At 44.7% G+C, this 288,358-nt stretch overlaps 9 protein-coding genes and 1 non-coding gene across 18 annotated transcripts in view; 4 read left to right on the forward strand and 6 right to left on the reverse strand.

Annotated features, from left to right (window-relative positions):
- Nucleotides 1-12,060: 12,060 nt before the first annotated feature.
- Nucleotides 12,061-66,113, reverse strand: trappc8 (trafficking protein particle complex 8). Of its 2 annotated transcripts, XM_036521349.1 has the most exons (30): nucleotides 65,811-66,113; nucleotides 62,638-62,832; nucleotides 61,271-61,354; nucleotides 58,674-58,763; nucleotides 58,211-58,385; nucleotides 56,389-56,542; nucleotides 56,159-56,258; nucleotides 55,688-55,944; nucleotides 54,045-54,160; nucleotides 53,388-53,538; nucleotides 52,293-52,393; nucleotides 51,775-51,880; nucleotides 51,432-51,563; nucleotides 47,939-48,163; nucleotides 45,735-45,843; nucleotides 41,130-41,324; nucleotides 38,234-38,397; nucleotides 37,500-37,577; nucleotides 36,428-36,518; nucleotides 34,635-34,792; nucleotides 33,746-34,197; nucleotides 32,771-32,921; nucleotides 31,581-31,677; nucleotides 27,022-27,090; nucleotides 26,869-26,927; nucleotides 25,626-25,823; nucleotides 23,883-23,984; nucleotides 16,973-17,115; nucleotides 13,835-13,924; nucleotides 12,061-13,064 (listed from the first exon to the last, which is right to left on the reverse strand). In XM_036521349.1, exons 1-30 carry the CDS (start codon nucleotides 65,965-65,967, stop codon nucleotides 12,830-12,832), a joined length of 4,434 nt encoding a protein of 1,477 aa, XP_036377242.1. In that variant the 5' UTR covers nucleotides 65,968-66,113; the 3' UTR covers nucleotides 12,061-12,829. The 2 variants fall into 2 exon arrangements, with proteins under 2 accessions (XP_036377242.1, XP_036377243.1); XM_036521350.1 differs by lacking the exon at nucleotides 61,271-61,354.
- A 10,252-nt stretch (nucleotides 66,114-76,365) lies between these two features.
- LOC118770552 (E3 ubiquitin-protein ligase RNF138) lies at nucleotides 76,366-83,231 on the forward strand. The gene is made up of 8 exons (XM_036518297.1): nucleotides 76,366-76,472; nucleotides 79,291-79,390; nucleotides 79,956-80,065; nucleotides 80,864-81,181; nucleotides 81,583-81,636; nucleotides 82,340-82,454; nucleotides 82,563-82,670; nucleotides 83,154-83,231. The coding sequence occupies exons 1-8, from the start codon at nucleotides 76,369-76,371 to the stop codon at nucleotides 83,229-83,231; spliced, it is 987 nt and encodes a 328-aa protein (XP_036374190.1). The 5' UTR covers nucleotides 76,366-76,368.
- A 1,593-nt stretch (nucleotides 83,232-84,824) lies between these two features.
- mep1b (meprin A, beta) lies at nucleotides 84,825-93,992 on the forward strand. The gene is made up of 15 exons (XM_036522221.1): nucleotides 84,825-84,928; nucleotides 85,138-85,156; nucleotides 85,766-85,816; nucleotides 85,912-85,955; nucleotides 86,816-86,894; nucleotides 87,004-87,121; nucleotides 87,618-87,796; nucleotides 88,770-88,988; nucleotides 89,465-89,617; nucleotides 89,988-90,203; nucleotides 90,939-91,406; nucleotides 91,807-91,992; nucleotides 92,456-92,567; nucleotides 93,177-93,363; nucleotides 93,924-93,992. The coding sequence occupies exons 1-15, from the start codon at nucleotides 84,869-84,871 to the stop codon at nucleotides 93,957-93,959; spliced, it is 2,127 nt and encodes a 708-aa protein (XP_036378114.1). The 5' UTR covers nucleotides 84,825-84,868; the 3' UTR covers nucleotides 93,960-93,992.
- A 297-nt stretch (nucleotides 93,993-94,289) lies between these two features.
- On the reverse strand, nucleotides 94,290-103,573 carry mcm3l (MCM3 minichromosome maintenance deficient 3 (S. cerevisiae), like). Its single transcript, XM_036522235.1, has 18 exons — nucleotides 103,519-103,573; nucleotides 103,255-103,344; nucleotides 102,716-102,828; nucleotides 102,236-102,444; nucleotides 101,988-102,118; nucleotides 100,604-100,842; nucleotides 99,948-100,056; nucleotides 99,536-99,689; nucleotides 98,742-98,873; nucleotides 98,009-98,217; nucleotides 97,378-97,552; nucleotides 96,494-96,620; nucleotides 96,222-96,372; nucleotides 95,690-95,830; nucleotides 95,456-95,550; nucleotides 95,212-95,297; nucleotides 95,018-95,093; nucleotides 94,290-94,488 (listed from the first exon to the last, which is right to left on the reverse strand). The coding sequence occupies exons 1-18, from the start codon at nucleotides 103,564-103,566 to the stop codon at nucleotides 94,290-94,292; spliced, it is 2,484 nt and encodes an 827-aa protein (XP_036378128.1). The 5' UTR covers nucleotides 103,567-103,573.
- Nucleotides 101,350-101,480, reverse strand: LOC118773862. Its single transcript, XR_005004773.1, has one exon.
- Nucleotides 103,574-105,156: 1,583 nt separating the features above from the next.
- On the forward strand, nucleotides 105,157-112,561 carry si:ch211-191a24.4 (uncharacterized protein LOC100150331 homolog). Of its 4 annotated transcripts, none has more exons than XM_036521932.1 (4): nucleotides 105,157-105,427; nucleotides 105,942-106,050; nucleotides 108,128-108,222; nucleotides 111,720-112,561. In XM_036521932.1, the coding sequence occupies exons 2-4, from the start codon at nucleotides 105,944-105,946 to the stop codon at nucleotides 112,400-112,402; spliced, it is 885 nt and encodes a 294-aa protein (XP_036377825.1). In that variant the 5' UTR covers nucleotides 105,157-105,427; nucleotides 105,942-105,943; the 3' UTR covers nucleotides 112,403-112,561. The 4 variants fall into 4 exon arrangements, with proteins under 4 accessions (XP_036377825.1, XP_036377824.1, XP_036377826.1 ...); XM_036521931.1 differs by having other exon boundaries at nucleotides 105,157-105,423; XM_036521933.1 differs by having other exon boundaries at nucleotides 105,157-105,339.
- Nucleotides 112,562-112,678: 117 nt separating this feature from the next.
- Nucleotides 112,679-118,284, reverse strand: LOC118772533 (glutactin-like). Its single transcript, XM_036520939.1, has 2 exons — nucleotides 117,878-118,284; nucleotides 112,679-116,091 (listed from the first exon to the last, which is right to left on the reverse strand). Exons 1-2 carry the CDS (start codon nucleotides 118,281-118,283, stop codon nucleotides 115,424-115,426), a joined length of 1,074 nt encoding a protein of 357 aa, XP_036376832.1. The 5' UTR covers nucleotide 118,284; the 3' UTR covers nucleotides 112,679-115,423.
- A 2,810-nt stretch (nucleotides 118,285-121,094) lies between these two features.
- LOC118772532 (PH domain leucine-rich repeat-containing protein phosphatase 1-like) lies at nucleotides 121,095-184,533 on the reverse strand. The gene is made up of 17 exons (XM_036520938.1): nucleotides 182,615-184,533; nucleotides 148,940-149,136; nucleotides 147,264-147,389; nucleotides 145,309-145,457; nucleotides 139,251-139,397; nucleotides 137,940-138,167; nucleotides 136,236-136,438; nucleotides 135,747-135,807; nucleotides 135,393-135,488; nucleotides 131,107-131,262; nucleotides 129,168-129,368; nucleotides 128,375-128,537; nucleotides 125,735-125,865; nucleotides 124,385-124,501; nucleotides 123,357-123,551; nucleotides 122,666-122,894; nucleotides 121,095-122,351 (listed from the first exon to the last, which is right to left on the reverse strand). Exons 1-17 carry the CDS (start codon nucleotides 184,401-184,403, stop codon nucleotides 121,179-121,181), a joined length of 5,361 nt encoding a protein of 1,786 aa, XP_036376831.1. The 5' UTR covers nucleotides 184,404-184,533; the 3' UTR covers nucleotides 121,095-121,178.
- A 2,170-nt stretch (nucleotides 184,534-186,703) lies between these two features.
- On the forward strand, nucleotides 186,704-195,707 carry tbc1d7 (TBC1 domain family, member 7). Its single transcript, XM_036522303.1, has 8 exons — nucleotides 186,704-186,960; nucleotides 187,523-187,639; nucleotides 187,739-187,819; nucleotides 190,017-190,207; nucleotides 190,566-190,703; nucleotides 190,916-191,061; nucleotides 193,199-193,328; nucleotides 195,422-195,707. Exons 2-8 carry the CDS (start codon nucleotides 187,528-187,530, stop codon nucleotides 195,506-195,508), a joined length of 885 nt encoding a protein of 294 aa, XP_036378196.1. The 5' UTR covers nucleotides 186,704-186,960; nucleotides 187,523-187,527; the 3' UTR covers nucleotides 195,509-195,707.
- Nucleotides 195,708-200,177: 4,470 nt separating this feature from the next.
- phactr1 (phosphatase and actin regulator 1) overlaps nucleotides 200,178-288,358 on the reverse strand; it is a 91,864-nt gene continuing 3,683 nt past the window's right edge. For 2 of the 5 annotated variants that reach the window (XM_036521954.1, XM_036521958.1), the window contains exons 2-13: nucleotides 241,032-241,196; nucleotides 229,188-229,268; nucleotides 226,742-226,897; nucleotides 222,618-222,821; nucleotides 220,502-220,793; nucleotides 215,298-215,470; nucleotides 212,487-212,643; nucleotides 208,043-208,098; nucleotides 205,922-205,983; nucleotides 203,513-203,653; nucleotides 200,860-200,936; nucleotides 200,178-200,255 (exon numbers count right to left, since the gene is read on the reverse strand). In XM_036521954.1, coding sequence (XP_036377847.1) covers nucleotides 200,240-200,255; nucleotides 200,860-200,936; nucleotides 203,513-203,653; nucleotides 205,922-205,983; nucleotides 208,043-208,098; nucleotides 212,487-212,643; nucleotides 215,298-215,470; nucleotides 220,502-220,793; nucleotides 222,618-222,821; nucleotides 226,742-226,897; nucleotides 229,188-229,268; nucleotides 241,032-241,196 — 1,580 coding nt within the window. In that variant the 3' untranslated portion in view covers nucleotides 200,178-200,239. Of the gene's footprint in view, nucleotides 200,256-200,859; nucleotides 200,937-203,512; nucleotides 203,654-205,921; nucleotides 205,984-208,042; nucleotides 208,099-212,486; nucleotides 212,644-215,297; nucleotides 215,471-220,501; nucleotides 220,794-222,617; nucleotides 222,822-226,741; nucleotides 226,898-229,187; nucleotides 229,269-241,031; nucleotides 241,197-245,581; nucleotides 245,903-255,387; nucleotides 255,662-288,358 lie in introns of those variants that run through there. The other 3 variants (XM_036521956.1, XM_036521953.1, XM_036521955.1) reach the window with 3 other exon arrangements.

Here is a 288,358-nt window from a genome sequence, read left to right on the forward strand (position 1 = left end):
CTCCTCCACTCATCCAGTATGGAGTGAAGGATGAAAAAGAAAAGAGGAGAACGGAGTGGAGACACAATGGAGAGGATTATGCGATAAAGACCATAAAACACAAGGAGACAGACAGGATAAGATTATACAGAGAGATGACAGTCCGATACAAACGTCAAGAAATAAGTCTCAGATGGCCAAGAGCGGGCGGTTACACGCGTGCAGGTGTGCTACAGTACATGTGAACCCAGTCAGTACATGTGAACCCAGTCAGTACATGTGAGCCCAGTCAGTACATGTGAACCCAGTCAGTACATGTGAACCCAGTCAGTACATGTGAACCCAGTCAGTACATGTGAGCCGTGGGGAGAGAGCAGCTCACCTATTAGATAGCCGTGTATTCGGGGCTCTGACTCATCACTGAGTGACAGGCAATGCCCAGCCAAACAAAAAACTGTTCCCTAGGACCTTACACTCATGTAGCTACAAAAGTTAGCAAGCGTTTTGCGAGAGTGGTGCATTGCCTGAAGACAGACACACTGAGGTATGGAAGCTTGTGGTGTTCAGGAGCCAAATGACATGCTGCCGAATAGAGTGAACAAGGATGGATCATACGACATGCAGTATTAGTAACGTGGGCAGTGTGATGTAATGTGCAGCCCTACAGAAACACACTGTCCACCTACAGTACAAGGTAATCTGTGTGAAGACATACTCCCATACAAAAAATAATATGACTAAAATAATATGAGAATATAGGATTTACCTCAAACAATGATATAATCAGAATATGTAAATCATTGCCATTTTGGTATATTGTAATATTTTTCAATATATTTGTTTTGTGTTTTCTATTAATGAACTTTGAATGTATATGCAATATATTCTTGGGCTGCAACAACACATTCCTCAGTGTTTCATTTCTGTGTGGAAATTTCATTTGAATGCTGTGATGTGTGGTCAACAAGGCATGATGCACTCAAAACTTCAGAGTCTTTTAATGAGATTTTGAACAGTATGCACGCAGAAGAATCAGCAGAAATGCATGCTGTCTTAGACACGGACAGATTTCCGTGGCCATGTCGCCAGCCAGCGCTCCCGCAGCGGAAAGCCTCTCGGCGCACGCAGCATGCCGTCGGCGCGGTGCCACGGGCAGTCAGCGTCAAAGCAAACACAGGCAGCAGACGACCGAGGAGGGGGGAGGCAAGGAGGCCGAGGGTGGCTCGCCTTTCCTCGAGTGAATACGACGGCAGCTCCGTGGCGTGGGAGTGCGCCGTCCCGCCCGCCACAGCGCCTACTGCAGTGAAGCAGCCAAACAGCCACGTTCCAGCGGCAGCCCGCGATGACACTGGCTGCGCCCACGCACCCACCCACATGCTCCGCAGCCCAGACATTCAGACGGACACTCGCGGAGTCGCAAATTACCTGTGACAAAAGGTGGCGCCGCGAGCGTTCACAGAAAGCTCAGAGACAACACACTATTGCTAATTAGCCTATTATGTGGCCGCGCAGAGGAATTCTGAGACTTGAGATTTAGGTATCTGTTGAATAGGCAAGAAGGATACCAGGACAACATGTTGAGGCTGACTTTTGGGTATACACTGTTAACCATAGAATCAAATCGTTCATGGTGACTGAAAACACACTGCTGGGTAAACAAATACATTTATACAGTTTTTGGAATATAATGAGAGAATGAGGTAAAGAACCAAGACACATCAGCATAGGATTATGACAAGAGAAATGACTGTATAAATTCTGTTTTGGAAATCAATTGATACGAAAACTATTTAAACCAATTACTCAACCTTAAAAGTGCAAAAACAAAAATGAAAGAAAAGCCCTCTCAGTTCAATGCTGCTTGTTCCATGCTGCGCTGCTACTTTGTTTTGACGTAAAACTTGCTCCGAGCATTAATATTTATCCACTGTCTTCCCCATCATTTGCTGATGCCTGCAGTTTGCGGTTGTTTGAGCCAGGCAATGGAATCAATCTATGCCCTTTATTGCTGCCCAAAAAATATGCATTTCTAATGACGCACTTGTACACACGTACAAGTCCCCGTCATGAAATTCAGAGCACAGTGATTTCATATTACTTCCTGTTGATGAGACTGTGCTTTGAACTGGGCTCAGATGAAGAGTTTTGGGAAGTATGAGTGGGCCAAAGTATGCTAATGAGGAGAGGCTCGCGGGGAACATGAAAGAGACCGAGGCCAGGCACTGCCCTGACTCAGCTGTGCCGCACCAAGGGACCGTCTGCAATTGATCAAGGCACCGTGCGCCTGGGTCCTCCCTGCTGTCACCCAACTGTCACGCAAGGCCACTGAAATTGTCACTTTCCAAATCTGCGGTTTTAAAAATATATCAGGAGCCTGCAGAGGCTTATGAAGGTCTGAACACCCTGCTCAAGTGTGCTGATGTCAACAAATCATGGTTCAGTTGGACAACTGGTAAAAATTTCCAAAAGTCAGAGTGATCCCTGTATCTCTCTGAAACTCCAAGCTATCATCATAAAGTATCATTCTGAGAGACAGTAACTAACTGAGAGACAGTAGCTAAACTGCATGTTAGCTGTATTTACACCAGGAGGCATTCAATGAGAGTCAGCACTCTGAATGAACAGAATGGGCAAACAACACAACCATTGTAAATTTAAACCATTCACACTGAAAATGCGAAATGTGAAATGAAACAGCACATATTTTAGTATATATAAAATAAATAACCTATGCATAACTATTGGCATTAAACCTTCCTTACTTACATAACTGCATGTAATATTACTCTGCTTACAAGTTCAATTACATAGTCATAAGTACACTAATATTGCATTTCCAGTTAACACAACATAATTAATGTGTAAATGGGTAATGAAGATGTGCTGACTTTGGCTCCAGTAAAGGCTGGAGTTTTAAAAATAGAAAAAGATTACATTACAAACATTAAATGAATGCAATGAATGTAATGTAATGTAAAAAGATACAGAATCAGAATTGTTACTTAATGGCTTATTTTAGCTGGTTAAGGGGAGATAATGAGGAGCCACCAGACAACTAAATACTCACTCGGGACAACAACTGTCTCATTAAGGCAAATCTAATCTGATACCAGAGAAATGAAAGGACTGCACAGGGGTTTCTATAAACAAACTGTTGTCTGTCAGCTGCTTAGCAGAGCTTTTTTTTTTTTTGGACTGGTGTGAGTATGTTTACATACCTGATTTCATTAATGAGTATAATGTGCATTTCATTAATGACAACAATGCGTGTATCATAAAAGGCAACAGTGTGAATTTCATTAATGACTGTGTGTTTTTCGTGAATGACAGTACTGTGCATTTCATTAATGATAGTAATGTGGGTTCACTGGGACTGAGATCCCCTAACCCCATAATAATCATCTGCAGATTTTCAGCACCATTTACCATGGCAACCCTCATATCCAGACACTCCCACTCACTGCGGTAAAGACAGGATCCCCTAATATACTGGACCTGTTTCCTGAGGCAGAGAATTAGGAGTGAGGCAAACATGTTTAAACATGGAAACACTCATAATTCACTCATATTTACAAAATTTTTTTTTTTCTATATCTGTTTGATGCCCGTGTAGGATGGGACAGCAGGTACTGTATAACGAGAAACTGACACATTACTGAGGTTACTCTTCTTGATTCCTGAAATCCAGATATTGTGTCAGAATATGCATATCTCAGCAGTGAGTCATTATTGGCAGAGGAAAAAAATAGTTTTACTGTGCTTAGGAGAGTAAAACAAGGGGGTGTGCTCAATACTTTGCATATTTAATGTTAGTGTCAATACTTTATTCAAAGGTTTGTTGATTTGAAATGTGCATCTTAAAAGAGAATGAAACCTGTATGAATCAAATGCTGAACGAAATGAGCGCTGATAGTCCACAAACTACAGAGATGGAGCATGGGATGGAAACCAACACAGTCATCACCGCATAAAATCAAGATGCAGTGCTATTCCAATCAAATTCAGTCAAACCGTCTGCAAATGCACAACCATTGAACTCATTGAGGGTGATTTATGAATAATGTGTGTATGAATAATATTATATATTATATAGATATATATTATATATATTATATATTATATAGATATATATTATATATTATATATATATATATATATATATATATATATATAGAGAGAGAGAGAGAGAGTGTTTGCAGTGTTTGTACTATATGCCATATATTGCCATATATTAGCATGTTTTAGAAGCACCATAGTCTTTCTACATATCACAGCCCTCTTAATGTCACATGGTGTTTTCCTTGTTTCCATTTTGTTTCAAAATCACCTGCCTCTCACCTTTGCATTCAGTATCATATAGACTCTCATATTGCCCATTTCATAAACGTGTTGTCAACATCAGAGTGTCCAGCTGTTTAAAGTTTGCATTAACTGACACTGAACTTTGGTGTGGGCTGTCTGTGGTGAGAAATGCTATCAAGAAGAGACACATACCCAAAACAGAGGTCACCACAAAAAAATGGTTGGACCCATCACTGAATTATTTTCCCTTTTAAGGAAGCACAGTAAAGAATCTTTTGTCTGTTCACTGATTCTGTGGAAATGGGGATCTGGGTGTCTATAATGAGCCACAGCTTTTGAGCCACCACGGTTGAGTGTGCTGAATGGGTTTTTGAGGGAAAAGTCTCAGTAAAAATGCCAAAGTACACACACACACACACACACATACACTCAATCAATCAATGAATTCAATTTAGTGTGCTTTTTGTCTGGCAACTAAGGCTTATTAAAAGTGAATCTCAGAATCAAACAGCCATGGAAACAACTTTCACCCTTCCAAATGTACAATTCATTTCACCCAATACTTCATTTGCTCATAAAAGCCATTAAAAGTCACACAAACACACAATTACAAAACAACTTCTAGCCTTCCACCCCACAATTCATGTTTGTCTCATTATATTTATCCTCAGTGGAAAAATGTCAGTCAGTGCGTGCCTTCTGTGATCCATGTTTTGATTACATACACCACGTCCAATGAATGGGAATGGGAAATGACACAAAAATGGTGACCTGTGCCACTGTGATGTTCATTCACTGATCTCAAGATCACTACTTTCACCTCCTGATTGTTCTCGTTGACCAAGCTTAAGAACCCCGTGAATTATTGCACAAGGTATCCTTTAGTGTTGCATGCCTCAGATATTCATTCAGAAAATGTGCATTTTATATAGATTCACAGGCCATTTTGGTTTAAAAACATGCAATAAAGACAGGAAAAAAGAATTAACTGCATACAGATGAAATGGTCATGTCCTGTAGTCTCATGCTACATGTACTGATTGTCAGATATACAGCCATACTAATAATTATAAGGCATCAGAGATGAAGCTCAAATGAATCAGTGCCTAGCTTTCCATCAAACAGCAGCCTCCCACATAATGCCACAATGTGCGTCTTCCTCAATGTGATCATGCAGTAGAATAAAACAATTCATTCAATTCTTTCACTTGTGTCTTGCGCAGTAACCAATGGAGCTATAACATGATTCTCATCAATATCCTTGTCCACGCCCAGTCCGACATGTAAGCAGACATCACCTGCAGGTCCTGACCTGAAGCCACAGTGAAAAGCTCAAGCCAATCCGGCTGAACTGAAAACTTCCTGCACAGTTAATGCATGCCTCACAGGAAAATAAAGTCTGCTCAACAGAACCTAATTTCATTATATTTCCAATCACACACAGTCATGGAGCATCAAACCTGCTCCACTATGGAACTAAATAATGTGTGAGCTCTCCCTATGTGCAGGGGTCCAGTCTCATGCAAATGTTGAGATGCCCAGGCCAATGTTATGGAGCTTATTCTGACCTGTGCACATAAAGGAGAGGTTTGCCAAAAAATCTATTGCAATCTATTGTGTCATTATTCTGTAGGCTTGATAATAAAGACTTTTAATACCATACATTTGGTTCAACTGCAGTGGCCTCCTCAAGATAGATGACTGCAAAAGAGGATCCAAGTAGACGACCCTCCTGCAGAGTCATCTCACTCCAAAGCAAAACAGGTCAGTGCAGCACATTACACTCCTCTTCACTATGTTGTACTGCTTTGATTTAGATACCACAAACAAATGACAATGTTTGGGTGAAATTGAGTACCTTGCCCAAGGGTATAGCTGCAGTGACCCAACAGGGAATGGAACCAGCAACCTTTCAGTTATGAGTCCTGCTCCTGAGGAAAAAAAAGTCCTGATCTTTACAAAGCAGAAACCACAACTGTGGATATAATACATTATGAATATGTTCTAGTCATAGTACATCCATATACATGCATTCACTGACCACTGGAGGCTTGAAAGTCTGAAGGTATGCAGGTTGAATATTGCATTATTCCACTGGAAAACTGTTGCTTTTTTCAACCGATAATTTGTCTTCATTTATATTTTTAAGCATTGTTTCTATGCCTGTGGGGAGACTATATGACATGACAGAGTGATGAACAGACATTTATCATGTGGAGGGTGCTGAAATTTCACCACAAAGTATTTAAACATTGGCGCCTTCTCTTCAGTTGAGGGCATTAACACGCTTTTGTTAAGGGGAGACCTAGTTGGTGGACGTCGATAGTGACATGACTCATGTCAAATGAGTGAATCTTTTGAGTAAAAATATATGTATATTTCAGGGTTTCCATTATCCGGTAATTACCGGTTTTTGCCTGGTAAAATTTATTTACAAATAAATAAATAAATAAATAAATAACGTAGCTATAACGAAGGCTATCACTAAACAGCACATTTGTGTTTTGACAGCGAAACAGCCCATTAACAGCCTACAGTACAAGGGCTTATTTATGAGCTCAGCGAGCTGTACCCTGACTGGGCTACACTGGCTAAAATTGCCTCTGTTCTGCCCGTGTCAAGCGTGCCAGCAGAAAGGGGCCTCTCTCTGCAGAATCGAATTAAGACGGCACTGCAAAGTCGTCTGGAGGAGGAGAGCGTGATGCGGCTTATGCGCATTGCAAGCTGCAAAGACACATTGCACACGTTTGATTTCAAGTCGGCAGCAGAGGTAAAATAAAATGTTACCTGGGAGCCTATAGGCTACATTTGATGCCATGTAGGCCCAGCCTTTAACCTGTTACAGGTTACAGATGTTTCATAATAGCCTCATTTTAGCGGCTAATGTTGAGGTTTTGCTCAATCGCTACTGAATCGTTTTGCTTAATCGTTACTGTTCATTAAATAGTTAAACTGATTTGAGGTCGCTGTCATTCTTTCGTCAACCTAGGTATACATTAAATTTGCGTTTGTAACTGTTATTGAAACGTGACCGGTAAGTTTCCACTGAAGCATACAAAATGGTAGATGGTGTGCTGCTCAAAAACCATACAAATGGAAGCCTGTGTGCGTGTGCGGGTGTGTGTTGGGGGGAGAGTTCAACAAAACATGAATAAACTACTGCAACTAAGTATAACTAGACCTACGAATTGATGCGCTTTGGAGAGTAAACTATTTGGAACGGGTGTGTACAGCTCGCATGATATACCTGTCAGATAACATAGTCAAGGGCTGGATTGTCATTGTGTGCGCAATGACATCTAGTGATCAAAGTGACAGCAGACGCCATCCACCCGACACTATCCACCCCAATACAAACACACACACACACACGCACACACACACACACACAACACCGTGCCTTGCACACGTTTGGTTGTGTCGCAACCGATTACTAACAACCATAAATAACCGTTCCCCAAATCAAACGTTGCCTCGTTCACTATAGCCGAACGACACATAAAAACTAGACAATTTAAAGTTTGACAGTTCTTCTGGTAGCAATATTCCAGTGTAAAACGGAATGTATCTGTGACATGTACAAAAAGTCGCTCTTTTAGTAGTGAATCATAACTGAAATTGCATTCCTACATCAATGTTCAATAAACTAACCTAGTTGGAGGCACTAGAGATACCAGTGATGTAAGACAAGCAAACACAAAAATTCTAATAGATACCACCTTACCTTGGTGTTATGTCAAGCTGTATAAATCCCAGAAAGCGCAATGAATTCATCCAGTAGAGCCGTGATGCTCCTGCGATATAACTTCATTTGGAAGTGTGCCTCTGTCCTGGTGTGTACATGACACCTTTTTACATACACATGCTTGTAAGAAATACACAACTACTGTTCAAGTCAATCAGATCCTGGTGGTCCGGTTGGGAAAAAATTTCAGTACGTGAAACGGAACAAAATAAGGAGAGAGTGCGTTCGAGCCCACTGGTCCGCGCACAACGCCACAGAGGCGACTTCTCAGTACTTCTTCCTTATAAAGCGGCGAGCGGCTTAAGAGAAAGGCAACCTCCTATTTGCACATCGATTGTTGACACGCTGGCCGTCTATAGGTGGCAATTATTTTTGCAGAGGTTCAAACTGCATATGAATTGCACTGTTTTTCATTATCTACCTTCGTGTACAATTCTCTGTTGACGTTTGTGGATTCGCTCACTTGTGCGTTCGCACCAAGAAGCTGTGATGCCAGGCTACAGTAGCCATTGCGAATATCTACTCCAGAAATTTTCTGAATGAAAAGCTTTTTTTCCCTCTCTCAATGCGAATGCAGAAACTGGTGAATGAAGGGGACCCGGTGGCGCGCGTTAAGGCACCGGGTCTTCATCCATTTGTAATACGCACACAAAATTAGACAACAAATAAGCATAAATACTTTAGCAACCAATTATACAACTACTGTAGTAATCATATAGCATCCGATTAAGATTATATTATAACAAAGCCGCCATAGATATCCAATGTGTACTGAATGCTGAGCCTTTGAAAAACAGCTACTTGTACTATTCTCTGTGCCGCTTCAACAAGTCAGCAGAAGGTATAACAATTAACCTGTGGAGGTTTACCGGAAAGAAGTTGCCTCAGATTTTAGAACGATTTCAGACAACACATTCGAATTAATACTATCCTTTTGATGTTATTTTCAAGTTAAGGAGGTGAATTTAGGCGCACCCATCACATGTGCGTGCCTCCGTAGGGCTTTTACCTGTGGATATAAGAAATGTATTCGCGAAACGCTGTCAATATTTCAAGGAGGGGTTTTTAATGATGACGCCTAATTCCCATCCGGGGAAGATTCATGTGTAACTTCTATCAATTTTGTCTTCCTTAATTAGAGCAAATGAATAGATTTTCAAGCACACTCAATATGGAGTCACCTGACTAACCCCCAGATACGTGCTCCCCCGGGACCAGATCGCCTCCTCTATCCCTTGTTCTGAGTAATCCGACTGCTTCTTTGTGAAAGTATTTTGGTTTATTTAAGTACTCAAAGTGATATTATTTCCATAGTAGAATAAATAGCTATTCTGACACATACGGATCTTTTCTTGCATTTTTTGCAAAAAGAACGAAGTTAAGTTTCATCGTGAAAAAAAACTCATTCCTGACATCCTTGACCGAAATGTGTGTCTGCCCTTACAGTAAATTAACAAACAGCTTGTTGGATCTGGCTCATGTCATGGGAGGCCAAATCTTATTTTATGTATAAATCACTGCTCCTTCGATCTTACAGGACGAAAGAGATCAATGATGTCATTTTCAAAACGGGCACCAACTACAGCAGCTGTTTTCCTAATGCATTTAAAAATCACACTCTGAGATGTGTCTTTATAAATTCCCTTTGATCAGGCGATGGCACATAAGGTAAGTGGTTAGTTAACCTCTCGCAAGGAAACTATTGGCCAACAAGCTTGTATTTAGACTGACCTCCAGGTTATAGAGGGAATTGCATTTTTATCAGACGGTTTCCTCCATTCATGGACAAAACCCTTCACCTCCAGCGTCTCAAAAATTGTGAAGGTATCCATCATCTAGTGAAGTCATTTGAAAGCAGTGCGCTTATTATTTGCAAAGCATTCAAACATTCCATGTATCATTGCCTTATTGCTAAAGTCAATTAAATTCCTTGACAAATAAAGTAATGTTTCTGAGTAGCAGAGCCAAATGTCTTTTTCCCTCTCACTTTCAAATGAAAGATATTTTCACATGACTCAAAGAACACGGCTCTTCACCTTTTTTACCCGAAATGTGTCTCTTCACAGTGATACCAGGTGACCTGCACCTTGGGAAATTCACTTCGCTATGGACAGCCGCTCAGAGCACCTCCATTAGGCTCATTTATGGTTTCAGAGGAAAGAACCCGAGTGTTAAATGTTCACATTCATAAAAGCTCGGAAACTAAAATAAATAACCCTCTTATCTGGAGACTGACTTTCACCTGCTGCGCACATTTCCCTATTGCGGTTATTTGAAATTGCCTTTGGATAAGCAGAGCTAGTCCTACTCCTATTTGCAAATTTGTCACAGCAGACCAAGGTAATAATCTGAAAAAAGACAGATTTACAGTTATAGTTTCAAAGTAGTTACAACTACGTTTATTTCTGAAATTGTAACAAGGGATGGGATCTGTGAATTATGTATGTCCATCTAAATGCAAAGCTGGAGGGTGTAATTCAGCTGTAAACTGCTGAATCAGTTAATAACAACTGAAAACTTCTGGGAGTCATTGAGTATAAACAATACTTTGAGATGACTGTTGGGATGAAAAAATTAGATGACTGTGTTACTGTCATCTTTCCCGTATTCAGATTGACATAAGAAACATTGGGACTAAAAGTGATCATAAAAAACATGAATACAATACGTTTGGCTGAGCCCATGGGCCTCCTCATGAAACATCAAGCAAATTTTAAAATGTAGCCCCTTACCTAAAAAAAAAAAAAAAAAAAAAGACTCCTCATGGAGCTTTTTAGCCTGTAGAATCCTACCAGACCTGTTGATCTCGCAGTTGGCTATGCAGCATCCCAACAAAAATTAAGAGGTGGCAGGGCTTTTAGCGACAGGCTCTGCAAATGAAGAAAAACGACATGCCTCTTCACGCGTGGGAGTCAGTACAGTGTCTCAGCCACAGCTAAGCTGCCATAGCCACAGCCCAGGTTACTTCACCTTTGTGTGGGCTGAATGGTGATGTTATGTAGATAATTGCGACCCATGATTTACTGCACAGGGGCCTATGGGCTGCCTTCTCTTCTCTTTTGCTCTTCTTCCATACGTCCCTCACTGCCGGATGCTGCCAGCGCCCCGCATCCACTGCAACACCCACTCCAGGTTAACACAAGGCAACTCAGACTCTAGCTTGCACAGAGGCCCTGTGACCTTTTTCTTCTGTTTAAGATGTTTATTACTGATTATGCTCTGAATTAGCTGCACCACCTGTATAGTATATTAGTAAGTTTTACTATTATGTAAGTGTATTTATTCTCTCTGTCGCGCACACAAACACACACACACACAAGCTATAATGCTTAGCAACAGAGAATAAATAATCACCTGGAGTGTGTGTGTATATGCATGCATGTATGTGTATATATGTATACACACGCATCGGCACAAACCCCAGGCGATTTATTTACTGATGCTAAGAATCATAGTTGCACCTTTCATTTTAAATCCATTATAACTTGCACTAACGATTACATGTGCTCTTTGACACATTCTGTTATGGATTCATTGTTAAAACTGCAGCATTTAACAATACTTTGTTGATATATCTGATTGAAAACCACCCTCAGCTTGAGGTACCCCTGAATCCAGGGAGAGGCAAACACCACTTCTGAACATATATTTTACACTCAGAACAGACAAACTGTATTTGGAGCAGGGAAATGCATTCAAGACTCCCAAAAATTTAAAATTTAAAAGATGAAACGCAACATGCACAAGCAACTGATATCTACCGGACCTGGCTGCGTAGGTATGCCCCATTTATAAATTAACTCATTAACTACACCTTTCAAACAGTTAGTGCACTTAAGCCCAGGGGAAAGATTTGCAGTGAGTTTTTTGTGTAGGCAGCACACACTTTACTACATTGAAAAGGAAGTCTCTACACATTATCGCATGAAAAGTACCAGAGTCTGGGGAAGTAATCATTTCTGGCAGTATTAACAGTAATAATTTAAAACAAACTTTCACACCAAGTATTGGTTACGTTTTATTCTATTTACAGTAAATTTGTTATAAATATAATACATTTTCTGAAAAGCAGTCATGTAGATACACTTAAATAACAGCTTAATCAAATGGTGGAGTTACAGTAAGGGGAATGATTTTGTTTGTAGAAAATAAAAATCGTGCTTGTGAGAACTGCACAGCTTTCAACGACATACTGAGATTTTTCACTTTTTTGTCAACAGGTCTGGTCAAATTATGGAACCATCTTAAAAAAAAAGTTAGGTTTTACACAACTCAATTTCAGTTACAGATGACATGATAGGTAAGAGACAACAACAAAGGAATCAGTTTGTGGGTCTGGGACGCCGTGTTCATTGTCTGCCGATTCCCCGTTCGCCCAAATATATAGGTTTTCAGGCTCATTTCATGGGGGCTGGCTAGTGATCTTTCATTACCTTAAGCTGGAACTATGCCACCGCCAAAAAAAATCTCTGTGGAAGACCAGTAGTCCGGGGTAGAACTGTGATGTCAGACCCCACCCCTCCCCCACTTTGTATGTATTAAAAAAAGAAAGTTACAAGCTGGGATGAAAGATAAATATGTAAAGAAAAAAATAATCGTTACACACTTAAAAGTCCATAATGCTTAGCTGTAGAGACATAAAATAGCTAGGTTTATTTAAGATCTTGCAGTAGCAATGTTTACAAGCACGTCTTATGCAGGATTCTTTTTCTCTCTCATTGCTTCTCGTTTTCTTGTGAAGAAGAAGTACAAAACAATTTTGACGATTTCCAGTATTCAGTATTGGTAGTTGATATCCTAAGTTCAGATGCTATTGATTATGATCAAGGCTGGCATAGAGTTCTGCTGGCTCGTCTCGCACATCGAACCTTGGTCAGAGAGTTTGGCGAAGACCCGCGGCGTCCCCAGGTTGTACACGCCCGCGTGGATGAAGCAGGCCATCAGCTGAAGCTTGTGGATTTCCTGAGCTTTGAGCTGAAGCTTGTACTGGGTCTGCCCCAGCCAGGTGAAAGAACCGTGCACTTCTAAAGTCTCCGGGCTGCGGGGGAGTAATGGCAGAAGAACACAAGAGTGGATTATGACAGGTTTTAAGTACCAGCATTTCAAGCATTTAAAGTTTTTGTGTATCCCGTGGTAAACATTTTTTGGCATGGGCGTGTTCACGAAGGTAAAAGTTCACTTTGAGTTCCAGAAGATTTACATTAGCATGTATAGCATACAACTAGCAATGAAATAAAACAGTTTACCCAAGAGAGGTGCATTTATTCACACTCTAGAATGTAGAAATGCAGGATGCTAAATTTGTCCATTTCATGATGGAACATGTTAGTGCAGGTCTGTAGCTCCCTTTTGTCTTTCGGAAAATTAACAAAAAAAACCCACACTTTTCCCTCAGGTGATTGCAAAGCGTAGCAAAAAAAAAAAAAACACGAAGCTTAAGTCACATGTGGGGTAGCAGTGTAACATAATGGTAAAGAGCAGGCTCGTAACTGAAAGGTTGCTCATTCAATTCCCTACTGGGGCACAGCTGCTGTACTGTTGGGCAAGGTATTTAACCAAGAATTGTCTCAGTACATACCCAGCTGTATAAATTAATAACTTGTAAAAAACTGTAACCTATGTACGTCACCCTGGATAAGAGCAGCTGCTAAATGTCAGTAAGGTAAATGTGATTTAAATGTGATGTAATGTGCCTATGTACTTTGCGTTCTTGAACAGTCCTGCTGGCTCAGAGCCGTTGCATTAGTTTCTTTTCAGCAGTCGGCAGGTGTAAAACTCAGCTTGGGGAGTGAAACGGATGATCCTTACCTCGTGGCTTTGTGTCTCAAGTCTATGATGACATCGACCTCCGCCATGGAGCAGTTTGAAAGCCTCAGGGTTACAGGTACCATGCACAGACTGCAAAATGGGGGGAAAAAAATTTTAAAATGCAGGAGTGAGACACGATTGTCAGCCCAACAGAAACAGTAAAGACATACTGTCCTGAAGTAGCTTACATTAACATGTCACAGGCTGGGAGCCAAAGAGATTTCTCAAGAGCAGACCCACAAGAGAGAAGTGCCAACATTAGGAGTCCTTGGACCATTTATCAGGGACTGAATTAGAGTAGATTGAATTATAATCAAATTACAGCCTCATGAATACCACCGCTTGTAAAGAACTCAGTTGAAATGAAAGATAGATTTTAAACTGTCCGCTGTTTTTTTGGGGGGAATTAATCACCCACTTCAAAATTCTAACGGAAAACACTCCCAGTGAGTTCTGTATCCTGAATTTCTCATTAAACACTTTTGACAAAACAGCCTTTGCGAGGACCAGGACAGAAACATGCATTGGGAAAACTGGTCACTTTTACATCTCTGAAACTGGAGTTGATTCGGGGATTCAGTTCATATATGAAGGCTGACAGTCATGGCTCCACAAACAGAGACATGCAGCTCATGAGGCTGGGCTGTAGGTTAACTTGTGATGCCATCAGACAGGTTCCCAGCCGAGTAGGTAGAACTCACAATTCAACAAGGCAGAAATGATGCCACTAACACCAATAAACCGCTAATCACGATCAAAACTCACACTTCAACGAGAGGTCACCCACTCACAGAACAACACATCACTGGAAATGATTCCTGTCCGTCTGACCTGAACTGACTGTACTACACAGGACTTGCAGTTAGTAAAAATTCTGAGTGAACTGTACAGAGAGAGACGAGTTGCCGTAAACACAACAGTTTTTAAAGATGCTCTACAGTTTGATCAGCGACAGACTGAAGACCGCAATGGCTTTTTGACAGCTGTGTACCAATGGCTTGACAAACTGATCTAGTGACCGCGTGTCTGCAGCAAGGGTGCGGGTTTTGATCAAGCCGCACTGATCGGACACCTGCACTGAACTTACTGCCTCACTGTATTGAAGTTAGTCTGAGATGGCTGTAAGACACAACCGACTGATAAAGACTGCAAATTCTTCAGTTTTAATCACAATGACCATGTTCTTCTTTTTTGGTATTCTGAAGCAGTGGGATTCAGTCCTTCGCGCTGCGCTCCAGTGAACCTTGATCGCTCTCAAGCTATTCCATTTCTCACGCGGGATCTTAAGGCTCATCTGGCCGCGTTCACTTCATTCAGTCAGCGCCACACATTCATCGCCTGTCTTCACACCATCACCAAGACTGCCTGCACGTGCGTCCTGACACGAACACCCTCGGCCCTACAGATCCACCCCCTCAGAACAGCAGCAGCCAACAGGTACCAAACAGGTTCCAGCATCGCTATTTCATGGTGTTGAGAAATGCTGCTAATTTCCTGCAGAATGAGTCCGCTCTCTGTGGCCTGCAGTCTTCCATCGAGATGATGAAACTGCTGGAGGTGCCCGGCGTCCCCTTTCCTAGAGCTCTATCGCTCTCTGCCGCGCAGCTCCTCTCTGGCCTTTATCACACCGTCAACAGTAAAGAAACCGGGCCGCTTAATATGCTGCCAGAGGTGCGCTTACTTTGGGAAAATACATCATCTTTTTGTTGGTTAAGCGTTTGTTAGTCATCTTTCCCTCTCCCGCCAATCATTACAGCCACCGAGTATTTAGGACATGCCCTCTGAGTATGGGCCATAATGAAGCATGAGTCCCTCAGTGGGCAGCACAGGTTTTTATAACTTCCTCTTTGATGCCTTTTGAAAGCCACCGATCTCTCCCAACACATGCAAAACAGCAGAGTGCTAGATTTCGCTATGAAGACGCAATAGGAAGCAAATCTCATTAAGCATCTGATCAAAAACTTAAGTCCAAAGTCACTTGTGCTTAAGCTTATGTAACATATTTAATTATGCATCTGGTGGGACAGTTTCTCAGCATTTCCCATTCAGGTTTGGCCAAAGCACAACTCATGTTGCGTATGTTGCATATGCATTTGATTCAAGGAAGATAATACTAATTTGTTTGGCAATGAAAAAGAAGCCTACTGATCTCTTTCGTTCTCACCCAATGATGTCAATTCATTTACATTACTGTCATTTAGCAGACTCTCTTAACCAGAGCGACTTACATAGGTTACAGTTTTCATGTTAACCATTTATACAGCTGGATATTTACTGAGGCAATTGTGGGTTAAGTACCTTGCCCAAAGGTACAACAGCAGTGCCCCGGCAGGAAATCGAACCAGCAACCTTCCGGGTGTGAGCTCTGCTCCTTACCACTATGCTGCATTGATGCATTTAATACTGTTTGATGAGGTCTTCACAAGAACACAAGCGGAACCACTACTTTTTGTGCATATAAGCACATTTATCTCTTACATTCAACTTGAAAAAAGAAAGTGTTTACAAGTGAAATTACGTCTAAGCCTTTTTGATTAAACACACTGCATCAGTCAGTAAGCATCAGATGTTGTTCCAACACCAGCTAACATTGGGGACCTACTTCCAAAGGATGAAAATGTCCTGCATCACTGGCATACAGCAGGAAGAGAGTGGAGTGGTTATTTATGCATGTTCACAGCTTACCCAATGCTATTTATTAATTGCCTGTTGGTGCTTGGGGAAACCCCCCTCCGTATCTTGAAGATTTGGTCATTTGATGGCCCTGTGATGCTTGTGTTCTAGTCTGCGCCTTTGAAAGTCAGTAAAAAGCTTGGAGACACCTTTTCCTAGAAGGGCTTTTCTTTCTTTTTACTATTTTCCACATTTTAGAATGACAATAAAGACATCAAAACTATGAACTAACAGAAATGGAATTATGCAGTGACCAAAAACAAATAAAAACTATTGTACATTTTAGATTCTTCAAAGCAGCCAAAGAATGCCTTTTAAAATTAAATTTGTTTTTTTTTGGAAAGAAATTCATACACAGGTATCAACAGGTACTTTTGTTTGTCTTTGAATGCACATTTCCCATTATCTTAATCAGGTGTGTCCAAACTTTCGAATGGTACTGTAGGTGTGGGATGTGCAGGTTACCTCTTCTGTGGGAAGGGGTGATTGTAGGACTCGGGGTAATGGAGGTTGGTTTTGATGAGGTGGGGGAGCTGCTCCAGACTTGGCCTCGCCAGCGGAGGAGGGATTTCCGGTTTGAACTTCAGCAGCACCATTTCTTGAGCTTCCTGTAAAAATATCAAACAAACAACTGTTTTCAGTTCTGAACTTGTCACAAAAATACCTTAACGACAGAGCCAATGGTGTTTGTTAAGGAATGGTTGACTAATTAAGCAATTATTGGTCAATTAATATCACCAGGTTCAAGAATTGGCTCATATACACAGTAACTGTATACATATGTACATATATATTTAATATTTAATATTAATATTTACTTACACACATATATTCCTTCACAGGAAAAGCAGACATAGTAATAAGCATTGCTCATTGTGCCAGCTTTCTTGAACTGACAGTCAAAATGGGCCACTTTCATTTTTACAAGCGGAAGAATTGATCTTGGGGTGAAAGGCAGCAATATGAAGAAAGGCAGATTGCATGCTTGAGTCACAAAAAGCCCTCACACACAGCCTATAAAAAGCCACGAGGATAACCACATTGATAAAATCTCCTCATTTGAGAAGTTCCTCTGCTTAATATATGAATGACTATTCTCTGGACACAGTTGCTATGCAACAGTTAAAAAAAAAAAAAAAAAAAAGTGTCAGACCAAACAGTGTTTTACCCATTGGTGAGAGAGACAAGGTGCGTGGGGGGGAAGGAAGGGGTTTGAGAGAATGAAAAAAAAAAAAAAGAAAGAGAGATCACGTTTCGAGCTATTTTTAAACCCCTGTGAGAATATCTCAGAGTTCTGAAAAGCCTGGAAAGGACGAAAGCCAGTTGTGAATGAAGGGAGATTCTCTGCACACTTGATGTACGCAGAAATCAGTGCTGAATCTGAAGGACAACACAGACCCAAAAGGTCTCTCAAATTACCCGCCAGTATGTTTACACCAAGCTATAAACTGGCTTATGAGGTTGTGGGGTTACAGGGCAACCCTGGCATCACATGTTTGTGGGTTCGATCCGTGGCTGAGTCACAAAACACAGACGGTTTCCCATCCCCAGGCATTCAGAGTTAGATGTACATAAATTAACTCCGATCTCGTCTGATCGCCAAACGACAAATGGCTTCAAAACACCGCAATGAGAGTGTGTGAGACGAGTGCATGAATGTGGCATTCCACCGGTGCCTTCGCAAAATTCCTGCAGTATCTGCTTCCCCTCTTGAGGTGTCACGCTTGGCTCACCACATATATAGTTATGAAAAAAAATTGTGTGTAGAAATTACACACACACATACACACACATATGGGTGTATAAAATATTTAAAATAAAACATATATAAATAGAAAATATGTACAGTCAGTCCATGCCATAAATTTAAGAAGACATATTCTTTCTACTTTGCGCTTTACTACCATATTAATGTCACCTGGAAAATGCCTTGCCATGCTCTTATCAGGGTACTTGCCAATAAATAAACCTCCGCTCGGACACATTGAAGAGATCATTTTGTGACGTGCCATCATCCAATCGGTGAGAGTTCCAGAGATGCCACTTGAAAATTAAAGGGGCATCTCGTTCTGGCCTTCCCTTGGTAATGAACAATAAAACCGCAGGGTTTCCTGCAGCTGACAAGTTGCCGGCTTCAGCTGGAATCTCCAAGGCGTGGGGGACAAACCGCACGCACGCACGCACACACGCACACACGCACACACGCACACAAGATATGCTACCTGCGACCAGATATGCTACCTGCACAAGTGAGACCCAAATCACTAATTTTGGGAAAACCTGCATATGAGAGGGTGAGGCTGAAAGCCTGGAGGTACTGTACTGCGTAGTTTGACAGTTTCTCAGCGACAGCAGTCAGAGACAAAAATTGCCATAATTTTGAACTCTCCAAATTTCTGGGTCACAGCATTCCACTGTCCCCGTCCCTTTGCCTTCTAGGAGATCTCACACCCATCAGTCATATTCACAAATACCACAAGATCATACTTGTCACCTTAACAATAGCCAAAAAAACAATACTCCTAAACTGGAAATACAGGCACAAACTTTCAATATCACAATGGCTTAATCTGTTAACAGACTACCTCTCAATGGAACGAATCACAGCTAAAAACAATAAACAGACCAAATTATTCAGTAACACCTGGGAACCCATCCTTGTAGCTCTGAACTTTCCAACAAATTGACCCCCCCCCCCTTTTTTTTTTTTTTTTTTTTTTTCTTTTTTTTCTCTTTTTCTTCCTCTCTCTCCCCCTTCTTCCTTCTTCTCCCCTTCTCCTTTAATAAAAGAAAAAAAAAAAAAAAAAAAAAAAAAAGAAATATAACCATAGCAGTTTCTGATTGGTACAGATGTAGATTGTGGAAAACCTTTAATAGTCTTTCCTTTTTTCTGAATAACCTGTTCATAGCTTTGTCAAATGCTAGTAAAAACAAAATCATTTCTTTGTATTAGTTGTTGTTTGTAATAAAAAAAAAAAAAAAAAAAAAAAAAAAAAAATAAAAACACTTAGTAGCGAGAACCTTGAATACGCTCGTCTGTGATCTCGTGTGATGCGTCAGGCTCACAACAACCGAGATGGAATGAAGACCTGCAGGCTCTAAGAAGAAGCCGGACTGCACTGGTGGCTGGAAGCCAGTCACCGTGCAGCACTTCCATTCGTATTAGCTACAACACACCGTATTTTACAAGCAACAGCACCTCATTCATAAATAAACACCACATCTCTCAGATCTCCTTAACAAGGCTCTGTTGACCTCAAGTTGCAGTCAGAGCACAAAATACATGCTAGGTTATATGGTCATCCGCGTCTTGCGCATTAAATTCGGATCGCGTTCCCCAGTAAGTGACCCCCGAGTTGTTTCTCAGGTCCTGATTGCTGTGAAGGGCCTCTTTTTTGTTGTTATTTTTTGGATTTTTTTTGGTCAGGTCATTTTCCAAACTGACAGAAAAGAGTGTTACTTTTGCAGTATTTTAGGCACTACAGAGTTGCCACTTACTGGATATATACCATAGATTTCAATGAAAGGATTATACAGATGTAACTGGTTAACCACAGTTGAGCAAATGGATTGTAATTACAAAGTTTACCCCAGATTATCTTCAAACAGTAACAAAACTACTGGCAGAGTGTGCAGTTGAAATAAAGTCATAATTTTGACAAGTCAGCCATTCACCTTGTGTTCTGGGTGCTAATCAGCTGCTAAGTCAAAAGTAGCGAAGTATGAGTCAAAAGTAACAGTGACTGGTCTTTTTTTGCATAATTTTAACTAATTCTCATGTTTTCTGGAATAAACTGAATCATTTGTTAGCAATATGACATGTAATTATGGTTAAAATGTTACTGCCATAACTTGTAACACTACTACTACTACTACTACTACTACTATCTGTTGCATACATTTTTTTTCTGTTATAACATTTTTTTCTACTTAATCACAGATATGAATAAATATGGAGGGCACTTTTATATAAAATTGTTCTGACATCCATCTGAGATTTGAGTCCGGTAGCTGAGCCACAGCATTCATTCTGGGAGAAAAGTGGAACAGCCAAGCCTTCATTTCATTGCAAGCTTTTCTACTGTCTGCAGTCTGCCTTCCGCCCACGTACAATAAACGGGCCTTTCCCCCTGCTTGCAACCCTGCCGCCACCCCCCTATCCAAAAACTCGAGGTGAGGTGGCGTGGGGGGAGGCTTGAAAAAGAAATCTGAAACTCAAACTGCAAGAAGGTCATGCCAATGATGCATTCTTCCTGCAATTAATCTAAGTATTTTTATGTTAAAGACGTGCTACTTTGCAGAAATTGCTTAATGGGCCAAGTGAATTAAGCAAATCGAACTGATATAATAATTACAGTGCAGTGTATAAACTACACCGGCTCTATTTACTAAAGAGCCAGCAATCTGCTTTCTCTACACCACAGACAAAGCCCAGTCCAAGACTACATTTACATTTATTTACATTTATTCATTTGGCAGACGCTTTTATCCAAAGCGACTTACATAGGTTACAGTTTTTTTACAATGTTATCCATTTATACAGCTGGATGTTTTACTGAGGCAAGTATGGGTTAAGTACCTTGCCCAAGGGTACAGCAGCAGTGTCCTAACTGGGATCGAACCGGCAACCTTTCGGTTAAGAGTCCTGCTCCTTAACTACTATGCTACACTGCCGCCCCAGATCAGGCATGACTACAGATCAGGCATGACTTCTCCTGAAACAAACACAATATCACCCGGCTGAATGTGTAATAATTCAATTAACCCGAGCAGAGAAATTGTACAATCCATACTCCATTCTCGCAATGATGAATAAAGGGCTCCTTAGAGCAACGCAGAGAAAAATGAACCCTTTTACAGTGCCCCGTGTCTTCTAATTGGGCATCCTATAGAAATCACGCCACTGAACCCAGCTATTACTCATTACTGATACATAGTTGCCTCAGCAGATGCTTGGACGAGGTGCTGCAATGTCAGGAGCCATCGTGGAACACGTTGTTACCTTGTCACGGCGACACAGAAACAGTCCAGACGATCTGAAAGGACATTTCCTTTGCTAGGTTACAACAGCCTTTTTAGACCAATTTCATAGAAATTATTTCTTTTTCTTATGTTTTTTTTTCTTTCCTTGTAATTACTCATTAATGGTCATTCTGAATGTTGGCTTGACTACCACTTCACGCTTATACATGGCAACAAATTGGGCTAGTAATCTGACTGTCATAATGACTCTACTTTCCTCTTATTGCCATCTCCACAGTTCCTACATGTAGATCTTGGTTAACGAGGTTACTCCGTTCCATAAGATCACTCTGATGTCAGGAATATCATTACCAGAGACGTAAATAAACTGGCAACATATAGGGATGCGTTCTATGGCTTCAGAAAAAGGGGAGGGGGGGGGGCAGGTGACAGAATTCAAACACATGAATAAGCACATTTCACTGGTAGCCAGTGCTGTAGCTGCCACTGCTATAGCTCTGACCCTTTTTGCATGACTTAATATGGATTTCAATGTCAGTTGGGCTAACTGACCGTCTTCCTGAAAACCCATCTATTCGCACTGCATCTTGGTTAAGCTAACTCCAAAGTCTGAGCTTTCATACTATATCCTCAAACATCTGCTATACCCTCAGACTTCCTCTTGTGGAGCCACCTGCTATGGCACTTAGAGGGAAGCCATCACATTACATACCACATTCTCCTATCAGACACTTACAAATTTAGTTATCATCTCTGCTCTTAGCTTAACCTTTTTGTATGCTCTTCTGTGAGTGTCTGCTAAATGACTAAATGTGACTCTGATGAACATACCACTTCGCCTTTCATCCCAGTTATGCCCTTCTTATCTACATGTTAATATGAAGAGAAATTTAATCTTTCACTCACTGCTACTTGTGAGAGATGATAAGTGAGTGTCAGGTGAGACAGGGGCTGTTAATATGTATGAAGGAGATTAGATTGCAACTAACGACTATTTTGTTGTCTATCGATTATTGAAACGAATAGTCAACTATTCGGATTATAAAGCACACAATTACTCAATGGCTCTTATTTATCAATCGCCTTTTAAATTTAGCTTGAGGCTGGGCTAATTCAGTGAGGGCACTTGCTTGCTGGAGAGTACAAGTCTGCTTCCTTTGAAGAAAGCCATCCATGGAGATCCAACAATCCCATAACTCATTTGCATTAAGACTTGATGTCATTGTGTATTTGTGTTTTACAACATAACTGCCACAAAACAATCGGGGTGGGGGGAAAAAAAACCTCTCTCTCTCTGTCTGTCTCTGTCTGACTGTCTGACTGTCTGACTGTCTGTCTGTCTGTCTGTCTGTCTGTCTGTCTGTCTGTCTGTCTGTCTGTCTGTCTGTCTGTCTGACTGTCTGACTGTCTGACTGTCTGACTGTCTGTCTCATCGAACCAGCAACCGTTTGGTTACAACTCCTGCTCCTTAACCACTATGCTACACTGAATGAATTTAGGGCAGGCACTGAAATTTGGGTGCAACAATAAAAAGAATGGCTCTCAAGTACGACTCGGATCCCTTCGTTCATACCAAAGAGCCATTCAAAAGGCTCGGATGGGTCGCGAACGTAACATCACTAATTCGAGTGCAATCCACATTGGGCACGCATGCATACACATGAGTTGTAGAAATCTTTCTCGTATCAAATTCTCCGATGTTCTCTAAACTTGTGCACTCGGCAGCAACACTATCTCCATCCATAAACATCACCATGACAACGATGCAACTATTGAGCAGAGACGGGCTCTGGTTTGACATTGTAAAGTTAGGGCACATTTGGAATGTCCACAGGGTATTGTGAATAAGGGGTTATTTGCTACACTGTATGTTCAACGTCATTAATAATTTATTGATCAAGAGAAAATGTATTTCAAAACAGAAAACGTTATAGTTCATAATGTGAAGTAACATGGCTTTTAACATTAACATTGGCTATGCTAGCTAGCTAACTAACTTAACGAGACAAGTCATCATCCAGAGAGCCAACGTGCTTGTGTGATTAGCCGTTTAGCACGTATGCTAAAACCGGTGTGATTAGAAAACTAGATTGGAAAAATTCTAGCTAATTATAGCTTTGAGGAAACAGCGATTTAACATTAAAAAATATAGCAAATGCTAACTGAAAAATATGAGAAGCTTAATAACGCTAATGAAAATATAACGAACTACGTAACATAACATAACATAACAAAAAACACAATTTCTTTAATTCAGTAGATCAGTGACCATGTTATGGGAGAAAGGCTGTAATTTATCTCAAAGAAAAAGTATATGAACCACAAGGATGCTAACAGTGCAGCTCATTGGAAAGAGAGTGATCAGCTCATGGCAGACATAATGACACAATACCTCTTTCTGTGACAAGGAACAGACTTCTTTTCCAATAGTCTGAAGAGCTACATGGAGCTGCCCCTCCAGGATGAGTTGCTTGTTGTCTTCAACCACATACGCCTGTGAGCAGAACATACGCATAGAAATATTACAGCACTAACCCTGAGAGAAGAAACATGACAAAGACACAAAAACCAGGACTGCACCAATGCTGATTTTTCAGACTGATAGTGATTTCTCACAAATGGCCTAACATACAGTACCAGTCAAAAGTGTGGACACACCTGATGAAGATAAAAGGAAACATGCATTCAAGACATTTTGATCTAAAGACTTATGCTTAAATGCTTGAAATTTGTTCCTTAGACAAATATAAATTGTGAAGATGACACCTGTTCTGAATATCTTTCCAACAAAGGTTAAAAAATGACTACTTTGAAGAATCTAATACATTATATATATATATATATTATTTTTATATATTTACATTATACACATATATATATATATATATATATATATATATATATATATATATAGAGACAATTTGATTTATTGAACAGTGCATCACTGCATAATTACATTTGTGTTATTTCATAGTTTTGATGTCTTTATTATTATTCTAAAATGTGCAAAATAGCAAAAATAAAGAATAAAGTCGTGTCCAAACTTTGGACTGGTCCTATACAGTATATGGCACTTCTGCTGTTAAAACAGATACTTAAGGATGTTTAATACAAAAACACAGAGGAAAAAAATTCACTCCCCAAAAGCTATGTCTCATGTTCTTCCAAGCAATCCACAGCCATGTAAATGAGGGTAGTAAAGACAATCCACAAACAGTACACTGTATGGAGCCGAAACATTGCTTAAGCACTTATCCCAGGTGTGCACAATTATTCTACCCGAACAGAACATAATAAAGAATGGTGTTGGGTTTGACAAAAAAAAAGACACTGTCATCTGCAGCTTGGTTTCTGCTTTCTGTCTTCTTGAAAGCTTCCTCACCACTGAAATTAGCTACCTCAATTTAAAACTAAGGAGCAAAATTCCCACTGCTGAGTCTTGCTCAGTGGCCATTAACATATGCTGTAGCACTCTCTGAGCTAAAGCAAGCCAAAACAATGCCACGGTGTTGAGCCCGAATCAGGAGGGACATCAGTTACGCACCGGTGGCCCTCCTCTTAAATGTGCATACTTGCTTAGAGGTGAACGTGTCTGGTGGAAGACCCAGCACGGGTCACTTGTATTTCCAGTCGCTCTCAGGTGAGCACCTAAAACTGAACCTGGGTGGTCCTTCCCGACTGGGATCCTGGCATTTGGCTGCTACAGTACCAGTCAATTTTGGACACACCTGAATGAATTCATGTCTCTCATTATCTAAAAGACATTTTCTCAAGGCATTATCCTAAAGAAATACTTGAAATTTGTTTCTTAGAAAAGTATAAATAGTGTAGTTGATGCCTATGTATGAATTTCTTTCCAAAACAAAAATTTTAATTTTCAAAAATATTTCAGATTCTTCAAAATAGCCAAAAAATAAAGTTTTGATTTGTTTAACACTTTTTTGGACACTGCATAATTCCATTAGTTTCATTTCATAGTTTTGATGTGTTCACTATTTTTCTTAAATGTGGACAATAGTAAAAATAAAGAAAAACTCTCTTTATGAGCAGGCATGGCCAAACTTTTGACTGGTACTTTAAAAGTCACACTCAACTGAAGCCACCACGCCTGCACCAGCAGCTAGCATTACCGTACCTTCCAGAGCACGATGACATTGAGGTCCACCTCGCTGCACTTGCGCACCACGCTGGCCATGTCCTCGTCGCTGCCGCCGCCATCCTGGCCCTTGGAATGTGCGAACCCCACGTGCCCCGAGACGGCCGCCTTCTTCGGCTCCGCGGACTGGCACCTCCGGAAGAAGAAGTCGGCGCACGGCGTGGTGGCGCTGATTATCTGCAGGAAGGCAGCAAATGGAACAGGCTTTACTTTACATTACATTCATTAAGCAGACACTCTTATCCAGAGCAACTTCCAGCACAACAGAACATAAGTGTGTCCATTCAAGTTAAAGAGCAAGAGTGTCAGACCACGCTAATAATGCTCCCAGACCAGTGAGTGTGAGCATAGACTTCTGAGAGAGGTCAGAAGGTGAGGGTCTCACCCAGAGAGACCAGAATTCTCAGCAATCCATAGTGTACTACACAGGCCATATACCTTTGAGCACATTTATGTATCGTTGTAGAAGATGATCTGTATGTATGAATGAATGACATTATGTTCTGCTTATGAATATGTTATAGTACATATGCTACATAATGATTCACTTGAAGTGAAAGTTTCCAAAGTGTACAACATAACTGTCTGGGGTAGCACTTAATTTCATAGTGCATTAATAATCATGTGATAACCAAGTAACAGCAGTAATGAGTATCAATTTGCATTTTCACAGTTTCACACATTTACATCTTGTGTTAAAAGTATGCGGTACTCCATCAGCATCATAAAATCCAAGCAATTTTCACATATCTATAACCAACTCCACTGAAACCAGTGATCTGAGGAAGAGAACTTAAGCCACTGGAGCAAAGCATTGAGAAGAAATTTAAGTGTTCTTTCAGTGAGTTATGCTCCAGACCAGGTGCAGGTTCTGCCAGATTCAATGATTCCATTATAGTACCCAAAGTATCGTACATACACTTAAGAATTACCAGAAATGTACTATTGCAAGCAAGACATTTTATAGGAACCACTGTCAAAACACCTAAAAGTATGAAAAAATTTGTATAAATAAAAATGTGGTACATACGTAAAAATTAACAACCTGCTAAATGATTACTAGTCTAGTAATTAAATGATGACACTAGAAGCTACTTCTTATTTCTAGCAAATCGACAGTTTATTTCCTTGTTGTTTAGACACAGCAGAATGCATGTATTCACTAATGGTATATAATCATTTAAAACTAGGTGTTGCGGGTTTGAGACAATGTAGGTCTTACCTGTTCGTTTCCTAGGTTTATATCTGCAAAGGTATACTTCTCTTGTGCGTTTGAGGTAGCTAAGAGAAAAAAAGAGAGCACTGTTCAATGCCATTTGCAACTTTCAAAGCTTTGAAATTGGTTACTTTGATACTTTTTGTCCAATAAACCCACCTTCAACGTTTCTGCATTTTGTAGCTCTGAAGCAAAGCTTTCCTCTCTCTCTGCTTGTGAGTTTTGCATCTGCAAGGACACGAATTTGTGATGAGCAGGACAGAAATGCCCTTGAAACAACTTCTATTGAGCTGTGCCTTTCAAAAGGCAATGCATTAACTTTGTATTAACACAGTTTCAAAGAAAAAATTCAAAACCTATTCATTACTCCCTTGTGTCAGTTCCACCCTTTGGATGCTTTTCTTTTTAACAAAAAAACAGCAAGGCAGTATCAAAGTGCAAATCATTACAACTACTTCTTGTAAGCTCAAGAAAATGACAGTGATTAAAAAAATCACTAAGAGACGAATTCTGTCAAGCGGTACTTGGAGTATTACAGTAATTCCTTGGAGAGCTGAGCCTGTTTTTTTCCCTTTTCCTTTTTTTCATTTTTTCTACAAAGAGCATATTTTAATTTGAAATACTTACCAATTTAAATACACATTTACAAATATATTTTTCAATGTACTTTGTCATGATTACAATAGCAACATGGCTGGTAGAGCACACAGTGACGTCTATCTGGCTCTTTGCCAAGTAACCATAGCCAAGTTCATAACATCAAAGATTCATTGCTGCAAATTAGGAACACTCATCAATACCAAGATGGGTACTGCCTGTATGCATAATAGTGAGCTCCACTCCAACTGAAGTGAGTAATCCACAACTGCATGTATGCAAAATAGTGAGCTCGTCCTAACTGAACTGAGTAATCTGTTACTGCACACACATCTGTCATTGCTGAAATACTTAAAACACCGAGAGGTGGACTGAGGATGTAACAGCAGGGAGAAGCACACTGGGACAGGCTAGGAGAATTCTTGATGATAACTTGACTGTTGATTGACAATGAGAACTGTTGACAACATGCAGTTCTATGACAAAAGGCATCCCCTTGCCTCCTCATTTGAACTGTTGCCATCTGGGCAACGATACTGCCTCCCACTACTCACAAAAAAATAGATCTAAATTTTCATTTGTTCCACAAGACATTACGTTTTTAAACGGGTAAATAAGCAGGATGTCCAGCTGGTCTGGCCATCCTAATCTGTTGCAAGGTGCGAGGTGCATGTGTGAGTACGTCTGCTGGTGAATCTGTATGTTTGTGATATTGTATGGGTATGTGTATGAGTATGTCTCCTGGTCTACCGGTAATTCTGTGACGTTGTGGTGAAATGCCTTGTGATTGTGCTGCAAACCAATTTCCCCACGGGGACAAATAAAGTTTCTATTCTATTCTCTATTCTACAAAAGGTAGCTCTCTAATCCATGTTTCCACACTGTTACGACCAGGACCGGCACATGCACTTCTGCAGCTCTAGGCGAACAACAATTTCGCCGCTCCTTTATCTGCAATGTACCATACCATCACCACCACACAAAGGCCAATATGCCATACACATAAAGCTAAAACCAGCAACAACACACAAACGCCAATATGCCATACACATAACGCAAATAGTCAAGTGCAATGCTAGTGTTCTCAGAGTGTCAACAATATTAAAGTATGCATGACGCAATATGGGAGCATTTTGCGGATCCATATACAAATAACGCACCAAACAGGTCTGCATAATAATTCCAATAACTTGGTTCCAAATTCTTTACAGATGGTTTGGCAATTTCCTGACACGGCGATGGACTTGACAGTAGATTTGAAGGCGGGTTAGTGCCTGCTCTGGTGATGCCGCTAATGCTACCACCAGCTGCCTCTGGTGGAGCAACGGCAGTAGTTGTGCTAGCGGTCTCTTGGTTTAGTGGTGGACTTGAAGGTGCGTCATCCTTGCTAACACTCCCGGGATCAATATATTTTGAAAAATGAATCCCTCTGTTTTTGGAGCGCTTGCTCCTTCAATAGACTCCTCTTTTTATATTCGCAGCCAGATAAATTTGGTCGTTTAGACATGCTGCTTTCCTTATCCTCAGTCATGGCTCGTGAGAGCTGGAGCGGGAGGCGGGGGAGGGAGGTGATTGACACATTCCTCAGCAATTCATATATTTTTTTGAATAGTTGGCCCCTGGTTGGCCCACATTTACAACATTGATTTGGCATCATTTCCAAACTTCTCCTCCTACACTGGTCAACAACAGCACAGAGAAAAACCTATGGAGCACTGCTGTTTTCTGGTTATCATATTCAGTAGTTAGCGCACAAGCGACTGGTGGCTGGGAAACAGCTTGCTGGGTTAGATGAGGACAGATCAGGCTGAAACATTATGAATTCTCTTTTGAGGTCTAAGCGCTCTTCGGGGAGGCGTTTTTTTTTTTCATGTTGCACTAAAGCGCGCCCCCTCCAAATGCATGTTTCAAACGCCCCTAAACACAACCTGCAGCACTGAAAAACTATGGTTATAGTAACTCCTACAGTATCTCTCTTTCATACACGTCTGTATGAAGTAATTAAAATTATGAGCAACCCAGAAATGTTACAGGAAGAAACACGATTGTTTTCCAAAATGAGCTCGAGGCAGAAGTTGCCTGCCTGTCAGTGGTGATCAAGAACTAGATTGCCCATCCGCAATGCTAACCTTAAACATCACAAACTAAACTGCAAAACTGGTGCTAGAGATGGACACCTCGGAAAGCTTCTGCCTAAGACCAAAAATGAGAGGTGCAATGTCCACCCAGAAGTTTGCTGCAGTCGGCTCAGAGTTGTGGCAGGGTTGGCACACAGCAAAAGACACCCCCAGGCAGACAGTGTGTGATTTTATAGAGGTCTATATGTGGCAGTGTAGCATAGTGGTTAAGGAGCAGGACTTGTAACCGAAACGTTGCCGGTTCAATCCCCGCTGGAACACTGCTGTTGTATCCATAGGCAAGGTACTTAACCCACAATTGCCTCAGTAAATATCCAGCTGTATAAATGGATAACATTGTAAAAAACTTGGATAAAAGTGTCTGCCAAATGAATAAATGTAAATATATAAAAACCTCACTTCCTTCCTCCACCAACCAACAGGGAAGGAATCCAACAAGAAACGCCCCCTTAATAACACATGTGCTCCTCCAAGCTGCATGCCAAGGGGCTCAGAATTCACAGGCAGATAAAGAAGTTATCTGTAGCTTAAAATTTTTATGTCTCGCCTTTTATTTACAGTCCGCTCTGAAAGTATTGATTACTACCGAACCTGACAGGCCTGAGAGAGCAAAGACGGCGGGGTGCTGTCTTTAACTGTCTGCCCGGCAGTCAGGATTCAGGGCACAAAAAGTCCCCTGTGATGCGCACAGAGCCAGAGCCGTGTCGCTGCTCATTTCCCTGACGGCAGGCTGGCTGCTGTCAACACCTATGCTGGCAATGGCCAGCCAACACAGCCTGCTGGGAGAGAACAGGCCCAGAGCCTCTCTCTTTGCTTCCCCCGCGACGTTCCAACAGGTGGCGTCTGAAAACACCATACATTGGCACATGAAAGGAACAGACGCAAATGGCCCGCTCTCACGCAGATCCAGGTGTACAGATGTGCGCAGCAAAACTGTTTCCCTGTCTCTACAGAAACCGGCGTGGCATACACAAGATAATTGCTGAACCTTGACCAGAATACACAAGCAAAGAAACTGCATGAAAACAAGAGCTAGGGGAAAAAAATCGGTACAGGAAGTACAAATGCCGCTGGGTACAATATGCATATTTAAAGATGTCTGACAGAGTAGCTTTTCATGTTAGGCTGAAGTAAATAACTAGTTAATGATGTCATCATTGACATCCATTGAGTTAAATCAACACAGCTGGAACCCACTGCTTTCCGGAACCCCATGCCAAGGCTGAGATTCCAGAAATGCTGAAATCTTAGCAAGATGTCAAACAATGAACTACTTGATTTATCAAGGTTGTAATTTATACTGTAACAGCTTCATTTAACATTTACACTGATTGAGGTTTATTTCCAGAAAAAAAATCACTGTCATAGCATTAAGGCTACTCCTGCCCCTGAGAGCACACACGGAAGAACAACACCTGAACATGCTATCAGATTGAAGAACCCCCCCCCCAATAAAACCACTTGTGTCTTTGTAACAAATCCTATTCTCATTCAACTCACACTTGTGCTTGTGATCTAATTCACACAAATGAGATGAGTAATGCGGGCTATTTAATTCTGAAAGCTTTTAGGAATCCACCTCTGGTTCTTCAAATTCTACCAATGCACTCTCACTAAACTAACAGGGATGGCATGGATGGGGCCACAAAAGGGGAAGGATGGAGGCGGTTTAAAAGGGTTCGAGAGAAAGGAAAGCATTCATTTTGTGAGATTCAATTAACCTAGAGTGGGAGGCAATGAAAAATTCTACAGAAATGGAAAAAGAGGGGAAAAATGAACATCTACTTTTTATAACAGCATACCATCTAAATTGATATCATCTAAATCTTATAAGTACTCAACACATGCAAATTAAAATAAAAAAAGAAAAATGCCAATGCACTAGTTCTTGGGAATGAGCTGAGGCTCAGAAATATGGCCTTCATCCCTGTGGGATTCTATCAGATGCTTCCTGATCTTGAACTAATAAAGAGGATGGCAAACCTTTGTCTTCGGACGGATTTATACACTTGTGCAGCCGCCACTGCTTACTGCTGCTGGACACCTGCACGATGTGGAACTCCCTCACGCCGGCCTCATTCTGCACAGAGGAAAGAGTGTGTCATTTCTCATCTCTCTCTCACACTCACACGCGCAGGCGCACACCTCCCTCCCCCCATCATTTCACATTTTCATCACACTACAACGCTAAGTAGTAATGTGTAATCTCATATTTTTGAGTTGCTTGTATGCACCTGCAACACTTCCCCCAACCCCACACACAGTTAAAAAAATAAATGAAATATATTATTGATTGTTCTCTCTTACACACACGTTTTTAGTCATTCTTTTTTCCTCACTGAGGGTTGCAGACTCATTACACTGTACCACCATATCCTTCTTGTTAGTCTTTCTGAGAACAAACTGAGCCTGAACAGTGAACCAAATTCTTATTAAATGAGAATGAAGGCGATCATTTGCAGTTTGTTTCTAGGTAAACTTAATTAAGCTGCTTAAGCACACATTAATACTATATGTCTTCACCCCTGAAAAACAACCACACATTCAACTTTTTGGATGTTTGAAATGCTTTGAGGTGTTTCGAGCGCTTTGTACATGGATTAAAGCTAAATACATGCCCCTTTGGGAGGGAAATACAGCCCAAAATCTTTGGTCTATTCAAAAGGCAGCTGGGGGAGATGGTTCTTACTAAAACCATCTATTACACAAACACCCCAATTCTACAAAAACCCTTTAGAAGGGCATAACAAGGATCTCTAACAAAGCTCCCCATAGGAGTAAAACAGCTGCTTTGTAAAATATTTGTGTGCAGATGAAGCACATCAATAAAGAGCTAAGATACATTACATTACATTATTGTCATTTAGCAGATGCTTTCATCCAGAGTGACTTAAAAAGGTTAGTTTTACGTGTAATCCACTTACATAGCTGAATGTTTACTGAGGCAACTGTGGATTAAGTACCTTTCCCAAGGGTACAACAACAGCTGCGCAGTGGGGAATCGAACCAGCATCATTCCTTTTGCAAGCCCTGCTCCTAACCACCACACCACAACACGGCTGCCCTATATACACTGTCCATTGTGCACAAACAGAAAGGAAATAAGCAGGATTGGAGCTGGCCGGCTGAGTCTGGCCCTGAGCAAGTGCGTGCCGTGTGACGTGCGAGCTCACAGTGTTGATGTTCTCCACATCCACGAAGATGAGCATGCTCCCGTTGCGGCCGTCCTCCTGGTCCTGGAAGGTGTTGCTTCGCCGCGCCGTGGCCCGCACGCTCAGAGAGCGGCTCGCACAGATGACCGCCGTGTGCCGCAGCACTCGATGGCTGAGCGCCGCGGAGAGAGGAAAGGGGAAAAAAACAAAGATGTTTTCAATGATACGGGGAGTAATATTTCTAGTGCGCACGGATTTATTTTAAAATATGGTAATCTCACTCTCTTTCTAAAAGTCTCTTCAGAAACTCTTCTGCACAGTGGAAAGTTACAGTTACAAAATGTGAAGAAACTCACCTTCATAGATGAGCTGAGAATAAACTTAAATTTGTATCAGGGAATCTTATCAGACCTTTTCTTAGCCAGGTCAATTGATGGAATTTCCTCCGCATCTGGCAACCTGGAACAACCTACACTGATACGCACGTCCTTTGCACATTGTATTTCTCTCCATGAGGGTACTCATTTCATAAATATATACTGCATGTCATTTTGGTATGAGTAACTTGCATTTTGGTGCCGTGTGTACTTCAGCTACATAACTAAATCTGGAACTACCAATGTGTTATTTTATGTGTAGTATTGCAATGTGTTTTGGATTCCATCATCTAGTGACTGATGTACAGTATCTTGGCTAGTATGCTTGGGTTCCCTTGTCTAGTCAGGTTGCACAAGTTGACTTGCGGCGGGGTTTGAATAGTGTTATGCTCACACTCACTGGTCTGGGAGTGTTGTTATCCTGGTCTGACACTGTTGGTCATTCAACCTGAATGGATGAGCTTCTGTTGTTTCGCGCTGGAAGTCGCTCTGGATAAGAGCGTCTGCTAAATGAAAGTAATGTAATGTATTGTGTTGTGCACGGCCCCTGCTAAATACACTAAACTAAACTAAACTATTGAGCGATGGCGTAGACAGAGAAAGGGCATCCATTTCCTACCTCAGTTTAGACGTCTTCTCCGTGCTCTCGTAGTAAAACAGGAAGTTGATCTCGTGCACGCCCTCCCTGTCGGGGCCGCGCAGCCACATGGGCAGCTGGACGGAGGCCCCCGGCTGGAGCACCGAGTCCGGCAGCGGGATGTCCACCACGCCCGGGCACAGCCCGTTGCTGCCCGCCCCGAAGTCGGCCGGGGACACCAGCGTGGTGGCGGCCGGCCCACCATCGGCGGCAGCGGGGCCCGTGGCCACCGTCTTGTATGCGCTGCAGTTCTCGGACGCGGTGGGGCTCAGCGGGGTGAGCGTGGACGCGTGGCTGCCGAAGGTGAAGAACTCCGGGTGCTTGGACACCACCCTGAGGCCCGTCAGGGGCACCTGGCTCACGTTGACGAACTCCACATAGGCCTTCCTGATCTCCCCGCAGAGCAGGCCGGTTGGGAAGTTAATGAAGAACACCTTAAAATAACAGAGCGGGTCAAGAAGCAATTAAACCTCAGAGGACAGAAAACTGACACACTTTAATTTTTTTAAATTTCATGATTCATCACAATGAATATGAGAATCGTTCATCAAATTACATGCATGCCCCCCCCCCCCCCCCCCCCAATACCCATTCAGCTTCTAATTTCATTTAAATGTTAACATCTGTGGGGAAAAAAGGGATCCAATAGACCACATTTCTTCTTTGAATTCTCTCCCTTAGGGCCTATTCATTTTTCCCATGATTCACTCTGCTCTACATTTAGCCACATCCATATCCAGGGCTGAGCCAGCATCTCTTCAACATTAATTTCACCTCTTTGACTTATGACACCTGAAATCAAAGACACAGACATAGAAATGGAGATTCTGGAGGCAGTAAGGCAGTAAGGAGGGAGGGGTGAGGAGCTTACCTCCAGCAGGGGCATGGGTGGAGCGATGATGGGGTCCAGGCGGCGATCAGGCCCATGCCGCACGGAGGTCTTCTCCTCTTTGGTACTGTTGAGGCGAGGGCCCTGGATCTCCAGGTCCTGACGACCACGCACCATCAACCCATCATTGACTGGGTTTCCTGTGGGCCCACAGGATTAGGGTTAGTGAAACTATGAAAAAGCCGCTGTACATTACACTGGCTGCTCAGCACGTGCCTTTTTCTAGGGCAAAATCACAAGGTTTACATTGTCGGTGTGTGTGTCATATCCTGTACTGTACATTCTATAGCTCGCTGTAGGTGGACCTTTTCTGTTACATTATATTACATTCATTTAGCAGACGCTCTTATCCAGTATATCCATATAAGGCATATCCACATGGGTTTCTGTAGCGAAGGGCGAGAGCAGTCACCCCACCCGGCCCCGAACCAGGGTCTACAGGGTACCAACCATGCGACTTTGACCGCGACGCCAAAGAGCCAAGCTCGTTGGTATGGCAGTCAGAGAGCATACTCAATCGTAGTGACGGCACTCCGTCACACCACCCTCGCCTTCGGGAAGCGCGCCCATGCGCTTCATGCACCATGGCTTCCCTCACGCATTCCCCTGCCATACTTCTCCCATCCCAGGGTGCCCAACTCACCAGTGCTTCACCCATCTCTGGGGTCCCTCACACCGTGCTTCACCCATCTCTGGGGTCCCTCACACTGGGGTCAACTGAACCTGGGGGTCCCTCATACGGCTCACACACTGGACATGCCTCCGATGGCCTCCTGGCAAGCCATCCCACATCCCAGCGAAGGGCGAGAGCAGTCACCCTACCCGGCCTCGAACCCGGGTCTACGTGGTACCAACCATGTGACTCTGACCGCGACGCCAAAGAGCCATACTCAACTGTAGTGACGGCACTCTGCCACAGTTTCTCTAATTGAAAAACTGGCTTATTCGGGTTGTAGTTGTCAGAATAAGGCATTTGCCTGACACATGGATATTCATGTTAACATCGGAACATTAATGTGCATGTAAATACAACCACGGACTTTGAAACTTTTTGCGTTAAGCTCATCTAACCATCACATCTTCTACACCAGTCCAGCCAAAGTCTATTTTCCACACTACATTACATTACATTCTTTGCACTTAGCAGACAGTCTTATCCAGAGCAACTTCCACAGGTTACGGTTTTTACATGTTACCAATTCACACAGCCTGGTATTTACTGAGCCAATTCTGGGTTAAGTACCTTGCACTGGGCTACAGCAGCAGTGCTCCAGTGTCGAATTGAACCATCAAGTTTACAGTTGTGGGGCCTTCTCCCTACCACTATGCTAGACTGCCAGTGGGTCAGCAGTGTAGCACAGTTGTAATTAGCAGCACCCACCACCCCAGTGCCACACACTACAAAACCCAGAGTGCACCACAGTAGGGTGAACACTAATTGGAGAGGCGCATCACTAACCAACTCATGGGAATCTCATGAGAGGAACCTGTCAGACATAGCCCCCCTGCCCATCAGTGTCTGCAGTGAGTTTGTTGCATCAGAACCTTATTGGCTCCCATACAGACTTTAATGGGAGCAACTGCAATAAACTGCCTCAAACAAGGGTACCTCCCCACCAAGGATATGAAAAGATGACTGTCCTTACGCACATTTGGCATCCAGAACTCCAGCCACTACACACTGTGGTCACTCAAAGGTAAACAAAACATTCAGGCGGCCTGCAGGAAAGGCTGATATCACCACACCCCGCCTGCTTCCGCAGGACTGTTCTCACCTTCAGCAGAAGAGGGAGTTGTGCCGAGGTTGTAGACCACCCCCAGGATGTGCAGCTCCCCGGTCTGGTGCGGTAGCAGCTTCAAGCGAGCCTAAGAGAAGAGAGGGGGGCATGTGCACATGAGACCTACCTTCAAGCATCAACTGTACACACAAACAGGTGGGACCAAGATTTTTGGTCTTTCTGATCACAGAGGAAGCACTCATCATCAGATAAACTACTGCATTCCTTATCATCATTATTATAATTACTTTTATTGGCAGCTTATCCAGGCCAACAACCCTTCCATTTCCCATGTCATTGTCTCATACAAATGCAGAAATGTCAGGTAAGTGCCTTGATGTAATGGGAGTGTGCAGCTTTATTAACACCCAAATGGGCAGGGCTATCACACATTATTATTGACTCAATGAATTGAACCAATTGATCAAAGTGGGAGAATGATGAATTTAGTGAAGTCAGTGATTGGCAGTGGAAAGTTTACCCATTACAGTATTCATGAAGCCTCACTTCCAGCACTACTACCTTGTTGCATTGTGGGGGGTGTCATTACATCTCATTATTGTCATTTAGCAGATGCTCTTATCAAGAGCGACTTACATAGATTACAGTTTAGAGATGTTATCCATTTATACAGCTGGAACATTTACTGAGGCGATTTTGGATTAAGTACCTTGCCCAAGATTACAGCAGCAGTGCCCCAGCGGGGAACTGAACCTGCAACCTGCTCCCTACCACTATGCTACAGTGCCACTGCTGTATCACACTATACTGCTCTGTGTTTGGTACAGTCAGCTGAACAATATTCCATAGATTTCTGCCTCACATACTTTTCCTCTGCCCCCACCCCTTGCAGGATCCACAATACACTGCTTGTTACCAAAAGCGTAACTACTAAAATTTATTTCCAGCATAAAAAGTACTGCAAACTGCTGAGAGTGGCCTTTGCTACTGCCCATGACTGCAGTGTCATTAAACCAGTGGATGAATTCTAGATTGATTTAAACCATCAGACAGTGGAAAATAACTCTCCATTCTCTTATCCAATCATGACATGCCACCTGATACTTACCACTTTAGTTTCCTCCGGGCTCATGAAAAACTCTGCTATTACTTCAGTGGTGATGAATTCATTTTTGAAGGCTGTCCCCTGCGAGAGGTACCAAAAAAAAAAAATAATGCCCATAAGAAATCTTTCAAACAATTGATTCATTCCCAGGTACACAGATCGAGGCCATCTGTATCGATCCCGTTTTTCGGGGCACAGCATTTGAAATTACGCATGGTTTTGCGAGGTGAGATATGTGGTGCTCATGCAGACCGAAGAAAGGTTATTCCTATCTCATATACAGTACCAGTCAAAAGTTTGGACACACCTGATTAAGATAATGGGAAACACACGTTCAAAAGCATTTTGATCTAAAGATGCTTACATGCTTGACATTTGTTTCTTAGACAAACATAAATAGTTAAATTGATGCCTATGTATGAATTTCTTTCCAAAAAAAATTCATTTTTAAAAAATATTTTTGGCTACTTTAAAGAATCTAAAAATGTAAGATGATTTTGATTTGTTTAACACTTTTTTGGTCACTGCTTAATTCCATTTGTGTTATTTCATAGTTTTGATGCCATTACTATTATTCTAAAATGTGGAAAATAGTAAAAATAAAGAATAAAAATTGTGTCCAAACTTTTGACTGGTACTGTCTACCTACAAGCTCATTAACACTAGCCCACGTTAAGAGCTACACGGCATGGAGTCTGCGTTTCACAGCGAGGTTTCTGGGCTGAACGGGTCTTTACCTTCAACGTGTGGGCGTCCTTCTCGTTGCTCACGGTCTCTCCCGGCTCTCTGTCCTGCGGTTGGACGAAGTCTTTGGGGGTGAACTTCCACAGCAGGGAGAGGTCAGTGAGGAGGAGGGGGACCTTCAGAGGGTTTCTAAACACAACCTCGACGATGATGGGTTCTGGACGGTGGGAAGGAAGGACAGAAAGAGGCAGCGTTGAACATTTGAACACTGTACACTTGTCTGAATCACAACTGTGGAGAAGAGGAATCAGTACTTCGTAAATGGCTGTGTTAGCTGGGGCCACAAGTCACAAGGCAACCCATTATCAAGTCCTTTCCATGCCTTTGTTTCTCCCAGCCTTGCTTAAATTGAGTGTAAACTGGTATTTTATTTTACTGAATGTTTTTCCGGTCCTTGTTAAAATCGAGTGTAAATTGTCCCAGTGTGTGCGTTCCCACACTCACTTGAGTAAGTCATTGACAGAAGCTAAGAGCCAAATAATGGCAATTGACATTTCCAACGTTTTTCGACATTTGAATGTTTAATGCAGAGCTTCTCACAGAAAGTCAAGGGTTCAGACTGTTTACTCTTTAAGAGGCTTTGCTTCCATTGGATCTGATCGAATAAACTGGAAATATCAGAAGCTTTTACTGATGAACACTTGTGGTATCACTCATCCAAACTGACCCCCATTCAACAAACAACAAACAAAACAAAACCAAAATTTATACAGTTATACAGTGCTGTACATGACATCAGTGACACAACTTATTAATTAAAAAATCAGACTGTAGATGATTATGCGCTGCAATATTCTTGCATGTTTCATCAGTCTTAGTAACCTAGTAATACAATGTCACACTCTCTTAGAGAGAATGTAGTAATGTAATAATTTATTTTGCATCGACTTGCAAAAAAAGATCTGTATAACTATCCTTATGACAATGTATTTTTTCAAAATTCATAAAAACCAACAGCTATGTGCGCTGTAAAAGCCACATGCATGTATGCGGCTTTACATGTGACAATTAAGTTTGCTTAAAATACTCACCCCATATTAACAGAAAATAACATGTTATAATAGGTTTTAATGCACATATTGGTTGTTTTATTTAAGTCCAGGTAAACATATCGCTTTAAATAATACCACATATTTGATCATCTGTCCTAAGCCTCTACAACAGGAAGCTTTGTTTTGCAAAATCCCGGAATCCTTTCTTTCTGTGATGTCATGGCAGAATCCAAAAAGTGCTATACATTTCACCCAGCATTGTCCCCCAAAGCATAGTTAGAGCTTAGTTTTTGAACGGCTTGGGAATTCTCAGAAAACACTAAAAAAATTCCCAAAATCAAGTTGACCAGAGATGTGTCTAGAGAGCTACTGAAAATTGATGTACCCCATTACTTCTATGCAGAGTGGGCCCATAGAGCCCCACAGATCATGCCGAACTTTCCATTTTCCATTCATCAAATTTTCCATTCACCATTTCCGGAGTGCACCAGCAAGTCTCAAGGATCCGGTTGCATTTCAAGCCAAATCACTACTAAACAACATCTTTTTTCACTTCAAGACGCATATCATTTCAAGATCATATATGCATCACAATTACATTACATGGTTTGTTTATTTTATTTTAATTCCGCTTTAAATAGGCCCCACAAATGGCTACCAAATGATGTATAAAGTGCCACTGAAAAAAACAGGTGACAGATAAAACACATTGTGAACAGTAAAACAAAGTAGGAGACACAGTAAAGCAAGATTAAATCTCCTCTGATGTGCCAATACCCAGTGACCTCTGGCTGTTAGCACTACGGTTCCTATCTTTAAATCACATACACAAACCTAAGAACCCTGTGTGCTGTAGCTGAAGCCGGCAGCTGAAGCTGGCAGCAGGGAAACTTTGGATGGAACAACCATGATGGAAGTCCCATCCTCGCCATGTAAAATGGGATATCTCCCTGAAAGTCTCTACAAATCATTAACCAGTAAAATTAGAGTGGGCTTGATAAGGGTAAGAAAAGGGGAAGGGGAAGGGGAAGAAAAACAGGCCCGTCATGGGACAACCTCCTTTGTCAACTACAGTTATGGCCTAACAACTCGGGAGGGTGGTGGAGGTGTATGTGGGAGGCGAGGCAGAGGAGGACACCTTTGGAAATTTAAACTTAACTGCTGTGCCCCTTCCCCGCCCATGACCCTCCACTCCCCCCAACCTGGCCCAAAAATCTCAGGGTTAATTATAAGGAGTGAGCTGTACAAGGACATTGTAAGGTGCAGCAGGTCAAGCCACTGCTTGGAAAGGAGGCTACCCTTTGTGGCATCTTTAACAGTGCTTTTAAAATACTAAAAAGAAGAATTATGATGTGACTTATAAAGTAAACGATCTTGCCATGAAGCATGAGTTTCTTTTGACTAAACGCGGACTATCTTAGCTCAAGGGCGAAGTGCCTTTACCGGATACCGAAATGAATAGATGTTAGAGGTGAGCACACACATACCACTGCAGCACACACAGACATCTATTGACAGGTTTTCCTCAGACCAACAATAGACCAACAATGACACACAAAACCAAACATGATGAAGTATACATAATGTCTATCCTGAGCATTAGGTTCTGAAGCATATATATATACTGGTATGCAATAAAATATTTCATACAAGTAGCTTTATGGTATTGTGAGTTAGTGTATTGTAGTCATAGCAAAATCTGAGATTCCAAATGTAATAGAATAGCTTTAACAATTGATTATTCTGACATGAAAAAAATGTAAAGTATAAGGACATTTTCAAGGTGGAATTATTTTACACCAATTAATATATGAAACACGAAACACAGGAACATTTCTAAACAAAAAGTACTGTAGATCTTGATTGGATGGATGTTCTAACATTAAAAAAAGCTTACCTTCCACAACAGCCAGAGGGAAACGCATATTGTCGGTCTGGCTGTTCAGGCAGTACTGGGTGGGCTGAAAATTGACAGGGACGACCCCTCTGTTAACGATGGCCACCACCTGCTCCTCCAGCTCCTTCCACTGCTGGGAGAGGTCCCGGTCGTACTCCTGGTCCAGACTGACGTGAGTGGCAGCCTGCTTCTCTCCTACAGTTAGAGAAATGTGTGCAATGTGAAACAGACATCATTACATTACATTATTGTCATTTATCCTCTGCGACTTACATAGGCTAAAGCTAAGCACATACTATCCATTTATATGGCTGGATAGTTATTGAGGCAATTGTAGGTTAAGCACCTTGCCCAAGGGTGCAGCAGCAGTGCCCCAGCAGGGAATCAAGCAACCTTTTGGTTACGAGTCCTGCTCCTTTACCACTATGCTACACTGGCGCCTCATTACTTTCACATAGGTATCTGCTAGCAAATTTGAACTACGTCATGAATAGATCCATCCACGAGTTATCAGTAAGAATATTAGCTTGTACAACAGCTTTGCCATGGCAAATTGGTGGAACTGCAGTGCATCACAGGGGATATAAATGCAGGTACACACACTACTGCCGTAGCGAACAAACCACTTTGGCAGTGAACACCAACGGCATGTCCTTGGACCGTGGGAGTAGATACTGTAGATTAAACGTGCCAATTCAACACAGACAGAACCCTGAAGACAACAGTGCTACCTACTGTGTTCCAAAACCACACTACTGAACATAAACTAAGGAGTTTAAAGTCGGACTCAAAAATTGTACTTTTTGTGATGACATACATGTAGCAAACTACTCAGACACTCTTACTATATTACATACATCTACAAGGTTCTCATGCGTGACAGTATTTCACGGCTGTCACCTAACCCGCTGCATATTTCCACATGCGGATTATGAATTAGCGAAACAAAGAGGAATTAACCCTTTAAGAAACCCATCTCATGGACTTAGTGTTACCATACATGCCATAGTCTGAAACGCTCAACTATTGGTTGTAAATGATAAAAGTGTATGGGTGCTGCTTCACAGTTTTGGGATTCTCCAACGGAAACAGACAAGCCTTCCAGACTTAATAGAGTGCAAAACCAAACACAAAAAGCCCAGACTTCCATTATACGGCACGGCTGGTGTTCCGAAGGCTGCAGACCTTTCAGGGACACAGGCAGCATCATACAATGACTCACTGGCCATCAGAGCGGAAAATGTACTTGTAGGAGGAGGGAAAAAATTGCTTACCCAAGAACTGCCTGCGAGACATTTCGCTTGACCCAGTTCTACAGGTACAGAACCTCACCTTTGAACCCCGTCCATTCAATCTCCGTAGTCATCCTTGACTACAGGTTTCCTTTCTTGTTTTCTATCTTTTCATGTTCTGTCTACAAAATACTGAATAAAATTCTTCCTGCAAGCAGTGCAGTCTGGAGTAATGTGTCTATGAAGCCTGGTCATTCCTTGAGGACAGTTAATTTATTGGGGATACAGCACTTAAGAGGACGGTCCTTTAAGGAACTTGCCACGGGTGTCATTAAAGATAATCCACACCAATTAGCCAAGTGATTAAGCTAATTGGGTTTCTCTTTTAAAAATATTCCAGCAAAAAAAAAAAAAAAACCAAGACAGAAAGAATTACTCTCAAACCAGTTCTCTGTTCAAAAAGTCTACATAGAGAAGAATCTCCCTGGATTGATATGGGTTTGCATGAGTTTACAGCCCAGTGATGGGAAAACACTGGGTGCACTGTGATGCTGCAGCTGCTTAGACAGGTGGTAGTGATCGTCCGTCCTCCCCCTACACCTACTCTTCACAATGCGTTAACAGGTTTGACAGACAACCACCGTCTGAACCCAAGGTCTTCATTTTTTTTTCTTTCTTTCTTTCTTTTCCTGGTGCTGCTGCTTACAGTAACAGGAAAAAAAAATCAGAGCGCCTTCAACACTTCCAACCGGGGCTTTCACGTACTGAGCAGCAGATTAAAGTAAGGGCTCAATCAGCGGTGTAACAACGAGAGCTCTGATCTGCAGCAGTAGCTAACATTACAAACCCAAAAAAAACAACCACTTGATGAATTATATTTATCTCTGTAAGGACTTCTTGCAATAACAGCTTTGTAAGTACAGACTCTTACTAAGTGGCTCACTCACCAGCTAAAACTCATGAATACTTTACTAAACAGCTGCTTGTGACACTCCAACCATAATGTGCCTTTTATTTTCTGCAGTTTACAAGATCAAAACCTACTATAATTAAAAAGTGTTCCACCATGACACCAACAGTCTGTCATATTAACAGAGACCAGTACTGATGCATGAAAGTTTGCTTGCTTTACCCCAAAAGGCTCATTAAAAGGGAACACTGTGTCGTGCCCTGATTGGTTGTTATGTGCAAGATATCAACCAATCGATTACATTCCGGGGCCTCTGAGGCTGTTAACTCTGACATGTGGAAGGGAGTAAATTTAGGAGAGGCGAAAGACAAGAGGAGCAAAACGGAGCTAAAAAAATCCTGTGTTATACTGTCAATGCTGCGGGATGCCTCAGAATCAATCTCTCGGCCACAGCTCCAAACCATTTTCCATGCGATGCTAATGGTAGGAAACAAGAAAAAAAAAACCCCAGCCCATCTTCTGCCCCACTACAAGGAAAAGAATCAAAGTGCAATCAAAGTGTTTATCAACCAATGGGCTCTTTCCCCTCTCTGACCCTGCTGAGTCCTACCAAACACCAGAGCAAAGAGCAGGCACCCCACATAGCCAACTGTAAGCCAATCTAGAACCACTACACCACCTAACGGTTTGCTTTTTCATAAAACGGTAGTGTTCGCCATGCAAGTCTAGACAGGCATGCTTGGACATTTATTTTCACACAGATTTAATCCAGTTCTCTCCAAATAAAAATCATTAAGACCACTGAAATACTGAACCAGGTCTGCAAAACCCAGGCTAAAAAGTGATATTTGGTGGGGGTATTACTTTCGTAGATGGCTGAAAAAACGACAATGATTTTATTCTTCAAAGGGAGATCCATACTGATTTTGATGTTAAAACCTCCTGTCATCTCGCAGTTTGCAAGCGATTCTGATGGAATTTATAAATGGTAAAGCAGCCAACTATTATCAGATGTTTTTTAATACATCTTCAAAACCTTTTAATCTGTTTTCAATTTATCTTTCTGATCTATGTATTTCTATCGATTTATCTTTATACCCTATGATCCATTTCTCTCTTTCATTTTGCATATATATGTACATGTGAGTGTGACACACCTTTTCTTCTAATTCCAGCACTATTCAACAGCCCCTTTCTCTCTGTCTATTTTCCTTTTCTTCAAGGTTGTTGATTTTCAAAATTAGTTTAAAACACGTACACTCCAGCACGAAATTTTTATCTCACTGTTGTTTTTTAATAACTCCTGCTTCAATTATTATACTTCAGTTCTGCCCTAAATCTCTTTCCAAATGATGCCCAGAAATTTGACTGGCATGCCAAGTTAATGATTACAACACAGTGCCATAACCGGCTGTCAGACTGCGTTCCTGCTTTGCGTGTGTGGCTGGACATGGTGTGGTGATGACCTCCTGTTAACCTGAGCTGCTGAGTGCTAAATTTAGAATGTTTTCTTCCCTGAGTGCCAGCTTTCAGTTACGAGCGCCACCACTTCGCACCTGGCAGCCAGGTAATTTCTTATAGGTGTTATTTTTTGATACAAAAGCAGAGACCAATGCTTTATGTCACAAGAGGATTTCACCTCTTCCATGATGGTAACCTGTTTATCGTCTGACTAAACTGGTTCACTGCTCACTAAAACACAGACAAGGGTGATAGTGCGGTAAGGAACCGGACCAGTGTGGGCTTCAGGTTGAGATGTAGGCCACTATTCTTGAACCTTGACCAAGGTACTTGCCTTGAATTGGTGAAGTAAGAGCAGATCATGTGGATAATATACTGAGTACCAAAATACCCTCATCACTGTAATCATGCATGTTTTAGTGAATTTAAGTATTCAGACTCTGGATATTGATTTAATGTTCAAGGTGTCAATTTAATTTATGCTTGAAGGCATAATAGTCGGACTTGCATGATCGCTTAGAGTTGCGCAAAGTGAGGATGTCACTCTCTCAAAAATTGGTGCTAATTTTCTTTCTTGATTCAAACCAGACTTGATAATATTCAATAGGTTGAACTGATCTCATCACTTGTACCCAACCACCTGCCTGACCAATCTGGTGATGCAGTACTCATACACAAGTCACTTGAATACGTCACTGCCAGTGATCAACTAATCAAACTAATGCAAAAGCCTACATTACACACAAAAAAGTAGAGTGAATAAATGCAGAGTGATGCATTTCTTGCGATGCTGCATGCAAGCCACTGTCTGAGCAAAGAGCATCTGCTAAACAAAAGAAATTATATAACAGGAGGACTGACTTCTTCCAGACAGCTTGGGATATGGTCCTCTGAGGCGAGAGCAAGTAGTCTAACTGTTGCGGGTTATCCTAGCTGTGTGTCTGTGTGTGTGTCTGTGTCTGAGTCTGTGTCTGTTGTGGGGGAGGGGGGGGGGGGTCTCACCTTCTGCCAGTCTCCGGTCGTGGCCGAAGAAGACGCGCGTGGCGGAGCTCTGGATGCAGGGCAGGGGCAGCTGGGGCAGGGATCCCTCCGGGGACAGCTGGCTCACGCTCTGTGGCCGAGGGGGACACAAGCAAATGCTCAGCTCTCTCATAACTCGCTGGGGAAGAGAAAATGGAACTCCCCCTCACGCTCCCTGGACAACAGGAGACGTGACCTCTGACCTCTCATGCGGCACATCTCTGTTTGCTCTAACGATTGCACAGTGGTTTCAAGTTTACAGTGCTGGGACAGTTTTGCTGAGTTTTCAGACTGAAATCAATTCAGTTAGCAACGAAAACAAAACTGACGGGTTCAATTACTAGCGACAGGTGGCGTTCCCTGTCCATGTCTTCAATGACAGATTTGTACAACTCCGGTTGAAAATTTTTTTGTTAAAAAAAATTGTGCAATGCAGACAACAACCTGCAGTGCTGTTTCACCCTCAAGTGTAAACAAATCTATGAATCAGCTACAGACAGGACAAAAATGAACTCAAGACCTGAAGAGATCAAAATGAATGCTTTCATTTTCACATCTCGTCCTTACGAGCAATGAATCTGCAGAATGTATTAATGTATTCCAGGTCAAGGCCATTATTCATGATTAGTCAGACAGTTTTAGCACAACCCAGATCCATTCTTAAGAAAGTTTTTTTTTTTTTTTGATTTTGTTACTGATACACATTTGGACAAGACCTGGAGCACATTAATCAATTCACATGTCATGGATCTATGTCTGTATTCAATTCTACATAACTGTGGTTTGTCAATGTTAAGTGTCAAATTTAAGCAGCTGCCACATTTTGTCAATTAAACAAGACTCCACGAGATGAATTTAGGAATGAAGCATATGGACCTGATACATCAAAGCCTTTAGGAGGGCGTCAGTGTATTACTGTGATTTCCCCATCATCCTCTCCTCCCCATCATCAAGGGAAACGCAACATTCCAGACTGAAAGATTACACTAAACACAAGCACCACATCGCACAAGCATGGGCAGGAGAGGCTAAGCTAAGGGAAACCAACAAGCAAGTGTGAGGCTTGTGCCATCTTTTGGCATGTTACCCAGAATCCTGATAGATACTGATCTATTGCTCCACTGCTGGGAAATCAAGCCTGGTTTACAGCCTGAAGGACGGCAGGTAGCAATGCATATATGAATATACACACATTTGTAGGTTCTCTTAACAAAAGGCGTTTCAAAGTGCTCAGCTTCTTCAAGGCCACTGGGTAAGGCTGCGAATCCTTGGGATCAGAGAAAGAATACCACAGACCCGTTGCATCTAACAGCTACACATGAATCGCTGGCCTTGACTTCAACAGCACATCACACACATCATGAATATCACCTTGTGTTTGTAAACCTTAATAATCACCGAGCTCACACAAAAACACACTTGTCCTTACCGTTTGACTGTGTAACGCGCTGCACTCATCTGATTTAGAATTTGTCTGCTGCGCCTCATGACATAATTCTTCACTTGATTTACTAAGGTAGTAGCGATCATCACTGACCACTTAAAAAGCTCTTCAACTGCAGCTAAGTTTGATTTAATTTGCCCAAGTAAAAACATGTCATTTGAATTTGATGCGTTTTTCTCAGTACCCTATTATACTTCTGCTTAAAAATCCTGTCAAAATGTACAACAGCGGCAGTTACAGTAGAAAAAAAAAGTCTGGCTGTTTCTTTTTCTTTATTTTTGTCATTACCAAAACGTCATGTGAAACCTGACAAAAGCAACAAGCTGGATGTTTAGTGATCAGCTCCTCTGATGTGAATAGCACTGACACTGCATACCTCCACTGTACACAATTCAAATGAATCGATTACATCAGTGAAATCCATTCAAACTACCTACCACCTACCTGAATACTGACTGCCGTTTCAGTAAAGAAATGAAAGAAACGGGTGAATAAAATGCGGGTTCTCTAAATTAAGGGGGTGAAAGCGCTGCGTGGTGGGGTTAAGGATAGGGGTTAGGAGTTAGAGGATTGATACCACCTAACTACTGGAATGAAAGCTGAATGCTGTTTCAGTAAATAAAACGGACAGATAGAAAGGTTGATCAAAATGCGGGTTCTCGAAATTAAAGGGGGTAAAAGCGCAGCGTGGTGGGCTTAAACACGGACCCCGAGGGCACGCTCCGCTCGGCGTGCTACCGACCTTGTAAACGTAGAGGTACTCTCTGAGGAAGGCGCCCTGCTGCGAGGCCGCCTGCTTGCTGTCGTTGATGAGTATGTGCCTGAAGGCCGACACGGCGTTCTCCGGCTGCCGCAGAGTGAAGGACTGCCGCCCGATGGTGAAGTTGATGTGGTCCTCGGCCAAAGACCAGCCTTTGCCCTTGTACACCTGCATAGCCTGGCAGTAACATCGGAGAGCATGTCTCTTCTGCCGGGGGAAACAGAGAACGATGGTCAAGAATGGACAGAGAGAGAGAGAGAAAGAGAGAGAGAGAAACCATTCATTACATTGCATTGCTGTCATTTAGCAGACGCTTTTATCCGGAGCAACTTACATAGATTACTGCTTTTACATGTTATCTATTTACACAGATGGATATTTACTGAGGCAATTGTGGGTTAAGGACCTTGCCCAAGAGTACAGCAGCAGCGCCCCAGCTGGGCATCGAACCAGCAACCTTTCGGTTACGAGCCCTGCTCCTTACCACTATGCTATACCCTAATACCACTACGCCACCCTAATTCAGTGATGTGTTTGGGCTAAGATTGATAATGGTTTAATATGAACAAATAGATATAATCTCTGGAAGAAATCATTAAGCAGAATCTTCATTCATAATGAAGCTTATTGCAGGCACCCATGCATTGCAGAAATCCTCCAGCTTCAGAGCCGAAGCAGTCTGTTATGATCACCATTCTCTTTTTTTATTTTTCACATCCTGTTTTCAGTGAAAATGGGTTTGCAACCTTGTGCTCCATCTCAAAACACATCCTCCTGGCATCTCTGCATTTCAGGTGATGCCACCACATACAGAAGGAAAAACACTTCTGCTACAACTAAGGAAGCTGAACAGAGCTTCTCCACGGTCAGAAGTGAAACTAGGAAGTGACTTTTTACACCTGGTTCCATCTGCTCTTCCACAGGCTTCTCTGTAGAGCATAACTAGAACTAGAACTAGGTCCACAGACGGGTCCACCTCACTACCTCACATACCAAACCTTGCGCTAGCAAGCAAGAACCACAGTTATCTCACACGTCGCCAGGAACAGCTAAAAGGGTGAAGTTGTCAAATTTCTTCAAAAATATGCCACGGAGTGAAAAGCATGAGAGGCAAATAGCAATTTTCTGCAAACTGTCTTGTCATAGCTTGATTAAAGTTCAGAGCACTCTGACTTATCTGACAGACCAGCTCAAGTCTTGGCTAACAGCTACCCAGAATGTGTCAATATTCCTTTGCTCAAAATTCGCATTTCATTATTGTCACTTAGCAGACACTCTTATTCAGAGCAACTCACTCTGGTTACAATTTTTATGCATTATCCATTCATACACCTTAACCCAAAATTGCTTCAGTAAATGTTAAGTACCTTACCCAAGGGTACAGCAGCAGGGAACCAAGCAGCCTTTGGGTTACAAGCCCTGCTCCTTACCACTATACTACACTGCAGCCTCTGTATCGTTACTGACAAAAGACAAATCTTTAGATGCTGATTCAAGGCACTTATCTCAAAGACGAATCATCACTGACAGCCATTCAATAGAAAGTTCCCACTAACATGCTATGAGCAAATACTTCAGCTGGTTGATCAAACAGATCAGATGAAAGAAATACTTCATACAGTTAGCAATAGCAGACACTGGTCTGAGAATAACTATTTAATTTTTTTCTGTACTGGGAAATTGTAAGCCACAGCAGATTTGATTAACATCCTTTGATTGGCTGAGCCTGCTGGTGGGCGGGATCAATATCATGAAAGGAAATGCAATGGAAACACAAACAAGATTCCTGACAGCTTTATGGCTTGTAGCTCATTTTTGATAGTTCTAGCTGTGGGAAAGTCTCTGAAGAGAGCCAAGAAAAAAACAAAGGGGTCCGTATCACACAGGGCAAAGTTTTAACCTTTGGTCAGGTCGGACTAATGTTCCTCAGAGTGGAAGGAAGCAAACGCACTTGCATGTGACATAAAGCTAACAACAATACTGACATCATTTGCACTACGGTTACTGAACTGCCACTAGCCTATGTATGAACCAGTCCTCACTACTCCAGCTTTCTCTGTCTAAGTATAACTTCTGTGTGAGAATAAGCCTCCCCCCTTACCCAAACCCTCACCTTACACAGAACTGAATCACTGTTTCCCTGTGGTGTCAGAGACCACAGGTGTGTCAGGCCACACTTTTAATATCTGGTGCATCTAGGCCACTTCCAGACACACAGAGCTCATATGATGAAGGCCCCCAGTTTGCCAAACAACGTCTTCCTATAAAACGTGGCTTCACCTGAAGGACACATTTCACACCCAATAAAAGTAAACACAGCAGAGGCTGAGAATGAGAGGCTGATATCTGCACACAGCACTGTGTCCTCCTGCCTCACTAGGCCAGACACACATCACACCAACAAAACAAACAAAAATACATACACATGCAAAACAAACCGCACCTCAGATCTGACAAAATGTTCATCTACAGTATAGCATGGACAACAACAATCTCTCTACTTTATCAGCCTTGACATCTTTGCAATTTACTGCAAGTGTGAATAAATTTCATACTGTGTGTGCATGTGACTGTGTATACACAAGCAAGCACACATACACGCCACATATGTATGTACTTCCCCAAAATCCCCCCCCCCACCCCAAGCCAAATTAATCTCTAATTACAGTGTATTTCATATTCTAAAGAATTAATGTCAATGTCACCAAAAGAGCCATCTGTTGGCCAGAATTGATCACTGCACTACTTAAAGCTATCCAACAAATAAGAAAACCTCAAAAAAAAGGATAGCACAATCCAATAGATAGTGATTTTCTTTGCACTCCAGTGATTTTGTCTTGCATTAAAAATACATATAATTCCCTTTCTGTTTCTTTTAAAAATATCATCATGTCAAATTACTGTCTAATCAATTATCCATTACTTTTCATTACATCTTCTGAGGTTACAACAAATTTTGAACTCCATTCAGATGCCCTCGAGTTTCATATCTTCAGATTGTTCAGATTGTGAAGGAAAATTAAAAGACTTTTGCTTTGATTGAAATTACATTTGACAGTGAAAGAGAAGTCTGGAAAGATGATTAAGATAAATACTGTACTAAGCCCCCATCCCTAGTTAGCCTAATGCAGCTCCTCTGAAGCCATTTTCACTAACTACTGCAGATACAATAAATGAATTGTGTCTGAGGGGCTATGGTTTGGGAAACAATAAATGAATTATGTCAGTGGGGTGGCGGCGTAGCATAGTGGTAAGGAGCAGGGCTTGTAACCAAAATGTTGCGGCTTTGATTCGACGCTGGGCCACCGCTGTTGTACCCTTGGGCAAGGTACTTAACCCTCAAGTGCCTCAGTAAATATCCAGCTGTATAAATGGATAACATAAACTGCAACCTGTGTAAGTCGCTCAATGACAATAATGTAATGTAATGTAATGTTTATGAGGGTCTCTGGTTTACAAAACAGTGTTACCATACCTGGCCTGCTTTGCTGAACCTGTGGCCTGCCAAGATCATATGGAAAGCAAACTTGCGCACCATCGGACTCTTCATGTTGATGAAGCAATGGGCAGCCTGCTCCAACAGCAGGGCGCTTCGCAGGTCCGAGTCCTGTAGGGAGTTAGCCACACAGATCAGAGCTCCTGTGGACAACGGCTGTTTATGATCACTTTGATATTGATCTTCAGATTTACACCTTTCGTACCATTTTGTACTGTAGAGCAAAGAGGGCGGTGTGCACCCCAGAATTAGCCAGGAAAAAAACGAGGTCATCCTTTTTGACTGGATGATCTGTAAACCACATCAATCACACTCATCTTACCTCGCTTGTCATTTTGATCAGGAGGGTGGCTGCGTCTGAGTACTTCGCCTGGCTTTTGAGGATCTCTGCACTGAGCAGAGCACACCTTTCCGCCAGTACCATGTTTCTGCAAAGGCACAGAGACGCAAAGGACATCACCGTGGGATACAATGGAAAAACACCGCCCTCCCCATGACACTCTGCCTTATTTAACCTACACAGGCCCTGGCCTTCCCTGTGGCGCTCCAAAATAACAAAAAATAAAAATTAACCAGACGCCCAAAACACCATCTCGTCACCATCACTCACTCATCTTTGATTACTGAACCAGAAGCTCATGTGTCATTTGTCCTTACACGCAGTAACAAGTCATTCAAGTGAGGCGTGGCAATAACTGTATAACTGTGTACTTTGGCAGCCAAGTTTTTTCATTAGATTTTAAAATAAGCACTTTATTTAAAACTCCGCTCTTCCTTGCGTGGAGATGTGCTGGGGACCTGCACTTTGAGGACGCCTGATATACGGGTGACAGAACGTACTTGCACACGTCCCGGTAAGTCTGGATGGCCGTGTCCATGTAGTGGGCAGGATACGGCCTCGGGGCTCCTGGCTGGAGGAAGGCAGACACCGCTGCCATTTCCTGGAATCAATCCATCAATAAATCGATCGATCAATCGTAACTGATCTGTGAAAGCACATTCTTAGAACTGCATTTCAGCAAAGCACTCAGCACGGGATGTGTTTAACAGATGGAATCAAAAACAACACAAACCCAAAGCCTGTTTCTGCTGAAAGATTGAGAAATTATTCCCTGACCCTAGGGAAAAGGCGGTCAATAGAAACAGTGGAACAGAAAACACACACAATGGAGTGGAAACGAAAGCCTGCAGGTGAACATAGCCATCAGTTATGAAGGAACAGTTGTGCAACAACGGGGAAAAGCAATGAATCCTCTGGGGGAAAGAATGAGGACATGAGGTTTGCAACAACCAGTCTGTATATAATTCCAGCCACTGGTTCCTTCTGCTAATATTCAGATGACCCAGAAAACTGCAGAGGCATGGCAAGGTTTTTAGGCGGCAGGTATTTCTGGATGTAGGATAAGGGAAAATCAATACAAGGGAATTTTAAGCAATGTCATTCAAGATGTTTTTCTTTTGCAGCCAAAACTTTGTAGCCTCGTGGATAGAAGATTATAAGACAGTGATTTAAAGAATCGCACTAACAAAGCCACTGTCGTGGATTACAGTTTGGCATGTAATTCAAATACATCACACAGAATGACAGTATCTGGCATCAAGTTAACTACTATGCTACACAAGTTCCAAATTACCTCTAAGTTACCAGGGACTGCAGATATAATCTTGCTTCTATCTAATTCCAGTGCATTCAATGTGGTATGTTGAACACTGTACTTTGCCCCCGAAAGATAAAGGTCACTAAAAATGTTTTAAAAATACAATAAAAATGTTTAAATTTGCCATTTTGTTCCATTATGGCATTCTCTTCTGATTTCAAGATATATCATGATAATAGGTATAGAAATATGATGCTTATCAGTATACAATTTGCTACATTCCCCAGGTTTAAATAAAGAGGGTGAGGAACATTCTTTTGTTCTCCTGTGAACCCACCAGCGCTCCAGCAGCGTACAGCATGGCCTGGTCGTTGAGGAAGTCTTTTTTGGCAGTATGATAGCAGCTGTAGGCCAGCTCGTAGTGCTGCACCAAGAAGCAGAGGTCGGCCATTTTCCTTATCTGCAGCTCAGGCGCCTCTGGAGGATAGCTGGAAACACAAGAGGTGCGTCGTCACTGCCTCTGAGGGTTGCCATATTTTTTTTATGTCCCCATTAGTGACAAGTAGGGGTTCGCTGAGGTAACTGGCACAAAGAAAGCCATAATACGCTCCGCAACAGCTGTACTGACTACACTAAGCACTGTCAAACAATGTGACACAGAAACTGTCGTAGCTATTTGCTGCATAAAGAACTGACTGATCTGTCCTCAGTTGCAATTTGCTTTGCATTATTATTTGAGTGGTTTTCTCCATAACTCTGTGTCATTAGCGGGGATGGAATAAGACGGCAAAGCACTTATAAGACTGCAGCGAGCACAGTCCAGTCAGTTCCTTCTGCAACAGATAGCTATGATACGTTTTCTCCTTAGCTCTGTGTAATTAGCAGGGGTGGAATTCATTCATAATGTATGCATTAGTGACACACTGCGCAAATCTCAAATGGCCGCATTTCATCCGGACGGCCCACAGCTGCAGCTGGGGCGGGGGGCACTTACAGCAGGCCAGCTGTGTTCTTCAGCTCGTTGATGCTCTTCTCGGGGACCTTGCCTCCGCCAAACCACTTCTTAGTGGCGGAGAAGAGAGAACGGCTCAGCCCTTTCCGTGACACAAGCTGGGGGGAAAAAAAAAAGAGGGAGGAAGAAAGAAAGAAAGAGATGAAGTGACTTTATTCAAGCCATAGAAAGATTAGGACAAACACATGTTTTGTACAGTACTTACACTTGTGTGTTCATGCCATAGACACACACACACATAATACTGTGAGGATTACCAGACCAAGATTTGAATACTGAAGTAACAGAACTTTCCAAATTCTGAGGAAAATGAAAGAATATTTACCAAAAAAATTAGACTTCCTATTAACTAGATCGTAAATGGCAATGTAATTGTCACATTTTTGTAATATTTAACCAGGCAAAAATGGTTTTGGTTTTCTCAATCACTAGTAAAATGGTGTGGAAAGAATGTGCCTTAAGGGTAAACATTTAACTCAAGACCAGTCCCCAACTATAGAAACATCAACTCATCAACAAACATCAACATCATTAGATCAGCAGACAACATGATGGGAGACCTACTCAGACACCTATACTGGCCTGAATTTGAATATTCTACTTTAACACAGTTAGAAGTTAGAAAACATTCCTTTCAAACTGCTGAATCATGCAGTTTTAACGAATTGTCTTAGATGAATAAGTCACTGTTATCCTCGAGAACAATGGCAGATGTAGAGGAGTGCTATCGCTTAGAGTACAATGGCTGCAAACACTATTAACAGAGAAGCGCCAAATGGGCATGACAGAAATGAATCCAATTTTCACCTGTCTCTCCAATCATTAATATTTAAACAGTGCGTCACTCTGGTCTTAACCTTGCAGGTTCTCAATGCAAACGCTTCTTTTCACACCACTTAGTAGAGGGAGACAAGCAGCACGTTTCACTCACTCGAACACTGAAAATGAATTCTATTCTCTCCGTTGATGGCGCTGGCTGGTACTTTCTGATTCATAAGGGAAAGGCAATACCAATTACGCCGGCAGAGGCGAAAAAAAAAAATACCATTAGTAGTCAGTGTGGTGCTGACAAGACAGCCAATTTATTCGAGCCTCATGTTAATGTGGTGGTTTAGACCGTGGTGGTCTAAACAAATCGAGCCTCTTTCGTGTTGACATTTTGATCTATTTGTTGCGTTTGTGCTGCGTCCACTGAAGCATTTAATGAGTGTTTTTCTTCTCACCCCCTCCATAGGGGAGCTATTTTCAGGTCTCGGGTAAAGTTGGCAACAGTGGAGCGTGAGCACACAGCGGCAGCAGCGACACAGTAAACACGGGGGCTGATGACCGCACCGCTCGACTTTGTCACACAAGTCATTTGGAAGTCCAAAGTACCAGGACCCAGGGAAAAGCCTGGGTGCATAAGCTGGGGGTGGGGTGGGTGTGTGGTTACAAGGTACACTTTGGCTTCCCGAGCGGGTTGGTATCAAATGCAGGCTGAGCCCTAGGGCCTTGGCTCGGTCCCTCATGCAACATGTGCGGCAGCAGAAACAGGCTTCATTCCACCGGGCTCAAGGGTGGGTGCGTCTGCAGAGCCTCTTAGGCAACCCTGCGGGCTGGCGGGTGCCCAGGTTGCTGGCGCTCACCTGGTCGTTGAGCTGCCGGATGTTCTTCTCGATGTGGGGCAGCAGGCCCCTGAAGGTGAACTCCTGGATGAACTGCCGGATCCGGTCGTGGTCGTTGAGGGTCAGACAGGCCCCGTGGGAGGTGACGCTGGGCTGTTTTTTAGCGTCCGACGTCAGCGCTGTGGTTTTGACGGCATCGAGGCCGTCCTGTGCACCCCCGGGATCACTGGGGTGATCTAACTGAAGGGGGTGGGCGTCAAAGTTGTTGGGAACCCCATCTGTCAAAGAGGAAGATGCTTAAATCTATAAACGTGAACTGATCCCGATGAGAAGGGAAAGAGTCACATGGTGACACATGATAGTGGAAAGGACACAACTGACTATAACAGAAATTTGCATTTCTTACACAAATCTAACAAACTTAGACTAAAAAAAGAAACATCAACCACTGGTGGGGAAAGCAGGTAAGATAAATGGTACAATTGAGTTTACCTTTGGCTGAAGGGTCAAGCCCGTCAACTTCAGCTGCCCCTGTGCTGTTCTCCACCTTTGTGTCATTTACCACCACAGAGGAAGCTTCTTCTAGAAACTCCTACAAATATGATTCCCTATTTCAGTGTTCATCAATTCACAGTCTATGCAATCTACGCCAAAACATAAGCATGCTGAAAACCTGTTTTAAAAAAAAAAAAAAAAAAAAAGTTTCTTTATGTGGAACACACCTGATTTTGGAAACTGCTTTTCTGTAAATACTGGCTCCAGGGATCCGGGATCTGCTCGTCCGACCCACTTGCTGGTGTCCGGGAGTTAATTTTGAGCAGGTAGCAGCCCTGCGTTCCATACCTCTGCTTCATGTCCTCGTATACGGAGTCCGCCCTGAGGGCCAGGCGGGGGAAGAGGAAACCAGTCAGCAAAAAAAAAGACCCGAGACAAATTCCACTCTGAATCAATAACCTAGGTGTAAACTACACAGTCTGCCTGCTCGGAAAATCGATCATTTGAGTCATCTGCTGACAACAAAATCGGGTCGACCCAGTAGTGTAGGAACAGTCCTGACTAACCCAAACAAAGGAGTAGCGGTTGGCGCCAGGCCTGTGTGCAGATGCATCATATTACATTACATTACTAGCATTTAGAAGACACTCTTATCCAGAGCGACTTACATAGGTGACAGCTGTTACATGTAACCCATTTATACAGCAGGATATTTACTGAGGCAATTGTGGGTTAAGTACCTTGCCCAAGGGTACAACAGCAGTGCCCCAGCGGGAAACTGAACCAACAACCTTTCAGTTATGAGTCCTGCTCCTTACTACTATGCTACACTGCCCCCTTAAGGTGAACAGATACACACACATGCAGTTGACCAGTGAACACAAGGCTAAATTCAGACACTGATGCAGAGCTAAGCTACACATGTCTGCTGAAACCCTGATCAGATACCCATCTGGCAAGCACAGTGTTCATAGGCATATGGAATTTTCCATGGCATTCATGAGACCAAATATCAGGTGAAGCAATATTTAACACTGGAAGCTTTTCAGCATGTCACATGTCACACCAACCAGGCTACAACAGTATGAACATCTCTGGTATGGACTCATTATGATCTTCTAACACATGTGATTTAGGCTACATTATCAGCTACGTAATCCAAGGTATAGCTTTGAGGGAGGCTGTTAAGAGCAGGGAAGCAACTGCCTCTCACATTAACAGTGATTTCATGAGCCCCAATATACATCACAGCATATAACAAGAAAACATTGTTATATGAAAAGAAAGAAAGAAATTAAAGATAAATCAACGAAATTTAAGAAGTCTCAAGTCTCACACAGTCAGACAGTATGCTTTAAATGTGAAGGCCACAAATTTCTCTTTCACACTTCTATGGACCTATAGGGTCTGCTCCTTCTTGTTGTGGAGCAGTTGTTTAAACCATCACATGATTATTTAGAATAAAAGCCAATACAACTTGTGTTCCAGGTATTGATCAGTTTCTAACTGACTGATAACTCTAAAGACCTTCAGGACTTCAGGCCAAGACCAAAACTTAAACTGCCCACCCATAATATATATTGATCTATGAACTAGGGGTTCACCAGAGAGTGAGGCTTCACTGAATTCATAAATGGGTGGAGCCATCACACTCTATAAATAACTCACTGATTAATTATATTACATTATTGGCATTCAGCAGATGCCCTTATCCAGAGCAACTTACATAAGCTACAATTTTAACATGTTATCAATTTATAGAGCTGGATATTTACTGAGGCAATTCTGGGTTATGTTCTTTGCCCAAGGGTACAGCAGCAGTGCCCCAGCAGGGAATCAAACTAGCAACCTTTTGAGTACAAGCCCTGCTCCTTACCACTATGCTACACTGCCGCACAGCAGCACCACCCCTTTTGGCATCTTGAAGCCTCATGCTTCAAGGAGGATGTAGTGAGCAAAGGGGTGTGCTGTAACAGGCCAATGAGAAACAATCACTGAACTCGCCAGGGAAATAAGCACGCCGCGCGAGCAGCACCCGAAAGCGCCCACCTCTGCTCGTCGCCATCGCTGATGTCGTGCAGCAGGACGTAGTACTTGAGCGTGTTTGGGATGAACCACTTGGGGTACGTGTACTCCCCGCTGTGCTGGATCCGGTGCTGCTCCTGAGAGAGCTTCAGGAACTGCTCCACGGGCACCGGCTCCCGGGACGACACCACCAGCATGCCTTCAGATCCACGTGTTAGGGAACCCACACAGGAAACTCAAAAAGGAACCCCACCAAAACCCACACGGGTAACTTACTACACCAGCCATTGCATAACATAAACCCACTAGAGCCTCTCACTGAATGTGATACTTTTAAAATGGCAGCAATTGGAAAAAGCATTGTGTGGTTTTTTTAGCACTGCTATTCACCATGGAAACCAGATAAAATAATTACCAGAATCGACAAGCTGGCTAAGCCTTTCCTCCCCCCCCCCCCCCCCCCCATGTTAAACACATGAATGGATACATGCGAGATAGTGGTTGAGAAACTCGTGGTCGGACGCCGGCATGGACTGGAGGAAGTTCTCACGATAGGCCTCGAACCAAGGGGTCGTAGCTGGAAATAAAAGGACATACAGACGTTGTTCAAAAACATCGGCAGGAGGCTTTTTCCCCCCAGGACAGATTCTACACCAGAATCCAAGACAACATTCTATCAGATGACAAATCACAGTAAACCCAGAACAACATGCTGGTTGATTGCAGAACTGTAAAAAATTGGGAGTCCAGATGAAAAATTACACACCTAAATCAACAACAGACAACATATGAAGTTTGAACTCACTCAAAAAATCACTGTTCCCTCAGCTGACTGGCATAACTCAGTCATACAGAATACATTTCAAAACACACCAAGCTATACGTCACAACATGACAAGTCAGCATTATTCTATCAATTAAACATTTTCTTCAGGTTCATGTTATTGAGAAACCAGCTGCAAAAGTCCAGAGAAAAGGTTGCAGAATTTGTAATTATAAGCTGACACCTGCAATTAACCCCTAAACCAATAAGTGTGTGTGAGCCTGCTGGGTCGTAAGGTGAGAGCTTAATCCTACTTCCGAGGTATGAAGCAGACACACAAACCATAACTCTGACACGGGGCCACCACAGAGCCATTATAACTATGCATCGCTACAGCACTAAGCAGAAGAGAGGCCATGAGACTCAGTCGGGGGAACTGCAACTGCAATTGCAATTTTTACATGTTGGGGTCACTAAACGCCCCACAATGAAAGCAAGAAAAAGTTCCCATCCGCATTTAAGCCTACTGCCCCCTTCCTACCTCACTTACTTCTAAAGTCAAGGCTCAGAAGAACAACAACACTCTCTAAGAAACACGGAAATAAATTACTTTAATTGAATCAGATGACTTAAAACGACCATCCAACTGCTGAATGCATCCGTCTGGGGAGATTTATTTAGGGTCACTTCCTGGGGGCATTACATTAAAGCCGTTCTCATTTCTTAAGGGTGCAGACAACTAAACTTGAAATTCACACGACATGCCATGCTTCCTGTTCATGACATGCACTTTATCATATTCAATTTGCACAAAAAATACAGGTGCATACAATATGAACGGTTCAGTTTTTTAAGAACATGATTACATCAGCATCACATTATAGAGATGACTGTAGAACAGCCCTGTACAAGTACAGAGACTACATACTACAGGACGCAGGACAAGGCGCTAGGGAGAGGACACAAAGGTCACCGAAATCTGGAATTACTGCACTTCAAAGCTCAAACAGTGGTCGCATGAGTCAGAATTTTGTGTTGTGCAGGTAGGATATTGAATGCTTTTTGGCATGACTTCATGGGCAAATTGAAATTTTAACTAGTGGTCAACTACAGGGCCAAGTACAACTGCTTTTTCACACTTTCTCTGTGCTCCCTCCTACTTCTTCAGTGGCCAGAGGTCACAGCGATCTGCCATTTTGATTTAATGACTGGTCGGCTGGTTATTCTGCTCACCAGCGAGCCTGTAATTGGCCCACGTGTTCAGTTAGGAAATACCCCCATACTCCTTTAAAATTCCAAATAAAACTAGTTTCTTTTCACAGTCTGCCATTATGCAGAGTGTAGCAAATCAGCCCAATGTTTTGTTTTAGGGGAAGTAATGGGGTTTCCTTCTGCCACAAAGCTTTTTTAGGCAATTTCTCATTTTCTCCTGATCACATTTCATCACGGCCCATGTGCATCACTGTGTCCAACCGTTAAAAAAAAAATGAAGGTTCAAATGGACATCAAATCCAAGTTTTTCTTGGCTACTGCAACCACTGTGAGACAGCACACATTCATGATTAGAGATGATGGGTACAAAAAGTAACAAGAGGGTTTAAACTTTTAGCCTGGTGATCATCCTAGTCTTGCACTGGGTGGGTGGGTCTCAGATGTCAAACCACAGTCCTGCCACTCTGAGGAACAGAGCCAAACAAGTCACTGAAGGGGACGTATATCCATTCCACAGTACATCATACCATCTGTATCAATTTGCTTAACATAAGCACATGTTCTTTCATATCTAATAACCCCCACAGGTCATGCTGCATCATCTCCAGTCAACATTTGCCTGACTAGAATACCGTACCATCAACCTAATTGGACAAAATTAGACCTATTTATCATTATTCCTGCCCTCAGCCAATTTTCTCAGTGACACAATCTTCACACACATTTGCGTACGAACGCTAAATGCATGAATCTATTCAGTGACTAGGCTTAAATTACACACAGGCTTAGTTATCCCTTTTGGGGTCATTTCTCATGAGATGAACACCATTACTTTGTGTATCCATGTCAGATTATGCCTCAATTTTCAAAATACACATACACACACACACACACATACACATACACATACACATACACATACACATACACATACACACACCTAGTAGAGCTAACACTACAAAGCCTCCAACATCCTGAAAGAAAACTGCAAGGAAGGGGGAACTATGACATCAAGCAAGAGAGCATGGTTAGCAGGTTTAGAGAGCTCAGAGCGGGAAAATAAAGGTAAGGAGGGCATATAAGAACCCCACACCAGCTGGTGAGAATACCTGTATAGACCTTGGAAGTGTTCAGTTCCCTCAGTGTCTCTTTCCAACTACTGTACCAGGGAACACTAGCTTTAAGTGAGCGATCTGATGGAAATAAAATACATCAGCACATCATTAAATAGGATCCCTCATCAACAGCATCCAGATAATTACACTGAGGGTTGCATAAGTAACACTGACATTGTCAATGGGGAACAAAAGTATTCAAAATAGTTACATTTCAACAGTAATTGTGGGAGGGAAAAAACCAAAAGCTTGCATTATGGAGGATTACATGGAAGCTCAGGAAAGGCAGTTAAGTTATTAGCATGATCAGTTAGCATCCGCAAAACTTGTGCTCCAGTGGGTCTGAGCTGATGAAGCACAAAGGCTGAAAGAGAATATTGGCATATCCACTGTTACTGTTGTTATATTTTTCGGCTGTCTATTTTTGCAACACATTCCTTCAGATATTGACATATTTGACTGAATGTGGAAGGGTGGTCTTACCGGGATTTCATCCAAAGGTAGATTTTAAAAAAAGAAATAAAATAAATTTGTGAAAAAGGTAATTGACAAAGGAACTCAATTTTCATCACAGCAGCAAGATACCTTTACTTCATCCATTTTTGTCTGCTGCCCTCTTCAGACAATTAGGGGAAGATGGTTTTCCCATTTTACACCAAAAAGGAAACTCAAATAGCCTTTTAAACATTATCATTACAGTCCTGAGTTGCAGCCTATGTTGTTTCAGTTCCCCACTTTAAAATAGGAAGCAGACTACAGTTTCGTTTAGCAGCATCACAGAGAAGAGCACCCCCCCCCCCCCCCCAACCAATCCCTGTTCTCTTAACACCAAATTTGGGGACGGGGGGTGTTCCCCATTGCAAGCCAGGGAACTTCCTCTGCCCCTGTCCTCACTACCCTGGGGACTTCATAGCGGAGCTACACCCCTTCCCCGCTCCTCGTCTCAACAGGGCCCCAGTAGACGTTGCTCACTGTCTTCACTTCAGGTGTAAATTGGCAACAAGAGATAAAATAAAATATTAAAATCACAAATAACATCAGAGTGCTCTGACCCAAGCCCTATGGGAACAAATAAGCAGAACTGTTGTAGTAACTGAGCCACCGTTTTTCGGCCACGGATTTAGCTGTAATTAGGCCTAGGGTTTATGGTTTCATTGTTTTATTGTTTTCTTTCATTAAAGGTGTGTCTGTTCCAAAAGGAGAAGGGCTGTACCAATGGTAATAAAAGGCAACAGGCCTGTTCTACCAAATGAGTTCACTGCCAAATTTGAAGATTTGTTTTTTTTTTTTTTTGTTTTGTTTTTTTATAAAACTTTCCTTTTTGTTTGTTTGTTATTTTGTTCTCCTCCATCTTAACTTACCGCTAATGTTGAGATCATAATCTCCGGCTGTAATCACGTTAGCCACTAATCCCTCTGCGGGCTGACTGACCGACACCACCTCGTCCAGCAGCCTGCGGATCACCGGGGCCTTGGGGGGCTGCGTCACCATGTTGGACACGCTGATCTTCAGGTTCTTGATCACCTGGATCTGGTTGTTGGGGTCTCTCATGTGACCTGTGTGAACCAAGGGATGAGCGTCACAAAGAAGCCTCAAACTTCTGATTTACCATTGGTTTTTCCTTTGGTAAAAAAAAAAAAAAAAAACTTATTTAATGAGTGTCTAGTTACTCTGCTTGCTGGTGCACAAAAGTTCTGTTGAATTTGAGGACATACCACCCACATCTGTGATTAGTAAATATATATTTTAAAAACACGTGTAGGGTATTTTTGTAATGTTTTAAGAGAAATAAGCATATATGCAAAGTTCATGCAGGTACATTTTCATGAAATGGTCATTTAAAAAATTAATTCAGAAAAATTATGACACACTGTTCTTCAGGGAGATGACAGAAGTTCTTTGTCTTTCTTATAAATATCTTGGGGCATGCCGACATACCTTGACACAATTAAATAAAACTGAGACAGACCGCCGTTATATGCCAGATCGTAAGTTTCTCTCTGGCAGATGGTTTACAAAAAGCCACTTGTCACTATTGCTGGAACAACAGGCAACCCTCTGAGAAAGCAGAGAGTGACCCTCTCTGCCCTGAGGGTTATTAAATTAACATTCTGGAAAGCCTGAAGGATAAACACCTTCTAAGAACTCTGTGTCTTGCCATCTTCTGGCTCGGATACTGTTTACTGCTGCTTCCCTAATGAACACCGCAAGAGACAAGCCTAGTTCATTCAGCTGGTCGTCATGCTGATGGTCCCCCCCCCCCCAATGCCCTCTGGGTAAACTGTAAAATATCTCCTACAACAAAACAGCAACACCTGTAGGAAACGTGGCAAGCACGCTGTCAGTAGTTTCAGAGTATCTACAGTGAGGCATTCAAGTGCATCTGGGGTTGTTTCTGACAAAATGCTTTGAAGTCCTGGCTGATTAGATGTTTGCAAACACTGCAAATATTGCAAGCTAAAGGGTGCTTCCAACCAAATGAGAGTGTTTATGCAGGAAGTGGACAGATACGCTTCCACTTTAAAGGAATGCTTCATTACCATGACAAGTTGACAAAAAGACAATAAAAAAACAGGTCAAATTTTGCTACATAAAAAACAGTCAGTGAAACATGTCAGTGAATTTGCATGACATCCCCCCCCAAGCCTGCCGATAAGGGCAGCTCTGTGCAGCAGTCAGGACAGCTGCCATTGGTCAGATTTACTGGAAGGGGTCAGAAAAGATGGGTCTCTTAACGTGAATAAGTGTTACTAAGTAATTCAGTAAAAGGATGAAAAACCTTGCTGTGGTTACCCTGAGCCAGAGAGATTGTAAATTCTTTAAACCAATGTTTTGAGGTCTTACATAATAACTGATTAGGCTACCTAGGACCTAAACTTTGGAGTGCATTATCTGGAAGGACTGCAAAAGTATTCATCAACAACATAACCACAGCCCCACCAGGCAACAGACACCACACTGAAGTACATCTAAATGATTACCCATATAACATATGCCTGCCTTAATCATATATACACATTTCTTCATGACTGCAAACAAACCCATGGAAAGCTGGTATCGGATGCTATCTGAATTTCTTCCATGTTTCTTCATTGAAGTAAACAACATAAACAGTAAAGTAAGGCTGGCACTCAGTGATCTCAAAAATCCTTCATAAATGAGTATATTCAAAACACTAATCACTTCATTTCAATAATTCAACCTTTCATAAGTGATTGTTGCAGTTGGCTATAACTTCGTTTAAAGGTTACCACTTCTCTCCAACTTGTACACTAGAAAAGTGAGATGCCGTGCCTGACATCCCATCGTTTATTCATGTCTGTTACTTGATGTCCCACACCTGAGTTTGTCCCCTAAAACCAGGCGCACATAGGACCAGGTGACAAGACATCTTCATTCAATAATGTATCCTAAAAATAATAATGAACAAACTGGAATTAATTAAAACTAATTAGCTGGACCAGAGCCGTGAAATGAATGAATGTACCCTAAATCTTCGTGTTGTGTTTACCCGTGAAGAGAGGCTTAGTGTTTCAAGACTGTTGAGGATCTGATAGGCCATCAATGATTTCACATTTAAACCGCGGGAGGTACTCCAAGTTCTCGGAGTGAGAGGGAAAGGTTGTTGCAATTTGTGAGACATTACAATAACAAGAAAACTAGCAACGCAAAATCTAAAAACTAATACTCAGACATTGCACAAATTAATGTTGCAATTTCATGTACCGCGCACACTTGTCACTGTGGCTGAAGAATCTCTTTCCTCAATCCATTGTCCAATTACAAAAAATAAAGCAATGTCCAGAGGCCAGTATTGGTGAAACCCAGTGCACGGCTCAGTAAGCAGCTAACGTGGCAATCAATACCCACCCATTAATAACGCAAACACTGCCGTTTACCGTGCAGCGCAAAGCTGTACTAGCTATGAAAAGGACCGAGGAATCCACATTGCTGAACACATTCACGTTCAAATGTGTCTTTCTCTCTCAAGCTGCATGTCTACCCAAAGCGGCTGTAAGCGGTAGCCAGAATTTCTAGCTAGCTAGTACAACCTGTGCTACCGTAAATATTAGCTAACTAGTTAGCTAACGTTCGCTAGCAACCTAGCTAGTCTACCATGTTCAAGGGTGCAGCTAATGTAGGTTGAGAGCTAATGTAGCCATAATGCCGGCTCTGACCCCGGAACCCCTTGTGTTGTACAGGGCCTCTCTCCCTTTGGGTGGAACGCGATATAAAAGAGCACATGAACCTCCGACCCCCGGAACATTATAACAATGGCAAATTCGTCAGGTATTAATGAATCTTCTCAAGTGACAAGGTCGGAAAACAGCCAGGCCTAGCTCGCTCGAATTCGGCTCCGCCAGCCCTTCCTGTCACTTGACTGCCTTGTCTAACACCGACAACTAAATGCTAACTTAGCCAGCTAGCTGTACGAACGTAAAAACACGAATTAATATTTTTAAACCGCACGCCTCCGTATGACAACATCAGTATTGTGTAGGTGTGATTAAAAGTTACGAAGCAGAACACGAACCTTCAGAGGTGAGCCGACAGAAAGGCCTCACCAGCTCGGAGAAATTCAGGTTGTTTTTACGAGTCACTTTCTCCGCATCTTCGCTGCACAGGACGGCCACCATAGGCACGAACGAGTCCTGGATAAACTCCTGCACAGACTGAACGCACTGCGCCATCGCGATCGCCGGGAGGCTGCGTCCGCACAAGAACCAGGTTACGAAGAGATTTTTTTTCCTCTGCTCGTCCCGTCAGGCTAAACTGCCTCCGAGTTGAAAACAACTCCCCTTAATGACAGCCGAGGGCAGCCATGTTGAATTCTACAGTTGCCTGCTGATCGATTTCTTTCCCGTGATGCACCGGTGGTGGTCATGTGATCATAGCGGCTAACGTGCAAGGCACTGCCTTCCCAGATGAATGAGGATTGCTGCGTTGTCTGGAGATTTCATACAAATGTGCAGTGTCTTTAGGGGCCAAGTTACAAAAGTAATAAGTTATCCACAAGTAAGGGTATAATATTTGACAATGCTTATTTATTGTTTTTATATTATTATAAGTACCAGTTATACTATTAAAAGTACGAGCTGGTCAATTAAGAACACATTAGCTACCTAGATAGCCCGATCTTGAAACGTTAAGCATTAAAATCTGGTCAGGTCATTGCTTGTAATACCGGAGCAGGCGTAAGACGTAATGTGTCGTATGTGGAAAAAGTGACGTTCAGTCCATAGTTACTGTAGGCTGTAAAGAAACGTCAGTGTCCACAATGAAACAGGTAAAATTCCAAAATGTAGTTGTGCCCTCTAACCCGTTTCAGTATATAGTCTAAATGCACTTGCAGGTGAGGTCACGTGAAAGAGCAGAGGTACATAGGTGGAAGCATATCTACGGGTGGCCTGGGGTGGGCATTGCCCACCCTATGAAAATTCGGTTAAAATAAAGGTTTAGCTTAATTTATATATGGCTTATCTTCGCTTTTATATTTCACTAATGAATCATTGGTGATTTCAAATGTGTGACATAATGGAAGAGGAGGGGTCGAGAACTTTCATCAGCATAACCGAGTGTCAGAGCGCTTTCATTCAAACTACCGGCCGGTTCTTGTGCGAGTCACCAACGTTTTGCATACATTTGCCCGAAAGAAAACTTTTCATAAAGAAAGAAATTTTTTTTTGTTTTGTCATCCATTTTTTTCTCATTCGTAATGCTGACTAGTGTTTAGTGGCATTTCTTAGGTTATAGCCTATAGCTACAGCTGACGCTTTCTTGACCAATGTTAACGTTAACGCTGGTTTGTTTTAAAGTAACCTTGCAAGCTTACTTGGGCAGCTAAGTTTCTTGAGTTTTAAGAATGCATAGATGGCTTATTCAAAAATGGACTACCAAGACCACAGACAATACCATTGCTGTGTCAGCCGATCTAGCCCTGCTTCAGTGTCGGCGGCACCCGACATTAAAAATACACGACCTGCCACCCCTGAATGCTTCCACTGTCAAAGACTGGGAGTTGAATAATGATAAACCTTCCCAGCCAATTTTGGCAAGTTACCCTAAACGTATATTTGGCCAGAAGACAAGATGCTTTAGCGCGAGCTGGTACCAGTCTCGACCGTGGCTCGAGTATTCAGCACAGCGTGATGCAGTTTTCCGTGTCGCATGGTGCCGGTGATAAGGAGGACATATTCATCAAGCGTGGCTTCACAAATAGGAAACGTGCCCTTGACCGAGACAGTGGCTTCCAAAAACATGCGTCCAGTGTCTGTCATGTGCGGGCTATGTCTGCTTGGCAAGAGTATCAGCACAGACATGGCTACTGGTGAAAGTCTCGCCTATCTGCTAGGGCAAGGTCAGGCTGAAAAAACCAAATATTACGTTAAAAGCATTGGCGAGTTTCTCGCGGTAAACGAACTTGCTTTCCATGGGCATAGCAGTCAGGGAGAGGGAGAAAGTTTCTTATTGTGTTACCTATCTTTGCCTTAGGAGCCCATAGACTACACCAGTTGAGAATTTGTTTTATTTCAGATTTCTTTTTTCAGTGTTCCAAAAGAAAACACAAGGCTATCTTACATCTGATATTCTTGTCTTACTAGGCTTGAAAATGACAGCCTGTAATTCTGCATTAAGTTTGCTACTACTGCACTCTGATCGTTCATTTCTGTAAATTTTGTGTCTATCAAACAACATTAATAACTGCAATTACAGTATAAATGGAAATAATCAGCAATTGTAATAATTTTTGTCATGTGGGAATAGCATGACCGTAGGTGCATTTACTATTGTAGGCTATATGTGGGCCTACAGCTTTTATCGGAGTATTTCTGAATGAAAAGTAACCTGCGTTGTACAGGCAGAAAGAGAGGTTTTTGAGTTGTGGCTCTTTTCATATTGGATATAGTTGCCCACCCCACATATCCAAATGCCCACCCCAGGATGGCATGCTAGTAACGCCACTGGGTGGAAGCGTGTAAAACAGACTAGAGACAAATATATTGTGCAGCAGGAATTATCATATGGGAAGATTCTGATGTGAGAACAAGCTTTAACCAGTTGGTAAATACAGACTAATTTAACTCTGGCATGTGCATTTTTTTTTACCAAATGCCAAATGTAGCAAAAATGATTTGTGCTGAGGTGTATATTTTATTATCAATGTAAACATGTGTTATTAGATGTTGAAATTGCATCAAATATATTAGCTCTTCTTCTTGAAGTGGATCTCTTTGTGTGCAAAACGTCTGTTATTTCTTACTTCACATGTACAGAGACAACAGTCCTGAGAGTTTGCTTGTGAGAAAAGTCACAGAAATACAATACAGAGCATGATGCTCAAAATACTTACATTGACACAGTCAGTTGAATTCATTTATATGCATTTCAGAAGCAGCACAGAAACCCTCTGCCAGTGCATTCCACAAGTTATGGCATGTATTTCTTTGAAAATGGCAGAAGAAGTAAAGCTTATGAATTGAAAATCCTGGAATTTTTCTGTAGACCCTTTGCTAAATGATTGAAAGATTGTCAAATACATGTTAGCAGGCTACAAAACTCTAAAATAAATAGTGTATCATACTGTTATTCTGAATTGGTCAAAAGGATGAAAATAGGTGATCCCGCCTTAAATATCTGTCAAACACATTGTTCATTGCATTCTTTGGTCATATTTGAGCAAGGGCTTTGTGGAATTGTGTCAAGTAAGTAGGGCAATCTAGTTTATTCTGAGCTGACTGTCCCATGCACTGGGTTTCTTTAAAACTCCCATGAGGACAGAGGTATACCTACATATTTAAGATGGGGATCAGTCTAGACATCATTACTGAACAGTGTTCTAGGAATTGCTTTTACAGTGGTATTCAGTCCCCTTCACCTTTTGCACACTTTGTTGTGTTTAAGACTTAATCTAAAATGGATTAAATGTATTCTTTTGGCTGTCATTCTACCCACAATAACTCATAATGAAAAAGCAAAAAACATTTTTATAGAATTTTTTGCAAAATTATTAAAAATCAGAAACTGAAATATCTCATGTAAGTATTGAGACTCTTTATTCAGTACTTTGTAGAAGCACCTTTGGCAAAAATCACAGCTTCAAGCCTTCTCGGGTAAGTCTTTGTACACCTGGATTCAGGCAGTTTGATGCAATGCTAACCGTGTGCCATTTCTTTGCCAAAATGATGATGGTTTGATGCTATTGTGATTCATTCCGTCAAAATTATTTTACCAGTAGGTAAAATAAGGAGTAGGGTGATGTAAATTCAATGTCTACATGGATTTGTCATCATTTTTTCTTACTTATTATGACATTGGTTCATTGAGCAAAATCGGCTTGACTGCTACAGGAAGTGGATTTGCTGCTACTATTACTTCAGGAGGGCTCAGTTGTGCCTACTACTAAGATGACTACTACAGTTCTCTTATACTGTGTTGACCTGTGGAAATCCCAGTGGGGGGAGAACACAAGGGAGCCAGTTGTGAAATTTGACCATTACATGATGGATTAACACCCATGTTAGTGTCGTGGGAGCTTTAATGTCCAAAGTGAATCTACAATTTCAGTTCAATGTCCAAAGGACAGTGCTTTTTACAGCACAGGGCTTTCAGCAGGGCTCAGTTGTCCTTTCTCCACAGTGCAGAGGGAAGGGTGCCAACCAACTGGCCAACCAACACCACTTCCAGCTGCAACCTGTTTTTCCTCATCGTCTCCTCCAGATGGCATACGTTGACGGTTGTGTTCACACCTGTCTGTCAAAGTTTCTTGGACTCGTATGTAAAATTGTATATATTTTCCACTTCTATTAAGAAATAGTTTCTTAACTGTTGAGTATTATTGTGCACATGCACAATCCTTTTGATTGTACTTACACATACAAAGTACGCTCGCTGTGGTTTCACATTATAGAATGTCACCTTTTAGGAGTTGCTGAAACAAAAATTGAAGGTGTTGCTGTTTACAATAAATACAGTGCTGGCCAAAAGTATTGGCACCCCTGCAATTCTGTCAGAATGCTCAATTTCTCCCAGAAAATGATTGCAATTACAAATGTTTTGGTAGTAATATCTTCATTTATTTTGCTTGCAATGAAAAAACACAAAAGACAATGAAAAAAAAATTAAATCAATTATCATTTTACACAAAACTCCAAAAATGGACCGGACAAAAGTATTGGCACCCTCAGCCTAATACTTGGTAGCACAACCTTTGGACAAAATAACTGTGAACAACCGCTTCCGGTATCCATCAATGAGTTTCTTACAATGCTCTGCTGGAATTTTAGACCATTCTTCTTTGGCAAACTGCTCCAGCTCCCTGAGATTTGAAGGGTGCCTTCTCCAAACTGCCATTTTCAGATCTCTCCACAAGTGTTCTATGGGATTCAGGTCTGGACTCATTGCTGGCCACTTTAGAAGTCTCCAGTGCTTTCCCTCAAACCATTTTCTAGTGCTTTTTGAAGTGTGCTTTGGGTCATTGTCCTGCTGGAAGACCCATGACCTCTGAGGGAGACCCAGCTTTCTCACACTGGGCCCTACATTACGCTGCAAAATTTGTTGGTAGTCTTCAGACTTCATAATGCCATGCACACGGTCAAGCAGTCCAGTGCCAGAGGCAGCAAAGCAACCCCAAAACATCAGGGAACCTCCGCCATGTTTGACTGTGGGGACCGTGTTCTTTTCTTTGAAGGCCTCGTTTTTTTTCCTGTAAACTCTATGTTGATGCCTTTTCCCAAAAAGCTCTACTTTTGTCTCATCTGACCAGAGAACATTCTTCCAAAATGTTTTTGGCTTTCTCAGGTAAGTTTTAGCAAACTCCAGCCTGGCTTTTTTATGTCTCTGGGTCAGAAGTGGAGTCTTCCTGGGTATCCTACCATAGAGTCCCTTTTCATTCAGACACCGACGGATAGTACGGGTTGACACTGTTGTACCCTCGGACTGCAGGACAGCTTGAACTTGTCTGGATGTTAGTCGAGGTTCTTTATCCACCATCCGCACAATCTTTCGTTGAAATCTCTCGTCAATTTTTCTTTTCCGTCCACATCTAGGGAGGTTAGCCACAGTGCCATGGGCTTTAAACCTATTGATGACACTGCGCACGGTAGACACAGGAACATTCAGGTCTTTGGAGATGGACTTGTAGCCTTGAGATTGCCCATGCTTCCTCACAATTTTGCTTCTCAAGTCCTCAGACAGTTCTTTGGTCTTCTTTCTTTTCTCCATACTCAATGTGGTACACACAAGGACACAGGACAGAGGTTGAGTCAACTTTAATCCATTTTAACTGGCTGCAAGTGTGATTTAGTGATTGCCACCACCTGTTATGTGTCACAGGTAAGTAACAGGTGCTGTTAATTACACAAATTAGAGAAGCATCACATGATTTTTCAAAGGGTGCCAATACTTTTGTCCGGCCCATTTTTGGAGTTTTGTGTAAATTGATACTTGATTTGACTTTTTTTTCTTTCTCTTTTGTGTTTTTTTATTGCAAGCAAAATAAATGAAGATATTACTACCAAAACATTTGTAATTGCAATCATTTTCTGGGAGAAATTGAGCATTATCTGACAGAATTGCAGGGGTGCCAATACTTTTGGCCAGCACTGTAGGAGAAGTGCAATGACCAGAGCTACAGTAACTATTATCCATTCTGAATCAAAAGTACTACTTCTTCCAAAGAGTACAGAGGTAGATCAGTGTGAGAAGGCAATGGATTTTTTCTGTCTCCCATCCTACTCAACACCAAGCCCAACCCTGCTTAGCTTCAGCTTTACAAGCATCCTTTGTTTGTTACAGGGGATTTCTTCCCGTAATTCCACTTCACTGCCACGACATTTTAAAAGGGGCGCTTGCAGTATGTTGCGGGTCTGTGCATCGGTAGAGACTGAGGAAATGGAAATTCTCCTCGTTCATCACCAGGTCCTATGAAAGCTGCTCTGTGAGGGTGGTGAGGGAACTGGGGACCACTCTGCCCAGTGTGTCACCTGCCAGCTGTGCCGGAGTCAGGAAGTGTCAGTGCAAGAAGGTGACGTAGAGAGAACCAGGTGATTGGGTGAAAGGGAGGAGGGTGTGGTAGTGTCAGCTCTGTTGCCATAATGAAAAACACCATAACCAACCAGACACTAGCGAAGGGATATTTGATATCATATGCAGGATAAGAAACAAGGAAACAAATATTAACTGGCAGAGGCTAATTTACCTGTAATTCTCAGGCAGAGGCTGATTTACCTGAATTTTATACCTCTATATCATATCTTGCTGTGTTTTATCAGATAATAAAGGCTGAAACTCCACAACCGCAGTAAGTACAGTACAGTGAATAAAATACATGGATAAACTGAGCATTCACGAACATTAAATTGTTGTAAAAGTAAAATTATTAAGCAATCAATCTGATATGATCAAATTTACTGTAAAATTCACGCTGGGAAGTTCCTTTGTTGCAGTTTCCACAAAACACAGGCCTGTCTGTAAACTGAAAGTGAAAGTGGTGTGGCTGAAACATTGAAGTCGTCACATCTGTTGAGAAGGGGAAATCAGGTTGCAGGCCTACAAACGCACATAATCTAAAAAGTTCACCAGCCAATATTTTGTAGCAAGAGGGCATGCTTACTGACTTCAAGTAGACAATGCAATGTTAGAAAAATGGAACAGAGCAAAGACAGTGACAACAGTGGAGACCAGAGAACATAATGTGGGTGAAGTGTTCCACCAGCAAGAATGAGTAGATATTTTCTACAAGAGAAAGCACATTGATGCGTTTTCTATGCTGCATAGACTGAATAGATGTTTTCTCTCACTCACTTTGCTCCATGCTGATTTAAACACAGCCATTGTGTTGACAGCATTGTGACTGGTCAGTTGATGTGCCGCTGGATGTACAGCACCAGTCAAAAGTTTGGACACAGCTTTTATTCTTTATTTTTACTATTTTCCACAGTTTAGAGTAATAGTAAAGTTATGAAATAGCACAAATGTAATTATGCTTTGACCAAAAAAGTGTTAAACAAATGAAAGCTATATTATATTTTAGATTCTTAAAAGTAGTAAATTTTTTTTTAATAAAAAAAAAATTCGGAAAGTAATTCATACATGGGCATCAACTTCACTATTTATATTTGTGTAAGAAATAAATTTCAAGCATTTAAGCATACACCTTTAGATAAAAATATCTTTGAATGCATGTTTCCAATACCTTAATCAGGTATGTCCAAACTTTTGACCAGTATTGTATGTTCTCACCAGGAACACAGCAGGGTGTATGTGGAACCCCTTGGCACCCATGTCATCCCCAAAGCCTGGGTTAGTGTGGAACATTATCCCTGAAGCACACCTTTGCCAGGGTGGATGTCTGCACATGGCTCCACTTTGCACATTACATTAACACAAACTCTGCAAAGTCCTCCGCCTAGTTTTTGGAAGTGACGTATTATTCCTATGCCAATGAGAACTGTGTGGCTAAAAGCTGAGATCAGAGAACCATCTTACAAATTTATGCTTCTTGTAAATGACCTACATGATGACAGCCTTTTGGTCACCAGCTCAGGGCCAGTGAAACCTGAGAGGTGTGGAGGAATGTGTGGTTGAAACTGAGATCGATTGTGTTCCATACTGTTAGTTCCTTGGTAGTGGCATGACGGTGATTGGAATTTTGACTGTCATGAAGCCTCACCTTTGAAATGTCGATAAGCAATCACAGAGGCCCCATTTACAAGAGAACCACTTGGCCTTCTTCTGAGCATTTTTTTTTGTTCTCTTTTCAAGATACCGTGCCAGTTAAAAGCTTGAAAGACCCTCGATCAAATTATGTGAATAAATTTGATCCTGCCGTCTGAGGTTGGATTTTGATTTCCCAGATACTGATTGCACTGCACAGAAATGAGAGCTTTGCACCAAAGTCATAAAGGCCTTCATTGAAGGAGAGGCCATCTAGTGCATGCGCTAATCATTCTTTTTGACTGAACTTTTTGACTGTGTTATCAGTATCATTTGTTTTTCTAAGACTTATTGATTTTGCATTTCCTTTATTCCAAAAATGAATAACGTAATGAAAAATATAAGCACGCATATATCACAAAATGTTATCAATGAAACATGCTCATGTTATAAATGGATTACAAATTATAATCCCACAATAACTGTAATTCATCAGATTTAAGAGTGTATGTAAAATGCATGGGTTAAGTTTAACTAAGACTGAAAGATATGATATATGGTGTAGGCTATGGCTATTTGTTTTAAATGTACTGAAATCAGAGCAAAAGTAGGAAAAAGGAACATGAAATTCTGAAATATTATATTAGAACATAACAGCAGAATTGTGCTTCTGTTTTGCCTCTCAGTTTCTCTTATATTCTTGTCCTCCAAAGCCATGTATATTTGCCCTGACATTCAGAGGAAGCGAATGTTGGGTTTGGACAGGGCTCAGGAATGTATGAATCGTCACACTGGAAACATTGCGCTGGTGCTAATATCTGTAAATGTGGTGACTTACGAGAGTCCACCCACTGAGTCTGAGTCACAAGTCCTGTGTCTCCCACAATCCAGTCTCTCCCGTTGTCCTGTCTCTCTAACACTGGGGGGTGTTTTGGGCACAACCCTGTTTCTACACTGTCTTAACCTTAGTCCTGTCTTTTCCCCAAATCCACTTGTAAGCAACAGCTCCCTCACCCACAGTTCTGGAATGCAAGTATGGTTCAAGAAGGTGTAACTGAAGTGTCTACCTTCATCATCAGGCATGTCAGCTGAGGCTTACAGTTCTATACATTACCTTTTTCAAGTCAATCTCTACACAACAGTCACTGCAATTGACAGTGTGCATCATAGAGACCCTTTCTACTGCAGAGGGAAATAACACCCAAACTCCTTTCATAAGAAGCAGCGTCATATCTTTTTTCAGATTCTGTGCACAGTATGTATTCAGACGAGGATGGCAAAAATATAAAGCGGACATATTAAGTGGGCACATTTATTAATTTCTTGTATCGAGTGAGATTTTTAGGGTGGCATTTGCGGTTGTTGTTTGAGGTCCTTACTGCAAGCTTCATCTCTCTGTCCAACTGTCAATAGTGAAAGGACCAAGAGGCCAGTGCTTTTCTGAAACTTTGAATTGCTATCAAAATGCATTTTGCTGCTCTGACAAGAGCTCTCAGGAATCATTCTGCCATTTTTTAAAAGATATTTCTTTCCATTTTCTTTTTCTGGGCTTTCTTTAATGTGGCATGACATTTCTGTCCTTGGGAGACAAAGATGTGTTAAAGGCCTTGAACCTACAATACTTACAGTACTTACCTGCAACATATTACTCTCACTCTATGGGTAATGGCAAGAAAATCTGGATTACCTCAACAGTATGAAGTAAATTGTTTTCAGCTTTTACCTGGATGATTGTCAGCATCATGTAAGTAACCATTGATATTGAACTGAATTACAAATTAGTTAATTTTAGTTTATTAATGTATTTACCAGGGACCATGCACAACACATTAGTTGCACCAGATTTAGCTATATGGCTAATTTGCATCTGCAGTCACGTAAAATTAAAGTTGCCAGTTAATTTAATCACATTGCTAACTCTGACGTCTTGAAAAAAAACCTAACATGTCATTCACATACTGAAACACAATGGGGTACTACAATTGCCTGCATTCACTACTTAATGACTTTTTATTTCAAAAAGAATTTGTCTCTTTTGTCTCATTCCTTCATTTAAACTGAGGGGAGATGCCAAAATAACATCAGTATTGTTTCAGCACAGCTGTACAAAATGTCTGTACAGTATAATAGTTCGTGCAATGCATGAGAAATATTCGGTGTGAGGTCAAGTCCCATGGAGATGGTTACTCCTGAAATCTGTCTCTGCGTGGACTGGGCACAAACGTTACATTGTATAAGATATCATCGCCACAAAGCAGGAAGCCAAGTTCCTTTGTTATGGGAAAGCCAAGCCCAGGCAGAAAGTCCCTGGGAGTCCCTGTGACGAGCGTTTACACTGGCGGCTGCGCAGAAGAATATTTCTCAGGGGCGTAGTTTACGCTTATCAGCCCGACCGAGGAGGATCAGCGCGCGCTGACAGACAGGCATACAGGCTCGATATGGAGCTGGGTGCTGCAAGCAGTGATGGCCCACCTGACCAGGAGTGTTCAGTCTGCAAAGATTCAATCAAAGACCCCATGCGTCTTTCGCCCTGCGGTCACATGTGAGTATCCGTGTTCATTTCGCTGTCAACGGTCATGGTGATTATTCATGTGTCTTCCATAGGAAAGCAAACATTATCATAGCAGGGAGCAGAGAAGGGTGTGACGTGGGACTGACTTCAAAGTTCTGTAGTCTCAAACATGTAAGGTACTAAAGTGATCCAGTGCAGTGTAAAAAAACTGCACAAATTACTGAACCACAGGTAATGACACTACTTGATCAGCAGATGTACTCAAATAGTGTTTTAAATTTATGGTAATGAGGATTTTAAAATTGTACTCTGCCTAAATTTCAAGTATTTCCTTTAAAATATGTTACTCATACGTATGCTCTGAGTGCTCTCACTGACCTCCTCTAAGATGCTCGTTGGAAACTGTGTTATAACTCTAAAATCCAGTTATGAACAAAGACATGTAGATGTTTTTAATATATAATAGTTTGTTCTGTTTTTAATAATGAATTCTCTACAACTACACATTTACCTTGCATTTTAAATAACCCATTTTAAATTATTCTATTTAATCAAGGGACCACCAAATATACATGTATTATATGTAAGTTATACTATTAATGAGTTATACTAATAATAAATACTAAGATTGGTGCTTAATCCCCCAGAAGCTGATAATAACCAATGTCAGGCAGTAAGTGAAAGTGAAACAATGTGTCATGTACATCCTGTGTCGGGTTGCATTCTCAGATGTCATTACTGTACGGAAATTTTTGTACTGACTGAATATGTTTCATTACAATGGTACACTATTTGTTTGCTAATGTATATAATAACACATCACGGTAATTTTGCTTTAATTATAAGTGCTCATATCAGCAGAGACTGTCTGTGTGCTTCGGGATCAGCAGAACATATCTGTGGTGGAATTATACTGGGATGTATGCCATCTTCAGTGTTTACATTTTTCTCTCTCACAGACCAGGTTTCACCATAAATGTTTTTCCCCTCAGATCACATATGAGTCTGAGCTCTCTAAAAAAAACTCTCTGGCATTTTCATCATCCAAATAAGCATAATATCAAAAGAAACATCATATTGATTGTTTGGGTGTATAAGTGTACAAATTTACATTGATATGCTGGCTATCATCTGTTTGGCAAAGGAATTTCCTTTCTTTGTCTGAAAGGTTTTGAATCAGAAATAAAAAATGTGGATCTCAGCTACAGCCTTTCCATTGAGTAAGTGAAAAAATATTTCTCAGGAATCAGGAAAAGTGCTGACTAGCAAAAGATTAGTTTAGTCAAGCATTTACTGGTTTGATTATATTTGCCATTGGTCCTGATACAATGATGACACTGAAGATGACAATTACAGTGTGTTATGCATACAGAGGAATGGTTTATTGTCTTTTGAGGTTACCTTTATAAATATACCTGCCTGTTTCCTCATTGCTGTTGTTGATGGTGTTATTGTTTTTGGTGTGTGTTATCAGATTTCCTGCAGGCACTACCAGTCTGATGAGGGCATTCACCTAGTACTTTAAGGCCAGAGTACTCCAGTAGAACAGGAATGGTTAAAAGTGTCCCAGCTTCAGTTAAGTTCAGTGGTTTAGTAGGTAGTAGTTAGCCTTTTGACTTAAACTCCTGCAAGGGCTAGTGCCATTGGACTGTGTTGTTGATATTATTGTTCTTCGCGTTGAGTGTGTGTGCGTGAGTGTTGGTGTGTTTTTACAGTCCCCACAGGTGCTGCTAGTCTGTAGGAGAGGATTGCAACCCCTTTATTCTCTCTTTCCTGTCATATGATATGGGATCCTCTGCAGTTCTGCTCTGAAGTCTGTATGTACACACTAAAAGAAGACCCAAAGTCTGATCCCAATAGCAGTGAACAGCTGACATGATTAATCAAGTTTTAGTCACGTGCAATCCGGTTTTAAAAAGTGTCATGTTTCAAGTGACAATAAACGTTTTACTGCCCTCTAGAGGACACTCATATTACTATGCTTGACTAGTGAATAATGTCAGGACTGAAATGACAGCTAGACACAAAATATGGACCAAGTCCTGCCTCACCTAGGCCTATCTCATGAACTAAGATATGCCGACAATCATATATGTATCATAAGGACACATGAAATAAACAAAACAAATGACTATTAGCAGAATATATGTATGTCCTCTAAGCTGCGTATTAAGTAATGTATACAGTATTTATAAAGGGGAACCCTATTACTTTATGAGCAACATTTGAAGTTGATAATCACAGTGCAATATTCAAAGCTGATGCTCTGCATTGAAAGAGAAGGAGGGGGAATGAAGACTAAGAAGCAAGTAACCAGGTTTTGAGTGCAGCTCTTGCTTAAATGGAGATACATTTCAACAAGTCCAGTACATTTAATGAAATGGCTGCGAATTTTACATTTATTTTAAAAGACTGTGCCAAAATGCTTTAATTAGTGTAATCCAGGGCCAGGGACTTTGTTGTATCACTCTTTTCCCACTCATTAAATCCAGTTCAGTGTGTTGGATGGGGGTCAAATGAGAGGCAATTAATATGGATCCAAAGCAAATCATGCTTATTGTCAAACCACCTCTGTCTTAGGAAAGGTTTAACAAATACGAATCATTGGACCTTCTTCAACGGCCATTGGAAGCCGGCAGAGAAAACATGAGTGTATGTTTTGTGTGTGTGACTGGAGATGTTAATGATGATGTTGATAATGATGATGATGATGATGATGATACTGATGGTGCTGTATATGTCTGTGATGATGATGAAATGTCGGTGATTATTCATTGTGTATGCGTGAGACATGTTGGTGATGACATTAGTGATGATGTTGGTGATGACACAGTGTGTGTATGTGCAGGTTCTGCAGGTGCTGTCTGACTGAGTCCCTGAAAAGCAGACCCCACTGCCCTCTCTGCAGGACCCCAGCCAGCGATGATGTCATTCTAGACACTGTGAGGGTAAGCGTTCATACATAGCCGTTTCAACATGAGTACAATCAATACTCCTTACTTCTGCTACCGCTACTCTTACTTCCAAGGTAAAATTACTTTACTTGAAGGTAAAAAAGGCTTGAGGTTTTGGATTGGTCAAAAAAGGGAACTAGGGTGGTGGGGGAGGTTGGATGGTAGAGAACAGGGATTCAGTGAGATCAGTGGATTTAAGTCTTTTTTATAGATACTATGTGTACCAGATACAGTTACTTTCTATTACATTACTGGCATTTAGCAGAAGCTTTTATCCAGAGCAATTTACATATGTTACATTTTTTACATATAACCCATTTATACAGCTGGATATTTACTGAAGCAATTGTGGGTTAAATATTTTACCCAAGGGTACTGCAGTAGTGCCCGAGCAGGGATTCAAACCAGCAACCTTTCAGTTACGAGCCCTGCTCCTTACCACTGTGCTGCACTGCCACCCCAGAATGGAAGCAACTTTTAAACATTTATCCTGATCATTCATTCACATAATTCCACAGTTTATAAAGTCCTGAACAGCTGTTATCTGTTATCTCCCCAGGTTCGCCACAGTGCATTAAGGAATCGCATCATGAGGCCGGCTCTGGCTCTGCCTGTTCAGGGTCAGTTCTCTCCTGCTCCCTCGCCGACAGTATCCCGCAGCATACAGGAGTAAGTCTGGCACATTTTTAAACCACATTTACTGCACCTTTAAGGAAGTGAATGCACAGTGGAGAGTGTGGCGTTACATTACATCTTTAGTTTGTACCTTATGTCTGGGTGCCATTTTGTCCATGAACCTGACCACATTAGAGATTTCAAAATATAAAATAAATGACACATTTACTAAAAGGAAAACATACATATCTGTATATATATATGTGGACTACTAGTTACTATCCAATAGCCTATGAACAAAATGAGATTTGAATTCATTTTAATGTATATAGTGTTTGACAGGGATCTTCAGCTGGTTTACCAGTCACATCCTTGCATGGCTTTGATTCTTACTGAACCTATTATTCACTTACACAAAAGGATATTTACTGAAGCAATTCAGGTTAAGTTCCTGGCTGAAGAGTACAATAGCAGAGAAGTACACAGGTGTTGAACCTGTAGCACTGTAGTTGTAAGCCCAATTCCTTAGCCACAATGCCACACTAGTGCACTTGGGCATACTGTAATAAGTGGTTAATCATTTTAGTCAGATGAAAAGTACAATAGCAGAGAAGTACACAGGTGTTGAACCTGTAGCACTGTAGTTGTAAGCCCAATTCCTTAGCCACAATGCCACACTAGCGCACTTGGGCATACTGTAATAAGTGGTTAATCATTTTAGTCAGAAGATAAGCAGGTTAACATGATGGAGAATTCCACTTTCTCATGAGTAGTGCAGTTTCATCACAGAGCCACCCCTGGGCCTGCTGTAGTAGCACCACCCATACTAACTCCACCCTTCTGTTCCCCCAGACGAATGAACCTTCTGAGGCAGGCAGTGGAGGCGGCGCAAAGCACTCTACGCACCTCATCCGACATGGTCTCGCCACCTTCAGGGGGACCTCCGGTTGCCCCCACGCCCCTCCCAAGGCGTACCCTCCTGAATTCCAGCGCAAGGTACACTGAGGTCCAGGCAATCCCCGCTGATGGTTTGGGGGCTGCCCCCCAGGGGGCTCTCTCACCAGCAGCCCAAACAAGCCAAGGAGGTCCCTCCGCCCCTCTGTTGGGTGGAGCCCCACCTCCTCAACAGCACCGTCCCTTGTCGCCCAGCTCCCTGTCCTCGGACGAAGAGTAAGTCCATAAACACTCAGTTTTAGTTCCACCTCAATCCCCGCCCAGTAGCACCTGCTACCTCTAGGATTGATGATTACATCATGTGTAGTATTGTGATGTATTTTAGATTCTGTGTTCTAGTGTTCTTGACTTCCGTTGCCTAGTCAGGTTGCACCAGTTAACTTGTGGTAGGGCTTGAATGATGTTATGCTCACACTCACTGGTCTGTGAGTGTTGTTAGCCTGGTCTGACACTGTTGGTCATTTATCTTGAAAGGATACACTTATGTTCTATTGTGCTCCAAGTTGCTTTGGATAAGAAGGCCTGCTAAATGCAATGTAATGTAATGTAATGGAGTGAATGTAAATGAAGCTAAAACAGTGTTTCAAAAGCAGGCATGTCTGTGTGTTTCTTCACAGCTACATGAATGACGTAATGGATGACTGTGAACTCATGCAGTTGCCTCGGGAAGGGTAAGAACACGACACCTCAGTCTTTCATTCAGTATACAGTTCCATATACAGTACCAGTCAAAAAGTTTGGACACACCTGATTATGATAATGGGAAATATGCATTCAAAGACATTTTGAGCTAAAGACTTATGCTTAAATGCTTGAAATTTGTTTCTTAGACAAATGTACTGTAAACAGTGAAGTTGATGCCTATGAATTTCTTTCCAAAAAAATATTTTTTAAAATATTTTTGGCTTCTTTGAAGAATCTAAAATACAAGATAGTTTTGATTTGTTTAACACGTTTTTGATCAATGCATAATTGTGGATACATTTTAGATTTATGCAAGATTACTCATAAACATAAATGTCCAGCTGTATAAAAAATGGATAGCATTGTAAAAAACTGTAACCAATGTAAGTCACTCTGGATAAGAGCATCTGCTAAATGCCAATAATGTAATGTAATGTAAACAGCATGGAACCAAGGGGTACAGTTATAAAGGGTTGTAATACAGCATTCTATTCCTGAGAAATACAGCAAAAGCTGTAGTAATAGACACAGTAAAAGCAATGAAAATAAGACTAAATCAAATACACAGCAGGTGACAGGAAGTCATAGTGTAGTCAGTAGCATTCATAATCTTGTGTATATTGTCCTGTAAGTGGACGCAACAAGACAAGTGTAGGTTTCAAGCATTCACACTTAATGTCCCTGCTCCAGCCCTGGCTCTGGCATCATGACATACAGCTGCCCGTACTGCAATGAGAGTGGTCTGGACGAGCTGGACCTCCTGGACCACTGCAATGCCAACCACAGAGACGACAGGAGACGGGTGGTGAGCGACACGCCGCCGGCCCCCGACCCGGCACAGATGCACGTTTACTCCGCGTTGTTTTAACGCTGTCCTTACGTCCCCCCCCTCCCACCACCCCCTTCACTCTAGGTGTGCCCCATATGTACATCACTGCCTCACGGAGACCCCAACTACTACAGCAGGAACTTTATCGGGCACATCAACCTCAGGCACCAGTACTACAGTGAAGACTTCATGGTGAGAGCTTAACTTGGCTTAAAGTGGTGACTGCCCTGTGGTGACAGTCTACAAAAGCCTTTTAGCCACAAGATGCATCGGGCACCATTGAACATGTTTTTTGACACACAGATGAGTGATTAAAATGAAATATATGAAATAACTGAAAGTCCGGAGGGCAATGCCCCCATTTATTACAATATTATGATATGCAATTGACTAAAACTGAACTGAAAGCATGATCCACTGTGATGGTCCAAGGTGAAAAAAGTTGTTGCAGATGTACGTGAGGTTTTAAAAACCTGTGTTCCTGGGACAGCAATTGTAACTGCATGGCTACAGCAACAATCCATAGAGTCCCAGCTATCCAACCACCAATACTGCAATCAGAAAATCAGCGCAACAGATGCAATTAATGCAGTTTAAATGCACGCATTACCAGAAGTGTAGCTCTGAAAGCAAAAGTATGTTTATCAAACGTAACTACTGTATTCTGTGTTACAGGATGTTCGCCAGAATGACTCCATCAATGAACAAGCGGCAATCCTGGCATCCTGCAACATGCTGGTACAACATAAATGATTGCATTTTGCACTTGACTCAAAGCTTTCTGTTTTCTTAAACTGTAAACATTTTCACTTTTTGTCTTATTGCTGTTGATGACAATAGGAAAGAATGATTTTTAAAATTATTAAAGGGACGTGGAACACTGATATTTTCAGTACTACTATGGTATTGCAACTATTCCTCTGTTGACAAAAACTTCTGTCCTTTTACTGAAAGTAAAATATCGGTCACCTTCTCAGTCAATGGAATACACAGCTTACAGTGGAAGAAAGGAAATGAAATGAAAAAAAGGAAAAGAAACTTCAATGTTATCAAGTGCTAGAACCTGCCTTACTTTACTAATACTAGTAAGCACATCTAACTACAGGTTCATTTTGGGCAGCAGTTGAGCGAATGTAAAAATGTAAAATGAAAGAGTGTAAAATGAAAGAGAGTGAAATCTCTCCTAACAGTCGGCATAACCTTTGATTTCTTGTCAAAACAATGAGAGCAGGTTACACATGTGATGATGTATGAATGCCTTTGATTTATAACACAGAGATCAGAATACTGTATAGACTTCTCATGGCTTGCAGCAATAAATGAATAAATATTCCCTTGTAAAGATATGGTTATCAAGTATGTGTTATCAAGAATATTATAAAACTAATAATTGCAAGGTCTGCAAAACAACACCTTGACAGCTGCTTTCAAACACATTAATAAAGTTGCACACCCAAAATAGAATATATGTATTAGTCCATGTGCCCCAAAAGAATTCCAAAGCAACCGCTAACACCCCTATTTCTCTCTCTCTCTCTCTCTTTCTCATATATATGTATATATATATATATATATATATATGCATGGGAGAGAAAGAGAGAGAGATAGAGAGAGAGAAATAGGGGTGTTAGCGGTTGCTTTGGAATTCTTTTGTGCACCTGGACTACTACCTTCTCAATAACTAAAAGCACAACATAATACACATACATCAGGGCATCTCTGTGTATAGCCCACTATAACAGCATGAATGTTCTGAAGAAAATGTTCATGAGAAAATAAAGGGAGTGTTTTTAGTCTTTAGTAAGTCTGAATTGCTGAGTTCAAGGAGGAGCCAAGGAGGCAATTTTGCTAGAGTACTGTGTTTATGTAAAATGCCTTTATTATCATGAGAGAGTATGGTAATGCTGTGTTACTGTTATTTCAAATTGTGCAATAAATGTGTTTCTATTTCTGAGACTTTGATCATCTAGAATAAAATACATACCCATATAAGAAGGTATAAGATTCCTCTAATGATCAAACTCTTATGTATGTGCTTGTCAATGGAACATGAGCATACAGTACAGGTATACATAAGAGTTCTGTCTTTTCAGCAGGGTGGCCACACACTTCTGTATGCTTGTATGAATTTAATAAACAAAAATATACGTACAGAATTCCCAGGTGTTGTCCCTTTTATTGTCTGTCTGTCTGTGTCTGAATTAATAAATAATCAATGATGTTTATAGTTTTGTCAATCATTCACTCCCCATTTTTCCACACAACTTATCTATTTTTATCGTCACGCGTGCGTATAAATCGTGCATGCACCACAATCTCGGCCTGTTCCCGGGTCACGGCTAGGAACTTCGGCTGGACAGACAGTGGCACCTGAGAACAACCGGGGGACAATGGCCTCTTCCAAAGCCTTTCTGATTTTGAGTTTGCTCTGTCACCAAGTCATATGTCTGGTAAGATCTCCACACCACTCTCTTCACTCATTCCACCACAATCAGGCCAAAACGAATTGCTGTTTATATATACTTTATATTTACAAATACTTGAAAGCGCAAGTATGAGATACATGTATAAATATTGTAAGGATGCACATTGGCATTGATGTTTGCTTATGCAATTTTGTTTGCACATTGGTGAGCAACAATTTTATTCTTTTTTAAAGCCAACATTGCAAGACATTGGTGAGTGAATTCTTCCACAGGAAATCAATCCTATTTCCAGAATTTCAGTGCACATGTTAACTGTAGTGTATTCTGTCTGATTATTAATCACTATCCTTTTACACATTCCACAGACTTTGATCTAGAACTAAATCTCATATTTAAACAATGATACACCCTAGTGTGAATACAATACCAGTCAAAAGTTTGGACACACCTTATTAGGATGAGAAACATGCTTTCAAAGACATTTTGATCTAAAGACTTATGCTTAAATGCTCGAAATTTGTTTCTTGGACAAATACAAATAGTGACATTGATGTCTATGTATGAATTTCTTTCCAAAAATTTTTTTGATTTAAAATTCTTAGCTAATTTGAAGAATCTAAAATATAAGATAGTTTTGTTTAAAACAGTTTTTTGGTCACTGCATAATTCCATTTGTGCTATTTCGTTTCAATACCTTCACTATTATTCTAACATTTGGAAAATAGTAAAAAGAAAGAAAAGTGTGTCCAAACTTTTGACTGGTACTGTATGTGATTTAGGTCAATGGCCTGCAAGGGGACTCTGATGAGTGAATGGTGAGGTAAAGAGGCACAGGTTACTGAGATTTCTTTACCCCTACAGAGGTGGATGTGGACGGAGGAAGAGACTTGGACATCTTCGACATCAATGCAGGTTTGTTAATTAAAACACCTGGGTAAACGTATGACATCTCATCAGGGTTTCGTCGGTTGGTCTTCCATCAGACTGATGCTTGTTTATCTTTGTAGAAGCCGGACTGGATCTGATGGAAGGGGACATTGTGCTTGATGAGGTGAGGTAATTTTTCTTCCCCCTTCCTTGACCAGTTTGGAAAATAATAAAATTCTGATTTCTTGGGGGCAAATGTCTATTCCATATAGAGATACATATTTTTTCTTATTTGCAGAAAGCAATTCCATATCCAAGTTGTTATCTTCTCCAGTTCCAGTAGCGTAATCTGAAACTTAAACTTTCTCATAACTGTTCTCATTTCCATTTCAAACTTTGGAACAACGTCAGGCAGCTTGTTGTATGGGGGTGGGCTACTGCACCTTAAATTGGGCCAGTTAAACTCCAGTGGTGGGTTACAGAATGCGAGGGGTACAGATGTCAGCACTAGAGACTGACAGAGTGTCTGCAGAGTAAGCAAATCATGACAGTTTTGCATTTTAATTTGCTTACTAGATACCGTTTCTATGGCATATGCTGCTTGCATTTACATATTATCTATCCACACAGCCAGATATTTCACTGAAGCAATTCAGGGTAGTACCTTGCTCAAAGGGTACAACGCCACCACTGTGGGTCGAAATCTGCAACCTTCTGACAAACATTCACTCAGTTGTTTCACTAAAGTAGTTTTCCGCTATTACTGTACTACACCTGGAATGTAAGCTGCATCTTTATAAGACATACAGCCATATATAGAGATACTGAAGTGTGGAATAGCATAAATGCACATGGCCTGCTGTTGGAACTCCCATTTGGGGACATTATTGTTGTACCCTTGAGTGAGGAACTAAACCCAAAATTACTTGAGTAAATATTCATCTTTAAAAATTGGATGCTAAATGAACAATGTAATATAATATTGCATTCTACTGGCCTGAAAGCACAAAATCTAAGATTGCTGTACATTTCTGACTGATGCAGACACAAGGCAGGAACTCCATTCTGGGAGATGAATACAGGTGGCCAACAACAGTTCCTTACTACCTGGAGGACAGCTTGGGTAAGAAAGGACTGGATGTCTGGGTGTTGTGCCAAGCATAAAAGTCTGATTCAAATGCACCATTGATCTTCATTTAATGAAACTGTTATGATTTCTGTGTATTTTACAGAGATAAATGCTAAAGGAGTGATCCTGAAGGCATTTGAACAGTACCGGTTGAAGACGTGCATCAACTTCAAACCATGGGAAGGGGAGCAAAATTACATTTCTGTGTTCAAAGGCAGTGGGTAAGATGGATTGAAATAGTTTTTTATCCACACATATAAACCCATTATATAATAATACCTACCGCACTGCTCTCGCTCTGTCTTGCTTGTTGTTCAGCCTATGATGTGTGCATGTCTGTCACCCAGTCTCATTGTTTACTATACTTTTTGTATATGTGCATGTGTCCGTCTGCCTATAAAAAAATAATAATTACAATTGATTACATATATATAGTGCCTTTCACCCTGCCAAGGTTCTCTCACCACTAATGTATAGCACGTACTGTACCTTGGTGATGCACGGTAGCCATGCAGTTATTGTTAACCCAATGCTTCATGTGTTTCTGTCTGTAAGTACTGCTGCCCTGATGCACTGTGTGCGTCTGTTCTTATTATTGACCTAATGCTCTGTGTGTCTGTCTTTAGTTATTGTTGGCCCATGCTCTGCGTATGTCTTTCTGTAGTAATTGTTGAACCCATGCTTGTTCTGTCTGTCTGTCTGTGTGTCTATCTGCAGGTGCTTTTCCTCTGTGGGGAACCGCCACGTCGGGAAGCAGAGGCTGTCCATCGGCAGTAACTGTGACCGCATCGCCACCATCGAGCATGAGTTCCTCCATGCCCTGGGGTTCTGGCATGAGCAGTCCAGAGCAGACCGTGACGACTATGTGACCATCATGTGGGACCAGATCACAGAGGGTATGCTTTCTCTCTTATTGCCTAGGCTGTACAGTTCAAAAAGTTCGCACCCCCCATGTCCTAGAGGAATAAACCTGTTCCGCATTTACCACGCTCTGTGAATACATTATTCCCGGTGTAACATGGTCCACTCCCTCTCGAGTGAGATTCAAATTGCTCTCATTGCACAGCTAAATTCTAATGACCAACATAACTACTAGTTGAGCTAAAGGCATTTTGCCCCTTGCTCCGTAGTCAACAATGCTAGCTAAAAAGGTCCCAGTGATGTCACCACTAAAACTGTTCCATTACCTGCTACCCTAGCGGCTTTACTTCACCTCTGCTACATCAGTGTATGCCAAACTGAATAAAGTAATGACAGAGCTTTGCTGACGACCCAGTGAAGCTCTCTGGGATCAGTGATGACTGCAGACAACTCCATCTTTGTCACATAATGGCAAATGTACTGTACTTCTCACAGCTCTGATTCCAGTGATAGTAACACAGTCCAAATCACAATTTGCTCTCTGCCTTGAAATGAAAAAACCGCTGGAGATTTTCCAAAGCATTGAATATAGACATAGCTTGTGAATTTAAATACAGATAGAGCTTGTGAATCTGACTATAGGTATGGCTTGCGAATTTTAATATAGTTATAGCCTATGAACTTGACTATAGATATAGCTAATGAATTTGAATGTAGATAGAGTTTGTGAATTTGAATATAGATGTATCTTATGAATTTCAATATAGATATAAATTGTGAATCTGAACGGGGACATAGCTTCTGAATTTGAGTATAGATATACAGTATAGCTTGTAAATTTGAATGGAGATACAGCTTGTGAATTTGAATATAGATATAGTTTGCACTTTGTTTTGCATGTTTCACAATTTTGTTTCCTCAAAGAGAATTGGGCAGGGGGTTATGATGATTTGCAAAGCACAATATCAAATTATTACTTCTCCTGCCCCGACTGCTTTTCATCCACAGGCAAAGAGCACAACTTCAACACCTATGACGACACTGTGTCCAGCTCGTTGAACGTGCCCTACGACTACGGCTCCATGATGCACTACAGCAAGACCGCCTTCCGGAAGGGCTCCGAGCCCACCATTGTCACCAAGATCCCCGAATTCATGGACGTGATTGGACAGCGCATGGAGTTCAGCGACAGCGACCTGCTAAAGCTCAACCGGCTCTACAACTGCAGTAGGTGGCCCCCTGCTGGGTCTCTGAGAGATAGCACTGTGTCCTTGGCTTCACCTTTAAAAACCACTCGTCAGTGCCTATTGGGTTGGCAAAGACTGGGTGACCAATATAGTGTGAACTCTGTTTATCATATTCCCTCTGTTAATCACGGTGATAAGATAATCATGACGCAAAGTTCATTTTAGGCACATTACATAATGGAACTGCTCTGTATGTGTGTTCTCAAAAACAAAACAAAGTCTACCTTGATTAGTACTGTGAACTTTCCCGTATGGTAACAAACCTCAATAATATGATTGCTGATTCTATGATTGCTGATAAATCAGTGGTCAGAGCCACAGGCCTGGCTGTCCAGGAATCATTTGGCCACAGATTAAAAGATGCACGCCGCTGCATAGAAAACAGCCGCGGCTGCCAAATTCATTTCTGTCTGAAGACAGAAATGGGACAGCTCACTGATGAGCAAATGGTTTCAGCCACGTCATCGACGTTCCTGGACACCTGCAGCTTTGAGCTGACCAACATCTGCGGAATGGTCCAGGGCCCCGACGATAACGCCGACTGGAGGAGAATGACAGCAGTCCCAGGGGGCCCTCACAGCGACTACACAAACATGGGGAAGTGCAAAGGTGACCAGCACACTCTCTGAGATGATGTTGTAGGGACCATACCCTTATCCAAGTAGGCCCACAGCCTACAATGCCATTGCAGTATCTTGCCAAGGGCACAACTACTATATTGCACCTAGGATTTGAACCTGTGACTCTCAGGTTGAAAAGGAAATGCCCTAGTGAAAGTTCCACAATGCTTTGATAGCTGCCATCTACTTTTAAGGAGATAAGATAACAGCCAGAGATTATATGACCCTGTTTGTTCTTGGGGACATTTTTAAGTTAGTGGAAAACAAATGTAATAACGTGCCGTTTTGATTGGTGAGTATTGCAAGCCTGCACTCACAGTAACTGTTGCTCGTTGTGATGGCCCGGTGTGTCTGTGCAGGTGAAGGTTCCTTCATGCACTTCAGCACTGAGACAGGTAATATTGGAGACCGGGCCTACCTGGAGAGCAGGCTGCTGTACCCCAAACGGGGCTCCCAGTGCCTGCAGTTCTACTACTACCACAGCGGGAGCGCGGACGACGGGCTGAGTGTCTGGGTCCGAGAGTACGACCAGGCCAACCCCAAGGGAAAACTGAGGCTCATCAAGCAGATCACCGGTAACTGTCTATTAACGTTTAAAAAACGTTTGTGCTATTAACCAGTGAAGCATTAGTAGCAGTGTGGCATAGTGGCAAGAAGCAGGGCTCATAACTGAAAGGTTGCTGCTTCAATTCCTTCCTCGGGCACTGCTGTTGTACACTTTGGCCACCCCCACTTCTACCCAAACTGCTTCATTAAATATCTAGCTACATAAATGGATGTAATCATAATCTATGTAAGTTGCACTGGATAAGAGTTACCAATGCCAATCATAAGATCAATGACAGAAGAGACCTGAGCTGCATTCAGACAGTCATTGGTCCCATGCTTTTGGAATTCTGGGAAACACTAGGGTGTATCTACAACGTCATGTGTTTGTTCAAAGTGCATGTACCATATTGATGTAACAATAGAGTTGAACCTGCTGGCTCAACCGTCAGTTTACTGTAGGCTGTTACATACAATATTACATTATGTTACTGTCATTTAGCAGACACTCTTATCCAGAGCAACTTACATAAGTTAAAATTTTACATATCATCCATTTTTACAGCTAGATATTTACTGAGGTAATTCTGGGTTAAGCACCTTGCCCAAAGGTACAGCGGCAGTGCCCCAGTGGGGTATCAAACTGACAACCTTTCTGCTAGGAGCCCTGCTCCTTACCACTACGCTACACTGCCGCTGTCACTGTGTGATAAATACTTGTTTGATGGACCATGGGCAGAAGTTCTACCCGCTCTCATCCGCAGGAATGCAACAGCACTCATGGGAGCTTCATCACGTGACCCTGGATGTGACCAAGAAGTTCCGGGTGGTGTTCGAGGGCAGGAAAGGAGCCGGGCCGTCCTCGGGCGGGCTCTCCATCGACGACATCAACCTCTCCGAGACGGAGTGCCCTCACCACATGTGGAGGATCAAAAACTTTGCCAAGCTCCTCGCCACGACTCCCCCCGGAAAGAAGATCTACAGCCCCCGCTTCCTCTCCAGGGAGGGCTATACCTTCCAGGTGGGGCTGTACCTCAACGGCACCAGCAGCAGCCCTGGCAAACTGGCCATCTACTTCTACCTGACGTCAGGGGAGCACGACAACACCCTCAAGTGGCCGTGCCCATGGAAACAGGCAACCATGATGCTGATGGACCAGAACGCTGACATCCGCCGCCGAATGTCCAACCAGAGGAGCATCACGACCGACCCTGAGAGATACGAGGTGGATGGTGAGTTACCATATTCCTCATCTAACCAAGTGTTGACTTAAAAAACATGGTAGGTTAAAAAAGCCAGGTTAAAAAACAAGAACTGGTAGAGAATCACGCACATGGCGTTTTGTATATTTAAAGCAAATCACACACTGTTCCAATTATTGCACTTTAGCATAATCCCTTAATCACACTGCACAAGACAATTAACATGAATACAAGCAGTGAAGAATATTACATTACAATTACATTACAATTACAAAATGAGACAATATCCAATGAAATTAATGAATGTGCTGAATCTCGTAGGGGGAATGGCTTTCCCCCCTGGTTTTTGGTGCGCAAGACTGATAGAAAAGTATAACTGATGAAAGGAAGTCTGAAAACACCTCACATCACCAGCATCCAATCCTTTCAGCCAATGGGAACAAGGAATACTTCTGGGACGACCCCCGGAAAGTGGGCAGCCTCGTCATCGACGAGGACGGGACTAAATACTACCGCGGTCCCGGGAGGGGGACGAGCTCATTCCTGACCCGCAGCAGGGTGATGAGCAGAGACTTCATCAAGGGAGACGAGGCCATCTTCCTCCTCAGTCTGGAAGGTACGGTACCTGTGCATGACACACGGAATAAGCAGCCCACATGCACACCTGTGTGCGCATGCAGAGTTTTCACCTGTTCATCTGGGGAAGGGACATGACTCTTTATCTAATGGTTCATTCGACAGATAGATCAGCTGGGTAATGTTCTGGCTGCATTCTGGACAGATGATGGATTCCCCACAGCTGTTTGCAAGTTATAGGCATAGATACCATACCATTTTCTTTAACGGAAATGTAGATTACAAAATATTACCTGTTTTTTATTGAGAATGCATGTTTTTGTGTAATACATCTGTAAAATGCAGCTGTAAAAAACATGGGAAAATGTTGTTCCACATAAAATGATCTGAAACTTATCATCTGCTTATCATCTGCTTACTTATCATGTGAAACATTGGCAATTAAAAATGTAACTTTTTACATGTGGCTTGCTGGAAGCTTCCTGATTCTTTCTTTGTCCCAGATGTGTCCAGACTCCTGGAGACTCAACCCGTGCCGCCAGCAGACCCATGCAGCACTGTCAGGTGCGAGGGCAGCCGAGTGTGCGTGCGTGACAGAGGTGCGGCCGTATGCAGGTAAAAAAACCCTGCCAGAGACAGACTCATGAGCAGCATACCAACACAAATGTGATGTTCTGCTTTTACAAGTACAAGGTTCTTCCTCTGTTCTTTTCCTCTATTTTTTGCACAAGGCTACGCAGACAAAAAAAGACGCAGTGTCAGCCGAATTTTTTTTTTTTTAACCCAAATGGCCTTGTGTTTTCTAAAAGAATTAAAAATACATAAGAGGAAACTTTGTACTTGTCCTCATTAAAGGGAGTGCTGACCCTCTGTTTAACTTGAATTTCTAATTAATTTCAGGCATCCTGAATAAGCTTGACCTGCAGCAGTACGGTGACCTATTTTTCTTTCAGACCATTACATATTTAAACAATACAAAATATAGAATTTGAAACAGTACAGCTGGGTTACAAAGTATACCCAGTTCCAAAGGAACTATTTTGTTTTGTGGATGAATTTGAAAAGGTTGAGAGGTGAGGCTGAAAAGTACTATGGTACAGTCACAGGCCATACACTGAGCCTCAGATAGTTTCAGGGTGAGGCTGAACATTACTTCAGAGAGAAGTGGGGATGTTGTCCACTCCTCTTTCGGATTCTGTCTGAGGGCATTGGGTCTCCCCTCAGGTGTGCGGCAGGTGACGAAAGCTGTCAGAGGAGCAGCGGCTCCTCCCGGGACCCCAGGACAGCTGTAGCAGCAGCGTCCATGTGCGCACTGGTGGCCATGACAGTGGTTGCTGTGGTAAGCGTGATGCACATGAGGAAATACAAGAAGAAACTGCAGGAGATGGGTGGAGGAGTGGTGCTGGAAAATGTAAGTGTGCCAAAATGGAAGTCCCAGGACTGTATGTCCAAATGACACAAATAAATAAATGCTGAAAACGCTATGGCTAATACAGTACCAGTCAAAAGGTTGGACACACTTATTTTCCACATTTTAGAATAATAAAGACATCAAATATTGAATTATCACATATGAAATAACACAAATGGAATTATGCAGTGACCAAAACAAATCAAAAGCAGCCAGACAGTTTTTAAAATTAAAAATTTGAAGCATTTAAGCATATGTTTTGAGATCAATGTCTGACTGAATGTTTCCCCATTATCTTAATCAGATGTGTCCAAATTGACTGGTAATGTACATTGAATAGTCATGTATGCATTAGGAGAGGACCTTACAATTTACAAGATATTGTTCCTGTTAAAATGGTTACTTTCACAATGTAGACAATGTGTCCCTCTAGTGGCTGTTTTGTGCCAGCAGGGCAGGCTGATTGAGTTGAACATTTTAAGTTCCACAGTTCAGTTAAAGAGAGCTCTTACTGGCATGAACTTTTCACCTTAGAATTAATTTTCCCCCTCTCTTTTCAGAAAACATCAGGAACAACTGAACTGGCATGTCCGTAATATGATCATGCTAAAGAAAGACTGCTGCAATCTGAACTCAGTTTTATATGCAGTAATGGCAATCTGAATGTATATTTAATTGCATCCAATGACCATGAATGTTTCTATCCCAGCTATAAAGCAAGCAAATTAAAATGCAACCTGAAAAGTGGGAGATGGAGTCTTTCACTGACCACACTGCCTCTCTCAGCTTCTGGAGAGCTGGAATACAACTGAAATGTCCACTCACTGCTACACACAAAAACAGACAAGACTTCTATACTCAATTCATTTATTAGAGAAAAGTAGAAAATTACAGATTGTAGATGCACATTGACTGGGTGGGCATGGTCAGATGAGGAAGACCACATCTTCAGACACCATGACCTGGTTGTCATCCTGCATTTGGCCCAGCAGCTCCTTCACTTCCTGCTCCTCGAACGGTTCAGCCTGGCCCTTGTTAATATGGGTTAGCAGTTCGGGGACTGGGATGGACTGCGACCGGGTCCCCTTAAACGCCTTCAGCAGAGCCGCCTTAAATGGCTTCAGTCTGGAGGACACGGGGTCAAAAGTCAGTCCAATGAGGCTTCCAAAATGCAGCACACGGCTGAATATGCAACAAGTTTACTGACTAAAAGGTGAGATTCTGGGGGAGCACACAGGTATATCTAAATTTCATAACTACGATTAAATATCATTTCAGACATCCTGACAATAGCAATAGTACAGCTCTCCTGCAGATTCAATATGCAAATTACGCACCATGCATAATAGTGCACTCTCTCAGGTTGGATTTAAAATACACACACTTTTTCCAGTCCACGTGGAGGCCTCTATTAGTTTTCACACAAGACGCTGGTCTGTGGCGTTTACATGAGCCATGAAACTCATCCTTTGACATCACTTGAAAAATAAGGGTGCCTAATCCTCTAAAATCACAATTTGTATATGGCAGATACACACTTCTCTGAAAAGGTAGACTTATAGTAGACTTGTTAGTAGTCTTTCCAAAATTTCAATTTCACATTTTCAGCAAATCTACAAATCCAAGGATTCCACTAGATATAGTGAACTTTTACCGGTCTTGGCCGATGTCAGCCTTCCTCTTCTGTGTGCTTGTCAGAGCAGAGGGTTTGGCTTTCTGGCTAGTTTCACCTGGGTGAGGACCAAAGCACATCAATGTCATCCGATACAGCCTGCTTTTAAAAATTTATAGCCGTTTCTTCCAAAGCAATTTGGTCAGAGCTGCAGGAGTGTAGTAGACGTGACTCACTGTCCAGCTCATCCCCACTGAAGTCATAGGGGTCGTCACCAGCCTCTGTCACATCCATGTCAGCCTTGGAGAGTCGAGAATTCTGCCTGGGAACAGGGAAAAAAGCAATGTTCCCTGCAGCTCACAGCTCTATGAAACCTAGGCCTTTGGATGAGACCTCAAAATCCCTTTCCTGTTGTGTCTCTCTCACTCACACACACACACACACACACACTGAATTCAACTGTTCATACTGTACCCTTACCTCGTGCTCCTCTGGCTGGCCACTTCTTGGCTCTGTGACACGTCAACCTCCATGCTGTCCTCCGGAACCTTCTTCTTCTTCTCCTTCTCCAGAATCTGGAGTCGCGAAATGAGGGAGCATATTTCTTACTGCAAACTTTTGTCCCATATTTTATCCCAAAGTCGACTCCAAAGCCCTGCCCACAGCTCCAGTTTTTGTAAGAGCCAGCAGAATGCAGAATGGAAGACCCGGTACCTTCTTAAAGTAGGCAAACTGCATGAGCTCCAGGGCTGCCTCGGCGTCCGCCAGGTCGATGGTTTTGCTCATGCGGGCCTTGGCGTGGGCGGTGGCCAGGCGGATCATGGTCTCCAAGGCCCTGGCGGTAACTGGCATGGTCTGGGGAGACAGCATCCATCAGTCACAACACATACTCCCACCACACACCCCAGGCCAAGAGGTTGCAGCAGGGCCTGGTGGTAAGGAGCAGGACAGGTAAGTGAAAGGTTGCTGGTTACTGCTGGCCTGCTGGGGCACTGCTGCTGTACCCTTGGGCAAGGTACTTAACCCAGAACTACCTCAATAAACTTCCAGCTGTATAAACGGATAAATTTATAATGTATGCAAGTCGCTCTGGATATGAGCGTCTGCTAAATGACAATGTACTTGTGTTTTGCACTACAGGTTAAAAAGACAGGAATTGCTACTGGCTGTTACATTAGCGGGTAGCTAGTGTACAATTGCTTAACCACTGCAGTGCGGAGGTAGTATGGTATGTTAGCGCTTTTACTCGCGCGTGGTCTGCGTTGACTTGGTCATGGCTCCTCAGCTTGGAGTACTCCTCCGCGATGTGATCTGAAGCTTCCTGGGTCAGCACGGGCTTCACCAGCTTGGCCACGTGGATGTACTTCTTAATGAACTCCATGGTGACAATCTTCTCCCTGTCAGACAAAGGAGGGAAACGCAATGGATTCGTGGGTAACCGTTTGGCACAGGTTTTGGACTGCGAATTGGACCATACAGAAGAAACTAAGCTGGGGTTAAGACTGAGACCGGGGTTACCTTTTCTTCCTGTGGCCGTGCAGGACGTTGTCCCTCTTCTCATAGATCTGCAGCTCCTGCTCAGATGCCTCGGTGATGTTGGGGTCCTCTGTGGCGAACACGTCCACCGTGCTTCCCAGCGGCATGGCTGCATGGGCCCACAGACACGCCCCATCAAACACAACTGCAAATGCCGCCTAGAGCCACACTGTAGGTCATCACACTGCCCGATCTCTTCACCCCAATGAGCTGTCCTTTCAGCCGTCCACACCCCATTCAAAGCAAAGAATCTGTGCAGCACTCTGTACAGCATAATGCCCCAATAAAAAAAGCCAATTAAAACTTGCAATCACACTCATTTACATTCGCACTTATTCATTTGGCGGACGCTTTTATCCAAACTAACTTACAAGCGAGTACAACAGAAGCGAAACCCATACAGGGAGTCACAATATTAGAAGTGCTACATGACCAAGTTTCAATAGTTGGCCAGGCTGGTAGAAACAAGTGCGCCTGGCGACACGATCGCCACGACTTTGCGACTAATAAAAGTTAAGCCAATTTCAACTTTCAAATGAGCAGCAACAGAGTTGAGCGATGCTGCAACTTTTTTGCGGCACACAGGCAGTCAAAGGTGTCCAGTAGCTAGAATATCCACCTTGTAGCAATGCCTTTACTGATCAGTTTTACATACTTTCATCTTGCACTTTGCCTGCTGTCATTAGTGTGATGCACATGAGGAAATAAGAAGAAACTGCAGGAAAAGGAAGTGATGTTGGAAATGTAAGTGTGCCAAATGGAAGTCCCAGAACTGTATGTCCAAATTATGCAAACCAACAGAGCTGAAAACCACATCAAGTGTGCACCAACAGCAACACCAAACCCTCCCTCCGGTGTTCTCGTACCCGCGCCTTCCTGCTCTCCGGGGGTCCTGTATCTGTGCATGCGGAGGACGTGCTCGGAGATCTCGCGGTCGCTGTCCGCATCCATCTGGTCCAGCACGATGAAGAGCAGGTCAAACCTGGACAGCAGCGAGTCCTGAAGCCCGATGTTCTCCATCGGCGTCTTGTACTGATCGTACTGCACAGGGGAGAGAGGCCTCTGTCATAACCAACACCTCCAACATTTAGAGTGACCAACATTAATGGACCAAACAAAGCATGGGAGTGTTTCTTCTCTGGCGACATCCGAGGGCACATGCTGCAGCATGCCAATGTGCTAAACAATTAGCAACAGGCTCAAGATAACATCAGGGGATTCGCCCTTGATAAGGATGTCCTGCAGTCTGACGTTCTCCATCTGCGTTTTGTACCAATCATACTGCACAAGGGAGAGAGGTCTCCATTATTATCCAACACCTACAACTTTAAGAGCACAACGCAGCCAAAGACAAAGGTTGGGAGTGCTTCTTCTCTCCAGGCATCTGAGGACACGTGCTGCATACTAATGTGCTAAACAATTAGCAACAGGCTCAAGATAATACCAGGGAATTCCCCTCAATAAGGACGAGTGGAAAAATGGACAAACGCGTCTCACCCTTCCGTAGACGGGATTGGCGGCGGCCAGCACGCTGCAGCGGGCGTTGAGGCGCGCCTGGATGCCGGCCTTGGAGATGGTGACGCGGCCCTGCTCCATCACCTCGTGGATGGCGGTACGGTCCATGTCCGACATCTTGTCGAACTCGTCGATGCACACCACCCCCCGGTCGGCCAGCACCATGGCTCCTGCCTCGAGCCTCCGCTCTCCTGCGGGCGATTCGAGAAAATGGAAGAAAAGGTGGGGCCACATGTTATACAGAGCAGAACGCAAAGACTGCCCTTTGTGACACTGTCTGCAACAGAGGTGCCAAGACAAGTGAAAACCTAACCTTACCTACATTACCAGTCAAAGGTTTGGACACACCTGATTAAAATGGGAAACATGCATTTTGATCTAAAGACTTATGCTTAACTGATCACTGCATAATTCTATAATTTCATAGTTTTGATGTCTTTACCATCATTCTAAAATGTGGAAAATAAAAGAAAAACCTATGAGTAGGTGTGTCCAAACGTTTGACTGGTACTGTAGCTGTATACAACTTGTTCTTTCAGCTTAATATTTCATTCTGCAATCACTTTATCCAACAGGGAGGAGCTCCAGGAATCCACCACTTGCCATTTGAATCAATCAAACCTCAAACTCTTGCGCTCCGAGAAGGGAGTCGCTCCGCATACTTTTCAGAACAAAGTCTTAAAGAAAAAATTTTAAGATAAGGGGTACGTCTTACCAGTCTCCTGATCAGTAGTCACCGCAGCGGTCAGACCCACGCCGGACGACCCTCGTCCCGTGGTGGGGATGGCTCGCGGAGCGGTGAACAGCACGTAGCGCAGGAGCTGGGACTTTGCCACCGAGGGGTCACCTGACATCCACACAGCACTCAGAGTAAGAGGACTGCCGCCGAGGACGCAGAAAAGCACAACTAGCGTAGCACACCGTGACATTAGCCTTCCACAGGAAGTTAAATACTTTTACCTCCCTGAGGATGGCATGACACCAAAATGAGTCAGTTTAACATGTTCGTGTAGAAACTACAATGTAAAAGGCAGGTTAACTCACCTCAGTTGAGTGTTTTGGTTCATGCGTTTTCCATTTATAAAAGGCCTTTACCAAACACCTTGACTACAGTGACTGTAAGTAGTTTCCAGAAAGTTGTCCTCTCCATTTTGTCTTTATTCAGTATTAAACTCTGCCATGTGAGGGGCACTGGCTTGCTGTGTGCTGCAAACATTCAGCCTAACACTTTCTGGGGTAAATTTCCATTCAGCTTTTTCCTGAAAGACTGTAGCCTGAAGGTAAGTTATTACATATGTTAAACTACTGCTGGACTTTGGTACTGAGAAACTGCCCTTTACCCAGCATCCCAATTGCATGAACCAAATTTATCAGCAAGAGCACTAATTATACAACAGATGGCTCAGGATAAAAAAAAAAAAAAAAAAAAAAAAAAAAACACATTCCATGACAGAGGCATAGTGTAGGGACAGTTGCCCATCACATATTCTCAGACCACACTGATCTTACCGATCAGCAGTATGTTGATATCTCCTCTGATACGCGTCCCATTCTCCAGGTTGGTTTCGTTCCCCCCGAGCAGCAGGCACAGAATGGCTTTCTTAATGTACTCGTGACCATGGATACTGGGGGCCAGGGACTTACTCAGGTGTTCAAACACATCCTGCCAAAACAGTTCACAACTTGGATATACTATACATACAATCTAGGAATAGGACTGCATTCTGGCAATGGTTCCAAGAAACCGTTCACCTCGCCATCTCACTTAGCATATGTATTTGCCATTTTCCCCAGCAGCTGCAGATCTAGCCAGAAAGGTGACCACAAAGCTTTAGCAGAACTACAGGGACTTTGGAACACTTTGTGCTAGATTGTATAGTAGAAACTCTCCACAGCTCCTTAACCCAGAACTGGCACTCACTTTGGAATGAGCCTTGCAGAACTTCTTGATCTTGCCCACATCATCCGCAGAAAACGTTGGGGCAATTTCCTTGCTCATGAGCTTGACATTATTGGCCAGCAGGATTGTCCTTGTTTGGGAGAAGAGCATGTGTCCACTCAGAATATGAACATGCAGAAATATCATGCATGATGGAGGATGTTGATGGAGTACTGCTGCCACATGGCAAATTTACGTGCTTTATGTGCATTCCCTGCCACAAGAGCAATTCCTCTTGCATTCATTGAAAAGTATGCTGTTAATCTAGGATTAACACAGACCAACCTAAATTTCCCTGCAGTACCAGTCAAAGCTTTGAATACACCTACTCATAGAAGGGTTTCTTTATTTTTAACCATTTCCACATTTTAGAATAGTAGAGACATCAAAACTATAACACAATTTGAATGATGCAGTGACTAAAAAAAAGGGGTTAAACAACCTTACTTTTTAAGATTCTTTAGAAGTAGCCAAAACATTTAAAAAATAAATTCAGAAGGAAATTCATAGACAAATATAAAGAGTGAAGTTGATGTCTAAGAAACACATTTCAAGAATTTAAGTGCAAATCTTTAGATCAAGATGTCTTTTAATGAATGTTTCCCATTAATGAATGTATCCCATTCTGGTTCCCTCACCTGAAGGTGCCAGAGGTGAAGCCACCTTGTTTGGCAGGCAGGCAGCGGTACACCCCCACCAGCTGCACCCTATCCCCGGGCTTCACCTTGTCCACCAGGTCATCGTTGGCGATTATGTCCACTGAGCGGGGCAGCTGGCCAGCCGGAGCTTTCTCCGGCATCTCCTGGATGGTAAGGGTCTGGTGGTCCTTGTAGGTGCAGAGGCCAAACTCCGTCTCCAGTGGGTTATTCTCCTCATCCTGCTCAACAAGATGGTCAACAGTGTACGTGCAAACACGCATGCAAGAACGGCAGGTATCTTGGATTCTTATAGCCTATGCAAATACCAACATTTGCAGAATTACATTACATTACATTATTGGCATTTAGGAGACGCAACTTACATTGGTAACAATTGTTTACATTACCCAATTATATAGCTGGATATTTACTGACAAGTCTGGGTTAAGAACCTTGCCTAAGGGTACAAGTGAGAAATCAAAACAGAAACCTTTCAGCTACAAGTCCTGCTCTTTACCAGTATACTACACTGCTGCCCACTGTTTAAGCAAACCTTCTTAAATGCCAATCTTGACCCCTAACCCACTTATCCTTTTTTGCAAGCCTCAATAAGTTCCATCCACTCAAAAAAGAAAAAACCCACGACTAAATCGAACAGGGATAATCAAAGTCAGTCACCGCCTTAAAAGGAGTGCTACCCCTTGTGCAACCTGTAGATTACCAAACAATTTCACAGATCTTGCAGTGGGTGTCTGCCCCGTATCTGTCTGTGGCGATTACCCTCACGTCGCCCCAGTCAACAGAGAGCAGGAATACTGTAGGGAGGCGTAGTGGTGGAGAGGACACCGCTCAGGCCTGTCCAAGTATCACCCTCCCACTGCTTCACCTCAGTGCTTCATACAGGCTGGCAGTTATCACATTACATTATTGTCATTTAGCAGACGCTCTTATCCAGAGTGACTTACACAGGTTACAGTTTTCTCTTAGTTATATAGCTGGATATTTACCGAAGCAATAAGTTAAATTCCCTGCTGGGGCACTAACTTAACGCCCAACCTTTCGGTTACAAGCCCTTCTCCACACTGCCACACTCACCAACATAATGCTAATGCAACTTGATTCATATGTAATATGAATTCGGCTTTGGCAATACATGCTGTTTATTGCAATTAAATATATCACACAGTAGAGAACAACACATGCACACTGGTATGAAGCTCAAAGATAATCCAGTCACTTAGTAAAAGGTTAAATGGAATTAAAGGAATAACGAAGTAAAGACCACAACATTCAAGTGAATATATTCAGATGCAACTCCTTTGCATTGTAAAAAGCTCTGGATATGAATAAGAACTAAATGGCTCGAGAGTCAGGGAGAGCTCACCTTGGTGGGATAAATGGCACTGGAGGGGAAAGCGTCTAGCGAGGTGAGATCCGTGTATTTCCTCTCCAGGGTTTTCTTCGTAGCAGGGCAGTAGTGCACGCTCCGGGTGATCTTGGGCCTCACCAGAGAGCCTTTTTATAGGGTGGAGAAGTGGTCTAGATTGCTGCGTCTTTAAACTCGTTTTCACGATTCTTGGAAACAATCAATGGCTTATACTGCCCATTTCGAATCTTGTTTAAATGACTCACATTTTGTAACAATGCCCTCCACACAGACCAGGTTTCCGAGGAAGCGAGCAGTGAGAGTACGCGGGGAAACGTGTTTGGATCCAAAACTTCCTTCGAACCCAACATGGAATTCGTCAAACTGCTTGGCGTACGTTCCGTCAATGGATGCGACCAGATCTTTCAAAGCTCGTTGAAAAGCGATGAGTTCACTAAATGCATTGTTGAGCAGCCTGAAAGGAAACAAAGCCGTCCGTAAAATTAAATGAAATTACTGTATGAAGCAATAAGATATTGATTTAATGTCTCGACATCTTTACAGAAATAAAATACACACGTCCGCCAACATGGTTTTTGTAAACGTCACAGCTAAAACTACACGAACATACTAATCGCTGCTAGACTTTTTTTACTTATACAATATTCCGCCAACCACTTGTCATGCAATGAGGTTTAGCTACTGTTTAAAAAAAAACACACTATCTACAAAAATTGGGTACCTACGCTTTGGCCCTCTTTTCGTTTCTTCTTCGTAAATCGTTCATATTTACGATGAGACGGCATCCACATTCGGAAACCATACTTCTCACCTTTTCATGGTAAATTCCTTGATCTTGCTGCCGGAGAAATTCGGTATGAGCAAAACAATTTAATGAGCACTTGGTAACGTTTCTAATATATATTTAAAAAAATAAATAAGTTGTCTATGCGTTCACATTTGTGCTGAAAACAATTTCCGCGCTAATGTTATCCGGGTGTTCAAAGCATCGAAAATATGGCATGTTCAGAGACCAAACACGTTTTTCATCAATTTGGCTTCATGTCATTCGCAAGACACAACACTATTTTCCTTAACCGTAGTAGGTTTTTTCCAACCATTAAAATTTTAGGAGTACTGGCAATTTACGATAATGACAGCGTGAATCATTGGTTGCTTGACCACCGTGTATTTGTAAGATATATTACTAAATAAATCTTGCAAGCTTCACAAGCCTAACTATAGGCAGTCCCTCGAAACTACTTTAAAAAAGCAGAGTACTCACATCATCATCCAGAAAATCCAAGTACTCCCGCTGTGCCTCCCGTAATTCGAGGTCTTCAAATCCGGTATCCATCTCGCTAGCAAACGTGCCCTGTTAGAGATCAGCGGAATTTGTAGTTGATTGAAATTGGAAGGGGTCAAAGGTCATTCCACATCGAACAGATTAAATTTAGATTCAGGATTAATTTGAGTCACATTCAGTTTCTTTCGCTGTCTCTCTTTCGCGTTCCAGTTGCCTTCATTCACATTTCACAGTGTAGCCTACCTGAGCAATCTGTAGTTCGTACTGTTTGGCGCAAACTATTGTCATCATATGCGACAGGACGACGAATTATAAATCAGATTTAATAATATGCGAAATAAAAGCGAAATATTATGACATGCCGACTTATTTGGAGACCCATTTCAGAACAACAACAACATGGCAATGTGGTGTCGTAACGTTGTGTTATCGTCTCATACTCAACTGTTGCGGTCATGAATTCCCTAACAACTTAGATACGTCATTATTTCATGTAGGTGGTTAGGGAACTCGTCTTGTAGATACGCTGCAGGTTCAGATCCACAGGACACTGCTGTTGTTTCCTAGGGACATTTGCTTCAGAAAATACTCATATATAAGTGGTATTAATATGTGTGTAAGTAATTTTAAATAAATTCACCTAGTAAGCAGCTAGTAATGTGGTACTCGTTGCTGTTGCATTCATGATTTCAGCAACCCAAGATATTTGTAATTTAAAGTACTCCATAACCAGTATGAATGGTAGAAATCACGGAACAAACACTTGACATTGTGAGTTGTTTTAAATAGCATCCAGTAGATGGCATCAAAGTGCAACAATGAGATTACAGTTCCAAACTTTGCCGTGACACAATTACTCGTGTGTAGGTCATACAGCCGTCATTGAGGGAGCGGTTGTTTCTCCGATTTATGTGGCTTGACCCAGCCTGACTTACAGATGCCATCCTGCACAAGAAACCCTTGCAATGCTGGGGCATTACGTAACGTTGAAGGACAAGCAGTAAGCCAGTGAGTGACAATTTCTGAAGACTTGTCTGATTTGACAGGGGTTTTGACCCGTACCCCTCTGGTGTCCGACTTCCCCCCAATAAGTTCACTGCATCTATCATTTTATTCAGGGAAAACATCCACGAAATTAATAAAATATACAATATTTACGGTCACAATCCAGCAACTTTGAAAAGAAACACCAAGTTACCAATTTCCACACCCCTTTCTTAGTTTATTTACAATCCTCATGTTTCCCTTTTGCACCCGGTTTTCTACGGTTGTATCACCACTATTTGATATTAAGTCTCGGCATCAATTTGAGATAATATTATATGGGCAAATGGTTAAACTTCAGAATTTTATTATTTAAGGGTCCTTTTTCCTCCAAGTATACATTTCACGTACGTAGATGGTGGTAAATAATAATAAAAAACGGTTATTAATATCTGTTATGAATTTTAAGACGTGCACAAGCAGTAATAACAGAGAAGAAGCATTCATGATTGACGTAACAAAGTGGCCCTTGATACTGTGAATAGCGCAGACTATTCACTCGCTGTATTCTCAATTGGGCTATTCAATAGCAACAGAAGCGCAGTGTGTCCTGTAAAAATTAATTGCGGCCAAGCTATCAGCGCTTACGAAATCGGTGGGCAAGCCATCATCACTTAAATTCAGCTGGTGCATTCGCGCTGCGCTACCGAGAGAGTGAGAGAAACCGACAAGTGTGCTTTTTGTGCGTGTAAGGGTTTTCACTACAATGGTCCATCGGTGTCGTTGTTTGCGGGAGATGGCACTGAGATGACACAAAGCAGCCGATTCAAAGGACAATCTTTGCAATCCCATCAGATAGCGGTCATCGTTTTGGACAAAGCACCACTGTCACACAAAGTTGTTTTTGAGGGAACCGCATGGATCGCCCCTGAAACGTTGCTTGAAGTTGAAAACGTTGCTTGTGCCCCGCCAACAGATCACTTGAACCCTGCCTCTTTCACGACACACCTGAGACGGGCCGCCCACTCGCTCTCTTCCGCTGGGTGGGGCACCAAAACAACAGGTGATCGCGAGATCTCGGTGAGTGCATAATGGTGATTCTCAGAAAGTTTTAATTTTCGGTTTTGCCTTTAAAGCGGAGAAGGATTAATACCACAAGAGTCAGTAAGTACGTTTTATTACTACTTTGTTGTTGCTTTTGGCATTTTACTATGTTGTATCAACTCCTTTAAATTCAATGCGAAATTATCGTATATTAATAAACGGAAACTCAAGGGAAACTGCCTTATTTACTACTGGCGTTTTCAACCCAGAACTGCCTGTCCATCGTACTTGTGTTTATCTGGGAAAAAGTATTTAACCCATTCCATCAACGCTTATGGAGAAATCCTGGTCGTTCCTGACCTGCGTAGGCTTGAGCGTAACTACGAGACCAGTGTGGTATGCGTCAGTGTTTTGTTGGTACGGCATAAATTCTAAGAATCGGTGTCAGTGGTACGTGTGCTGTTGGGAATACTCTTTGGAGAGTGAGCTGTTGGCCGGTTATGAGAGGTCCGAGATAAGAGGTATAAACTAAAGTTTACACATCTCTCGAACGCGCTATCGTGTTGTGGTCTGGAAAATTGTCAAGCTGTCGCACGGAGGTAAACACAGTGGTTTCGGTTGTGTTCACGATTTCCTAGATATGAGCCAGCCATCAAGACCTCACAGGGGACAAAGAGAAAGAAACGGCGACCACCGCGAGCAAAGGGCCCGGAGGGACCAGCACAACGGACGCCCTCCTAGCGACAGGTCAGTGTAATCTAAAATCTGGGCAATTGTGTACTTTGAAACAGGTGCGGTCGTAGTTGCCGTCTTCCCAGCTCATAAGGTGGGTGCTACTACGTATGCAAAAATGCAATGCAGATCAGTGTTATGCACTGTTAGCAAAATATTCGTTTTTACTTATTTAACAAGTTTTATTTTATTATAGTAATTCGTATGAATGGATATATTTCACTCCCGGATCAAACAGCCTATTTGCGGCTCACAGCCCCATTACATTACAAGCATTTTGTAGACGCTTTTATCCAGAGCGACTTACGTATGTTACAACTTCTACATGCTATCCATTTATCCAGCTGGATATTTACTGGGGCAATTTAGAGCTAAGTACCTTGCCCAGCAGAGAATCAAAGCAGCAACCTTTTGGTTATGAGCCCTGGTCTTTACCACTATGCTACACATACAATGGACATTTATTTTTCCCCTCTGAAATTCTGGCGGTTGAGTGACAGGATTGACCTTTTTCATCTTTACTGTCATGGCAGTGTCCCTGTCACAGTACTGCAGCATGCAGAGTCCCTTTGGCATCAATCAGGGGAAGATCCAGTGCTACTGTAGCACAGTACATGCTGTGGGGTAGCCTATATCCCAGCTCAGGGAGCCAATGAATCAACAGATGGATGAATAAGGGGACGCTTGGGTTCAATGAGAACCATGTGTTTGGGACCGGATCATTGGCGGAGAGGACAGGTCCGCTGTGTCGCACTGACCAGAGTCGGTCTCTGTGCTGCTCCTAATAGCGGCCTCTTTTTACACCAGATCAGCTGGCATTATTTGGACTGCCTGCATTAAGCAGCTGATGAGGTTAGCAGCAGCAAACCTGAGATCCAGAGTGATTAATTACACAATGAGGCCACAGTTGACAGTAATTGAGCGTCCCACAAAGGGACATCCCACAGCGGCAGCCAAGATTGTGTGGCTGAAAACACCCTGAAAGGAATGCCAAGACCTTTGATTTCTCTGGGTAGACCCCAGGGATTAGCTGTGGAGCACCCTGATGCTGGCCCTCAGTTCTCAGCCCTGTATCTTCCCCCAGAACCCTACCCCCACTCCTTTTATTCAAATTAAAACCCTATTTCATTAATTGATCCTTCATTTGTAAAAGTTTTATATCAGGTGCAGTACAGTCTACTTATAGACTTTCGATCCAGTGCAGTTTTCAATGACACAACAATTATTAAGTTCAAAACTCATGATTTCACAATGTTCCAGGGCTGCATCATGTATAGTAAATTCTCTCTGAATCAGCACATAGCTGAAGTTTAGAAGACGTCCAAACCACAGCCGTTTGTGTGTCTCACTGTGAAGACATGTTTCTGCCGTTATACCCCAGTATCACACGGCCACTAATTACATATATCATGTTTCCATTCTCTCAAACCAAATCAAATTTAAAATTTCCAGGCCACTTCCCAGCACTGAACATTTCCAAGCTTCCTATCCTAGCTGTCCAGCATAAAATCCTGGTTTGGAAACCTGCCCCATGTTACCATAAACCCTCTGAACAAAGCATGAGAGGGCTTTTCTTTGCCAAGTCCATGACAATGAGCATGAGTGTGGTTGTTTGCTAATGTCGTATTGTACTGACAGATCAAGTGTGCCTACAGAGACTTCCATCTGCACTGTTATGTTATTATCTGTATTGAGTTATTTTTGCACTGGCTTTTGAAAGTATATCCCTTTTTCAGCACAGTGAGGTTGTTCATGTGGTTCTTTGTTAGTGACTTCCTATGCTGAGATTAGGACATGTTTTCTTTGTGATTATTTTGAGCACTATGTACACACCTGGTTGTATGCTTATCTTGATACTTGTTTCAGCTTGGTGACTTATCACTGCTGTTATTTACTATTATGTATGCATGCCCTTGTTCTTGAGTCTTTTGTGATATGCACAGTGCTTATCTTTCCATTATAGTCTTTTATGCTCTGAATAAGAGAATAATAATAATGAATTAGTGATGAAGTAATTTAAATTAATTTCATCACAAGTCATTTTTTAAGAGTAGCAGAAATATAATCCACTCCTTACCCTTTTCTCATCCAGGTCATCCCAGCCTCCGTACTATCCCAAAATGGCCCGGGAGGCCCCCAGGGAGAACCCAGAGGGGTCCAAATGCACCCACATCTGTTCCAGGAGAGGTGTGTACTTGTTGAAACAGGGACAGTGTCACAGGCCAGCCTTTCTGTGTCCACTCTGGGTGATCCACACTCTTAACCACCAATGTTTCATTTAAAACTGTCCGCTGTTCTTTCAAGACTCAAACCTGTCAAATGGCCTGGCTTAATGATTTGTGATTGTTTCTGACTGCCATATTTCTGACATATTTTTTTTCAAGGCAGTCCATATGAATGTAGGTATTTTCACATTGATAGACTTTGGTGAACCTTTTTAATGAATCTTATTTAGATGTGAAGCGTGTCCTTGAACTGAATATAAACAGACTCCCCACTAGAGTGTCAGGAAATCGGGAGGGGAAATCGTCAAAATAAGTGATGCGCTTTTACTTCCACTATCCAGAACAGTGAGGAAATAACCTGCCTCTATTCATGACGTGGCAACCTTAAGACATCCCTGCTTTTTTAACTTCTTTCTTTGAACAGTAAATGCATATGCAAAAACAGTCCTAACAAGTGTGAATGCAGTTGGAAGGATCTTTCCACACATGAGTGCATTGCAGTGCGTTGTCCTCTTTATATTTCCTCTCTGTTTGCTGTGAGGAGGAAACTGATTCCAGATCCGATACTGGGTGACCACACCACGTGTTAGAGAGAGGTTTGGTTGGTCTCTGTGAGACCACACCCAGTGATACTAGCTAGGGCTGCTCCTCTCCGGGGAAGCTGTATACAGGATTTACAGGTTTCCTGACTTCCTCGTATTGCATGCGCGCATACGCACTCACACAAATACACACACAGGCAGGCAGGTAGACACACAGATAAATACACAGGTACACAGACAGACACACACACACACAGGCAGACAGACGGACATGCACACATGCACCCACGCATATATATACACACACACACTCCTTTACAACCTGCTCTGCACTTGTGGGTGACACCTGATAAAGTGAGGAACGTAATAACCTGTAATCCAGCACATTTCCTCACAGGCTAATTACACTCAGGTCGCTCCTTCAGGATACACACAGATACCTCTTACAATCAGGGAATTAATGCACGCAGCAGAGACTGAACTATGGTCTGGTACAAAAAGGGAAAAAAAAAGAAGCGGTCCAGATTACACTTTATAAAAGTCATGGGAACTTTAGAAAGCATTTAATCGGATTATAAGTGTAATTGTAAGGAGGCTGGAAGCCCTTGCGATCTCACTAATCTTTATGGGACTGTGAATGCGGAGACCATTGTCTCTGCTCTGTGATCAGGCTTGTCTGACCAACCAGCATTCCTAAAGCATGGTATCAGGTGTGCAGCAAACACGGAGAAGAATTTCTGCAATCCTGCAAGGGCAGGAAAATGCCCATGCATCAAACAGTAGGTCCTCATCATGCCCTGTCCTGAGACTCCTCAAACTTTGCCTCTGAAGCGGTGGAAGGGGGGATTTGGGCCATCTCAAAAGTCCTGCATATTGTCTCAAGCTTGAGTTGGAGGTGTTTTCCATGTGCTTTGTGAATAATATCACTGACGAAATGATGAAATTACATGAAATTACGACTAACTGTGATGTGCGAATCACACTGAGATGCCCCTCCAGGAGAGCTGTGAATACATGAAAGATAGATTACCCTTAGCTGGTTTTTCCTCAGCCAAAACCTTCCCCTCAGAAAATCTCTGAATACACAAATGCCACTTGGGCAAGGACTTTGTGTTGCTTATCGGCCTCTTAAATTCAGAATGAGGCAGTGGAAACCGAACGGGCGGGTTTGCACCGAAATCAGCCGGTTCCCTTTTGTTTCTTGGAAAGGCAACTTTGAATGAGAATGGAAATACGCCATTCCAGTGAGGATCACTGGTCTCTGGGGCTTTTGAAGGAGACACGGGCAGAGTAATACAATCAGGCTATGTGCCTTTATCAGGCGGAAGTCTTGTATTTGATGCTACCTCTGAAAATGTGTATGTGTGCTCTAGTTATTGTTGAGATTGCTTAGCAGCTATTAGTAAGGATTGATGTAGCATCACATTACATTAGTGTCATTTAGCAGACACTCTTATCCAGAGCAACTTACCTAGATTACTGTTTTTTTTTTGTTTTTCCATTCATACAACTGGATATTTACTGAAGCAATTGTGGGGTTAAGTACCTTTCCCCAGGGTATAACAGCAGTGCCCCAGGGGGGAATCGAACCAGCGACCGTTCAGTTACGAGCCCTGCTCCTTACCCACTACGCTACACTGCTGTAACAGCAATAACACAGCAGAGAGGTGGGGCTTGACAGGCCAGGCTCCAGCTCATGCGGTTCCCTCCCGCACTAATCTACAAAGCTTTTACGTGCGCTGTCCCCTGGAATCGTCTCTCTGTGGTTTGAAATGCACATTTTTAATGATCGCTTAACCTGTTTTGCATATTCTTTATTCGCTTTCATGTAGGAGAGTGTGATCCATTAGTGAGGGAGAAAAATAACTATGGCAAACAGGATTAGCATAAAGCAGCCTGAGGAGAGAAAGGCAGACTCAGACTAGAGGAGGAGGGAAAGCCTCAGCCTATATGCTCTTTACAGATATTTTCATCAAACCTTATTTTACCTGTTTAGCATAATCTCTTGTTATTATTCAAATAACTGTTAAAACCTAATTCCCTCTCCATTAGGGACCGCTTGGATGTAAACAGCGTTAGGCTGTATTTGCCTGTGGGCGTGATGCTGTACTTCTGTAAGCACCTGTGCTGTTTACTCACACTACACCAATCCTTTTGTTTCCTCTTCCGAATGTGGGATAGCTTGAGCCTTAAAGTGTCATATCCCCACTCCCCACCCCTCACCCCAACCCCCCTTTCAGGGCCCCCTAGAGCCAAAGACGACATGAGAGGTTTTCTAACAGTGGCTTTTTATTGTCGTAGTGTCTGTACACTACGACAATAAAAAGTGAGTCTCTGTCTCCCATAACTGCAAGTGATTTATGGGAAACAGTTGTTGATCTAGTATTCCATTTCTTCAGCAAAATCAAATGTGTTTTTCATTCTTTGCTTGGGAATTACTTACCAGAGGCAAGCAAAAGTTACCAACGTAGCCTGAGTGGACATAAGTGTTTAGGGCTGCATTAAAATGAGGGAAGGCCTTTCCATGTTGGAGAAGTGAAAATCATGTGGAACGGTAGTGTAGCATAGCGGGTAAGGGGTGGGGCTTGTAACGGAAAAGTTGCTGGTCTGAGTCACCGCCGGGGCACTGCTGATGTACCCTTGGGCAAGGTACTTAACCCACAATTGCCTCAATAAATATCCAGCTGTATAAATGGATAATGTCAAAAAACTGCAACCTATGTAAGATGCTCTGTATAAGACCGTCTCCTAAATGACAATGATGTAATGTGATGTAATCATGCTCACTTGCTTTTGGTGTATAGGGGCTTTTACAAGTGGAAAGAACTGGCTATCAGTACCATAGCTCCAAGCTTCCTGCATGTTACATGTACCCTTTTACCTGTGTGTCACGCACTGATCATGTGTTTTGGAGCAGGCATCGTGCTGATCTGCGCAGTGCTGACCAACGCCCTGGTGCTGATCTGTGTGGTGGCTGCGCAGATGGTGATGTCTGGCATGTCGGCCATGGGGGGCCTGTCGGCGGGCAGCTTCAGCATCAACTCCGCCTACAGCCCCTTCGAGGGCACGGAGCTGCAGCAGGTGCGCGACCTGGACATGCAGTACAGCCAGATGCGCTCGCCCGGCATCTACGGGGGTGTGGCCTTCAGCCTGACCATGGGCGTCATCTCCCTGCTTTTCGTGGTGTCGGGGAACCGGCCGGCACACCTGCTCTCACCCAAGCTGCTGGCGGGGCAGTTCTTCTTCCAGCTGGTGGGCGCCGTGGCCTACGTGGTGGCCGTGGGGCTCTACCTGCACTTTGTTATCAAGGTGAACGCCACAGACGTCTGCCAGCAGAGGGCGCGGCTGTACGCACGGCAGGGCTACACCTGGATGAACTGCGACGTCGGGGGCGCCGACGCCGCCGTGGCGCTCTTCGGCCTCATCACTGCCATCCTCTACGGCATCGGCTGCGTGCTCACGGGTCAGACGATCCGCAGGGTGAGGAGCTACCGGCAGGAGAGGGAGCGCTACGAGGCGACCAGGCGGAACCAGGGCGATGGCCACCGCTCCGCCAACCCCCAGAGGGCGCCGCTGAGATCCGACACTACGCCCGTGTGACGGCCACGCTGCACAAATTTCTGAAAAATGACTCTTGCCTAATTTTAAACCATCCAGTGTATGAATTGTAAGACATACTGTATTTCTTTACAACTGTGAGACTTGCATCAACTTTTAAACTTGTTTTAATTTCACTTTCATCGTGTTTGTCTTGTACAGGCTGCAGCTGTAGTCCACTTTTATAAATACATTTTTTAAGTCCTATTAACAAACCTAACACATTGTACAGAAAAGTCACTTTTGAGCAACACTAATTGTGAATGTAAGTGTAATAAGTGTATTTTCCTGGTTTTTATAATAGTTTCACCATCAGAAGGGAGAAATAAAACCCATTCTTGTTTAACTTGAATGGCAAGATCTTTCTCAATACCTGTCATTTTGGTTGCAATGATAGTGTCAGTTTTTTCATTCATTGTGGTAATGAAAAAAACCAGAGGTAGGTGGCAGCTGTACAGCAGTAACCCTATGGGACCAGCTGTTAAACGTGTTAGCCTGGAGGAGGAGTAGCGGGCAGTGTGTGGACCCCACTGGCACCACAGGCCTCCCTGCTGTTTCAAGGCATCACGCACTCCCTTCTTAGCTGCTCCTTTCACCTGCAAATTTCATTGCAAATTCATGCAATAAAATGTCACTGTTAGACCCAGTTAATGATCTCTCTGCTAACTGACTCCTGGAAACCTGCACAGGAAAACCAGCAATAAGTGTTAGGGGTGGGGACTGACCTTACCAGTAAGAAGGACATGGTCAGGGTAAAGGGCAGGACAGAGTACTAATTGCATTAGCCCTGCAGGGGTAGATCGCCTGGAGTGAGCTAGGTGATATTCAGTTGTGGCTTCCATTCACTTAGGATGAATTGGACGCATAGTGACAGAGATCCATCAATGCCATCCGAGTACTTGATACAGCATAGTGTACGGACATCAAAGGCATTTTCCTGAACCATGATGTTAAAATACCTCATTCATAAACTGCAGTGTGGAAACCTGGCCCTTTTCCAATCTCTTTGCATCATAAAAGGCTACTAAACGTCTCTACTAATAAGCGCTCTGTATACAAAGTTGATGAGTTAACTGTAATTTAATGATAATTAAGATTAAATCACTCCAATAATAATTAAAACTGGAATTCTGCATGTATCATACAATATATTAAGTGTGGAACAAACAGAACAGGTTTTCTCTCCATCCTTATTAACCCACTTCTTGCATCATGACAGGGTATTGTGTATGTGTGTAATTTTACATTTGTGCTCAGTCGTTTGGTTCTGATTTTAGCTGCAAACTTATATTGGCTCCGTTTATTTTTAACAAAATGCATCCTTTTTAGCACAGCTTGTCATGGTACATCACTCCACCTTTCTAAAATGAATGCAGTATGAAACTCACCAAGTTGGGAACTCTGGACCTACATTCCTTAATACTGGTCACATTCACCTGTATACCACTAGGAACCCTCTAGGATCATTTAAAATGACAAGCCACTCACTGGTTATATATGTACAGCTTTTCAGCTTTCTGTTTTAAACTGGGTAGACCTGTGTGATCTTGAGGTTTACAGATTTGCTATTTTTCGTGTTTTCATTTGGATGCACAATTAAAACGTCTGTCATTTTAGATACCAGTCTGTGGTTCATCCCCTTGTCATTCAGATGACAGTTCAAATGAAACACAAATACTTCCCACACAAGTAATAACATATGATTTCTCACCTGAACATGTCTCTGATGTTTAAATTGACATATCCAATACCAACACTTCCCACACTGGCCACATGTGCAAGTAGTTGATTTTTCCTCTGAAATAATTCTCTGGTGTTGTTTAAAACAAAATACCTGGTTAAAGCATTTGACAATCATACACAACTTTTCAACTGTACAAATTCTCAGGGATCATTTCAAATGAAATGCTATTCCCTAATTAAATAAGCATGCTTCTCAGATGTATGAATTGTCTGGTATTCATTTGAATCTTGTGCCCATTCATACCCACACATCCACATGTTTTCACCTGTATGAGTTTTTTTTTAATTAAGCACGTAAAATGCTTCCAGTAGTGGGTACAATGTATAGTTTTTCCACCTACGTGAATTACTTCTTGCTGGTGTTTTCTTTTGAATGCATTATTAGAACACTTTACACACCGGTGTTTGATTCACCTAAGTGTGTAAGAAGGTGATTATTCAAATGAGATGTAATTCCAAAGCACTTCCCACACGGTACAACTGTACAGTTTTAAATCTTAATGAACGGTGTTGTTTCAAATGATATGTTAATAATGACCGCCACACCTAGTGCAATTACTTCTCATCTGAATTCATTTTCTGATGGTTTAGCAAATTACCTGTTCTAAACCCCCAGTCAGTACAAACAAACATTTTTTACCTGTATGGGCTATCTGGTGTTGTTTTAAATTAGACTGGGAAACGAATGGATGAATTCTATGGTGCTGTTTTAATTTAGATGCCAAACTAAAGTTTCTCCCACACAAAGTACAAGTGTGTGGTTCCCTAATTAAACAAATAATCTGATGTCATTCTAACATGGCTGCATAAAATCCTTCCCATACTGAGTACAGATGTAAAGTTTTTCACCTAGATGAATTTTCATTTGGTTCAAATTACAAGTCTGTTTAAATGTTTTCCCACACTGAGTAAACCTAAAAGATCATCTGTATGGCTTAACTGGTGTTGAGTTAAATTGGAAGCTGAATTAAAACACTTCTTGTGATGGGTATATCTGCATACTTTTTCTTCTGAATTAATTCCCTGTTGTTCAATTAATGTCCTGGACATGCTTTTCTCAGCAAAGTTACTCTGAATACTTGCTTCATACATTTTAAATTGCTGATTGAAGTCTTCAAATTGCATTGTCTACATGTCACAAACCATATAATTTTCATGTGGATTAAGTTCTTTGGCACAAAGAAATACTTCCGTCTTCACAACCATCGTCAACTTCATTAGTTTCAGTACTGTTAAGATTATTCAAGGAACGATTATTCATAGTCTTCACATTTTATTCGATCAGTTACCCTCAACACAGTTAAAATCCTTCAAGTCACTATCATCTTCTGCTTTAATGTAATCTCCATCTTCACCAATCCTGACTTCACAATCAGCTGCAGCTTCAACTTCAAAATTCATGTGATTATTCAATAAATTTTCATCACCTTCGCATTTTATTTGATCCCTTGAATAATGCAAGCCACTTTCCTGTTCAGCCTTAACGTAGGGCTTATCAAGGTAGGCTGGTGGCGTCTCCTCACGGGCAGGGTGGGAATAGCGAAGAGGAGGGGGATGATGATGTTGTGGATGTGAAGGTGTGTGCTGCTGGAATAAAGGCACCATGACATCAAACAGTCTGCTCATCATTTGCTGGAACATCCTGTTTGCCTCTTGGCGTTCCTCCCTCTGTACCTGTTGCCGACGCTCCTCCATCTCCATCTGTGCCTTCATCCAGTTATCGAGCATCTCCTTCTCTTGCTGGTGACGCTGCTGCTCCTCTCTCATGAATTCATCATGCTGTTTCTTTTGCATGTCCATAAAGGCCGCCATCATGTCACTCACGTCTGTCTTCATCTTCCTCTTCCTCTTCCTGCTCTGTTTTGAGCGTGTTCTATCAGGTGTACTACGATCGGTCTCAGCGTGTGTCCCCTCACCATTGTGTGACTGATCTGAAGTGAGTGATGTGACTGTCAAAAAAAAAGCAAAATAAACATTGTAAACACAAATATAAACATCGGCTCATCTTAATAATCACAGGAAAAGACCATATACCGGTGTGTGCAGATCTTGAATGACTGAGCGTCAGCATAGCCGTCAAATCCACCTTACTCCTGGGGGCGCTACTGTGGAAACGATTATGGGTGTAACTTCCGGTAAAGCAGCGGAGGTAGCCGTAAGCGGCAACAACTTATTTATGCTTCAGAGTGGCTAGCCACCCACGGCGGTCCGTTTAAACGCGTCTAATGTTTAATTAAAAAGGATGGCATTTATCGATTTAAATTACATTAAATGCTCATGACACATCATAACTTTTGTGAGGTCTGTGTTCTAAACGTTATTGTTCATTGCACTCAACCTAACCTAAACGTTTATTCTCAGTAATTTAAATCGATCTAACTAAATTTAGCTCCGTTTTGTAATTTGAATTTTGTAACACAAGAAAGCTATAATGTGAAACATTTAAGAGAAAGCTCTGGGATTACTTGCCACTTAATTGTTCAAATTGCCATCCTTGTTAATGAAACAACGTCATGCTGTAGCTTTCGCAGTAGCGCACACACTACAGACAATCTGCGCTGTTTCGCGAGTATAATCATGTACTCTATTTACGCATTGGTGTCAATTATTCTGTGAATTATTTGTTTATATTTAATAATATATGATATGTCTAATTCACAGTACAATAAAAACAATATTTCTAACAATTAAAATTTGTCTGTCATCTATGGCAAAGTGGACCAAAAGTTTGACGTGTGTCTGTATCTACCTTTTGAAAAAAATAAAACAAAAATAGCCAGATGGGTCTGCAAAGATCCCTGAAAGAATTCAAAAGAGATACAGTTGCTGGATTTAATGAATGAATGAGCTGGCGCACTTAAGGCTAGCTAGTTAGCTAACTAACGTTAAGTTGCTAGCTAGCTAGCAAATGGTACTTAAGATCAGAAGCTAATACCTTGGCTTGCAGTACGAATGTTAAAATTAACTATTTGTTCATAAGAGACATGATGAAGCTGCACTGGTTTGATAGCTAGCAAAGTGCGTGAAAGCCAAATTAGCTAGCTAGCTAACTACTTGCACATTCAATTGAAAAGTACAAATACCACCTTACAAAGACAAATCTAGCTAGCTAGTTAGCTACAATACAAACAAAACAATAAACGTAACTTGCTAGTTAATATCACATTCCGCTGACAAATACAAATATCACCTTGCAAACAAACACATAGCTACCTAGCTACAATAAAAAAAACGTAGAAAGCTACATAGCTTGCTAGCTAATTTGACTTTCACGCACTTTGCTCAGCTGTCATATTACTAAGAGCTAGCTAGCTATCAAACTAATAAAGCCTCATCACGTCACTTCTGACCAAATAGTTAATTTTACCACAGACACTACAACCTGTTCTGACAACTTTAGTACTGTTAGCTAGCTACCAAATTAACATTATAGTTAGCTAGCTATCTAGTCTGTAGCGTGTTTTAGCGAGTGTTTTAGTTAGCTACTTAGCTAAGCGCGCCAGGTCTTTCTTAACATCGGTATCGGCATCAGCTATCGGCCAAACTGTTATTTTAAACATCGGTATCGGCGCAGAATTTCACAATCGGTGCATCCCTACGATTTGTTATTTTGCCATCGTTCACAAACGCCGGTTCCCGTTCAGTGGTGTAACAGAGCGGAAGTCGCGTCCATAATTCACGCAAGGTATCATGGGAGCTAGGAATAAGATGCTAGCATAGGCTAACGTTACTCACTGCTCACTGGGCTCGCCGGTCCGGTGTCCTCCGTAACGTTATCAGATGGTGCAGGTGGTGTTCCCGAATACGACTCCAAAACATTTGGTTTGCTACTTGGTTTAATGCCGATTATTTTGTCGATAGCATCGTACCATTGGAATTTATCCTTTTCGTCCGGTAAGCTGCCAGATTTATGGAGCGCATACCGTACCTTCAGATACTGAACCCGCAGTTTTTTCAGCTTGTCACGGCATTGTTCAATGGTTCTGTGGTATCCACGAGCATGAAGATAGTCGCGAATTATACCAAATATCTTGGAGTTCTTGTGTGTTGTATCCAGTTGTTCCTGTATACTCTCGTCTGCCCAAATTTCCAGCAAACACTGCACCTCTGCCGTAGACCAAAATGATCCCTTTGCTGCCATGTTTAAGTGGGACAGTCGCATCATTGACGTCATGTTCGAGTTCCGTGCTCGGGCACGGTTAGCGATCACGCTAGATGCATACCGTGCCCGAGCTCATCTCTTCAAGCGTGCCCGGGCACGGTACGGAGCGATCACTGATTCTCAATCCTGCTCCTGGGGCCCCCCTGCTCCGCACGTTTTCCATATTTCCCTGCTCTACCTACCTGACTGAACTCATCAGTGGCACTTTTGATTAGCTGAGCACACCTGATTTAATCAAGAACATGTTAGTCATTTCAATCAGGTGTGTTTGGAGCAAAGATAGAAGATATGCAGGACAGGGGGGCTTCAGGAGCAGGATTGAGAAACACGGAATCTAGTCAAACGAACTGGACTTTGGGGGTCCTTTTGCATAAACAGTATCGTATATTATCTTATCACCGCACGCTTAAATACACTCTTCGCTTAAAAAAACTATGTAGGCCTATCTATCTACAGTAACCAAATTATTTGTAACTGTTATTTTTGCTGTTATTTCTTGTCATTTCGAGTAATCACTTTTTCCGCGAACACTGCGTTGTTTGTGCAGTTGGCCTTTACCACAATCTGTGTTATTACTTCAAGGCTTTTTTTCTGATATTACAGTGTCTTTTACGCCCAGTTCATTGCAGAGGCTACTACCGAAATAGGCCTACTTAAAGAACGTGTTGTCCGTACTACTTTGTGCGTAGTAAAAATAAATATAGGCTACCACACATCCGCTATGAAGACGTTACATCACGTTTTACTTGCTACAAACTTAAGCTTGTGAATTGTGTCTTCACACTTTGACAGCTCGAGTCTAATAAATAAATAAATACATCTCTGCAACTGCACACTTGCCATTGTGGTTTGGGAGAACAATGTGATTGTGAAACCATAGTCTAGATAACACTCTACACTGGATAAATATCGAAATAATACGCGCTAAAATTTGATAGAAACGTCAATTTCCTGGTGGAAACAATGGCATTCCCACATTGTATCAATACGTAGGCGTTAATTTCGACCATACTGGATGCTTTTGATAAGTAATTAGTTCATAAACGTGGGTATCACTTCTGGCCAAGATAATCAAAAGGGGTGGTGATAATATTTTGAATGATCAAATTTGGATATCGCAGAATTGTATGAGACTCATGTTCTTATATTCTCATTGATCATATTCCGATTACAAACTGTGTTTAACATTCCAAAACCACCCAATGAAAAACATTTTTGTTGTCTTCGAGTGTAACATTACTATTGCCTAATTTTAACATTCTTACTCTGACCTTAATTGTGGAAATCCAAACGTCAACGGATGACAAATGTAGAGTTTCAGGGTTTAAGGGCGACCATGACACTTCAAGATTCGCATTGACAGCATTACTGGGTGTTCTCATCCCGCTAATATTCAGGTCCATCTCCTGAATCCCGTTCACGACAGGAGTGTTCTGGCAGGACCTTTGGCAGTGTAGTACACGATGAAACCTGAGGGGGGCACTAGAGCACCTACAGCAGCAGTATACAGCCTATTTTCACTAGGCCCACATTTCCCTCTGCAGACTACACATCCTCCCCCTGACCCAAAAACATGACAGTATGCTATAAAAACACAGTCTGTGCCAGCAGTTCAGTTGAATTTCACCTACACAGGTTAAATCTTCTCACTCACTACTTTATTGACACCATTTTATGTGAGCTTTACTAAATGCTCTATCACATGGTCTTATTTGTTGGTGGCCCTCTCTGGGTCAGGCTGAGGCATACTGGCAGGGCACAGGTTGCTGTCACTGCAGGGATCCATGCTCTTGTCCAGTGGTGGCTTCGACAGTGCTGACTCTGACTTCTGTCCCTGCTGACCAACCACTGCATTGCTTCATATTGGCTGACCCCCGCTGCACATCTGACATCACAATGCTTTCAATCAATCACCTGGCCCGGTTCAAAAAAAGCAGGAGGACAATAGTTTTATTTGTAAATTTTAGATTTATTATAACAAAAAGAAACATTTTTGTATGTGTGCGTGTGTTCCGCTAGGATACAATTTCCATTGTAGATAAATCTTATTTGCAGTACTGAACTTGACAAGGTCATGCTGGTGATGACAGAACTAAGGAAGAGACTTTGTGTATGTCTTTGTGTCTGTATGGATGCGCACGGTTGTATGTATGTATGAGTGTGTGTGTAATGTGTGCGTGTGTGTGTGTGTGTGTCTGTGTGTGAAGATGGAGGGGGTTTCAGACTGTCCGGCTGCCCAGTCACCCCAGATCTCTCCTTTATTGGCTGTCTCCAGACTGCCCGCCATCTTTCAGCGAAGCGGATGCCATCCATATTCCCTTGCCAGTGACCCTTGAACCCGGTCACTGACACCCACACGTCCTTTCTTTGCATCACTATACAACATTTACCCTATTTACAATCATTGAAAAAAATCACCTTTTCTCTCAGAGAAGATTAGTACATTTCAGTGACTAAGTCACATTAATGAGTAAGCAACTCCTAAGAGTTAGTCTTCAAATTTCTACAAATTTCTATGACTTTTTATAGGCCAAAAGCCATCATTTACTGAAGAAATATTAACTTCTCTACCTATAATAGTTAAATGTGGTATTATATGTACCATCCAACATACATCTCATTTCAAATAAAAGTTTTTTTGCATTAAAAAAGTGCTTTTCAGCATTATCTTTTTTGTCATAAAATGATATGGTAAAATTTAAAATATATTAACCTTAATTTGTTTGTGTAAGCAGTAATGCATGGAAACTAGTGTTGATCTCATAAAAATGCAGTGTATTTTACTGGGGGGAGAAGGTTAGCTATATATATATATATCTATATATTTTTTTAAAAAGTCTTGGGGGTTTGTAACATATAGCAGTCTTATAGAATTCAGAGGGGCGTGTCATAGTAGTCTGCAGGCTGCTCACTAGGGGGCGCTCTTTGTTGCTGCTGCTGGTGCTGTTTCATCAGCTCCTTCACCTCCTCCTCCAGCTCTGGCGGGATGATGAACTGATCGTCTGGGTCTGGCTGGGCTGGGGCAGCAAAGTAGCCCCCTTGCTTTTTGGTGGGGGCGTCTGTGGCCACCTCAATCAGGTTGTGGCTCTTCTCCTGGGGGGCCACCGAGCCGTTCCCCCTCCTTTTGCCCAGCGTCCGGCCAGAGCAGTCCCCTCCCCCTCCCCCGCTGCCTCCTCCTCCTCTGCCCTGTGGCGGCCCTCCTCCGGACCAGCCCGCCTCGGCCTCTCCTGCGCTGAGCTCGGCGGCCTCGTCCAGGGCCTCGGGGGTGGGTGGTGGCGGGGGCGGCTGGCAGGCCATGGCGCGCTCGCGGGCCCGAAGGCAGTGGATGTCCACCTCCACCTCCACGCGGCTGCCGTTGGAGAAGACGCCGGCGATGGGCTCCTCGTCCTCGCTGTCCAGCCCGTTGTCGGAGAGGGCGCTAGAGAGCTGGCGCTGGAAGGAGCCGGCCAGGCAGATGGGGTGCAGGGCGCAGCAGCGCGGCTCCGGCGGGAAGGGTGGCCCCGCGTGGTGCTCGTGGAGCAGCCCGCTCTGCGGCGGGTCGTCCGACGCCGTGGAGCCCACCTCGCTGCTCATCTCCGAGGTGGAGACCTCGCTGCTGATCTCGCTGCAGGACGATGGCATGGGGAGGGCGTCCGGGGGGGCGGCGGCGGCCGCCGCGGCGGGCCTGTCCCGGATCACCACGCTGATGGAGGGGGGGAAGAGGCTGGGGCTCGGGGGTGGGGGGGCGCCTAGCTCACAGCAGCAGCAGCAGTCCTCCGTCACATTCAGCTGCACCACCACCGCGCTCAGGCTGTCGTTGCAGCCGTAGCCCTGCGCCAGCGTGCACAGCTTCTTGGCAGCCGCCAGCGCGTCGGGCACGTTGCGGACGGCCTCCACCGCCTCGCCAGGCGACACGGCGTCCCACAGGCCCCGGCTGCCCAGGATGAAGAACTCATCCTGCGGGGTGAGGGTGACCGTCTGGACGTGGGGCCGCGGGATCACCGACGGGTACAGGAATGAGTATCCCATGATCCTCGTGGAGTCCGTCACTCCGTTCACTTTGTTGTCCTGTGACGGAGAGTGAAAAACTGCACTGAGCGCTACCTGAACGCATTAGTGTCCTCTTTCAGTTCAGAACACCTCTCTCATCCTGTACCTGCCCTGTGCTACAAATCAGCGCATGAATATGGTATGAGAGTGATGTCTCCTTAGAGAGCTGTTAAATTATGCATGCGCTGAACGCAGTAACAGTGCACTTATCTGAGATGTAATGGGTCATTTGCATCAGTCAGCAGTTATTCAGTGTAATTCCTCTAACACAGGCAGTTAACTACCCACCCTCCCCCACACACACATACACACACACACAGAGCCTTCTGTACCTCAGTGACGATGGCTTTGTTTTGGCGGATCCTCTGGTACTCCTCAGCCACACCCACGTTGTGGATGACTGACAGGGGGAGGGGCTTGCCGTCCCGGCACAGGATGGCTTGGCACTTGCCCACGTTGGCAGCAGTCAGGGTGAAGCAGCCTGCCGGGTCCATGGGGTCGTGTTTGATGTGGCACAGGGCCGCAGAGCCGCCCAGCTTCTGCCCAGCAGTGCCCAGCTTCCTACAGTGATGAACACACATACACACACACACGCACCCACGCATGTCAGTCTACCTCAGGATTGTCTGAAAACGGGACCATCAGATAGACAGGTGAGAGTGCATCTGGGTCCATCAAGATCATTGGGTTGGTCTAAGACCTCTCCCTCTATCACATTACCGCAACTGTGGTTTATGATGAGCACTTCCTGACGCCTAGGTGTAGTACGGTTTCCAGCACACTGAGTTATATCTGAGCGGGGAACAGAATTACCCTGTGAAATCCAGTAGTATATAAGTCCTCGTTATACTAAACTCTACACTCCCTGAGAGAAGAGGTTATGGGAGCAGATGTATCTGAGAGAGATACCAGGAGGGAGCAGATGCATGTGTATGTGTGCGCGTGCCTGTGTTTGTACAGGTGTATGTGTATGTCCGTGTTTGTGCGTGCACACGCATGTGCTCGTGACGTTGAGACGCGTACCTCTGCATGACGAGGAAGGTGTTGGTCATGTAGTCCTCCTCGCTCTTGGTCTTGTGCAGCTCCTCGGCCAGCACGTCGCTCATGGTGCACTGCAGCAGGTAGGGCACCTCCACGTTGCGGTCGCCGTCGAACACGCCGTACAGCGCCTCTCGGCTCTCACAGAAGTTACTGGCAGAGAGAGCCGCCACGCACAGCCTGAGGGACACAGACATGCGACCTCAGCCAACGGCCAATTACCAATCCTGCCTGCATTCTTAATATATTAAAGTGTCATTTATCCTATTTTTTTTTAATGACTCACTTAGAATTGACTAAGTGGATCATAAAGTATGTTATAATGCTGTATCCTTTGGCAGCGTGTATATTTATATTGCAGCGTCCACGCAACAGTGTGGTTATTCACATTGTTTGGACATATCCTAGAATGGTATTTATGTTGGCTTATGTTGGATATGTGGCTTTAGCAACAGTTATAGTTTAGTGTGAGGATGGAGGTCTTAAAATAAAAAAAGCAAAATATCAAATAAAGCAAAATGGACACATCCAGTGCCCACAGCTTGCTATCCCACTGGGGGAAAGGGGGCCGTTTTGGCTGACACTGGCATTTTTAAGGACAGCTCAGTACACGAGGCCTTGACGGGCCGTCTGTCCGCTTGTCTTAAGAGCTCCTCATGGGAAACCCCGAAGCTTCCGTTTTCCGGTAAACCCCCCCCCCGGTGGGAGAATGCATGCCCCGTTTAAAATGCTCTCCTCGTTCGGACGCACTCAACATTTAATTGGAGCATCGTGCAAAGCTCTCCCGGTCTCCTAGCGACAGTGCCAGGGAAAAGGAAACGCTCTCTTTTCACAGGGGCCGACTGGGTCCCGCCGGACAAATAAAACTCTCAGGTGTCAAATGCTTGTGTGGTCCAAACGGGTCCAGAGCCATCGTTCACAGGAGAAAGCGGGTCTTGGGAGTGAGAGGCTGGGGGGAGGGGGGGTGCTGGGGGAGAAGGACAGGCCTAAAGAATGGAGGAAGGGGAACTCACTTGTTCTTCACCCCTGAAGCTTCTGTGTAGCCGTGGCTCCACACTGCCGGGGCCCCGGGACCCTCGCTCGCTGAGAAAGACGTGGGGGACTGGTCTATCCGGAAACATCTGATATTACTGAGAAAGAAAGAAAGAGAGAGAGAGAGGGGGGGGGGAAGAGGGAGAGAGAAAGAGAGGGAAAAGAGAGAGAGGGAGGAAGAGCGAGAAAGATAGAGAGATGTAGGGAGAGACAGAGAAAGAGAGGGAGAGAGAGAAAGACGAGCAAGGGAGGGAGCAAGGGGGAGAGATAGAGAGAGAAGGAGGAAAGGTGAGAGAAAGGGAGAGAGAAGGAGGGAAAGAGAGAGAAAGAGAAGAAGAGAAGGAAGGAGAGAGACAGACATAGGGATGAGCCTCTGAGAAAAACACTTGTTTTCATAAATAATGCAGTCTCTGAGTCGCCCAGAGGGCCCATGTTAGCATAGAATGGTGCCAGAACATTGATTAACTTCCGTTACACCCCTACTAGAAAGTGAAGACAAATGATCAAATATATGAAATAACTGTAATAAAATAAATGATAATTATGCACCACTCACTACAAAATCTTTCTGCATAATAAGGTGTGTGGATGTAATTTAATCTGCCATATTATCAAATGACTACCACTACACCCCTGATTAACATATGAGATACGGACATATATTCATTATATTTAATTTCTAATTTTCTGTGCACATACTAATTCTAAATGACTCGCATGTGTGATTTGTACAGGACTCAGGCTGTACACAAGTTTGGTGCCCAAGACAGTGAAGAAGTTTGGGGCGCAACCACTCTGCTCTGATGAAGACCAGGTGTCACTGTGTTCCGCTGTGGACCCCTTCACCTACACCAGCCTGTTGGAGTCATGTGTCTGCTATCAGCCAATGAGAGTGTGGACAGGGGGGTTCTGTCTAACACTTAAGGTCACACTCGCTCGTGGGCACAGGTAACCAGTGACAGGGACTGTCCTGTGCTGGGTCTTGGCGTGTTTAACAGCAGGGCGCTAAGCGCAGCTTCATGGAGGGAATGCTGCAAAGGCCGTACTCCAGGGCAAAATGACTCACTTGGATACAGCGGCTGGCCAAATGTTAGTTTTAGAAGCGGATTGGGGTGAAACCAGGTCTCCGTGGTGATTCAGTCCTCGGGGGACTTCCAAGACACTGACTTAAAGAGAATCGCAAACCCCCTTGCCTGACCCCCTGGGTAAAGAAGCCAAACTGGCAGAGTCCCAGAGGCAGGCAGGAAGACCCCCCCTGACAGACCCCCCCAGTGATGGACGGAGAGGAGCCCTCAGCTGTTGGCTGAAGGACACACTGAGGCTTTGCTTACTTGAGCAGCTCCAGGGTCTTGTGGTCCAAGATGAGGCGGGGGTTTCCCGTCAGGTCCAGCTCCTGCAGCTTGGGGGGCAGGTTCTCCGGCAGAGTGATTTCACTGAGCTCATTACAGCTCAGGTCCACACACTGATGGAAGAGAGAGAGAGAGAAAGAGAGAGAGAAGGATCAGCACACACACACATACACATGTACACACGCAGAAACTGTGCCTGGATTCCCACACTGCTCCAAAATGAGGTGCACATGAATCCAAAGACAACATCCATGCAGCGAGACACACACACACCAGGGCTGGGTGATAAAGCTGTCGCGATATATCGAACAGCTATTTTTAGCGCAATAACAGCTATCCCCGGATGTGGCGTTAGGTTTCTTCCCGTATGTTTTTCCCTTTAGTCATACCTGATGCGGGAGCACACCTCCAAAGTTCAGTGAAATGCTTCCAGCGTAGAAAAACATCACTGGTATCTATATGTTGGTTAACTTACCTATTAGCTTTGAAAAACACATAGCATATGTTTTCACTCTTTATCTTTGTAGCCATGTGTTTCTATCTACCACATGGAAGCAGCATAGTGCTGTTGCTGTGATATCAACATTGAACAGATACAAGTGGCGTTTTTTCCCCCCAAAGCATTTCAAGCATTTCATTAAAACTGGAGGTGTGCTCCTGCATCAGGTATGACTAAAGGGAAAACAATACGGGAAGAAACCTAACGCCACATGCCCGGGATAGCTGTTATTGCGCTAAAAGTAGTTATTCGATATATCGCGATGACTACATTGCCCAGCCCTAACATACACATACACACACGCACACGCATGTATCCATCCCCACACACCTGATGTGAACTCAAGAACTCCATCCAAGGATTTCACATGACGGCAGATAGGAGTGGTTCTGTAATGTGGGGCAGTAATCAGGCTCTTACATCACACACTCCTAATATGAGGAGCAGTAGGGGGTCATTCCCCTCCTCTGCCAGTAGGGGTCAGTGCAGTGCCATTACCTGCGTATGCCAGCAGGGGTCAGAGCAGTGTCACTACCTGCTGCAGAGAGTACGGTGACAGCCCCGATAGAGACGGCAACTGGAGGGCACAAGCATGCCCCTCTCTGCACATATGCTGTTACCACTAGGGTGCAGAGCTCTCCAACAAGGGTTCTCATTTACCATCTCTCTCACACAAGAGGCCATACTACTGACTGCACAACAAAGTGACCACTACAGCAACACTACCACAAACGACCCAAAGCATACCTTAAGCCCAATGCCTGGTTTTTTTAGAATGGAAATGAAAAGGGAAGAGAATGTGTGTCCCAGCAGCACGGCATTCAATGGATCTGAATTGATGGGGAATATTGGCCAGCTGGACTCACACAGCTGACAATGAAGGGATATCCATCGGCTGAGTTCAGATTAACCACACGGTTCATCTCAGTTCAACCTGTGTCAAGGATTACAGCTCTGGGTTCACGAGATTAACACAACTGCTACAGAGGTGGGAGCTGCTGCCAGACTCAAAGACAGGCCACTGAGGAGCAGCACTAAGGAGAGCGGCGGTGTGGAGCAGTGATCAGTGCAATGGTCAGAGCAGCAGTGTGGAGCAGTGATCAGTGCAATGGTCAGAGCAGCAGTGTGGAGCAGTGATCAGTGCAGTGGTCAGAGCAGCAGTGAGGAGCAGTGATCAGTGCAGTGGTCAGAACGGCAGTGTGGAGCAGTGATCAGTGCAGTGGTCAGAGCAGCAGTGTGGAGCAGTGATCAGTGCAGTGGTCATTGCAATGGTCAGAGCAGCAGTGTGGAGCAGTGATCAGTGCGATGGTCAGAGCAGCAGTGTGGAGCAGTGATCAGTGCAGTGGTCAGAGTGGCAATGTGGAGCAGTGATCAGTGCAATGGTCAGAGCGGCAGTGTGGAACAGTGATCAGTGCAGTGGTCATTGCAATGGTCAGAGCAGCAGTGTGGAGCAGTGATCAGTGCAATGGTCAGAGCAGCAGTGTGGAGCAGTGATCAGTGCAATGGTCAGAGCGGCAGTGTGGAGCAGTGATCAGAGAGGCAGATAAAACCACTGGACTCCTAAGATCATAGGTTGAACACCTGAAAACTAGGAGCAAGGTGTTCCATCTGTATATAACAATCTCATGGGTATATCTGCATGGGAGGCTGTTTAATGATTGTATAAGGTGTGAGAGAAGCTTGCTCCACGCACTGTGTGTGTGTGAGAGAGACAGAGAGAGAGAGAAAAAGAGAGAGATAGTGCTCCTGATAACATCCCCCCCTGTCCCAGCAGGAAGTGAGAGCAGGCAGCCTTAATGAGCCCTGCCTATTACCCTCTAATGACCCAGAAACTATATACAGCACCGCTGCTCCACAAACAGCAGGAACTGCTGCAATAGCCCAATTCAGCACACATCCAACATCTAACACGTACACTTTCACCCTCACCGGGACGAAACCTCCGCACTCGAAATGCACACCGAGAAACAAACATTACCTCTTACTGTAAGCCTGTGCGAATAGCTTGTCAGTGCTATTTTCGTATGCTCCCCCCCCACCCCCCCATGCTAAATGAATTCCTGTTAAATGTCAGAGGAGAGCGCGTTTACCTCGGGGACGAACAGGAAGGCTGACGAGCTTACCTTCATCTCCATCAGCTGCATGACCTCGGGAAAGACCTCGATGCAGTTGGAGTGGGCGATGAGCGTGTGCATGCGCCTGCAGCTCAGAATGGTGGTGGGGATGGCCTTCAGCTGGTTCCCACTCAGGTCCACCTCCTCCAGCTCCTCCAGCTTGGCCATTTTGCTGACGGGAGCAGAGGCAGTGAGAGAGTGAGGGCGCGGACGGACAGATAAACTGCTAAACTAGCACAGCTAAACTGAGCAGACTGTTGTTGGGGCTTTACTACGCTGATCATTTTAATGGGTTTATCATCCATTATCGTTTCATGAATATGAGCCTTTTGCTTTTTTTTATTTTTTATTTTGCTTTTTTCGTTTTCCTTTTGTATATCCTGAACAAGCAAATAAGCCATTTCTGCACTGCCGTTTATTTTTTTAAACCAGCTGCATAACATTTGTTGGAACTGATTTTGCTACTGTGTGTATGTTTTGTGTTTGCATGTGTCTGTGTGTGTGTGTGTGTATATGGGTTGTATGTGACTTTGTGTGTATGTGTGCATCTGTGTGTGTATATTTGTGCTGTATATGGATTTGTATGTATGTGTATGTATGTATGTCTGTCTGTGCACATGAATATGCGTGTGTTGTACATAGCTGTGTGTGTATGTATATGTGTGTGAGCATTTGTGTCTGTGTGCGTATGTGTGGCTGTATATATAAATGTGTGTGTGTCTGTGCATTTGAGCGTGAGTGTGTGTGTGTCTGTGCATTTGTTTGTATGTGTGGTTGAGTGTGTAAGAGAAAAGGGGGATACCTGGCAGGGAAGGTCTGCAGGTGGTTGTACGCCAGGTGGAGGACCCGCAGGTGGCAGTGGCCGGTCAGCTGGGGAACACACTTGTCAGTGAGCCGGTTGTTGGTGAGGTAGAGCTCCTGCAGGATGCTGTGGCCCTCCTCCGATAGGCTGGAGGGGGGCAGGCTCTCCAGCTTATTGGCAGAAGCGTTGAGGCACCGTAAACTGCAGGGGGCAACAGAGGGGAGGGAGCCAACATTACTGACACGTGGCTGTGACACAGGTCAGCTCATCTGACACGTTCAGGAAACTCCAAAAACTGGATTCTGGCTCCTCCATGGTGTAGAAAGAGACGCATTCCTTTAATGCAGACTGCAGGGACCTGTTCTCTTTCACCATACACTACAGAAACACACACATCTCCCTTCATCACAGACTAGAGAGAGACATGTTTCCTTTCACCAGGTACTACAGAGAAACACGTCCCCCTTCACCACAGAGTACAGAGAGAGACATATCCTCCCCCTTTGCCACAGCTTACAGGGAGACACACCCCCCTTCATCACGGCCTACAAAGAGACACGCCCCCCCCTTCATCACAGCCTACAAAGAGACACGCCCCCCTTCATCACGGCCTAGAAAGAGACACGCCCCCCTTCATCACGGCCTAGAAAGAGACACGCCCCCTTCATCATGGCCTAGAAAGAGACACACCCCCCTTCATCACGGCCTACAGAGAGACACACCCCTCTTCATCATGGGCTAGAAAGAGACACGCCCCCCTTCATCACGGCCTACGGAGAGACACACCCCTCTTCATCATGGGCTAGAAAGAGACACGCCCCCCTTCATCACGGCCTACAAAGAGACACACCCCCCTTCATCACGGCCTACAGAGATAGAAATGTTCCCCTTCACAATGGCCTTCAGAAAGAGACATGCCCCCTTTGCCACAGCTTACAGAGAGACATGCCAGCCTTCACCATGGACGATGGAGAAAGATACATCCCCCTTTACCACAGCCTATACAGACACACACCCCTTCACCATGGACTACAGCGAGAAATGTTCCCCTTAACCACACATGACAGAGAGGGACACACCCTCTTTCACTAGAAGCAACAGAAAGAGATACAACCCCCTTCACCACATGCTACAGAGAAAGACATCCTTTACAGAGACCACTGAGGGATACAAAATCTTTTCTTCCTCGAAATGGAAACTGTCCCATTTGATTTCCCGCCCTGGGATCACCCTCTCCCCCCCTCCCTCTCGTACCACAACAATCGTTCATATTCAGGCCGCTCCACTTCTGACAGCGCGGCTTCAAAACTGTATTCTTCTGTGTATACTCCTTTCTTTGCTCTGGCTCTCTGTACTCCCAGTAACTTCTGTTATCACTAGCCAGGTGTATTTTCTTCCTGACAAGAACGATTCTACTGCTCAATGTACTCTGTTTCTCCTAAATGCAATCCACCCTTGACTTGACTTTGGCTTCTTTCTTCCAAAGAGCTTTTAAAGCTGCAGAATTGAAGCCAAAAGAGGAGAGCTCAGTGGTAAGAGCTTCTGACATAGCTGTGGTTCGTGAATCACAGCGGGAGCTCCGTGTCACTGAGGCGAGGATGCGGCGACCAGCCGGACTGTTTGAAGCCCTTTGTGAAGATGAGATCATATGGTTTTTCATAATCAGGGACATATGCCTGCATAAAACAGTGTGCGCAAACACTTTTTATGACCTAATGCTCTGTTCACCAATAAAAAAACCTGTTTGCTTTCTCAGCACTTCAGCTCTGGGAGAAAGTGAGGCAACAATAAAGGCACTATGTTCTTAGAAGAGTGAGAGTAGAATGTAACTTCTCTGACTGGTGAAGTCGGCCGGTAGATGGGGGCTTACACTATCTGTCAGCTCCTAGGAAGAGTAACAGGGGTACCTGTCAGCTCTGAGGAAGTATAACAGTGGTACCTGTCAGCCTTGAGGAAGAGGTTGGAGGGCAGCTCCAGCAGCTGGTTGTGCTGCACGTCTAGGACCTCCATCTGGGTGCGCTCCAGCCTCTCCGGCAGCCGTCGCAGCTGGTTATGCCCCAACAGCAGCTTCCGCAGACTGTTACTGCAGAACAACCTGACAGAGGGAGACAGAGACAGACAGACAGACAGAGAGAGAGAGAGAGAAGGAAAGAGAGAGAGGGAGGGGGGGAGACAGAGAGAGGGAAGGAGAGGGAGAGAGAGAGGGAGGAAGGAGAGTGGGAGAGAGAGAGGGAGGGGGAGATAGAGAGGGAAAGAAGGAGGGAGAGTCAATACTTTGACAATACTGCACACCTATAAAGGTCATATTCATAATTCTTATCTGAACTGAAACAGAGTCAGAGGGAGCAAGAGAGACAGAGAAGGAGGGAGAGAGAGGGCTCAGGACATGAGAGATAGAGAGAGAGAGAGAAAGTGTGTGTGTGTGTGTGTGTGTGTGTCATCCCTGCACTCCGGCAAAGGTTGTGACAGGGGGCCACTTTCTCCTCTCCTGCCTCTTCATCACCGACAAATACCTCCCTCAAGTCCCCCGTGCGGAGAAATCCATTTCCACAGCGACCGCATTCAGATGACAGAAAAACACTTCAGGGTGAAGAGGCTACGCTAACACAGCAGCGTTATGTCCCATATGCCACTGGCGGAGGGGAAGGTGCAGACTAAACAGACGAATAACATTTGGGCTTTCCATTCATTCGAGGCCCGAGGTTTATTGCCTGGCTCAAGATTTGTTTTTTGTGAGGTGGAGGTGGGTGCGTTTCGGTTCGTTTTTATTCCGCTGTCTGTCACAGTCTAAATATAGCTGCTCTTGCAAAACAAATTCTGTTGTCTAGAAAACAAAGCATTCTTGTATTTGAAATCTCAACTGGAGCGATAAGGAGTCAGAGACGTACAGAGAGAGATGGATGGATATGGTCACAGCAGAGGGAAAGGGAGAGAGAGACTGGGGTCACAGCAGCACAACACAGAGAAAGACAGTGCTGGGCACAGCAGAGGGAGGGAGACAGACTGGCACACAGAGGAAGAGAGATGGTAACACAGAGAAAGACAGTGTTCGGTACAGAAAACAAGGCAAAACAGTGTGCCCAGAACCCTCGGAGCAGGAAGCTGTTAGATGACGTCTTGGTTACTCGGGGCCTAGCCAGTTCCCTGCAATTCTACCTCCTTGATGCATAATGTTCACAAAAGCCTCGATCTGGTTACACTGTGTCAGAGAGTGATGCAGGAAGGTGTGCTCGATTTAACACGTGGAAAAGAAGCACATTCTGAAATGTAGGACTCCTGGAAATACTGATCAATCCCAGCCTGTAGCTCACACCGACCTGACCTGCTGCCAGCACCCAGCCCGAGGGGCTCGGGGAGAGAGCCGTCCAGACACGAACACGGAGTCTTCCCCCAAACACCTCACTCCACGAGTCACGTTCTGCTGCGTCTCGAAAACAGCCTGAGCCCGTGGGCTTATTCCGAGCGCTCCATCTCATGAAGTAATGACATGTTAAAAACAGGACGTAGGGGAGGGGGAGAAAGGGAACGGAGACGGTCCTGCCAAAATGCAGATTACCGTCGGCAGCTGAGATCCCTCATTCTGACACGGCAGGGGAAAAAATAGAGCCGCGGAGAGGAAGCGCAGCAGACTGGGTTTCTTTATTTGTAACAGGGATGAACTGGGGGAGCGACGGGGAGTGAAATCTGGGGCTGAGAACGGACAGGTAACGCGTGCGATTCAGGGCAGAGAGCACTACTGCAGACAGCGTGAGAGAGGGAGAAGGAGAGAAAGAGGGAGAGAGAGAGGGAGAGAGAAAGCACTTCTGTAGTCAGAGAGCAAGTGAGAGATGGAAAAAGGGAGAGAGAGAAGGAGAAGGGGAGAGAGAGGGAGAGAGAGAAGGGGAGAGCACTACTGCAGACAGAGAGATAGCAAGTGCGATACAGAGGGAGAGGAAGTGACAGAGAGGAGAGAGGGAGAAAGAGAAAGAGCACTACTGCAGGCAGAGAGAGTGAGTAAGAGATACAAAGATGGAGCGAAAGTGACAGAAAGGAGAGAGAGAGAAAGAGCACTTCCGCAGACAGTGTAAAGAGAGGAGAAAGACAGTAAATTAAAGAGAGGGAGAGAGTGTGAGAAAGAGAGAGAGGGCAAGAGAGATAGAGCACAAGAGAGAGTGAGAGAACAAAAGAGAGAAAGAGAGAGAGGGGGCGGGGACAGTAAAAATTAGGGAAGAAAAGAGCCAAACTAAGCTGGCCTTTAATTGAAAACTTCACTGGGCCCTTAACAGGACCGAAAGGAGGTGTTTAACACAAACTGAATTTCTCTCCAGAAGGAAACCCATCACAGCTCTTTGTTCCCTGGGGGTGGGGGCAGAGTGCTCCATGGTTGGACACTTGGCTCTCAGGGACCCATTGTCACGGCCCTGTCACAGGGGCAGGGAGGGTCTCGGTTTACACAGATACCGCGCGTCACCCTGTGACAGCCAGTCGTGGTGCTTGTTATTGTTTGTGTTTTGCATCTCTATGACAACCAACCCGCAGGCCCTTTGCCCCGTCAATGCGTGGTTAGGCATCCTGTCCCGCCCATCGCCGCCTCCAGGCTACAGACAGATAAACGGACAGACAGACAGACCTCTTTTCATCGGCCGCAGTCGGCAGAACCACAGCAGAGTGGTGACCTCCAGTGAGGACACAACAGACACCCTTCATCACCCACACAGGGCTGGGAAGCCAAGGGAACGAGCAGGTAGGGGACACCCAACACCGTGTATTTGTCTAAACAGTTTCACAAGCCCTTTCCAGAAAGGCACTGCACTGAATGCATTCCAAACAAGTTGCCAAAACAATTCCCAGTCATCTGAAGCAAACTTTAAATGCATGCCCTGTCCTCTGTGGTCCAACCTCTCAGCACCTACACGCAGGGCAATGTCGTGATGCAATCCACCCTCACCAGGGCAGCAGTGTGGTGTAGTGGTTAAGAAGCATGGCTTGTAACTGAAACATTGCTGGTTTGATTCCCCACTGGGGAACTGCTGTTGTACCCTTAAGGTACTTAACCCAGAATTGTCTTAGTAAAAATCAAGCTGTATGAATGGATAACATTGCAACATGTGTAAGTTGCTCTGGGTAAGAGCGTCTACTAAAAGACAATAATGTAATGTGATGCAACCTGGCATGGCGGAACACCACACAAGCATAAAGCGCCCTGAGTAGGTGCCTTTTTCCGCCAGCAGGCCTGTGTGTGCAGTGTACACACACATACGTGTGCACACAGACACACGCTGACACGGCAGCACGGGTTGGCGGCGGCAGACTGTAAATCGGGCCCCGCAGCCAGGAAAGGCACGGTCACCGTGATCCTGAGCGCTCACGTCTGTGCCGGTAAACGTGCTCACGCTTGCCAAAGTCACCCCGGTCACCCGAGCGCTGAGTCAAGCGCAGCCACGCTCTGAATCTGCAAGTCCGAGCGACCGACGGGAAAACCGAGCCCCGATCTGACAACCACCCGACGTGAGAAACTGAGCCAGGTGAGCCGCCTCCAATTCCCCCGCATCGGCGGGTTTTTCGGGTCGCCCCTGCGCATGGGGCGGGGCGTGACGAGCGACTCAGGAATTGGCGCTGATGGGCGATTATGGGTCCCTGCTCACAGGACTGCCAGGAGACAGCTGTTTAGCACCGGAGTGACACCCGCAAGTGTCTGTCCGTCAGACCCCGCCGAGCTGACTTCATTTCACATTCACGCTTGTCTATGCCATCGAGGGACCAGGGAGAGGGGAGTGGGGTGAAAATCAGAAGGCGGGGGAGGGACCGGGGCAGCAGCTGGCTGAATGAAAGCCTGGGAGTTCTTTTAGGAAAGATGTAGTGGAGGCATCATGGAGAAGAGGATATGAGGTTGGGAGATGCAGGATATGTGTTGTGGGTGGCAGTGTCGCATAGTGGTAAGGGGCAGGGCTTGTAACCGAAAGGTTGCTGGTTCAATTCACCACTGGGGCACTGCCGTTGTACCACTGGGCAAGTTACTTAACACAGAATCTCCTCAGTAAAAACCCAGCCGTATAAATGGATATTATGTAAAATTGTAATCTGTGTAAGTTGCTCTGGATAAAAGTGTCTGCTAAATGACAATAATGTAATGTAACGTGAGGGGTCATGAAAAACAGGATACAAGGCTGGAAAATGTTATAGCATAGACACTGCGGAGGGGTTATGGAGAACAGAGAAGCCTGTGGCCTCTGTGTAGTTACTCACCGAATGGGCAGCTCACAGATCAGGTTGTGGCTGATGTCCAGCACCTCCAGCTTCTTGCTCTCACACACCCACTCCGGGAGGCTCTCCAGCCTGTTCCTGTAATCCCACGGGGGAGTGGGGGGGGGAGTCAGAGCAGGAACGTCTTTCCACTGACCAATCAAATAACTCACTGACCAACGAACAATCAAATGACTCACTGACCACTCTCAATACCCCCCACTCCCCCGTCCCCCCAGCACCCTCAGGGTCCCATGGTCCACACACTGAGTGCTGATTATGTGGACAGGAAGGGGTGGGGGGTGGGAAGTTGGGAGATTGCTTTCCAGGGGCTTTTGTTTCGAGGTGCGGTCTTACCTGGAGACGTCCATGTAGGTCAGGTTACCCGGAACAGGATACACCTCCAGCTGACAGAGCTCTGTGGGGGAGCAAACAGGAGATCTGTGTGAGAGGCAGCTGTTTGTTGATGGGCCGGTTACCACAGATCTAGAATTACTGTGTCCCACAGGCCCACTGAGGGGGTGTGTGCGCTGGAAGGCTATAGCACACAGGAATGGCCTCTGCGTCTATGCTTTAACTTCACATTTCTGAGGGACTCGGAGGGAGTGAAGGAGCGAGGGGGAGTGGAAGAGGGGTCATGGGAGCTCAGGGGGTAAGGCAGTGTAAGAGTGAAAGGTATAATAATGAGTGTAATAATGAAAGGGTGAGGGGGTGAGCAAGTGAAGGGTGAAGGGGTGAGGTGGGCTCAGGGGGGTAGGGGTGTGTAAGAGTGAAAGGTTGAGGGGATGAGGGGGTGAAGGGGTGTGGTTTGAGGGAGTAAGGGGGGGTAGAGGGGGGGTTCCCCACCGTTGGAGGAGGCGTAGAGCCCCTTCAGCAGGCTGCCCCGGGCTGTGAGGGAGGTTAGCCGGTTCCTCTCGCAGTGTAGCACCTCCAGCCGGGGGAAGAGGGAGGCGTCCAGCTCCTGCAGCTGGTTGTCCCGTAGGTCCAGGTGGGTCACGTGACACAGGAACTCGGGCTCCTCCGGCACCACGCTGCGGATCTGGTTCAGCCTGGGTGGGGGCCGGGGGAAAAGACCAGTGACAATGAGTCTACACTCAACACACACGCACAGGCACACACAGAGCACACACACATGCATAAACACACACATGCTCGCACACGCATACATACATACACAATGCTTGCATACACACACACACACACACACTCTCTCTCAGACACACACATACACAATGCACACACACAAACACACACACACTCTCTCACACACACACACACACACACACACAGGCTGTTGAATGAGAAGAGTCTGCCAAGCCCCACACTCTTCATTTCTACACCCACTCTTAAAAATCAACTCATCAATCTTGTCACAAGGTCAATTTGACATTTTCATTTTGGCAAATGCTTTTCACAGATGGTGAATTAAAAGGTGTGGAGAATGTGCCAAAGAGATATCTACAGTGAGGAGGGGCTGGCGGGAACAGAGAGAAGCGCGGAGCATGGTTCTGGATGGCCCGATGGGATGTCTGTTGATTACCACCCCCCCTCCATCGGGGGAAGTCACTTAATAAAGTGACTTATTTGCTTTGACATTATCAAGTCACTCCAAGTGTGAACTTCAAACTGCTGATTACATGCTTATTGGTATAAACCAGGGACGCATGTTTAGCTACTGAGTGAATATACCACTCCCAAGTAATCAGACGCTAAACTGAAAATCATGTGCTTTTCCAGGCATAGCAAGAGAATGACGGAGATGCTGGCAGTGACTGTGTCGGTCTGAAAGGCCCGACTCTGACAGTGTAGGATACACTCTTGTTGAAAGGACCTTTTAATCTGTGTAGGTTTTCCCCCACCTCTTTAACTCCATGTGTCAATGAGCTTTGAAGGGTAACAGAAACGCGAGGAGGATTTGCGCATGGCGGTAACTCTTTATGGCAGATACTTAAGGCTTTTTGAAAGGCCTCTGCGTTTTACAGTGAAGAGGGACACGGAGTGGTGAATGGGCTCTATAGCAGCATCGGTAGGGCCTGGTTAGCGGAGCCTCCAAACAGATAGCTATGACACGTACAGACAGCGCTGTGAGACACCCACGGAGGGTGTCACTGACAGCTGGGCGTCACGCTGACATGGTCTGTGCTTTGAGGACCGCAAAACTGGGAAACTGCAGGACAAGACCCAAGATCCTAACTATACGCCGACCCCCACCACCACAAATTCATTAAATATTCTCCTGTCACAAGGTGAGTGGTGAAAACAGGAACACCTCTAAGATGACACATGAAAAACTAACTGTAAGCCATGCCAAAACAAAATGACAATTGTGCGCACTCAACTTGTGTGTATGTGTGTATCTCTGTGTGTATATCTGGCAGAGTGTATGTGTATGTGCATATGTGTGTGTGTGTGTGTGTGTGTGTGTACGTGTGTATCTTTGTGTAACAGCTCCTGTGGGATTAAGGTCGTGTGTATATGTGTGTATGTATATGTGTGTAAGCGTATGCATGTTTGTGTATGTGTGTATGTAACGCCTGTGCGTCTCGGTACCTGAGGTCCACCTGCTTGACGTGCAGCTGGCACAGCAGCGGCAGGCTGAGGGCGCTCAGGTTGTTGCCGGACATGCAGAGCCTCTCCATGGCGGTGAGTCTGTGCAGCACGGCCGGCACCTCGCTGAACTCGTTGAAGGACAGACCCAGGTAGCTGAGCTGCTGCAGCTCCCCCAGCTCCGCCGGCAGAGACCGCAGGCAGTTCCCGTCCAGGAGGAAGGTCTGCAGACTGAGAGAGGAGCGGGGAACAGCACAGGAGAGGAGAAGAACAGAGGAGAGGAGAGGAGGACGTGAGAGTGGAGAGGAGGAGAAAAGAGGAGGGGAAGAGACAGGAGAGGAGAGGAGGAGATGAGAGAAGAGCAGAGAAGAGGTGACAAGAGGAAAGGAGAAGAGAGGAGAGGAGAGCAGAGGAAAGAAGAAGAAAGGAAAGGAGCAGAGAAGAAGGGAGAGGAGAGCAGAGGGGGGGAGAGGAGTGATGAGCATAAAAGAGGAGAAAAAAGGAGTACATTAGACATTTAAGGAAAAAAAAATGCACTGGGAAAAAGCTCATTTGGATGTGTTTGCATTTCATCGTCCTCAGCGAATGCTTTTGCGGAAGAACACCCTGACTTACAGCCTTTCCACAAAGCCTTTTATGCCAAAAATTATGAGCAATTTCAAAAACCTGACTCAGCCTTCAAATCCTATTACAAATCAACACAATGCCTCTCAAACAGCTTTTATTTTCCTGTCTGGAAGTCTGGTTCACTTATAGAGGCTCTTTTATCCTGTTGTTATCTAGCAGACAGCTCCTGGGCTGGAATGTACTGATGTGAGACCTTGCAGTGACATGCATTTCCTAAGCATATTTCAACCTTCAACTCACTCGTCTGATATGCCTCTAAATCACTCATTAATAATAAGGTTTATTTGCCTCTAAGCCTCTATTACAGGTATGGCCAGTAGGGGGCAACAGCAGCAGTATCTTCCTTGCTTGAGTCTGTCTTGGAATTCAAGAGGGTTCCAGACATTTCTGTCAGTTGCCACAACTTAGGAAGGAGCAGCCCAACACACAGCAAAGGAAGAACACTAAGCCAGTGAACTGTGGATTCTTTACACACACACATGCACACACACAAGCATCCAAACATGCACACACACTCACACACACACACACGCACGCATGCATGCGCATACACATGCACACACATAGACACTCATGGACACAGACATGCACACGCACACGGACTATTACACAGGAAAAAGAAAAAGGTGTGGCGGGTCTAACAGTTAGCTCTACACAGACGGGCTGCGAGACCCCGCTCCGGCTCACTTGTGCATGGCTCCCACGGCACTGTGCACGGAGGTCAGGCAGTTGCAGGAGAGGTTGACCTCGGTCAGTGTGGGGATGTCGCAGATGGCCAGGGGGAACTCTCCCAGGTGGTTATTGGACAGGTTGAGACTTCTCAGTTTGGAGAATCTGGAGGGAGAGAAAGACAAAGAGAAAAAAAAAAACAGCTTTTAAAAGTCTCCATTTCCATGCAGGACTGCTCAGCATATGGAGGGTGGGTGTGAGAGAAAGCACACAGCTTTTCTTCAGAGCTGCATGCTTATTTAACATTAAGAGCTCAGAAAAAGAGTGATATATATTCACGCTGTTATATGGTCACAGCATATTTTTCATTAAACTACCAAGAATAAGCTTCGGTTTTGTAACGGTAATGTTAGTGTCAAAGGGAAAGCATAGAGAAGGAGGGGGAGGGAAAAGACCACAAGCTGGACTGGTGGGCAGCACTGGCTATTGTTACAGCCCGGTCTTAATGACTGGTGTTACTGTGGATTATGACTATTGACCACTGGAGCACAGAGAGAGGTGGAACTTGTTCAGCGCTTATTTGGAGTGGGTTTAGGCCACCGAGGTTCTTCTGCTGAGAGGAGGAGAAGGAGAGAGAATGAGAGCAAGCTCCTGCCGGAAGCCATGCACACCAGCCAACTGGCCCTGTGCCAGAGAGAGGTCAGAGGTCAAACAGCCCTGAGCAGAGAGAGGGGCGACAGAGATGTGACACTTTCCAGTGCACCATCCAAGGCAACACCGGACCCTCCGTTTCAACATTTACAGATTCAGATTGCATTAATTTAGCAGACTTTCTTAGCCGGAGTGACTTCCAGCACAAGGGAACAGAAGCGTATACATTCAAGTTAAATGAGCAGCACTCCCAGACCAGTGAATGTGAGCACAACACCAGTCAAGCACTACCACCAGTTAAGTTGTGCTAACCTGAGGCTGGACAGCCTAGAAACCAAGGGAAGAACATACACTACCATACATCACACAGTTCATTAGATCACAGGATCCATAACGTATCACGATACTACACGTGAAATAAGCAACAAGTAGGTGCTAAGCATTATGGCCTCCAACAGCCATGCCACAACATGCTCCCTTTAAATGATAGTCAGCCTCAATGTGGTGATCCTGAGCAGTGAATTTACCTCACCTTCGCCAACCGGCTGAACTCATACATGACCATGATGGAACACTGGTGGAAAAACACTCGATCACAGCACTCCGCGCTCCCCCACCCAAACCCACCCAACTCTGTTGTTGCTTCAAACACCTGAGGTAACCTACAGCGCTGCAGCGTCAGTGGTTATTTTAAACATGGTGGCTGGGTGACATTTGGGTTTTTTCCATCAGTACTTGCAATGTCCTATAGCTGTCTGCTACTCCTACTGTGGTACCATTATCTGCTCTGAAGCCTGCAGAAACACGCTGGCATGCATATGCACTCACTGCTGATCCCGGGAAAGATGCAATGAAGGCTGGTTACCCACCAATCAGACTTCAATATGTATAGCATGTGACATTCTTGCAGGCCTTGTGACACAACAGCCATGTGAAATTATATGGGCAGCAAGGTGAATTTATGGACAACCTTAGCGCCGCCCCAACCCCCCACTGCCACCCCTGAGCACACACTGTCGTCTACTGAGTTTATGAGTGATGCTGAGTGGACTATAGCCCTGAACACGCAACGTCATCACTATGCCTTGCAGAGTTTGTGTGTATAGCAATCTGAACATACAATGCCATCACTGTGCTGTGCAGGGTTTGTGTGTATAGGGATCTGAGCGCACAATGGCCTGGTGTCGGGGCTCCGAAGCTGTACCGAGTTAATCATGCGAGTGCAGAATGTGAAGGAAAATAAAAGCTCAGATCGATTTCTGCTTCCTTTTAATTAAAGGGAAAAGCGGTTTCCTGGAGGATCTGAATGGCTACTATATCAAAAATGTAATCTGCTGACTATAGGGCTTTTTTTATATTTGGCAAGGGGGACGAAGTTGGGCTGCAGGCTGCCAGAACGATGTGCGAGAGCACACACACAGTCACACACAAACAAAAACACACAAACACACATACATGCATGTGCATGCGCGCACACACACGCACTCGCATACACACACACACCACAAATCCTCTGGAGACGGGACGGCAGTCATTCCCAGCGTGCATTGTTCCACCACAGAGATCACTGACAGACAAACAGCAGTATTGGACAGAAGTCCAATACCTCAGGCCTTCTTGGTTCAAAGTGCACATTGCACATCAGTTTTTAATTTACAATGGTACCGGGCAATCTAAAGGACCTCCTAACCCCCGTCCCTGGAGTGTGGGGTCCAGGCGGCAGAGCGCCAAGGTGACACACATTCCTCACATCAAGCGAGGGAAATCGGTGTTTATGGAGAAACAATGGAGCTGGCAGGGGATCTCCTCTGAGAGAGGGAGCGCTAACAAGCGCAAAGAGCCCAAAGAGCCGCATGAAGACACTCGCAGCCTTCTCCACGGACGGAAGGATGGCGAACGGAGCAGCAGTGTAGCACAGTGGTAAGCAGAAGGGCTTGTAACTGAAAGGTTGCTGGTTCGATTCCCCACTGGGGGACTGCTGTTGTACCCTTGTGCATGGTATTTAACCGACAATTACACTACATTACATTAATAGCATTTAGCAGACGCTCTTACCCAAAGAAACTTACACCGGTTACAAGTTCTATGTTATCCATTTACACAGCTGGACATTTACTGAGGCAAGTGTGCCTACTTACAGCAGCAGCGCCCCAGTGGGGTTTTTAACCAGAAAACATTCAGTTACTAACCCTGCTCCTTACCACTATGCTACTCCACTGCCTCACTGGCCTCAGTCAGTATCCAGCTGTATAAACAGATAACATGTAAAAAGTTTGACCTATGTAAGTCGCTCTGGATAAGAGCATCTGCTAAATGACAGCAATGTAATGTAATGGTGCAAGGATGTTCTCTCACTGGGGCCGCCTTGTTTGCGCGTAGACAGGTTGGAGGTGGGCGGTTTCTGCACGGCCCCCGCCGCTGCAACCGTTGCCATAGCTCTCTCTCTCTCTCTTCCCACTGTAAAAACTACCCGCCGACACATTCCGGCTCCGAAGCCAAATGTTGGTCCCCTCGTTCGCGAGCAGGCGAGGGGTGAGGTGATGCTGATTGTAGAGCCGGCCCGGCAGTGGTGAGGTCTCCAGATCAACCGCAAGCCAATAACTGCAGTGTCACAGTAGGACACAGTTCCCTGGGGCCCGGTGTCAGAACTCAGGACCACTGCGCAACAATCCACAACCCCCAACCACAAGCCAACAACTGCAGTCTCACTGTAGGACAAAGTCCTCTGGGATTCTGTGATGGAACTCATAAGTCTACTGCGCAACAATCCACAACCCCCAACCACAATCAAACAGGACCCAAAGCAAGGCCCACAGAGACTGATGCAGAGCATTGTGAGCAGAGCATGATGGGCTACAAAGCAGGGGTTTAAGTGGGAGAGCTGGACTCCAGGTCAGAGAGGATGATGGGTCGATGCTGGCCGTGCTGCTGGCAGAGAGGTGGGGATCGGGGGCGTCCCTGTTCCTCAAGTGGAAATCCTCCCATTTGCGGGCGAAGCCAGCGACGTAGGCGAGACCTGAATGAGCAACGATCCAGCCTCATTCTGTACCCAGAGCACACAGCACAAGGCGCCTGCAATATGGGACAATGGGATGATCTAAGAGAAGCAGAAACACCCCCTCCTTCCCCAGCATAGGCATCCTGTGTAGGTCCCTGTCTGGGGAATTCGCACCCGGCGCAGGATGACTTTCTCTGGAAATGACCTCTGACCCTTCAACTGCTCCTTGTGCCAGCTGATTGTGGGATTCCACTCCACAACACTGATAAACACAATCAGAAATGACATGATACAGGTTCTCTCTGTCTTAGTTTAACACAGGTGAAGCTAACAGCCATTAATTAACACAGGGGAAGTTAACAGCCATTGATTAACACAGGGTGAAACCAGTTCACCATTCATTTACTGTTCAGGGCAGTGGAAACAGACAACTAACCACCACTTAGCCATGGAAACTAACAGCTATCAAATACTGTTTAACAGAGGGTAAGCCAACATCAATCATTTACTATACAGGACAGGGGAAACCAAACAGCTAACAGCCACTGTTCAGCACAGGTGAGCCTAACCAACAGCTAACAACCAAGGAGGTCACAAAGCTGTGTCATACACCTGCCTGTATCTACGTCAGAGAGACAGAGCCACTCAGCCATCGGGGCCAGGTCACCGCAGAGCAGGAATTAATCTGCGTCTACTATTTGTAAACTTTCCAGTGAGCGGCGTGGACGCGTAAGCCTGGCTTGTGTTGTTTTAATCTTCCGAGCCTTGGCACTAATCCTCCTCCCTCTGCTGTTTTCTCCCTCTAATCTTTCTAACACGGCAGGCGGCTGAGTTCAATTCCCAGCTGCTAAGAAAGGCAACACAACAAACGTTTTGCAGGCCGGGCTTCGGAGCAGGGGTTTAGCCGACAGCGGCCAGCCTGAATTACGGGGGCCGTGTAATAAGGCTGCTTCGAGAGAGCGGTTTCCTCGGGTTGTCTCAGGGCTGAGGGATCTTGCTTTACGTGCAAGGGTCAGCTGCTCGAAAGAAGCCCCCAGCTAGTCTTAATTACAGTCTGTACGAGGAGCCGGCTAAGAGCGTCAGATCTACTCAAAGAATAGGGCGTCCTGAAAAATAACGCAGTACAACTAAGACTACAGTATTAGGGTTGATGAGTACTAGATATCCCATGAGTGTCAGCATAGCCTCTCCAGCCACAACAACACCACAAATGTGCTAGGAAGAAATAGGCCAGTCTTTCCTCAGGAAAACATTTAATCTTGGCACATGCTGCATCCTGCCCCTCAACTGGAATGCAACAATTGATACAGACCTTAAACTCAAGGTACTGCTCTGAGAATCTCTTTTTTCATCCTAGATTTTCAGGCAAATGGCTGTATGGGCATGACCCAAAAGGAAGGGTCGCAAAAAGGCTTTAACTTCTCATGATTATTTTAGCATAACTCATAAACTTATGCCTCTTGCACCTTGAATGGATATACTTCAGTTCTTTTGTGCTGGAAGTCACTCTGGACAAGAGTGTCTGCTAAATGAATGTAATGTAATAAACTTTTTCATGGGAGAGCTGCAATAGCTGGCATGGTTGGGGTTACTACATTGCACTGGTTTTTGTTTGGCTGGTTATTATGGTTCTGACTGCAGTTTTCTTTAAACCAGGCCACTAGGGCTGAGCTATCCCACGCGTTACCCTATTGGTCATTAACAGGGAAGGCCTCACACGCGACTGGCAAGTGTTTCAGCTCGCTCCCTCCCCGCGACTCCCCCCCCTCTCTGTGGCGAGGGGGAACCACCACTGCACCCTGGCGTGCCATGCCACCAGACCGAACGCGCTGACTGTGGCAAAATTGTTCGGAAAAAAAAAAGTCTGACACAAAGTCATTATGAAAGCAAAAAACAAAAACAGAAAATAAAAACAAGACTAAAACCAAAAAGCACACCGAACCCTCTTGTTCTTGCAGACTGAATGGGAAATGGCCTTGCGTTAGAAGCACAGCCGCTACTGAGCATGTTATTATTTTCAAGCTTCTGGGGGTAAATAAGTGGAGAGTAACATCCAGAATCCATTTAAAAAGGAAGGCTGAGACAAATGGCCTAGTCAGCACACAGGAATCTCTGCCTCCTCTTAACCTCGGTACCAGACCCAGTGAAAAGATGGTGCCTTGAGAAACAGGGAGAGGAGAAAGAGAGAGAGAGAGAGAGAGAGAGAGAGAGAGAGAGAGAGAGAGAGAGAGAGAGAGAGAGAGAGAGGGTGTGTGCGGGGGGGATGACAACATCCCCTTTTAAACCTTCTCCCTGTCACTGACTCTCCCTGTATGAAGGGTGTGTGTAGGGAGAGACAGGGAGTGTGTGTCGGAGACGCCCCCTGCCCCTGTCTCTCCTCTCCATGAGAGAGGCATGTGCAGGACGTGTGCAGGGCGGAGTAGGTACCTCTGCAAGTCCGCCAAGCCGCGCCCGGGAGACAGGAAGTTCTGCTTGAGGTTGAGGTGTGTCAGGTCCTGGCTGTAGAAGAGGTTGGGGGGCAGCTGCTCCAGGCTGCAGCAGGACAGATCCACAGAGCTGATACGCTGGGACACCATCTGAGAGACAGACAGACAGAGAGGGGGAGGGGGAGAGAGAGACAGAGAGAGAGAGAGGACATGGGAAGAACATAGATGGCAGCAGGCAGGGAAAGAATAAGTGAGAGAAGAAAAGAAGAGGGGCCGAGAAAGAGAGCAAGGGAAGAACAGAGAGAAGGTAGGCAGGAGACAGGGAGAAAATAAGAAGGAGATGAAGAACAAGAAAAGAAGAGGGAGAGAGAGACAGAAGGGGGGAGTGAATGAGAGAAGAAGGGAAGAGCAAATAAGAAAGGGAGAGTGAGAGAGGGAAAGAGAAAGAGAGTTGGTAAGAACAAGGGAGACAATCCGGAACCCTGTCACATTCTTCCAGTGGTTTACACAGAAAAGTGGGTAGGAATTTGCTCTGGGAATGTCTGTGACCAGACATTGTCTGTCACCAGGATATTGGCCAAATCCTTTCCATGGACACTCAGATTCTGTCTTTGATAATCTGCTTCTTGGGAAGTGTTCAGCATTCCTCGGCCCTTGACCCCCGACTCCTTGCTACCAACCTCCGGGGCTGCTATTCTGGGTGCTCCTCAGGGCAACCGGTGCAGTTAAATGACAAGGTTATCTCTGAGATAATTTAGAAAATGGGTTCCCCCGGCTGTTCTCCCAGGGGTTGGGGAGAGAAACTGCAAATGAAAGTGGTCCTAAAGTAGGACTCCCGTTCCCATTTCAGACCAGTGTTTTCCTTCTCTGCCTCTCAGCTGGGAGCAGATTTTGCCAACGGTATCTGTGCCGTAATTTTAAAGTTACACCATGATCACGGCATTTGCAATAAAATCCTTCCTTGCTATTGCAGTAAAGAAATTGTTGTACCACATAGGAGGACCTCAATATGCCTCATGTGACCTGATCTAACCACTTGCCCCAGTTCTCACATTATTAATAATAAATATTAAGTAATTATACACTAAATAATTATTAAAGTATTAAATAAGTATACATTTGATCTGTTGAGCATTAGACATATAAAGCTGCATTTTATGATCCTTAATGTTAAACAGAGAAATCAGGGGAAAGTGCTTGAAAATTCCTATTTATAAACGCTTACAAGGTCCAAGCAAAACGTTTCCCTATGCTTGGTTTCTTAGTGCCCTTTAAAAAGACACGGAAGAGCAGCTGGCTCTGGGCCATCTGTGACTGGGATTGCTCACTGCTGACCTGCACCTCTCCTCTGCATGCGTGTTCAGCAGGGTTACCCGCGAAGTTTCCCATGGAGGCACGCACATGGGACGGTCCTTAAGTGCCCATCGTGTCAAGGGAGCGTCTCACAAATGGAAGAGATGCAAAGAAGAATGTCTGCTTGTAGTACCATACCAGTCTGCACTAGACTGACCCCTCTTTCAATGGGCCACTTTCATGCTGTGTTTAAACAGAAAGAGGACGCTTCAGGGTCATGAGCTGTTAACTACTGGTCAACTATTTCTGCAGCAAAGTTCAGCTCAGATAAGAGTTGATAACCCCTGCAGTACGGGGACAATCTAGAAGCTTCCTGTAAGAGGGATGATAAAAATGAGTGAGGGACAGAGATCTGTCTCCCAGTAAAGGAGCTGATGTGACAGTCAACACCACATTTTTAATCATTCTAGGTTGGCAACTCCTAGTCCACACCCTATAATCAGTCTAGGTCAGCCTCACCCAGTCCACACAGCAGGTTGAGTCAGTCTGGGTCAGGTGGAAGGTGATGGCAGTATAGCCCAGCTGAGATTAGCAGTTGGGGAGGTGGCCAGATGACAGCATGCAGGCGCAAGGCAGGGGGAACTGGGACAGCGTGACACTCACCTTGGCGGCCTGGCGCTGCCACCGCAGGTGCTCGGTGAAGTTGTCAAAGCTGATGTAGTAGGTCTGGCTCTGGGGCCCCGAGGAGCTGAAGGCCAGGCAGTGGCTGTGTTTCTTCACCTCCTCCACCTGCAGGGGGCGACAGAGAGGGGGATGGATAACCAGTGAATTGGGAAGAGTCACACGTGTGACCACAAGAGAGTACTACCACATTATATGTCATGCATCAGGCGCATGTTGTAAAACCTCATTTAGAACAAAACAGACGTATTAATTATTATGGCCATTTAAAGAGCTATCATGTGGGTAAGTATTTTTGTCCCAGGCACAGAATGAGAATTCAGAGATATCAAGGGTACTTAGTCCTGACATTCCCCTAGGAGAGAGGACTATAATTTATAATAGTGTGCTACTGTGCATTCCAAGACTATCCCTGAATCAGATTATATACATATATTTTATATATATATATATATATATATATATATATATATATATATACATGAAAAATGTACCATTGTAAGATAAGGAAACAAAAAACTGCTTTTATTAGGAAGTAGAAAAGGCCTATTTTAAGAGCCAAGGTCTTGAATCTTCATCTGTTGAAATATGTGTACATGTCCTCGGTCTGTGTTTATTTTCATTGTTAAAAGCAATATCAGGTGCTGCTCGAAAGTAAAAGCTGTAAACTGCAGCCTTGGTTTCTTTTCTTTGCGCTCTCAATCACAGAGACAATTGAATTAAAACATGTTTTGCCAAAAGACGTGATAAAGGAGGGAGTTGGTACAAAGGAAGGAGAATATTTTTGTCAAGCAAGTTGCATCAGCTTTTCAAAATGATGGGGCTATCAGACCACAGAACAGCAACACTGCAACAGAAATCACCATACTGATTCTGGCATGTATGAATCTTTATTTTCACCCCCATCAGCATATTTTTAAGTTTGCCGTTTGAATTATTCAGGCGTTCTCCGGTCAAAAGGTGTCCTTCAAACTGTTTTCTGTTTGCATGCGATGACCCAGACGAAAACAAACAGCGTCAGCGTATTCGTGATAGGAGACCACGGGAGGGTCATGGCGCAACGCAACCCTTTGCACATCCTGGTGTCACGGCTTAAGCCGAAGGACCAGCAGGCTATCTAAAGGTCACGTGATAGATTCCTGTATCAGAAGCAACACATTGGCCTACACAGATCAAGGGATTACTGCATTCCAGAATGCTTCTCCCCTCTGTGAAGAGTGTAACACTGCATACCTAATACTACCTAATGTTAATTGTCTCAATCATGCATGAGAGGGTATGTCAACGGTTGCACAACATAAGTGTTTATCTCTCTGCTACTTTTGGGCTTGGTTTGTGCTGATATGGACCTTTGTGTTGAGAATGGCCTTTGAGCCAAAACACTGACTTCTGCCCATGCTGTGGTTTGGGTTATTGGAATAAAGATTTCTGCTAATTATTGGCTGCCTCAAAGCAATTTTACTGCTGTTGTCAGTGTTAGACAAACATCTTAAGCTTGTGCAAGAATGCTGTGTGTGTAATGAAGCACTAAACCCGTGCGGAGCTCGTGGTGCTGGCGCTGGTGTTTGAGTACACTGCATGGAGTCTGCTGTGTGGAGTGACACGTACTGCAGCGAGTGTGACAGCCGGAGGCGGAGCCACAGGGGCGGGGACTGTACCTTTCCTCCAATCAAGGGCAGGATGTGCATCTTGCCCGTCTGGCTGTCCTTGACGGAGGAGACGATGAGGCACGTCCCGCACAGGATGACCTGCCGCCGGGTCCAGCGGTTGACTGGCAGCTGCATCTTCCCCTTGCGCACGTTGTAGGTCCCCGCCAGCTGGACGCGCTCCGAGGTCTCCGCCCCAGGGGGCTTCCCTGCCGAAAAAAGAGAGGCGAGGGTCAGCGCACCCAGACGGCCCCTGCCAGTCCAGGCGCCGGCGGGTCGCTCTGCCTGCCAAAAGGCACTCGCGGTCACTACGGCGCGTGTGAGTGACAAACAGAGGGAGCCCTTCCAAAGTGGACAGCTACCTTAGATAGCACATTCAGTCCCAGCGCACCGGTCTGGTGATCAATCACCCTTTACTCTGGTCTCCTGCTGGGCGCCCTTTAATACCAAAGTGACTGTATCATTTGGGCTCAGCACCAATCTCTACTGACAAGCTACAAACCCTATAAAGCAACCCACAGGGCGAAATGAGACTGAGTCACTCTGAGACAGAGCTACAGCATCACTGACACAGACCTTGTACAGCACGTATCAAATCGCTGATGACGCAATCCGCTAATTATTCCATGCCTTTATTAGCTTGGCACGTGAAAACACCACGGCTGGCCGCATATGGTGTTTGGTGCCTAGAGGGGAATGAACACAATTCAATGGGAATGGCTCCTTCAGTACCTTACCAACCAGTGTATTACTGAGCAGAGTGGTATGCTGCTGATCTGAGAACAGTGGAGTATTACAGAGCTATGCAACATACAGCTAGTCTCAGAGCAGTAGTAGGACAGAGACATGCCGTATGCTGCTGATCTGAGAATAGAAGAGTATAACAGAACTATGCAGCACGCCACTGATCTCAGAACAGTGGAGTATGACAGAACTGTGCAGAATGCTGCTGATCCAAGAACAGTAGCACGCCACTGATCTCAGAACAGTGGAGTATGACTAAACTGTGCAGAATGCTGCTGATCCAAGAACAGTAGAGTGTGACAGAGCGATGCAGCACGCCACTGATCTCAGAACAGCTTGGGCTTCCACACGTGTTCAACCACAGCCCCACAGAGCACATTCGGTGACTCATCTTCTCCTCTGAAGCTCACCACAGTGACCACCACCACTTCACCACTTCTCAGTGCTGAAGCTTCATGAACGTGAGTCCCAGGGAGAGAGAGTGTTTGTGTGTGTGTGTGTGTGTGTGTGTGTGTGTGTGTGTGTGGCATGACTAGCTTCCTCACTGCTCAGTCCGTCCAGTTTGAACCCTGAGAGCTACCCAAAGGACAGTCAAAGGGAGAAAGCACAACAGCATAACACCGCACATGCTCTCACAGCTTGGTACACTGCATTATTCAAATCACTCTAACATCTACACTTAGCCCTACACAGCCTGAATCTGTACAGCTACATGTAGCCCTACACAGCCTGGATTTGTACATCTACACTTAGCTTGACACGGCCTGAATCTATACATCTACATGAAGCCCTACACGGAATGAATTTGCATCGTAGATGTCTATGCTTAGCCCTACACATCCTGAACCTCTCACTTAAGATATTTACATTTAACCACACACAAACTATACATAAACACAGATACATTTGGCAATGCACAGTCCACACCTGCAACACAGTTAGGACACTGAATAAATTCAGCACAGTCACATAGACCTGCATTTAGTCTGGTTAACACAAACTCTAATCATACCAATATAATCAAAATGAATTTAGTCCAACACTGCTTTAGTCAGTAAAGTGCCATCACTTAACTTCTGCATTTGATCCACAAGCCCTTCATCTGTAATATGGGTACAAAAGGACGGCACATCTGTTTCTGGATTCCGTGCCAGCCCAAACTCTTAATTGCAACATTTAATTAGTCCAATCTTTCACTCAATCTGACATTTATAATAAAATCATGAATAACAGCTGAAGAGTGTGCTTGCATCCTCAGCCAAAACATTTCATTGTCGTCTAATTTAAGGATTATTTAGTGTTGGTCACACAGCTAATTAACTAATAAAGCCAAGGCAACTGGTGCAAACACAGAAACAACACAAACACCAGCCCTACAGGAAGCCGTGCACCACTGATCCAGAAGATCAGAAGGCCTGCTGGTGGAAAAGAACACCTCCTCAGGGTGCTCTATGCTTGTGTGGTGTTCTGCCACACCAGGTTGCATCACATTACATTATTGTCTTTTAGCAGATGCTCTTATCCAGACCAACTTACATAGGTTACAATTGTTACATGTTAACCATTTACACAGCTGGATATTTACTGAGGCAATTTTGGGTTAAGTACCTTGCGTAAGGGTACTTCGTAATGGTAATTCACCAGCAGGGAATCAAACCAGCAACCTTTTGGTTACAAGTCCTGCTCCTTTCCAATACGCTACACTGCCGCCATTTGATTATCATCATTTGATAGTATCTTACGCTGAGTGCTTCATTTAGAGGATGTGTCCTCGTAGCTGCCTTTTTGCTTCCTCTGTGCTGCACCGCTCTCTGCGTTTCCAGCTTGCATGCAGCAGAGGAATCCGCAAACATGTCGTCACCCACCCGGCAGAATCTTGCGCTGTCCTGTTTGTTTGTGAGTTCAAAGTCTGTCATTCTAATGGCTACTCGTGGGGTAGCTGTAGCTCTGTGTGTGTGTGTGTGTGTGTGTGTGTGTGTGTGTGTGTGTGTGTGTGTGAGAGATGCCCCCGGCCTGCGTGCCGTTACAGGCCCTCGCTGCTGTTTGGGGGTTAAATGCGGACACGCCAAAGGCACCTTCCGGGAGTCGAGGGGGAAGGGACTCAAAAAGGGCTGCAAATTCAGCTGGACTGGGTCCATCTGGAAACCAATACCGTAAGTGCAGCCTTTGTGTCAACAGCAGCCGATATAACACACACACACACACACACACACAGTACACGCACGCTTGTACACACACACAGTGCGCACACACACGCAGGCGCGCACAGAGAGTACACACAAACAAGCGCGCACACACACACACACACAGAACACACACACACACATATATGCATACATGCATGCACACACAGACACACAGACACACACACACACACAAAATGCATTTCCGTAGTACACTTGCCAGCAGCTAAGACCTGTAAAGACCTGTCAAACAACTCAAAGGCTTTCTAGCTTGAATCTGTCCCACAGCCTCAGGTCCGTTTGTGGAGGAGTTCACACACTGTGCAAGAGGACTGCTGTCCCTAATACACTGTGCAGGAGGAGTGCTGTCCCCAATACTCCTTCCTACAGAAGGATAGAAGCCTGTCCCTGATACTTTCTCCTACAGAAGTACAGAGACCTGTCCCCAATGCTCCTTCCTACAGAAGGACAGAGATCTGTCCCTGATACTCCCTCCTATAGAATGATGGAGAACTGCCCATGATATTTCCTAGAACAGAGAGCAGGACAGGCGGCTGTCCCTAATATTCCCCCCGACAGGACCAAAATGCAGGCACTGCCGCCATTTCACCAGTCCAACTCCATAACGTTATTAAACAGGAAAACACTTCTCAAAGAGCCAACACAAAGAAGAAAGTCACGACTGACGCCATTCAGGTTAAGAGCTCCCTTAATGACGACACTTGTCTTCCTGCTTGCACATGTCACTGCGCCATGGATTATGAGCTCTGAAGTGCCTCTTTCTGCTTTTACTGCTATGAGAAGCTATTAAATTTACATTTAGTCACCTGGGAGAAGCTATTATTCTGAGCAAAGCAAAGGTTCAAAAGCACGAAATGAGGCTACACGAACAACAGTACATGCAGAAACTGACAGACAATCTGAACACATGTCAGTCAGTTTCACAGTGCTTTAATAACCAGCGCCATACTGAATACAGAACTGCCTCAGTAACAGTTTTCAACAAGTCCAGCAACACCCTACAGTAAAAAAAAGAGAAGCAAAGATTATTACAACCATATAAAGGAGCCAGTGCAAAGAGATGGGTCTAGAAATGAACTGGACACAATAGCCCAGTTTGAGTTTTACAGTACCACTGTTAACCTGCGGTTATAGTTTTGGATGGTAGTCATATAAATATGCATGCAGAAATAGGACAGAGAGTGATCATGGAGGGTGTTGGACAGAGGGTCAGGTCAGTGCGGGTGAAACAGAGAGTAGAGCACAGCTGTTGCTGGGGGCAGCACACGTGTTCTGCCGTACAGCTGTGTGGCAGGAGATAAGGGCTCATGCATCAGCAGATATCAGCCTCCCGCCCAACAACTTAAAACCACCGGGACACCCCTCAAGGGAAGAGGGGTAGGGCCTCAGCTCTCTAAGAAAAGACCCTCTGAAAGTCCCTAGAAGCCATTCTCAAAAAGTCAGTTATTTCACCATGCAGCCATTATCTCAAATACATACATCCATATCCATTTAAGTGGAGCGCAGTGGATTTATGTTTCCTGGGGTAAAAGCAAAAAAACAAAACAAGCAAAAACAATATTTGAAAAGGTCCTGAAGTAAGAGATCCTTTGGTTTGGTATGCCACACAAACACGCTTTGTAATCCCATTCCCTGGGTTTGGCTCAGGCGTCAACTCCTGGTGCCATTTACTGTAAACAGGTAAAGCCACTTCAGCGAGTGGAAAACAAGTATCGACACGCTTATCAATCCGAAAGCTGCAGAGTATGAACGCTATTCAAATGTTAATACTGTGCATTCAGCATTCAGAAAGAAAACTGCGGGCTTTATGAGTGAGGTCCTCTAAACTAAAGCATAGAGACCTTAAGTGGGCACTTCGCTGATGGGTGAAGCCTGGAGCAACAGCCTGAGTGACTTCACGTGTGACAGAGTGGAAAAAAAAAAGAAAACCTCTGAGGAGATAGTGGCATCGTGGCAAACACGTACAAAAGTAAAACAGGAACTCTTCAATGTCCAATTCCCCCTTTCAAGGAGAAAGGAGGAGTGAGTCACCACGCCTGAGGAAGGAAAACAGAGAAGGGCCACGGCCGACCCCACCTCAACTTTCCCTCCTTCCCCTGCGTGTTTCAATGATGGTGGGGTCGGTCTTTTGGGGTAGGGGGGTGACCCTGATGCCTCTTCAGACAGGAGCCAAGGGGGAAGGCAACCTGGAGTGTAGCTTGGGCCTCTTTCGCTGACAATGGCCTCCTTCCTTCCTTCCCAGTCCCCCCGCACCCACCTCTCTCAGGAAAGGCAGTGGCTTCCCCTCCTTGGGAGTCTGGGCCGCCTTTCAAACTACATTTCCCAGGCACGCCCACTGCACTCCGAAACACAGCTGTGCATAGCCCAGGCCAAACACTGGCTGAGGGGGCACCCCCTCCCCCCCGACAACACCCAAAAGCAGTTTAATCTTCGCCCCGCTGCCCTCTGGCTGTTCCTGTGGGGCGCGCCAAGAGCGTTCATTCACCGGCCTTATCGACTCTTTGTTTTCTACCCCGCGTAGACTTCATACACAATCTGCTGCAGATCTATCTGGGCCAAGAACACAGCTCCACTTTGACTTTCTTTGTTAAGGCTCGGTCGCTGAACTAGCCGGACGCTTCTTTTTTTCTTTGCACAGCTCACACAAAGGCGATAAATTTTGCCTCACCTATCTTCCCAGGGGAAACTGTAGACAGGACAACAGTAAAACACAATTTTGTTTCTACTTGTTGTGTTTCTTCCTCCTTGTGTACAAACCAGGGCTTCCTCCTCACCACAACACAGGAAGACGGGCTTTGAGCAGCTATTTAAAGGTACTGGAATAAGAGTGCCAGAAGAAATCTGTCCACACAATTGCTCCTTCGAAAGAGGTGGGGGGGAGGGGGGGGTACTGAACTCTGTCTGCCCTTCACTGTTACACACAAGGCTTGTTTGTTCGTCCAGATTGTTCCGTAAACACCCACATCACAGCATGCGGATCCTGGACTCGGCCCAAGCGATTCTCTTTAGCGTTCAGCAGAGACAAACAGTGCATTCACACTGCTTTCAGGACAAGTGTGTGTGTATGAGAGAAAGTGAGCATGTGCGTACCAGAGAGCGAGCGAGCGAAAGAGAACAAGCGAGTGTGTGTACATGTGTGTGTGAGAAAGAGAGTGTGTGTGTGTGTGTGTATGTGTGTGTGTGTGTGTTTGCTTTTCATGTCATTACAAGTGCATGGAGAGCCCCTCTGGCATTCAGGTATACAGTGCTGTTTGAATTACCGGGCTCCAGAGATCACTGACACAATGAAGATGGAGACCTGATCTCCTCTTTGGCCTTTCACACCCATTTGGAACAGGCCACAGCAGGACTGGATGCTCCACTGCCACATACAGTAAGTTCACACCCAGCTGGGACACCAGTGGAAATTCACTTTGTTGCCTGGCACAGCAGGTAGCTCGTTAGACCACCAGCCCTCGAGAGCTTGAAAAGAAAACAATATTAAAAACATTTAAACCAAACAGTGTTGGCCAAATAGGAGTTTTTATTTTGGTTATAAATCTCTGAAACATTTTTTAATGTCTCTTCTGTGTCCATTCAGTGAAATACACAATAGCCTGTGACATCATCAGTTCCAGGTCCTAAAAACAGTAGGTAAAACTCCACTAAAAAAAGGTTTGTAGAACGTAAAATTCCCTTTACATAATTGTCATTTAGCAGACGCTCTTATCCTGAGCGACTTACTTACAGTAGGTTACAATTTTATCCATTTATACAGCTGGATGTATACTGAGGCCATTGTGGATTAAGCATGTTGTCCAAGGGCACAACAGCAATGCCCCAGTGAGGAATTGAACCTGCAACCTTTTGATTACATGCACTGCTCCTTACCACCATGGCACACTGCTATCCTTTACTGGCTATCAGGGCAATGATAGAAACAAGCCTTAGCCAGCCATAGCGCTCAGTGCTTGTAGCTCATAACTGGGACGAGATAAGGCCAGCTCTCCTCACTCCACAGATTTCACCATCCACTTGAGCAAGGCTACCTTCGCGACACTTCAGAAACCCAGAAGACCCAAACGGCTCCCCCTGTGGTCAGTGGTGGAAACATGAGCTTCCCTGCCCTCCCTGCGGTTGATGTTCATATGCTGGCTGATAAACACACAAGGGTGGAGCCTCTTTTGCCAATCGACATGTGCGATCTAACAGACCCCGCACAGCCTGCACCACAGTTTCACAGCCTGCACCACAGTTTCAACCAGGCTGTTTAATTCACTGTTATCGATTTCAGTTCATTGGCTCTCGTCTGCATGCATTCACAGGGCTGCTCCAAACCGCTGGCGGTCAGGGCTCTTCCTGTGGTCAGTAACTCTGGGGAAATGAATGGGACAGCAGAAGTCTCCCAGGCTGCAGATGCCTACGGAAGGCCAGTGAGGACAATCTAAAGTGACAAGCTGGTAGGGACAATTAACACGCGAGGCATCCTCTTATCTTCCTGTCTGCCTCGGGACCGGGGCGCTCTGTAATTCAACATGGCAGCCACGGACGCGTGCTGTCAGCTCAGCTGGGAGTTTGAGGAGAGCAGGAAACGTGCATCACTCTCCCTCCAGGACAGACCGGCAGTACACACACACACGCACACACACACAAAAAGGCATATATGCACTCATATGCACACCCACACACACAAAAAAGCAAGCATATATACTCACACGCATGTCCGCACACACAAAAAAGCAAGCATATATACTCACATGCATGTCCGCACACACAAAAAAGCAAGTATATATACTCACATGCATGTCCGCACACACAAAAAAGCAAGCATATATACTCACATGCATGTCCACACACACAAAAAAGCAAGTATATATACTCACATGAACACATACACACACACAAAAGTACATATACTCACATGCACACATACACATCTGCATGAATGCATACACATGCATGTACATACACACATGCACACATGAATGGAGATACACACATGCATGTATACACACACAAAAGCATGCAGACCTATGCACATGCATACACATACATGTGCATACACATGCTTGCACGCAAGCACACAGAAAAATACATATATAATCAGCCATTTACGTGCACACACACAAAACACACCGACTCATGCTCTCCGAGCATTTTCCTCTCTGTATCAGGGATGTTTAAAGCAAATCCAGTAATGACGTGTGCAATAACATCACACACAGTTAATGTCATCTATGTGTGAAAACGGTTACGTTTAATACATACTAATAGACTAGGTTAAGGAACTATTGTAGAATATTATACTTAACATAAAAGCCTTATAAGGTCCAATATGACATGGTTTACATTCTTATTCTTCCCTACTGTTACCATTGATGAAAATGTGGTGCATTAATATAAACTGAACCACAAAGCAGGTTCCTGAGGCATGTCTGTGTGTGTGTGTGTGTGTGTGTGTGTGTGTGTGTGTGTGTGTGTGTGTGTGTGTGTGTGTGTGTGTGTGTGCGCGTGTGCGTGTGCGTGTGCGCGCGTCAGACAGGGTGGCTCCATTAGTGTTGGGGGTTTAACCGCTGCTGCTCTGCTGTGGAATCCCTTTCTCGCCCATTACCACTTTCACAGTTCCGCTAATTTACAGGCTGCTCAGCGTGCTTAATGCTCCACCTTAGAATTCCCAGGCGTTCTCAGACACTACGCTGTCAAGACAGCAGAGCTCCTCCTGGGGTCTCTCTCCACTACGCATCGCGGGGGGATCCGGTGGCTCTGCTGGTCGGGCCGCAGTACTGTGGGTGGGAAGGCAGTGGAGGGTGTGTACAAGGTAGAGACCCCCTGTATGCACCCACTGCAACTTTTCATGTCCAAAAGTTTAGTCAGGACTGTACAATATGTCCTGTGAAGCGGTCGTCTTTACCTAACTCACATGTGAGAATGTCTCATGCTCATACGTTGTGTTGTTTAGTCTCTCCCATGTTTTGCACGTGGGGGGACCCGGTGGCTCTGCTGTTCAGGCTGTGGGGGCCATGGGTGGGAAGAGGGCGGCGGAGGGAGCGGCTTCCTGCTGCGGAAGGGCTTTGAATGGGGGGGGGAGTTTTCAAACACATGGCAGGTCAAACCTTTACTGTCCCTAATGTTTAAGCGTCAGTGACAATGGAGCCGAAAACCATTCTCAGATTTCGAGACCCATCCTCTAGGAAGAGCGCCCCACGCTCAGATTTCGAGACGCATCCTCTGGGACGCCAGCCGCCGTCTCAAATGGCACACCGTTAATTTGCAGTTGGAGCGCTGCGGAGCCTCTTCGCTTCCAATAGCGCATTAAATTGCTGATTGAGATGCTAATCATATCACAGGGAGGCGATGAAAGGAGGACAGGGAGATTTGATGGAATCAGCGCGGCTCGGATCAACTTAACGAGCATCAGCGCTTCGCCGCTAAAAGCCGTGCCTCTGAATGCGCTGACAGAACTCGGGCCGAGGATCCCGAGTCGGAGAGGACTGTGAGACGCCTGCCATGATGGGGGAGGGGGAGCAGAGGAGCACGGACAATATTATCCCCCCAATATGTTTTCACATGAATTATTAATCATGGGCTTTCATAATCTGGTGAAGGCTGTGTATGTGTGTGTGTGTGTGTGTGTGTGTGTGTGTGTGTGTGTGTACAGAAACCAAACAAACAAAACAGACAGAAATAACCACACAATGCACAGACAATGGCCAAACACACACACACACACACACACACACACACCACCCCAACCCACTCCACCCCCTGTAGGCTTATTTTCCCCACCTGCTTTTCTATCTTACAATAGGGCCAGACAAAAGTTATTTCAGACTGGGCAAAGCACCCAGGCATCTCCTGGGCAGCCACTGGCGTGAATCAGGGCAGCAACTGTGTGAGGGATACACCCCTGACTTCCACTACAACCTGCGGGAGATGACACACAAACTGGTCCACAAACACTTTGTAAAACCATCTGTGCAAAAAAAGGACTCCCTTCCGCTGTGGAAACTGCTTTTTATGTACATACCTTTTGATTCAGTTAGGCAGGATTTCACTAAATATTTCACCAGTGTGCTTACAGTATAAGATAACATAGCTAACAGGTTTGATATTCACAACCCTCATCTGGCCAAAAACAACTGAAAGTCACTGTATTAGTCTTGCATAACAGTGGCTGGAATCAGTCCTTCAAATAAAACCTTTTTTCTTGTGGAAAAATCTGACTGCTGAACAGAAAATAAACGCAGCTGTCACTTGTGTAAAGTTTAAACATTTAAACAGTCGATCTTCCTAACCCTTGGGAGGAGGTACAGGAAACACAGCTCTCTGCTTCTCTGTAAACTTCTGGCTGGGGAGAGAGGGAGTGTGGACCTGGCCGGCACTAGGCTGCTGTGCTGATGCTTGAATGGTGCTGCAGTGTAGAACAGTGGTAAGGAGCAGGGCTCGTAACTGAAAGGTTGCTGGTTTGATTCCCTGCCGGGGCACCCACTGCTGTACCCTTAGGCAAGGTACTTAACCTAGAACTACCTCAGTAAATATCCAGCTGTATAAATGCATAACATGTAAATAAAAGTAACCTGTATGAGTTGCTCTGGATAAGAGAGTCTGCTAAATGATAATAATGTAATGCTGCACATGCACTTGCTGGACTGGGAGTGTTGCTAACCAGGTCTGCCACTGTTTCTCATACAACTTGGATGGATGCACTTCTGTTCCCTTGTACTGGAAAAGGCTCTGGATAAGAGTGTCTGCTAAATGAATTTAATGTAATGTAATGTTGATGACTGTAATGCAATTTAATGTAAAGCTAATGAACGTAATGCTAAACGAACGTAATGTAATGTAATGTAAATGTCATGCTTCACCTGAGTGGAAAGTGTTGCTCACTCCATTACTGCCTCCCTTACAACAGGAAGCTGCTGCTTTTATTTTGGTGCTGATGTAACCTAGCATGACCTAGCATGTTTTTACCATGTACCATGTAACTGACCATTTCAGAGATTCAGCTGATTAGGTATGTGGAGGTTTACTTGCATGCAAGCGGTGTTTGTTAGTATTATATTTGAAATGGTGTGGTCCTTGAGCTGCGCGTACTGCTTTGCACTCAAACTAGGTAGACGTCTGTGATCTCAGCGCTATGTTTGGCACTGATGCTCATTCATGTGTGGTTAGCACATATTTGTGATCTCACCATTGTGTTTGACACATGTGTGGTTAGCGGTGTCCTGTCCTGCAACTTTTCATGCCACTTTATTAGATGCACTGTGTAAGTCGCTCTGGGTAAGAGCGTCTGCTGAATGACAATAACTTAATGTAAGTTTTACAATTTACATTACATTACTGTCACTTGTACATTACATTACGATTAAGTGAACACATCTTACAGTCTCTTCTTAACCAACAAGGGCTCACTGCTGCATGAACAGTGTGAACAGCATGAAGATAGTCTGGCAAAACTGTAAGCAAGTTGCTGGTTGGCTTTTTCCAAACGTTATGTCAGAAACAAAAACAGGCCCACAATTCATCCGAAAGTCCCAGCTGTGGACATGCTACACGCTCCACATATGTCCTGTACCCCCCCCCCCCATTTCTGCAGTATGAAAAAAAATTCACCCATGAGGCTACCACGTCCATACTGTACAGTGTCTCTGATGGATGTATGAAAAAGCACGTCCGCTCTCTGACAAAGACAGCTTATCACGCTGTTCAAAACTACCCCTGACACGCATCAAGACATTGGAGGGTTTTTTTTAGCAAGTGATGGAGCTGACAGCAGCTAACCTGAACAGCTAACACTCAAAACAATTTTCGCTGGCTGGTATTAGAGATGAAGGTCTGGGCAGGAGACTGATCTGAGGTCAGTTCTCGCTGACGCGGCAGTGTTCTCTAGAGAGGGAAGCGGAGGCCCCGCTGTGAAGCCATCCCGGCTCTGTTTTGCTTATCGCCGCTGTAACAGTATTCCTCTCAGGTACAGGTGTGCTGCCTCATCGTGCCCTCCCTGGAAGTCATCTCAGTGACCTGTCCGTGAGGTCTGGGGGAGTCCACTGCCATTTTGACATCTGAAAAGTACGCTTCTCCCTCTTGCACCCAAAACACGAGACAAAGCCAAAATACCTGCACCGATGATAATCACCACAGTATTAAAAACAAAGATGGCTGGCTGGGTCAGGTTCCTCACAGAGCTCTCTAAAGCCCCTTCAAAGCCTGAAACTAATTATTATTAATATTATTAGCTAACATTTCTGAATTCTGAACTGGTGCTTCTGAGTGAAATGTTTTTAGTTTTACAGAGATGCACTTTACCTTTGGTACCTCTGGTTCTGTTTACCTCTGGTTTATCTCCCTATCATCACAGAGAATTCTTCCCCCTCTTTAACCCCCACACGTTTACACACACACACACACACACGCACACACACACACACACACGCACACACACACACACACACGCACACACACGCACACACACACACACACACACACACACACGGCCTCCTGGGGTCCTCGGCAAACACTAATCACACTCACAATGCAGCCACAGTATTGATTCTCCTGTCTGTAACGGTATTGTATGCATATCTCCAGCTGACAGCGTTCCTCTTCTCATTAGACTCCCCTTACGCGATTGGCTGACCCGCAGCGCCTTCATTCAGCAGCCGGGCTTTCTATACACTCCCTGAGGCGATGACCTCTGCCCCCACCGACGCCCCTTTCCCACTTATTTCAGCGGGGGATGGCCATATAAGGACATCTTGCCCCGTTTATGCCGCCCTCCGAGCCGCGTGGTGAGAACTCGGCGTGAGAGCGCACACAGTAGCAGACGGTATGATTCCTCTGTCTGTGCAGAGACGGTATCGCCGATGATTACTTTACTAAAGCCTCTGCCATCTCCGGCTCTGCGGGGGATATCTGTTTAACGCTGGCTGGAGAAAGAGAGGGGGAACGAGAGGCACGAATAGAGAGGGAAAGCGAAGATGAAAAGTGGGAAATGGAGGGGAGAATAAATCCAGCACACATGGGGAGAGGAGACAGTCTGACTGCCTGTGAGAACGCACTCAAACGACACAAAATGCAGGGGTCTCAGAGACATTACGCTACATTACAAGCATTATTGTCCTTTAGCAAATGCTCTTATCCAAAGCGACTCATATAAGTCGATATAGGTTACAGTTGTTACATGTTACTCATTTCTACAGCGAGGCAATTCTGGATTAAGTACAGTGCCCAATGGTACAGCAGCAGCGCAAACCAGCAACATTTTGCTTACAAGCCCAGCTCCTTACCATTATGCTACACAACCCTTATTATAGACACTCATGAGCTGTGCATGCTGTGTGCCTCTGCCTCCAACAGTGTGATGTCAGACATTAACCACTCCCCCATTCCCCTTGCCCAACACTCAGCACCTGTAAGGTAGCAGGCCTTGCGGTGTGGGAATCTCATGACTCCACACTTAAAAGGTGGGCACAGGAATGCAAGTCTCCAACCTCCAGACAGCTCAGCAATCTCCATGTTTATTAAAGTAGAAAATCAAACCAACTGAAAGCAGAGTGCAGTGTTACAGAATCAGACACACATGCGCGCTCACACACACACACACGCACGCACGCACTCACTCACACTCCTGCTCACACACTCCCACACGCTGGTGAAGTATCAGCGCGGTGAGCTGAAATACGTGTTGCTGTGGGGGGGGGGGGGGGGTTAGCTTCAGCGCTAAACCCGAGCTGACAGATGACAGCAACGTAGCCTCGATCGGGCACGGTACGTCATGTGTCGCCACAGCGCCAAATAACACGCTTCTTAGCGTCAAGGACTGCGGCGACAACCCCTAATTTTCTGTTCGAGACAAGGTTATCCAGAGCCACCGGAGTTGGCAGTAAATCTCGCTCGGGGGGCCATGTACATACGGCAGCTACATATACGGAGCTGGCTAGCTGTCGGGCCTACAATAGCAGGGACCTGCGGAAGGTCAGGCGTTTTTACTTTCCTATCCGGCTACATGCGGAACACGGGCAAACAGAAATAGAAGGCGGGTGCGGGCTTCTCCCGGGCCAACGTTTGGACGAGAGCCTCCGTTCTGAGAAAAGAGGAAATAGGCGATGCCTTCTGCTGAGGAACACACACGCGCACGTGCACCAACACACACCAACACACACGCACTCTTTTTTTTTTTTACGAGCCTGACGCAGGTTATGAGAACAACAAAAGGTTACACTCAACATAAAGCAAGTGGACACGAATTGTGTCCTTGACAGCAGGGCTTCAGAAAAATGCGCTAATTTAGCAGGGCTTCAGAACCATCTCTATGCAATGTATAAATATGCTAATTTCTCAGCGCTTCAGAGAAATCTCTTTAAAATGTGTAAACCTGCTAATTTTGCAAGGCTTCAGGACAATCTGGAAGAAATGTGCAATTGCAGTAATTTTTCAGGGTTTCAGAACCATCTCCGTGAAATGTGTAAACGCGCTAATTTAGCAGCGCTTCAGAAAGCATGCGCACGGCAGTCTTTATTTTTAGCGTCTAAGAAGCAGAGGCTGTAGGTGATCTCACCCACACACACAGACACACACACACACACGAGCACGTGCGCACAGATTGACCGAGTTCTACACTGCTCCATGGTAATACACTGACAGAGGGAGGGAGAGAGCGCTTACATAAGGGGCTGCAGCAGCCCTCGAGGCTGAGCGAGATGTTCATGGAGCGAGAGAGAGAGGGGGGGGGAGGGGGAGAGAGGAACGGCTTTAAAATTCACTCCGTCGTGGCCCGCTCAGCCGAGGTGCGGGCATCAAATCCCTCCTTAATGGTTTTGAGCCCCGGATACTCTCCCTGCTTTCCGAGGAGGGATTAAAACACACACGCGTGAGGGCCGCGAGTTTAAAGGGAGAGCATATGGGATCGTATGCACACAAATCCTGTCAATAATACATTAGGACTTTATTACATTATTTATCTGCTAAAGCAGATGCTGATCCCGGGCTACTTACATGCTTGCAATTATATCATATACCACCACATCCATTTGGCTGGCGTTGGACATCCTACCCGGGACTCGAACCCTGACCCTTCGGTCTATCCGCTGCCATGGCGACAAACTTGGAGCCAGCCGTTGTCAGTTACGGATGTGCGGCTCAGCATAAGGGCACTGTCAATGAGGGATCATACGGATCGGCTTATGGCACAAGACCGCAGGGGGACTAACCTCAAACTTCTGCTTATGCGAGGAGCACAGACCTGCGCCCAGACCTGTCACAAGGCTTCAGCTAAGAGCCACCTGAATTACTGTTATTAGACCCACTGTATTATCATATGTATGCCTTGGTTTAAAAGCCAATCTCAGGAACGCTGTACAATAAGCTACAGTCAAACAGCCCTCCTGTCGTGATCAGCCTGCAAAACAGACCAAAATCTGTTGAAATAAGAAAGTAACAGACATTAATCAGTAGATTGGGGACTGAGACTTGCTGAAAAAAAAAAGACTGAAAATGAGGCATGTGAACTGACAGGCCATTACCCATTCACACTAAAATGATTATTAGAATACTACAGCAAGCAAAAATAGTTTTTATAGGTCATTGCAAAAAATCATGCTTGACTTGGACAATTCCTTCTCCCTTTAGTCTTCTTGCATGTTAAGATCCAGAGGGTGAGGATGAGGAAGAGATTCATCATTCTTCTGAAGTCAGTGAATCCTGTACAGATCTAGTTTACAAATCCTGGCCTAACTGGCAGATTTAAACAGCTTATGTAAAGCAAAGTCTTGGGAGGCAGGATTGACAGACGGCTCATGGTTGCTAGCGGTGTAGGAGTTAGGTAGCCAGGCGACCAGCGCTGGTGATGTCATATTGAGCTCAGTCATTATGACATCACAGAGTATTTCTGCAGGGGGAAGGGTGAGTGTGAATCAGAGTACAGGGACTGAAGGTCTAAGGCATCAAATTAGAACCACAGATACTCTATTGTGACCAGATAGTCAGCTTCTGCATTCCTATAGGCCGCTATCTAGAGGGTTGTTGGTAACAGGAAATTCTGGAGCTGTTTGCATTCCTATGCTGGCTGTGGATGATCTGCTTTAGTCCACAACCCTACGAGAACATTTATAACAAGCCAGCAAATCAGAACACTTGGAGCTAAAACAAAGAGAGAGAATTTTAAATGTGACACGCAGCGAGTTGACTATCTGGTTAAAATATAAATAATCTATGTTGGAATCTTGAAGCAAAGTGAGGTGTGCTATGACAGGCCTGAAAAAGTGCTGGAACTCCAATGAGCCATGGCAGCTGTTAACCGATGCTACTGATATACACGCCCACTGGCAATAGCACACCTCAGTGCATGTCTATACTTAACTATATGGTGCGACATAAGACATGGGAGAGAGAATCTTCAAGATGCACTGCCCGCAAGCCCACACAAAACAGCAGCAGCTGCAGGGCCCCTTTGGTGGGCGGGGTGAGCGGGAAAGGGGAGGAGCAGACAGGGCCGAGGCAGGATGCTAAATGAGTGAGCGAAAGTGAGACCTCGGGTGCACAAGTGTGACTGACAGGACTGAGGCACGGGAGGCTCAGGTCAGGGTCTGATCCCCCTGGCGTTTCGGCTTACAGACGATCTTAGCTCAGGGGCGGCTCAGCTCCCCACGATCGCGGGAGGTTAGAGGATTAGGACATCGCGGGCCGAGGCAGGCTGTGTAGCCACGTGTCTGCGCATGGTTGAGCGGATGTTGCAGGTGGCGGGGGACCCCGTCGCCTGTGTGTGTTACACCTGTTGCATTGTGGGTGGTGTGTCACCGTGGGTCCCCTAATGCTAAACCTCTACATTCCAGAGTCTCCACAGAAATGCATTCGCGCAAGGTCTCTGAGCATGCTGATTATTTTTCTGGTGATCAAAAGGACAGCTTTGATTTGCTCTTTCAGGGCAATATGATCTGCCATGAGGTGATCGGTACCCTTCTCTTGAGTCAGCACTGTCCTTTTGCCCTCGGCCTGGCAAGTCGGCACTCGAGATTATTTTACCGAGGCATTTGCAGAAATGAGAGAGGGGGCCGAAACTCGTATTGCACTGACCTCAGATCAGAAAGGAAAGCAGGAGCCAGGTTAGGAATCTGTAATAGCCTGGGCATTCCTGCTGATCCTGGGTGACGTGACGCGCCAGCCCAAGGCTCTCGGGCCGCGCAGTGGCCTCGGAGGCCGGAGACCGCTGGCCTCGGCGTGGCTTTTTTGCCCGTTTATGCCATTCGCGGGTCTCCAGTCCTGTGGTGCCGCATTAATAACGCCTGTCACTGACAGAAATGGAGCAGGGCATTTCAGATTCAGGTCGAGCTCGCCCCCCGCCCCCCTCTTTCTCTCTCCCTCCCTCTCTCTTTTGTATCGGGCAGAAGGAAAACGCCTGAGCGGTGTTTGAGATTCAGGGCCCGTTCCACCCTGAGCGCGGCGCAGAGCCACTGCAGAATGCTGAAACCGCTGGCAGGCACAGGAAACACAATCCTGTCTTGTTCTGTCCGGTTCAAAGCAAAACCCCTCGCGCTGTGAGCACTGAGAGATGTGCAGAGGCCTCCCGCACGGACAGTATCCTCGCCTGTGCCTCTGTCTCTAGTATCGCGGCCTGCTCTGAGCAACAAACGAAACCGACCTGTCAGTTGGACCGGACTCAAAGTCGCAACTTCGACACCTAGAGAGAGAACGGACAACTGCGTGTCTCGAGTCATACTAGAGCATACCTGATCTACGTACAGCCACACATCATAATGCATTAATATCTCCATCCGCTTGCTTTTCAGGCCATCGGTTATCGATCAGGTCCAAGCCGATCACTCTTCAGAGGTCAGCACGGACCAGTCAAAGGGAAGGCCCCAGCTGTGATGTGGGGTGGGTCATTTGAGTGCCATTACCCCACTTTCACACCTCCACACTTTGCACGCGATTGTTGAAACAGGACAGCTGTAACACAGGGGGATGGATAAAATCTATTCACAAGAGATGGATACAATCAATGAATGGCAGTGTAGCGTAGCGGTAAGGCGAGGGGCTCATAACTGAAAGGTTTCTGGTTCAACTCCCCGCTTGGGCACTGCTCTTGTACCCTTGGGCAAGGTACTCAACCCACAATCGCCTCCATAAATATCCAGCTGTATAAATGGATAACATGTAAAAACTAACCTATATAAGTCACTCTCGATAAGAGTATCTGCTAAATGACAATAAAGTAATGTAATGCGAAAAAAGGCTTGATGAGGAAATGCTACTTTCGCTGTGGCATTTTTACCTCAGCTGAAACACAAGAGATGACACAGTAACCCTGCCCAAGTGGGCCCGACTGCCACCTGTCCTTTTTAAAGCATCCACGCACCAGACATCCCAGACCACAGGAGGAGCAGATGACAGACAGCAATGCCAGTGCTCTCCTGAACTAGAAGAGACTGGCATCAGTGCCGCTGTCATCGGGGGGACAGCAAACTCCGAACAGCCTGCATGTCTGGATCTCTGCCTCTCAAAACATGGCCGACACGGCACTAGGGATCAAAGGAAATCTCAGTCCCCAGGCGGTTTTCAGAGCAAGACAATGCCCTAATGGCTCAGCGTGTGCACTGATGGAGCAGTCCTGTGTGGGAGCTTTCTGATTAACATTATTTGTCTGATTATTTACTAGATCAGATAAGAGCTAGATGGCCTTGTCTAGTTTGCGGTTATCCATTTGTATGGAGGGATATTTAAAACTGAGGCTTGCAATGGCTTCTCAGGTGGGAATCAAACTCGTAAGCCTCGACCTCACCTCTCGTTCAAGGGCCTGACTGAGCTCTTTTCACGGAACTCCCATTTGTTAATCTGTTGGTATTATTTTGTTGCTGTGTGATGGGGGGGTGGGGCGGAGGGGGTCTAGGGACGAGCCTTGGTAAGTTATCCGGTCTGCGGCAGTGCTGGATCAGACAGCTGCGTGTAGACAAACACACTCCAAACAGAGGACGCCTCAAAAGGCTGTTGTTCTGTGGGGGTTCGGTAAATACTGCAACAGAGGCGGAGTGGTGTGCCAGTGTGTGATGTTTGCCCAGATTCACTGGCTTTGTGCGCTGCTTCTTCTCTCCTCTTCCCTTTCCGTTTAAAATTTAACAGCCAGGGCAGGAGGAGGGAGGCGCTAGGAGGTGCTGGATGAGTGCAGGGTCACATGCAGAGGCCATGTGAGTCAGAGAGAGAGAGAGAGGGCAGGAGAGGGAGAGCGCAAAGAGGTCAGGGGTCAGGAGAGAGAGAGAGAGAGAGAAGGTAAAGAGGTCAGCGGTCAGAGGAGCTACGAAGAGAGGCGAGAGCGGGGAGGTAAGGAGGTCAGCAGTCAGAGTAGCTAGGAAGAGAAGGGGAGAGAGAGTGTTAGAGAGAGGGAGACAGTAAAGAGATCAGGGGTCAGAGCAGCAAGCGAGAGAGAAGGTGAGGGAGAAAGACAGAGATTTTGCATTGGGAGTAGCTCTGACAACAGCAGAGACGGAATGAGAAGAAAGAGAAAGGGAGAAAAGAGAGGGAAAAGGACTGAGCTGCGGGGTGAGGGTGAGACTGAAAGGGCGGAAAAGGAAAGATGGATAGAGAGGGAGGAGTCGAGAGAAAGAAACAGAGTCAGAGTGACGTGCAGATTGAAAGAGAGACAGAGGAGGAGAATAAACGTGTGAAGAAGGTGACACTTCCTCACTCATTTACTTTGTAGTATATTGCAGAGTAATTCACAGTGCTCTCACACACAGTTTGGTCCAGAGGTAACATGAGTTTGTGGCGTTGTGGTTAGAGCCCAGGATGCTGTGGGTCATGGGGCTGAATCCCACGTGGACGCCCCTCCCCCCGCTCTCCTCAGTACTGCCGGCACGGGATTAGAAAGCATCAGCGCTGACCAGTGCCATCTCTCCCCTGCTTACCTTCCCAGTGCATGGCTAACATAATCAGCATCAGCACTGAGGAAACCAACGCGACCGACACCACGCGACCTGCAGCACGTTGCAGAAGATAATGGCCCTTGTACCGCGTTCCCAAGACGCTCTACATTCCTAGCGCTTCTTCACGCCATGGTGGTTTAGCGTGTCAACACACTGCACTGTCTGTGAGGTAATGCTCAGGAGATGAGGGTTGGGTATCGTTTCAATTTTACTGATTCCGATTCCACTTATCCATTCACCGTTTGGATTCCAAAATGGTAAAAAAAAAAAAAAAAAAAAAGAGCTCAAATGTTTAGATAACAAAAATATGTTTATTCTTTTAAGCATCAACTGAACATTCACATAGTAAATAATATTTACTGTTTACTAGTATCTCCTAAATATATACAATAAAAATGTATAATCCACAGACATGTGCATTAAAAAAATCTTAAATAATAGATAAAGATCAATCTAGAGCAGTTAATTAAACTAACTGCTAACTGTTTTGGAGAGACAATTTTAGTATTCTGGTGACAAATGCATGCATCTTTATTTGTCCTATATTTTACTAGTCAAGTACATCACACACTATCCCTACTATCAACAAATAAACACCTCGTCCAGAAGTAATTTTAACCGTCAAAACAAGCAACTGTAAAAGGGATTATACTTAGGGTTGGGTATTGCTTGAATTTTATTGATTCCGATTCCGATTCTGCTTATTCTTGCTTATTTCAACACTGTACAGTCTTTCAGATCAACACTGTGCTGCCTTAAATGTTTGGTCAGATTTGATGTGTAACATGACTTGCAGCTAATTAGCTTCCCACATGCATTGCACTTTGCCTTGTCGTCATTTTCTTTTTTAAAGTGAAGCCACACCTTTGACTGTTTACCGCGGTCCATCTTTCACACTGTTGTGATGTTAGCCATGCACGCTAGTTCGTATTTAACCCTTTCGCAAGTAACTTATTATTACTTATGCTATGTAGCACGCATGCTACGTTACATGGTTTATTATGCTTTCATCAGCGTTATTAAGCTTCTCATAGTTTTCAGTTAGCATTTGCTATATTTTTAATGTTAAATCGCTGTTTCCTCAAAGCTAAAATTAGCTAGAATTTTTCCAATCGTAGCGTTCTAATCACACTGATTTTAGCATACGTGCTAAATGGCTAATCACACCAGTGTGACCGTACGCGCAAAAGGGCTAAACAAATGGACACGCTACTGCGTGACGTAGTCACGTAGACAAGTCCTGGCAGATAGCTACGCACGTCCTTGCAGATATATAGCCTTTGTTTGCAATCATAAAGGGTTATCGTGCTTAGGAACCGATAAGCAGAACCGAAATTCAATTTTTTTTTTTTTTTACAGGTACTCGGTACTAGGCATTTTGGGTTCAGCTTTGGTTCCCAACCCTACAGGCGATGACTGGCAGGAGACAATGAAAGGCAAATGGAGAGGCAAATTCACTTCACAAATTCCCAAATGAAAGGCATGCACTTCCTCTGATCTACATGGGTCCTGCATGCCGGTGCTTCTGAGTGTTTGCACGGTAATCCCCTCTGAGAAGCGCTAATACCATCTGAGGTGAAGCCGAAGCAGCAGTCGGTGCGCTACAGTTCAAACGCAGAGGATCTCACCTGTCCTGGACTCACACTCACCAGCAGTGGCTGTGGGCTTACACAGCAGGACGGCCCATCGTTCAGCTGCTTTGCAAATGCAAATTCGCACGTTGTCCTCGTCAATACTAATAGAAGCATCTACTTTTGTCCTTTGACAAAAAATGTGCATATCAAAGTACCTTGGTTGCATCGCCGGTGTCCCAGATGTTGGATTCCATTTAACAGACTACTGCTGATCAAAGCAGGAAGCAGCGCCTGCTGCTTCGGGGCTAATCGCTTCCTTTAAGGCACAGACACAAAGCAGGCTCGGCCTTTTCTTTGAGGCTTACAGGCAGAAGCGGTTTCGCTCTATGGCTAAGGCTGGAACACCATAAACCAGCTTTCAGTGGTGGGGGTAAGATTCATGTGTGACCATGATCTAGCCCTGGAGTACATGTTTAATCACATGCCATTCAGGAGTTGCATGGCTTGTGGGAGGGGCCTGAGATTACACTACATTACATTATTGTCACTTAGCAGACACTCTTATCCAAAGCAATAACAACATGAGGTACAATTTTGCATGTTACCCAGGTAAAAGTAAAATGGATCAACTCCCCAAAATCTGAGGGCTGGATACATGGTTGCATGTGTAGAACAACACATGGAATTCCCTTCACAGTAAATTACATCACTTTCATTTATCAGATGTTCTTATGCAGAGTGACTTACATACAATAGGTTACAATTCTATCCATTTATATAACTGGATACTTACTGAGGCAGTTCTGGGTTAGATTCTGGGTTAGGATACAGCAGTGGTGCCCCAGCGAGGAAGCGAACCAGTAACCTTTTGGTGATGAGCCCTGCTCCTTATCACTATGCTACACTGCATGGTCCTTATTCTCCTTGTTCCCTTCTCTGTCAGATATGGCCAATCTCCATAATAAGGAATGAGGAAAAAAATTGCAGGCTCTTGCCAAGTTTCTGAGGAATTTGAGGAGCTGAAATGGGTATGGGTCTCGCATTCCTTCCCTGATTTGCTGGAACTCTGTTTCAGCAGATGCAGCCATCCGGACTACCTAGTCTGTGTTTGCTGCCAGAGGTACAAGGAAATAGCAATACTGAGCTGCAATACCGACCCACACAATGCAAGTCAGCAATGAGGCGAAATATGCAGGCCGATTCTATCTGCGTTCATCCTGACTGTGCTGTAATGACTGCATTAGGTGGGCGTGGGAAGGGAGTGAAGGCAGTGCGTGTGGCATGCAAGGGCTGATCTCTACCAGGTTTGAAATACAAAAAAACAAAAGCAAACTATGAAATGCTGCCTTCCGCACATCGCCAACTGTCCCCAGGTAACCTCCTCCAAGCCTGGAGTGACTTGTTGTGTCATCTGGCGATTGCTACCTCCCTCTTCTAGGATAGAGTCCACTCAGCTCTGATGGATAAAATCCTACAGATTCACTGTGGAGCTGATGGAGCAATGTGCCTCTAGCTTTGAAACAGCCAAGGCTATTATGAACAAGCTGTCACAAGTGAACCTCACTTTGGGAACTGTGTAAGGAGAGAGGCCGACAGGCCACATTGATCTACCGTTGTTTGTTGTATCACAACTGTTGGATGGTAATTGTTGTTGTCACCTTGACGTTGTATGAAAACACTAAAAGAGACATTGGAACCGGAGTCAAATTCCTTGTACGCGTAAAAGCATACTTAGCCAATAAAGTCTGATTCTGATTCTGATCTGAAATACAAGTTCTGTTGCTTCTAGCCTTGACATCGAGGTGGGCTCTACTTCCAGTACATTACCTTCGACTGCCTCGCCGTATGACGGCTGCAAGCCCCCTCCAGCCCTGCCCCACGACAAACACCCCGGAGCTCGTTAGCGCGGCACCCTGTCAATTCTACTCCGCCTAGCTCAGCTGGGAAGAGGCGCGAGGCAAACAGGTGACATCCATCACCGGACGCGCTAACGTCACCCGGCCCGCTCGGCCTAATTAATCACGCAGGCAGCGCTGTCCCTGGCCGCGCGGGACAGGGTAATCCATCTTCCGCAGGGGAGGCCGCTCTGTGCTGCACGCACGGGCCCAGACAGGGACAAGGGGCGGGGCGTGGCTTCCCAGGGGGAGAGAGTCACGTCCATGCAGTGCCCCAAAGAGAGAGAGTCACATCAATACAGCATCCCAAATGGAGTCACGTCCATGCAGTGCCTCACAGATTCACATCCATACAGAGCCCCAGAGTCACAACCATACAGTCCCTCACAGAGAGTGAGTCACATCCACCAAAAACAGGAAGTGACATCCCCACCTGGGCCTGGCAGTGCCTTCTGCCACAAGGTAATCCTTGGTGGCCCTCCATTGGTCAGAGCTGATACACCTGCTCACAGACACAACACCTGAACCACAGCCTACCCCAATGCAACCACTCCAGAACTGAGAAATACAAATGGTGCACGTTTTCCTTTTTCCACCATATGGGTAAAAATGAGGTAAAATGCAAAATGGCAGGTGCATTTGTGAAGCCATATGTGCTGCTGTTAAAGACACAGGTCATGAGAGAGAGAGAGAGAGACGCAGTCAGACCTAAAAGCCGCCAGTTCTCTTGCGAACAGCAGGACACCGCCCGTGCAACAGCTGGCAAGCCTGCAAAGTCTAGCAAAGTCAGAGGCCACCTGAGACACGTCACGTTACAGACAGAGGCACTCTGTCCCGCCCTCGCCGTGGTGACCCTACAACATGCCTAGAGTACGGCAAGCTCAGATAAAGAGGGCACATGTGGGAGTGGGGAGGCCAGGTCTGTCCTGAGGAGCCCTCAGAAAGGAGGAGTAACGATCTGCACAGATTCACAACCATACTGGCCCTGAGGACCCCTCAATCAGGAGGGATAACAATCCACTGGCATCCCAAAGAAAGAGAGTCACATCCACTCTGGACGTGAAGACGCCTCAACAAGGAGGAATAACAACCTGTCTGAATTATTGAGATAGGGAAAGAACAGAGGAGATGGAAAAGTAGGATAGTGGTAAGGAGCAGGGCTTGTAACTGAAAGGTTGTTGGTTTGATTCCTCGCCAGGCAAGGTACTTAACCCAGAATCACCTCAGTAAATATCCAGCTGTACAAATGGATAACGTAAAAATTGTAACCTATGCAAGTTGCTCTTCATAAGAGCATATCTGCTAAAATGACAGTAATGTAATGTAAAGAGACAAGATAGGACAACATAGAGACAAGAGAGATAAGCAGCGAGGGACCTCTCAACCCTTTCATGATCTTGTTCCCTTCTATGTAATTTTTTATATCTTGTAATTCTGTTGCCTGGTAGTTTTGTAGCTTTTCATTCTCATAATAATGCAGATATTGTATTTCAGTTACATGTCGAATCCTGTACATGTCCTTATTTTCTACAGTGTTCCATGCTGTTTTGTTAAACATACTTTGTACTTTCACTTTGCTCTGGATAAGAGCGTCCGCTAAATGACAAATGTAAAGGTAAATGTAATGTGAGAATGAAAGAGACTGTGTACAAGCAGGAGAAGAGGAGAGGGAAGTGGGGGCGGGGCAGGGGTTTGCTTCATAACACACACACCTCCCTCCACTGAAACGCCCACCCTAGATTTGCCTGTACGCATCCAGAGAAAAGGACCACCCCGCTGTGTAATAAACAGAGAGAACGTGTGCACCGGGAGGCCCCCCCCCCCACTCTTACGTAATATTGTGCTTCTGTTCAAAGCAGAAAGCACAGTGCATTCTTCTCTGAAGGCCCCCCCCCCCCTCCAGCTCCTCCCCCCTGCTCATCACTCAACTCACCGCTGCTCATAGCGAGACCCAGGCACTGAAACGTGTAAAAGCTGATTAAATAATTACATAATCGGTTACAAAACTGCCCCATGTAAGAGCAACAATGACTCTCAAACACATCAATGGCAGAGTGTGTGTGTGCGTGTGTGCTCGTGTGTGTATCTGTGTGTCGGAGGGGAAGCGAACAATGCTACAGCAGGGAGAGTCTACGCTCAGTGGTTCAAAAAAATATCCCATCATGCTCTCTGGCGCCTTTAGCCGGTTTTCAGATCAGCTGGCCAGTCAGTCAGCTCTCTTTTTCCCCCGGATTTCTCCGTGGGTGACACGAGATGTTCTGTGTGGTCTGTGCAGCTGCACCGGTGCCGCTAAAAATAGCGGTTGGTTTTCCTAACACCATTCACATGTTTTGTGTTTCGGTGTTCGCCCCGCGGTGAGGTGCCGCTTCGGCTTCCCGTAATCCGGAATTAAGCCTTCTCGACACCTCGGCGTAATTACAGAGCGAGCGTCATAATTATTCATCGCGAGAGGGCTGTGGAGATGGTGCACGGATTCCACTACTGCACAAGCTGCACATTCCCACCCCTCCCCCCTAAAGTTTACGCCCCTTTCACAGGGGGCGTGTGATGTCACGGCAAACAATGCCGGTTCAGAGGCAGCAGAGGCCTCTTTCTAATTAACATGTGGCACCCCTCGCCCCTGTCAAAGGCGCAGTCTCTGTTCCTGGCCCGTTCGGGCAGCCTCGAGGGGGGGGGAGAGCAGGGCAGTCGACGCTGACCTGCGGGATGAGTCTAACCCCACGAAAATGCGAGGCTGAATCTTCTCCCACGTGGGAGAGGCCAGGAGGCCTGACGCATGTTGCCAGGGCAGCAGAGACGCATGTTTAAAAAAAGGTGTTAAAACTAGTGGTAAACGTCATCTGGCCTGCATGGAGACGCTGGAGAGGACCGAGTAAGTGTGCTGTAGCGTACCATCTGGGGTGTGTGTATGTGTGTGTGTGTGTGAGAGAGAGAGAGAGACAGAGAGAGAGTGTGTGTGTGACAGAGGGAGAGAGCCAGAGCAGACAGCAGTATGAAATTTAAGATAAGTTTGGCTGAGAGACAGCACTGAGGGAGGGGCAGAAAGAAAGGCAGAAAGAGGCAGAAAAGACAGGGAGAGAGGGGGGAGGGAATGATAAAGAAAGAGACAGAGGGAAAGAAACTGTCACTTTATTAATAACTGTTAAAAACAGGCATTTTCATATTTGATTTGTTGTTGTTTTTTTTAACTGGTTGATGTCCTGCTTTGTTCTCTTGATTGCCATTTACGTTGTGGCCAGATTTCCCTTCTTGTCACGCTAACAGAGCACTTGAACCTAACTGAATTGAGAACGAGGGATCGCTGGAACTGAACCGAGCTGAGAGCAAGGGATCGTGGGATGGGAGGGGGCAGGCCTCCGAGCTTTCAGAGGGAGACAGAGGGGGGGAGAGAGGGGGCAGGGAGCGGGACCCGTGCCTGCGGGCCTCTCCTCTGCTTTGGCATGAGAGGGGCACGTCGGGACATGCCGGCCTGGCGCGCCTGCCGAAACCCAGTCCCGCAGTTCGAGGGCATGTTCCCACACAGGCCTGCGGGGGGAGCCGTGAGAAACGGGTTCGATCACAGCCAATGCATCCAAACCCAGGGGAAGGGCCATGACATCCTGCCACAGACATGCCAGAATCCAAAGCTTTGGAGCCTCAGCCAAGGCAGCCATACCTGGATTAGGAAGCACCAAAGATCCGTACGATGCGTAGATGGGTAGCTGACAGCCATATTCTGTCCCCCGTGCGCGTCGGTTTCGGGTGACTTCCGCGTGCTTGAGCGCATTATCTTGGAAAGGCTTGCCATGCAAATTCTTCCCCCGCAAAGTGTTTTGATGAGCGAGTGAGAGAGACAGTGCGCTCATCAAATGCAGTGAGCGAGCGAGAGAGTGAGTGAGCGAGCGAGAGAGTGAGTGAGCGAGCGAGTGAGAGAGTACGGGTGAGCGGAGAGGACTGCTTGCACACACACTGGAAGCCCTCCCCTAGTTATGGGGGCCACACGCCCCCAAAAGCCCTAGGCTTTGCACCCCTGGGGACCCCTGCGAGGCCCTCGCTTCTCTAGCCTATTTTCCACTGCAGAGCTGGAACTGGGCTGGCACGAATGAATGGCCAGCTGCACTGCGATCGCCCTGACCAGAGCTGTGGCGTGTGACGTCAATATTGGTTTCGGCGTCCGCCCAGAGCGAGACCGCCGCCCGAACCATCTAGCACGCGGGTTGCCACTCTTATGTTTGCTAATTAAAACTCAGTCATTGTGTGTTTGTTACCCTGAGTAAGCAGAATGAGAATGGCATTTTCGTTATCTTGGCGGTATACTGTACATCTGCCATTTCTTCGCCTTGGTACAATCCTGCAGCACTTTACACAAGGCCTCTCTTCATGTGTGTTTCATCTCCACACAAATATATTTTTTGCAATAAACTGGGTTATTCATGTCATTTCAGGCGCACACAAGCTGGCAGTGAAGCACCGTGCTCAAAGGCGAGACAGAGATCGACTGAGATTTGGGGACACGACTGTTTTTTTGCAGTTACAGTTTCCCAGAACAGGACAGTGAGAGAGCATGCAACAAAACACCAAGCCCCTTTGGCACGAGTCCAACAGCTGTACAGTACTTAAAAAAAAACACAAGTACAGTCATGGATCTCCTGTTTCACTGTGCAGGGTGCTTATTTATTTGGCCTATTTTAAACTTCCTGTTTCGAAAGGGGCTTATTAGCATTTCCTTCACCCATCCCCCTCTGTGATGGGCTTTGTATGTCCTTCCTCTGGCTTTCAGTTCCTTGCCCTGGGTCACAATGCGCGCTGACAGAGGAGCTTAACGCAGGCCGCGGGAGGTGCGGGACCTGGGGGCGAGGCACCATCACCTGCACCTGACCTCGCCTTCTATTTCATTAGCAAATAGCGTAATAATATTTACCAGAGGGGTGGGGCCATGAGCTAGTGTGCATGAACATGAGCATATCTAGATTAGCTAGCTTGTACCTTGTCTGGCCAACTATTGAAACCTGGTCATGCAGTGCTTCTAATATTGTTGACTCCTGATATGGCTATTTGCTTGTGTTGTACTCTACCTCACTTGTAAGTCGCTTTGGATAAAAACATCTGCCAAATGAATAAATGTAAATGTGTGTAACTTACCCACCTCCAGTGAAAGGGCTTGACACAGAAAACAGGGTAAAATAAAAAAAAGAAAATATAGAGTTCTGATGCTGTCCTTTCAAGCCCAGAAACGGCATGCTGTCCCTTTGGCACACATAGGGCTAGCGGTCCCTGCGAGGGAGAGCCACCTGGTCCTCCAGCAGGCCCGCTGGCTGGCTATTCATCTCACCATGGAGTTGATCCCTGCCACTGTGCGCCGCGGGGTCCTGCATTTGATGTGCTGTGTTCCGACCCCCCGGGGGACGCCCCCAGATGATTCTCGTCTGTCGCCGCAGATCCGAGCATCAAACACCGTATCCACCCCTGCCGGCTCCACGGTTCATCAATAAATAAATTCATTCATCAGGAGGATTTCTGTGCTCTATTCAACACCCCCAGCGGAGGCGATTATCTGCTCGTGAAATCTGCTGCTATTCCCCCTACTGTTCTGCGCTCTACAGAACGAGAAAGGGGTCAGATAGACCGTGGCGGAGGGTTATGCTTTTGCATGAGGAAAATCTTGCACGCGTTCCAACCAAAGGCAAAGACGGGAATTTGAGCCACATTGCGCATACCACGCGAGGTGTGATGTGTTTGTTAGATCCCGAAATGTCAGATAGGATGGGATAGCAAGAACACCATACGGGTCTCTCCTGAAGTGACAGCTTAGTGGAAGCCGTTATTTATTATTTTATTTTCTCACCAGCCAGATGAGGATCGAACCCATTAGCTTCTGGTTCTGAGTCTGGTTCCACAAGTGCTGTGCCACATTGTTGCTCAAGTCTGAGCAGTCTCTATACCAGTATATGGCAAGATACCACACTGCTGTTCAGTTATGAGTAGGCTCTATGCCACTATATGGCATGATAGCACACTGCTGTCTGGTATCTCACAGAATTGCTAATTACTGCTATCTGACTGCCTCTGTTTTGGAGACACATTTTGCATTAGAGCAGAAATAGCCTGACTGCAGATGTGTGCTGTATTTGTCTGATGGAAAAAGTGAGGCTGAACAGAGAGGAAAACAGCACAGTGGACATGCAGAGCTGCTCTATGGGACAGAGGCACCACAGCGAGGTGCCAGCAGAGGCAGCAGCTGTCCTTCCAAAGAGACAGGGGACTGTGTTGCCACAGTCCCCAGGCCCAATAAAGCCCTCAGTGTGCAGCGGAGGAACAACCAGCCCCTCCGGGGGGCTAAGACCTCTCCTTCCTCCTTCCGCTCCGACCCCGGCCATGCCTGACATTCACGGGAAGCCAGGGGAAAATTCCTCACATGCCTCGGTCTAACAGCAGCCGGCCACGGCCTGACGTCGTGACCAATCAGAGCCTCCCGTGCAGATGCCTAGGAGAGTTAACGTGGTGAGGGACTGAGCTCTGACACCATGACTAAAGTGTGATGAAACTGCAGACAGCTGATGTCTAGCTATGCTCGTATAGCATGGAGTCACTGACTCAGGTGACTCTGAATGACCACACCCTTGTTAGACACCTTTCTAGGGGGGGATTATTTCTGGCCGCCTCCCCTCCCCCGGTACACACACGCAATAAGATGACTGCCATTTCTGTATGCTCCTGTGTATGTGTGTGTGTGTCTGTGTGTCTGTGTGTGTGTGTGTGTGTGTGTGTGTGTGTGTACAGCAGAGAGGCTCCACAAACTGGCTGCTTGAGGTGACTGCCATCTCTGTGTGTCTTTACACTGCAGTGGGGGTCCACACTCTGCATTTCTAAAGTGACTGCCAACTCTGGATGTGTCTCTGTGCATATGTGCGCCATGATGGCCTGCTGTCCCTCAGCCCAAGTGCATGCTGGGCTTGGCTCTTGCTCACTGTGACCCACGAAGGGCAGCAGACTTCAACAGAATTTACAAATAGATTTTCTTACATCTAAATTATTGTTGCTGGTTGAGCACAGGTTTCATAACAAAGTTCCCCATTGCCTCCGATACGTTCAACTTGGCTAGCTATCTGAGAGCAAGATAAAAGAGACTTCTTTTAGGACAGGAAAAACAGTCCACGTCTTATCTACTGCAGCCTTAGAGATTTTCAAGAGTAGGTGAAAAACAGGCAGAAAGCTCAAGGGGATTGAAAGCTTTAAGTATTAAAGGAACCCTCCACACAGGGGGAAAACACGCTACAAACACATCTTAGAGTCCTCTTCGACTGTGCAAACTGTACTCAACCTTCGAGGAAGATCCTGCACACCTGAGTCAAAAATAATATTCATGGCCTGTTAATAAACTTCCATTACTTCCACTACACCTATGATCGTTACAGACGGAGAGCAAAAGCGGAGGCAGGGGAAATGCAATTACATTCCTTAACACTAATGCTATCGTGCACGTGCCCTGTAACCCAAATAAAATATTTACCGTGATGAGGCTAGCCTATGTTTGGATTTCACCCCTTTGTAATGCCTTTGTGAAAAGAAAAGCATTTTTATGAATTCATTTTTCAGTAGCTTCTCACTGCTTTACAGCATTTAGGGTAAAAGGAATGCTTTATCCTGCTGGTGCCAGAAGTTACGATTTTCTGTGATTGCCAGTTATGGCAATCACAGTTAGTGCACAGAATTAGTGGCTGAATGTTTGTTTGGTCCGTGTCCCCCCCTCCCTCTCTTGACTTAAGCCTGCCGTCAAGGCCCGAAAATTAGTGTGTTGTGCGCGAGCACTTTGCCAACCCCAAATTTTCCTGCCTTTTTAAAAAAAAAAAAAAACAACTCTTCTTTTGCTGAATGAATGCAAGCTTCCTGAGTTCAGTGGGGTGTGAATGGAAGCTTGGCAGACAGTCAGAGACAGTACAAGACTGAATGCCTCGCATTCGGCTTCTGAGCAGTCACTAAATTAAAGGAATTCACATACTCCACAAAGCTTTTCAGAGCCCCCGGTGCATTCAGGGCCCTTTTCTTTCCCATGATAATAAGGGGAAAGCCGGAAGAGGCCGGCCTCCAAGGCACATAGCTGGACGTGCTCGGCTTTGTGGCCGTGTCATGCACATTTTGTGGGAGAGCTGGCTTGTTTACACCGCTCCGAATCGCCAACCCGTCGCCCCCCGGGAGGGCATGGTCCATGGCCCCAACTCCCCCGACCCCCCCCCCCCCCCCCCCCCCCCCCCCGTGCGCGACAGCCGAGGCTTGACACTGATGCGGGTTGTGTTAAACATAAGCACACCAGTCAGCACTGAGACATCTACCCAATCTGCACACAGAAGGAAGTTCATTTCCTCAAAACTGTCACTTACAGAAACATGTCTGACAGGCAGGGTTTTTTTTCCTGGGAGAAAAAGGGGGGGGGGGGGGGGGGGGGGTTCTGAGGAAACTGTTCTAAACAAAGAGTCTGGCCTCTGGGAAAAGACCACTAAATCAGCTGTTCCCTGGCTGTTTTTGTTCTGCCTGGCAGACAGTGGCAGACAGTAGCCAGGACATCAGGGCTAATCGATGAGGGCAACAAGGGGCTGCTCAATATCAGCCTCTGCCCCCCGAGGGGCAGCAGGTTCCCCCTCTGGACCACTTCGGTTCCGGTGGCCCCAAGCCGGCCACGACGCCCCAGGAACAGCCGTATACCACCCCCCCGGGCCGTGCGACACTGCCGTGTTTAGCCGCTGCTGCAGGCGGCTGACCTCTGCAGGAATGCTCAGCATGCGAGCACTCACGTTGCTATTCGGGCTGCCAGCACAAACAGCTGTCAGAGCTGACAAATTGAGATTAGCGCCGCCTGAGAAGATTACAGCCTCTGCGCGCATTAATTTGATAAACGCCAGTGTTTACACTGGTTGACATCCAGCAGCAAAAAAAAAAAAAAACAGCAAGGAAGTTTTTACCCTCTCAGAGAAGGGCCCTCACATTCACGCCTACCACTGAAAATCTGTTTAACTGGGAGGACACAAAACATTTGATCATTTCAATATCAAACCCTGAAATGATGGATCCATTAAATGTTTATTAACAAAACAAAAATGAAATGGGTTTTATTTTTCTTCATAAACACCCCTGACATAATTTGTTGGTATCAACTTTCCTGCTCAGAAGAATGGGTGAATGCAGATCTGGTTTCAGTGACTTTTACATGGAAAATACTGGAATTTCATACAGTGGAGCTGATATTGTAATACTTAATCTTGGGAGCCAAAAAAAAAAAAATTCAAACTGAAACACCAAACCCTACTCTTGAAACTGAATCACGCTATACAACTGTCTTACAAAACCCACCTTTATGGTGGCTAAACAAACAAAAAAAGAACTGACATCCCCTGCATCTTACTGGACTTCCGCACACTGTTGCTGTTTGCATCAACCCCGTCAAACCAGACACAAAAAGAAACAGGAAGACAGGACATCAGCAAGACATTTAGACCTATTGTTTACTGAGAAAAGAAGTTCTTCCCCACAGCGGCATTCCAGCTGGTCGACCGGGGCAAAGCTCAACTTGCCTAAGCTTTCTCCTTCTTCAAATGAGGTGCTCAGCAATGGCTCCAGGCGCGCAAATGGAGTGCTACACACGCTAGGCCTACAAAGGCAGCAGCCACGCTATGACAAGACTTAACTATTCACTTGTGTCAATTTTCTCCATGTCAATAACGCACCGAGAAATGTTTAGAATGCGGGTAACCGTAAACAATGCGATGCGCTTTAACCGAGTAAAGTTCTGCCTTTTAAATCGCGCATTAATATAAAAAGGGGTGCGTCCTGCCGGCCTACGCCCCTAAAAGCACCCCCCCCCCCATCCCCAGGCCCCCGCCAGCCCCGCCTCCCGGCACGGTGTTTACACTCACAGACGCACAATTAAAGCTAAAAACATTTCCCTGATTTTTCTCCGCACGGCGGGCGAGTGCACCTGTTACCTCCAGATGCGTCTGTTATTCAAAACGCGGTGGAAGAGGGGGGAACAACGCGATGTATTGTCTCCACTAAACAATTAGACAATCTTTGTGTTGACGAAAAGTCCGAACGCACGCACAATGAAGGCGCACATTCACACAAACCGCAGGCCTTTGTTTACAATGGAAGCCACTGAGCGCCGGGCGCAACTCCGCTGGAGCGTGACTTAAAACAAATTATCGACACTTCCAGCACTTAGCAATTCAATGACTATGCATTGCTGATTTTTTTTCTTTTTACCAATTAAAGCGCGTGAATGCATTCATCCAACAGTGACAGTGTTCATAACCAGGAAGTTGTTTGATTCATTCCTACACAACAGTAACAGGTTATTATAATAGAGTAAGCCAGCAAAAAATAAAAATAAAATAAAATTACAAATGCTTACCTGCGAAGAAACGAATCAGACAGCCAATTTCGGTGTCCATGCCTTCGTCTTGCACCCTCCACGGGTCTTTAAATCCTAGTTTATAGAGGTAGTCATTTTGGATTTTAAGGGGTTTTTCGTCATGTCCCAGCCTCCTCGCAGCTTCGCCGTGCATCTGAACGTAAAGCGTTGGGGTGAAGTGACCGTGGTCGGGCACTGGAGCGGTTTTGGAAGTGCTGGCGTGCAAGGTGTCATGCTTGACAGCCGCACTTCCCTTCAAAGGCCTTGACAGAGAATTACTACTGCTGTTACACTGCAACTTGCCTGGGTTGAGTAGCTCCTGACTACCACCCACTCCACTGTCAGTCTCGGCGGTAACACCGTTAGAAAGTTCACCACCACAAAGCCTGCTGTTGACTGCGTTGTTGTTGTTGGCCGTGGAGGTGCAGTCTGGGGAATGCTTCTGTCGCTGTTGGGCGATGGAGTCAATGACCAAGCTCGACGAGGTACAATCGAGCTCCAGTTCGTCGGAAGAGCTCCCAAAAGGGTCTAGCCCCTCCGTGGCACTGTCACCTCTCGGACTCAGAATGGACGCGTCGGTCCCCAGGATCATGCCGTCGCTCAGCGAATCCCGGTGGCCGCTCAGCTGGGTGCTGGAGCTCAGGTCATCGAAGGTGCTGCTGTCTATATCTGAGCCGGAGTTCAGGCCACAGCTGTCCGTCCCGTTGTGCCTTGAGTCAGACTCTTCGTCGACCAAAGAATCGGCGTTCTGACCTAACTGTATGCCCGGCGACCTGGCACTTAGAAGTCTGCCGTCCAAAAGTGAGTCCGGCGTGAACCCGTGTACATCCTGTTGCTGCTGCTGCTTCTGGTTGTCATTCGGGAGCACCAGCAACCTCAGTCTGTCATCTGTCGGGGCTGGCTGTTCGTCCCTGCATCCTGAGCGCTTCAAAGAATGCAAACGTTGAGACTTTACGGTGTCATTCTGTCCGAACCTCTGATGGCCATCACTAAATCCGTATCTCTCGTTGCAGTTGCCGTTTAAATCAGTCGTGAGGCTCCCCTTGGAAACCACCCTCACCACCGACCCGCCTTTACCGACGGGCTGGCTCAGCCGGAGAGCCACCTCTCCGGCGGTCGTTTCCAGGGTACACAGAACCGGCCTAAGGTAGGAAGGCATGGCTTTGTCGTGCACGTGTATGCATCCCCTCTGTAGATCCGCTCGCACCCACTCCCGGTCTGAGAGCTGCAACTGCATGATCTGCTTTTGCCTGAGCAACACCTTCCTATCCAGGCTCCGTGTGCCCAGAGACGAGGACGAGGAGGCGGAGTGCATCTTCCCGCCGGGGGCGGCAGCCGATGAGGGGGCAGAACTTGTGGCTGCGGCTGAGAAATTCCTCTTCAGCCGCCGCCTTCTCAACAGCAGCGAGTTAATGCTGCTGCTGCTGGATAAACTGCCAGTATTTGTCGACATTTTAACAACACCAGTCGTTGCGTTGCCGTTCGCGGTGGTGGTTTCGGGAACATTAGCGACCTGGCTTTGGTGATTTCCATTACTTATCGTTTCACGAAGAGGGACAGCCAGTACCTCGCACTCTAGTTTTGACTCCTCGCCTCCGCCATCATCAACATCCACTGCCACTCTCTTAACAGCGGCGGACAGTCCACCGCTCGGCTTGGGAAACTTACCGCTACTTATTTTGTTTATTTCGGAGTCAATCACCCCGGTCCTCGCCGTCTTCGTTGTCAAGGCATCGTCCTCTGCCAACCTGTTTCCTTCCAACACCGCAGACACACGCGCACCTTCCATCCTTTCCCAAGTGGAAAAAATATTGTACGCAGCTAATTTTTATTTTAAAATAAATAAAAGCGGAACCAAAACGAAGAACGTCAGACACTCACCCTAGCCATCCAGTTAACTTCGCAGAGGTTACATTCTGCCAACGTAAAATAGCTAGCTTTAAAAAGCTAGCGAAGCGTCCAGTTGTTTCTTTTATCGCACCGGCGGTCAGTTCCACACCGTCACTGTCGCTATCGCCATAATGGAGACTAACGTTATCCGCAAGGAGAAACTCCAGCTAAGTGAAAAGCTGGGAGGCACGAAGGGAGGGTGGGAGGAGACGCGACCGTGTCTCATTTATTATAAAATTATATGCAAGAATATGTAATTAACGTCGGCAGACAGTCTACGCAAGAGGGAATATATTTATATTCATGAAGTGACGCATACTAGGTGGCGCTAACCGTGGTGTTGCTGTCTGGGAAATGTATTTTTTTGTACTGATTACCGTCATAAGTATATGTAAGGCTCTTTGGACAAAGGAACTTCAATTCCCATCAAACTCTTTCAAATACCTAAAAATGGGTGTATTTCTTATTAAATAACCATTCAACGCATGCAGCTATGATTGGCCCTGAGGATATTTTCGCACGCCTCATAGCAAACCAGAATCGATAGCGATGTGTTAGTTGAATAAAATATACGGCCATAACTCAACACGATGGTGTGATAGGCTTTGTACAATCAACAAATCACTGGAGGAGGCGTCTCCTATTTCATTGAAGTGTTATGGGCGATTTATATATGCGGCAAACTATACGTGTAGCAGAGAGACTGTGGGACTTTTCAAATTAGTTACTTTCGATTGAATTCAATAACTACCTTCAGGTTACATGAAAAAAATAAAACAGAGGAAATTGAGTTTTTTTTTTCCTAGAAGGTTGTCTGTATACCTCATTGGTACTACTAGTACGCCATCTTTTTCACGATGTATCTTCTCTTGACTTGACCCCTATTTTCTCTCCCGAGTAAAACGCCTCTAGAAGTCATGTGATGCCCTCTGCTGGACATATGATTGAAACGACACAGTGTACAGTATTTGCAGTACGAATATCATCAGGAGTAATGTTACTGAAATAATTATATGCCGTTATATAATACGTCTCACTTTCAGACAAATGTACACTAGATTGTATCAGTAATGATCAATTGGGATGGGGGATCAATTGCGTGGGATCAGTAATGTCGATGAGTTAACATAATCGCAAATGTGTACTTAAAAACATGCCCGTTGTGAACTGTCTTGATAAGAAGTCTTTGTAATATTGATTCTAATTGTTTCTGAAATAGAACTGTTTTTTTTTTCAAGTCAGCATCTATAAGTATATTGAAATAAACAAATTGCAAATATAAGTTTATCTCATCCGGTTAGTGTGTGTTATACCAAATATCTGGTGTGTTATATGCATGAATACGAAATGTTCGTTCTACACTGTGTGGGTGTTAAACATACTGTAGTTATGTCTTCATGTGGAGTCATGCGAGGGGCAAGAAAAACTTCCCTTCAACAACTGGCGCTGACGTTTGGGTCATCAGTGCAGATCTGTACTGTATTACACAAACATGTTTATTAGACTTTTTGATTAAATAAACGTTAGGGGAAAGGGTCTGCGGTTCCCACCAGACACTCATTTTTCGACTCTCATTCGAAATGCAGAGAAATATGCATTTCTAGCACCGCGTTAGAAATGAATCAATGAATCAGTGAATACAATCAACCTTTGGTAGACAGCTGCCAGATATGGGTACGTCCACATATCACGATCAGGCTCAGACCTTAAAATTTGAAATCATATTCCTTGCTTCTAGGAAAATAAATGAAAAACACATACATGAATGATTCATGGGGCTGATTTCACGGAACTGATTTTGAGCTGATTTCAAATGAAAATGTTATTAAATAAATGATAGGCGAAAGAGGCATCGTGATTTTTGTCTGAGAAGGATGCAGATTTTCCTGGGGTGTGTGAAAATATAAGGGCTACCACGGAGAATATTAAAAGCATTAATATACCCAACACCAGAATCTACATCTCTCACATAAATTGTTACAAACCTTGGTCGATTTACATGTTTTTACGCGTTCGTTTTTGTTTTCAAAGTAGCTACAATATAGAAAATGAACATGCCTGTAGACTAATGCAACCTTTTAAAATTGTTTCACCTTCCGGCTCATGTTGTAGCGGAAAAAAGTCATATTAGACATTCTTACTGGCATCGTCCGCCACCTGCTGGAGATTGTAATAAATAACACTAGATAATTAGGGAAACTGAATGAAGCTAGCTAGCTAGCTAGCCAGCATAGTAAAAATTTCACTGGGTAAATGTTGTTTTCCCGTAAAGCCAGTTCTGTATATAAATGAATATATTGTTGCCTCTGTGTGCAGTGACATTTCAAAGAAGGAAATCGGTTCCGGGCTTGCTGAGATTATCGCGATAGCTATAAGACATCCACACACGTCTTGTGCGGATATACATACACTGGAACTACGTGGATGTAGCAAGGCCTACAATAACAACGTTAAGGGTAAGCACCTATAAAACTAACTACCTTGGTGATAGTTGTCTGTCTTGCTTCTTTGTCAGTGAGTGTCACGATGTTGTGAATATGTTGATATATAAGTAAATATGGCGCACCATGTATACTTCTTCCTAACTTGCTAGCTAGCTAGTTGGCTAATCATTCTCAGCGGTGAACAGAAGCTAGCCAATTTAGCTATCCTACATTTTAGCTGGAGCACGAAAAGAACAATTATTGCATAGATAACAATGTTAGCTACCGTACGACTAGTAGGTAAGGGGTTAACTGTCAACATATCAGTGTACAAAATGCATGCTGCCCTGATAGCGAGGGTTTTGTTTTGCTGCTAAAGGTATATATTGTAGCCGGCTAGTGAATTCAATACAATACAAGATACCTGAGCATAGATAGTAAGGTTAACTTGGTTAGCTAGTTTAACAAGCGCACTGTAACTCACAGCAAGCACTTTTTTTCTAGATTTTTGTTTTAAGTAACCACTGCTAGTCGTTTTAAAGTGTAAGTTACAATAGCATTTTTTTTGTTTGTTTTTACAATTCTTCCCCTGTAGAAGTCATGGCTGAGGACCCACAGAGAAACTTTCGCTCCGCTTATTACGAGAAAGTGGGGTTTCGCGGAGTGGAAGAGAAGAAATCGTTAGAAATCCTACTGAAAGACAATCCGCTGGGTACGTCGCGGAGTAATGGTGTCATTAGCTGCCTCTCTTGGTGAATGAAACTGAACATCTAACATTGACCTGGTTCTGTTTTGCTTCTTTTCTTGACAGATGTTGAGAAGCTTTGCACATTCAGCCAAAGGTTTCCTCTTCCCTCAATGTACCGCGTCCATGTCTGGAAGGTACTGCTAGGTAAGTCCTTTAATCAATCAGTTAGGTTTTATTTGTTATAGCTCATTATTGTCACAAAGCGATGTACATAATGCCTTTTTTCAGAGAAAAAAGAAACCAGAAGACCCAGGCAGAAAACCTGGAAAGTTATTTCTTGACCCCTGGAAAAGGTGGTCGAGAGACTCCTGGAAAATAATAATCGAAAACATAACATGTAACAAAATGCATCGGTTCATTTAATCACTTCATCAGAATAGCTGTAGCCAATGAGGTGGACAGGGGATGGGAATGTTGGCCTCAGGCAAGTTATGAGTGGGGACCCTTCTGAGGGTGGGTGGTGCAGCAGTGGTCCAGGCACTGTATTCTTTATGGCTGGTCAACCGCTTCTAGCGGTGCTGTAATGGTGTTTGTTGCTCCTTGCTCAGATGGTCAGAGAGACAGAGAGTGAAGGAGAGACAGAGGGGAGGGGGGGTGGGAGAGAGAGGGGGAGACTAGTGATTAGAATGGGGTGACCAGTGAACTTGGGTGTGATAAGTAACATTAGATTGCCTCAGCAGATATAAACTATGGAAGCATGCAAAGGAGTGGTGAGCAGAAATGTTAGGATACATGGCCATGAAAGTGATCCGAGACTGTACTGGGCTATTTAGAGCAGGAACCAACAGGTACCGTCCAACTGGAAATGACACAACTGCAAATACAAGTATGTAGCACTTGGGTTTTTCTATAGCCGTGGGCCACCCCCTCCTCCTCAGTACCAGAATGAATATGACTTACTGTAAAGGTAGGTTTACAGTCTAGTCTTAAAAATTGATATTCTGCTCGATTCCCATACATAATTACGTAGGTAATTCCATAATAGTGGGGCTCTGTGTAAAAAGGCTCTACCACCATATATTTGTTTTCCAACTTCTGTAATGACTAGCAAGCCAGCATTTTAAGCCTACCCACTTTAGTTGCCTTGGATCTTAAATGTTAAATAAGTGTCTCATGTTGACACAGTTGTCCATGACATTTCAGTAAAATTTGCTGACAACCAGTATGTTTACACATATTTATTGTCGAATCAGATAACAATCTGTCAAAAATGCATATGAAACTAAGTGAACAACTGAAGCTGAATTCACCTTTTACCTGCAAGGTGCCCAGTCTTTTTCCAGATTATTTATGTTGCAGATACTGTGATTCATGAACATATGGTAATTTTAGTATAGTGGTCATTTTGAAGGAGAATTTCTCGATTCAGTGATGGTGTCCAACAAAGCTCAGAGAATATCCATGGTTTTAGAGAGCGTCCTTCTGGGGCCCAAGTTAAATTTCCCCTTTTCTGAAGTAGCACCCCCCCTCTTTACAGACAGGACTGACCTCGGTGAGCTGTCACATGAGAGCGGTCACATGGGAATAGGCTTGTGAGCGATTGGGATGCCGGAGCCTGGAGCCAGCAGAGAATCTGCAATAATTTCACGCCTGTCCGACTCGAGTCTCTCCGGCTGTCGTCAGCAATAATTGGCTTTAATTATTTCCTCCCTCTCTGATATGAGGTTCCTCTGAACTTCTCTTTTCTGGAGGCATCAGCATTGCCGGCTGAGGAGATGGACTGTCTCCTGTAATCCACAGGGCCCTTAAGCTCCTTGAAACTCTGAGGAGCAGTTTATAGAGTTCATATATTTATGTATTATATATATTTTTTTACCCATTTCAGAATGAAAACGAATGGAGTAGATTTAGTGAGATTTCACTGTCAGTTCTGTCTTAAAATTTCCGAGTGATTTATTTGGACAGCGTATTACTAGAAGATTACTAAAGTTATTACTGGAAGATTAGTGATGTAAGACTTAACGTGTAATCTTGAAAATTTGATGTATGCCACTTTTTAAATGGATGTCTCTGTTTACATCTTCATATGCAAAGCATCACAAGCAAAGAAAGTTGATTCATTGTAGGATGCTCAGCACAGCATCCAGTAGGAATGATTCACTCCCAGTACTTTTTTCAGTATTCAGTAGTCACATGCAGCCAACAAAGAGTTTAACAGTCACATGGTTGTCTAGGCTTTTGACTTCTACTCAAATAAGGTTGCACATTAATTAGACTGGCCGCATCTGGTCACAGAAGGCGAAGGACCCTTCTCCCACTGAGACCACAGGATCGTTCCCTGTGTGTGGTGGGTTGCTGATGTCACAGATGCTGACGCTGGACTGTCCGTCTCTGTGCTCAGGCATCCTTCCCCCTCACAGCGACTCCCACACCCTGGTGGCGGGCTACCGCAGGGAGCAGTACGAGGACGTGCTGGAGGCCCTGCAGGTGATGCGCTTCATACACGGCACCACGCCCCAGGTGGAGGTGTACCTGCGCATGTTCCAGCTGGAGGCCCAGGAGCTGCCCCGGCGCTCGGAGCTCTTGCCCCCGGTGAGGAAGCTGTGCACCCCACCCCCCACCCACAACTGCTCTGTAGTCTATACTGTGTGGGCAGCAGTGGATATGCTCCAATCACTCCCAGCACCCAAGAGTTAAAAAGCCCCAGCATTTTGTGGTCAGCTTTTTAATTCCAGTTTTACAAGAGCCATCGAAACATCAAATTTGTTCATTTTTGAGATCACGAAAGGCCAGGCAGCCTTTGTCACACCAGGACTAGAGTTCTGAACCTTTGATGGTTAGAGTTTTTGAAGAAACATTAACCTGGTGCATACTGCTGTGAATAGAACTTGGCTTTAGATTCTGGCTAAATTCATGCAAATGAGAATGCGCCTCTGATTGTTATTTATAGGGTGACGAGGATGAAGATTTTCTGGCCATAGGAAAAGCTATGGAGGAGATAGTAGAAGACTCTGTGGACTGCTATTGGCTGATAAAGTGCTTCGTTAACCAGTTCAACAACAAGTTTGGCGACTCCATACCTCACATGGTACGTTCTCTCTCGTGCCGTTAGTGGTATGATGTTGTTACTGCAGGAGCACTGCCAGTGAAGGTCTGAAACGTTTCCAGGGCCACTGCAGTCATCACATTGCCCATACCTCTGAAATGGGGGGGTTATTTGATTTAGTCCGCACTAATTATTATATTAGCCTGTGTAGTGTAACTGAGATGGTGACAGTGTTTTGTGCTCTGGATGCTCAGCCCAAAAGCCTGGAGTATTATTTGGGCCTGGAGGATGCCAGACTCCTGGCCCACCTCAAGTCCTGCAGCGCCCTGAGCAAGCTGCCTTACAACCTGTGGTTTAGGAGGTGCTTCGCCGGCTGCTTTCCAGAGTCCAGTCTGCAGAGGTAAGGCATCAGTGGAAGCCAAGGACAGAGTACATCACAAAAGGGTGACAGCAGACACCTTCTCTCTTCTCTTTACTGAATCTGGTAGGCTTACTTTAAAACTTCGTTCTGGCCAGCACCAGTATCAGTCCGTATAAGGAACTTGTCATGTCTCAAAACTGTCTCCTACTGAACTATAAAATAGAATCTAAAAAAAAAGTAATCTAATGGTTTAATGTATTCGTTAGATTTACCAGCTAGTTTGTACCATGCCTGGCCAACCATTGAAACCTGGTCATGCAGTGCTTCTAATATTGTTTACTCCTAATCGTTTTTTGCTTGTGTTGTACTGTCTCTCACTTGTAAGTGGCTTTGGATGAAAGCATCTACCAAATGAATAAATGTAAATGTAATGTAAATGTATATCATCAATAAGGTAAACATCACTATAGACCATACTACAGGGCCCTACATTGCAGATAATAGTGTTAATCATGTTTTTATTATATGCTGTATTCATGTGCATAAAACGTGGATGCTTAGCGGGACATAGTAAAAATAGAATATTAACAAACTGATCTTATTTTCATTATTTTAAAGCTACTATTACTGTTAAGGATGTGATATTAAACCAAACACTTACAGTATGTGAATGACAATTTCCTTACTGATTAAACCAGATTAATCAAAGGAAATCCTGTTTTAGGGCCACACTTGTAACAGGTGTAGGAGGTGGACCCTGCCCTTTATCAGAGTAAAAACAAGCATGTCAGCAGTCAACCAAAATGAGGATGGAGTTTGAAAAAGCACACAGACCCGAGAACTCTTAGAGGAAACACTGCTTCTGTCTTTCCAGCCAAGCCCCCCTGCAGGTTATGAACAATGTCCCATTTTCTAGTCGTCTCAGCGAAATGTATCAGCTGGACATTTTTAATCCGGAAATAGACAGTTATATAAAACGGTACATCCGTTTATCTAAGTGGCAGTTTTGTTCTAATTTAATACCCCCGAAATGGCATTTAAAGAACTAATGACATGATTTTTTCTTTATTATTTTTTGCTTCGTTTTGCGTGTTTATTTTTTGGACACTGTGCTCAAGTTGCATAAAAATGGAGGCAATTATACAAAGAGTAAAGGATTCGCAGCGTAAGGAATGATTTGCAGTTGAATCGCTCTGGTCGTAGGGTCTCCAATACAGAGGTTTCCATCCCACGTCCCGTTTAGCTTCTCTTGACAAACGCGGAAGAAATGTCAAGAGTGCGGCGTTCCCTTCCTGATGGAGATGATCATTTCTGCCTCCATGTTAATCCCCCCGCTCGCGCCCCCGCCTTCCTGCTCTGCGGTTCGCTCCTATTAATTATGCATGACAGCCGTGAATCAATACGATCGCCGAACAGGTGAGATTAGAGCCATTATCACAATATCAATTTTTATGAGCGTGATTTATTGTCTGATCGACTCAATCAATCACGCCGCGGCACGGAGAATTTCTTCTGTTGCGCAGAACGGCCCCGTTGTGCCTTGTGCCTTGCTCTTCATGTGGGTATGAAACATGAAATATTCAATGCTCCGGAGTGCCAGCGTTCAGCTGGCTTGATGTTGCATTTTCATCGCTCTTGAAAATAATTGCAGATTGATGCGGTTTGATGAGGTTGCAGGAGCTGGGTAAATTGCTGGAGCGCCCTTAGCCTGGGTGACTCAGTAACATGTGGAAAAAAAATGTAAACTAACTCATACAGCTGGATACTTACCAAAGCAATCAAGGCTGAGTACCTTATAATAAGGGTACAAAGGCATTCCCTTCTCTGGGAATTGAACCTCTGACCTTCTGGTAACAAGCACTATTTGTAAAACTGTTTCCTTTAACCATTGTAGCACGCTAGCGGAAAGTGTAACTTTGACAGTTGTATCATAGGAATATAAAGAGGTCAATAATGAGAAGAGTCTGTTTTGCACAAATAGACACAGAAGTCTACAAATCTTCTAGAGAACCTCACAATGTGCCTGATCTTGAATGTTTATAGGGTCTCTGCTTCTGTAAGGATACCTGGAATCCTGGGGCTATTCCATGCATTTATAATGATATGCTGAAAAAATCTATCCTCATGTCAGTGTGATGCCTGTCTTATGATAAGGATGCCATTTTCCTCACTACAGAGTCTGGGACAAGGTGATCAGCGGCTCCTGCAAGATTCTGGTGTTTGTTGCGGTGGAGGTTCTCCTGAGCTACAAGATCATGCTGATGGGCATGAGCAGACCAGAGGCCATTGTGCAGTTCCTGAGCAACGTGAGTATGCTCACCCGCCTCTGCAGATCAGCCTGTGACACCAGCACTATTCATTTGTAATCAAACATCTACTGATAAGACAACAGCACCTGTATTATGTACATTTGTGGTTATCTCAGCAGTTTTAGTATCCACAAAGTACTGAGGAAGGGAGGAGGTTCAGTATCACTGATGGCATATCCACAAAGAAAATGAGTGATTTTAGGATTATTTTGTTGTCATTCTTGTGGTAAATTATTTAAATCAAACTATTGTGCATTTGGCCAACGTTAAGCCAAAAGAGATGTTAAGAAAGTATCTTGATGTACTTTACTCAGGCAATGTTGGAAAAATGTGGATGGCATTAGTTAATAAAATGCTGATAAAGTTAAATAATGCACATCCAAGTGCCTGAGTGCATGCTGTGAAAAGTGGAAAATATGGCCATAGCCTTGGACCAATGAGTTTGCTAAATGTGAGGCCGAATGAGCAATGAATGTGAAAAGGTTATGTTATGAGACGGTATTAGGCACAGAGGTAAGTAGTTTTTGCCCATTTACAGCCCACAGCTGGTAAACTTTTCAAAAATAAAATGAAAGACTAAAAGGTGAGAGGTGTGAAAACTGCACCTCCGCTTGGCCGTGGACTTGGGGCCATGGAATGTATTTTACGTTTATGCGCTATGACCAATAACCGTGTCTAATCTGAGAGAAATCGGGCACCGCTGTCCAGAGGTGTGCAAGGAAGACAAACTGGAAGAAAGAGGGAAAATAGAGAAAAAGAGAAATAAAGAAAGAAGCAGAACCAATGGGAGTAATCAGCTTTCAGTCAGCCTGCAGTGAAAGCCAGGGAAAAAAAACCCTCTGCAGTGTGGCACCGGAGATGACGTTGTTGGCTCTAAGCGCTCGGAGGATGGGCCGTATTGGATGACCGTTTTTTTTTTTTTTTTTTTTGCGTCAAAGGGAAGCGAAATAAGCATTTATTTCAGAATTATGTGCAGTTAAACTGTATGACGCTACCCCCCCAGAGGCACCCCGAATGTGAGGAGGCAGCGCATTTCGTAAGCACCCCATCCATTAGCTAGTCATTATCCGCACGACTACAACCTGCTCGCACGCCGCGAGGTGCCGCCGCAGGAGCCCTCCCAGCGCTTAATGAAGGCTCAGGCCCTCGTTCCTCACTGTCCTCAGGCACGCGATCGTCCCAGGGGAAGCCCTTTACCCAGGCAGAGTTCCAGAGATGCAGGTAACGGCAGCGAAGCCGATGTGTGCGAGGCTTGCGGTAATGGTGCGCCGTACTATGGGGTCGTAGATCAGGAGTCATGACATCCGGCCCATCGCGCCTTGCTGTTATTTACGCCTCCTTCCCTCGTGCTTCGATTTCAGCATCCAGGCATGCGAGAGCTGAGGATACGGTCACTGCCGGCACAGTGCCCCTGGACCCCACTCACACCTCTGGTCTTAAGTGTACCTTTGTTCATAAAACATTGGAAGATTAAATGCCAGCACTGCAAGTCACTGTGGAAAGTGCATCTGCCAGGCAAATACTTCCATCGATAGAATCGATAGAACCTGCAGTAAGCACAGTGCACTTCCTTGAGGCCCATTTATTGATACAGTGCAATCTGATTGCACACTCGCATTCTGATAGGGTCGTTTGTGCCAAAGTACAAAGTGAAGTGACGCTGAGACTCCGTGGCCCGTCATGTGGCCCGTCATGTGAACACATGCTTGGCTTGTTTGGCCTGAGAGAATCAAGTTATTTTGGCTGTGGTGATTCCCCGAAGTGTGAAGCATTATAAAATGTCTCATCACCAGACTGGATGGCATCTGTCATTTTAGGGGTCTTGTTTATATTTGGTTAGATTGGATCAAGCGTTACATCACAGGCTCTCTGAGATGCGTGAACTTGCGAACAAAATCAGCAGCTCACCATAAAGTTCATCGACAGACAGGGGCCTTTTGCTGATAGATGTTTTGACTGTAACTACGTGAGTCAGGTAATATTTTTTTTCCAGTTTTTCGCCCAATTGGATCTGGATAACATAATGTGCTTTGTGACAATGCAGTTGTAATCATGGTGTTCCAAATTTTGACTGGCCGTTTGTCTTTCAGATACCACAGGAGAATACGGACGCCATAGTGACCAAAGCCATTGACCTGTGGCACAAGTACTGCGGCACACCAATGCATTCCGTGTAGCCTCTGCCCTCTCACCACCGCAACCAGCCAGTCTGCAGGAAGCTCCGACGTCTGTCTCCCCACTGCAGTTTATCAACACAGCGTCCGCCTGCCGCTCGCTGAAGGAGACAGGGTTCCCTTCTCCCTCACAGGAACACTGACGAGTGCAAAGCACTGGTTATGACTTTTGGGAGCCTAACCACAAGGTCAAGGGTTTGAAGCCTGCATGGGGGGGGGGGGGGGGGTTACAGGGTGTGCACTACTGGATGTGAAATGTATTTACATTTCTATTTATTAGCTTAGCAGATGGCCTTCTCCAGGGTGTCTGTCATTGCTCACGTTGAACTTATGTAACCATACAGCTGGGTATTTACTGAAAAGATTCAGATCGAGTACCTCGCTCCATAGAACAAACAGCAATGCTCCTGGGACCTGAACCTGGTAATGAGCCCCCTTGTTCTTTAACCATTGCGTCACAGCGCTGCACGTCTCTGTGTGGCTTTGCTAGGGGGCATCTGTTTGGTTACGCAATGTGGTGTAACGCTGCGCCTGCATCTCCCCGCCTCGGGCGTCAGAGCCGACATCATCCGGCCCGAGGGGCTCGGCGGAACAACTGCGGTCTGAATGAGAGCAGCCAGTGGCGGCGGGGGCCCCCGAAGCAGGAAGCTGCCCCCCCCCCCCCCCCCCCCCCCCCCCCCCATCCCCATCCCCTTGCCATCTGACCTCCTGCTAACACTGCGTCAGAATGTGAGCAAAACTGGCAGCTTTCTGCTCGAGTAACTCTCACCGTGTGGAACATCTTCTGCTACAGTGACCATGATACACTGTGTTTGTGTCCAGGGGAAATAAACATGTAACGTACAGTTTCCTGTCAGGCACTACAGTAAACATGCAGGCCTAATTAAGAATGCGTTAGTCATTTTTTCATTCTCTGTTCCTGTATGTGTGAGTATGTGTTTAATGACTGGCAAGACAACATTTAAATATTGAAAAACATTTTAATAAGGTTTCTTTGTATAAGAAACTGCATACATCATTAAAGACAAACAATAAGTTACAGTTACATGCAGTTTCGGTCTGTACAAAAAATGTATAACATATTTAGAGACTCGGTTAATTTGTGTTATTTACAGATTTCATATGCCAATAAATTTTTCTTAAATTACAATACTGGGAAAGTACAGGGAGACAGTCACAACATTCACTCCTGTACAAAGACGAACTGTACAAACAACATTTCGGGGGGGACAAACTTGTGAGAGCGCCGATTCTGTGGACTGAGTGGCTGAATAGAAAGACCAATGAGTTCACCTGTTACACGTGGAAAGTTGAGTGTTTCTGAATGCGTTTACCCTGGCCCTGCCAGTTGAGACTTAAACACCCCAGTGCTTTTAACGTGACAAAACTTGTGATGCAGTGCGAGTGATACTCAAAAAGCTGTCCTTACAGGGAAGAGGTCAAAACCTTATGGGTGTGTGGTCATATTTTTAATGAAAGATATGCTGAGAGAAAGCCTTTTTCCACACCATGTCACACATCCTTTATAAATAGTGCTGAAAAAGTATGAGTAAGAAATGACTACTGGCCAGCTCTAATGCAAATGTTAGTTTTCATTATTGCGTGTAACAGGCTTATGAACATAAAGTAATGTTGAGTTGTGTGAAGTACGCAATGAAATCCATTTAAGATAAGGCTAAATTGCCCCTTTGCCAAACCAGGTACTTTCTAATGATGTATCATAGCCCTAAATTCATTGCCAGTCAAAAGCTGTTGTTGGTACATGTCTGATTGATTGCTAGAAAATGTGACTGGCTAGTATTTATCTATTGGCTTGAGATTTTTTAAAAAGCCAGTTAAATAATTAGCATTAATTAGCAATAATTAGAGTACTCTAGAAATGTCAAGTTCAAATACAGCCACGTTTCAAGTATTACCTTTTTTACTGTTTTCATTAAGTGTTCTAACACTTTCTAACACATTCTGAACCTCTGACACATTGCACTCGACACATCACAGGAAAGTGTGGCGTGACTTTGTTGTTCAGGAGTTAGTTTGGCAACGTATAATTCCAGTAAACAAGCGTCCGTAACACTCCACACGGCAGTCTGATCATTGCTATACACAGCTGTTATAAAATGAGAGTCCTACGTTTTCTCGGGAGGAGAACGACAGGAATTGAATGGGTGTGTCAGTGCTGGTACCCAAGTTACACCAAGAACAGACCGAAGGGAGGAAACAAGATGAAAGCCACCAGGCTCAAGATATGTCACATTGTCAGACATCGTTAATGGAAATTCTCACACGAACCATTCAAGTCTTCGCTGAGGATTTTTTTTTGGTGTAAATTGGGACCATAGAAAGGGTACCCCTTCATTTCTAAAGGTAACACAAAAGATTTAAGGCAGCCAAAATTTCCCTTTAGTCTTCACTGTTAAAATGTAGACTATATCAAAGCAACCTTACCATACACAAAAAAACAAGCTGACAAATCTGGCTGTATAAACAATAGCATTAAAAAACAGCAGCAATGTTTGACAAGGAAGTGATAATTGCTTAAGTTATGGTGTTTCACACTACTTCCAGGAGAACAATGCTTAAAAGACAAACAGACAAATTCACTCACCTGACCAAGCAAAAGAATAGAAAGTAAAGAAATTATTGCTCAATTCGCATTCTGTAATCCAAGAAAATGACGTTTTTGGTGCTCCTTTTTGTTAAAAAACATTACCAAAGAGGAAAAAAGAAATGACCACACTGTACATTCTATTCAATTTCCAAAGGTTTGTTCCAAAAGCACGAGTGACACTTAACTCTTCACTTAACCTATGTTCACCGTTTCATATTTTGGCTTTCTTAACTTTAGACACATTTCAATTTCACATCCATCAAATTGGAAGGTATAGAGGCATTTTGTCCCTGACCAAATAAACTTTCAGGTATTCACTGAAATGGAATGAGCTGTATGTCATATTGTTCAAGTTGTAAGGAACTGGGTTCAAGCATAAAACTATGTCTTTTTACCTGGTGGATGTATTCATGTATAGGGCACCAAGTGATCGTATTGTTTCATATTTCTACATTGTATGTGACAAGTAAGGAAAGCTGCATTCGTATTGCATTTGCTTTAGAACGTATACCATTTTATACACAAAGTAACAGTTTTTAAAGGACCATTCTGTAAAATTCTCAGGTTTAGAGCTTTAGGAGTTTGAGTTTTCTGCAGGTATAAAGTGTTAAAAGCTGATGCCTCCTGATGATACTTTCTCTGACAACCTAAAACGCAAACTGTAAAAAGAACACATCAAACACAACGTGAAAAAATGTTTCAGAGATAGCCTCCGTGAAGGAAAAAAACAAAAAGAAACAAAAAAAAACCCACATTTGTTACTTTGATAGTTGACTTTCTAGTTATTTACAGTTAAAGTGTATTGCTGATTGTGGAAATAGTGCGGGCGGCGAGATTTATTAATTACAATGGGTCGCTGCTGAAGAGGCCATTTGCACAGGGCCCCTTTCAGATCGTGAAACGATGAGTCTCATAAAAGAAATCACACAATGAACCGTGAGGAGAATGGGGGGGGGGGGGGGGGGGGGAGTGAGGAGAGTCCCTGGGCGATTGCTCCAGCTCTGCACTGAGATCGATATTGGCCACGGCCTGCCTCCCGCTCAGTCTTGCCCTTGCACACTTTAACAACGGCATGTGTAACAGTGCATGTTCCTCTAACAATTAAGAGTAGCTTTAAAAAAAGAGCAATGAATAAATATTAAAATAATTTTAAAAAGGAACGTAAAAAATTATCACCTAAAACGGTTAACGAACCGATACATTTTCCATCTGTAGCTTTTTAGTGCTCTCCTTTCAACCACGTTTCACAGCACGTCAGTGCAGAAGCACCACTGTAGTTAAAATAATGTCTTTGTAAGAACTAAGTAGAAACAATACACACTGAAAATAATGCAAACAGCTGTCTGCATGGTCTCTGGATTCACAGTTAGTAGTAGATACACATTACTGGTACCGTTATGTAATTGGTAGCAGAGTGGGAGTAGGAGGAGGAGGAAGAGGAGGAGGATTAGTGAGATGAAGATACAGCTTCTCGCTTGTCTCCGACGCAGAGCAGACACGTGGTGGAGCCATGGATACGCTAGGGGGTGCAGCGGAGGGACAATATTGCACAGGAATCCCAAACCTTGGGCCATCTCCAGCTTGGCCCGGCCTCCCACATAAACACTGGTGCTCCTCTCCGGGGGGGGAGAACACCCCCGCATATAGTCCAAACAGGCCCCGCATGCTCACAGAACAACAGGGGGGGCAGGGTGGTGGTCATATGACACCCAGGAGAGGGGAGGGGCAGGAGGACCTGCACGCTCTTCCTGTGGAGGTGAAGGGAGGATGCATGGATTTCAGGTAAACACGGACGAGAGGATTACAGCACGGCTCTTCTTCAGCAGGTGTGGCTCACCTGCAGTCCCCGATTCCAAACCTTCAGGGGTGGGGTGTGTGGAGGGGAGGGGGGAAGGGGGTGTCAAGGGGTGTGTTTTTGTAGCATTGACCATCTCTGTTGGTCTCTGTACAGGATACTCTGGCTCTGTTCCGGTGGGGGGTGGGTAGAAAGGCAGTTCAAAAAACAAGTGGCCTTATTGTAGACATGGGTACCTTTTACAGTTCAGCACTTAAGGTTCTTTGTATGTGTTTGGGGGGGGGGGGGGGGGGGGGCAGGCCATGTGGCAGGCTCATATTACAGTAGAGTTCTATGGTCTGTGAAACCTGAAAAACACACACAAAATGGGAAAGGTTGCTTAGATCATACAGTTTTATAAGATAACAGAAATCCACACAACGTATGTGCTGGCCATGCTCTCCTACTGTATGCGAGATGAAGAATTAAACACACTAACACACTGGTATCCTATTCAGTAAGTCTTAGAAATGGCTGGAAAATAGGCCAACACACTGTTTTTACAGTAATGGAAAAAGATTCTTTAAAATAACATATGACTGTGTAAAGGGATAGAATTTTAACTGGCAGGAGAGTGGAGTAGGAGTAGGAGTAGGAGTAGTAGGTGTAGTAATAATAATAGCAAACTGAAATGAATTTAATGTAATGTAACTGATGTATGGTAGTATACTTGGCTAGTCAGGTTGCACAATTTAACTCAGGGAAGGCTTTTTATAGTATTATGCTCACACTCACTGGTCTGGGAGTGTTGTTAGCCTGGTCTGACACTTGCTCATTCAACTTATCTTCTATTGTGTAGAAAGTTGTTCTGGATAAGAGCATTTGCTAAATGAATGTAATAATGTAAGGTGAGCTCAATGAGACAGTGAAATGTTAGCTTGTACAGAGATGCTCCCTCTTGACTTGTCTCACCTGGTTAGATGACGACTCGACTCATGTACCTCCATCTCAGTGCTTTTAAACTCGTTGAGCTCCTTCCGTATGGCTGCCTGTGGGGGGGGTGAACAGGGACACAGGGTGAGGGCAGGATGATGTGGGATGCTCCGCCGAAGCAGATCGATGCCGAAGCTCACCTTGCTTCAGCTCCCTCTAAGGTCATGCATTATTCACACCTAGCCCTTTTCGCCTTCGCATTTACCTGCCAAGGTCCTGGATTGCATTCAAAGCAGCCTCTCTGACCTGACAAGACCCCGGAAGAAAGGCAGGTCAGAATCCACGTGGCAGGGTTACTGAATGATTGATTCAATCAGTCTGATGAGACTGAATACTGATTGGGAGCTGCAGTGTATCACAGTGGTAAGGAGCAGGGCTTGTATCTGAAAGGTCGCCGTCTCAGTTCCCCGCTGTGGCACGGTTGCTGTACCCTTGGGCAAGGTACTTAACCTGGAATTGCCTTAGTAAATATCTGGCTGTGTAAATGAATGACGTGTAAAAATTGCACCCTATGCAAGTCACTCTGGATAAGAGTGTCTGCTAAATGATGATAATGTAATGTAATGTACTGATTGAGCATCATTTAAAATCACTGCCACCTCATTTGGGGCTGACATAAACCCCCACAAGAACGGCTATATCTGTGAGGGTCAATTTACAGAAAAAAGGAAAAAAAAAATTGCCGCTTATTCCCTCCAGAAATCTCTGGCCAATGGCAAATATGCTGTGAGAGGTGGCTGCAGAAGCCATGACAGCACAACTGACTGGCTACCTAATTTGTATGGTTCAGATGCCATGTTGATGGTGTACAATTCACAGTGTCTACAAGATGCAGCAGACCGCAACATCCAGACCTCATTTCAGAACTTGGGGAAATAATCTGACCCAACTGGTCAGCAGCCCGTGTCCTGTGGCGGTGTTTGTTGTGTTTTACAAAGTGGGCAGTTGTAGGATAGGTGTGAGGACAAAAACTTAGGTTTTTTTCTCCCAGGATTCTTATTTTTAACCGTAGGGGTTCAGCGTCCAAAGCTCTGGCGTAACGGCATCAACACGTCACAAAAGGAGAGCCAAACGGTGTCCCGAGGGACCAAAAACAGAGCACTGTATGCTCGCTCGCAGATGTTTACGCTTCTGCCGAGAGAACGAACGGAAGAAGCACAGCGGCCTTAGGAAAAGAGGGGGGAGAAAAAACAAAAATGGAAAAGAGAATTATTGTAATAATCCTGTTCTGCTGCGAGCAGGAGAGACAAAGAGGCGTCCGTCCAGCTGGCAAAAGGAGCTGCGGCCACCGTGCTTCAGATCCCGCTCAAGTCGCGAACGGAAGGCAGGCTGTCCCACAGGGTGGAGGCCTCACACCAACTTTTGGCAGGTGGAGGAGAAAAGGAGGAAGAGTCTTGCGCTGAAATTCGGGGGGGGGAGAGAGGGCCCGGTTTGTGCCGACGCGGCAGTCGAGGCGTTTGGCCGTGGCCGCGGGAGAGGCGGATCTCGTTTGTGCTGCGAGCTGATAAGCATTTCAGCTCGGCCGATGGGCGCCCCGGCTGCCAAACTCCGCCGGCGACCTCCGCGGCCCTTAATTGGCTGATCGCAAATACTGCATGGCCCAGTTTGATGACCGAGCTAAACGGCAGTGGCTGGCCATGGCAGCTCCCGTTTCTTAATCCCCCGGTGTAGAGTCTGTTCTCTACCATGGAGTGACGCCGATACACCAAGGTGCGCCTTATCACATGAAACCCGGGAGGCCGGAAACCAGAGCCGTGAGCCCCGTTTTAAATGGCTCTCGGATGACAGTGATTACACAAAATCATATTAATGCACGCTGAGCTCAGATTTCGCTAGGCATGAGTTCCAAGTTAGCTCATAACCAGGACCCCAGCTCTACATTTGTGTGTATTCGTCTGATGAAGAACACGCACTGTAATAAATTGAACTAAAGAGCCAATGTGAAATGGGATTGAATGGAAGGAGCCAACAGTCCTCTCACCCGGAGCAACAGCCTTATCATCACTCAACATGCACTAACGAGCTTCCAAGCACTTAGAAATCTGTGACTTTGGCTGGGAAACGGCTACACTATGAGCTGCTACTGTAGAGCCAGCACACCTGGACTACTCAGACCCAACCTGCCTCCGTCTCCTCACCGACCGGAGTAAAACCTGCCTGTGTCACAACGTGAGGAACCTCACAGCAGAGAAGTGCGATCTGGGCCACCTAACACTGTGTCTGGCAACGCAAAGTGGACAGGAGTTGTATATTTTGGCCACCTTTAGCTAAGCTGTGATTTAATTCAACATGACCTCCTTCTAACATTTTCATTCTCTGTTTTATGATCTTTTTATGTTACTTGTGAACTGCAGCCACACACCTGCAGATGTCATATCAGCGCACACACCTTAGCCAGGAGCTGCATTATTGGGATCCTCACTATTAAGCACATTTAATGAAGATTTGCCAGTAAGTACAATGTTAATTTTACTATTCACTATTTTCATAAAATTTTGAAAGATACACAGCCAACTGTCAGACAAATAGGGAGATCGGTTCTTGTATTGTATGTGGCAGTCTTTCTGTATTAATCCCCCCGGCTGGGCGACCCCCCCCCCCCCCCGCCCGCCCGCCCTCAGGCACGGCTCACCTTGTCGGCCGCCGTGAGGCGAGTCCAGGGCTTGTCGGCCCGCCGGTCGTAGTCCTGGGCGTCGGCCACCTCCACATAGTCGCTGAAGCGGATCAGGATCTTGGCCTCCCGCAGCTCCTCCACCGTGGGCCTCTGGCTCAGCTGGAGTGACAGAAACGCAGGACTCCCATTAGCCCCTCCTCAATTCCCGCCAACGTGGAAACCATGACAAGAGTCTCTCAGCTTATCAATCATTACATTACATCGCTATCATCTTATCCAGAGTGACTTACATAGGTTACAGTTTTACCCATTTACACAGCTGGATATTTACTGAGGCAATCCTGGGTTAAGTACCTTGCCCAAGGGTACAGCAGCAGCACCCCAGTGGGGAATCGAACCGGCAACCTTCCAGCTACAAGCCCCGCTTCTTATCGTTATGCTACACTGCCTCCCGATCAGCCACGGCAATCACCCTGTTCCATCCCAGCACCACATGCTCGGCGTCTGCATCACCGGTCTCTTCCTGTCACCTGTTCTTTAGCCTGCGTATGTCTCATTTCCTTCGGTCACTCTGTACAGCGCCTTTGGGTTCATGAAAAGCACACTGTAAGTGTAATCCATTATTATTAATGCATTTGTGGACAAAAACGCTACCCTGCAGCTTGTGAGTCACTAAGCTGCGAACGAGTGTACCCACTCGCTCTCACCCGGGGGGTTACGAGCGCACTGACGCAAACACGACCTCTTTTCTCTCACCTTCCTTTTGTTATAAACCTACAGTATTCTGCCTGTGATGTCACCCTCTCTAAAAGCTCCCTTTTATAGTGAAGCTTGGACCTGCTCCTAACCATGCCTGGTTCTTCTTTTCGTGCCAGGCCTGCTGCCTCTGTCAGGGCCGCGCTCTCTGCAGCTACTGGCCCGGGTGCGAACAGGCTCGCAGAGCCTCTGCAGACATTACACAAGCTGGCCAACGCAGACCCGCGGTACTCCTGTGCTCCAATTAGAGGTGACAATTGTGCTGCTGGGTCATGGTAAGGGACCGCTTCATACTGACAGAAGCCTCTCTGTGGTCATCAGCCTGCAGTGGTAATGAGGAGGAAAAAAAAGCCCCCTCACTGAGCTAAACTAACTGCAAAGCACTGGACCGAGAGAGAACTGGTTGCGAGAACGCAGCGCCGATTCACCAATGTTAAAATCATCTGACATCAGCCTCTCTGTGGTCATCAGCTCAAAGTTGTAACAGGGAGTTGGAGAAAAAAATTAATTAAAAAAAATATATATCACAATTCCCCAACTAGGCTCATTGCATTAACCTGAGCGCAAAGCACAGACTCACCACTGTTAAAATCATTTGGCTGGCTTATCCCATTTACTGTGCTCACCTTAGCTGATACACACTCTATATAGATCAGAGAATCTGCAAAAAATTAACAGCACAGAGCCTGAAAACAAGACCAACATCTTCTGGTTTAGAAGACACCTCCGGGCAGTTTCCCTGTAAACGGATAATTTTCAATTTCAATTTTCATCACCATTACGGTCTCGGGCAGCCCTGCTCCCTGCTCGTCTTCGAAAGATAAAACGGGTGGGGGTGGACATTTTTGCTACAGGGAGTGACTGGCCCAATCAAATGTGGAAATGAGAGACGTTTCAATATATAAATCCAGATTACAGGCCTATCTCTGTAGCCTATAGCCAAAGGTCGCGTTTTAACCAAGTGGTTTTAGAGGAAAGATCAGCTCTGATCACATGCTGAATTCCTCTGACAGCGTGTTTGCTCAGTGTAAAGGCAGTCACTCACGGACATGCTGAAAAAACACGCTGTAAGGAAAGATCCTTGAGTTGCTCTTTAGTGATCCAGTGTAATTTCAGCTGTGCAGCAGCATTGTCAGCGTACGTCAGAAATGCACGGAAGGATTTGGGTTTCATCACAAAATGTGGTGCATTCGGGCTGACACAGCCTTGGTCAGTCTGCGTTTTAACCGTGCTACTTACTTTGGACTGCATAATCACTAAACCTACCAGGACTTTGTTCTGTGTTTGAACAGCCTCACTTTGATGGATCTATAATTTGTGGAAACTCAGACTGTTATGAAACCCAAACAGCTGGTTGACAAAGAACCTGAGACTGAAGCTGCCGTCATGTATTATCATTTCTACATTATTTAATTGCTGAGCAGATGGGCTTATATAGGGCAGCGTACACAGCCTGCATTATTATATATCGCCCATTTAGACAGCTGGTACCTTGCTAAAGGACAAAGTGAGTACTGCCCTACCCGGAACCTCAGGCGTATGAGCTCATGTACTGAAGCTCTACACTGCAGTACCAGCAGTTTGGGCAGTATGCCTCACTGTCCACCTCCACCCCCGCCTCGGCCCCACCCCCGGCACCACCCCCCCTCGCCCCCGGCACCACCCCCCTACCTTTCGGGTCAGCCTCCTTTTGATCTCTCTCTTCTCCTCCTGCTCCTCCTGCTCGTTCCTCGCTGTGGAGCAAAGACAGGGGAGGAAGGGTTACTCGGATCCTCTCAATCAGGGGTCGCGGTCTCAGAGCTTCAAGGGGTGCGGAGGGCACCCTCAGTGCTCCGAAAAAATGCACCCATGACCAACTCCTCGACACACGCCTCATTAATCTCCAAAGCGCACGCTTCTCCACCATCCTGCGCTCACTTGTATTAAGTCGCTGATGAGCGCGGCTGTCTTCGCAGGCTCATTTGCATCGCTAAATCCGCGCAGCGCGCTCGACGGCTCGCAGACGCCCTCCTCAGCGCGCATATGGTGCGCAGCGATACTCTAAGGACGTGTTCATTAACAGAGGAGCGACTCATTAAGTTAAATTTAAAACTATACAAAAGGGGGGAAAAACAGCTTCTAGGGGCAAGCGAGCCTAACTTGCTATCGAGGCCGCTGGTGCTAAACGGTATTAGCACGAGAGCCCCTCGGGTGGGTTGTTGGACAAGGTACAATTTAATTATTAGATGAGGATGCCCTGAGGTTCGAGGGATCTGCTCTAAATTAAGAGCAACGGGGCAAGACTGACACCAATACACAGGGAGTCTGAGTTAAAAAATCCGGCATCGCATACTGGTTCTGTTGGGGCTCGGCCATCGCATCTGGTTTCACAGAGCCGTTTATTTTTGCCTTTGCGCCTCCAGGGAGACCAGATCCTTTGCCGTTACCCTGGGGGAACCCCTCACAGAAGGACAGACGCGGGTAATGCTGAAATGGGCACTAGAACAGTGGGGTGAGATGTTCCTTGTAGCCGGGGTCCAGATCAGGGCAGCTTAAAGGACCCAAAGGGCTGGCTCTGGACAGTCAGAGTGACGGCACTCCAAATTCTGTGGCCTTGTGTCGAAATGTGTCGCATGCCATCAGATGAAGGAGCTCTCGACTAATGAGGCACCAGCAAAGTGAGCGTTCATTGTGAACAGGGAATCATGGGTTTATGAAACTCCTCACTGTAGCGGGTCTGGGATTTTTTGGGGGGAGGTTGAGGGGGGTTCCCATTGCGTTTCTTGACAAAATGTGAGCACAGCTGCAGCCTTCTATAAGAAAAAGGACTTACGTGGGGGAAACACTAGATCAGGCCACACACCCTTCTCTTCTCTTCATCTCCCACTTTCACGCCCAGCGAGGAAAAAAAAAATAACCACAGATGGTGCCCTGTGAATTGCTCAAAGTGTGATTTCTGCACGCAGAACATCTCCAAAACACGAAATAATTTCCTCATCTTTTGCGAGACAAGGCGCTATGGAAGCGTCTTTGGCGCTGTGGATCCGGGCTGAGAACACCTTGAGGTTAACATCTGGGGTGCTACTTGTTTATGCGGGGGCAAACAGCTGTCTGCCTGATAGCGGCAGGATGCTGAAACGCTGTGGTGCGACTGACTGGAAAAGCACCTCAGGGCGATACATATCAGAAAATAAGCCTGAGACCTGTGACTTAACACTTAAATGCATATTTTAGCTTAACTGTACATTTTGCAAACTGGATACACTTTCATAACACAAAACCACCCTGCATTCTGTATACATTAAACACTTCTGTTTGTGTCTGTGTTGCTAACCTACGTCAACAAATTGGTTTACAGAAATAGACAGACAATGATCTGCTGTTAAACGAGAAACAGAGTCATGCTTGTTCCCGTAATGGGGGATAACAGCATTGAGTCATATTCACTCCCTTTACAGGAGATAAGAGTACGGGGTCATACTCACTCCCATCACAGGAATTGTAACAGTACAGAGTCAAACTCACCCCCGTAACGGGAGATATAACAGTAGGGAGTAATGCTAACTCCCGTAACAGGAAATACAGCAGCATGGAGTCGTACTCACTCTCATCACAGGAGCTAACAGTACAGAGTCATGCTCACTCCTGTAATGCGAGATGTAACAATACCAACTGACCATTGCTCCCCTAACAGGCGATACAACAGTACATGCTCACGCTCACTCATGCAACGGGACATAACGGTGTTGAGCTCATCTTGCTTCCCTAACAGGAGGTAACGGTACAGGGCTGGCGGCGTCGGGAGGTACTCACGTTTGAGGATGTTCCTCTGCTCCAGCTCCTCGGCGGTGGGCCGCTGGCTCAACCTCCTGCAGAATAGAACGCGCAACAGTATCAGCTTGTGCACCATTTCGGCACGGAGCCTTCAGCCGAGAGACACCTCGATCTGCTCTGCGCCCATGCTCCTGCCCTGTAAAGGAGGGAGGGAGGGAGGGAGGGAGGGCGGAGGGGCGGGGGGAAACCAGCGCTCGGGTTTTCCGCACGCCGCGTCAGCCGGGCCCCCGTCATTTCCTTCCTCGGCGCAAACACGCACGTGGCGATGGCAACGCCGCCGCACCGCGGGCTCAGAGCGCCTGTGTCATTGCAAACATCACGTTCTTTTCCAGTTCCCCTTTTACGCCCAATGGAAACGTCTTATAGACGTTATATAAATGTTATATAAACATTATACATGAGTTGTATGTGTTTCTGTTATGCTTAAGGTTATTTAAGGTCATTTAAGGTCATTTAATGCCTATGGTGAAAGCATTTAACGTTTAATGCATTTACTGTTTAAAATGGGAGTACAACATGTGTTGTTCAAGAATGTTGTATGTACTGTGTAAGTATATAGACCTGACCTTCATTACTTGCTTCACTGCTGAATCACTACATGCTTTGTTACTGAATCTCTTTAGTGCACACAAAAAGGGTCTATGTCTTCATCAAATACATCAAAGTCCATACGCTGCAAGCTGAGCGACTGCGTGTCAGGAGTGCCACGGCAGGAGATGAGAGGCTGTCAGACCCCATCTTTTGCTCCTTGTCTCCCAGCGTGCAATGCAACTGTCATTCGGCACACGCTTACAGCAGGAGAGATGGAGGCGAAGCTCGGGGATGACAGCGGAGGCCCCGATTTCGCCTCTTTCAGCGGCCCCTCGGGGGGGCGGCGTGTGAGCAGGATGCCAGAGCGGGACCTCGGAGAGCGCACTCGGGGCCTCCATCAGCACTTCCGAGATGGAAGAGTGAAATAAGGCCTCTCTGCCCATTTACTCTGACAGGAGAGGGGAGCGAGGAAAAGCCAAGGGCCTTGTTTTCATTTTAATACGCTGCCATCCCGGCTGGCCTCTGTACACTCTGCCTAAACTCAACATCAGCATGTCTGCAATGTATCATATTTGGGGATAAAACATAAATTGAATGCATGTAACTTGTAACGTAAAGGTATGTCTAGATGGAACAAACCGCTTTGAGGGGGAAGCAAATGATGTTCTTTTTTACCCACAATCCAGTGCAATTACATATGTCACCTAAGCAGTGCACAAATGGTGTTCTCGTTTGCCCATAATCCACTGCAATAACAGAGATGTCACCTCATTGGTGTACAAATCGTTTTCTTTTACCCATAATCCACTGCCATAGCAGCGATGTCACCCCTCTGATGTGGCTCACTCACTGTGTTGACTATGATCTTCGGGGACCCCCTGATTCTGAAATATCGCCATCAAAACGATAATGGGACTGATGTCTGAACAACATCAGCATGCTCTTCCCTTCCGCTCCATGGTGCCTGTCCAGGTGGATTAGCACGGCAGTCACACCACTCTTTTCAGCCTCGTTTTCAAGCTCATGACCTTGCAGATTTGGACTCTGGACGCTCCCCTCTGTGCGGAGGTTAAGAGTCCAGCGAAGAGCCGCAAGCTTGGGAATTCGGAGCGCGTCAGGCTCTCTCCCTCGCTCAGACGGAGCCCTGGCCACTGAGGGCCACTTCTCCTGCCAACTCGAAGAGCGGAGCTCTTGCCTGATGTCGCTGGATGAGCGAGAGAGCGGACAGAATGACAGGCCTTTTCCCACTGAGCCAAGGTGACTGTGATGTGATGTGAGTGATGCAGGTTTTAATGCCTCAAATGCATCCGCCAGTTAACTCAAGTTTCTCTCTCTGTCTCTTTCTCTCTCACATACACACACATGAACATGAACATCTGACACGTTCAATTCACTTTCATTGTCCATACGGTGTGTTGTATAAAAGAGGCTCTGGTATATCGGAAGAAAGGTGAATTATGCAATTCCGAGCAGAAGCTTTGCTGGGTCTCGCAGCACTGGAATGGAGGGAAACACCCCCTCCCCCAATGGCATTCATATTCAGTCTGGTTCTAGGTTTCAGGACAATGTTTGAAATGGAAAAACAAAGGAATGTTCAAGCCAACTTGAGTCACACTTTCAAGTGTTAAATCAAAATTTCCCTACATGGTGGCTATTTGTGTGTGTTCTCTGTTTGTTTGGGTGTGTGCTTCTCTGAATGCATGTGTTGGTTTTTGTGTAAGTCTGTCTGTGTATCTCTGAAAATGTGTGTGTGGGTGTTTGTGAGTGTGTGTTTCTCTGAATGTGTGCGGGGGGGTGTTTGTGTGAGTCTGTCTCTTTTTCTGACTCTGTGTTTTTCTGATTGTGTTTCTCTGAGTGTGTGTGTGTGTGTGTTTCCCCAAACACGTGTGTGTATTCCCTGCAGCCCTCAGCCCCTTCCCGCTTCTGCTATACATCTCTGCCAGGAACGGCTCACCTGGGCTGTCAGGGAGGAACGGTGTGAAAAATAAATGACTAAACTTTACAGCCCTGTTTTCACGCCAAGCGTAATATCAAAAGCACCTGCTCTACACCGGGCCTGGGGGACCCCTCAGCGGATCTGCCTCAAGGATGGTTTCAACAAAAGGGCGGGGGCCACTCTTCCACCCACGCTGAAACACATTCTCCACAACTACAATCTGGAATGCCTTCTATAATGAGGGCTTAAAGAACAACGACAATAACACTAAAATTTCCTGCATTGTAAATGTTATCTGATCACAGACAGCTGAGAAAAGACCAATTATAGATTGATTGTATTGATTGTGCTGATTCATGCATGCCAGGAACAACTCAAGTAATAACTCCAGAGGGGGTACTTGAGGTTGAGGACAAATTGTCTTTGAGGGCTTTCTCTCTTAATTTCTTGACATATCCAAGCACAACCAAGCAGCCTTTACACACTTTCCATAAATGTGATGACAGCACAGCTGGTATTTTACACATACTGGGTGATTCAGAGCGCCCGAGACACTGAGGAGAGAGAGAGAGAGAGGTGAGCAAGAGAGAGAGTGGAGATGATGAGCTGAAGGAAGAAAACATGATCAAAGCGGGGGTTGAGAGAAAGAGAGAGAGAGAGGTAGAAAGGGGGGTGGGGGGGGAGAGATGGGGGGGGGGGGGTTGGGGGGGGAGAGAATGCTTCACCCATTCAAGAGAGCGCAAATTATGCGTCTGCATTCCAGGCTTGACCGTATCACTACATTTCTGGCAAGCTGGGTTCTGATGCAGCCCTGAAATTAGGTCAGCTCCATTTTCAGTAATGCTCTTACCAAGATGACGAAGGAGTCCATTCTGTGCAAATGGCCATCAATTTGGGAATAAATATAAATGCAATTATTTTTTTTTCCCCACAGCCAGATTAAACAAGAAATAATGTGTCATGGGTTTTTTCAGACACTGTGTGCAGACCTTTTCAGGTCTCATATATGTAGGCTAAAATGTACACTCTGTTTTCACAAGGAGCTAAAAACAGAATCAAGAAATTTGATTTCCTCTGTTCTCTCCTTGCCTCAGCGGTTTATCTACAAACGTACAGTAAAGTGCCTGGCCCTGCTGGCCCGCGGTGACAAAACGCCTTTCATTTTTTTCCCCCTCCCCTCTGCCATTATGAGGTTACATCCATCATTTTCTCTCTTCAGTAGCCGGGTCACGTCGGGAGCGAACTGCGGAAAACCACATCATATTTAAATCTGGCGTTCGCGTCCCCGGAGATGACGGCTCTGGGGAGCAGTAGATAACGCTCTGACGTTCCCCGCTGGGGAAAGGCGGCTGGAATGGGTTCTGGTAAAAGGCTTACGCCACATCAGTCTTTCCAGTTCGCACTGAAAAAAACTGAAAAAACAAACCCCTGCTTTCAAAGCTTGGCTGTGCCACACCGCGCTGTGTTGCCTGTGGGAACACTGTGAGAAAACGCCTAGGAGGAGGCCTGTCTAGCAGCGAACCTCCCACAATCCACTGGGGGCGGAAGGTATTCTACGGTACCTGTGTGCCCGGGTCTCTCCCTCACATCTGAGAGGGAGTGAGAGAGAGAACGAGTAAAAGGGGGGTCAATGAGCAAAGGAGGGAGAGCAAGAAGAGGGAAAGGGAGGAAAAGTGAAGGGGAGAGAGAGACGAGAGAGAGTGAGTGAGTGGGAGTGAGAGAGAAAGGGAGTGAAAGGAAGGTCAATGAGCAAAGGAGGGAGAGCAAGAAGAGGAAAAAGGAGAAAAAGCAAAGGGGCGAGAGAAAGACAGGACTGAGAGATAACACTAGAGAGAGCAACAGATACACCGAGAAGGAGAGAGAAGGTCACAGAGAGGGGGGAGAGAATTGACACGGGAGATGGAAGGAGCGGTGGATGAAGAAGGAGCAGGCGGTAGAGGCTGGGAGGACTCTTACCGCGTGAGCTTGGTGCCGATCTGCTGCCTGGACTCCAGCCGCTCCTCGTCCGTCTGCATGGGGATGATGTTCTTCTCCTCTAGCTCGCGCTTCGTTGGCCTGTTGCTCAGCTTGATGGCCAGGGAGTCCTTCCTCAAGACCTTCAGCGCCAGCGTGCCTGGATTGGACCACCATCACCATGGTGATTAGCACTACTGCACTACCCCCAAGGGCCCTTCCTAAACATCCTCTGTACCACTGTCATACTGGCTAACAGCACTGCCCTCATGGGCCTTTCCTAAACATCCTAAAACAGTGTGCCAATGCTGACTAACACCACTGCACTCAAGGGTCATTCCTAAATATCCTCTGTGCCAGTGTCATAGTAACTACCACTACTGCCCTCCAGAGGGCCCTTGCTAAACATTCTTTGTCCCAGTATGCCCATGCTGACTGACATCACTGCTCCCAACAGCCCTTCCTACACACCCTTCAAAATGTCTGCAGTCTACATCCCAAGTAAGCACAACGCTGTCTGTTTTTTTGGAGGAGCCCAGATCGTCGTTGTGTTGGAAAAACGATGTCATGAGCGCCTCAGTCACTGCTGGGAGGCCATTATCCATAGACCACCAGAGCCCCACCAAGAGCCATCCCTACAGCAAAAACACTTCCTGCACTTAAGCAGCAAGCTGATGTTTTATTTACAAGCCTTCCTGTGTTTCTACTCCACTGCTGGTTCCCTCTTTCACTGTTTTTCCAGCCTTTTTCCTAGGGCCAGGGAACAGTGTCTGGGCTTTGTTTTCTTTTTTAGATTCTGGCAAGAAAACACAATCAGTTCAGCTCTTTGTGACGAGCCAATAAAAACGCCCTCTAACAAACACATTTTGATAAAGTGACTGATTCATTGATAACTCGTGTGGCTGTGAAGAGCTCTCCCATTTCTCAGGCTCATTATAGCTCTGAGACAGAGGAAATGGGATCATCGTTAAGGTTCCATCACTTATAGCCACAGACACCTGCATTACCCTTTAATATATATTGAAAAAGGCTTCAACACATCATCAGTTACTTTGAACATCTCTATCGAATTAAAGCACACACTGAATGCTAGCAATTTCATTACAGCAGTGGGGAATGTAAAACAGCTGAACAAGTCTGCCATCCAATAAATAATGATTTCAGACGCAAGATTCCCTGATGCCTGCTAAGTATTGCGTGCTGTTGTTTAAAGAAAAATTATGTTCATTTATAACATGTAAAATGTCTTAAATTGAGGCCATATGAAAGTGATACATCATTTCTTAGACTTTGAGGACAGACATTACCACAGACTGCACCAGCCACGATTCAAAAATAATAAATACAGGCTTTCATTTCATAACATAAATATGTGATTCCAGTGAATGGTAAGTCAACATTTTTACATAAACTTCGTAAAGAATGAAGATTATTCAGTATCTAAAACAAGCACTAAAACATTTTTTTGAAATTAAAAACTTCGCTCCTCGATCTAACAAGACTACTTCAAAGGGCTCAGTTGGCTGCCAGAAAGAGGTCCATTAGCGATGATTATAAACACACCACTGCGTCTCGCTGATAAACGCTTCCTCGCAAACAAAATACATTTCCAGTGGGATTGGCATATTTTCAAGTGATGAATTATGAATTATGCATGAAACAAGTCCGCGGAATACACAATGCAAACCATTCTGGATCACTGGTAAACAATTAAGGCCTTCTGGCAAATGACTCGTACAAACGCGTTTTTTTTAATCTGACATGCGCCCTTTTCTGTCACACAGATACGAGAGTGACACAGAGGCCATGTGTCCAGGCCTCTTGCCACTCTTGTACCAACAGGCGTTTTTCAAACTGAAATGGTTGCGACAAATTAACAACAGCCAAATAAGTATGACACTGGGCTATAACTGGTTGATGAAAGAGTAGGTGACCATCTGCTTAGCATCGTAGCAGCTGCTGCGTAAGTCAGCATGAGCTCCGGTTCGACTGACTGGCTTTATTTCCATATAAACACATCATAAACACTCCGTGACAATGGCTTCGTTTATCAGTATTGCGCAATTCCTTTGCAAAATTATAAGGTTTCGTTGATGCTAATTTGCAGCGGTAGCCAATCGCATTCTTATGTTTTCACTGTGTGTCAAGGGCACTTGCAGTAAACATGTAAGTAACAGATGGGGGGGGGGGAGGGGGGTTGTATGTAGGGCGAGAAACAGCCCTAGAGCCGCAGAACCGGAGACGGGAGAGAGAGGACTTTTAGCTCGGTGTAGGGGAAAGTGGACTCTGGCGGGGATTCAGAGGAGAGCGACGTGATTAATCCTCCCTCCACTGGAATGAGGGAACCATTAGAGCGAATTGGAGAACTAAATCTACAACTTGCCAGTGGCTGAGCATCAGTGCGTCTGAGGCAGACCCTCTGCCCCAAGCCGCCATGGGAACGGCAGCATGGGATAAACAGTGTCCATAACAGTTTAAAATAAAAATAAAAAAAAGGAGGGCTCGTAAACGACAGGTTGCTGGTTCGATTTCCTGTGGGGGCACTGCCGCTGTACCCTTGGGCAAGGTACCTTACCCACAACTGCTTCAGTTAATATGCAGCTGTACAAATGAATAAAACTGTAACCTATGTAAATCGCTCTGGATAAGAGCATTTGCCAAATGCCAATAATGTGATGTAATGTAATGTAGAAGTCTGAATCATTATTATTGAAACACACAGTGCATTTAAGGGCAATGGGACATCTGTGCCTTGAGAACGTCTTGGATGAACATGAAGTGCTCAAAGCTCGAGCAGGTGCCAGCGAAGCTTACTCGTGAATAGTGAGTCGTCATCATCCTCTTCCTCTTCCTCCTCTTCCTCGTCCTCCTCCTCCTCTTCGTCCTTGTACATGCTGGGAAGGTCCTCGTAGTCGGACTCGTTGGGCATGTTCTCTTTGTCGTCATCACACTCGATCACCACGGTGGGGACTGCATGCAGCACTGAGCTGTGGGAGCATAGATCAACAAAATGCATGTGGCAAACTGAGGAGTGAGGACTATTCCCTCTGACTGGCAAATAATTGGGACGAGGTTGTTTTAATTTTGGCTGACAATGTCAGTTGAGTCCAAACGGTGACACTAATACCCCAATAACAAGAGAGGGCTCAGAGGGGATGATCAACCAAAACACTGCGGAATATCCTAAGCAGATAAGCAACGACAGACCCAGTTATTATTATTGCATTCTGGCTAATGGGCTAATTCTATGACACTCCCTACCCACACTGGCATGATCTGTATTGTACTCAGCGAGTTACACCTGGCTGCTATGAATGCTGGGATTGAAAGGGATAGCTTTAATAAAACTACAGTCAGCCCTGCTTTCAATACTAAATGCAACACTCAACCTGAAATGAACATTCCCTGATTGCATGGAGGGGCACACTAACGCTAAAATTGACCGCAGACTGTAATATAAACCATGTTTGAACCGTGTTTGGTGCAAACACCTCCGGGCCTGAGCTCTGCCTGTTCTCCGCCAGGAGCTTCCGCTGCGAGAACGGAGATCAAACAGCGCAATTAACAATCAGGGCAGGGAGTCAATTAAAGCAGTGAAGGCGCGCCGTGTAAAACACACTCTCATGACACCGCGCTTTTGTGAAAGCCGCTGTGCTTTAAATTAGACTGGACCGAATGAGGGCTCTGCAGTTCTTTACAGCAGAAGTCCCCCTTGCTCTGTCTTGTCCATATCCTCCCCCCTGCCACCCCTCCCTCTGACTCCAGAGCGTGACAGCAGGGAACTTGTGGAAGGGCTACAGAAAGCAGCAGAGGTGGCCACTGTGATGACAGACAGGGACGAGGAGGTAGGACATCTCTCGAGCGGAGAACAGCGCAGGCCTGCAGCTACTGTGGCAGTAGCACACCATCAAGCACTGGAGGAAATGCACTGATTCTGCTGCCCAGCCAGATCGCAGCCCTCATCTTTGCAGAGCCCACAAAAGAGAAAGGCACAAAAGGTGACATGTCCCCCCACCGAGTCTAAGACAGGAGACAGAGTCCTATTACTGAGCAACCTGCGTCACCCAGGACACGGCAACACTAACATAATCTTGATCATCACAGAGCCTGGAGACGTCACACAGAGACATTTATATAAACAAGGGGAAGTCCACAGGAAGCAGAACAACAACAACACGCTACACCTCCTGGGCTTGAACTTAATTTAGTACCTCTGTGGTTGAGGAAGGAAGGCAGAGTACTTGAAATTTACTGTAAGACCAATCTTACCAAGAAATACAGAGTGAGTTTATGCTCCACGGTATACAGCTCTGTCTATTCTAAGAAATTCTGTATGTTAGCAATGCAGCTGTCTGTATATTTTTTTATATTTCATTAAAATTCATAACTACTAAGCAATAACTTGGGTTGAATATACAAAACAGCTAGCCCAAAAACAAAGACGTTATCACCACTAAGCAAGGGAAAGAATGTCTGTGCTGGCCACAGCATATGCAGTACAAGCAAAAGTTACTTGACAGAGGAGTACAGGGTATTTGTTTTAAATTACCAAGTTTTAGAGAGTGTTTCAGGCCTTACGGTATCAACCAAAGACCCGCTGTGATGTATGAACATGCCAAGGCAACCTGGCAGAGGATTTTTCAAGTCAGCCATGCCCAACCTATCAGCTGTTAAAATGTTTTGGGGGGGGACGGCTTCGTACGATTGGGCCTCCCGAGCCACAGCTCTGGGCCAATTAGAGGCGGTGCCGACCCAGAGCAGCACTTGCCTCTGTGCATGGGGGGATGTTGTTTCAGCTATCAGGAGAAACCTGGGACCGCGACCGTGTCACAAACGAGCGTTCCTTCCACTGACAAAGAGGCGAGGGAATCTTTCATATCTCTGCTTCATTATTTCCGCCCGCGCCTCATATTGAGTTGTAAAGCTTAAGGTGTCCCCTGTGGGCCAGGTGACTCACGCTGGGGGAAGAAAACAGCCAGTCACCATAGCCTGACTAATCAGAACAACTGATCGCGAGGGGCGCGTTCCGCACATGCCTACATCAGCGATCCAATACAGGGCACAGGAGTGATGTCACGGATCGATATGTGAACTCGAAAGTTCCCTAATGTTCCTGGTATTGAACTGCATTGACACATCTTAGCCTGAGGGTTCTATTAAAGACATGAATGGAAGCTCAAGCACTGAATTACTTTTATCTAAGCTGGATGGAATATCCCTGGAAACTAAAAAAGTGTGCATGTGATTGAAAGCAGCAGTAGTCTCAAATTCTAATGAATTACTTCAGTGATTTGCAGACGTCACTGCTAAAAGCATCAGGTTTGTTTCGTGGCCAAAAAGGTGGGATTCTTCTGAGCTGAGCCCCGGCGTGATTTAGCTTTGGGATTAACCAAGTGATTACTAATAAAACCTTACAGGTATGACGCAAAATGCTCTTTGTTAATCTGCAAATGAACCATTAATTTTCACACGATATATGAAAACAGCATACTATCAGGGACAGTTACAGCATGTTTTCTGGACAGGTGCTATTCCATTACTTAAACATCTACAAAACAGTGTGTGCATAAGAAATGTATTTGTGCTCTAAGAGATTTAAGATTAAAAGCAGCAGTGTGACCAAATGCTAAGGGGCAGGGCTCATAACCCAAAGGCTGCCTCTCAGAGTCCCAGGTGGCCCATTAGTGTTGAAGTACATATCCAGCTGTATAAATGGATAACATGTACCAACTACAAATTATGTAATTCACTCTGGATAAGAGAGGCAGCTCAGAAAACGAAATGCTAAAAGGTTGCTAAGAAGCTTCCAAAACGTGGGGTTTTTTTTTATAATGAAATGGAGTTGGTAACAGCACTCAGAAAGCACCACTAACGCTAAAAAGGGACAGAATGTGTGACCCGTCTGCGCGTTCGGCAGAGGCGCTGGCTCCTGCCCTGAGAGGCAACAAACTCGCAAATTTATCAGCGTCGCTGCAGACCGTGACGTGGCCGTTACGCAAGAGTCTGGAGAGAACCACTGCAGGCTCATGTTCAGTGCAGCGCTGCATCTTACCTAACATGATGCGGTTACCTAAGAGAAGAGAGAGAGGCTTATGAGCATCCTTTTGGACTGCGAAAAGGGGAGGGGGGGGGGGGAACATTGAGCCAACATGAAGTTTTCAGTTGCGTAAGGGCCAGCTGTTAAAAGGAAGTAAGGATCTGTATTCTGCTCCGAAGAGATTACGGAACACGCCAAACTTCATCTCTGATCTCCTTCCACACAAGTGAGCGCAGTGCAACAGGGCACCAGCTCTGTGGACATAACCTGAGTTACGCTTTTCTTACAAAAACCGTGGCGACCGGTCACTGCCACCCTTTCACACTGCTGTGGGGTTGTCATTTAGGACTTCCCAATCTGACGGCACAGCTAACTCAAGCAGGACAAGAATGTGAGATGATGTTAATCGACTCCACCTTCTGGGATGGTGGCATTTGTGCTTCTCTTTGACGGCTGCTCACCGTCACACATCTGTAACTGTAACATCACAGGTTACAGTTATTTCAGCATGTTACCCATTTATACGGCTGGATATTTACTGAGGCACCCTGGCTGGACAGCTCCACCCGATTAGCTCCGTCTCCCTGCACCAGCAAAGGTCGCCCACCAGCGGCAAACTAAGAGGGCCGTGACCTTTAGCTGACCTTTCACTGGATGACGGGGCTCAGATCAGGCTCAAACCAGCTGCAGCTCACACCCCTGCTCCAGTAAAAAAAAACCCCGCCAAGCTGAAATCACTGACAGTTCAAAAAGACGTGTACATCAAGTGTACAAAGTGTACATCACACTCATGCTATTACATAAAAGGTGAACGCTGCTATAGCTACCAGGTCAAATGGACTGGTGGCTTCTTTGAGAGACTATTTGTCATGATGAGAAATGTCACATGTGCTGGAATTATGGGCGGCACGTAGCCGAGCCACAAATCCCTAGCGCTGAGCAAGCTCAATTATTACCAAAACGCTGCCAACCAGGAATATAGGCCAGAGTTTTTCCCCCAATGGCAGATTTCACTGAAGGTGCAAAACACCTCAATTGCAACCAACTGGCAAACAGCAGTTAGGCAGACGCAAACAAGCCAAGATGAAAGACATGACTTATTAATGATGCCCTCACATCAATGGATCAAAACTCTCTCCGTGACGACAAAACACTTATCTCACGAGACAATGTACCACGTGGAAGCCGCATGAAATCCACCAGAGTCATCCTGAAAACAGAAAAGCACACCCTAAAACCACCCGCGGGCACGCGCGTTTACAACTCCTCACGCCCACTCTTCTTCCGAAAGTTACTTTCCGACGCAAGCGATTGATCTCTCCAACAATCCCCAATTTTGCAGCCTCCTGATTAGCTTCTGAGTGATCAGCCAACTTTATTAATTAATCATAATTCTTCCCCCCTCCCTTTCATCTGGCACATATCAGTGAGTGCCGCTGCGCTTAGCCCGAGCTGCACTTATCTCGGCGGCGTCCTGACAGACTTCAAATGGAGGAGAAGAGCTCGGAGGCTGGGGCCGGCTCCGCATGCCTAATCCCCTCACTCCCACATGCAGCGCACTGATAGGGCTCCAGAGAGAGGCACAGCAAAGCTCCCCAAACAGGAAACACTGTGCGCTTTTTCCTCAGTGGAGTTTAAAAAATATTTTAAAAAAAAAGGCGGCTTGACTGAAACAGATGACTGAGTCTGCCGTTGCAAAACCGGCACAGGTGCTCCCCTCTCCCAAAGGGGACGCCTGATGCATTTCTCTCACATGTAAACCCGTGCACACGCAAAGACATACTAACATGTGCACATGCTCACACAAACACAAATGTGAACATTAACACAAAAATATATATACATGCTCACACACTGTCTCGCACTCACTCACTCACACTCTCTCTCACTCACTCTCGCTCTCAGTCTCTCAAAAGTGACCATGTATAAACTCATGCACGCACACCCCCGGGCCACCCCTGCAGACGCATGCGGCACCCACCTCTCCAGCCGCTGCATGGTGAGGGCCAGGGTCTTGTTGAGCTCCTCGATGACGCGGCTGGGTGGATGGATAGGGATGGGCAGGGAGCCGTACTGCAGCTGGTGCGGGTGGGGGTGGGAGGGCAGCAGGCTGCCGTGGTGCGGGCCCAGGGGCTGCGGCGGGCACTTCTGGGAGAAGGTGGACAGGGAGGACTCCAGGCCCCCGGGAGGCACACAGATCATCACCTTCTTGGGAGGTAGAGGAGGGGACAGCTTCCCCGGCATGCAGGGCAGCTTGATGGGCTGTCCTGAGTCTGTGGGGGAGAGACAAACGCCTTCTGACAACCACAGGGGCCTTCAAACACACCCTCTTAGACACACACACACACACACACACACACACACACACACACACACACACACACACATACACACACGCACACACATGCACATACGTACACACAAGCACACCGTCTCCTACACACAGGAAGCTTCAGACAGACACAGGCTTCAACACTTGAATAGAAACATTATTAATTTTCACAGACAAATAATCTGAGACATACATCTACATACACATGTACACAGAGGCATTGAATCACACTGCATTCACACTCAAAAACACTAAACTACACAAGGCAGCACTAGACTAGTCAAACTAGAACCTGGTCCTGTGTACTTCACAGGACCAGGTTCACCTGTGTACTTCAATAGCACTGTGTGCTTCTGGATCCGTTACTAACTGGAGCCTGTCCAAATAAATGTGTGTTAGAGGTGCCCAGTACCTAAAGAGACCGACTGGCAGATTTAGCATGACCTTGAAAACGTGAAGGATCATTGCATTCATGATAAAGGCCTGTCCCTGATGACCGGGAACACTGCACTGCATCTTAGCGCACCTTCAACGCGCGATAAGCGCACACTCCTTCATCCGAATCCAGCCAAGGCTTGCAATTCAGTCCTTATCTTGGATGCACATCAAAAAATCATCTTAACAGTAAGGGAATTTTCCCCTCCCTTAAGAAGTCCCTTACTAAACCTCCACACATCCAGCTGGGGGGGGGGGGGGGGGGGACTCAGAGTGTGGATCTGTTAACGGAGAGAATTAGAGCAGTATGACTCCCCTTCCTGTCGGAGGTGCGGAGGCTGCTCGGGGGCATCTGTCACCTCCGGCCTGCAGTGGGACCACTCATACACTGCAGCCTTTCTACCCGGACCCTGCACATTTAGAGCGAGACGTCCACCCCCTACGACACCATCAACCCCCCCCCCCCCCACACACACACACACACACACACACACACACACACACACACACACACACACACACACAGACACACAAACACACACACACAAACACAATAAACAGTACTATACAGGCGGATGGCTATATAACACAAATCCTGCACTGCTGTTCTATTGTACTGAACTACTTGGAAGGATAGAAATCAATAAGAAGCAAAGATTCCATTTGGAAACATGGTCTGATGTCATTCATAGCATGTTAAGTTTGGTTTGGGAGTTCGTCACCCAATGAGATGTCTTCTTCCTTTCTAAAACCCCCTCCGTTTTAAAAACTGCATTTATTTACATTATTATACTGATGTACAATACATGTACACTATATACATTCCATTCAGAAAGCATGACTCAAGACAACTGAGTTATGCTTGGAGAGGCCACAGTATTTCATCTCCTGTAACTGGATAAGGACTGAATCAATGTTTGTGGATAATATTTCCCAATATTTTAGAGATGTGATGTTGGGGGACCCCCCCTGACGGTGTCGCTCTTCTCAGACACAATCCCTGTTTGTACTGGTACCTCAGTGGTAGAATGAAGTCCCCACAGAGGTCAGGTTAGCAGAATCACTGCCCATCTTCCGATGCAGACATGTACTATTGCTATGTATTTTGCATTTCTGTGCACAAGTTAACTTGTATTAGGGATCAAAGTGTTATGCTCATACTCACTGGTCTGGGAGTGTTGTTAGCCTGGCCTCACACTGTTGTTTGTTTAAATTGAATGAATGCGCTTATGTTCTGTTGTGCTGGAAGTCGCTCTGGATATGAGAGCCTGCTAAATGCATGTAATGTAACGAAGTAATGAAGAAATGGAGAGGGACTCGGAGGGCTCACCGGCGATGTGATTGGGGATCCTGGAGAAGGGTTTTGGGGGAAGCGCGGGGGGCTGCTTGTGGAATGGGGCCTGTTTCATGGGCGTGTCCTGACCGTCGCCAGCGAAGGCCACCGATTTCTTGGGGGGCAGGACCAAGGGGGGCTTCATGGAGTGGTCCTGCGGACAGACCCCGCCCTCGATGGACGTCTGGAACTCCACTGAAGCTGCAGGGGGGAGAAAAGACACAAAACCAACATCAAGCCCTGCAGCTGTGGGGGGGTGGGGGGGGGGGGGCTCTTTAAAGACTACCTCCTGGAGGTGAGATGATGTGTGTACACAGGTGGATGGGTGGCGAGGGGTGAATGACTGGACACTTTTATAGACAACCATCACCAGATACATTCCCAAACAAACACAGACTCACACAGCTCTGTGTATTTGTTGTTTGACCTGAGAAATACTACATATAAAACCGCCATACAATCCTGTCTACCTCATACATAAGCTAATGCACACAAACAGACAAACATACACACACACAAACACAGTTCTATGCATCTGCTGTCTGACCTGAGAAACTCATTACACACTAAAACACAATATGAAACACAATATATATTCCTGTCTATCAATGATATAAGCTGTTACAAACCCACCCAAATACATCACTACCACACTGGTCTATTCTGAAAGCTCAAACATATGGACACAAGACAAAGACACACATTTTAATCTATAAAATGTCAGACAGGCATGAACACACACACACACACACACACACACACACACACACACAAAACCACTGCTGCTGCTCAGAGTGCCACACACCCTTTTCAAGAGAGAGCAAGGCCTTTTCCATCACCAAAATAAATCAGGGGCCATGAAGTCAGAGACTGGGGGAGTTTAGGGAACTATCAAAGGAAAAAAAAAAAAAAAACCGGACAAGTCATAGATACACGGACTCCCATAAACAAGTACATCTTTGCTTGACGATTTGTTGATTTGTTGGAGAAGCCCAAATACAAGCCTAGCAGGGATTCTATGAAGGACATCACTACAAAACCCAAGTGACTCTCATTAGCCGAAGCCCTGAAAAGCAGCAGCCACTAACAAGATGAGTCTTTATTAGTCACCTTTCCTGTAATGTGATGGGCTTAAATCACTGGGGGTGCCCTAAAGCTTCACACAAACAACATTTGAATAAAATCGGTTATCCTTGACCCCGCTCCAGCGCGAGGCTCAACAAACAAGCTGAGCAAATGTGGCATCATGCGATGCATTTACATAATGTGTGTGCGCTAATCTGTGCCGATTGCTCCTTTCCAAGCCTCCGTGCCCACACGCCACTCCACAAGGCCCGGATCATGGAGTGTGGCCACTTGAAAAGAGGATATCTGCTTGAGGCAGCATGGAGTGGCTCTCGGTTTAAGCCTTACGGCACACTGATGATTCACACTACAAATCCCACAGTGCATCACAGTGCAGGACACACGTCTTGAAGGACAAACACATCTGCACTCACGGCATCCGTGTGACTCACAGCCTTCCAAGTCACTCCGACCAAACGGCCATTCGAGAAGCCCAGGAGGAGGAGAGCTAAATTGTACTCCCCCAGTATTAACGAGAGCATTCATCCCTCTCCCCCTTTCTTAGACGACCCTCTGCTACGGTTCACATCAGTCCCATTAACAGCGGTTTCATCCCATTACAGAGCAAGCGCATTGACACCTGAACAGCTCTATGGAGGGAAATCACAGATCTCCACAGATCTCCGTCAAGCTGGGCAGCCATGTTAATATGATTCATACGTATGTTATACGGTACATTTCACTGATACGTTTATCAGAGCGATGACCCTTTATTCTAAAGTTTTCTGTTCTGTATCCTTTGCTATTGTTCTTGTTGCTCCTGTGATATGTATCATGTCATTATCAGCCTTGTAAGGCACTGTGGATAAGAATTCAAACCAAATAAAAGTAAGCATTAAATAAGCATCCAGCCATATATGCACACCTGTCTGTATTCAAATAACATGCAGTGTCCAGGTTACAGATGATGTGGCATGAAATGAAATGGTGTAGGAATCTATCAAGTCTTCATTTGGAATAGTGGCAGTTACCAATGGCGGACTTTAGTCCTCAAGCATTGGCAAGGCCAAAATGCCTGTACTTGTGTAATTATTTAATACGATTGCACTGCACTGCGCATCAACTTCAGTGGTCAAGAGGGTTGCATGTGCATGTTTTTATTACAGTTCAAGTTGATCTGTGATCCATGGCAAGGCTACCTCTGCCAACATTACCTACTGATTGGCTTGCAGGCAACTTTCATATCATTTTGGATACACCCATTACTTAAGGGGTTAACAGTTCTGATCAAGAGTATTTTGAAGGTATCCTTAAAGTATTGATAGGTTCATCTATTGGTAATCGTTGAGTCTGGTCCTCAGAATAAAAATCATGTTGGCTCTGAAACCCAGTGTCAGCTGACCTCTGATTTAAATCTACACTGCAGGCATGAGGATCCAAACATTACATAGCAGCTGTGGTGCTCTGGTTCGAGGTCTAGGTGCGTAACCTGAAAGGTTAAAGCTTCTGAATCCGGTTGCAGCTGGAGCTTGGGAAAGGTGTTAATGGATAAGTAAGGCGAAGCATGTTTAACAAAAGCAATGCAAGTAAAGCTATGATGAGGATGCCCGCTAAGCAAACGCATAAATAACAATCAAGAAGATAATTGGTCGAATCAGGTGGCTAATTACTACCATTGTGATAAGCTGCACCCAACTGCCATGCTCCTGCAGAAAACTGCATGAAACTAAACACAGAACTAACACTTAAAAATTTAAGCAGTATAATGAGGCACTGCGTCATGCATTATACTCATAAGACGATATGTGATGTGATGTGATGGGTCTGTGTGTTTAATTTAAGATGGTTTGGTCCCACAAAACATATTGCTCTTTCTCAGCGTTAAAATGAAATGACCTAAACAGACACAAAACAATACAATGGTACAGTCAGGACATTGTGAGTAGTAACAGATTCACTGCTATAAATAGATGTTTGGACCAATATTTTAAATTCCTCCAGTGCATAAAATATTTGGAAACTGCTTTAAAAACAGCTAGCTTATTTGCATGTTTATGTAAATCCAGAGCACGCCTGGTTGTGATGCTCCAAAACCTCTGAAGGGGACAACAGCTGACGCAGTTTTAATGTCAGGGAGCGTAGCGTGATGAAACAGCTCTTAGTAAGCACTGTGTCGTTCCCTGCCGCAGAAAAAATGACACGTTCTGCCGCATTAGCTCATTAAAACCTGCGCCTGCTGCCTTGAGATTGCACCGATGTGACAGGCTGCGATCTGACAGTCGCACGATCGCTACGGCAACAGCGCTGTGATACTCTGACCCTGGGCGCAGTGCAAATTCAAAGTCTACAGTACCTGAAATGTTGTAATGACAGGAAGTGGTGGACTCACAAGGTATCAAGGTAAATCACACTGGCTGTGTCTATAAATGTGTGTATGCATGTGTCCGTGTATACATGTGCATATGCATCTGTGTCTGTCTGTAAATGTATATAGGCCTCATTATTTATATTTATATGCATCTGCATATATACATACAGTACCAGTCAAAAGTTTGGACACACCTACTCGTAGAAGGATTTTTCTTTATTTTTACTATTTTCCACATTTTAGAATAATAGTAAAGACATCAAAACTATGAAATAACACAAATGGAATTATGCAGTGACTAAAAAAGTGTTAAATCAAAACTCATATTGTAGATTCTTCAAAGTAGTTAATTAACATTTAATTAAGAATTAAGATTAAGAAATTCATGCATAGACAAATAAAAATGGTGAAGCTGATGCCTAAGAAATTAATTTCAAGCATTTAAGGCTATGTCTTTAGATCAAAATGTCTTTGAATGCATGTTTCCCATTATCTTAATCAGGCGCGTCCAAACTTTTACTGGTACTGTATGTGCCTGTGTCGTTCAGCAATAACGTGATCCCGAACCACACAGATAATTAATTCCCTCAATGGGATTTGAGCAATCACTCTCCCTCCTCAGACTCTCAGAAGGTGGGAGGCCATTCTGTGGCAGAACATCCCGAGTGTGTGGGGGGGGCAAACTTACCTGTCCCTGTCCCGGTCCCGTCCATGAGTTCGGGGCCGGGGAGCGCCGCCTGATAGGCGCGGTCGGCTGCGTCGCACTCTAACGTGCCGGAAATGGACACCGGCGACCGCCCGTTTTCTAACTTCCCGTCTTCTTTTGTTACAGGGACCGTCCCGTCTGATGTAACAGAGAAAGAAGAGAGGTCACAAAACCAGTGCAGTGCTCGCCAGTGCCTGTCGACCGGCCTTTGCACTGTTCGCCTCCTGGGGTTTAGAGAAGCAGCGGCGCAAAACGGGGTGAACCAGAGCTTCTCAAACCACAGGGGGGGAATGGCAGCAAGATTTCAGCTGTACCAAATCATGCACCTTCTTTCACCTCCTCCCTTTTCAGCATTGGTCATACAGACTTTGCAACCCTTCTGAATTTTCACTATCCGTGCATTTTCTTGGGAGGGAACGGGAGCCCAAGTTTTTTAAACCACAGGGGTGAATATCAGCGATATTTCAGCCGTACCAAACAGTGCACCTGATCTCGCCTCACCATTTGTCAACATGGGTAATACATTGTTTGAAACCCTTCTGAATTTGTATTCTCAGCTTTGTATTTCTGTCTGAACTCAACTCCTTGACAGAGCGATCTCTAAACAAAGGTGGCTCCAGCTTGCCACTTACAAGGCCATAGGCTGTCTAATGAGAAACATCCAGTCAGCTGCAACTCAATTCTCCAACTCAAAGCAATCATATGGTGAGACTTTGTTCCCTGTTCAGTATATTTCTGTATGGATATATCACTATCCCCCTCCATGTTAATTGGTAAATTAATCCTTGCTTCTCTGTCTTTACCTTGAGTATTCTGGCAGAATATGGGTGCTGTGTGTGGAGGCTGTTGAAGCGGTCTGGCTTTCATCTGTAAAGCTACTCAGAGAATGTAGTGAAAAGTACTATACAAATTTAATAAAGCTTATTATTAATCAACTAACTTAAGAATGATGAATGATATGGTGTTCTTTTGCTACAGTGCTATATTTGTTCCTCACTTTCACTTTAAGAGAGTATTTTGCTTACTTTGCTGACATTGAATTATATTAATGAACCAACCAGCATAAAACAGACAGGCATGTAGTCATGTGCACACACATGTGCACACGCGCACACAAGTGCACACGCACACACACACATGCACGCACAGACACATAACTGCAGAGAGCAGCTCCATAAAAACTGCTTGGGAGTGTATCAATTCACTAACTCAATCAGCAATTACATTCTTATAAATTGAGAAATTGGGCTCGGGACATGAAATCAATCAAGATGACTGCAGGGAGACTGACACCAATTAAACCTGAGACCATCTCTAATGAGGGTCTACAACACTGTTATAATACCGCTAAAGGGCAACTTGCCACCATTTTGGAAAGGTTACTAAATGTTAGCCCTGACATGCCAGTTTGAACCTCCTTGTGTCCTGTAGGTTTGCAGAATTCATCCCCTTCTTTTCCCTCTGAAAAATACTGGTACAGTATGAAGTAGGACCTAATTACACTGTGGACCATGTCTCTTACTGAGCTGCGCCAGCTTGTATTTAGACAGTCCTATGGAATGAAGCTATGAACTGCTCCTTTCTCATACTTGATGTCAAATGCATCTGCGCATCCCTGACTTCCTTGAGGAAACAAAGTCCATTCTATCACTTATTGACCATGAAACCTAGATCCTCACTAAACATTCAATCAGGTTTCTATAACTACATAAGCAGTTATGTTTTTCAGCAAAGAACTATAGTGTAAAGAAAAAGCAATATTTCAGCAGTCAGTACTTTTAATCCTTAGACATGAAACCAACTCTGTCCAGGAACTATGCATATACACACTGGTTAAGGTGATGACTAAGGGATTAGGTGCTTTTTATCAAATAGGACCTTTCAGGACAAGGAAACAGGAAGTGCAGGATCAACTGACAGCTCGTTTCAAATAAAAAACATCTCTGTAATCTCCTCCAGGTTCATGACACACCATCAGGCGCTGAAGCTAATGGCATTGCCCCTCTCATCTCTTTCCACTTCTGAAGTGGTGCTCCACACAAGCTTTCAACTGGAGGACTTATCCTCCCCCAACTACACGATGCACATAGCGTAGATATACAGATGTACTGTATATCAGTATAATAATGTAAATAAATGCAGGTTTTATAATGGGGGGGATCTTAGAAGGAGGAGGACGAGTTGGCACTGGCTATGGAAGAAGCAGTTCGGCAGTAATCTGAGGGCCTAGGTGTTGAGCGAAATAAACCAGGCTGCAGGTGCACAGCCAAAAGACCACAGAGGCTCCTAATAGACCAGGGTTAACCATTTCGCAAGTTTTCATCGGGCTATCTGAATTTGCCAATCTGGCGTTCAATTGGGGCACAAAAGGATTTGTGTAATACCAAGCCATAAAAGATCCACAAGCAAAAGAACCCTCGCCTCTTACCTTTCTCAAAGATCTCCTTGAGCACGCCCCGTTTGATCAGCTCCTCTCGGCTCTGCCTCATGGAGATCTTCCGCTCCAGAGCTACAGGGAAAAAAAGCAGGGGACGCAACAGTTAGACTGGGTCCAATTGACCTCAGCATTTTCTCTCACTCGTAGTCTCATACTGCTGTGCTCATAGCCCCAGCCTGCCATGTGGTTAGCTCCACCATTTCATTCTTTTTTTGGATTACACCTATGAATCAGACATTGGATCTTATTTGTGGGAACAGAACCAGTGCATCTCATGCTACATTTTAGCCAATTTGCGCTCCATGCAGACATACACACTGGGTGGAGAAGCCACCGGAACATTAATTGGCCTATTCCAGCATGCTGCAATGGGATGGTGTGTCTCTTAGGAACAGATGGAGGGGTCCCCCATGAGAGCAGAGTAAAGCTTCAACCTGCTCACCAGGATCAATTAATCGTCACCCAACACACCAGAGTATGTGCCAGACCTAGCACCACACTCTGGGACTTCTTCCCAAAGTCACTCACTGCAAATGTATCTGCACTTACTCAGACTTGCAGCCAGGGAAATTAATAATGTCAATGTTACACTGTTTGCCAAGGTTCCTGGGCTCTCATTCACAAAGGATGACAATGACGAGAACTACAACCCAGACTTGATTTTACCTTAATTTTTCATCAATGAACAAGCATTCATCTTCCGATCAAAGACCCCAATTAGTGATCTGAAAATGGTCACTCATGTGAATAATTTGAATAATTCTCTTCATCTCTAAATCCAAATAATTGATACTGAAATGCAACAGAGTCGCTGACATTACATCTCATTCCATGGTTGTGTTTTAATGGATCATGCACTGATCTCGAAATCAACTGGACGGCTCATTGCATTCATTGAGTCCACTTCAGCATAAACGGCATAAAGATCACTGAATCTATAAAATCCTTCCTGTCTTATGTACAAGCCCTGCATTTCTGTAGCCCACGCTGCACACATTGGCAGAGCGGTTCCATGGAGTTCTGGGTAGTGAGGAAGATTGTGTGTGTGTGTGTGTGTGAGAGTGTGTGTGTGTGTGTGTGTGTGTGTGTGTGGATCTGAAAGCCGCGACAGCTGGAGAAGCAGCTTGAGAGGGGAAGAGGAGGCTGGTGCCCCCGCAGGCGGGTGTGTGTGTGTGAGGAGGCAGGCCCTGTGCGGTGAGGGATCTCTGTACCCGTACACGGGAACTTTACCCACACATCATCTGGAAGATGCAGCCCCCCCCTCCCACACCTACACCTGCCTGAGGAGACAGTTCAACACATGCAACACAGGACCGCACATGATGTCAAAGACCCAAGCTCAGAAAACTGGCCAGATTGTCAAAAAAGCCTTCATCTGAAGTCTGAAATGCAAGCAAGCCGCCCTTAATCGTAGCTGAGTCACCTTACTCAGGTGCTACGTATTAGTCCATTATGTGTAGTTCTCTTTCCTCCCAACTCAACAGAGAAACTATTCACAAGGATTTCATACAATTAACTAAATCGCTGGCGAGGAGGGGGAGAGAGGGGGAGGGGGAGAATTATTCGAAACCATTGAAATTCATTTATTACGTCCACGTCACACCGCTGCGTCTGGAGCGGCTTTCTATTTTTACCCCCTGTGGTTGGGAGGGATTTTAAATGGGCGCAGTGCTGATCTCAAGCAGGAACATCACATTCCTAATTTCAGACCTTCCCCTGCAACAAAGCCAATTAAAAGTTGGAAATGAGGCGGCTGCTGAACAATCGGGCGCCGTCGTGCTGGAATTCGCAGAGGGACCCCGCGGTTGTGTTTTTGTGCTGTCTCACCGGTTCGCTCGCTCGCCACTGCAGAGGAGACGGCAGCTCCCGCTTAACGCCATCTTGTTGCCGACTTCGCCTTTTTTAACAAAGTTTTGCTAGAAGATGCTTTGATACGAATCCCGCAGGGCAGACCCACTTGTGATCCTTCTTTCTTTTTATTTTTTTACAGCAAAAAAGGGTGGCAGTGTAGCATAGAGGTAATGAGCGGAGCTCATAACCAAAAGGTTGCTGGTTCAATTCCCCGCTGGGGCACTGCTGCTGTACCCTTGGGCAAAGTTCTTAAGCAAGAACTGCTTCAGGAAATATCCAGCTGTATGAACGGATAACATGTAAAAACTATAACTATGGAAGGTGCTCTGGATATGTGTGTCTGCTAAATGACAATAATGTAATGTAACATAACTCATAATTGTATAAAAGCAACCAGGAGTACCGAGAGGAAGCCATGCAGAGAGATTACACGGAAAGAGGGCAACAATGGGACCATGGAGATGCAGATCAGTGGATCCCACACGCAGTGGGTCTCTGCCAAAGAGCCCCAGCCAAAGGGTGGAGGGGGGGAGGGGAGCACGGTACAGTCTGTACCCTTCATGCTTTCATAATCCCTCTGGTAAACAATAACCATTGTTTTCGAAGGCTTCTTGACAGACTCAGATGTAACAATTCTCGATTTAATACGGCTTTGATGGATTTATGGAGCAAATGGCATCTGGGATTACATAATGGTGATCTATGAGCAAAGCAGTGCTCAAAGGCCTGTGCGCACCTCCAAAAGGAAAGGCTTGGTGGGCAGTGTGGGGAACCTTATTCCTAACATCAATGGCTTAACGTAGATGCAGACCAGATGCTCGTATATCAGACATCCGGTGTCTGGTATCATTCCTCTGAGAATACACTCACAGATTACAAAATGGAAAACAGTACCAAATATAAAATGTGATCAAAGAATGACTTGGTGATATTTTTTACCCATTTTTTGAGCACAATCAAATATGAAATTGTTAATACCTCAGGAATAGCCATTCAAAATGCATGCTGTACCTTGAAGAAAAAAAAACAAAAAACAAAACAGGCCTCCACCCCTCACAACACATAGCGCCATGTGTTGCTGGACTACATTACATTCATTACATTAAAATGAATCATTACATTCATTACATACAAATAGTTGTAATAAATGGTCTATGTAACCTGCTGCCAATGAAACCAAAAACTCCATTTCTCCACCCGTGTCCAGGTTTGCACTGAAACATACCACAGTCAATACATTCAACTAACCCGGCAATTCATGGAAATGGTATCGAGTCTATCATATAGCTTCAGTGGGTGAGTAGAATGCAAATACTTCCTTCTTGGGATTATTCTGAATTTTGACGCAAAGACGATAGTGGACTTTCAATGTTACGGTTAATCATTTGGGACCATCTATTTCTGTGTTTAGCTGTCAGTTTTATGAAGTGGTCTCATGGATGCATAATGAGCACCACACTGATGAAGCCTGGCTGTTTTATGACCACCCATACAAAAAACAGCCCTACAATAACAAAGCGGCTGCTCTCAGATTTCGTATGTATACGAAATGAAAGCATGTTAAAAAACACAGACGGCCCTGGCGGCTCTTTGAAACGGAGGCTTGGGCGGCAGGCAAAGGCCCACCGTGCAGAGAGAGAGGCACAGGTTACCGTGCAAGCAGCGCGAAGCAGCAGCAGACGGACCGAGATGGCACGCGACATAAACTATTTAGTGCAAAGCGCCGGTATGCAATTCCTGCATGCTTCACCGTCTCTCCCTCTCTCCCTCTTGTCTCTCTCTCTCCTGCCTTCTCTCCCTCTCTCTCTTTGCTTCTGTATCCACCACTAATGAGGATAGTGGAGTTAACACTCTCCTCTGTGGTCCGTCACAATCGTATTTCACAATCGTCCGTCACAGCGTATTTTATCACGTTTTATTTTGACTGCTTCTTTCTGCTTGACCCTCTGTAAGCCATAAAATTTTTAAAAACAAAATAAGAGTGTATTTTTGGAATTGGGCATCCACTGTTCTGACACAGTTTCTGCCAAGTGCAATGCAATTGTAGTGGAGGAAAAAACAGTGGTTTACAAATGTAGGAAAGACTTCAGCGGAACCAGCAGTACAGTTTCCATTCTGCTCAAAGAGATAAAGACCCAAACACTGGAGCTTGGAGCATGCCCATGACGAAACATGTTTACTCCCTATGGTGTCTGTAGAGCATTTATTAAGCTAACAAAGAATATTGCCTTTGATTTTCAGCCATTTTCACCCCGTTTGTCTGTGGTACAACATCAATGAGCATCAGCAGTTTATAAAAATTTAACCGTAAGTGATCTTAAAAGCTCCCAACCTCATCCCTTCTACATGGAAAGATACAGGAGACAGAGGTGCAGAGTGAGACATAAACTGAAACTACTCTGCATATTTTAGTGAATTGGCTAAGACTGCTGAAGCCAATTACAGAAATCAGCAGTAACAACAACATGAGCGGAAGTTTAGTGTCAGGCACGGTTAGAGTAAGACTAAGACTCTCTGCAGAACTCTGCTCACAGAACAAAAGGGAAAAATACACAATATCTCTGTAACAGACTCTGTTTGGTGAACACTACAATACATCTGACTCCTCCAAAAAGGGGTCACTGCAGAGGGAGCATCCAATCGGAATGTGTGTTAGTACTCTGTTGGCCTGCCGGTCTCAGGGCCCCCCCACACTCTCAGAGCCAGGCAGATTGCCACCATCGCCCCAGGCAGCTCTTTGGAAAAATACCCACAATCCCTTTGGTAACGCACCACAGGAAACAGGCGTACATGCCGCCATGAAGAAGACTGTGATGTCATACCCTTGGGATGTTAGGCATACACATCCTGTGAAACACAGATTGCTGCCTTACATGGCTCAGTGCCAAGGTGTGTGTAAGAGCGTGTAAGAGCGTGTGTGTGTGTGTGGCACGCTCAAGTGAGAACTCAATGGATGGAGTTTTTTGGCAAGGACTCAACAAATCCCTCCGCTTTCTTACGGCTCATTTCAGAAAGGCTCTTTGCAGGAAAGCTTCCCACTTTCACTGAGCGAAGATGTCTGTCAACACGCCCGTGTGATAGCCGTAATGATTTCCTCTATTAGGGGAGTATATTGTTTGTGGAGGAGCATTTATTTGCTGTCTGTAACAAATGATCTGGAGTGGAGGGAAACCTGGGTGAGCAGGCACGTCATGATTAACTTCAGACCGAGAGGAGACAGAAAAAGCATCCTGCTGGTCATACCCCTGCCGTTTCTTTAATGTAGTCCTTTGCAAGAAGGGAAGCAAAGCATTGTGGGAAAGGAGGGTGGAGTGCTGTCTTGTCAGGTTTTGTCTGAAATGTAGCTCTGGAATAAACATCCAATGGCCAATTTAACAGTTTCTCCACTGGACTGAGCAAATAAGTTACAGGTACATCAGTATTATCAATAGCCTCACTTGAAGCATATGTCAACCACAGTTTTATAAATGTATGTGTTGTTTCCCACCTTTAAGGAATCCACACTTAAGAGCCTTTATTCATTTCCATTCACATTATCCTTCAGCAGATGCGTTTTTCCAAAGTCACTTACATAGGTTACAAGTTTTACATGTTATCGATTTGTACAGATGGATGTTTACTGAGGCAATTCTGCGTTAAGTACCTTGCCCAAGGGTATAGCAGCAGTGCCCCAGCAGGGAACAAACCAGCAACCTTTCAGGTTATGAGCCTGCTCCTTACTACTATGCTATACTGCTGCCCTGTATTCATTTTCACTTTGGACTAATCAGCAAAATGAGCAGATAAATTCTTCCATGACTTTGCAACCAATTTCATGGCAACTGAAGTCAGCTACAGACGCCTGAAGGAATTTCACACTGGAATAGGAGGAAAGCAACTAAAAAATCTCACTATGCCTTCTGGGGAGTGGTGGCAGAGAGCCGCTCTGAACAGATCACTGTCCATTTCAGCTGAAATATTATGAAATTAATTTCTTGTAAATGATAAATGGTTTAATTGGTTCAAGACAGCCAACCAAACATGCTTTGAGGGCTCATACTGAGATCACAGAAATACTCGCTTGTTGCAGGAAGTCAGAATTCAGGAACCTCTACTCACTCCCTGGAAGGGGCCACTGCTGCATCACAATGCTTCAGGGGTAGAAAGTAAGAAACCATTATGAGTGTTCCCTGCTCCTGAGACAATTTGGCATGCTCCAACAACAAGCAAAATAATATGCCAAGTCAGGTAAGTGATCAGGTAAGGTGACTGATCGGTAATCAGTAATTAACTGATGCCTTTTAAGTGAATCTCTATGTTAACACTATTTTCTTGTCTGCCTTTTTCTGGGGTCATAGATTAATTGTCCAGTTTCTCCCCAATTGGCCTGGGTCTTTCTGTTTTTTGATTCCCTCTGGAAAATCCATTATGCTACCTGTAAAGCACCTTCTGACATTCTGAATTGTAAAAATGCGTTTTTTTTAGCAATTACTGCATCAGCATGCTTAGCTAATGTGGAATCAACATAGAAATTCAGCTAACAGCAGTGTCAGGTTCATAATAGTTGCAATAATTTGAATACAAGCAAAAGTGTTTCTACACTGTGGAGTTCCCATTTTACAGGTAACAACATAACCTAAATGAAAATGCCATTCTCCAACTGCCTTTGGTCCTAGTTTCAACTAGATCAGCGTTTCCCAAACCTCTCCTGGAGGACCCCTTGTCCTGCATGTTTTAGATCTCTCCCTGCTCCAACACATCTGATTTAAATGATCAGTTTGTTAGTAAGCAGCTACAGGAGCTCATAACGAGTTGATCATTTGAATCAGCTGTGTTGAAGCAGGGAGAGATCTAAAACATGCAGGACAAGGGGCCCTCCAGGAGAGGTTTGGGAAACGCTGAACTAGATAATTGTTCACAGCTTGTACAGGTGTGTACCACCTCTACACTTCCCTGTTGTCCATGTGTAAAGACAAGACAAAAATCACTGGCGATTAAACACACAAACTGAATATTTATGAACATCCTGTTAGCGCGACGTCAAACACAACATCCACAACACTCGTGCATGCTGAATAAACAAAGTCAGGGTCCAGACAGGACTAAACATACGCCCGAGCGAGTGGACCAACAGAGCTGTGCGGCAGGACCGTCGCGCAGCGGCCAGGTCAAACCACCTGCCTCCCTTTGTGGCCACATCGTTAGTAATGGGACCAAATAAGGTTACGGATTCCTGGTGGCAGTTCCTCTAAGGCAGAGGGGAGGAGGCCGGGAGGCCAGGCCGGGCAGAAGGTTAGGGAACATTCATCTCTTTGGCTGCTGCCACAGCTGTGCAGCCCCCCCCCCCCCCATTGCACTCATCAAAGGGGCCACCATCCCACCGCCCCCCTCCCCAGCCCAGTGACACTAGTTCCTGGGAGAACAGTGGGTGACACTTGGCTACAGTTCCTTGTCACACCTGCACACTCCGGGGCCGTCACCACTACCATTGCCCTCATGTACATTCGCCCATCTTGGGGGAAAAAATTACCCAGCATGCGTAATGGGTGCACGTCTCAGCAATGAAATACAAACGGGCCCCATCAGGTTGCCCTTTGCGTTGCTTGTTGAGCTGAGCCTTTCGAAACCAATGATCCTTCACAACATAAAAGGGGCTTGTTTGCAAGTGTGTAATGGGGGCACTGGGAAGGTAAATGGCTTCTTCATTCACTTCTCCAACCCCGCCAAATGTAAAATTTCTTTTTATTCTGTAACAAAGAGAAGAAACGCACGCACACACATTCATAGCTTAATCAATTCCAGCCAATGCAATGCGCTCGCCAGAGAAAACGCCTCCCACATGGATTATGTTAAAATCACATCAATAAAGGTTCTTGCTCTTAGCAGTTTTAAAGCCACATACAATGTTGTCAATGGGAATATATGTATTTACTGTGTGGGGAGACGGACACCATTAGAGAAGCCGGCCACCTTTTGAAGTTTATTCAAAAAGATGCATGATGCGGTTTTGGTACATTTAGAGCATGGTGTTTATACAGATATCTCATCATCAGGAACTGACTGAAAAACAGAATCAAGGCCTGTTTTACACAGCCATGAAAGAGGCTCTTCTCATAACTGCAATTTGTACAAGATCAATCACAGCCATCAGTGGCCCTAAAAATGCCACTGAATCACAAGACCCTCAAAATGTTGGCTATCTTCAGTTTAATGTTTTCATTGAAAACAATGAACACACACTTTGTTTTGGGGGGAAAAAGACTCACTAAAAACCACACATGTGACTCACTGAATATCAAAAACAAAATTGTGAATACAAAACAGCTGTTGTGTAACTTACAAAGTATACCACATGCACAAGTTGCAAAAGATTTTGGCTGAGATATAAACCCAAGGAAGGCATTATCCTCAGAATTGAGTTTGGCTTCAAAGGAGTATGGTAATCTTTTTCCATCAACCCTCAGGCCCTGTCTTCATGAAGCACAGATCTTTACAAGGGAAAATTAAAATACCTTCCCCTGTAAATTTGTCATACCAGCTTACAGTACATCACCCTAAAAAGCCTCTTTTACAACAACGACACTATGTTACACAGACTAGTGCTGATGCTGGCAGCTAAAATTTTGTTAAAATTATGTGCTAATAAAAGATGTAAAACAAACAGTCAAAATTAAATGATAGGAAAGTCCCTGGCACAATTTTACCAAGAGCAAAAAAGAAGCTGACTCCTGATCCCCCCCAGGCTTCTCTACTTGTACATTTTCCTTTTAACCAGGGATGAAAGATCAAAATTTCCCTAAGCCACTATTCAACTCAAATCAAACTAAGCAGTAAAAAAAGAAATGTGGAATATAGGAGTTATTCTAATTCTGAAAGTATTATTGAAGGGACCATTCACAAAAAGCCTTTCCTAAAATTCCTTATAAAAGCAATATTGTGCACACATCACTTTGCCTCTTATCTCTTCTGTCTTTCAGGTGTGACCGATGACCTTCTGAACACTGTGTCATTCAATGATCAGAGACGGCACAAAACCACACACTCTGTTGATTATGATCTGGTACTCAGATTTGTTTGTTTCTGAAAATACAGAAAATTCTGTCTTTGGTGCCTTGTGTAAAATGGAATATCTGCAGTCAGCACAGAAACATACAGTAGACCACAGTGGAACCTCCTTTTGCCAACTGGAACCTTCTAGATGGAGGATGGAAGGAACACGCTGAATATCACAATATCACAATAAATAAAATATTTGTGATGAAACTGTCTGGCTAAGGTTCTAATCCTGGAACAGACTTAAATTCCAAATTGTGTATTTGGATCCATGCTTTGATTAAACAGATGGTGCACAGAACATAAAATTTGTTGGGAAGAAGGCCACAGCAATGAAATATTAATAAAACTGATGACTGACCTGACCCAGACGTGCAGCGGTCAATAAGAGAGCACACACACGTGCAAAACCAAAGCAACAGTCTACAAGTGAAGCTGACGCTGTCCATTGTTCCAGCAGCGCTCAGAGCCACGTTCCAACTGCAGACCATTTGATAAGTATTCACATCATTAACCAACTTTCACGTGACCTTTGACAAGATGAAAAAAAAAAAAGACAGCAACCACTTCTGAAAAAACAAGCCTCAAAGATTTTTATTTTTTCTACACACGGAGGCTTTTGCGTTCTCCGAGTAGCCTAATAGCGAGATAAGAATGATTTAGGGATGCTTCCGGAAAGAAAAGAGAGAAAGAAAAAGGTAGGAGGAAGCAGACCACCTCAGGGGAGAAAGACACTGGGGTTTGGAAAGGGAGGTGGCTTTCCTCTTTGCTGTCCCCACGACAGCATGAATCGGCCAGGTGTCCTGATTATCCATATGGCTGTTTACAGCATGTTCATGGAACCTGATTAAAAGAGACTGTGCGAGGAGGAAGTGGCTGGCTCTGGAGGAAGACAGTGAGGGGATCTGAGGAAACCGCTCATCTTCATCTGTACAGGCTCAACAGGGGGAGGCCTGTTCATTAGCTGATGGAGAATGCAGTGAGAATGCACAGCAGCCTACCATATCCTTCTACTCGTCCCACCAGCCATAACAGGCAAAGTGGCAGGATGGCGATCGCAGCACTATGTTTGTCTTTGGCGTATTTTCATATGAGGTTAGTGGTTTTGAGTGCAAACTGTTGACTGGTACTGTATGTGCTGGCATGTGAGGTCTATGCCAGATGCATGTATAGCATACACTGAGACACACAATGGCCAGCATACCCAACTGGGGAAGACTTAACACACTGCTTCCTCTAATATTCAAATTAATATTCAAGCCAACAATGGCTTCAAGCAATAGGTCTGAATGTTAAGCACACATTTGCATGTGAAGGCACACAAAAAGCTTGGTTCACTCAAACAGTCAAATGCACCATTCTTGAATCTAAAAAATTCAGCCAGAAAGCTACTGCCCCACCCACAAAATGGGGAAATTCCACCTTTCCTTGACTTCTGCGAGCAGATCAAATCTGTTCAGACTCTCATTAACAAAACAAAAAAATCCTTTTTTCAGCTTCCACTCCCCCTCCGGCAAGCTACACCTGATATTCATCAAATGTCACATCTCCCATGATGCCCTGCAGACCACGCCAAAGATCACATGGCTGAGGAATCAGACGCCCACACTCCTGCAAAGGTGACTGATTTGCTAATTTTCCTCTTCGCTCATTGACTCCAGTTAAACCTGGGATGGCTGTGGAAGCACAGAAACCTGCAGAGCCTTTGGCCCTCCGGACTGAAAAAGCCCATCCCTGCCAGACATCCTGCATTATACATGGAGACAGTTGGAGACATCAAAGAGCTGAGGCCAGCTTCTAACAGCAAGCTACAGCACCTTAGGTGGAATCTAAGGCAATGCCATATCATCCAGTATGAGAGAGAGCCACTGAAAGCACACATTTGCACATATGAGCCATATACAATCAAATTATATTCCTTCTTCTACTCCCCATTCCTATTTTCTATTTCTGCTTTGCCTTTATATCCCATAGTCAGCTAATGAAAACCTATAGATTTACACTGAACCTGCTTCAGGAAAAAAGGAAGATTCACTAGTCTGTATGTCCATAGAGTACCAGAACAAAACCATACACAGCACCACAAATAGGGGGATTTACATAACCTCCTGAAATCAATACAGTTGACCCATTTAAATGTTAAAGATTAACCAGTTAATCTTCATTAATTAAAGTTGACTTCACTAGGTTAACCTAACCTTAGTCACACCTTCTTATCAATGCAAATACAGCAATAGCCTACTTAGAGCAGGACTGAAAATTAACTGTTAAATACTGTAGTTTCTAGTGAGCTGTAGTATTTCTAGTGTTGGTGATTTGGCTACAGCAAACAGCATGGGGTAATTTTTGTTTTTTAGTATAAACAGCAATGTTTACTGAAACACCTTCTGAGCAGACCAATTGCCCCAACATGGATGTAGTTTACTTTTTATGGCCTCTTGGTCATTCAGTGCATTCTTGAGAAATGAGGTCACAGAAAAAAAAGCAGTAAACCTGTGTCGGTGTGTGTGTGTGTCTGCGTGCGTGTGTGCACGCATGTCGTGTGTGTGCCTTTATGTGTGCTCATGTGTATGACATCGCATGAGCTCTGAATCACTATGACTCACACCTTCCCACCTGCATTAAAACACTACAGCACTCATGAAATTACCTGCTCTTTCCAGCAAACAACAGCCGACACTCAATAATCAATTTGTTCCTTTGCGACCCCACCCCTAAAAACCACCAACCCCCGCCCACCCCGATCCTGCCCCCACCTCCAGGACAGAGCGGAAACAGTTGAGTGTACCAGGTCACCAGAGCGGCATTCTGGACAGCCAGGACTAATGGGCTAACTCCTTGGTCAGAGTCCAGAAGCAAGCATTAAAGGGAGGGTTAGAGGAACGCTTACACAACACACAGAATGGCAGAGCCTCAGCAGCCCAGAGGCAGGAAGTGAGGCCGGAGGCTTACCTGCGGAGGTCTGCTTGAACTTCTCACTCTTCTTCTTCCTCCACTTCCAGGGCTTGAAGAGGCGCCCCAAGGTGGCAAATTTGCTCCTCCTCCGGATGGGGGGGGTGTGGGTTCCGGGTACGAGAGACTCTGAACGCATTGCAGCCAGCCTTTCAACTTCCTCAGCTGGAGGGGAGGAGGGGAAAAGAAGGGCCATTGTAAACCCAGCGAATCCGATTCGACCATGACTAAAAATCACTCAATAAACTTTAAACTCTATTTTTGAAGTGCAAGTCACAGAAAGTTCCACTCAGTGCCCTTCCCAAAGCTGTAACCTACAAAACAGCAATGATAGAGACATTGAACATTACTGTCTTCCACTCAATCTCAATCTCTTCCGAGGCATGACCCGATTCCAACACTGAAAATATGCTGTGACCCCCAAACTTCTTCAGACACGACAACCCCATTATTAAAAATATATCATTATGAATAAAGCTTTAACCAATTATACTTATGAGGTGAAACATGCAAATTACCCAACAGAAATAAAAACAACAGAACACAAAAATATATTTCAACACCATTTCATACAAAATGGGCAACCCAAACTGGGTCCACACCTCCAGGTTTCAGCCTGGAAAATCTGAAGCACACTGGCAAGAGGTTTTTCCACACACCACTTTCTGTGGAAGTCAGGGGCTGCAATCAGCTGTCAAAATCCAACGAAAAATACCAGCAAGCTGAACAGCCGTTATGTTGAGGAACGCCCACCCGGCAGAATGCATAGAGCTGCGCAGAAGCAGAAGGTTATCTGCGACGCTTCACGCCCGAGACGCCCATCTATCCGCCACGCGCATCCACATCTGAATGCCTTTCCCTATGGGATTACAGATTGGAGGGATCTGGCGACCAGAGCTAACAAAGCCGCCACGCGCTGAGCTACTTCAGAACCCGCCGGAAACTAAATACCAACCTCTACTGAGGTGCAATAGTGGAAGGGTAGGCCGAAATAGACAGACCTTTTTAAACATGGCCGAAATTCATCCGGTCAAGAAATGCTATGGCACTGGAAAACACGTGAAAGATGTCCCGAAACAAGCATAAACACATTATGTAAATTCAACCTACGAGTTTATTAAGAGTAAGAAACACGATATTAATGTTGCTGCCATTACCCTTGACTACTACGCCTTTCCCACAGAAATGTCTTCCAGCAAATCCGATCTTGGATTATGCCACGGAAACACCCATTTCAGTTCCTTATTTCTGGAAATGAGAAGTTTATGATGGGTGTAACCTCACCATAGGATACAACATCACCTGTCTAGATTGTCACACACCTGCTCACAAGGCAGTTTGCCGACCATCAGCATGGGCCGTGTCAGAGCGTACGCAGCGCGCGCACAAATGGGGATATCCAGTCCGACTCACTCGTAAGAGTCCTGAGGCGAATGGGCAGGAGCACGCCTGGATCAAAGCAGCACTCCCGGCACTCTCCGGCACTGATGTTACCCGCTTCTGCTCTCAAGTGCCTGACTGAAACCAACAAACAAGCACTTCAAAAAAAAAAAAACAAGTGGTGGGGAGTGGAGTGCTTTCAGGTGACATGTAGCCACAAAGCCCTTGGAATGCTGTGGAGTGTGTGTGTATTGGGGGGGTCATCAAAGGGAGCCCACCACAGCCCTGTCCCTGTCCCTATCCCCAGTCTCCCTGCTCCCCAATCTGAGAGCAACTTCCGACGGACATGACAGCCCTCCTTCTCCCCGACAATGCTGCGCATATTTCAGATTCTGTGAGAAGAGAAAGCCCCCCCACCACCACCCCACCCCGGAGCATCGGATTAGGCCGGGGAAGAGATCAGTTCTCTCCGCTGTGCCGCTTCACACATGCCACCAGTGCCAGGGACGGGCGGGGGCCCTGGCACGCTGGCCCGCTTTGCTCAGGACAGCCAGCGTCCCTCTCCGCTACGCGCCCGCTGCGTTCTGGACCGCAAAAAAGAAAAGCCAAAACACAGAGACGAAATGCATTAAAGGAGCTGATGCGCTAACACAGAGCCAAGCTGTGTTCTCTCTGAGGCCTTCACTCCCGGTCCACGTTAAATTTAAATGAGTTGGAAGCCTTTAAGGAGCTGTGTAAAAATGATGTAAGCGTTGGTGTGGGGTGGGAGGGGGGCTACTTCAAATACAACAAAACCTTGAGAAGGAAGGCATTCAATTCCGCCATCTGCCACTACTTGGAAAATGGAATAAGAAGCATTACGCTAATGTTGACCGATCTGCTCCCTTCCTTGTTGTTAACCGAGGACACTTCCTCGTGAGAGGCTGGTAATTTCTTTATTTCATTACTCGCTTACTTTATCAGACTTCAACTGAAGAGGAGATGAGAGGTCAAGGGTAACTGCTCACAGCCAAAAGAGAGAAGCCAAGTGTGTGAATGTTGAGGGCAAGGCAATGCACCAAGGTCGCAAAGACACATGGATCCCACACCCAAGGTCACAGACAGCAACGACCACAGGCAGGCCACTCATCAACAAACAAGGGAGGGAAGGGAAGACGCAGACAAGTACACTTCAAGAGACGGAAACATAACTCAAGTATATAGGTAGTATTTCCCAATGCCTCTCTGAACAAGAGAAGAAATAGTCCTCCTTCAGTGTAAATGCAGTTAAGATTATAAGGCACATGACTGAACATGATTAATTTCCTCCTCCATCATTACGGAAAATGCACAGAAGATCCTCCCTTTACGCTCCCTCTGCGCAATACATTTGTCAATTGCCCATGTGCACAATCATTAAGTCTCTGAGTCCCCTGCACCAGTTGAGGAATTTGTGAGTTCCACTGTACTCTCGTCCTGACTCCCGACTCTCTTAAAATGACTTAGACTGGAAATAAAAAAAAACCCTGCAATTCTGTTGCATTTCTGTAATGGTATTACCTTTTCTCACTAACGTAAAACACAAATAAAGGCATGCTTTTTATCAATTCTGAAGTACAGTACAAACCACATTTTCTACTTCATGTAATCGATATCAAATGAGCAAAATATTGGTCTTGATATTAGGGCCATGAGTGTATTTTCATTTTCAAGAAATAATTAATCAGTCAACAAATCAACATATTTTGCTACAGTACATTTAAAAACCATATGCTTTTGAGAGAGTATCTGGAAAAAAACACGACAAAATGAAAATGAAAATGAAATGTATTAACAATCATGCAGAATTGAGAGAGGGTCTGAGACCACACAAAGAAGCTGAAGTGAATAATTACTAGCCTAAATTTACTAATTTCCTGGTGCCTTCTGAAAGGACGTCAGGTATGTTATCCATCACTACGGTGTGCCCTGTGACAATAACGAGGAAAATAAATACTTGCGAGTTGTACGGATTTCGGTAAGCAATCTTCTGACTAATAAGAGCTGTAAAGGGTGAGCGTCCGCATATCTCAAAGGTAGCTACGTTTCGTACTTTGCTTTACACAAAATGTCTTCACCGGAACGAAACTTACCAACCTCAGCCTTACGAATAAACATCTGAGCTATCGTACTTCTTTTGGAGCTGTCTGTAGCAGACCCTTTCGGTTCCACCCAAATTCAGGTGATCATTATGCAAACACAGGTAGCCAGTAGCGCTCAGTCTTCGCCAGGCGTACATACCACTCCATCACTTCAGTTAGATTCAAGATTTTACACATTTAAAGTAAATGCCGAGTACATAGCAAAATACAGCTCACACATCAACACAACAGTGACTCATTGGATACAACCGAGCAGGGTAAGAATGCAGCCATGTTGTCCCACAAGTAACGTCAAACATGGATCGACACATTAATCCGTTTAAGAAGCTGAGGAAAACCACGTTTAGCAATATATTAAGGTATGGCAGTGTGTCCTAAAGACTACGGTTACCGTAAACTGCGGAACAGCAGTTAGCCCCTACTCCATCGCAAATACTGTTGCCTCGCCTCGTGTATCAAAATGCATAGTTAAATTATAGAGAATAACTACTGTGCCAATAAAAAGGGCATTCGCAATACGTAAATTTAATCAGAACTGAGTTTAAACATGATTTAAAGACACGCAAATCCAGGCATGACATTAAAGGATATGGGGAAGGTAGAAAACGAACACATTTTATTTTAATTGGCTCATACTGTTTTAACACTCAAAACGTTACGTGAAAATTATTTATCTACTTTAAAAATAAAAAATAAAAAACAACAGATATTAGAGCTGGTGCAACAACCCTACGTCCAGCTTCACGAGCTCATAGCGGACTCATAGGTGCAGCGTTCACTACTATATCTTCTAGCGTTTACACAAAGCCTCGTGATCAGATGAAGTGAGACAAAACGCGAAAAGTAAACGGTCTAAGCATGTCGTGGATGCTCTTCCAACACCATCAGATCTGCCCCCTATGTACTGCGAAAATGGATTCAGGCAATGTATTTTCACCGGGAGGGAGCGAGCGCCTGCCGAGTCTAACATTAAACGGTGATCAAAAACAGCTCCGTTCATCAGTGAGGCGCTCTCCTCGCTCCGTACACAAAACAACAGCGATCACTCACCGTCCTGCGCTTCGTTGCCGCGGCTGCAGTTGCTGCATATGTGCTTAATCTCTTTGCCTATGTGGCAGTGGATCATGAAGGGCATGTTGTTGTTGTGCGTGGGCTGTTTGCTGTTGTTGAGCGACTTCATCCTGACCAGGTAAAACGTCTTCTTCTTCGGCTTCTCCTCGGACATTCCCGTGGACGTGCTATCCCTGTATCCCGTCGTAAACCAAGTCCCGTGCACGATGGTTTGTGCGGAGCCCGCCATGGCATATAGGGTAAGAGTGGACCTGTGCACACAAATGGAATGAACTCGCGACTACATGCGACCAACACTGGGAGGAGATTATGAGCGGAAAAGGTCCTAGCCCCACTCGTGCCGACCCTTCTGACCTAGCTCCAACCAATCCAAGGGAAACGGTGCCACCGTAGTTGATGCAGCAGTTCGAACATTAGTTCATCACTGAGTTCCGCACCTGGAGGCTCTGCTCTTTCTACTGCACCCTGCGGATTCCACGCTTCCTCGTGATGTAGTCTAATGAACCTCATCTGCAGTTTTGGAGATAAATATTTTTTAACTCCTCCTGTGGATCCCCCCTACGGTCTGCGATGTAATAGCCATCTCCATTCAAAAAAAAAAAAAAAAATCAGGAGTGCTCCAATACACTGTGATGCTGACGCGTTTAAATCTAATTAAAGTTTTAAGTCTACTGGAGACGTAGGCAACAGTACGACGCACGCGACAGGGTTGAGTTACAAAATGGTGAAACAAATTCTGATGTAGCAGCAATTTTCGACAGTCTATTACACATAAATTATCGGAAGCTTTCAAATGACAAATTAGACCGCTCAGTGGTTTTACTGTGTGTTTTATGATGATGGAATTCTGTGATTTATCTTGGACGAAAGCTCTAAAATGGCTTTACGAATTGGTGCTGGATTATTGAAACTTTAACTTGTTTCAATATTTGTAGTAATTTGTAGTAAAGCAGAACTGGAACTCTGAATATCATTCCCCGATACCGTCCCTGCACGCTTTCTGTAACGTACCCCTGTATGGAATTGCAGTTCACCGTTTAATTTTAGTTAAAGGCCCGCTCCTGATGTTAGTTAAAGCAATAGCTACACATTTGCAGATACATAACTGCCGACTAAATCTTGGTGGTGATAGATGATAGTGAATAGTGGCCATTGCAAGTAAATATTTTTCTGCTATTGAAATGGGATATTCAGCATTCAAACAGGTAAGGATTTGAGAGACTACAGCATTCAACTCAGCAGAAATATACTAGAGCGCGGAACTGGAAATATCTCGCGTCCACAGTGACTTTCCTGGTTGTAGGCTATCTCCATGACAGTTGAGTTTCGCCGTGCACATGACACTACCATTGAGACAAATCAAAGAAACGGAGAACGTCCTCAGCTTTAACCAAGTAAGATTTAAACAGATTGAAAGCAGAATGAAAAATTCAACCTAAACCTAATACCAAAAAACCAGTATACCTACAAAAGGAACTGTTGTTCATTTTTCACCCCTGAGAGAGGGAAAGAGGGAGAAAGAAAGAGAGAAACCCCCAGCAGAGGGCAACATTTAACAATTTTTTAAGTATACGGTTTGCGTATTTGAATATGGTGTTCAGGTCTCTGGTCCAGATGAATGAAATTGATGGCAATGATACGGGTTCTTTTCCCCATCGTAATCTTAAAGGCGTAGCACAATATAAATATATGTTAAATACATTAACTGGCGCAACCGTGGCGTGGCAACTTTTCTGACAGTGCCGATGTATCATTTTGATTATGAGAGCGCAAGGCTGACTTATCTCGGCCAGGCAGATTGAATAACGGCCGCGTTTTCATCGCGGCTGCCGGAGTGAAATCATATTTCAAGGAGAACTGCTCATATCTGGAGCTGGCATCTGAAGCCAGCGTGTATCCCTGTCTGGCCGGCGCTATTAGAATGATATTCCGTTCGGACGCGTTTAAAATGATGAGGTAATCAGCCAATTCACTCCCCTTCTCTTCCACAAGGCCACACCAGGGGATGGTACTCATATATCCAGGTTATAGATTACTTCACAGTAATATAATCACGTTTTAGTCCGTCTCCCGGAAGCACTCGCTTTTGATTCTTGGCAAGATGAGTTGAGATCATTCCTAAGAGACCAAAGGAAAAAAAATACATTTTGGACTGATCATCTTGAAACGTAGGCGTAATTATTAGCCTACGTATTTTTGAGATTGCAGTTAGACTGTAGGAAAGGTAGTTGAAAGGTAATTGAATAACATTACTTTAGAATGGTGAGATAGATATAGTAGCCTACATTATGCTGTTTTAATGAATTTTATATCCCTTAAACAAACGACAGTCCATATTGTCTGATATGGCCACCAATATAATTGCAGCGCTCTGAAGCTCATACAATGAACCATTTAAGTGATGAAAGGAGTTTAAGAAGTATTTTAAAACATTTCAAAAGTAAGGTCCTGAAAATGGGATTTTCTGCCCCCTTTTTTCATCTCATGATGCAGTGGCATGTTGCCAAGCCACGCTGTGACAGGACTGGACACCAGAAGCTTTGAAGCTCTCTACTGATACTATCTCTCACAAGCGGCTTGAGCAAATCACCAAATGATAGATAAGCAAATTACAGAAAAAAAGTTTCCCAGGAGATGAGACTCTGGCAAACATAATTCAGCTCAAATGGTAGGCGCCCATCAGACTGCTACTGCTGCCATCTGCTACATTTGTAAATGATCAAATTCATTTTAAACTGACTTACATTTTGCAACGCAGTATGACCGGAGTGTGCAACCATAGATAATGTTTAAATTACGACTGTGTTAATAACGCTTTTGTAACAGACCGGAGCTTGCACAGAACCAAACACAGAACCAAACACAGAACATATTGAATTGGGCCATATATCATAAAATGTCACATACAGTATGAACAAAGGGGGTTATGACCGTGTGCCTTGGGCATGGACTGCTGATACATTACTGAGGAATACTGTGGACATCTGTTTGCCTTTTTGATTCTAGCTGCAGGGCGCTTTTTGCAGGAGCCCCCCCCCCCCCCCCCCCCGAGATGGGCTGCCCCGATGACTAGCGAAACGAAGCGGACACGTTCGACATAAACACTAATACCCTCTGGGCTGGCAGCTCCCATTTCTGTTGAGCACACGGGGCTATTTACAAGGTGGCTGAAAGCATCAAAAAAGAAAAGCTGGATTCGATTAAGAGATCGCTTCCTTCATACAGTCAAAGAAATAAATCTCCATTTTCTCAAAACGTCGCCTCGGTCTCCATGCTCCAGATCAGAGGAGTGTAGACCGCTGCAGCCCCCTGGGGTTCCTGTGAGAGGTTGGTGGGGGAGGCACAGGGCTTCTCAGTCAACATGTCAGCCTAGTATCTCTGAGTGTTACTCAAGGCACCACTGACCTACCCTGCTCCCTCTCTTGGGTGCATAAGAGGGAGAATATCAACCTCAAATCTTATCATTTATGACCCCTCTTGGCCACTGCTTTCAGATTAGAACTTTAACCTGAAATGTAAATCTAAGGCCTGTATTCTGGAAGAAAATATTGCAGTTTTTAAGGTCCAACCATTTAGAACTTTGATTACATTTCTGTCTTTCTGATTACATTTTCTATTTTTTTGGTAATGGTACAGTAAAAACCATGTTTTTTTTGCTTTCCCCCTCTAATGCCATTTCCCGAGCCCCCATTATGTGGTACCACACTTTGTGTGTGTCTCACAGATTATTTCAATGGCAGTGTAGCATAGTGGTAAGGAGAAAGGCTCATAACCAACAGGTTGTTGGTTTGATTCCACGCTGGGGCACTGCTGTACCCTTGGGCAAGGTACTTAACCCACAACTGCCACAGAAAGTATCCAGCTGTATAAATGGATAAAATTGTAACCTATGTAAGTTGCTCTGGATAGGAGTGTCTGCTAAATGACAATAATTTAATGTATTTGCTTTCTCTTGCTTAGAGGACGTTTCAGCTGCTCTGTGGTGAGAGTTACTGGTGAGAGGGCGTGGATAGGAGCTAAAAAAGGGTGTGAGAGAGGGCTCTGTGCAGGTGGAGGAGGAGCGGTGTGGTGCAGCTGAAAAAACAGCGAGGATCAGTCAGCGGCTTCAGGACAACGAAGAGTGACAGCCTCGTTGCACTCTCTTTTGTCACTTCATTTAAATGTAACTGACTGTTGTGCAACCAAGGCCTCACAAATGCTTATTAGCTGTCAAAACAGGAGGCTTGCCTCTTGAAATCTAATATGACTTTCTGCTGGAGAGCAGAAATTTCCCTCGCATGTACAGTGATAGTGTAAAATGAGACTCAGTCAAAAACCCCCTAGGGTTTTAGTATGAATAGTGGCTAAATAGCGGTTTGTAGTTCATGTTGCCAAACACATGTAGCGTAAAACATTCCTGTCATGCAACATTTGCTTGGTGGCACATGCAGAATGTTGGTAATATATACAGAAGCAGAAAAAAAACGATTTCCAGATAGTCAGTTGTGACAATAAGATGACAATACAGGACCTTCATTACCAATGAAACATCGCTGAAGATTAGCTTAAAGAGCATTTTGGTTGTCAGGTTTGGTATAGTGGTTAGCAAAATGAGTAGGTGGACAGAGGTTGCTTGTTCAAAACCTAGTGCAATTTTACTGCTGTATCTTCAAGTGCATTACTCAGAATTAGTCCAGTTAGAATTAAGATGAGCACACAAATAAGAGAGTTTGCAAATGGTTATGCTAGTGTTTCACTGCTGATTTGGGCTAGCTCTAGCTGCTTGTGTTTCAGGTTTTTGCTATATAGTGTTTGTATTATACTGTGTACACTGCCAAGATCTACCACCTAGTATAAGTCTGTACTATGCTCAGTGGACCATTGTCCTCTCCTCAGCCAGCTGAGATGTCTCTCAGAGGCTTTTGTCTGTCCACCTTTGTAGACTTTGCCTGGCTGACCAACCCACCCCTGTCTGAGGTGGGAAAAAGCTAATTTGTTCAGCCGCTGTTGGCTCTTGGTCATTTTCAGCTGATGACAAGGCTGGGATTGAACCCAGGCTCTAGGGCACAGCTTGAACTGCACTAGCTAGAGTGCCTCACTGACTGGACCACTCGGGAGCCCCATGCATTGCAGCCTTCTGATCTTGCCCTATGCACCATACTCCACAGTATACCAGAATGTTTCCGTTACAGCTGGAGGAGACCCAAGCATACCTGGACAGATGGCGCAGGCTCAGACTCAGAGAGCAGCTGCCTGCAGAGGGTGTGCCAATCCATGGGTGGAGCTGCTGCAGTGCATCTGGTGGTCCAGAGTGGTGGGTGGACCACATAGAAACCCCACAGAACAGCTCTAAAAACTCAGCCCGTCAGGACAGCCCATAATGCACTGTGGTGACTGATCCCAATATCACAAATCCACCCCCTCGCATCAGGTGAGTATAAAACACACACTCCTGTTGCTCTTCACTCTTGCCTCTAATACAGTGTCAGCGTAGGCCGTGATGCTGGATAACAGTGTGGGCTGTTTAATCAGTTCATGATTGCCACTTCAGCAAATAAAAGGCATTTATTGAATTCATTTCGCTGTCAGAACTGTTAGACAGCAGGTCAGGAGTGGTATATATTCTGGGCTGAGAAGCATGGAAGGAAAAAAAGAGCGTAGAGGACTGAAATAAATTTAGCTGAACACAAAATCTTTCTCACAAGGCAGAGTGCCTTCTGCTTTCCTGCCATGAATGTGAATTTTGCTGAATTTCGTCCTCCTTTTGTCAGTTCCATGACGCATTTTTTTTGTTGGGGGGGGGGGGGGGGGTGACTTTCGTGGCTCTCTGATGTGATGTGAAAGTGTGACGGATGTGAAATTAACAGTGGAGAAGCAGACGGAATTGGTGCCGGGGCCCCATCTCCCAGGATCCATAGCAACGGCGTGAACAATACCTCTTTATGAAGACCATACATCACACCGTGAGCTGACCGAGCAGATGATGTCGCAGGAACTGTACGTGAATGCGCAGCTGGGGGGTTATGAAATGATGCTATTTACATATTGATTGCGTTCCGGTATTAAGGCGTGTGATAAGCTCTTGAACGTGTCACTTCTGTTAAATTTTCATGTTGGTATTTTAATTTGCCTCTCAGGTACTATAAAACCTCTTTGAATAAGAGCATCTGCTTAATTAAACTATATAATAATAATATTCATAATCATGAGCATAAAAATTATCCTAATAATCCTAATAATAATTATGGTAATAATAATTACAATGACAGTAATAATAATAATAATAATAATAATAATAACATGTCGTAGGTGTATGCTTGGAGCTCACATTACTGATTGTGTATGCTGTGGCTGTAATTCTGTTATCTCCTCTTAAAGCTATTGTATTACAAGGTATGTTTCACAATTCATAACATATCTGACGTTACAAAACCTCTGCAGATCTCTCTAAATACAATTAAAATGCAGTGGACAAAACTGCACTGTTGCAATCAACAATTTTGGAGCATGAGCAGTGCTCCTCTCTCTTATCTGCAGCAATGTTGCAATATTAATGCTGTAAAGTGAAAGTCAGTAGGATTTCAGTAGGATTGCAAGGTTTTCTTGCAAAATGCACATAATGCAACCAGTAAGTGTACTCGAACAACAAGTGTTACAAATCTACTGCACCATAACTGATCAGAACAGCTGAACAGACATTCCCTCCATGTCTTTCTGTAGCAATCCCCAGAGCAGCAGGTACATATGCCACACAGCAGGTTATCACCCTACTGTGGGTGATCATGTAGGTACTGTTACAGGAGAGATTTGTTGTACATGGCACACATTCACACAGGTGTCCCCACCTTTTGAGGGTGACAGAGCGTGTGATCTAAGCCGACGCCATCCGAGAACAGGTGATGCTCACGGGTGGCCAATCCCTCATGCCTGTCTCGGTATGAACCAAGCTGTGTGAATCTGTGATCTGCCCTCCTCTTCCACAGCAGGGAGAAGGGGGGGAGGGGCGGAGACAGAATGTTTTCTCTCGGCAAATCAAATCGCGGCTGGCTGATGTGGTTATGGAGCCGAGCAAGAGTGATGTATAACCATTATTTAAATTTAAAATCCGCCAGCCTATGTGCCCAGCAGTGCTCGTGCTGACATGGATATTTTATATGCTGTTTTATGGCCTAACGGCTCGCATACAGTATATTGAATTTACAGAAAGGGGAGGGCTCCGTCTTTTACAGACTCAACCAGACAAAATCTGCTGAGTTTACTCCAGTGGCTACGCCGTAATGTTACACAGTTGCTTGTTTTGTTCAACTGAATAGACACTAAATACCAAGAACAATCTTGCATAGGTGATTGTTAAATACTGTTTTTGACAGTCATATCCATCTCTGTTGTGAACACTGTGTCGCCCATCAGTGCAGTTTTTATTGGAGTGCTTGAACTTCAGGACTTTGACTTTGAGGTCAGGATGGACACAAATTGGGACTGTGTTGTTCAGCTACTGCCAAAGTCCGCTATAAACCGATCAGTGGTTGCATAATGCCAAAGAAGTAAATTGAAAGTACTTTTTTCTTTTCAAACTAGCATCTGAAATAATTAATTGTAAAACAACTTCAACAAGTTCAGCAAGCTGGGCAGATGAGTGTTGAAAACAGTTCATCAATAAGTAGCTATATCCATAAAGGACAAGGAAAATTACTTTCTTGTCATAAAGAGAACGAGTGAAGGCCTCTATCTGGCAGGCCACTATTCACTATAGCCAGTAGGTCTACTCTGCAGGTGGCCTGTGTGACTTCACTCTCCAAGGGGAGCAACACACATCTGTCTCATCTATTTGGTCTGCACCCAGCGTTACTGAATAAAAATGAGACTAAAAGGATCAAACGTTTCAGCATACCATCACAAACCATCAGAGGAATGGTTTTAGTCTGTTGGCAACCCGTTTTGTACCTACCTCTGGGTGGCCATGAGGCCTGCTCATTATTCAGAAACACTGAGTGCGGACCCTCTGTGAATATAGTTTCCGAAACTGTTTTGATCTACACCACCTGTTTCTAACATACATGCTGAATTCAGTCTACATCTGTTATAAAAGAGGCCTTAAGCCAACATGCAGTGACCTTTGTTGAGAGGTAAGTTTCCAATAAAAAAACAACAAAACCTGTATTTATATTATAAGTATGACCATTACACCCATACGCAGGAGAGTTCTAGGCCATTATCATCTGTCACTCACATTTTTAGAGGGGGGAAAGCAGACATGCAGATGAATATGTACACGTTATTACTTTATCATTTAAAGGTAATACACTCCGATTAGCCAATTTGCTTTTGAGCGGATGTTTGCTCTAGCACTTCAAAAGGATCTGAACACACCTCAAACTTTCAGTAAATGACTTCACAAACAGCTGACAGTGCTTAAAACAAAGGACTGGGAAAAAAAAATCATATTTTTAATTTATTACTTCTGACAAGCTGCTTTGGCAAAGGGTTGACTCCAGATTAATGGCTTGAAAGACAAGATGCTTTGTGTGCACGTTCTGAAAAACCTGTTGGAGACTTGGTGATTCCCTCTGCAAAAGGCATGCATGTACATGGACCATCTGAACACACACACACACACACACACACAAAGACAAACAAACACACACACGCACAGAGCATACTGGATATATTACTCATAGAAACTGCTGAATAGACCAGTATGATTTACATTTACATGCAAGACAACCCATCATCAGCTAGAATGTGTGAAATTCAGCGCACTGTTAAAAGTTAAGAAGGTTTGAGTGTGACCTGTCAGATATTAGATAACTGTAATGCTCACATACAGTATATACACACATACATAAGGGTAGCAGTGTGGTGAATGAATAAAGGCTCTTAAGTACGGATTCCTTCTGTAGTAAAGTTGGGCAACAACACATACATACATAATTGTACTTCAAGTGTGGCTGCTGGTAATAGTGATGTACCTGTAACTTATTTGCATCTGCTAAATGAATATAATGTAGTGTAATATAATGTAACTGTAATGCTTGGCTTCAGTTGTTAGTAGAGGTTGGATGTGATCTGTAGGACTGCTGGGGGCAGATTAGATACAGAGAGATACAGCACAACAAGAACCAGCTGAAGCAGCAGCATCAGCATCACATGTAATCTCAGTTCCCTCCCGCCATCTCTACCCGCTAAAGCGTAATGAAAACAGCACTCTTATGTAGCATTATTTCTTCCAAATTTGACTCCAGGCGCAATGCAAACAAGCAGCAGACCTTTCCGAGGCCAGAGCAGGCTGAGAGAAAGGGGGTGAATTCCAGCAGAGATCTCGCCTCTGATGGAGCCTCGTTTTCTCTCTCACCTCCATCACACTGTATCCAGCTGCATCTGTCAGTGAGCACTGTCAGCTTGGCACTGCTGGGAAATGCAGTCTCTGCAGCTGTCTCCCCAAGCCCTGTCTGCACCCCACAAACCGCCACCTTCTCAGGGCTTCCTGACCACGTACAAACCCACATATGTTCAAACACATACATACTAACATTTGCACGCGTAAGAGAAAACAGCCATGGTCTGACTGTACGGAGTGCTCGTCTCAAAGGAGGAAAAGAGCCATCATTCCGCTACGGTGCACTAACACACACACACACAGGCAGATGGGCTCGGCTTCTCCTGCATCTTTCAAGAGCCTCTCTCTCAGTCTCTCTCAGGCACATAGCAACTGGTATCAAGGGGACACTGAGTCCCCCCCCCCTCTCCTTTCCTTCCTCTCTCTCTCTCTCTGTACTGTAAGCAGATAAGATGGTGTGACAGCCTACCTCTGCAGTCAGTGTGCCGGCTCTGCTCCTCTCCTCTCTCCTGCTCTCTCTGAGGACCTGTCTGTAGTGGGAGGCAGGGCTGTTGGCTGCTGAGCACGCGTGTATGCGTGTGCGCGTGTGTTAGGGGCCAGGCTGGGAGTAGGGGTGGGGAGTGATGTGGCTGCCTCGCTGGTCGTTAGGTAATGCAGTCTGAGAGGCACCAGAGCCTCACCCTGTCCACAGCACCAACTGCAGCGGGGTAAGGGGGGATCGCATGGGCGTGGTGTGGCTCGGGAGGGTGTTTGCGTGTCTGTGCATAAGTGAGTAGTGCGTGAATGTGTGTGTGTGTTTTTCTGTGTGTGACAATGTGTGTGTGTGTGTGAGTGTGGGTGTACTGAGGTGTTTTTTGAGTGTGAACATTTGTGTGTGAGTTGTATAGGTGTGCGCACAAGTTGTTTAGGTGTGTATGTGTGTGTGATAATATGTATGTGCATGCTGGTGAAGTGAGTGTGTGTGTGTGTGTGTGAGTGGGGGTGTACTGAGTGTGAACATTTGTGTGCGAGTTGTATAGGTGTGTGCATAAGCTGTTGAGGCGTGTGTGTGTTGGTGTTGGTGTGCAGATGTGGTTATGCGAGCGGCATCTGAAAGGAATGTGTTAATGTGAGGTGTTTGTGTGTAGTATTGCAGAGTGTGCACATTATTTTGTGGGATACAGAGGTGCGTGTGTATGTGTGAGTGCAGGATGTGCGTGTTTCTGCATGTGCACAGTACACTTTCATGTCATGTTAAGGTTATATATATAGCATTTAATTACACCCAATACAGTACATATGGACAGTGCTCTAGTATCCATGGACACCCAGCTCAGTTGGGATTTCTCTGAAATGCAGCTATGTGGCAGTTGGTGTCACATGATGTAGGCGAGCATGATCATTTAATTCCATCACCACACAGGGGACCATTCTTTGCCTTTACTTCATCTTTACTTCACGAGGAAGAGAGTAATGTTTACTCTTTCAGTTATAAAGCTGGGCAATTTATTGGGGGGGGACAAAAAATATGTATCTTTACACTAAAATACATAAAGAAAACTCTGCAGTCAATATTTTATTTAATGTCTGTATTTAAACTAAATAGGGCCAGTCCTCCCGGTGGGTAACCTACAACACCACATGTTCTTTTCATCAATGTGAGGCTCGCATGGCATTCGTTTCTTGCTTGGATCAGCACTGCACCTAGAGTTGGGCGGTGGCCCATTTTCAACTTCAGTGCTTTAGTGTTACTGTTGACTTATTCGTCATGGTAAAATCCACAACAAACACTGGGACCCGATATCTTTACACTGTATGTAGTTAGGCCACATAAATAAACCGCTGCTGATGCATGATGTAGTGGTGCTCACGGTGATTTTGCCTCCATAAGGTTAAAGCATTGCCGTCGGCAGCCATCCGTGTAGGCAGATATAACCCGTTTTGCAGAGCCCAGAACTACAATCTTTCAAGGTGTTTACTTCCTGCTCCAAACACGGAGCCCGCTTCTTGGTGGGTGTCAAAAAATAACGCTGCACCCGCGATCTCCCGAGGGTCCGCGATTTGCGTTAGGGGGACATTATATAGCGGCGTCTGACCGCTCTTTCGGCGCTGCCGGCCAAACTCCGGCTGGAACGGATCACGATACCGCAGTGATGTTCCTGGCGCGTAAGTGTCAATTTTTCCATCGCTGAGTTTCTCTCGCCACAGTCAGTCACCCTCCCGCTCTCTCTCTCTCTCTCTCTCTCTCTCTCTCTCTCTCTCTCTCTCTCTCTCTCTCTCTCTCTCTCTCTCTCTCTCTCTCTCACACACACACACACACACACACCACAAGCTCGCAGTCTGCCAACTGCCCTTGTATTCATTCGAAATTCAAATTTCTTCTCGCCGTCATAGGCTGAAATCTTATGAGGTAGTTTTCCTTCGTTTTTTTCTCCTCGTAAAGCCGAGTAGTAAGTAATTAAAATCCATAGAGGACTTTATTTTTCTCTCAGTTGCATATTAGTCAGCTCCACCCAGACTGATAAACGTATTCTTCCTCAGATAAGGAAAGAACAGAATTTAATTACTTATGTAATACTCTCTTTTGGTGATACAGTATAAAAGGACTGGAATTTGAAAAGTCTCTCTCTCTCTCTGTCTTTTTCTCTCTGGAAAAAAGGCATTCCACAAAATAAGCTTCATTGTCATTGAGGTGGAACTCTTTTTTTCTTTTTTTGTTGCCCCAAATACACATGCATTATGCTGAATTCTGTGTAGGGGTACCTGCCTTGATAGCTAGACCAGATAACTATACTGAAACCATCCCCAAAGTGGTAGATTAAAGTAGTCTTTGATGGAATAAACATTACAGTCACCAGTAGTAATTGTACTAACAATTTTACAGAAAACAGATAATTGTCAGACCAAAATAGTGTGGATTTCTTTGGGTCTGACTACCATATGATGATTATTATTATTAGTAGTAGTAGTATATTTTTATTGGATTATATTTGATTTTCATTTGGAAACTTAGTAATAAAGAGATGATTATAAGAAGTTCCATGGCAGGACGCCAAAAGGAAAAGAAAGCCAATCAACTTAAATTGCCCATATGGTGCCAAATCTTGATGACTCTTGTCAGAACTCTTCATTGGTGAGACGTCCTAAATGTAAACGCTAAACGTCAAAAATCGAAAACCCTATATACTTTTCTCTATCTTGCAGTATAGTAAGTATATGAGTTGCAAAAAGAAATGGATTCTCTGCTGAGAAATTTCCTCTGCCTTCCACAAGAATGTTTTCCATCCTTAAATGATTATTTAAGGCATGAATTGTATTTATATATTTATTTTTGTGGGATGAATTTACCTCATTTTCCCAAATTTCTTGTCTGATTCCGTCTGTCTTGGAAGGTCTTCATTTTCAACACAAGAGAAACTACCATCATGAAGTGCAACTGATCTAATTCAAGGTATGGTGTGGTCAACTCTTTCACATCAATTTACACTGTTGCTTCACTGATACTTTCTAGTAAATTGGGAGAAAATATTGGAACATCAATAGTTAGACAACATCATTTTAAAATGAAGAAATGTACAATTTTCCCACATTTTTTTCCTCTAAATTACAATGGATGCCTTTTCTGTCATCTTTTTCTCTCTCTCTCTCATGTGTGGATTTTTCAAAGAAAATCTGGAGACACAGGAAGTGTAAGATAACGAAAGGTCTGCTCGGTTTACAGAGGCTAATCTCATGCCGGCACGTGAAGGGGGTGGAGGTGGCTGTTTTTCGCCTCACAGACTGCGAGGAAGACACAACTAGGAGCCGAACTCAGCACAAATATACCCACATATATATTAAATTATTGGTTCTTTTCTTTTTTTTATTCAGTTCTTTCTGTCAACTGCCGGCTGTGGAAGTAAAAGCCAGCACTGCACCCGACTCATGCGGCAAATTCAGTTCAGTTGATGCAGTTGCAGCACATGAGTATGGAATATAACTCGACAAAAACGAAAATTATAGGTTTTTCTGGTACATATCATAGCCCATGATGATATTTTTTGTCATTTACATTTTTAAAAAGGTGCTCATATACACAGAGCATTTTGTCTGAACATATATTGTGCCTCAGTAGCACGCACAAGGCAGGCCGCTGCTGCTCACTGCCTCACTAAGCAATCCAGACCTTTTAACAATGTAGTAACAGTGCTGCCTGTGGTGCAGGAAATGGGGGCTCATTTGAGTCATGGAAAAACCCAGCCTGGGGTTGCCACACACTCCAGCAAGCTCAGTAATACCCCTCTCTACTGCATCAACCTCCAGTGGGATTACAGCATTTCTCCATCAATCAGTTGGCCTTGCTTTAATGTGAATGGGCTCTAATGCAAGGTCATGCGTTTTGGTGGCATTTCGTTTCCTGCCCTTTTACTCATCATTGTCACATTTTATGCTAGTAGTCGGAGGTGGCAAAAATCCTGGTTTATGAAGCCTTGTGCCTTGACATATGATGACCATTTATCACATTGATCGTTTATGTTAGCCAGTCACAGAAATACAAAGCAACAGGCAGGAGACAGAAACATCTCATGTCATGGTGTTTACGCATAACAGTACCCACCCTAACCAAAGCCTCTACTTATACCCATTTACTACTTCAATTTATGGATTATGACAATACTGATGGTTTCATTACATTATTGTCATTTAGCAGACCCTCTTTCTAGAGTGACTTACACAGGTTACAGTTTTTACATGTTATCCATTCATATAGCTGGATGTTTAGAGAGGCAATTCTGCGTTAAGTGCCTTGCACAAGGGTGCTGCAGTAGTGCCCCAACAGAGACTCAAATCAGCAACCTTTTGGTTACAAGCCCTGATCCTTACTGCTATGCTACACTGCCACCCCTTTCCTTGAATATATGTGAAGAGCACTACACTAACACTGGTTAACGGTGTGAATGGGAATTCATGGCCCATGCAAGAATCACATTGCTTTTAAGCCTCCAGCATTGACATGAACCTGACTTTCACGTTGGCAGAGACAGAACCCTGCAATTTTTGTGTCTCTGCTGCCATCTACTGGTCACAATGTTAATAATTCTGCACTGGAGTCAGTTTAAGAATGTGCTCCCTTACATTCCACTATCGGGTTACTCCACAGGCATCTTTACCAAAGCTGATTCACATAGCCCACCTTTTGAATATATCATCCTTTTATGATATGTTTTTATACAAAAAGTTCCCATGATCCATTTATAATATAATTATGGGCACTGAGCTAAGCAATTCAGGATAAGTGCCTTTCTCAAGTAAAACAAACTCCCTCCTCTTCCGACCTGCAACCTGGTAAATTTCCAGTCCCCTGACCATTACCCCACGCTGCAATGCCTTTCCATGTCTGATAGCATATACTTCTGATGTTTCGTTATAATGTCCATAGATCCAGACACTATGGGAATATATGCAGACATGTGGTTTGGTCATTGAAGACCTGGGGCTGAAGAGGTACAAAGCCAGGCAGTTGCAAAATTGACTTCCTGGTGAGGCACTATAATCTATAATTTATCATCATCATCATCATCATCATCATCATCTTCATAATTGCCATCATCTACTTCTTCTACCTCATACAAACAATAATAATGATAATGTGTATATGCGAACTCTGTTAAAATAATGGCAATTATTCAGCAGTAATACACTGTGGTGGCTCTGATAACTGCAGCAGACATCATTGCTCTGGGTTTGTGGGTAATTAATGGAATCAGTTACTTAAATAACAGAGCTTCTCACTCAGGAGGCCTGCTTGGCTAATGAGGAAGGCAGGTCTCGGTGGTGTGTGGTGACAACTGGCATTACAGTGCATTGCAACCAACAGTGCAACCAACAGCCAAGTGACAAAATACAAAGTGTAGATTTGTTTATTGCTGTAAACAAGTTCCATATTATGTGAGTGTGTGTGTCTGTGTAGGCTACAGTAGTAGCACTACTGTTAGTAGTTGTAGCAGTGGTAGTAATATAGAATCTATTTAAGCGACCTCCCATAATGAAGTAAACGTAAATAACTCAACGAGTTTCAAACAAAGATTTGGGAGGTGAATTTTTAGACAATCTCCATGCAGTCAAGAAACCCATCCCATCAAAAACCCACTCACCACTTTCTTCTCATGTCAGCATCCATCCTCCACCCCATCTCCTCCTTATTTATATTCCAATGTATGATGTCCGGGGGGGGGGGGGGGGGTTGGGTTGGGGGTAACCCCTTCCTCCAAGCCAAATAACCATACCCCCATGCCCTCATCAACAGCAATGCCTCTTATTGTATTAAAATTCATACCTATTGTAGTGAACTATGAATAAAACTGACAATTCATTTCTGCTGTCTACTGCAGCACACAAACCAGTCTAATCAGAGTGTAACTGAATGGAGTGCAGGTGGTGGAGATGAAGTTCAGCTCTTAGATAAGGCCTTGGCTGAGACGTAGGCTCTCCCCCCAGGCCACGGTTTATTCTGTTAAGAATTTTTTTCCCAATGTGCTGGAGGCACTGGAAGAAATTCAGGCATTTTCTGTTTCCTTGACATCTGCAATTACGCTGCATGCTAAACACATCACGCTGCCTTTGTTGTGCCAGATCTGCTCTGAATGGGGATGCTTGAAGCCCGTGGGACTCAGATAGTATCACTGTGCTGCTTATAGTACAAAATGGTATAAAAAAAAATCACAGGTCTTTTCATCTAACGGCACAAAACACTACACTGATTGTTATCTCACTCTGTGCTATTGATCATTTTTTACAAGAATGGAAATGTTTTTTTGGCTCATAATGCTGCATCAATAAATGTATATCTTTAGCAGCTACTCTGATGAATATGATCCTATTTGTTGGATTCTCAGAGGAGGCTTGAATTGTGAGACACTCTCTTGTCAGTAATTACCAATCTCACTTTGATGGTCATCTGTTCCTTTGTTTTTTTCAGTTTCTTTTTTTTTTTTTTACAGTCAGTTTTCACTCATAGAAAAGCTGGCATGAGATTGCAGTCAATGATGCATGATTTGTTTCTATGTCAAAACTAACATTGAAATAATTTGGACGACAGCTCATGTCTTTCCCCCCTTGGAGGTTAAACTGAAAGGCCATATGGAGCTCTAATGAACCTCCTCGTGGCTGAAAAACCCGCTACGCATCACGCTGCAGCTTGGAACACAGCCCCTTTTTGGTTGTCTGAGAGCTATTTTAGATTATTAGAAGTATTTTTTTCAAAAAGTATTTTTAAAAACATTTTTTGTTGAAAGAAATTCATACATAGGCATCAACTTCACTATTTATTGTTGTCTAACAAACAAACATTTAAGTCTGACATTTAAGTCTTTAGATCAAAATGTCTTTGAATTTGTGTTTCCCGTTGCCCTATACGCTGTAATTGTAAAAATCTGATAGTACTGCGTCCTCAAACAGACCTTGCTCTCAGCTGAGAACTGTCTCATTGTGGAACTGTACACATCCTGTCCCTGTACTGTCGCTATACTTACTGTATGCACTTTTGTAAGTCGCTTTGGATAAAAGCATCTGCTAAATAAATAAATGTAAATGTAAATGTCTTAATCAGGTTTGTCTTACATGAAATAGCTATGTGTAATTATCAGTGAGAAGGAAGCTTAACATTTGTGCTCAGATCCCCTCTGGCTTTTCTGTGCTCCTTATGATCACTCCAGATGGTGATGGGAGCTAACCGAGCCCTGAAAAGTGCAAGGGTGGCAGCGCAGCATAGTGGTAAGAAGGGGAGAGAGTGAGGGAGCAATTGGGAGCACCATTCTAAGAGTGAAGGCTATCTTCAAGCTGGCAATATCTGGAATGCTCCACGAGAGGGCGCTCTTAAGCTACAACATTACCTCTTCCCACCAGCCGAGGAGGAAGAGCTAGGAGTCTGAAAGTGGTTGAAAACACACCGTTTGAAGACACCTACATATTACACTAGACAGTCATGGTCTGGTCTGTGAGAGAACAAGAGAACAAAGCATTGAATTCTTCACAGGGGTGGTTGCCCTTAGAACCCAGCTTAAAATAGATGCAACAATGGAAGTATGTTAATCTTTTTATGGTCTTAATACCCACTAAATCTCAGTACATCTGGACATGTATTTATATGTCACATGTCATTATGCACACACTTTTCAATACAATATGATTACTTCTTCAGAAGCCCCTCCCCCAAGTTGACTGATGAGCAATCAGAGCTGTGTTTCAATATCATTGGATATTGAAATGGTCTGGGATGGTGCCATCTGCTTCCTGCTTTCTGAGGTCAGACTCAGTCTCTCTGACCTTTCTCGTGACCTTACCAGAGCCGAGGATGCACACATTCGTGCCAACGAGGGAGATGCAAAAACTACAAACATAATCAGTGATGTTAAATGCATGAGCTAAACCCGTCTTGAAAGGTACATGCAGGCATGACATGCACAGTCCCCGTGCAACAACCCTCCATGATAAATCACTGTAAAAAGTATTGCAGTCTACAGTATATAACCAAGAACAACAGCCTAGTTCAGCATGCACAGAGGTACAATAAAATCAGCGAGCACAAGCCGACTGCTATGACATCAAGATACTTATCAGCTCCATTGCTGCAGCTGAATTTAGTCTGGAGCAATCTTTTGGTGGGGGAGTGGTGGTGGGGGGGTTTAGGGATGGGGGTAGGGGGCAATAGGTGGAACAAATTCTCTGAGTTTGCTTTGCTGTCAGAACGACAGATGTCGTCACCTGACCCAGCTCCATCACAGTCTCATTCTATTAGCAGCTGCTACGCCACATTCGGAGGCCTGAAATTCGGGCAATTCATCTAGTGCTGCTGTTTCAGGGGGAAAAAAAACCATCATTAAAAGCCACTGCTGTATCAACTGCAGCATTTCAGAAATGTGATTTTTCCCTCTCTCTGCCTGTCCTGACTCCCTCATTTTCACGGTGGGTGGGGCTGCTGTTTTCCAGGCTTGAGCGATGGTCAAACACCATTTGAGACATGTGTGGCTCGGTGGCTGTCAGGGAAACATCAGACAGGAGACCCCCCTGCCAGGGCTGGTTGGGGGGGGGGGGGTTTGAACAGCACAATCGGATGATTATGTAACAATAAACAAATCCAAGGGACATTCAAATACTCTGGGCCTCTATTCGACGGCAGTGGGGGCACCCTAAACCAGAGACGAGATTGATGCTACTGTTTAGACCCCCCCATTAGTTCCTCTTCCAAAGGAGTGCTGCTCAGCTGCTGGGGGTGACAAATTGAAGAGTAATTAAGGTCTGTGTCGAGTTCTGAGAAGTAGCACCTTCTGCAATTAAAACAAGTCCATAGCTGAACATGGAGGGAGAGAAACAGGACAAAGGGCAAGATTCCAGAACATCACTGTATTCAAACTGAGCAGGGTGATGGGGCTGTGTGCTTCCTTTAACCTCTAGTAAAAACTGTTACAGCTGGATACCGGTGTGACAGCGAACTGTCATCTGACAGCCTCCGGGTCTCTCTTCTGGATCTGAGCATGCTTCTCATGCTTCTGTCGCAACAAGAGACCGCCCCTCTCAGGCGGTCTCCACTCTCACCATCTCATAACAGGAGGCCCAAAAGAACGCACGGCGCAGTGGTGAACACGCCCGTAGTCTGCACGCCCGTAGTCGTGAGCGCCTCGTCAACCAGCCGATAACTCAGCAGAAACGGGCTCCCTCTGAATGCAGAGGGGGCAATTACTTACGCCACTGAACTGGAATAAAATGAAGCCCTGATCACCAGCGCACCGTGAAAACGCTCCATGTACACGTGCAGGGCTCTACATTTCATACCTTATTACATCAGCTGCGTGCCCGGCGGAGCCCCTCGGCTGCAGCGGCTTTAGCGTGTGGACGACATATAGCTCACTTACGCACCTGGGTATTTGCTGAAGCGAAATCAAGTGAAGCGCCCTGCGCAAGGGAAAGTGCGGCTCTCCGGGATTGCAAAAGGAAAGATCTTCGACAGGGAGGAAATTGCTCCCCAGGCTTTCTCTGTCAGCTGGGATTTATGTGTACATGTGTGTGCGTACACATATAGTGTGCCTGATTCTCAATTCTACAATATGTTGTCATTTATGTAATAGTATTCTTCTGGGTGAAGAAGATGACAAGGCAGCAGTGTAGCATAGTGGTAAGGATCAGGGCTTGTAACTGAAAGGTTGACGGTTTGATTACCCACCGGGGCACTGCTGCTATACCCTTGGGCAAGGTACTTAACTCACAGTTGCTTCAGTAAATATCCAGCAGTATAAATGGATAACACATCAAAACTGTAAGCTGTGTAAGTCGATGTGGATAACAGCATCTGCTAAATGACAATAATGTAATGTAATGTAAAGTCAACAAGAGAGGAAATACAGGAGCATCAGCCTGAAGGAGTTATGACTATGACCTCATCAACAATGATGATGTCACATTTTAGCACCTCAATGATCCTCTGAGGAAGAAAAGCACACATGAGAATAAGTTCCTCTGGTTGTTCCTTATCTTTCAGCGCTGAGGAAGGAACCGCTTTAAAAACAGAATTCTTCAGCCTGTTCCACTTCCTGTCTGGCCTCTCAGTTTAAGCTCAATGTCTCCTTGCCTGTGGAAAGCCTCATCCATTACAATCAGCCAACTTGGAGGGTGTACAAAGAAACAGCATTCGCTTTTGTCAACAGTTTCTCAGCTGTTCTGACTCCTGATAATTTGGCAATGGCTTGAGTGGTTTTAAAATGTTAATACCAGGCTCGTATCTTTTTCCCTTTCTCCCTCGCTGTGTCTCTCTCTCTCTCTCTCTCTCACACACACACACAAACTCTCTTGCTCGTTTTCTCTCTCACGCTCTCACGCTCTCTCACACACACACAATCACACTCTTTCTCTTTTGCTGTCACACACGCACACACACACTCTCTTTCACTCTCACACATACACACACACTCTGTCACGCTCTCTTTCCCTCTCTCTCACATGCACACACACTCTTTCACTCCCATGCACACACACACACTCTCTCACGCTCTGTCCCTCTCTCTCACACACACACACGTACACTCTCTCATGCTTTTTCTCCCTCTCTTCCTCTCTCACACACACACACAAACTCTCATACTCTCACACACACTCTCATACTCTCTTTCAGCCTCACACACCCATATACACACACACACACACACACACACACACACTATTGCACGCTTTCTCTCTCTCTCTCTCTCACACACACATTCTCACAATCTCTCTCTCTCTCTCTCTCTCTCTCTCACACACACATACACACACACACCCTCTCTCTCTCACCCTTTCTCTCTCTCTCTCACACACACACACACACACTCACACACACACACACCCTCTCTTTCCCTTGCTCACGCACACATACTCTTCCCTCTTCTCCCGTGTCTGTGTGTGCAAACCTGTATCTGATTGATGTAGCAGGATGCATCCTGTGTGGTGATGAGCGTCTCCCTGTTCCCTCATCAGTACCCAGTCCAACTCGGCGTGATATTGCAGTGTGTCTATAACCAGCCTGTGTCAGCTCTCTGGAGCAAATGCTCTCTTATCAAGATGAATCTTGTTGGCTCCCTTGCTGCGCTGGAAATTACCTCACACTCAAAGTTAGTGTTTTTTTTTTTTGCCACAGGATTTTTTAAAATTGAATTCTGGTGACAAAAGCCACAGTCGTCGGTGTCCATTTGTCTCGGAGCGGAGGGAGCGCTGAGTGCATTCCAAACTGGGGGGTTCTATAGATTTTCTATTCTCGCCTCCTATGGAAGGCTGGCCCTATTCAGTGAGGCCGCGGTGATGGAACGAGCCCCAGTACGAGCACAGAGACTGCTAACTGTCCTCTGAAAGCGGCACTTGCCTCCCAAGGCAACCCACCGCTCCTTTCCTCAGGACGCGTATTCAGATGACAAACATCCTGTCTCCTGACATTTGGAAAGGTGAAGTGCCACACAGCCCAGAGCGAGGGTGATGTCACTGCTATGTACTCACACAGGCATTCATACACACAATCACACATACACACACATATGCCTGCACACACACACACACACACACACACATACACACACACACACACACACACACAAACACACATACACACACTCACACACACATACACATACACATACACACGAACACACATACACACACACACACATTCACGCATGCAGGCCTGTGCACACGCACACACACACACATATATGCACACACACACGTACACACACAAAAGAGCAGCTTTTGTGTGCTGATACATCACTGCTTCTTGAGCATCTCAATCAGACACCCACTTCGCAAGACAAGAGAAAAAACGAACCCAGGACACCACAAACGGAATATTCCATTATCCATGGAATGGAACATTCCATTATCTATTCCATTTCATTCATTTTTTAAATCCACTTTCATAAACAGTCATCCCTTTTGTGATTTTGCAAGAGAGAGGCACTCAGGCGCAAAATGATAATTAGTGTTTTAATCTGTCGTGATACGGTGAGCCTGAGATGAGCCCAGAGATACTGTTCCTGATGAGCATTCATTAGCCAGGACTGATACTACACCATGCATTAGTGGACCTCCTCTCCACAGCTGCACCGAGTCTTTGAAGAAAAAAGATTCTTCCTTTGATTTCAAACCCTACTTCACTTCTGCCATTAAAGCAAAACTATCATTAGCTTACCCAACAATTGCTATTTAAAAGGAACATCTAAACAGAGCTTAGTGAATTTTAGGTGGAAAAAGTCAGCAAACATTTGAACATTATCCCAAAGGAAAGCTCAAACAACACATCCAGTTAATGGCTAATTATAAATGCTTGGTACGTTCGGTTGAAAAAGCTCCCAGGGGCTTACTCCCCAGAGAAAACTGAGGTGCCTTTTATTTTCACAAAAGCTTTATTTCTTTTGCACTTGCTCTGTATTGCTTTTGTACCGGAGTGTTAAAGCTTTGACATGGGCAAAGCCTCACGGACCGCCGCTTAATGTGAAATGGGACTTGTGTTTCCCATCTGCCTGTGCAGCATGCTGAGGACGCGGCAGCCGCCCACAACGTCCCCAGTGTGAAACATGTGACATGTCTCCACTGCACTTCCGCCACAGCCAGCGTGGACTCGAGGCATCCTGACATCACCACGGGCCACGGATACGCCCACCGACCACCCTGTCAATACCACGTCCCAGCGGCAACATCCCAGATGGAGTCTCCTGCCCCCTCGAGTCTGCCCTGCCCCTCTCCACTGCTCCATGCCGGTCACTTGACAGAGGTCCTGCTGAGCGTGGGTCCTAAAGTCAGGGGGAGGACTGCATGACTCTGAGAGCGATTAGTCACCCCTGCCAATGCCTCCCGTAAAGGTCAGACGGTACTGAGAGAGGTTCACTCTCTCTCTCTCCCTCCGGGCTCTGCTGGTGGGGAAAGATAATGGCCTGGGATGAATAGCAGGACTTTCCAAATTATACTGAGGTTGTTTCCAGACAATGGTGGGCGGTAACACAGTAATGACAACCACGGGAAAATAAATGACATTTCTCTCCTGGGGACATATCCCTGCTGAGGAGACAGCGTGACATGCAGTAAGAACAATCAACATAATACTGCACAGCAGCAAGCACGCCTTGCCCATGTAGCATCTAAGAATAAGACACTAAAAGTATCCTAGGATATAGCTATATGTATGCTACCTTGGTGCTGTGGTCAGCCGGCTCTGTTAGCCTGGTGTCAGACTGCAGTTTCCTGTGTGGCAATGTACCTGGTGTTGGTGAGGAGGTGCATGGCATGAAGGATGTTGTCTCCCGTGACAAAGGTGTGGATCTAGGGTGCCAGGTGTGAGCCCCTAGCTGCCTATATTACATTACTGGCATTTAGCAGACACCCTTATCCAAAGTGACTTACATAGGTTATAATTTTTTACGTTACCCGTTTATATAGCAGGATATTTACTGAGGCAATTCTGGGTTAAGTACCTTGCCCAAGGGTACAACAGTGGGGAATCAAGCCAGCAACCTTTCGTTTATAAGTCCTGCTCCTACCACACTGCCGCCCACTGCCACCCACACTGCCTGATCACATAATCACACTCAATGACCTGCATTAACTTAAAGGGTTGATTGCAATTATGTGGAGAATGCCTATGTGCCGGAGAAAGGTACAGAAGGGGTGTCACCCATGTGGGTGGAGAGGACGCGTTTCCCTGACGCCAGACACAGACAGACATGCCCACTGGGCCTTAAAATTGCATCCTGCATGGCAGTGACATGACACCTGTGAACACTGAGACTGTGGAGAGGGCCTCGTGTGCAGTGAGGATAATATCCCTCTATTACAGTCGCGCTCCTTCCTTACTCAGAGCCCTCTCGTTAGAATGCTGCCTCCAGGATATCGGCTGAAGTAACTGTGTTATAGAAATCCCTCCGCATACAGCCTAGCCTGAAGCTTCCTGTGACAGATAAACGGAAAAATGAGAACCTCCCAGCTCAATGTGTTCAAGAGTGGAACACTGAGACGTGCGAGGTAGCGGTTTGCGCTCTGATATGATTCTGGGAAAAATAAAAACTGGTTACACAGTGCTTTGAGCCTTGGCATTTGCACAACCGAAAGGTTGCCAGTTTGATTCCCTGCTGGGCCTATGCTGTTGTATGCTTGGGCAAGGTATTTAACCCACAATTGTGTCAGTAAATAGCCAGCTATATAAATGGATAATGCATTAAAATGATAACCTGTGTAAGTTGCTCTGCATAAGAGTGTCCACTAAATGACAATAATGTATCAGTTTTTTTTCTGGACAGCATTGTAGAGTGGCAACTGTGCCTTGTTCTGTCTAATGACGCTGCGCAGTGTGTAGTGAATGCATTTGTATTTTACATCCAGGCTGTGTTTTGGTTTCACGAGGCTTGCGTCAGCTACCTAAAGGACAAACTCTCACGCCGCACGTATGCAAAATCTACTTCCCGCCGCAGTTTATCGCCGACCCCAAGCCATTTCAGCAGCAGCTTTGCTTGTTGAGATTCAGCCGTTGCTGCAGCTGTGTTTCCACCGTAACTATAAATATGAAATGGGATCGATAAGTGTATTCCGGCTCTCTCAAAAGTTATCCTGCATCTATTTTTGAGAGCGGAGAGGCTTTGCCAACGCATGACTCAACGGGAGTGGGGAGGGACGCGCCGCGGCCTGGAGTGCCGGGACGATCGCCGGGGTAACCCGAGGTCTGGAGGCGGGAGGATCGTTAGAGAGACGCCCCCCCGCAGACCGAAATTAGGGTTGTGTAATTACATCAGCCCGCTAATACGCCTGGAGCCACAGCGGACGGAATCAATGGAGACTCTTTTTCACTCACAATGTAGTCAAAAGCTGCAGGTGACCATCGGATGGGCGGGGAGTCACGCCTGTAAGGTAGTCAGACGGAACAAACAAAAGGATTAGCGTCTGTAATAAAACCACACTGTAATGACCAGCTGCACCCAGGCTGATAGTCTCACTATAACACAGAGAGTTGAACTCGCTGAACTCCTCATTTGTGATTTTCTGAGTGACCCACATTTTACCTGTCATATAGCTGAATATTTATGTAACCAGTGCAGGTTAAGTCCATTGCTCAAGGATACACCAGAGATTTGAAACTACCTTGAATCTATCTAAACCCCTAACCAGAGAAGGCATGCTAAACACAATGCAAGGCTTAAGTCACAGACACCACAACATATTTTTATGTTTTTGTATTTCCTGCTGGAAATCATGAGGTGAAGACAAGTGTGTCATCAAGTTTCGACAGCCTTCAGCATTTTCCATGGACCAACCCGGCCCAGTAGAAAGGGAAATGCAGACCTCCTCAGGGAATGTGAAAGGAAGCATGGTTACAGGCTGTTCCTGACACAGTGTCACTGCTCCGCGCTGAATCATGATTCAGCCTAATTGCTGCTAATTGTGCCTTCCGCACATAAGGTGCGCCTTATGGCACAGGCACCATCAGTATGCATGGGGAGGGGGAGTGAAGGGGCTTTTGGACAGTTGGCCCTGATTGGCAGGGTCCTCAGAAGAGTCGCATGTTATTTTAGCTCAGTCATGTGGTAAATGCTTTCACTGCGAAGATCATTACATTACATTATTGTCATTTAGCAGAGGCGCTTACATGGGTTACAGTTTTATCCATTAATACTGAGGAAATTGCGAGTTATGTACCTTTTCCAAGGGTACAACAGCGGTGCCCCAGAGGGGGATCGAACCAGACACCTTTTAGTTATGAGGCCTGCACCTTTCCGCTATGCTAAACTGCCACCCTACCTTTCCCCTTTCAGCCTGAGCTCTCAAAGTGAAGCTGGCCTCAAGCATTATGCTGAAAACGCAGTGTTCAAGAGGTGCGATCAAATGGTGGCTTTCAGCCAGTGCAGTGCAACGGTAAAAACGCTACATGCCGTTTGCCGTGTCACTGTCGCTACGGGCAACTCCTTTCTGCTGCAGATCATGCTTTCTGGGATGGCATTATGCACCTTTCATTTGCAAACTCAAGCTCCTCTCAACCTCATTAAGAATTCAGAATTACTACCGCTCATCCCCAGAGAAACTTTAGCTAAGGACAGGTACCATGCACCACATCACTGCACAGGTATCTAGCATCATGCTTTAGGGTCCCAAAGCACCTTCCTTGACCACTCTCTATGAAAGGCATGCTGTACGGTTCGGCGCATGGACAAGCATTTTCCAGCAAACACATCAAACAGAGTACCTGTCAAATGGAATGAACTGGAGAGCTGAACATAAAGTGAATGACACACAAACATATTGGTCTTGAGTGAAGCATAGAGCAATGCAGCATGGGCCATTCTACTTAATGCAGCAGACCCCACTCAAGACATTTCAACTGTGCCTAACGACATCACCTAGTCTAGTGATATTGCAATAATATTCATGGTATACCACTGGTTCTCGTGCCATAATGCCTTATTGAAGAGCTAATAGAAATATCACCTTGAGATTGTTGCAGAATTACGCAAATTCAGATAATAAACAAACACAAAGACACTTCAGGGAAGTGCTGCATTGTCCAATCAAATTCCTCCATGATTTGTCAAGCTTCCTCCTCTTCCACCGCTGGTTGCCAGATAAATGCCTCAAACCTAATGTAGGAAATGAGAGGAGATGCACAGTGCATCTGATGCAGTGCATCTCATTTAACCAAAGCATGCTATGGATGAACACAGGCATACTAAACAGTCATGACTGCTGTCAGTACATTCATAGTGGTGTGTTTGTCTGAAAGAGAAGCAGGGGATGCCAGAGCACTAACATACTGTAGCTTGGATTCCATCATTAAGCCTTCCTTCGATGACTCACCATACTAGAGAAAAGGACACATACTCATTACAGCGAAGACAGAAGAAATTCAGGGCTGCCTATGATTAGTTGAAATCATATTGGAGTCAGTGGATCCCAGATCTACAAATGGAAGAAAAACTCTGACCATAAACTTTCTTCGGTTGTTAAAAACATATACAAATGGATGAATATTGGAATGAACATCTAGAGTCAAATAAGCAAACAAACAAAGAATTCCTGAAAGACATCAGGAAAAAAATATGTATTATCATACAGTATATAATATACACATTCCCTCCTAGTAATGAACAACACAGTAATATTTTCATACAGTGGATTCCAAGAATACATTTAGTAAACATGAACATATTAATGCCATTTATGTTAAAGTGGCACAGCCACAACATGCTTTACTACAACACAGCAACTCAAGACAAAATATAATCCTACAGTTTTAGGAAGCACTGTTTTTACTCCCTTGGTATCTGCTTACCTCTTGCTGGATATGGAAGTGATTGTATTTTTGTGTACAAATACATACACACATACACTGTGTGTGTGTGTGTGTGTGTGTGTGCGAGTGCCTCTGTATGCATGTGTGTCTGTCTGTGTCTTTGAGAGTGCATGTGTGCCTGTGTATGTGCATGTCTGTCTGTGTATTTGAGTGTGTGAGTGCCTCCATGTGTGTGTGTGCCTGTGTTTGTTTGAGAGTATGTGTGTGCTTGAGTGTGTGCGGGAGTGACTCTGTGCGTGTGTGTGTTTTTGACAATGCGAGTGTACCTGTGTGTGCGTGCACCGCTGCACGAGCTCTCCCTCTTGCATGTCACGCAGTATCGATCCCACCATGCGAAGCGAGTCACCGTGCCAACTGCGGCAGCCCTGGCCACCGTGACATGCCCCTCTAACAGCCCTCGGTAATGATCCTTGGCACCCTGGGAGGAGCCAGACAAGAGATAGAGGTGTTTGGCGGGTCGGCACGTTGCCGCAGTGGCAGAAGGGGCTCGGGTGGGGTGGAAATGTGACACATTGTGGGCCATCAGGAGGAACGAGGCCACATGTCAATGCGTCTGTCACATCCGGGCTGGCTAACACGCTCCGCACCACGCGAGGGGACGCAGGTGCACCTGTCACTTCGGAAAACGATCCACTGAAGGTGAAGCGTGTAATTTTGCAAGGGCTACAGGAAATGCATCTCACACACGGACTGCTTCCTGCTCGGCTCCAGCCTTATGGCATGAACACCCAAAACTGACACTGCATTGCATCACATTCATTTAGCAGACTTCCAGACTAACTTCCACCACACAGGGTGGTATCCATCAGAGGTGTATCCATCTGAGCTGAATGAGCAACATTGTCAGACCAGGCTAAAGACACTGTCACGCCAGTGTGTGAGCACAACACCATTCAAGCAATACCACAAATTAACTTGGGTTAAACTGAACCTAGACATTGTAGAAAACTAAGGGGAAATCAAGTACATACAGGTGAACAGATTTTGCCACAAAATGTCTGATTTGCACTGTAAACTTCCTGCTGGACTGGGATGACCTCTGCTGCATTCTATGAAAGTTCAAGTTCAGTGGTCTGCCTTTTCAAAATATCAGTCATGTCATCACAGAGCTGTCGGTTCTGCCCACATTTGAATCACAGCAGGAAAAAGCAGTCTTTCTGCTTAGCGGTAAGCACTAGATATGACATGTGACGCTGCCGTGCTAATGCAGACCAGGATAAATCTGACCTAGTGGACCATGGAGTGAGCCAGGCTCATATTTAGCATCTGTTATTAGATAGAGGCAACCTGAAGTCATTTCCTTCACTGAAAAGAGTTCCCGCACAATCGAAAACGAAAAATGGATTTGTCGCTGGGGTTCCCAGGCCAGAAAGGTTGCACTTCAAAGAAGGAAGTTCATGTGTGTGTCCTGCTGAGAATCGGTGTACCACAGATCGCTGTGATCTTTACTCCCCTGACCAGGCGCAGCTGACACTCGCACGCTGTGATCGATATGTCTGCCCTGACGGGAGCAGTCCAGCGAGTTTACCGGCGTGGCGATCCCTCTCGCCTGCCCGTAATCGTAGTGATTCATCAACTGTGAGGAAACATGTGGCTGCCTTTTGAAAGGAAGGTAACATAGACTTGTAACCGAAAGGTTGCTGGTCTCTGCCAGGGCACTGCTGCTGTACCCTTGGGCAAGGTACTTAACCCAGAATTGCCTCAGTAAACATCAAGCTGTATAAATAAACCTAAATATAAGCAACCAATGTAAGTTGCTCTGGATAAGAGTGGTTGCTAAATAATATAATGTAATGTAATGCAGCTAGACATTTCTATCAACAAAACTTTATTACTGCTCTACGAAATCTTAAATAGCACACAAAGTGGGACACATGCACGCACGCACACACACACGCATGCACACACACACACGTTCAAACACCCATTCATACAGTTAACTCAAATTTCATTTAAACTGACAATTACACACATACAAAAGACATTTAGCTGCACATTTGTAAGCATGCCAGGAGATCAATGTGGTATCGGTGGAAGGACATCTGATGGATCGTGTTAATTATGCATGTGTTGCAGTTGCACAGCTCTGGCCGAACGGCGTGCGGTGAAAGGGGCTGGCCGGAGAGCAGTCCGCCAGTAACTACATCAAAAGTGACGGCCATTGGCTTCTTGAGATTGATGCCCACGAAGTTCCCTGAGATCGTGACCTTGCAGTGAATACAAATAGCTCTGGGAGGGGTATCTGTGTTATTTGTGCCCCTAGAGAGTGAACAAACAAATCTTCATCCCGCTCCACCAAGCGCAGTAAAAATATAAATTCCTCAACTGCTGTGGAAATGTGGAAGCCCTGACTCCCATGGACACTGTATCTGTGAATAAAGAGGGGCATTCAATTATAGCATTATAGTGCTACTGTTGAGTAAGATATCTTTGCAGCTGTTATGGCTTTTTCCCTGTATAGATTTTTACACAGTCCTTTTTATTTATTTCTAAGCATGTCTAACAAACAAGTACTGGTGTACAAGAATTGTTAAAAAAAAATATGTATCATGCCTTGTTCTTTTAACGCAGCATTAAGGACACAAAGCATTGTGATTTGACTATATTCTCCCTGATTGTAAGTATTGTAAGACCCTTGCATAGGTCTTCTTTCTGTAGCATACAGTAACTGCTCTGAGAAACAGGCCATCCTGCTCCTGAATTGTCTGGGATGTTTCTGGTGTTTGTTAAATCCAAAACGCTTAATTACATAACAGGATTGTCAACTGTCAGGTTACATTAACACAGGCAAGCGTGTGCTCAACAAACTCAATATCTCACTGTTTAGGGACACCGAACAATTCTGCAGAATTGAACTGCTTCAGGAGCTTGGATGCCAGGGTCTGGTGTATGTGATCAAAGCTGAAACACCTGTAAAGGAACCATTGGTTGATGGATTCTTATGTCAACCAATTAGATTAGAGCATATTTAAAGACAGTTTTGTTGGACTATGCTCCTAGGTGTGTTTGCATGGCAAAACATTAGTCTAGGTGCACAACGGTTTTGTAAAAAACCTTTGGTGAGTGATGAAGTTCTTATTTATCTACCCAGTGACTGTAAAGTATGTAGTGTCAGGTTTCAAAGGAGCAGTATTTTGACATGGTGCACAGGAAGCCAAACACACACGCACGCATGCACGCACACACACACACACACACACACACACACACTCAGAAGAAATAAGATTGACAACCATGGGAAATTCATGCTCTATTCATGTACAACTGACCCAGAAAAATATGCTCACAAGATTCTTCTTGGAGACACACCAAAAATGGGAAATGTTTCCAAGTGCCTCCAATTTATAACAGAACATGAATATAAAACTATAAAACAGCTAAAGGAATAAATATTCATGTGTGAAATACATAACATGCATTTCATATATGTATATGTTAGCTTATACTTTCTAACAAATAAGCAAGAAAGTAAAATATTTGTGATAATGCGATCTATAAGTGATAATCATTTAGCTACTTTCAAAGGCATACTTTTAGATTATATTACATTGCCTTAATGGTACAGCACTAAGACTCAGCTTCACCGACATGTACTTTTTAGCATGTACATCTTAACAAGCTTTACTTTTGTGAGTACAGTACCTATGCAACATCATGAGTTGAGTGCATGCTGACATTGTCTAAATATCAAAACAAACAAAAAAACGTAACATGTGCTCACACTCACACTCTCAGATTCAAGCAGAAATCTCACTGAGGTCAGATTGAGGCTGTCCCAACTTGGTTTTTATCTTAAACTTCTACCTCCCTTTGGTCTTAAAGCAAGTGTACATAGGAAGCATGATTGATTATGTCAGTGTCCACTACAAGAAGCAATGCCACTCCCTATATAGCCGGAACAAGAATATGATTATTTTCCTTGGCTAGACACATTAGTCTTTGGCTTCAGTGTGTTAATCCTATTTCTTGCTGTGCGGTGTGAACGGTGTTGCCAGTGGGCCAAAACATGTAAGTACATCTCCTTCAATCACAGTTGTGGTACAAGGTAACAAACATCCCACAAAGAGGGATTATTCACAGGCAAACTAGAACTAAAAGCCAAAGTGCTCAATACTTGTGCTTATACTACAGTGCTTATACTACATTTCATTTGGCAGGCGAGCTTATCTAGCACAGCTTACATTACAATGTTACATGTTACCCATTTACCCAGCTGGATATTTTCTGAGGCATTTCTGGGTTAAGTACCTTGCCCAGGGTTACAGCAGCAGTGCCTCAGTGGAGAATAAAACCAGCAACCTTTTGATTACAAACCCTGCTCCTTACCACTATGCTACACGGCACCCCGCCCACACTATATTTTGAAAGTTATTATATTGAGGACAAGTTAGCCTTGGAATGAGGTCTTAGAAGAATTGTTTCACCAATAATTCCCCAGCAATCAGGCATGCAACATGAAATATGTAACTTCTTGTACCTTTTTCATCCTTCTTGTTGACTCGGCAGGCCATGGAAATTAGAGGATAAAACCTTTACAGAACAGCAAACTGAATGCCTAAGTATTATTCCTACAGGAAGCAGATGAAGTGACAGACAGGAGGCAAAATCACCCTCAGCCACACAGCTGCACATTACCCTGGTGTCGCAATGTGACAATGTGTGTTATTCAGGTTGGTCTGCTGCCCTCAAAAGCCCCTTTTCTCTGAATGGATAAGTCTTGTTTCCTCTATTCCTCTACAGAGGCCTCTAGCTCTAGTTTTGATATTCGTTTGCACCAAGGTCATACTATATGACTATAAGACATGTTCCAAACTATTCCTTACAAATATATGTCATTAATGCTTTCATTTTTTACACATTACACTACAGAATATGCATCAACAGATTATGTGTATAAAATACTTTTTTTTGCCTTCAGAACAGCTTCAGTCCTACTTGCTATGTTACACACATTTTCAATGGTTTCTGGTGGGATATTGGACCATCCTACAACAAGGGAGCCCTCCGATTTCCTGGGTCATAGAGGTGTAGATTCAGTTCTGGGGTAATTATGCAGCTGTTTTATGCACACTGCACACTGTTCCCCATGAGACCTTACATAATTTTGCTCTTTCTGTGACTGACGTACCTGCAATTCAGACACCAACTATTTGACCTCTTTCAAAATCTGTTAGACCTTTCATAGATGTCTCATTAGAAATTCACATAAATGACTGATTTTAAAATGTCTTTAATAGCAGAAACATTTTGGTACTTAGTATTGACATTAGTATGAGACACGTGTGGACGTTTCAATGTGAAGTCCTTTTTCATGCGGAGTTTCCATTATTTTGTCTTCCCCCCGTACACATACATCCATATAGTTAGGCGGTAGCGTTTATTCTTTTTGATAGCGCGGAAACAGAAGTGCTTTCATCTAACAGATGCTAAAAACTGTAAAGATGTTGTTCATTTGCCTCTGAGAGCGCGGTGGCAACACAAGAGCGGCACTCGTTTGATGTGTAAAACCTCGCCCCGTCTCTTTCATCGTCTCAGTACTACCATCATTAATGAGGGAGACCTGTCCTCCCGAGGCCCACCGCTGCCTAAAACCACTGCATCCAAAAATACAGGCCTGCCCATTTCACTCATTAAATATGCAGACATTATGCCTGCGTCAAAACAGAAATAGTGAATGGGGGTTGAGATATACCGTGTTTTGTAAATAATTAGCAACCTCATTCAAAACAAGCTTCATTACATAAAATGCTGCAGTGTAAATTTTAAGTGATTAAAAGCAGAATGAATAAATACATTTCAGAGATAAAGATAAGGGGCACCAGTAGTGAAACTGCTGTTTCTAATGGATAATAATTTTGAGAAAGCATAAACAAATAAAACTCACATGCACAGTGCTCTCACATGTAAAGGCCCAACCCAACAGCCAGAAGGGCAGGAACTTAAACAGCTTTGTAGGTAGCTGTTACCAGCCGCTTGGCTGTGCAATGTGCAATTTTGACTTTGTCTCATCATGTTTAATGCCAGCAATGCCAAATTCACAGCAAGGGGGCAGCTGTTGCCCCCCAACTCTAACAGGTTCAGACAGCTGGCATAGAATGGGGTGTGTCACTATCTCGGAAAGGAAATGCAACATGGGCAACTTTAAACATTCTCCCTTACACAGAATTTAGAGTGTATCAAGCTGACATTTTACACAACATTCAGGGGATAAGAAGCTAACATTTTACACAGCATTCAGTGGATAACAAGCTAACACTTTACACACCATTCTCTGGGTAACAAGCTAACACTTTACACAGCATTCTCTGGGTAACAAGCCAACATTTTACACACCATTCTCTGGGTAACAAGCTACCACTTTACACAGCATTCAGGGGGTAACAAGCTAACATTTTACACAGCATTCTTTGGGTAACAAGCCAACACTTTACACAGCATTCAGGGGGTAACATGCTGATGCGTGTTTTACATATTTATATATTAATTAATATAAAGTTTATGTATATAATTTCTATATGTATTTATTTATTGATAAGTTACTTGTAGGGCTCAGCTTGTCGTTACTCAGGAGAATGAACAACAGCAGTGGAGTGGCAGTGATGTCACAGACATGCTGCCTCCATCACAGACGGAATCATTAGGAAGCAAGAGTGACAGCAAAGGCACAGCAAGCGGTGTGCAGCGACGTCTCTCGTGTCAGTGACAGAGCATTGCGACGGATCCGTATGGGTTTGCAATGCACCATATGTCAACAGACCATGGTCGAGGACACTGCGAATGACGGTATATGCCCCATAGCCCAGTGGAAGCCCAGTGGGTCCTTACCAGGTCACTGTGACACCTGACAACTGTGAGGCAGAGGCACCAACGACGTGGAGCAAGTACCGCTCCTCTAAAACAAAAGAGTTCTTTACTCTTCAAGAACGAAAAAAGACAGTTAGGTTTTAAGCATGGCAGGTATGCCATCTGCCAAATGGTAAGCTGGAGGGACATACCTCTTAGCTGTAATGCTAAATTAAAATAGGTTAATGTCATTTTGTGAAAGGCTACTGTGGAAATGGGAGGTTGGCGACAGGAATTTGGGCCTGACACAGCGAGCGGTCGAAAGCAGTGCAAACTGAAGCCAGCCAGAGGGTTTGGCTCCTAATTGGCTAGACGCACGTCAGGTGCCGCCCTTGTCTCGCTGTTAGGAGAGCAGCCTGGCACACAGGCCCACAGCAGGAGCCCAGGCCTTGTTATCAGAGGCTGACAAACACACAAAAACACACACACACGCACACAAACACACACACACACACACTCACACCCACACACACACACACACATACACACACACCATGAGCACTCTTGCCTCTGTGTATTCCACTATGATACACTAAGTCTCCCTATTGCATATCTCGATATCCAACCACATAGCTGTCTGTACCCCACATGGCCACCTGTGGTCATTCACAATGATGAGCTACATGCAGTACACTCCCATTGTTTCAGATACAAATTTACCCTGTCAGCTAACCATCAAACCCCGAACTACAGTGGGACACTCAGAACGTCAGAATCTCAATTTATAAAATGGTTAAGCGAGGATGAACCTGAGTGAAAGCTTGGCAGCTCTCGGATGCAGGTGACTAACAGTAGCCATTCCTGCAAGAGTCCCTGAAAAGCACAGAGCCATCACCGTCATCAGCAGGATGAATTTCTGCTCCTACTGTGCATGACAGATGACAATGCCCAAGCATGACAGGTACTGTAGCTAAATCAGGAAACTGCAAAGTGACCTAATTAAGTGTTGCTTGCACCCTTTTAATATTCATGCCCTCATTTTTGGTTTGTTGAAGGGGCATGGGGTGGTTTTTGGGAGCACAAGGCTCACTGTCCTGTGCATGGTTCACTGCAGTGAAGGATACGCCAAACGGTGTTTGATATGCATTCATTCACTCATGTGGCTGTTTTCCATGGAAACAGGTGCGCCACGGCAACATGGTTGCCTGGATTCCAAAGGACTGGATTGCCACATATGCCGTTCCCCATAATTGCTGGCATTATGCAGACAGGGACACTGACCAAAATGCAAGGCAGAATTGAGAACATCTTGAGGCAACATCTTGAGAACTAACCTGAAGGGCCAAAAACCTTTACAAAATCTTTGTAGTGACCATGCTGACAGATGCGGCATGAGTGTCTGCCCATTAGCCAATCACAACTCAGATCTCCCTGACAGGAAAAAGAGGAGACTCTGTATCCCCAGGATTGTAGGGTGAACATATATCAGGCTAACAGAGATAATTCTCATGACCCCTCAGCTTCCACCAGCCCATTGCCTCCAGCAATAAATTCATGCAGTTACACAGCTAATCTGATCCACTGCTCCAATGACAGCCACACCAACAGTCCGCCTGGTGTTAGCTTTATATTATAGGCTAGCGTTGTGTTTGGTGTGATTTGGTGTGAGGGCGCAGACTAGCTGAATGTCCTCTTCCAGCCCCATGCTAGTATTATGACATTACAATAACATTATTTGTTCCACCTTAATCCAAATTCTCACAAATGCACATCTTCCACTCTCTCTATGCCGGTGGGTGTTTTTTAGTGTGGCCTGCGGGTATAAATGAATTTAAGAACCACAAACCCATGACCCTCAAGCCCACAGTTCAGGGTCATTAGAGCTGTATGATACTGTTGCGCTATTTTGCCATCGTGCTGTCCACAGCAGACTGCGTGAGCTCTACAGAAGAGGACAGATGCCAGGGAGGCGTTCTGAGCAAAACCACACACTGTATGACATGCGAATAGAGGTGACATCTGGATATAGATGACCTTTATGTTACACTGTGTCTTCGTGTGTGGTGGGGGTTCTCTGCAGGCCTATGAGGGGAGGGCGGCAAGCTGGCACTCAGCCTTTATATACCACTAGGATGCAGAGGCTATGAGACATCACTCAAATATATCAGCTATATATGAACCACCACATTCTGGGGACATTTTGGCACAGTTCAGACCGAGAGCGATAGTGGCCACCCAACACACCAACTGAGGCAAAGAAGATTGTGAGAGAAGAGACCCTGTCAGACACGTCTGAACCTGACACGTGCCCTGACTGTAGGGGGTTAATGTCTTTGATAAGGCTGCACCTTTCCCTTACCTGAGGCCCCCCTGCTTGTGACTGTCTGAAAATCACACCCAAAGGTACACCCAGGTAATAAAAGGAACAGGCCACAGGATGTTCGGTCACTAAAATACCAGCAGCCCCCGGAGGGATCATACAGCATTTGGCGCCACAACTCCCAACTCGTGCCACCCGCGCACCTGTCAGAAAGGGCCCCCATGGTCTCCTCCCCCACAGCGCAGCTGTGTCCCATCGTGCATCGTGCCTCGGCTCCAGTCTCCCGTGTGGCATGACTCTTTTCCCATCATGCCCCACTCTCTCTTTTTCTGTCTCACAGGCAGAGTGCTGAAGTGAATGAAGACTGGCAAGGGATCACCGCCTGCAGACCCTTGGCTGGCCTCGGCGTGAACCTCAGGGGTGGGGAGGGGTGGCGAGCAACGCGTCTCTCCGATGGCCTGTCCGGGAGAGGGCACGGGACCCACGCACTGTCCCGTTCATGTGTCCGGCGGCTCACGCTCACACACGCACAGAACACGCCCGCGTCCCCGGGGCCCACGTGAGGAGCCGGGGATGCAAATAGCCAAGACGGCCTGTACCTCACACGCCACTGCCCACGCGAGCAGCGCTGCGGACACCGCGAGCATGACTCACTCCCTGAAGAGGATGCCCTCTGCGGCTCCTCAACATCCATAAATACTTTAAGTAAACAGACTTAAAAAACAAAAACCTGATATCACATTTGTTTCCAGTACATTCATTAACCCAGCACATTACATTATTGTCATTTAGCAGATGCCTTTATCCAGAGTCACTTACATACATTGCAATTTTACATGTTATCCATGTTATCCATTTATGCAGCTGGATATTTACTATGGCAATTCCCAGGTACCTTGCCCAAGGGTACAACAGCAGTGCCCCAGCAGGGAATCGAATCAACAACCTTTCGGTTACCAGCCCTGCTCCTATTCATCTAGAAGATTTATCAAATTAATTTCAACAATCATTTATTTGATAATGGTATGGATTATTAAATCTATACATCAAAATATACCACATACAGACATACTTACGATACATACTGCACATAATGTGCGTGGCACATTTCTATACAATACATATAATGTGTGTGGTACATAGGTATATGAGAAATTATATCTCTGTAGGCTAAAGTGATGTATTGAAATTTTAGAGACTAGAAAAAAATTACAGAGAAATTATAAAGATTACAGGCTGAAGTCACAGTTTGATCTAACCCAAACACTGTGTGTCAGAACAGTGCAATCTGACATTTATTTCTGCAGAAAACAAGGGTGTGAGTCATCCCAAGGCCGAGTGTTTGTGTCTCACTTCACAATAACACCATTTGTCGAGTGGAAGAGGAATCTGCACCAGTCTGCAGTCTTTGCTTACAAAAAGGCTTAAGCTAAGTAGCGCTGGGTCTGGGTGCTTTTTGGATGGGAGACCTGTTGGGAACACCAGGTTGCTACCAGATGGGGTGTCAGTGGGCCAGCAGGGGGGACTCTTCCCTGTGTAAAACCAGTACACCTGTTTCAGGGATGGAGACACTGTGCTGTGGGAGGTGCCATATTAATCATGCCTCAGTCTTACCCTACTGTTACAGATCCAATGGTATGTATCTATAGAGTAAGGGCATTAACCCAAGTGTTCAATAAGGCTCAATGAGCCCAATAAGGCTCTCTCAGCTTGGCCATCTAATTGTCCCTCCTACAGCTGATTGACTGCAAAATCTCCTGCATTCCTTACCCATTATAAATGAAAAACCGGTTCTCATGTTTTCAGGAAGGAAGGATTTCCACTAACTGGGCATATCCTACACACTTCCTGTCTTTCAAACACAATCACCATACCACAAATGAATTTCAGTGTTGTCTAAGGTCCACATTAATGTTAGCTCTGTTGATTGCTCTCTTCCCGGTTGGTCTTGTCATAGCAGTTGACTGTCAGAGCGGTTTAAACTCCCAGTTACCCTTTGCATGTTGAGCAAAATGTTTACAATATAGGTGCCTCTTATGTTTTTTTTTTGAAAATGTACCAACAATGTTTGTCCTCTGCATTGCAGAACAATTTCCTTGTTCTTTTAACATTCTACTCAGGTGGCTCCAGTAATCTGGGTCCTTCAGGCTTCAGCAAATACATTCATCATCTTTGAATATCTGACATTACCTTGAGTGTATTACTCAGCGGACACAAACATTCTGAAGTACAATTGTACCTCATTTAATCATTTTCACTTTCGCACGGTGTTGGTGTTTCAGTCAGCTCAGGTCATTACTAGATAGAGATTGTCCTACTTATTCCTCCTCTCATCGAGGCAGGTGGGGGGGGGGGGGGGGGGGGTATAGAGAGAGGGAGAAGGAGAGGGAGGGAAAGAGAGAGGGTTGAGAACGAGGGCAGAAATAAATAAAGATGCACAATCATCAGAGATGCCCAGATTGATAAGATTGTCCGATAATCTCCTCAAAGTCATGTTTTGTGTACTTGTGCCAGCTTAAATTTAATCGATTTTGAAGCCCTCCCACTTCTAATGAAAGTGTGTCTGCAGCAGGGCCTCGATCTCCTATTATATGTGTGCCTCTGCTCAGATCCACATCATTTTAACTGTGAGCCTTTGGGGCACTCAGAGGAGCTCCCACTCAGTGCACTGACCTCGGGTTGAAGACGTGAGCTAGTCTTAATTTATGGGGAGGGTTGTGTCCTCCACTGACCATCACTCTGCGTTAGCCAATGGACAGGCTTTAGGTGTGGTGGCAAGCTATGATAAAATCAGTGGGAACTGTCTTCCTATTTTGTCTTTGTTACTGAAATAATGAAATAATGAAGGATAATTGAGGAAAATAGGCAATACATTTTTTTATAGAATAACACAGGCATTTTCCTGACTGAAGTGCAACAGCTGCCACAGGCAAAGCTCTGTCTGTAAACACATCTCTTTGCAGTAATATGTGCATGATGTCACAACGTGATTTGAGACCCCCGCTGCCTAATCAGTTGCTTGAGTGTTAGGGCTGTCTAGCACTTTTTGCCATAGCTCAGCTGCTATGTGAGGAATATGAGTTTGTGAGTCAATGCATATGTGACTCCAGTTTCAAATTTGTTGTGATGATTTAAAGAACAGGGAAATATTCTCAGAAACACTCCATGTAGTGCTATGTGGATACCTCTTTCCATTAAGGTCCAATTGATTAACTGACAATAAAAGATATTAACACTTATCAGGTTTATTGCCATTAACGAATTATTTAAGTGGTTATTCTTAACACAAATTTATGCTAATGTTGATAGCAAACATCCTAAAAAACTACTCACTGCTTATGAATGCTAATTATATACCATTTCATGCTATAAAACTTTAGTTGACTTGTTTCACAGAGGCTGTTTTAAAGTCAGTTGTAAGGGGTTAGTGATTTCCACTTAAGAACAGACACTGCAATAAATATTAATCATGTTTTATTAATGCATTCATTAAAAGTTCATTAAAATCTTAATATTGGGTTACTGCTTTATAAACTGCAGATGAAATCGTACACTCAGATCTAAATCGGCTGTCTGGTTATCAGTAAGAAATTATTTCAGCCAACACGCAAACTCCTTTATTCCGGGAATGTATTATCAAGATTACAACCAATTAAATGGCATTTTACACGTTACGTGCCACGTCACGGCACAGCTTTGAAAACCACAATAGAAACATGGTGTAGAATGTTGCAAAAACTTTGCCAAATCATGCTCTTTTTTCTTCCTTTTTCCATTGCATTGGGCTCCTGTCCTGGCTGACCTCATTTGAGATTGCTGGAGAGCACAATTCACCAATGCATAGGTGGGCAGCTGATGTTTGTACGCTCGGCAGAGTATGACACAGCCGGCTGAAGCGGCTCGGAACGCCTACAAGTTTGTCGCTTAAAGCCGCTCGCCTCGTAGCTCGGTGTGGGCAGAGGAATTAGTCAGAGGCGCGCATAACAGCTGCTCTCTTCAGTGGACACAAAGTTTAAAGGACACTCTGGCTGAGAAGTACCTCAGCAACTGCTGGGATAAAACAGAAAAAACGACACGGAGAGCTTGGCCTGCTTTCTTTGCCAACACAAACACAAACGGAGCGCTGTCGCGCACAAGACACGGGGCGCTGAATAAACCGCTAATCACCCTGCATATTCGAACCCGGCAATATGGTTGAAAACGCGGCTCGAGTGAACTTTGCTAATTCGTGGGCTGTTGCTGGAGGCTCGGAGACCGATCTTCAAACGGGCGGCGAGATGCCATGTGTTGAACAGGAAACGCTGGCTGACGCCATTAAAACATTTAATGCGGGAAGGCTCATTAAACGCGGAGAGGTGCCAAGGGTTAAAAAAAAAAAAAATCCCAGTGGGACGCAGCGTTTCCATCTCGCCATATGTTTATGGCGGTATTCCCATCCGCAAGGCGGCTGTTACATTGTCAGAATAAAAATGTATAGAGAAGACAGGAAAGAAATACATCACTTCACACTGTATCATTAGCGATATAGCGGCCGTAAGTGTCTCCCGATTCACATTAAAATAAATTGAGAGCACCACAGCACTCTGACATTTATCTGTGACAGGGCTTCATCTGACTACCTTCTACGCGTCACTTTAGCACTTGGGCGGTGTTAATCGCCCCTCATCATTGTCCCAGATTAGGTTCTAACAAATGGTTTCTTAGTACAATTTGTAGAATATCTTATTTGTAGAACATCTACGTAATATGTCCTAAAATATAATGCTCTTTTCTATTCATGGGTATTGTGGAATGTGTCTATCATGTCGCATGTTCTAGGCATCATGAAGGAACCGTATACAATGAGAGTACAAAATTTAGCCTCACTGTTGATATACTGTTACTTAATCTGCTTTTTATTGTCCCAGGTGCCTGATTTTTTTGTGCATCAGCTACTGAAGTTCACCCTGATTTCTGTATTTATCACTACATTTATTGTTTTATGTTTTCAATGTATGAGAAGGACCATATAAATTAAGTTTATCTTCAGTTCAGATGAAAAGACAAGCCAAGATGGGCTAAGCAGCCTGCTATCATCATCATGAGGTTCTTTAGTTATTATGCTCTCATTCCCAGCCAAATGCCACTGTATAAGTGTCAGTACATTAACACTAAATCCATCATTGCATTGCCAATCAGACTGTGGGAGTGATGAAGTGCTTTAAAACAGTCTTGGGGTATTTCACTTTTGGATTAGTGATTAACATGTATCAGTGAAGAGACTCTCTAATGGATATTTATAAAATACCCTTTCACGTGACCCATGGAGCACTACATCAGAAACTTTCTCTTGCTGTTGTGCGGCGTGGATGTTATACACATCAAAGGGCAGTCTTCCACCTGTACAGTATTGATCTTTTATCACTATTGGTTGTGACAAAACTGGGACTATCTTGTAGCTATGTGCACAGGATGAATCTGCCATCCAGAAATCTCAGAGAGGATAAGAATGGATTTCCAGAACAAAAGGAATCAATCTTAAGATGGAGTGATCTCTGCTCCCCTCCCCTCAAGCTTGGTGAATCATCAGTCTGTCTGAAGCGCGGTCACGGTCACAGCTTGCCGTGACCGACGAGAGCGACGGGCGTGTGATCCCTGTGGTGAAACTCTGCGTCTCAGCTGCTCTGCAGAAACCAGCTACAAGACCCGGTCCCGCTCCAGCCACCACGGCACTGCCTCCAGCGACTCAGCCTTGGGAGCAGGAAGCCTCTTATGGCGGCTCCGCCGCAGGACACCCCGCAGTGAGGGGGCCTAATAGCGGGGGCCCTTTTGGGCACCTCTGGGGGGCAGGCCCAGAACGGGGCTCACAGCAGGGGGAAGAAGAGGATGGACTGCACCAGCCCTGGCACCAGAAAGTCATAAATACTATGTAGACACATCTGTAGACAAATGGATATAAAGAGACAACTGGGGGTGCACTGACATCCGTCTAGGCGTGCAATGCACCCCTAAGTACCCCCATAGCGCTGGGCCTGGACCGCATCACCCAGACAGTCAGAGCTGCTCGGGGACAGCAGCCGGGGGGTTGGGGGGAGAGTGACAGACACCGCTCTGTTTATTTGCTTGGCAGATGGTCTCATCCAGGGCAACTCACACAGCTTGCTGCACACTTTATCCTTTCTGCACAGCTGGATCTCCACTGAAGCAGCTCAGATTGTGTACCTTGCTACCTTGCTGAAGGCAAAATGCTGTGTGTCCCAGCTGGGAATCCAACCTGATATCAGGAGAGGTGGAAATATGTCACGCAGTGGGACAAGCAGCAACAACGATATGGTGAAATTGGATTTATGTGGTCAGGAGGGGAGTGGAGGACATCCCCTAAAGGAATATAACAAACTCCACTTTAGAGGAAAGCAGGCTTAGTTTGAACTATTTGAACTATTGCAAAACCAGCATTTTCTTGTTTTAATACAGTAGTCATCCAACCATGAGTGCAATGGTATAACATTTTGAAGCCAGTGTGTGATACCAGGAATGAAAATCAAATCTACCACC

This window comes from Megalops cyprinoides, chromosome 2, assembly GCF_013368585.1.
Source record: "Megalops cyprinoides isolate fMegCyp1 chromosome 2, fMegCyp1.pri, whole genome shotgun sequence".
In the NCBI taxonomy this organism is placed as follows: domain Eukaryota; kingdom Metazoa; phylum Chordata; class Actinopteri; order Elopiformes; family Megalopidae; genus Megalops; species Megalops cyprinoides.

Bases quoted from the DNA above. Each gene is read 5' to 3' on its own strand.
- trappc8 (XM_036521349.1), bottom strand. From the start codon at position 65,967: ATGGCGCAGTGCGTTCAGTCTGTGCAGGAGTTTATCCAGGACTCGTTC. The intron at 58,386-58,673 runs GTATCCATTCAT...GTGGATCTGAAG, and splicing joins TCTCAACCACTATCTCGCAT to GCATGCTGGTGGTGTCGTCC. The intron at 51,881-52,292 runs GTACGTTCTGTC...GTGCCTTTGCAG, and splicing joins ACTTACCGGGACGTGTGCAA to AAACATGGTACTGGCGGAAA.
- LOC118770552 (XM_036518297.1), top strand. From the start codon at position 76,369: ATGGAGCTGGGTGCTGCAAGCAGTGATGGCCCACCTGACCAGGAGTGT. The intron at 79,391-79,955 runs GTAAGCGTTCAT...TTATCTCCCCAG, and splicing joins TCATTCTAGACACTGTGAGG to GTTCGCCACAGTGCATTAAG. The intron at 82,455-82,562 runs GTGAGCGACACG...CCTTCACTCTAG, and splicing joins GAGACGACAGGAGACGGGTG to GTGTGCCCCATATGTACATC.
- mep1b (XM_036522221.1), top strand. From the start codon at position 84,869: ATGGCCTCTTCCAAAGCCTTTCTGATTTTGAGTTTGCTCTGTCACCAA. The intron at 85,956-86,815 runs GTGAGGTAATTT...TGACTGATGCAG, and splicing joins GGGACATTGTGCTTGATGAG to ACACAAGGCAGGAACTCCAT. The intron at 92,568-93,176 runs GTAAAAAAACCC...GTCTCCCCTCAG, and splicing joins AGAGGTGCGGCCGTATGCAG to GTGTGCGGCAGGTGACGAAA.
- mcm3l (XM_036522235.1), bottom strand. From the start codon at position 103,566: ATGATGACAATAGTTTGCGCCAAACAGTACGAACTACAGATTGCTCAG. The intron at 102,445-102,715 runs GTAGGTACCCAA...GTTTCCTTTCAG, and splicing joins AACGAAAAGAGGGCCAAAGC to GCTGCTCAACAATGCATTTA. The intron at 95,298-95,455 runs GTAAGGGTACAG...CCCTGTTCCCAG, and splicing joins GCCAGCCAGAGGAGCACGAG to GCAGAATTCTCGACTCTCCA.
- si:ch211-191a24.4 (XM_036521932.1), top strand. From the start codon at position 105,944: ATGAGCCAGCCATCAAGACCTCACAGGGGACAAAGAGAAAGAAACGGC. The intron at 106,051-108,127 runs GTCAGTGTAATC...TTTCTCATCCAG, and splicing joins GGACGCCCTCCTAGCGACAG to GTCATCCCAGCCTCCGTACT. The intron at 108,223-111,719 runs GTGTGTACTTGT...GTTTTGGAGCAG, and splicing joins CCACATCTGTTCCAGGAGAG to GCATCGTGCTGATCTGCGCA.
- LOC118772533 (XM_036520939.1), bottom strand. From the start codon at position 118,283: ATGGCAGCAAAGGGATCATTTTGGTCTACGGCAGAGGTGCAGTGTTTG. The intron at 116,092-117,877 runs GTGAGTAACGTT...TTTTTTTGACAG, and splicing joins ACCGGCGAGCCCAGTGAGCA to TCACATCACTCACTTCAGAT.
- LOC118772532 (XM_036520938.1), bottom strand. From the start codon at position 184,403: ATGGAAGGTGCGCGTGTGTCTGCGGTGTTGGAAGGAAACAGGTTGGCA. The intron at 138,168-139,250 runs GTGAGCCGGAGC...CTCCTCTCTCAG, and splicing joins GCCGTGGGAGCCATGCACAA to TCTGCAGACCTTCCTCCTGG. The intron at 135,808-136,235 runs GTGGGGAACCCC...GCTCCCCCACAG, and splicing joins GCTCTACGCCTCCTCCAACG to AGCTCTGTCAGCTGGAGGTG.
- tbc1d7 (XM_036522303.1), top strand. From the start codon at position 187,528: ATGGCTGAGGACCCACAGAGAAACTTTCGCTCCGCTTATTACGAGAAA. The intron at 187,820-190,016 runs GTAAGTCCTTTA...CTCTGTGCTCAG, and splicing joins TGTCTGGAAGGTACTGCTAG to GCATCCTTCCCCCTCACAGC. The intron at 193,329-195,421 runs GTGAGTATGCTC...TTTGTCTTTCAG, and splicing joins TTGTGCAGTTCCTGAGCAAC to ATACCACAGGAGAATACGGA.